At 42.6% G+C, this 243,793-nt stretch overlaps 4 protein-coding genes across 5 annotated transcripts; 2 read left to right on the plus strand and 2 right to left on the minus strand.

Annotated features, from left to right (window-relative positions):
* The first annotated feature begins 49,402 nt into the window (after positions 1-49,402).
* DYNC1LI1 (dynein cytoplasmic 1 light intermediate chain 1) lies at positions 49,403-104,281 on the plus strand. 2 transcript variants are annotated; one of them, XM_074945612.1, is made up of 13 exons: positions 49,403-49,646; positions 49,921-49,994; positions 67,365-67,481; positions 72,406-72,636; positions 80,690-80,859; positions 84,750-84,843; positions 86,406-86,541; positions 87,039-87,150; positions 95,465-95,524; positions 95,653-95,697; positions 97,023-97,143; positions 98,998-99,156; positions 101,969-104,280. In XM_074945612.1, the coding sequence occupies exons 1-13, from the start codon at positions 49,501-49,503 to the stop codon at positions 102,079-102,081; spliced, it is 1,578 nt and encodes a 525-aa protein (XP_074801713.1). In that variant the 5' UTR covers positions 49,403-49,500; the 3' UTR covers positions 102,082-104,280. The 2 variants fall into 2 exon arrangements, with proteins under 2 accessions (XP_074801713.1, XP_074801714.1); XM_074945613.1 differs by lacking the exon at positions 49,403-49,646 and adding an exon at positions 49,665-49,770 and having other exon boundaries at positions 101,969-104,281.
* A 7,181-nt stretch (positions 104,282-111,462) lies between these two features.
* CMTM6 (CKLF like MARVEL transmembrane domain containing 6) lies at positions 111,463-134,668 on the plus strand. Its single transcript, XM_074945614.1, has 4 exons — positions 111,463-111,760; positions 127,620-127,796; positions 129,781-129,879; positions 131,681-134,668. Exons 1-4 carry the CDS (start codon positions 111,632-111,634, stop codon positions 131,819-131,821), a joined length of 546 nt encoding a protein of 181 aa, XP_074801715.1. The 5' UTR covers positions 111,463-111,631; the 3' UTR covers positions 131,822-134,668.
* Positions 134,669-146,817: 12,149 nt separating this feature from the next.
* On the minus strand, positions 146,818-188,679 carry CMTM7 (CKLF like MARVEL transmembrane domain containing 7). Its single transcript, XM_074945615.1, has 5 exons — positions 188,502-188,679; positions 155,077-155,250; positions 149,151-149,249; positions 148,010-148,091; positions 146,818-147,675 (listed from the first exon to the last, which is right to left on the minus strand). The coding sequence occupies exons 1-5, from the start codon at positions 188,649-188,651 to the stop codon at positions 147,662-147,664; spliced, it is 519 nt and encodes a 172-aa protein (XP_074801716.1). The 5' UTR covers positions 188,652-188,679; the 3' UTR covers positions 146,818-147,661.
* A 7,998-nt stretch (positions 188,680-196,677) lies between these two features.
* CMTM8 (CKLF like MARVEL transmembrane domain containing 8) lies at positions 196,678-240,059 on the minus strand. The gene is made up of 4 exons (XM_074943298.1): positions 239,742-240,059; positions 204,318-204,491; positions 199,869-199,985; positions 196,678-197,440 (listed from the first exon to the last, which is right to left on the minus strand). The coding sequence occupies exons 1-4, from the start codon at positions 239,898-239,900 to the stop codon at positions 197,357-197,359; spliced, it is 534 nt and encodes a 177-aa protein (XP_074799399.1). The 5' UTR covers positions 239,901-240,059; the 3' UTR covers positions 196,678-197,356.
* Positions 240,060-243,793: the final 3,734 nt, after the last annotated feature.

Raw genomic sequence — 243,793 nt, forward strand, 5'->3', positions numbered from 1 at the left:
TATGTGGAAAACCAACAGGGAATCCATAGTTATTGACTCCCCTTATTCTGGGGGCCAAATCATAAGGTCCTTACTCCAGATGGCTTCAGGATCTTAGCATGTGGCACTTTATGATTAATATGTTGTTGTTCTTTTTGACCTAGGTTTTAACATGCCCCGTTTCATAATATAATTAAATCCATTGTTTGTAGCTCTGATCAATTCAGGGTGGAAAGCTTTAGTAATAAAGTGTTTTTTCCTCAGGCAAGAGCACTGCAGAGTAAAATAAAAAAAAAACAACAACATAGTATCTTCAATTTATTTTCCAAGTTGCTAATACAAATAGAATTCAATGTATTTCCCTGGAAATCCTATCAGCTTCTCGATAGAGGAACAGAGGAACATACCAGATCATATGTGTATTCTAAACAGTCCAGCATCCTAACCTTTGCCAGTGGTTAATATATGTGGCTTCAGAGGAATGAGAGTTGTCCCCAGATTTTGACGCAGTCATCAAAATGCAATATCAAGATATTTTGCCTTGTAGTTCTTTGTGGCTGCATTTGGCCAGCATATCTTCCCTTTTCACGCTCCCTTTTTATAGTTTCTAAGGGGATCCTGGCAGTTCAAGTACATTTGCTCAGCTCTCCTCATGCAAACTTATATTTATCAGCCAAAATGGGAATTAGCGTCTGTGTTCAGCACATTGTTCACATTCCCTAAGTAAGATAAGACTCACTAAAATGTGGACTAAATCAAATCCCCATGCAGTTTCCTGAAGACTATTATAGCTCTAGAGCCAAAGGTTTAGGATCACTGACTGTTGCAGTGTTTTAGGACCCTATGTACAGGGGCAGGGTGATTCTGCTGACTCATCTTGGCATCCAGACCAGGTGCATTGTCATCAGATCCAATAATCATAGAAATGAGAGATGTAGAGCTGGAAGTGACTCACAGACTCAGATTTTCAGGTCAGAAGGGAGCATCATGATAATCTAGTCTGACCTCCTGCATGCTGTAGGCCACAGAACCTCACCCACTCATTCCTGTCGTTGGCACCATAACCTCTGTCTGAGTTACTGAAGTCCTTAAATCTGGATTTAAAGACGTCAAGTTATAGAGAATCCACCATTTACTCTAGTTCAGACCAGCAAGAGATGTGTACCCCATGCTGCAGAGGAAGGTGAAAAACCCACAGGGTCTCTGCCAATCTGACCTTGGGAAAAATTCCTTCCCGACCCCAAATATGATGATCAGTTAGACCCTGAGTATGTGGGCAAGAGTCATCAGCTAGACACCTGGGAAAGAATTCTCTGTAGTAACTCAGAGTCTCCCCCTCTAGTGTCCATCTCTGCCACTGGAGATATTTACTAATAGCAGTCACAGATGGGCCATATGCCACTGTAAACAATCTCATTGTACCATCCCCTCCATAAACTTATCAAGCTCAGTTCTGAAACAAGTTAGGTTTTTTTGTCCCCACTACTCCCCTTGGAAGGCTGTTCCAGAACCTCAGCCCTCGCATGGGTAGAAAATTTCATGTAATTTCAAACCTAAACTTGTTGATGGTCAGTATATATCCATTCATTCTTGTGCCAACACTGGCCCTTAACTTAAAAAACTCGTCTCATTCCCTTATCCCTCTGATGTATTTATAGAAAGCAATCATATCTCCCCTCAGGCTTCATTTTGTTAGGCTAAACAGGCCAAGCTCCTTAAGTTTCCTCTCCTAAGGTAGGTTTTCCATTCCTCTGATCATCCTAGTAGCCCTTCTCTGCACTGTTCCAGTTTGAATTCATCTTTCTCAAACATGGGAGACCAGAACTGCACACAGTATTCCATATGAGGTCTCACTGGTGCCTTGTATAATGGTAAGAACACTTCCCTATCTCTACTGGAAATACATTGGGTGATACATCCCAGGATTGCATTAGCCTTTTTCACAGCTACCACATATTGGTGGTTTATAGTCATCCTGGGATGGACTAATTCACCCACATCTTTCTCCTCCTCTCTTGATTCCAACTGATACATCCTCAGCTTGTATCAAAAATTCATGTTATTAGACTCTGAGTGCATAAGCTCAAGAAATTATCAAGTCCAGCCCCCTGTGCTGTAATAGGACCAAGTAAACCTAGACCATCCCTGGCCCCAGATGTTTGTCCAACCTATTTTTAAAAACTTCCAATGATGGGGATTCCACAACCTGCCTTGGAAGCCTATTCCAGAGCTGAACTACCCTTATAGTTAGAAAGTTTTCCCTAATATCTAATCTAAATCTCCCTTTCTGAAGATTAAGCCTATTACTTTTTGTCCTACCTTCAGTGAACATGGAGAACAATTGATCACTGTCCTCTTTATAACAGCCGTTAACATATTTGAAGACTATTATCAGGCCCCCTTCAGTCTTCTTTTCTCAAGACTAAACAAGCCTAGTTTTTTAACCTTTCCTCATGGATCAGATATTCTAAACCTTCTATCAGTTTTGTTCCTCTCATCTGGACTCTCTCCATTTTGTCCACATCTTTCCTAAAGTGTGCCATGCAGAACTGGACATGGTACTCCAGCTGAGGCCTAACCAGTGCCAAAGAGAGTGGGACACTTACCTTCTGTGTCTTAACTATGACACTCCTGTTGATACACATCACGAAGATATTAGCCTTTTTCACAACGGCATCCATTGTTGACTATATTCAACTTGGAATCCTCGATAGCCCAGATCCTTTTCAGCAGTACTATTACCTAGTCAGTTATTCCCCATTTTGTAGTTGCGCATTTCATTTTTCATTCCTAAGTGAAGTACCTTTCAGTAGGCTTTTATTGCATTTCATCTTGCTGAATTCAGACCAGTTCTCCAATTTGTCAAGCTCATTTTGAATTCTAATTCTGTCCTTCAAAGTGCATGCAACCCCTCCCAGTTTGGTGTAATCTGCAAATTCTATAAGCATACTCTCCATTTCATTATCTAAGTCATTAATGAAGATATTGTATAGTAGCAGACGCAGAACTGACCCTTGCAGGACCCTACTAGATATGCCCTCCCAGTTGGACAGTGAACCATTGATAACTACTTTTTGAGTACAGTCTTTCAATCATTTATGCATCCACCTTATAGTAATTTTGTCTAGACCACATTTCCCTAGTTAGCTTATGAGAATGTCATCTGGGACTCTCTCAAAACCCTTACAAAATCAAGATATATCACATCTACTGCTTCCCCACTAGCCACTATGCCAGTAACTCTGTCAAAGAAGGACAGAGTTTGAGTTTGGCATGATTTTACAACTCCATGCTGGTTAGTCCTTATAATCTCACCTGTCCTCCAGAAGTTCTCAAAGATAATTGCTAACAGTTCCAAGATTGCTTCAGCTAGTTCTGTAAGTACCCTAAGATGAAATTCAACAGGCCCTACCAACTTGAATACATCTAATTTATCTAAATATTATTTAATTTGTTCTTTCCCTATTTTGGCTTGCATTTCTTCCCCCTTGTTGTTAATATCAATTGCGTTGAGTATCTGAGTACCATTAAACTTTTTAGTGAAGAGTGAAGCTAAGTAGGCATTAAACATCTCAGCTTTCTTGATGCCTCAATTATTAGCTCTCCTTCCCCGTTAAGTAGAGGACCTATGCTTTCCTTCATTTTCTCTTGCTCCTAATGCATTTAAAGAACCTCTTCTTATGGCCTTTTATGCCCCTTGTAGGGGCATAAAACTCATTTTGTACCTTAGCCGGTTGGATTTTGTTTCTACGTGCTTGTGCTATGCTTTTGTACTCCTCCTTAGTAATTTCTCCATGTTTCTACTTTATGTAGAATTTCTTTGATTTTCAGATAAATAAAGAACTTCTGATGGAGCCATATTGACCTCATACTATTCTTCCTATCTTTCCTTAGCATTGGGATAATTTAATACAATAATAATGTATATTAATAAAATACTTAATTATATAACACTTAATGGGTTTGATTTTTCTCTTCCATATGTAAATAAGAAATAACTCCATTTAAGTCAATGGCATTGCAGAGTTATAAAACTGGTTTAATTGCACAGCGAATCAGGCCCTACAGCTTCAAAGTGCAATACAAGTATTAAGTAATTGATCTAAGTAATCCAAATAAGTGCAGTATGTGCAACCATGTTGCAGTTAATAGATTAAATTTCCTACCAAAATATTATGGGCTGGATCCTGGGTAAATCCACTGTGTAAATCCAGAGCAAATACACTCCAGATTGACATTGATATAACTGAAATCAGAATCTGGCCCCAAATGTTTGAATCTCAACCAAACGTGTAATAGATCATCGAAGGAAGACATTTTATGGTTCATTTGCCTCTCACCTGTCCCAGCAATAAAATATGTGTCTGTCAAGAGCTGGGGGAAGGAAAAGGAAAGCCTCTGGCCTGCATAGATTCCAGGTCCAGACAACAGCCAGGAGAACTTGTGTCTGAGAGGGGTTAAGTTTGGCTCTGTTCGAGTCTGTCATCTTACTGGGCAGTCTTTTGATGCTGGCTGTTGAGGATTGGAGAGTGAGATGTTCATCATGATTTCTGGTATTATCCTGTAATGACAGTAGCACATATTTTGCATTCTGTGTGTGGGATACCGTCCTTCCCTTATTCGGTGCTCAGAACCAGTGAAGAGATAAGAACTGACGCTTGAAAATAATAGTCCTATGACCCAGCTAGGATATAAGTAAGATGGTCTTACTGGGTGCAGAGAATCCAGCAGCGTGAAGTGGTTTTGCCTTGTCCAGCTGGTGCCCTACACTCTCCAATGCAATTCAAAACACAAAGCTGCTTCTAGACAGCATTGCTTTGTTATTCACTCAACTTTACGAGCCTTGTCACAGTTAATTGGATTTGTGACGTGTTCAGATGTTTATTTCTTGACTCCTCTGTCCTTTCCCCTTCACAACACACATGCACATAGAAACTACAGTGGACAAAATGTCACAAGTGATTTAACACAGGACCTAAAAATATGCAGCCATGTATGGATGTGCAGTGAAAACTTTAAAATGTACAAGGTGCTGCATACTTAAAATATTTAATTCTGATACATATAAATATATTTTTCACTTAGCTTCTATTTGTGAATATTTGTACATGTGACATTGTCCTTTTATTTTATCCAGGGTTATCCAGGCACTCAAATACTGACTTTCTTGATCATTTTGGACATCATCACCATCCTGCCTGTCATTCTGGCCTATACCTTGGTCATCATCTTCAACTCGGACCTCTCTCTATGTCTAAGGGCTTGTCTTCACTATGGGGTAAGTTGACCTAAGTTACGCTACTCCAGCTACATGAATAACATAGCTACATGAATAATGTAGCTGGAGTCGATGTAGCTTAGGTTGACTTACCCTGGTGTCTTCATTGCGCTGCGTCGATGGGAGATGCTCTCTCCTTACTCTTCTCAGAGAAGTGGAGTACCAGGATCAACCAGAGAGTGCTCTGCCATCTGTTTAGTGACACCCACTGCGTTGACTGCAGCAGCATGGATCTCCCCAGTAGTGAAGATGAGCCCTAAGACTTGCTGATTCTTTCTGCATTACATCTCTGAGGTATGGCCTTGCTTATCCATCCACAAAGTTAAAATCTTCAAGCTTTCATCATCTTGCATCTCAATTACTGCAACTTTCTCCGCTCTAGCCTTGAAAAATGCAATCTTTCCCTGCTCACGTCCACTCAGAATACTGCTGCAATAATAATTTTCCTAGCCTGTTGCTTTGACCGTTACCCCCTCCCTTTCCATTCCTCCACTGGCTCCCCCTTCTCTATTGCATCAAACATAAGCTGTTTGTATTCACTTTCAAGGCCTTTCATGGTCACTCCCCACCCTTCCTATCATCTCTCATTGGCTGTTGAGCTGTGGATACCTGCCTCTGATCACCCACTTGTTAAATATTAAAACAAACACCTTCATGCTTTCTCCCACACTGTTGCACGCTCCCCATAAACATCTGCAAAGCTACCTCATTATCCACCTTCAAATCCCTCACCAAAACTCTCCTTAGCTGTGATGCCTATAAAAAACAACTCGGCTGATAGTGTGCGGAAACTACTGCCTATGACAGTGACCAGTGTTGTCTCATTGTTTACTTGTGCTCCCTCTTCTATCAAAAGTCACTTGTTGTCTCATGTCTGACACTTATATTGTAGGATCCTGGGGGGGCAGAGACTGTCTTTTTGTTCGGTGTTTATGCAGCACCAGCTCAATGGAGTCCTGGTCCATGACAGTAATATGGTAATACAAATAATAATTTATATAATCATCACTCTGTGTCGTTCCGAAGCCTAGAATTTCTGCAGAGTCAGTGTAAAGTGACGGAAACAAGATAAGCATGGTTGAGGGATCTCTTTATTAGACTATCACCAGGTTCAATCATTACTGAGATTGATGGTCTGTTACCATCCAAGTTTTAATTTCTCAATCATTTTTTGGCTTTTTTACCCACAAGACTTTACGAATTACACCCATGTTTTCAGCTACTAGTAATGAATAATAAAATAATAATAATAAATGTCTAGAGAGATATTATTGCGAGTGTGTGCTATTTTGGAAAAGAAAACAAAGCACAGAAAATCTGAACTGGCTTTTTGCTAAAAAAAAAAAATCTATAATTTATGGAATCTCTGAGAGAAACCTGTGATGTTAACTAAGGCCACTGCCTACAACCATCACTTCATTATGTGTTCCAGGTAATGATTTTCATTTACAGTTTATAAGCCCTGATTTAGACTTTGAACTCCACACTGAAAAATAGCTCTTAAAATTTTTACAAAGTGAATTGTGTATTACTTTTCACTACTAAGATACTCTGATGTCAAGATTTGTAAATAAGCAGAAAAACAAGGAGATTGGTAACTGTGTACAAGTGACCACATGAAGCCCTTTAAAGGAAAAAGTCACAAAGGAGGGGAAATGCACTGACATCTACATACCGTAGGAAATCACTAGCAGATGTGCTAGACGGCAGGCCTTCAGAAGTGTACAATGTTATAAATACCCGTGTATCTGGTTACAAAACGTTTCAGACAGACTGGAAACCCATGGCTATCCCATAAGAACTGGTACATACACGAGAGCTTAGTGACACAAGCAATGTGACAGTCATAATGGATGTAGCAAGACCCTGTGCAGATTCTATATTGTCTGGGGTTAGAACAATACTGAGTCATGCTTGTTACCAACACACCATCCATTCATGTATTTAATCAATATACACAAAGGGCTATACAGACCCATTTGTGTGTTTCTAACAATGTGTGTTACCATTCCTGCATAAGTTTGGGTTTACATAATGAAATATAATGTTTACATAATGCAGTGTAGTACCAGTGTTACTAAAATATCATAGAGAGAGTGGGACTCCAATTCAGAAAAGCATTTAAGCAAATACATAACTTTACATTTGTACTTACCTCAGACTGAAGTCAGTGTGATGGTATTACCCCCAGGGCGCCACCTGTTGTACTGGGGTACCACTGAGCCTGCCTGTTCTGCCAGCCTGGGCTCCTTTACACTGTCCTGCTGAGCCAGGTCCTCAAGCCTCCTCCAGCACACACACAGGGACACACCCACCTGCAGAAAGACACAGACACGGAAATCAGCTCTGCATGGGAAGACTCAGTTAGGGAATTGCCCAGCACTCAAGTGCACTCCCACTCTGGAGAGTAAACCCAAAATTGTATTGTATTGTGCTGCACAGAGAAGTGTACAGCATAAGCTAATTGAATTTTGCTTCCTCCCTCAATGTGGAGAAAGATATTTCCCCTCCCCCCGTTATGAATTCCACAAACTGGCTTTAGAATGAGGGCATGGCTATACTTGCAGATGTAGAGCGCTTTGAGTTAAACCAGCCTTCGTAGAGCGCAGTAGGGAAAGCGCTGCAGTCTGTCCACACTGACAGCTTTAAGCGCACTGGCGTGGCCACATTTGTGGCACTTGCAGCGGCATTGGGAGGGGTGCATTGTGGGTAGCTATCCCAGCATGCAAGTGGCTGCAACATGCTTTTCAAATGGGGGGGTGGGGTGGAGTGGAGTGTGACAGGGAGTGTGTTGTGTGTATGTGGGGGGAGAGAGAGTGGGGTTTTGGGAGGCTGAGAGCATGTTAGCATTCTGTCTTGTAAGTTCAGATAGCAGCAGACCCCCTCTCCCCCCCCGCCTCTCTCTCTCTCACACACACAGCATTCCACACTAATGGTTGCTTTGTTCCGGAGCAGATAAGCAGCCAGCTGTCAGAAACGGAGCTTTCAAAGGACATATCGACATTCCTATAGCCGATTCCAAACAATGACAAGAGTGGCCACTTGACTTAAGGGGATTATGGGACGTTTCCGGAGGCTGATCAGAGTGCAGTAAAGCAACACCTCATTCACAATGGCGCTGCGGCGCTCCAGCGAGGGCGCAGCAAACGTTACTCCACTTGCTGAGGTGGAGTACCAGCAGCGCTGTAGCCGCAGAGTCAGATTGCTCTATGTGCCTTGCCAGTGTGGACGGGTAGTGAGCTAGTGCGCCTGGGCTCCTTTATTGAGCTGTAACTCGCAAGTGTAGCCAAGCCCTAAACAAAAACGAGTTAACTGCAAAAGGTTGATTTTAAGTGATTATAAGGGATAGCAAACAAATCAAAGCAGATTACCCAGCAAATAAAACAAAAACCTGTAATGTAAGCTTAAGACACAAAAGAAACTGGTTACAAGTCGTTATTTTTCACTCTAAATATTCTTTCACAGGCCAGACACCTTTTCCAGTCTGGGCTCAGCTCTTCTCTCCCCCTTTTGTCTTTGTTTCTTAGATGTTTCCAGCAGTCATCCTGGGCAGGGATTCAGTGAAGAATGCACCCTGATTAACTCACTTCCCTGCCTTAAATAGGATTTACATAGGGCGGGAATCCTTTGTTTCCCAGTTTGATCCCCACCCCCTATTAGTGGAAAAATACTAGTAGTCCAAGATGGAGGCCGGTATTAGGTGACATGATCCCATGACCTGCAGTGTCAAAGCAGCCATGAGTCAAAGGTTGTTTGCAGCATCCCAGGAACGTGAGAGATCAGCATTGGCAGATAAAGAGGCAAAATATGTTATTAAGCATGAACAAGTTGACCTAGAGATCCCCTTAATCAAAAAGGAGCTAAGGAAGGAAAGGCAAGACTGGGCACATGAAACGAAGGGGGAAAATTCCATGAAATATCCCCAATAGTTGAAAATGTTGAGATAACCCAAGACCCTGAGAGGAAGAGCAAAGTGGCTGTGTTCAGAATTTTAACAGGTCATGGTAATATGTTTCTAATAAACAAACATAAAGGATAGACTATGCAAAACATGTAAGGTCCCCAAAAAAATACATCATCTCTGATGGAACTGTAAAGACTGTACAGGTAAATGGAGATATTTTAGATGAAAACTCAGAAGCCTTAAAGTAACAATATTATCTTTGAAAAACCTAGCAAACAGAATGTTGGGAATCATCAAAAAAGGGATAGATAATAAGACAGAAAATATCATATAAAAAAATACTTCCTTGTGTTTTAAACCTGCTACCTATTAATTTAATTTGGTGGCCCCTTGTTCTTGTATCATGAGAAGGAGTAAATAACACTTCCTTATTTACTTTCTCGATACCACTCATGATTTTATAGACCTCTATCATATCCCCCCTTAGTCGCCTCTTTTCCAAGCTGAAAAGTCCCAGTCTTATTAATCTCTCCTCATACGGAAGCCGTTCTATACCCCTAATCATTTTTGTTGCCCTTTTCAGAACCTTTTCCAATTCCAGTATATCTTTTTTGAGATGGGGGCAACCACATCTGCACGCAGTATTCAAGGTGTGGGCGTACCATGGATTTATATAGAGGCAATATGATATTTTCTGTCTTATTATCTATCCCTTTCTTGATGATTCCCAACATTCTGTTTGCTTTTTGGACTGCCGCTGCACATTGAGTGGATGATTTCAGAGAACTATTCACAATGACTCCAAGATCTCTCTCTGAGTGGTAACAGCTAATTTAGACCCCATCATTGTATATGTATAGTTAGGATTATGTTTTCCAATGTGCATTACTTTGCATTAATCAACATTAAATTTCATCTGCCATTTTGTTGTCCAGTCACTCAGTTTTGTGAGATCCTTTTGTAGCTCTTCGCAGTCTGCCTGGGACTTAACTATCTTGAGTAGTTTTGTGTCATCTGCAAATTTTGCCACCTCACTGTTTACCCCTTTTTCCAGATTATTTATGAATATGTTAAATAGGACTGGGCCCAGTACAGATCCCTGGGGGACACCACTATTTACCTCTCTCCATTCTGAAAACTGACCATTTATTCCTACCCTGTGTTTCCTATCTTTTAACCAGTTACCAATCCATGAGAGAATCTTCCCTCTTATCCCATGACTGCTTAAGAGCCTTTTGTGAGGGACCTTGTCAAAGGCTTTCTGAAAATCTAAATATACTATATCCACTGGATCTCCTTTGTCCGCATGCTTGTTGACCCCCTGAAAGAATTCTAGTATATTGGTGAGGCATGATTTCCCTTTACAAAAACCATGTTGACTATTTCCCAACAAATTATGTTCATCTATGTGTCTGATAATTTTGTTCTTTATGATAGTTTCAACCAATTTGCCTGGTACTGAAGTGAGGCTTACTGGCCTGTAGTTGCCAGGGTCACCTCTGGAGCCATTTTTAAAAGTTGGAGTCACATTAGCTATCCTCTAGTCATTTGGTACAGAAGCTGATTTAAATGATAGGTTACAGATGACAGTTAGTAGTCCTGAAATTTCACATTTGAGTTCCTTCAGAACTCTTGAGTGAATACCATCAGGACCTGGAGACTTATTACTGTTTAAATTATGAATTTGTTCCAAAACCTCCTCTAATGACACCTCAATTTGGGATAGTTCCTCAGATCTGTCACCCAAAAAGAATGGCTCAGGTTTGCGAATCTCCCTCACATCCTCAACAGTGAAGACCGATGCAAAGAATTCATTTAGTTTCTCCACAATGGCCTTATCGTCTTTGAGTGCTCCTTTAGCATCTCGATTGTCCAGTGGCCCCACTAGTTGTTTAGCAGGCTTTCTGCTTCTGATGTATTTAAACAATTTCTTGCTATTACTTTTGGAGTCTTTGGTTGGCTGTTCTTCAAATTCTTTTTTGGTCTTTCTAATTATATTTTTAGACTTTATTTGCCAGAATTTATGCTCTTTCCTATTTTCCTCATTAGGATTTATCTTCCACTTTTAAAGGATGCCTTTTTGCCTCTCACTGGTTCAGGAACTGGTGGTTCATAGGGTTTATGACTGAAATAATAAATTGCACATCTCAGGAAAGAAAACAGAGAAAGTAAGAATAATAGTTAAAGCAGCTGAAAAGTATTTACATGTTAGCAACTTATCAGAAGAACAATTACCTGCTCTCCTAAGTGAAGGAAGTGCAGATGGTTAAAATTGAATGGTGGTAACAATTTCTAGCTGGAATGTGCACAGCCTGATAGCGTATGGGCAGGAATTAAAAAAAAATATTGTTGATATGAAAACTCAACTTGACATTAGATACAGTAAGTAAGGCAGTTTCAAAAAGGACTATACAAAGGGCAAAAACAGAAAGCTGGAGAAAATACTGTGGAAAAATTAATAAAGATACCAGTAACGCAGAGATGTAGAGGAAAATGAATGGTGTGCAAAGTAAGAACAACATAGTACCAGGCCTCATTGTGGAAGGTCATGGAGTAAGATGCTCCAATGGGAAAAAAGCGGAAACTTTGGCAGAAGTGTTCCAGAATTAGTAAGGATGAGAATCAGAGTGTAGAGATCCATGACAGGAAAAGAAAATTAATTGAAGAAAACTATGAGATACTGAAAAGGTGGCAAGAAGATGAGGAAACTATTTTAAATGAAAACTTTGGTATGAGGGAACTTCACAAAGCTATAAATAAAGAGCAAAAATCCTGCTACAGGCAAGGATGATATAAACTCTGAAACGCTTAAACACTGACCTGAAGGGAGTCTGAGAGTGATACCAACATTGTACCATAGCATATGGGGACATGGTAAGCTGCCAATGAACTAGAAGCCCATGGTTATTGTTCCAGTAAGGAAACCAGGCAAGCTTTGATCAAGACCTGATGCATACAGGCCAATTGCCTTCACAACGTGTTTGTATAAAACCATGGAAAAAATGGTAACTGAGATATTGCTTTCATACTTAGAGAGAAATAGACTCATATATAGCTTGCAGAGTAGATTTATGAGGGGAAGGAATGCAGTCAACCATATTGTAAGGATAGAAACAGAAACACAAAAAAGTATGGGAACTAAAGAATTTATGAAAGTAACTTTTCTGGATATTGAAAAAGCTTATGATATGATATAGAGGGAGGGTTACTTCATAAAGTAGCTACCATGGGTATAAAAGGAAAAATGTATAGGTGGATAAGGGATTTCTTAAGTAAAAGAACTATACAAGTTAGAGTAAGGAAAAGCCTGCTTCAGTATATAGACATCTACAAATGGCACTCCATAGGGGCGAGTCATCAGTCCTACCTTATTCAACATCATGATAAATGATCCTCCAAAAGAGATGATCACTTTGTTTGCTGATGACTGTGCCACACAGGGCAAAAACAGAAACCCTGAAATATCTGCTAAAAGAGTAAATGAAGGTCTGAGGAAGGATGAAGTGAGCTGTAGCTCACGAAAGCTTATGCTCAAATAAATTGGTTAATCTCTAAGGTGCCACAAGTACTCCTTTTCTTTTTGCAAATACAGACTAACATGGCTGCTACTCTGAAACCTGTCATCTTGGGCTTTAAAATTCTCAATTGACAATACAAAGGGAATGAGACAAAGGAAAGTTTTAAAAATTATAAATTGTATCTATATGGATAACAAATAGATATAGTTAAAAGCTCCAGGTGTTTAGGTGTGATATTTGGTAGCAAGCTCACTTGGAAGGTTCATGTTGAAAATATTAGAGATAAATGTAAAGGAGAATCAACTCGCTTAAAAGTGTTTCTGGAACTGCCTCGAATATGGATAAAAAACCAGTGGTAATGCTATGCAGAATAAGACTCGTTATGAGTATGGGTGCCAGGCTTTCAGTTTGCCGTCGAAAATGAATTTGAGAAAGCTTGACTCAATTCAAGCTCAGGTGTTGCGAATTACATGTGGTGCCTTCATCACAATGCCACTGTGTGAACTGCAGATAGCTATGGATGAAATGCCTGTTACTTTAAAAATGAAGCTTTTAGACTTAACCTTTTGGGCTTAAATCACTGGAAAGAGTGGATAAAAACGCTAAGCTAATATATGATGAATGCTGGGAATTATGTCATCAACATGTAGGACGAAAACTCAGAATGCCTCATGTAAGTAGGGTTAAAGTGTGGACAAAGGATCTTAGAGAAAAGAAAGACCTAAAAGAGGTGAAAATCTATAGCTTTGGGAAAATGCATTAAAAGTGGAAAATTATGTCTCCTGAGGTAAATATGGAATTGTATGATGAAATTAAAAGAGGAACAGGAGTGTTAAATGTGCAATATGTTTGTGATAAGTAGGGATGCTATTGCCCAATGTATACTAACAGCTCCAAAGATGTAAGAACAGGAAGAGTGGAAACAGCATTCTGCATTCCTTCGCTCGGACTCAAAAAAACTGTAAGGCTATTAAATTTTGTAGCCATTTTGATGGCTGAACAGGCAGGGATAATACCAGATTAAATTACGTCATAGATGTGCACCCAGCCACCATGATCATTCTGTCTGATTCCTTATCAGGACTACTAGCAATCAGAAATGACATTTCAGGCAGCAGAAATGATATACTTAGCGAAATATTGCTGCTAACAACAGAACTGATGTATTTGGATGTAATCATAGTAATAGCATGGATCCCAGCACATGGAGGGGTTGTGAGCAATGAGCTGGCAAGTGGCAAAAAAAATGCTGTCAAACCATGAGCAAGTTGATTTAGAGATCCCTTTAAGTAAACTGGAGTTTAAAAATCCAATTAAAAATGAGTGAAGAGAAGAATGGCAGGAAATATGGGCAAAAGAAATAAAAGGGAAAAGATTCTGCCCAAGTTGAAAATGCTGATGTAATTCAAGGCCATGAGAGAAACATTGAAGTGGCTTTATTTAGAATATTAACTGGCCATTGTTCCTTAAATAGTAATTTGTTTCTAATATACAAACATAAAGATGGATTACGTGGGGAGGCAAGATCCAGGAAACAGCTGATCTCCTGTGGGAGTGCAAAGAGAGTACCATCAAAAAAGGGTATTTAAATGAAAAACACAGAGTCCTTAAAGTATCAAAAAGTTCACTGCAACCCCTAAGAAGAGCATCAGAAAAATGGAATCCTATAAAAAAGCAATATTGCATTTCTTTAAGAGTACTGGGAAAAGTGAAAGATTTTAATTCAAGAATTAATCTATGTTGTCCAGTGTTTGGCAGTCATAGACTCAGCAAGTGAGACTGCATCACCATAAAACAAAAGAAAAAGGAGAAGGAGGCTGCAGTCATTCCCTGGGATGAGGGAGGCCATTAGTGAGAATGAGGAAGTCCAGGGGAAGAGTAACCCCTGAGATCCTGTCCTGGAGTAAGGAGTCTAGTAAAGAGGCTAGAGGGGGTGAAGTAGCCATGGGCAGTTGAGTAGGTTTCTATGCAAAACCAAGAAACAGACAAGGGAAGAGAAAGAGGCTGTGTAGAAAGGATCCTAGGAAAACAGCAACAGGGATGGGGACTGAGTAGACTTAGATTGTTGGTTATAGTGTCCCTGAGTTGGAACCCAGTGTAGTGGGCAGGCCCGGGTTCCTCTGCCAGCCATTGGTAAGGGGAATCCTGAGCTGGGGCTGAACACCATCTGGAGAAGGCATTTGGACAGCGGTCCTGCTGGACTTTGTAAATCCAGAAGGGGTGAACTAAATGGGGACCTGGCCACAGAGCCAAGTTACCAGAGGAGAGACTATTGCAGAGCAAGCACAGAACAGAAGGGGGCACCCAGTGCCACAAGAGCTACTTTCCCAGATCAAGACAGGCGGAGGCACACTAGTGGCCAATATGTGAACCCTGTTACAAAACCACATTGTCCTCAGTGCCTAAAAGCTAGGAAATAAAGAGTTGAAGTCAACAGCCAGATCTTTGTTTCTCTAACTACACCAATATAAAACTTACCAAGCCTCCCCTTACTACTACTCCTTCCACAGCACATTGTTAATACCCAAAACTTCTTAAGCTACCATGCAGCCTTAACACTGACAAACATACAAGAAGGACATATATGTTAGCAGCACATATCTTTCTTTTAACTTACGATTTTCTTTTTGGATTTCTTAGGGAAAAAAGGCAACTTGTAATACATCTCCTTTTTGTATATATATTGGAGTTAAGTATCCGGGGGTAGCCGTGTTAGTCTGTATCCACAAAACAACGAGAAGTCCGGTGGCACCTTAAAGACTAACAGATTTATTCAGGCATAAGCTTTCGTGGGTAAAAACCCCACTTCTTCAAATACGTGGAGTGAAAATTACAGATGTAGGCATAAATATATATTGGCACATGAAGAGAAGGAAGTTACCTTACAAGTGGAGAACCAATGTTGAAGGCCAATTCAGTTAGGGTGGATGTAGTCCACTCCCAATAATTGATGAGCAGGTGTCAATACCAAGAGAGGGAAAACTGCTTTTGTAGTGAGCCAGCCACTCCCAGTCCCTATTCAAGCCTAAATTGATGGTGTTAAGTTTGCAAATGAATTGTAGCGCCACAGTTTCTCTTTGAAGTCTGTTTTTGAAGTTTTTTTTGTTGAAGAATGGCTACTTTTAAATCTGGTATTGAATGTCCAGGGAGATTGAAGTGTTCTCCTACTGGCTTTTGTATGTTACCATTCCTCATGTATGATTTGTGTCCATTTATCCTTTTACAGAGAGACTGTCCAGTTTGGCCAATGTATATGGCAGAGGGGCATTGCTGGCACATGATGGCATATATCACATTAGTAGATGTGCAGGTGAATGAGCCCCTGATGGTGTGGCTAGGTCCTATGATGGCGTCGCAAGAGTCGATATGGGGACAGAGAAGGCAACGGGGTTTGTTACAGGGATTGGTTAGTGTTTCTGTGGTATGGTGTATGCCAATATATATTTATGCCTGTATCTGTAATTTTCACTCCATGCATCTGAAGTGGGTTTTTACCCATGAAAGCTTATGCCCGACTAAATCTGTTAGTCTTTAAGGTGCCACCAGACTCTTCATTATATTGGAGTTAAGACTGTGTAATAGTTTACACAAGGAGACATACGTTAAAAGTAGTTCTCTTCAAAGAAATCCAAAAGTATATCTTAAAAGAAGCCTTCAAGCCATTGCTTACACCAGTGAATCAAAAAATCAGGAGTGAGTCCCCAGAAGTCAGTTGAATTACACTGATGTAAAACTGGTGAGATAGGTTCAGGCTTATAATATCCATATCCATCCAAGATAATTGTCCCAAATGTTCTGAGAAATGAAAACTTTTCAAAAGAGGAATTTAGTCTCATTAGCAGTAGGATGTGGGATTTTTATTTTTTATTTTTTTACTTAAACCTTCAAATTAACCCAAGCAAACAAAAGATCTCTAAACATCAACAATTTTGGAGTACTTTTGGTTTTCCTTTGGTCATCAAACAATATGGAATTGAAATGTCAAAGGGTGAAAAATAAAGCTGAAATCCTGGATATTTTTCAAGCCTAAATTTCATCACAGCCGAGACCCTAATGCATCTTGTTGTCTTCCTCCAGGCATGGCACTGCCATCTTCTGCCAGCTACTTTAGGAGACTGAGACAATGTGAAAAAAAGATGAGTACAGTAGAGCAGAGTGATCTACTATAAACTAACCTCAGTTTAGTGGATGGGAATTTTCATGAAGCTGATAGCACCCAAAAGCTAGATTGGGCAAAAGCTAGATTGATGTCTCCGAGTATCAGACTGAGAACATGTGAAAGTTAATGAAAAGTATCAGAATTAACCAGTTCCTCAGCTGGGGTAAATCAGCTATGCTAATTTACACCAGCTGAGGATATGGCCCTTATGGTCTAAAGAAGAATGCATAACTAAAAGCCTGAAACATAAGCACAGGAAGAAATTGATTGGGTATCTGAAAAATTAAATCTAAACTGAGAGACGTGCATAGCCTCAAAAGACAGAACAGCTGATGCATTTGAGGAGCTAGCCACAATTTCTGCTAAAAGAGGGAGCTGCAGCCAGAAATGTATTCTTTAAAAGGTGCATGAGGACAGTTATAAACTTCCCAAAAGTGGGTGGTTTCGGCTCTGTTATGTATGTAGTCTTATCTGAACCATGTGCTTGTGAAATATGGCACAGCTACAAGTTATTTCAGTTACTTCCTGGAATAAACCAAACACACATTCCCCCTTAGGAGCCTGATCCTGTAAGGTGCCATGTGTCCTCAATTTCCAGTGAGTTTAGTGGGAGTTAAGGTTGCTCTGCTCCCCGCAGGAAGAGCTCAGCACCTAATTATATAGAGCCCCTGATATATAGTCAATAAGGAGCTCTGTTTTTGACTGTACACATTTTTCAGCTAATTCAGACATCTAAACAACACTCCCAAGGAGTGTGTCTTTGATATATGGCCAGTCACAAACCTCTTGAAGCTAGCAGGCCTGACAGCTGCCTTCTATTGAGGCTAAATGAGGGAGCAGTTACATACCTCTTTGTTTAGTGATAGCTGAAACAATAGAAGCTATCCACCAAAATCACAGAGCAGCATAGCAAGGCTGGAGTAAGAATTGAGCCATGTAGACTGAGAGGTTTTCCCTGGGGCCTGAATGCAAAGCGTGGGGCTGGATATTGTTTGGTGGAGCTGTGTGTGTCTGTGAGTGAAAAGCAGCCAGAGAAGGCAGCAAAGCCAAGGAGTCAGCAAGAGGAAAACTGGTAACCTGGACCTGAGAGAAAGAGCTTTTGATGCAGAATGCTGGCTGGAAAGAGGCTTAGAAGTGTATGTAAAGAAATTATCCTGATATTTTATTCCTATTGTATTTAGAGAAACAGTTCTTTGTAAATAAACAGGATTGCATCAAAGAAATAACTATCATCAATTTATCTTTGTCAAGGTTCCTCCCCCACTCTGAACTCTAGGGTACAGATGTGGGGACCTGCATGAAAAACCTCCTAAGCTTATCTTTACCAGCTTAGGTCAAAACTTCCCCAAGGTACAAAATATTCCACCCTTTTGTCCTTGGATTGGCCGCTACCACCACCAAACAAATACTGGTTACTGGGGAAGAGCTGTTTGGACACGTCTTTCCCCCCAAAATACTTCCCAAAACCTTGCACCCCACTTCCTGGACAAGGTTTGGTAAAAAGCCTCACCAATTTGCCTACGTGACTACAGACCCAGACCCTTGGATCTTAAGAACAATGAACAATCCTCCCAACACTTGCACCCCCCCTTTCCAGGGAAATGTTGGATAAAAAGCCTCACCAATTTGCATAGGTGACCACAGACCCAAACCCTTGGATCTGAGAACAATGAAAAAGCATTCAGTTTTCTTACAAAAAGACTTTTAATAGAAATAGAAGTAAATAGAAATTAAAAAAAAAAAATCCCCCCTGTAAAGTCAGGATGGTAGATACCTTACAGGGTAATTAGATTCAAAACATAGAGAACCCCTCTAGGCAAAAACCTTAAGTTACAAAAAAGATACACAGACAGAAATAGTTATTCTATTCAGCACAATTCTTTTCTCAGCCATTTAAAGAAATCATAATCTAACACGTACCTAGCTAGATTACTTACTAAAAGTTCTAAGGCTTCATTCCTGGTCTATCCCCGACAAAGACAAAATATAGACAGACCCACATACCCTTTGTTTCTCTCCCTCCTCCCAGCTTTTGAAAGTATCTTGTCTCCTCATTGGTCATTTTGGTCAGGTGCCAGCGAGGTTACCTTTAGCTTCTTAACCTTTTACAGGTGAGAGGAGATTTCCTCTGGCCAGGAGGGATTTTAAAGGGGTTTACCCTTCCCTTTATATTTATGACAATCCTCCTAACATTGAAACAACTGGCAAGACCCCAGATATTGGCTAATTGCTCTGGCTAACAATAGGTTGGCTAACTGCTCTGGGTTACAATAGTTTGTCCATAGAACAGTGACTCAATTACACACGTCCATTTCTGTCACTCTGTGGCAGATGTAATATTGATGCTATTAATCATTCAGTGTCTTTTATTTAACTATGATTCAGTGCAAGTTGCTTATATACATGAGAAACATTTAAAAAAACCCTTTTGATTACCACATAGGAGAGGATATAACTGAATGGAAATTACATGTAAAAGTGTGAGAAGAGACTGGCATCTTGTGACAATTGACAAGCCTCTCAAAGAGAAAGGCATGCCACACTCTTGGCCACTGGGGCATGTCACAGAATGGGTGGTATGCTGCAGCCAGGCAGACAGCTTGTGAATGTCTTTAGTTTCAATGAGTAACATGCCATGAAGGGTGAAAACGGTAAACTTAAATGTCGTATATTGTGATGAGGTCTGATGCTATGTTGCATTTATATAGAGCTCTTCATTCAAGGATCTCAAAGTTCTTTTACAAACATTAAGTAATTAAGCCATACAACAACATTTTTGGAAAGTAAATATTATTGGGCCAGATTCTGGTCTGTGCTACAGCCAGTTGGTGCTACTGGAGTGGTGCAAAATGGCCATAAAATTGCCCTAAACTGGCAGCTGATGATTCCCTCAGCATGGGGACACTATGCCACCTTGTGTGCGCTGCTGGTGGTAGGTGGCGTGACCAGAGTATGACCTCTACCTGTAACATCTCCTAAGGAGCCCACCACAAGCCAGGACAAGATAGATCATCCCTGAGACTGCTTTAACTTGTGCCAGGGATCAGGACAGCACAAAGGTGTCTTCAGAACAACTTTGCCTCTCTTTCCTCAGGTATGCTGAGTGGAGCTCTAGTACACCTGGGAATTTGGACCTTTATAATAATTCTAAGATACATTGGTATGGAATGGTACAAAGACTTCAAGGTTGATAATCAGGCCTTTCATAATGGATTCATAATGTTAAGCTGTTCTTGGCCTGGGGGTTTCATTCTCCATTGTCTTTCAGCTTGCACATTCATTTACACCTGTGGAAAGTGGTTATAAACTGCTACCACATCAGAATGGTAGTATTTTACATCCACTTCGCATTAACTTTGCACAGGTGCAAATGACTGTGGAAGGTGCCAGAAGTGAAAAAATTCAAGCCTTAGATGTCAAAGCACCTTGCTAAGTTGGAAAGTATTATTATCCCCATTTTACAAATGGAGAAACTGAGGCACTGAGAAGTTACAGTGCATGGTTTGCCCAGGAAGACACAGGGCGTCCATGGCAAAGTTATTCACAGAATCAAGGGTGAAATCCTGGCTCCACTGAAATCAATAGGAGCTTTGGTCTTAACTTCAGTAGGACCAGGATTTTACCCCAGATCTCTTGACTTTCTTCCTCTGCTCTATTTGCTGTATACAACATTGTCTCCTCTCCTAGTAGTAGAATCCATTCCTGCTCCCATATACTTGTCTCATGGGGCTCCGGCTGCTGGGCTGTTTCATTGCTGTGTAGACTTCTAGGCTCCAGCTGGAGCCCAAGCTCTTGGACCCTCCCATCTCTCAGGGTCCTGAGCCCAGGCTCCAGCCAAAGCCCGGAAGTCTACACAGCAGTTAAACGGTCCCACAGCCAAGCGCCATGAGGTCGAGTCTAGCTGCAGTGGAGATTCACACTGTCATCACTCTGAGAGCTAGAACCATGCTGGAGAGGACCCTGAAGGATGCCATCCACTGCCAATACATGGAAAACCTGAAACGGAAGCCCGACCAGCGCAAGGCATTCGAGGTAACGTGCAAGTGGGACACCAGCAATCACTTCCTCCCTGGGGGGCAGCTTCACCTGATTTGCCAACTGGAGGTTCATCCATAGGGTCCAGCTCAACTGCATCCCACTGAACAGAGCCGTTCCTCATGGGAATCGGGACAAGAGATGCAGGAAGTGCGGCTGTGCCAATGAGATGCTACCCCACGTCCTGTGTAGCTGCAAGCCTCATTCGAGAGCCTGGCAGCTGTGACACAACACCATTCAAGATCGCCAGGCCAGAGCCATCCCACCACCTTTGGGGAAGGTTGCCGTAAACTCCGCCATCCCCGGAACTGACAGCCAACTGCGACCAGACATCGTCATCACTAACAAGGACCGGAAGAAGATCATCACGGTGGACATCACAGTGCCGTTCGAGAACAGAACCCTGGCCTTCCACAATGCCCGAGCTCGAAAGGTAGAGAAATATGCCCCTCTGGCCAAAACCTTGAGAGCTAAGGGTTACCAGCTAAGGGTTACACACACACTGATCGTCAGAGCCTTAGGCGCATGGGACCCCAGTAACAAGCGAGTGCTGAGAGAATGCAGAATCGGTCAACGCTACGCTTGACTGATGCAGCAACTCATGGTGTCGGACGCTATCAGGTCCACCTCACCGGACATCGGCAATACCAGGAGAGATGAGCTGGAGTGCCGATGAGAAGCGCAGTCAGGAAAGTAACTGAAATACTTTCCTCATGGATTGTATTTTCTAAAGGGACAACCTACCTAATTCTCAGTGACTGAGGGATGATCTTCACTCATTGATATATTTTGCTTTCCACAACCAAATCTCTGTACAACTTTTCATGAGTGATGTACCCGAGTATTTGGATTCTGATATCTAAACTGCATTGTTAAATCTATTCACCTAAATTTGGGTTATTGCTGATTATGTACTCTGTGTATCATATGACTTTTAAAAAACTAACTTTGTATTTGTGGATAATCTAAGCACTATACCCAGACGTACAGACACTCTTTTCCCAACCTATGTATTATATATTATTATGTATTATATAAAATATATATATTTTAACACTAGCTTTAATAAAAATTTTATACCCTCAGAGAGCAATTATCACCTCAGAAGATCAGGAGTTAATCAACCTAACATTATGTGCTGGTGTGTACTGTGCACCTGAAAAAGCTCAGATTTTAGTAGTCCATTTTTAAAATATGTTTCTTTCTGTAATATCAAAATAAAGAGGTTGCATTTATTGTGTGAGGACACACATGATATGAAAGGAGTTTCATTATATCAGACTGCGTTAACTCTCCCATGAAAATACATTATGAATACAGGTTCCAGAATTGCCTTATGTATTGAAGTCATAACAGGACATTCCATTTTGCTTTTATAAATCACAGTAGTTTCATTAAAGCACATATATTCACTGCAGAATATAGCAACTGTCATAAATGACTACCCAAAGGCATAGTAAACATGCATCTCCAAAGCTACCTGGGATCAGTAAACGACACTACACTGTCCTTGAATGCTGTCATTGTGATTTTATTTAATAATCACACTTCTGAACTCCTAGCTGAGGTCTCTAGCCTTTTGCTCAAGGGTGCACTGAATTCATTTTCTCTGCATGATTTAAAGAATGGTACATTAATATGTACTCTTCCTGCTGTTGGCATAAAACCCACATACTCATGGAGGCTACTTGATATATATATGTTCCACAACCTTTTAATCCCCTCTCAATGCCTTTTATTCAATCACAAGTGAATACAAATAAAAAGAAAATTTCTACACAGAAAACTGATAATATACTTACAATGTAAGATGCAACCTAAATCACCAAAAACAAAGTCAGGTTAATTACACAGCACCATAAGTGTGCATAGGTGGAAGAAGTCTGAAAAAGAATGGAATCTCTGTCCCTAAGGAATTTACAGTCTAATGGTTCAGTTCTCCTCATGCCAGAGCTCTGTTCAACACAGGAGAGAGATGAGGCTGACAGGGAGTTGCAAGCAGTTCCCTGATCCTGCACTGCCCAACCTTGGTATTAGAGCAGTTGAGAAGCTCCTCTAACTTACACCATTAATGCCCGTGGAGAAACATAGCAGAGTTCTGCTCCAACATGCCCCCACTTTGCGCCAGCACACTTCCTCCCTTCCCCGACACTATGGGTGAGGGGAAGCTGGTGCAGGTGTTGTACCAATAAATTAAAAACCAGCAGGATCTTATTAAAGGGAAAAAGGCAAAATACCACATTTATTGTGAATACAGAAAGAATCATAGTCTACAGCTGTAACATTCCATTCAATCTCATCTTTATTCACTCATTCATTCATACACACACACACAGGTTCTGCAAGGTTGTTATCATAGTAAGCAGTTAGTTATAGCTATAACATTCCATTCAATCTCATATTTATTCACACATTCACACATTCACACACACACACACACACACAGGTTCTGCAAGGTTGTCATCATAGTTACCAGCCTTAGAGTTGCTCATGCCAAGCCACTGGCCAGGTGGCCTGGACATGAGGAGGGAGCAGGGCCTTGTCAGATGCTCATCTGATGCTCCTGGAAGTTGGTTTGCAGAATCAGACCCCAAAGTTCTCACTTTTTAGAGTCTCTTTTTATAGGAATTTCTTCCTAGGCCAGTCTGTGGGAATTGCTTCATCATGCTGTTGCTGAATCAATCAGCAGATGGCACATTCCTGACGGCTCCGTGCTGCTAGATGTTATCTTGTTCTTTGGTTCTCCCATTCTTGAGGCTGTTGGGTGGATTCCAGTCTGCCCTCCGGGGGTCCTCTGGTTATTTCCACTTGACGCCTTCTTCAGCCGATGGACACTGGATTCTTAGGCTGGCACCTCCCTGATCATTCAGTTATTATCCACACCAAGCATCCATCCACATACATCCTCTATCTCTATTTTAATCACAATTGTTAATACAACAAAAGGGCGAGGAGTCTCTGGGTGCTGTTTCTGTCGTTAGAGTATTGCTTTGAGTCTCTGTGAATTGCTTTGAGAACAGACTCTGTCTTAGAATGTACTAACACAATTAGCAGCTTGCAAGTTTCACACATAGAGGGAGAGAAACAGTACCAAAACCCAAGAGACCTCTTAATTAGTAATACCCTGGAATTTAAACTATGGGGAATCAAACTCATTTGTGATTTTAATACAGAACTTCTTTAATATGATCCAACATAATCCCCCTTTTGACACTAAGATTTATAATCGTCAGTGTCACTTTCTATGTAGCCTATTCAAGAGAAGGTACTGTGAGGCAATTTGAGTTTGTGATTCCAATTCATGCCACATACATGATCCTAGTGATGTATCTTTACTACAAGGTTCTTGGGCAACAGGCAAGGTGAGGCACACCCACTTTTGAGGAGTCCATTCGGTACAACCTCTAGTGTCCAATAGCTTCCCTCCCTCCCCAGCCCACTGGCTCGAGGTCCAGGGTAGCCAGAAGGATCCCATGTGTAATATGGGGAGTGGGCTAACCTTCAATACCTTTGCCTCCAGGGACTGTTGGTGTGCAATTTTGACAACAATTTCTCCCATTAACAAGTCTGGTTTCACAATACTGGAAACATATTGCATCCATTCATATTAATAAGTGTCAAACAATGATCTCTTTCTTTTTTAACAAATGCATCAAACCCTTAATATTTCCCAATATGACCCAGAACATTTGTGTTCCAAAGTAGCTAGTGCAAGTATCTGCATTTCAGTGCATCCCATAGCTATGGCTGTGTAGTTTCCTATTTCTAATTTTTTTTTTTTCTTATGCATAAGCCATGTGGTAGTATTAAGCCATTGCCAAAGATTCCATCGGGCTTTTAGGTTACCCAGACCAATTTGGACCAAGTCTACATTGGCATGTACTTGTTTTTGTGTCAGGCTGTCCTGTAGCTGGGACAGAGAGCTTAATTTATTTTTAATTACCTGCAGGTCTTTAGTTTTTTTTTGTTTTTTTTTAAAAACACACAACGGTGCTAGCAACAAGACAAAACACAAGACAACACATAGAACACAAAACACAGTTTCTAGTAGATTCATAGTATTGGGTTGCTCTTCAGCTGGCATCAGCTTTTCCTGATTTTCTGAAAGACAAAAAGAACATGTTTCTACCCCTTTTGGGGTGGCAGATTATTGCTTAAAATATTTCTTTTACAAATACCCTTGCTGATTGCAGGCAAAACAGAGGAATTGCCCCCACATTTTCCTGTTTTTGTTCTATAGGCAGGCCAGGTTTCAATGGCTTTTATCTTTTAAGGGTTATGGGGAAATTATCCCACTGTTTAGTCATTAAATCCCTGAGTTTTCCTTCTTATACAGAAGACCAAGTTTATAATGTTTTTCCTGCTGTGTTAAGCTTTAAGTTTTATTTACAGGTAATAACTGAGAAGCATCATTACCATACGACCTTAAAGGGTTTTTCCAAAAATCATACACACTATATGTTGTTACAGGGATACTTATTATCATTAAATTTATTAAAATTATCTTGTTATCCCATGTCTTTTATTTAGACAATTTGTTTGCTGACCAGGTGTGTCCTTTATCTGCAGCTCCTTTGTGCTGCTAGTTCTTTCCTTCCTTTATCATTTAGGTAATTTGCATTTTCACAGACACTTCCTGCTTTTGGATTTAAAGCCATCAGCAGCTCAGAGACTCTATCTTAAAAGGGACACAATCAACTTTCACCAGAGTTTTGATTACTTTTAACTTCTGCTTCCAAAACACACAGCAATCTGAAAAAGAAAACCCAACCTATTGTGGCTCCCTTTGGAGCCCTAATAGCATTTTAATTAAGTAGCATGGTACGTTTGCATTTCTTTTGCCCCTTCTACAATATACCCTGCACATGTTCTGGGGCAAATGCACATTCCTTCCATAGTTTAACTTCTATAACATTATCCAGATCCATTTTTACATAAGGTGTCACTATTCCTTTTTTTTGCTTGCAGAGGTTTCATGTACCTTTATCAAAGTGACAGTCTGATTACTCAGAGCCATTTTAAGACTCAGTGTTTCTCACATTGCTTCTTTTTGTTTTGTGCACCTCACCCCTGCTGTTGCTTCAGAGAGGCACTGTTTTTTTAATTTTTTTTTTCTACAACTCTCATCTGTTATTTTGTTACAAAAACAAACAAACAAACAAAAAGAATCGAGAAAAATTTTTTTTTTTATATTCTCCTGATTTTGACTGCCCAGCTGCAGCCACAACTTAAAAACATTTTAAATTTTGTAAAGCATTGAGTTACCTTTTAAGGGTTGAATGCCAAATCCCAAAGCCAAACAGCACTAATTACCTGTGTCTAGCAAAAAGGTCTGTCAGTTTTGCAACTTTGAATTAAAGAGTCAAATGGATTTTTAGTGGCATTATTTAAAACAAAAACAAAACCAACTGGTCCTTAGAACTTTACATATTTACACACACACAGATAGATACATACACATTTTCTTTTCTTTAACATCCCTTCCACGTTGCTCTGTTTTTTTTACATCTTACATTCCCTTTATACATTTGAGGCAGTTAAGTTCCAATAGAACCCCCTTATGTTCTTTTAGCAAATTTGACTAAATTGTCCAGTCAAATGATTTTAATCAGTTTCTTTTGCCTGGCTAATTTACAGACATTCCTCTGGAAAAGGGCCCATTTTTCCCTCAGAATGGCTGCAAAGAAACCAAGAATGCTCTTTCTCTAACACTTTTTTTTTTTTTCCTTTTTAACATTTTCACAAAGTTTAGCTGCTTAATTCCCTCCAGCCTCTGCAGAGTTAACTTTTTTTTTTTTACTCTTTCTCTTTGTAATTATGCCTGGGGGTGCCATACATAGGACCTTCTCCCCCTTTACCTGCCTCCCTCCAGCCTCTGCAGAATTATCTTTTTCACTCTTTTTGTATTCCTGGAGTGCCTCTTTCACTATTTTCAGCTGGCTTTGGGTATTTGTAGCCAGCACCTTCCAATTGTCTGCTCCCTTTTCCGTTTGTGCCTTTTCCTCTTTACATGAAGACAAGCGGAGGGAAGAATCCTTACATGCCTCCCACAACAACCAAATTGCTGCTGCATCTCTTTTGGCAGCACTAGAAGGTTTGTATATGAGGATATACTGAGCCAATCTATCCTCTAGGTCCGAAATAGTGCAGAGATCAGCTAGGGCTTGTTTAGTCCAAGGACTGTGCCCAAATTTTTGAAGGTTTTGTTTAAAAGGTGTAATTTCTTTAACAAAAGGTGAGGTTGGAGTTCCTTCTGACTCCATTCCTCCCTCTGGTACTGGCTTACCCTGTTTTCTTTTAAACATCTTAACATGGATATTTCAATCTCTTTGTCACTGCTGGTATTACTTAGCAAGTGACACAGCCTAGATTCTGAAATCATAGCTTAATCTATGCGTTTTTCCCCTGCTACCTTCCCGGAGGCCAGCAGGTCCCCTGCTACCTTCCCGGAGGCCAGCAGGTCTGGTTAACCTATTTCTCCCTGCTACCTTCTCGGAGGCCAGCCGGTCCGGTTAACCTGTTCTTCCCTGCTACCTTCTCGGAGGCCAGCAGGTCCCCTGCTACCTTCTCGGAGGCCAGCAGGTCTGGTTTAATCTGTTTTCCCTGCTACCTTCTCGGAGGCCAGCAGGTCTAGTTTAATCTGTTCTTCCCTGCTACCTTCTCGGAGGCCAGCAGGTCCCCTGCTACCTTCTCGGAGGCCAGCAGGTCTGGTTTAATCTGTTTTTCCTGCTACCTTCTCGGAGGCCAGCAGGTCCCCTGCTACCTTCTCGGAGGCCAGCAGGTCTGGTTTAATCTGTTTTTCCTGCTACCTTCTCGGAGGCCAGCAGGTCCCCTGCTACCTTCTCGGAGGCCAGCAGGTCTGGTTAACCTAATAGAAATGCCTAGCTCACTAGAGCTGGCGGTGTGCACACCAATATTTACAATAACTGAGGTTTTTTACCAATATTCCCCCTTTCGCAATTCTCCACCAAAATGTTGTACCAATAAATTAAAAACCAGCAGGATCTTATTAAAGGGAAAAAGGCAAAATACCACATTTATTGTGAATACAGAAAGAATCATAGTCTACAGCTGTAACATTCCATTCAATCTCATCTTTATTCACTCATTCATTCATACACACACACACAGGTTCTGCAAGGTTGTTATCATAGTAAGCAGTTAGTTATAGCTATAACATTCCATTCAATCTCATATTTATTCACACATTCACACATTCACACACACACACACACACACAGGTTCTGCAAGGTTGTCATCATAGTTACCAGCCTTAGAGTTGCTCATGCCAAGCCACTGGCCAGGTGGCCTGGACATGAGGAGGGAGCAGGGCCTTGTCAGATGCTCATCTGATGCTCCTGGAAGTTGGTTTGCAGAATCAGACCCCAAAGTTCTCACTTTTTAGAGTCTCTTTTTATAGGAATTTCTTCCTAGGCCAGTCTGTGGGAATTGCTTCATCATGCTGTTGCTGAATCAATCAGCAGATGGCACATTCCTGACGGCTCCGTGCTGCTAGATGTTATCTTGTTCTTTGGTTCTCCCATTCTTGAGGCTGTTGGGTGGATTCCAGTCTGCCCTCCGGGGGTCCTCTGGTTATTTCCACTTGACGCCTTCTTCAGCCGATGGACACTGGATTCTTAGGCTGGCACCTCCCTGATCATTCAGTTATTATCCACACCAAGCATCCATCCACATACATCCTCTATCTCTATTTTAATCACAATTGTTAATACAACAAAAGGGCGAGGAGTCTCTGGGTGCTGTTTCTGTCGTTAGAGTATTGCTTTGAGTCTCTGTGAATTGCTTTGAGAACAGACTCTGTCTTAGAATGTACTAACACAATTAGCAGCTTGCAAGTTTCACACATAGAGGGAGAGAAACAGTACCAAAACCCAAGAGACCTCTTAATTAGTAATACCCTGGAATTTAAACTATGGGGAATCAAACTCATTTGTGATTTTAATACAGAACTTCTTTAATATGATCCAACACAGGAGCTGGTCCTGCCTCCTGCACCCAACATACACCAGTGGAGAGTTCCCCTGCCCAAAGGGGATTCTCCATTGGCTGGTTGTAGTTGAAATCTGTTCAGTTTGCAAGTGAATGTTACTAAGTGAACTAGAAAGACCTGATAATCTAGCCTAAGGGCTCTGATCCTATAAACTGATTTTCGTGAGTAGACCTCTGCACCTCTGTGGAGCCCTATATTTTGATTCAGAGAGGTTGCCAAATTGTTACAGTGTTAGAGACGGAAAACTGCAAATTCTCCAATACATCTCTGTCATATGAAAGCATTAACTGAGGTTCCTGGAGCCAGAAGATGAAACATAAGAGCCACAAGATTAAAAATTAAGAGCACTGTGTAGGGGCCCAGGGAGCCAGGAGAGGCACAAGAAGCCTCTTTCCGCACTGTTCAAACACTTTTGTGCAAGGATCTGCCACAGTGACTCTTGGAGCAGAGCCACTGCTTCATACTAGTGCAGGGGTCGGCGACCTTTGGCACACGGCCCATCAGGGAAATCCGCTGGTGGGCTGGGACGGTTTGTTTACCTGCAGCGTCCACAGGTTCGGCTGATCGCAGCTCCCACTGGCTGCAGTTTGCCGTTCCAGGCCAATGGGGGCTGCGGGAAGCAGCGGCGGCCCACACATCCCTTGGCCCATGCCGCTTCCCGCAGCCCCCATTGGCCTGGAATAGCGAATCGCAGCCTGTGGAAGCTGCGATCAGACAAACCTGCAGACTCTGCAGGTAAACAAACCGTCCTGGCCTGCCAGCGGATTTCCCTGATGGGCCGTGTGCCAAAGGTTGCTGATCCCTGTACTAGTGCATGTTCTAGCTTTCCCAAAGCTGGCAGGGAAGGGTAAGGGCGGGATCATAGCCAGCACTTCCTCCCCACTGGCTAGCAGAACTGGTTAGGCTTGGAGGGAAAGGGAGCACCCACTGCACCTCTGAAGGGTTGGCAGAGCTGCCATTGCATACACTCCTCAGGAGCTCCAGGAGGAATTCTAGAATATTAATATTAAAAATTCTGAGGCTCCCATTGCAGTGAAGCTCCTGTGCCCCACCCCCATCCCAATGCCTTTTAGGCATAATCCAGCCCTCTCTATTCATATTTCATCAGAATACATCAACATTCCTAAACATAATGGCCCAAATTTTCCTTGGTGTAATTCAATGAAAGCAGCTAGCCAGAGCATAGCACAGAAAAATTCCGCATGCACGGATTCATTGCAGGAACCAATGAGACCATCTTGTGCAAGCCTGGCACTTCTGTGAAAAACAGCACTTTCATTAACGCACTGGCAAATAGCTGGATTTCTGTTTTCATCTTACATACCGTTCTTCCCTGGCATTTCTTGTAAAGTAAAACAAAAGCTGTGCCCCTCTGCTTCTCAGTGGACTGAGAAGTGAAAATGGCTTGTAGCTATAAGAACTGCTTTCAATAGCACTCACTTCTGCTAAATCTTCATGAAGGTTTAAGTAGATATGGGTAGTAACTTCTCACCAGTCAAAACAGCAGCAAACAGATTGTAAAATGTAGAATAGGTACAGTTTTCAGTGTGTCAGTAGAATCAGCTTGTAGTTATTTTTAACTACTTTGAAAGCTTAACAGGTTGATACAGTTAATCTTTTAAAGGATTTGCAGGTATTCATAGCTTAATAAATAAGGATAGTGGAGTTAAACCAATAGAAGATTGTAGTCATCCAAAAAAACCAACAACCCCTCCCTCCCACTTTTGTGCACCAGTATGCAAAAACAAAAACAAAAAAACCCCAACAACAACAAACAACAAAAATAATTTGATTATAAATCTTTTTAATAGCTTCTGGCAATCAGTCTCAATCAGTGGCATGTGCCAGAGAGTCTTGTATTCATATGAAATTCAAATGATAATTATACAAAATTATCAACAGAGTCTGTTAAATTAATGATCAAACCAGTGTATTTCTGTGTCTTCTCTCCTGTTCCAAGTGTTGCCTGATATATCCTCTGAGTAGCAGAACTGCACCCAGAGAAAACAGGAGAAAGCCATATTAACAAGCAAACACACCCACTAATGCAACATATAATGGACCTGTACTGACAAAAACTGCTTTTTGATTGTGGAAAAAGAAAGGATCAGACTAGTTTTAATTGCTCAGATCTGCTTGTATTCTCTCCTTCATAAAAAGCTTCCCAAGGTAAGAGAGATTTAGGACTAGAATGACTGGGGTGCTGCTGTAATGAACGATATTCACTGGCAGATTTGTACAGGTAAATTTGCTCAGCAGCTACCTAGCTCTATCACTATTATTTATATAGAACCAAGAATGAAAAATATTACAGTGATAACAGAAGTCAATGTTGCTGCCCCCAAATGCTTATAATCAGAGCTCTGCTATTCTTGGATACTTGGGCAGTTGAATTTGTCACCGAATCCACCACTTGAGCAGAACTGTGCAGCAGGTTTGAAACTTCCATTTAGAAAAATGTCCAACTCTTATGGTTGCAATAATAACCCCACAAATGTAAACTGAATGTAAATCAATGCTATGCTAAATGCACAGGTCTTCACAGAGCCTGAAACAGCTCCCTGAGATGGGTGAAGCGCACCCAATCATCTCAATGGGGTAGAAACTCGGAAACCTAGTGATGACAATTTTGTGATATTTATATCGCTGCTGACCATTTTGGTAAAAACAGGTCGCTAACATATTAGTGGAACATATGGAGGTACATAAGCGTACTCATCTTCAAGTTTCTAAGAGCTGCCAGAGAAGGAGAGAAATGTAGGCAGAGCAGTAGGAGCGGAAGATGTAGTGCTCACAAGTGGCTCTGCTTTTCTGTGTCCATTCTCTAGTACTCCCATGTTCTACTCACCCCACCATCTAGTCCACATTGATTAGCTGGCCATGCACTCCCTCCCTTCTTCCTGGCTGCGAAGGCTCTGTTCCAGCCAGCAGCCATGTTACTACATAATGCTGCACAGCATCAGAGAACAAGGCCTCAGGCTGCCTGCCACTGACTTAACTGAGCCGACAGTTCACTTTCACATTGGCTTTGGTTAGAAATGGCTTGTCTACACATGGAGTTATTCCTGATTAACTATCCCCAATTAACTTCATATGTGGACATTCTTAATCCTAACTCATTTTGAGTTGGGGAGGTTGGGTCCAGGAGTGGGCACAAGAGTAACTGATTGGTCAGTGGAACCTGTCCTAAAAAAAAGGGAAGAGGGGACAGTTTGTAACCTTGAAGGAGACAGCAGCACAAATAATATTTAAACTTTTAAAGAAAGTCTTGGGGAAGGAGCAGGACTCCCAACCCCCTGGAAATAGGAACAGCCCTAGGTTGAGAGGTACTGCCCAAGGGCAACATCGGGACATCCTTTCCCCCAGAAAGACTCACTGGATGGATAAATGATCCACTGTAGGAGGTGATGTACTATGGGGTAGGGGAGGAATGGCCATTAAGGCAGAGACCCACACTGGAGTGATACAGACCTCTGCTCCCCCAAGCAGAGCTCTGCTGGCAGGAGCAGGGCCATGTTCCCACCTCATTCCCTCCTTAGCCCCTCTGAGCAGTTCCTGAGCTCAGGATAGCATTCAGACCAGAACTGTTCCTGGCCTTTGTACTCCTGATATTTATAAAGAAATGAATAGGCATCCGGAAATGAAAGCGTTTATAGACCGGTAACAGCTATATAGACAGGTCCCTGGGCTGAATGTCCTCTCATGCTAGTTTTACACTCGTGTAACTTCACTGGCCTCAGTGGGGTTCCTCCTGATTTGTACTTGTCTCCCCATGTTTCAGAAGTCCCTCCACAGGTGCTCCAGGGAAAATGTGATGTGATCAACAGTCACAATTTTATTGAGAATCATGTAGCATTTGGAGTTTTTCTTAAAGCCTGAGCTCTTGGACTCAGTTGATTGTGACATAACTTTTAAAAGAAAACGTAAGTTTCTAGGCCTCATGGTTGCAGAGAAAACTTTGAAAACGTTGACTGCGTGCACCTGTGGGGAAACCAGAAGGACAAACAAAAGGGACATCACATTTATCACTTGTTAAAAGTTTCATGACTTTTAAAACAAATGTCATGGGGGCTTGACTCCTGATTTTCAAGCGCTTGAGGATGGCAATACTGGAAATGAGCACCATGGATAGCAAGAGGATGGCTCGAGGGGAGATGGGGACGATCACTCTTTTAACAGAGCATAGCAATAAACAATATTCATCATATTTATTATCTACCATTTTTATACAGTTAGGGCTTAACTGGGTCATTGTGTGCCACACCTCCCCAGAGAGAGAGAGCTTTGAGGAGATTGTCCCTCAAGAGGCACATTTCCTCCTGGAGCTCCCCACTGTGCAGTGAGAGTGCTTACGCGGCACCATCCCTTCAGGTGGTTCAGCATGCTTCTCTCTTTCTTTAGTGACTAGCTAGGAGCTTTGCTGCACAGTACAAAGAGGGGGCAGGGACTTGGGCCCATCTTCTTCCCACCCCCACTTCCTTAGCTTGTGCCTCCCAAAGCGCTAGAAGAGAGCAACCCCCTTAGGTTCCCCTGCATGCAAGGACTATAATTATGCCTGGCCTTTCTACAAGGAGGAGTTGGGCTCCTTATGCCCCTTCCCCCACACATGCACAACCTGACCTTTATATTTTTTCATTGCAGGACTAACCCTTAAAAATCAATCTAAAATAAACGTGCAAATCCTTCAGAATATTGCTTCAAAATCAATGTCATTCTCTTAAATGTTTCTGCACCAAGCAGATTTACCAGGGGACAATTCCAAAGCAAATGAAAAACATTTCAGTTTCCTCTTCCACGTCTCCGTTTATTATTTTCTGTTTTCTTTTATTCTCATTTTTATGCACCAAATTCTTCCTTCATTAACATTAATGTAACAGAATTTGGACCTCCATTCATAACTTGATTGAATTAGACAGAGTCACCCATTTATGTAGTTTCAGGGATAAAACTTCAATAGGATGTTTTGCCTTATTAAGAACTAACAGATTGTGTCCTTAATGGAGAAATCACCATTCATTAGCTGCAGAAAATGGAAGGGAAATATTGCAAAGAATGTCTTCGTCTACCATAAAAGACAACACATCACTGACTTAAAGTAGGAATTACCAGCCAAGAATTTCAAGGAAACTCATATTTCTTAGCTCCACAGCATTTCAGTGACAGACTCTAAAATAGGAGGGGAAAGAAGGGAGGGGAGATCAATTACACTAGAGGCATATTGACTTATGTAAATAAACAAAACTTATATTAATTTTTTAGGAATAGTGAAATGGAATTAGAATTACCTACAGACATAACTTCTGGTGCACAAGTATAATTGGATTTAGTGGGTGAAAGGTGTCAGATTCACTAGCTACAGAAAATGATGAAAAGTAGAACACCAGTATACTTAGTTAAAATATTCCCATATTCAGAACATCGCAGTCAGGAGCCCAGTGCTCTGAAGTGCTGAGTGCTCTACTCCCACTGATGTTAGGGTGCTCATTACCTCCCAAGAGGTGCTCAGAATTTTGCAGGATTAGGCCCCTCTGTTATTAGGAATTAGCTATAAGCACACTGGCTGTACTAATAATGGAGAACTATGGTAATATAAATAAATCATCATCATCATCCAGGTTTTAAGCTACAGATGACCTCAGACCTGGTTACAGCGAGGCTGTGCTAAGCACCCTTCTTTCAGGCCCAACAGAAGAAGCAATGAAATGCCTCTATGGAGTGTGATAGCTGGAAACAGTAGAAGCCACTACCCCAAGCGATGGGACATATGGCAAAGTCTGATCAGAAGCTAAGCCATGTAAGCTGACTGGTTCTCTGATTGCAAATGCAGGGGCGAGAGGATTGTTTGGCAAACTGCGTGAGTGAGCCAGAAAGCCTGGAGAAAGTGGGCAGACAGCAAAAGAAGTAATTGTGAGCATGGCCCTTAGAGGAAGCAGAGAGACAGAGCTCATTGTGGCACAGAACTGGTTGAAAGGGCAGACTTGGAAATAGCAAAGAAACTGACTGCTGTTGTTTGTTTCTTCTGTGTTCAGGGAGACACCACTTTGTGAACATTCTTTGTAACTAAACAGGATTACGCCAAAGAACATATCTGACTTGTATCATCCATTTCTCTTCCTAATGCAAACAATCTAGCAAGTAAGGCCCTGAATGTTGGCTAATTGCTCAGGCAAAAGGGGCAACAGTATTTACCTTGTATGCACCTGGTCCTGCAAGATGTGGGAAACCTCCCATAAGGTGATTAGTACCCTTGACTCCCCCTTGAAATCAGTGGGGGTTAAGAGCACTCAGAAGCAACGTTCCCTCTAATTTTTGTCAGGCCATGTGCGCAAAAAATTTCTTCTGTGCAAATTGTTGTGCTTCTGTGCAAATTTTTGTGCGTGCGGTGTTTTGCCATGTGCATGGGGTTTAGGATCTGTGTGTGCGTGCACACGCGCACAGCTTAGAGGGAACAGTGCTCAGAACCTTGCTGGATCAGGCCCTATATGGGGTATTATGTTTTCCATATACAAAAAGCAACTATATACTTTTGGTCTGAGGCCTCAATTCTGCAAAGCACTTAAGCACATGTTTAACTTTAAGCACATGCTTAAATCCCATTGACTTCCACTGTACTTCAGCATGTGCTTAAAGCTGACCATATGTTTAAGTGCTGTGCTGAATCAGGGTCTGACTGACTACTATTTTAGGTTGAAGGAACCAACAAAACATAAAGGGCAAAAGTAAAATCTCCATGAGAACAAACAGCCTGTGTTTTCTTTGTAGCATGCTTCATTACTCTACCACACAAAAGTATAGCTATCCCTGCAGCCTCTTGGAAATTTAAAAGGGCAGTACTGTGTATAGAAAACAAAATCAGAGCAGTTACATAGCTGCATGCTCCACAGCTTATATTACTCATCAGCACACGATATTATTGGAGAAATAAAAAGATTTGTACTTGGCTGAATGGAAGATAGAGATGTCATAGACAGAGCTGGTGAAATAATTCTTTGTGAATAAATGAATAATATTTGTTATTAATTTATTCCATTTCACCACCCCAGATGTGTTTGTTATTCTTAAGTATTCCACAAATAGTTTATGTTAACCAATTTCAACCTATAGGTTGCTTGTATTTGCTAACTGTGGCACGTGATTGGTCACCTAGGTAACATTCTCTTTTTTCTGCTTCCAGATTGGATGACTGAAGCTTTTTAAAATAATCAGTAATGCACTTCTAGTATGAATTTTCAGATGACTAATCATTCATGCTAAAATCTATGGCACTTTCAAGAATTACAAATGTTTTCAGGAAAGCTCTCTGAATATTCATAACACCAAACTTGTCTTTTCATTTGCAAAAATGTTTACTTTTGTATTATTTGATGAGCTCCAGTCAAAGCTATCAATGCATTTTTTGAACCCTGTTATAGTCTAGGCCTCCACAACATCCTCTGGCAAGGAGTTCTACAGGTTGACTATGCTTGTGTGAAAAAATACTTCCTTTTGTTTGTTTTAAACCTACTGCCTATTAATTTCAATTGGTGACCCCTAGTTCTTGTGTTACGAGGAGTAAATAACACTTCATTATTTACTTTCTCCACAACAGTCATGATTGTATAGACCTCTATCATATCCCCTTTTAATTGTTTCTTTTCCAAGCTGAAAAGTCCCATTCTTATTAATCTCTTCTCGTATGGAAGCCGTTCCAAACCCCTAACCATTTTTGTTGCCCTTTTCTGAACCTTTTCGAATTCCAACATATCTTTTTTGAGATGGGACGACCACATCTGCCCGCAGTATTCAAGGTGTGGGCGTACCATGAATTTATATAGAGGCAATATGATATTTTCTGTCTTATTATCTATCCCTTTCTTGATGATTCCCAACATTCTGTTTGCTTTTTGGACTGCCGCTGCACATTGAGTGGATGATTTCAGAGAACTATTCACAATGACTCCAAGATCTCTCTCTGAGTGGTAACAGCTAATTTAGACCCCATCATTGTATATGTATAGTTAGGATTATGTTTTCCAATGTGCATTACTTTGCATTAATCAACATTAAATTTCATCTGCCATTTTGTTGTCCAGTCACTCAGTTTTGTGAGATCCTTTTGTAGCTCTTCGCAGTCTGCCTGGGACTTAACTATCTTGAGTAGTTTTGTGTCATCTGCAAATTTTGCCACCTCACTGTTTACCCCTTTTTCCAGATTATTTATGAATATGTTAAATAGGACTGGGCCCAGTACAGATCCCTGGGGGACACCACTATTTACCTCTCTCCATTCTGAAAACTGACCATTTATTCCTACCCTGTGTTTCCTATCTTTTAACCAGTTACCAATCCATGAGAGAATCTTCCCTCTTATCCCATGACTGCTTAAGAGCCTTTTGTGAGGGACCTTGTCAAAGGCTTTCTGAAAATCTAAATATACTATATCCACTGGATCTCCTTTGTCCGCATGCTTGTTGACCCCCTGAAAGAATTCTAGTATATTGGTGAGGCATGATTTCCCTTTACAAAAACCATGTTGACTCTTCCCCAACAATTTATGTTCATCTATGTGTCTGACAATTTTTTCCTTACTGTAAAAATTTTCAATGATTGTTCTTTACTATAGTTTCAATCAGTTTGCCTGGAACTGAAGTCAGGCTTACCGGCCTGTAATTACCGGGATCACCTCTGGAGCCCTCTTGAAAAATTGGCGTCACATTAGCTATCCTCTGGTCATTTGGTACAGAAGCTGATTTAAATGATAGGTTACACACTACATAACAAATTAGAAACAGTCTGGTATCTACAAGAAAACTCAATATCCCATTTGTGTGGATCTCCAACTAGTTATGCACAGTGTCAATCTTTCTCTGTTCCTATCGACCCCCTCTTTTTGCAATGGCAGCATAACTTGTTCAGAACTATACAACCGGCTCCCCGTCAGGTTCTGCACTTTGCGATACCTCCAGCAAGGCTTGCAGACTGCAGAGGGAAATGTAGACCTTGTCTACAGTAGGAAATAGCACCATTTCAGCAAGCAGCTTAGCAAAACTGGTGACCAGGGTTTGTTGTTGTCTACATTTACAACTAAACCCTGGTTAGCACTGGTTCAGCTAAAGCAATTGCTAACCACTAGTGGCTGAAAGGGTGCTGCTCCTTATTGTAGACAAAGGCCCTGATTCTCTACTGTCTTGCACCCTCTTTAGTAATCTACATCTGCACAGAGTGGATATAAAACTTTATCAGATCAGAATGGTAGAGAGTTAGGGCTTGTCTACACAAAAGTTGCATTGGTTTAACTAAATCTGTTAGACCAGTGCATAGTAGTGAAACTGGAGCAGCTTTGTATGTAGACAAGATCTCATACTCACTTTGCACAGGGTAAATGACTACACAAGGAGTGAGGCAGCCCAGAATCAGGCCCACTGCCTTTAACTGGTTGGGGCAGCATTACGTTTAGTTCCCTTTTGCAATTTTCTTAGGGGAACAAGCTGTATGGAAGGGCTGTTCCCATGCACCATTCCTTTAATCACCAATTATGCCCCCTTTGCCACACACAAGATTTTTTTTATACAGGGGAAAATGTGTAGAGGGGGGAAAATCTCATATAGTTGCTTTTCCCCTTTGTGTAGCTGTCCCACCCCTGCCACAGCTTTTTGCAGTTTTGCTTCTCCTCCACACTACACAGCTGTAGGGAGCATAGGCAACATTGTGAATAGCAACCTATGTATAACAGAATCTTGCTTCTTCACAAAGATACCCTATCAAAGTAAAATAGTAAATGTGGGCTTGATTTTATCACTATTTTGCTCCAGGCCAGATCTCACCGTTTCTTAAGATTGTACAATGACCAAGCATATCCCTTTTCACTTTCTCCTCTTCAACTCCTGAGGAAGAAGGAAAATGGGAGGATGTGTGTCTGTGTGGAAGCTATGCCAAACAGCTGTCATCAAGGCTGTCAAGCTGTGACTATATGACCAAGTGAGCTTTCAGAAAATTATGAGGGGCGTTGTAAATGTCTCTCTGAAGAGACATCCTCCACTACAAGATCTTGCATTACAAGTGGGTGAAAGAGTAAAAACTACCTTAAAAATAATCCAGAATGAGTGAAATGGAGAGGGGCAGGGGAGAGGAAGGAGGTGACTTATCTCTTTCATTTGGCAGCTCAGCTGTCACTAGATATATTTTTTTCAGAAAGGAATATTGATCTATGTGAAAACAGGAGAGCAGAGAAACAGCACTATCTCTCTACAGCTCTTTCCTGCAGGGATTCTTTTTTCATTATTATCATCAAGTTCTTCCCCAGCACAAAGTGATGTATTTCTATTTCAGTCAGTCTTCTATGTGTTCTGTGATTTTCTGCAGTATCTATTTATTTAAAATCATGCTTGCTGTGGTAGCCTCATTGGATACAGATATTGGTTTCATGAAGGTCCTAGGGGACAGTATTTACATAGATTACAATACATATATATACAATATATTTCACTACCACACAATCAATCTAGTACAGGACACCTAGTATAAAATAGTAGGTAACACTGAGTAGCCACAATTTTATTTCCACCATCTAAATTAATTACTTGTAAAAAAGGTATCTCTGGCATTTTAAAAGATTCTCCACTTTGTAGGAGGGGTAGGAAGCCACACTCCTAACTGAAATAGCCAACACCTCATTCAGAGAAGGAATCTTCCCTTCCTCCTTCCAACACGCAACAGTCCAACCACCACAGGAGAAACCCACCTTAGATACTTCAGTCCTAGCCAACTACCACCCAGTGTCTTATTCCAAAGCAAGCTGACAGAGAAGAGATAGAGAAGCTAGCAAAAGGCGAAATGCAAGCCCATCTAACTGAAGCTAACATTCTAGACTGGGCTTAGTTGGTATTCAGGACAGGACACAGAATCGAAACCTCATGGCACTGATGGAGCTCCTGAATGGGTGGTGGGTGAACCCCAGATGGCTCCACCCTTCTGCCTGAGGCCCCACCTCCGCCCACCAGAGCCCAGATGGCTGCACCCCTGTGGCCGGAGGAGCCCCGAGCCTCCCCCTGTCCCCCGCTGAGGCCGGAAGAACTCCACCCCAGCTGTCCCCCACAGTGCTGGGTCAACCCCAGTGCCGAGCTGAGCCATCAGCCACCCCAGCGCTGGCTTGAGCCGCTGGCCTGACTCCCCAGCCAGGCCAGCCCGACCCCTGCTGGGTTGGTCCGAGCACTGCCTCGGGCCACTGGTGGGCCCGAGCTCCAGGCCACCAGCTGGGGCTGAGACCCCACCGGCTTCACGGTAGGAGGTGGGGAGAAGGGTGGGGCCTCCCAGTGGAACATGGGTGGTGCCACGGCCTGGATCAGGGGAAGCTTAGCCTTTGATACCCGCCACTCAGAATCTCTTCCTGTCAATGGATAAAGGACAGACATCCAGTCTAGTCCTCCATTCATCTCTGTTGACCAGGAGATTCTGCTGTCTTGCCTGACAGAGGTGGTAGGAGTAATGCACTAAAGTGGTTGGAGTCCTTTCGGGAGGGATGACCCCAATAAGTAGTGATGGGAAACTGCACCTCCACCACTAGAGTCTCACCTGTGGCGTTCCACAAGGATCAATTCTCTCTCCAGTCCTTTTCACCATCTACATAAAACCACTAGGTGAACTGGGCAGGTGACATGTACTCAAGTGTCAGCAATGTGCAGATGACACACAACTCTACCTATCCTTCATCACATACAAGCACACGATTACCACTTATATGGCCCAGTGCTGCGATGAGATAAGCTCCTGAATGAGGAACAGCTGGTTGAAGCTAAACCCAAGCAAGACCAACGTGATGCTGGTGGGCAGAGGAATGTATTCTGAAGAGCTTGCAGCTCTGGTTCAGTCTGTTAGTTGAATATACATACCCGGAATTCGTAAATTCAGTCTGTAGTCTAGGAGTACCCTTGGATTCCACACTGACATTGAGCTCTGACAGAGCAGCATCCATGAGTAATGCTTTTTACCATCTCCACTTGGCTAGGAAATTCCATCCCATTCTGTTGGATGAAGATAGCGTCAATTATCCATACCTTTGTCACCTCTTAGCTGGATTAGAGCAATGCAATATACCTGGGTTTGAAGATTTCAGTGCTTAGGAAATACCAACTAATTCAGAGCTCTACAACGCATCTCCTCAGCAACACAGACTACCGTGAACATGTCAAACCTGTCCACTGCTCTCCACGCTGACTTCCCATAGGATTTTGAATCAAGTTCATACTCTCAATCCTTATCTTTAAAGTTCTACATAACCTGGGCCCAGGATACCTAAAAAACTGTTTAAGAAGAAAACTGGGGTTGACAACAATGCTCCTGTGGCACAATGGAACTCTCAATAATAAGAGTAAAACTCATCTGTGTGGGAAACAGAACTGTCTCTGGGGGTGATCTAAGACTGTGGAATGAACTTCCCAAGGAACTAAGGACCTTTGCAAACCTCACCAATTTCCACTCCAAGTGCAAGACACATGTTCTAAATGGGGGGAGGGTAGCTTCCTTTTATGGACACCCAGCCAGCCAGATGCTTTTGTTTTGCTTGTAACCTTTAAAGCTGAACCTCAAGAGAGCTATCTTGATGCTTAATTTTTGTAACTGGTTTTTTTTTTTTTTTAGATCTAGCAAAAAGCCTAAGTTCCAGATGTATTTTCTTTCTTTTTGTTTTTAATAAAATTTACCTATTTTAAGAATAGGATTGGATTTTTTATATCCTAAGAGGTTTGTGCATATGTTGTTTAATTAGCTGGTGGCAACAGCTGATTTCCTTTGTTTTTCTTTCTCAGCTCTTCCGTGTGTGGGGGGGAGGGGCTTGAGGGTACCCCACAGAAGGAATTCCCAAGTGCACCTGTCTTGTTTTATATGGGTTTTTGCACTTGGCTGGTGGCAGCATCTACCCATCCAAGGTCAGAGAGAAGCTGTAACCTTGGGAGTTTAATACAAGCCTGGAGTGGCCAGTATTAATTTTTAAAATCCTTGCAGGCCCCCAGAGTGGGGAATCAGCCTTGACAGCACATTTCTTTGATCTTTCCCTCTCTAAACACAAAGCAATGGGGATAAGTGTGTGTGTATAGTGACAGCATTTGGGGTGTGATCCAGACTAGTGAGGGGTTGTGTCACATCTTACCCTGTAACTCTGGGTGCTTCACAATAGAGCCCTGCATGGGACTATTTTTTAATCCCGCAACACCCACTCCTACCCACTCCTGCATTGTTTCTTGTATTTTTATCCTGCTCCCACCTGCAAAAAACATTAGATCCCTCAAATCCCGCAAGAGAGACAGATATCCCCATGCTACTAAATACATTTTTTTTAATGGTCAGTTAATATATTACATATAGATAAATGGAATTCAGACACAATTTTTACCACTAAAAGAATAAAACAAATCTTGCTTAAACTATGTAAAAAAATACTTTAACTGCTGTTATAATAGACTTCAAATCTCTTTCATCCCTCGCTTAAATTTAAGTATTAAAGCCTTTATTTTTTAAAAAAGAAAAACTTGCTTTATATTGCTAAAATTCTATTTATGGCAAACTGCTGTCATGTGTATATCACACGGAATGTCAAAACAAATTGCACCACAATTATGCCTTAAATAATGAGGATACTTTTTAACAATTATAAAAAATAAGTTGTTTAAAAAAACTGTAATTTTTTACACCAATTAAGCATTGTTTTTAGAACTCTGAAACATACCATTCAAGATATTTATATGTCAGGATTATTATTGCTTTTTGAAAAACATTTAACAGAAAAACTGCTCACAGCACTGACAGCCAGCTGATACTACAGTGACAATCTGTGATGTCTTGGAACAACAAAACCTGTGCGTATGATTCTCTGACCTGACTTGAGCTGGTGTACTATGCCAGTTTCGGAGTGAGGGAGATAAACACGTATCGGAAAGAGAAGCTCAAACAAAATAATTAGCAATTTCTTGAATAGGCGACTCTTGATAAACTGATGAGAGATTTAGTGGTTCTCCGCAAATTCTCGCAGTCTGTATTTTTTGCACACCCAATCCTGCCCGCAACGAAGTACATTTTTCCAGCTCCCACTATTATGGCAGTGGGTCCTGCAGGATCCCAGTCCCGCTGCAGGGCTCTACATCACAATGCCTTGCTACTGTAACCCCCTACCTGGGACACTCATAGTCAGCAACAAGCAGACAGCTCACACCCGGAGAGTGTCTCTGTTTAACTGCCGCCCTAGTCCAGAAACACTGACCCCAGCAGCCTGCCAGCAACACACCTTTTCACGCTCTTTAGTCTCTACCAGCGTTGGTTACTATTTGCAGGGTGACTCCAGTATACTCCCACTCCCAGACTTTCCCAAAACCGTGTGCTCTGTAATGTCTACCCTGTCCTGGACAGTTCAGAGAAATAATAACATTTGTTCTTTTAAAAACCTAAAAGCACATCACAGATTATTAACTGGGGTAAATAAACCCTTCCATTTAAACTCTGAGTTGGTTTATAGTAAAAATAGAACAAATGTGTTAACAATAGGAAATAGGTTAAGTAACGCAAAGTAAAAAGAATAAACTTAGAAATCGTTTCAAGCAAATAGATGCATTTTCACTTTTAACAGTCCAAAACATACTCTAGCAAGGTACAGGCTTTGTTTAAGATGTTTTTCACACCTATATTTAGTTCCCAGAGATTACAACAACCCCCTCCCTCCCCGCTTGGTTAAAGGATCCATCTTTCTTGGCTTGCAAGACTTCAGGCCTTTTGTGTCTGTCTAGTGATGGATGCCAAAGATGGCTTCTGTCTTTGCTTATATCTTCCAAAATTCAATGACTTTGTTTCAAGAGACAGCATGCTTCCTGTGGGTTTCCCATCCCCTTATATGTAAATGGTGCTTCCATTCTTTTGATTCTGAATTGATTGTTTTTATGTTTAATTTACAGAGGAGACCTTCTCTCCTGTCTGGGAGAGAACCTGTTTGGCCACAGACTTTAAAACATAATATCATTAAGTATCCATATTTCCTCATACAGTCTTAATACATACATTTCACAATGATATAATCACTGTGTGTCATTAGCTTTCAGAGAAGACCTTACTCTATGTACTTTTATAATACAGTAATATTGTGTACCACCAGTTGATTCAATTGCTTATTGCTTGAGGTTCAACCCCCCGTATTTATAGACGAGTAAACCTTTGAAATGGATTCTTCTGAAGGTTACCCCTCAGAGTAAAGTTTATTCAAGCTGTGAGAACGGTAACATTGAGTCTGGTAGCAAAGGAAGCCCCATGCTCTTTCCTCCCACACTTGAGTTTACTCACTGAAATGCAAAATGTTCTGTTTCCTAACATCTCCGCCTGTTGATGTACTGATGATCCTGTTTACTGCTTATATGTAACCTGAGGTAAACAGTGATTCCTTTGTTTAGGATACTCTGTTTAACAGCTCCCTCTGACAAACCTGGTTTACATACACTTTAGTCATAATTCCAATATACTTTCAGAATTCTTCATGCAGAGGTTCTCAAACTGTGGTCCGTGGACCACCAATGGTCCGCAAGCTCCATTCAGGTGGTCCGTGGATGGTTCCCTCTAAGGTGCATGCCTGGGCAGCCACACACAAGAGAATGAAGGGCCACCCACCTAATTAGTGGAGCTGCGCAGGTGTGGCTCCACTAATTAGGTGCCTGGACTCTGGAGAAGATGCACATGTAAGGTGAGGTGGTGGCCTTGGGGAGAATAAGGGGTAGGTGGGAGGAGGCAGTGGGGTGAGAAGAGGGGGGGGAATTTGGGATGTGCAGTGGTGCGGCGGCCAGAGAAAGAGGCAACTTTCCCCAGCTCCAGGCCCTGGGCTGCCGGGGAGAGATGGCCTTCCTTCCCAGCCTCAGCTCGGGGGCTGATGCGGCAGGGGAGAGAGGGCATATCCATCGCATTAGAAAGGTAAGACTACTAATATTAAAATATGAGTTGTATGCTTTTATTTGTAGAACAAAAAAAGTTAATTATTATTAAGGTTTTTTTTATATAGCACTTTTATCTAAAGCGCTTTACAATAGTTAGCTAATGGTACAAACAACATTTGGAAAGATCATTAAATGGTCCGCCGAGACCCTCAGTAATTTTCAAGTGGTCTGCGGAAAAAAAAGTTTGAGGACCATTGTCGTAATGCCTACTGCGTACATACATCTTGCAAGTGTATTAATGATCAGTGAGTTATTAGTTTTCAAATGATACCTCACAAGACATATTTTGTACAAAGATCAGTACAATCATGTGAAGGGTGTGAACACAGGAGTGCTTAGTGTCACACATATAAAGACACCACTATCAAAAAAAGACACTTCACTGCACAAACTTTCCCTCCAGGGAGACAATGAGAGAACAAACACCACATGTTAGATTTATAATCATGATGCCTAATTCACTGCTGGAAGGCACTCAGATACTACAGTTATGAGCGTGATATAAAAACCTATATAGAATAGAACAATGCCCTCAAAGCTGCAGATAGAGATAAACATAAGGTTGTAATATATTTATTAAATGAAATGCAAATCATATTAAAATATTGTTGCCCCTTGCAATCCAAACAGTTAACCAATATTCAGAATTTGCAGGTTACTTCTGTTAGCAGGAGAAATTGATGATAGAATAAGGTATTTATTTGACGCAATCCTGTTCATTTACAAAGGATGTACACAAAAGTCCCTTTTTCCTGGTAGACAGTAGGAATCAAACAACAGGAGACCTTCTTAGCTCACAGTCCCAAACCTCTTTCCAGCCAGCTGTTGTACCAATAAATTAAAAACCAGCAGGATCTTATTAAAGGGAAAAAGGCAAAATACCACATTTATTGTGAATACAGAAAGAATCATAGTAAGCAGTTAGTTATAGCTATAACATTCCATTCAATCTCATATTTATTCACACACACACACACACACAGAGGTTCTGCAAGGTTGTCATCATAGTTACCAGCCTTAGAGTTGCTCATGCCAAGCCACTGGCCAGGTGGCCTGGACATGAGGAGGGAGCAGGGCCTTGTCAGATGCTCATCTGATGCTCCTGGAAGTTGGTTTGCAGAATCAGACCCCAAAGTTCTCACTTTTTAGAGTCTATTTTTATAGGAATTTCTTCCTATGCCAGTCTATGGGAATTGCTTCATCATGCTGTTGCTGAATCAATCAGCAGATAGCACATTCCTGACGGCTCCAAGAAGTTATCTTGTTCTTTGGTTCTCCCATTCTTGAGGCTGTTGGGTGGATTCCAGTCTGCCCTCCGGGGGTCCTCTGGTTATTTCCACTTGACGCCTTCTTCAGCCGATGGACACTGGATTCTTAGGCTGGCACCTCCCTGATCATTCAGTTATTATCCACACCAAGCATCCATCCACATACATCCTCTATCTCTATTTTAATCACAATTGTTAATACAACAAAAGGGCGAGGAGTCTCTGGGTGCTGTTTCTGTTGTTAGAGTATTGCTTTGAGTCTCTGTGAATTGCTTTGAGAACAGACTCTGTCTTAGAATGTACTAACACAATTAGCAGCTTGCAAGTTTCACACATAGAGGGAGAGAAACAGTACCAAAAACCAAGAGACCTCTTAATTAGTAATACCCTGGAATTTAAACTATGGGGAATCAAACTCATTTGTGATTTTAATACAGAACTTCTTTAATATGATCCAACACAGCGGCCTGCCCCAAAAGCTCTCTCTCAGGGCTTTTTCTTAAGGTCGCACTGCAAGTGCTTTTCTTGCTGTTTCCTTGGCTGCTTCTTTCTGCTGCTTCTCTCTGGGCAGCTTACACTTCAGAATTACTTTGGTATAACTATGTTGCCTAGGGTTGTGAAAAATCTACACCCCTAAGTGACATAGTTATACCGACCTAAGTGCTGGTGTAGACAGTGCTATGTCGGTGGGAGGGCTTCTCCCACTGACTTAGCTACAGCCTCTCATGGAGGTGGATTAACTACGCCAATGGGAGAGCACTCTCCCATCAGTGTAGAGAAGGGGTGGGCAAACTTTTTGGCCTGAGGGCCACATCGGGGAAAAGAAATCATATGGCGGGCCAAGAATGCTCACAAAATTGGGACTGGGATGCGGGAGGGGGTGCGGGCTCTGGGGTGAGGCTGGGGATGAGAGGTTTGGGATGCAGGAGGGTGCTCTGGCCTGGGATCAAGGGATTTGGAGAGCGGGAGGGGGATCAGAGCTGGGGCAGGGGATTGGGGCGTGGAGAGAGGTTTAGGGGTGCAGGTTCCGAGTGGCACTTACCTCAAGCGGCTCCCAGAAGCAGTGGTGTGTCCCTTCTCTGGCTGCTATGCGGAGGCACAGCCAGGCTGCCCTGCTTGCTGCCCCATGCACAGGCACCCCCCCTGCAGCTCTCATTGGAGCACGTAGGAGCCAGAGCGGGGCCATGCCGTAGCTTCCAGGAGCCGCGTGGTGCGGCCTCCGACCCTGCGCCCTGGCTGGAGCGCTGGAGCAGGGCCGAGCCGTGTGGTGCATCCCCAGACCCTGTGCCCCGGCTGGAGCAGGGTTGAGCCACATGGTGCATTCCAGGACCCAGCGCCCTGGCCGGAGCAGGGCCGAGCCGTGGGGTGTGTCCCTCAACCCAGCGCCCCCGCCAGAGCGGGGCCGAGTCGCATGGTGCAGCTTGCGGGACAGCTTAAAATGGCTAGCGGGCCAGAGCTCACCCCTGGTGTAGAGCATCTTCATTAATGCGCTACAGCAGCACAGCTGCATCAGTGCAGCTGGGCCGATACAGTGTTTTAAGTGTAGACCAGCCTGCAGACAAACCTCCACTAAACGATACCAAATGCCCTATGTTTATATTCAGTCCCCAGCAAAACCCTTCCTCCCACATGGCTCTACTTTTGACCAGCCTGGTCTTGTAGGTATGTGTTTTGGGTGGTGGCTCCTATTGTTTCATTTTACACCAAAAATCAGCGTAACTACTTGCATTTATCTTGAATGAAGGATGGCTATTATGCCCACCAGCTTCAATGATGATTCACCCAACCTCCCTCATCACAGTGTATAAGGGAATAGTCAGTTAGAGGTGGGATGGCAGAGCATTGGAAAGCTATTGATAGGAACATTTGGGTATATAAAATAAGCACACATTTTAACTCAATAAAAAAGCATAGGACAGAAAAAGCTTTTTTTGGAGAGAAAGTGGAAAAATTACAAATATATTTCTGAAAAGGGAATTGTCACTTTTAAATAGGTTGGCATGTATGAATATATACACTTGTGTGGGGGTGAGGTGTATTGAACATTAACACACTATCCATGCAAAAAAACCCAACCTTTTTATATCCGAGGAAGCGGGGAAACTCAGGAAATATCCTCGTTATTTATGGGGGTCTGATGAAACCTGGGAAATGTCCTCCATATAAATTATATTTTCCATAGCTCAAAGATGCTCATCACACTGAGAAAACACGTATTCGTTAAACCCCTTAATTAATTTAAGATGGTTTATTTATAAGAACATAAGACTGGCCATACTGGGTCAGACCAATGGTCTATCTAGCCCAGTGCCCTGTCTTCCGACAGTGGGCAGTGCCTGATGCTTCAGAGGGAATGAGCAGTTGAGTGATCCATCCTGTCACCCAGTCCCAGCTTCTGGCAGTCAGAGGTTTAAGGACACCCAGAGGATGCAGTTGCATCTCTGACCAATTTGGCTAGTAGTCATTGATGGATCTCTCCTCCATGAAATTATCTATGCTTCTGTACTTTGTTCTGTTTTGCTGACATTCCATATATCTATAAAACTAGGGGCAAAGAGGTGAGATGGAATAATGGGTGGCTGGTTTGAGCACTATCATAATGGATAAACAGTAGGCCAGCTGGGAAGAACGCATTTTAAAAATTGTATGTTTTATGTTTTTTCCAGACTTTGTCATCTGAGAAGTAAGTGTGTTTTCTTCAGGACAGGCACTGTGTTGTCATATGTTTACAGAACGTGTAGCACATTGTACATCGTAAATCAAATCATTCTGAATCCCATAGCTAAATACAGAAAGGAAAACACACACAAAAAGAATAACCTAAAATCCCTTTCAATGGGATGGGATCGGGGACTATGATTTAAAGGGGGGGGGGTTTTCTAGATCTCGCCTCCTTCGTTGGCCTCTCCCATGGCTATCTTCTTAATAAGGGGGTCTTGGGGGGAGGGAAAGGAATTGCCTCCCCCGCCGCCCACCTCTCTCCCAGGGAGAGCGGGTAACAGCCCCAGGTGTGGTTAGGGTGCTCAGATGTCCCCATTTTGTAGGGATAGCCCTGATATTTGGGGCTTTGTCATACATATGCGCCTGTTAGCTCCAGGCTCATTCCCCAGTTGTCACACTTGCTATCTGGTCACCCCAGGTGTGTGCGGACGCTGGTCGAGCCAGCCACCTGCCTGGGGCCCGCAAAAAATCCTCCCCAACCCTTGGATAATCCCGGGGGCACGTGGGCGCGCTCCGGTGGGGGTCTACGCCGGGCGTGATTGGCCGCCGGGCCGCTCACTGTGCCCCACAGGCGGGTACCGGCCCCGCCCCTTCTGAGCTCCCCACATCCGGGTACCTGTCAGCCAGCCGCGCCGCCGCCCGCTTTCTGTTCTCTCTCATTCAGGCGGACTGGAGGGAGCGCAGGGAAGATGGCGGCGGGGCGAGCCGGTTCCTTCGGTTCCTCTTCGTCCTCGCCGGGGCTCGGCGCGGGGGGCGGCCCGGCCGCCGGCTTCACCGCCAGCAATAACGCGGAGCTGCGGGCGGGGGGCGAGGAGGACGATGGGCAGAACCTCTGGTAACCGCCCACCTCGCCGGGCCGCCGCCGCCCGTTACCGTCTAGCGCCGCCGCTCCGCGAGAGGCTCCGCCCGGGGAGGGGGACGACGACAGAGCCCCCCTCGCGGGGCCCCTGTGAGGCCAAGTAATGCGGGGCGGGCGGGCTGCTCTTGTCAGCGGCAGAAGCGCCCCCGGCCCCATCCCCCTAGTGCGCGCGCGTTTGTGTTTGGGGGGGGGTCTTGCTTGTGCAGACACGGGCGTGGCCCCTGCCTGACCGGGCTCTGTCTCCCCTCAGGTCCTGTATCCTCAGCGAGGTGTCCACGCGCTCCAGGTCTAAGCTGCCTTCGGGGAAAAACGTCCTGCTGCTGGGTAAGTCACCCCGGCTCCCGGGGAGGGGTCTGGTGCCGGGCGGCGCCCCAGCGGTGGGGAGGTGGGGCCGAGTGTGCAGTTTGCCGGGGGCTGGGTTAGCGCCCCGCGGAGCCGCCGCTGTTTGTTGGGCGGGGCAAGTCGTACCCCCGTCTCGTAGCGCCTCCCCCCCGTTGGGAGCGGGGGTTGCCCCCCCTGGGGTGGCGGCTTTGGAGGAGGGTGGCGCTTGCCATCTGTCTTCCCTCTGGGGAGGGCGGGTTCCGCTGGCTCCGTGAGAGGCTCCCTCAGCATCTCCCTCGTTCAGGCCGTCAGCACGGCTGGACGCACAAAATCTGCGTCCAGAGCCCCTGCAGCGTCGGCGGCTGCCGCCGCTCCTTGTTAGCCGGGTGGGCGGGGTCCCGGCTGGGTCTTGGCCACCATGTACGGGGGCTTGTCAGCAGCATTATCGTCTTGATGTTGTGCAGCAGCAATGGCATCTCTTGTACTGGTTTTCTTTGTGCTTTGCTATGTCCACCCAGTGGAAGCATCCAAACCCTGGCTTGCTTGTGGCTCTGCTTGGCACTTACTGTGGCCTGAGGACGATCAGAGTTATTGCAGGGCGGGGGATGAGAACTAGAAGCTGTAAAGGTAAACAACAAGGAGTCTGGTGGCACTTTAAAGAGTGACAGATTTATTTGGGCATAAGCTTTTGTGGGTTTTTTACCAGTTTGGGGTGTGTCATAAATATAAAGGGAAGGGTAAACACCTTTAAATCCCTCCTGGCCAGAGGAAAAACCCTTTCACCTGTAAAGGGTTAAGAAGCTAAGACAACCTTGCTGGCACCTGACCAAAATGACCAATGTAAGATCCTTTCAAAGCTGGGGGGCGGGGGCGGGGGGAGAGAAACAACGGGTTCTCTCTCTTTTTTTACCCACAAAAGCTTTTGCCCAAATAAATCTGTTAGTCTTTAAGCTGCCACCAGACTGCTTGTTGTTTTGTGGATAGAATAACACAGCTACCCCCTGATACTTCTAAAGGTGAATAATATGCAATCATGCAAAATAAAGAAAACTTATTGTGGATGGGAAGGGACAGATTGCACTTCTTGACAGAAAAGCTATTAAACGGAGCCAAGAACTGACAACTTAAGCCTTAGGGGGTGCATTGATGAATTTCTTAACTATCTTCCTTTACAACATACTAATACAAATCAGTTTGCAGAGCGGTATTAGGAAACCATGTCTCAAGATCCTGGAAGCGGCAGCTCTTCTGGTCTCCAGTGAAGCTTTCTGTGTAGAGTTTGTCATGCTTATCTATTGGTTAATGTCCCTTGTGAGAGTGATTGAGATTAGTTTATTCAAAAATAAATCAGTGTCCTTTTTCTGCTTCCCTGTATAAATTTAAGTGGGGGACTTAAGATGGCCAATATGGATGAAAATGCCATGTAAGGATGAGGTGATGTTCTAGTGGAACTGGCGTAGGTCTCATTAATTTTTAAAGTTTTTTTTAATATTGTGAAGTGGGATAGCGAGATTGATAGTCCTTTGAACTGCCTCCTGTTCCTAGCTAGATTGTGTTTTGTTTCACATTTTCATGTAAGGGATGACTGAAGTGGGTAGTTACCAGCATTTGTTTTTATGATAAGCATCTTCTGAAAATTAAGTGGATTGACTTATTCATGCTGGACTGGGGAAATGTGTTTCCAGGTGTGGTCCTGGCTGCCAATATTGTTCCTCCCCCCTACCGCCTTTCCTTTATTTTCTTACTCTTCTAGCCTTAGAGCAGTGGTTCTCAAACTTTATTTTTTTTTTTTTTTGCGGACCACGTGAAAAGTGCTGAGGATCTCGGCGGACCACTTAATGATCTTTCCAAATGTTGTTTGTACCGTTAACTAACTATTATAAAGCGCTTTGGATAAAAGCACTAAATATAAAAAATTACTTAACTTTTTTGTTCTACAAATAAAATCACACAACTCATATTTTAATATCAGTAGTCTTACCTTTCTAATGCAGTGGATGTGCCCTTTCTCCCCTGCTGCGTCAGCCCCCGAGCTAGGGCTGGAAAAGAGGGGGATCTCTCCCCCGCCACAGAGCTGAGACTGGGAAGGAGGGTCGTCTCTCTCTGGCAGCCACAGCCCTGGAGCTGGGGAAAGTTGCCTCTTTGGCCGCCGCAGCCCTGCACATCCCAAATTCCCCTTACCCTCTCTTCTCACCCCACTACCCCCTCCCACCTACCTCCTATTCCTCCCCCACCTTACATGTGCATCTTCTCCAGAGTCCAGGCACCTAATTAGTGGAGCCACAGCTGTGTGGCTCCACTAATTAGGGGGGTGGCCCTTCAGTCTCTTGTGTGAGGCCGCCCAGGCATACACCTTGGAACTATCTGCGAACCACCTGAATGGAGCTTGCGGACCACTTGTGGTCCACAGTTTGAGAACCTCTGCCTTAGAGTATATTGACCATCCTTGAAAGCAGTGGTCTCCAAACTTTTTACGCCCAAGATCACTTTTTGAATTTAAAGGCAACCCAGGATTCCCAACCCCCCCGCTCCCCATCTCTCTCTCACTCACTCACCCTTGCTCACTTTCATCGGGCTGGGGGTAGGGGTTTGGGGTTTGGAAGGGTATGTGGGCTCTGGGCTGGGGCTGAGGGGTTCACAGTGTGGGAGGGGGTTCTGGGCTGAGCCTGGGGCAGGGGGTTGGGGTGCAGAAGGGTACAGGGTGCTGGCTTTGGGACGGGGGTCAGGGCTGGGGCTTGGGATGCGGCCTCCCACTGGGCAGCACTTACCTCTGGCAGCTCCCAGTTGGCGGTGCAGCATGTCTGCCACTAAGGCAGGCTCCCTGCCTACCCCAGCCGCTCCTGGAAGGGGCCAATGAGCCCCTGTGGCCTGGGGGTCAGCCTGTGGCTCTGCGTGCTGCCCCTCTATGTAAGCACTGCCCCCGCAGCTCCCATTGGCCGCAGCTCCCCATTCCCTGCCAACGGGAGCTGCGGGGGCAGTGCTTGCAGGCGGGGGCAGTGCTTGCAGGCAGGAGCAGTGCGCGGAGGGAGACCCCTGCCCCCCCGGGCCATGGGGCGTGTTGGCCATTTCCAGGAGTGGCATGGGGCTAGGGCAGGCAAGGAGCTTGTCTTAGCGGCAGCCCTGCTGTGCTGCCAGAGATTGCGATCGACTGGGAGATCCTCTAGGAAGATATTTTTTGAGGGTCTGGCGATTATTCTTGTTGTTCTTCATCATGTTATCTGTTAGCAGCATGCTGCCTAATGCATATAGCTAGCAAAAGTGGGAATGTGGAAATGGATGCAATAGATCAGAGACTAGGCATACCTGACGCTGATATCTCAGTATCTGCTTCCTGAAAGCATCGAGAGCAGGGGTCTCAAACTCCCAGCCTGCGGGCCATCTGTGGCCTGAGACCCTCCCCAATGTGGCCCACGGTGCTCCAGCAGTTTTTGGGGCTGGGTCTCTTCCTTGGCCCCAGGCACTTCCCCTCCCCGCATGTCCCCCGGGCGACTTACAATGGCCCACATGTCCCACCAACGGCAGCGGAGCTGAGCAGCTTCTGCTTGCTCGCTCCACGTGTCTGCTGGCCCCACCCTGGGGCGGGGCAGGGCTGTGTCTCCGCATGCTGCCCCTGCCCAAGCGCCCCTGTGGCCAATGGGAAGTTGCGGGGGCAGTGCCTGGAGACAGTAACACACGGAGGCCCCCAGCCCGCCCAGCATTGGAGCCCCAGGTAAGCGCCGCACTCCCTGACCCCCTCCCAGAGCCTGCACTTCCTCCCACAGCCTGCACCTCTCCCCCTCCTCCTGAACCCCCATCCCCTGCCCCAGCCCAGAACCTGCACCCAGCACCCCAATTCCATCCCAGAGTCTGCATCCTGTGGGGGGTGGAGTTTGGGGAGGGGCAGAATTTTTGGGGGGGCAGGTTCTGAGTGGCATGAGTCACATTATTGGCCCGCTTGGAGGATTTGAGGACTGTCACTGTCCCTAAAGTAAACTGAGTTTGAGACCCGTGATCTAGAGGAGTGGCTGTTTGGATTGTCATCTCCTCTGCTCTCTTTAGTATTGAAGGTAATAAGTGTGGTGAGGTTTGCCAGTATCTCCTCTGGGGTTTCTTGCTGATAGTGGCAGGAAAATTTATATTAGCCTTATGATAAAAAGGAAGTCTTTTGTCCCTTCTAGTGTAATTTTTATATACACATTGAACTAACTTCTGGAATGAAGGAAGGGGCAACCAGTACTTTTAGCAAGTTGTCATACAGATGACCTGCAGCATCCTGAATATCATGTAGACGTCTGAGTTCAGATATTCCAACTAATATCCTTAAGTAAATTATGAAGTGGATTCAGTCAGTAGCATACGAAATTGTTCCAGTATGCACAAGGCAACTGATAGGCTCCCTAACTTGTAAGAGAACAAACCAGCTGCTTCCTGTCTGCCCACCTATTTCTCTACATTCTCATTAAGTCTGTCCAGCATATTGCCACTAAAATTCTCACCACCTGCTTTAACTACGTCAAATTCTTTAAAACCATTCAATGAGTTCTAGTGCCTTCCATACTACGCTAAAAGACATTCCTAACTTCAAGGGCTAAACACCTTTGTTCATGTTTAAACTGAATCTAGTTTCACCTTCTCCATGTATTCAGCTCTGCTTGATGTTCAGAGTTTTGAGTGAGCAGTCTTAAGAATCTTTTTTTTTTTTTTTTTAAAGCCTTGTTGCCTCCACATTTTCTTTGAACCCCAAACATCCCACTTCGTATGGCTAAACTATTTGAGTCTTTGAGAGTGAGACCCTGTTCCTGAGGAGTGGCTGCCAGGAGGTCTGGAGAGGGGACGGGACGGGAGGGGAGGAGCGGGATCTCAAGCCTAGCTTCCACAGTCTCCAGCTAAGAATTTTACGTAACTATAGCTAACGTCTCTACTTACACTCTTCTGTTTTTGTAATGGGTATGGCCACTGCTGTATCTTCTCTTCCTTCTTCTTCAGCAAATAGTGTTTCCTCTGATGGCATAATTTCTGGATGACCTAGTGAGTATCATTGAGCTTCAGAAGTCTAGTTTAAATTTGCAAAACTGTCATGAGACTGTACCAGTCCAATCTACAAAATCTACTTGCCTGACCTTACTATGATAATGAAAAACTAATGTGTTGTCCATCAAAATTTTCCTAGTCCAATGGATGAATAAAACTCTGCAGGTGTGTTCTGATCACCTTTATCCATAGGTTGTTTTGAGCTGGTACTTGATAGCACACTGTTCTGGCACTACTGATCATTGATCTCACTCTTTGTACTATCTTGATTTAATTGATTTCTGTAGAATTTCAAGCTTCACTCTTAAAATAAATAAAAACTTACTCCCCCCTCAACAAAACCAAACCAAACCCCAAACATACATAATCCTTCCCTTTCCACATAGAAAGAGAACCTTCTGAATGTGAACCATGTTGAAGTCTGCAGATTGAAATAGTAATTCTGAGGTGTCTCATTCATCTCAGTGAGGCATTAACCCTGAACCCTAATGTTAGAGGAGAAATATAATAAGACTTACAAGACCTAGAGTCATAGCCTATATTCAGTACTAGGTTTGAAAATTCCCCACCAGTGACAAAATAAAAACTTTCCCTGATTAGTGCAAGAATTCCAAATCAGTGAGTTTCCACAGAAATAAGGTTTTTGTTTTTACCTTTGTGGCTACAAAATGTATTTTCAGAATATGAATTGAGTACTACTAACAGACTGCTCCAGTTCTTCTTCTGCTAATAACTTTCCAAGCAGCAGATTTAAATTTTCTTGGAGCCATTTCAGTGTTGTTGTTCAGAACTGTGTGAACAGTTATAAAATTACATAAATATTTGTCACCTTTCTTCTGCTTGACTGGTAGTGGGTATTGGAGCTATTTCTGGAGGCAGACTCAAAAGTGAGGGATGATGAAGGTATGGGGTCGGAGGTGGGGACAGCGGTGGATATCCCACACAAATTAAGTAGGGCAGGAGAGTCCTTTCCTTCCAGTAGGGAATTTGAGGTGGAAGTTGGATATTCAAATGTGTCACATATAAGAGGCTGATACAAAAGAGAGCCCCAGAACAGGGTCTAGGGATATCCTCATCAGGGCAGATCCCAAAGGGGAACATATCCTGCTTGCAGATTGAACACAAACCAGATTGAGGTGGTCTGGCTGAATATTCAGTTTGTCCATCATTGACTATCTTAGTGCATTGTTCGAACACTCAGTTACCAATTTTACATTTGCAAGCAATATACAGAGTATTGGAATGGCCATTTCACAAGGTTTCATTGGTCATCTTTGTTTCAGTGGCAGAGAAACTTTTGGCTATTTAATCTGTAAGGACAATGGGCCAGATTCTCTCAAGTGGTTGGCTGCAGTGTAAACACCTCATGATGTGAATGTACCAACCTTGAAGGGCAGGGTCTAGGGATTGTTTCCTAATAAAAATTCCAACATCCTCTGATGGACCCCTTCCCCCCATCTTTTCATATTGGCCTCCAGTTATTGGATGCCCTCTCTTCAACCCTAAATAATGTTACTGCTGTTGATTGATTTCACAGAAACATCCAGGTATTCTGGAGTTGTGGGTAGAGCTTAATTGCAGTAATAATGTTTTTTTCCCAAAATGACCTGCTTGCTTAGTATCATATTTATAGTACTTTAAAAATAGAAACAGTTAGATCTTTTAGCCCTTCTCTCCAGAGCATTATTTTTAATAACTTCAAAAAACTTCTAAAAAGAACTCAAATAATACATTAAGGAAAGATACATTCAATACAGTGAACTTAAATTATTTGAAAAAATGTTGCTTACTTTGCCTTACAAGACAGTAAAGTTGTTTAACTTATTTGTTAAATTATATTTAGGTTCAGTGTAACTTATATATTCAGAACTTAGATGATATGGTGATGAGTTTTTATAGAAGTGCGCAAGATTAATCAAAATTATGGATTTTATTCTTTGTCTTATAAGTAGTTGATAAACATGAAGTTTGGCTTATTAGCTTTGTGCTTTGTGAAAGGCCTTTTTCAGTGGCATGTGTAGTTTATCTGAAATCCATTGTATCGCTGACTATAGGTTGTAGAAATTTAAATAGTGGTTTTATTGTTTCACCAGTGCAGGGCTATCTGGGTAAAGTGTTATATTTTAATTATCCTTGAAAATAGTTGTAGTTCACGTAACCTGAGGCTCAAGAAGATGGAGACTTGTGCTACCATTAGTATAATTCTTATTATGCTGTTCCAGTATCCCTTTAGTTTCAGGCATGCCCACAGCATTTGGAGTAAATATAATTTCTGGATTTTACATATTTGACCCCTTAGGCTCAGGCTTGATTGTTATGCTCTATCAGCTTGGTAAAGGGAAGTTGAGTCTCTTCTGTTCCAAAGCTCCCTTGAGGGTAATCTGCCAGGAGGGAGAAAGAGTCTGCGCCTATTCTTGCTGCTGTTGGAAGCATACAGAGTCCTAAAAGGCTTTTTAAAAAAATCTGCTTGTTTCTTGTCAGGAATATTAAGTGTAGTCTTTCCTAGTTTTGTTGCTGGACTTTGGCTTTAGAAATATGTATTGTGGACTCTCTGAGAACAACACCAAGTTTAACAGTCTGAATGAAAATAATTTCCTTTTTCATTTTCACTTGTGACATGTCGTCATTTTAAATTTTGAAAAATCATCATAATCCTGTCTGTTCTCAAGTCAACCCAGGTGTCTAAAAAAGACAAGCTAAACAAGACCTGAATTTTTTTATGTGGGAAAAAAAAACCAAACAAACCAGAAAATTACATAAACAAAACATCTTTCAGGCCTTCTACATCATAAAGGAGCAAAAAGACCTGTCTGTTTTTTTTTTTTAAATGAGACTTAAGAAAGATTGTTTCTGCCATGTAGAGCATTGTCAACAACAAAATGTGAGAGATGCTTGCTTTGGGGAAGGGAGGAGAGTTTTTCCTTTTTCCTAGTATCAGCAACCTATAGTCTCTCTTCTGGAGAAGCCTGGCAGCCCAATGAAATGTACAAGACTCCAGTTTTGCTTGCTGCTGCAGTCCATAACAAGGACTGAGGTCAGTGAGATTTCAGAAAAAAATCAAGGTAAGGGATCATTAAAAGTGAAGATGTACACACTAGGCAGGGCAGGGAATAGCAGACACTAGATAAAATAAGGAGATTGTGCCTCAACGAGGAGGGATGAGGGTCAACTCCTAACTAGTGGTCATGTCTTAACCAGAGGCTGCAAAAATATGTGGTTGGGGCAGTAGGATCCAGGGCAAAACTTCAGTGGGAAACTTGGCATGCCTGGCTACTCCCAGCAGTCAGATGGATATTGTTCTGAGCTTTGCACTAGGATGCTGCCCTTCCTATATGGAATAGAAATAAAAACTAAGTAGTGATCAGGGCCATTTATTCTGCTTGTAGCTTTGTTTACTCTTTTGAAGTAGAGGTGTTTTTAGCTGCTCTACAACTTAGAGTTTGATATGAAGCTTTCAAGCCATGGATGCAGTTCTTGTTGGTGGAAGCTGTTTTGAACTAAAAGCTTCAGCAGCATACCTGGCAGTATGCATGAGGGAGATTTCCTTTTGTGGGAGAGGGGCACAACCCATTTTGAACTGTACTGAGTGCAGGAAATGCCTCGCTCTCTGTTCTCCAAGTGATTGACCATTCTTTAAGATTTACAGATGAGAAACAATGTATGAAAGCTAAGTATTTTTACTGTTAAAGAGGCAGTGCTTGGCCTTAGCTAACTATGACTTTTGAAGATGAAACCATTACCTTAGTACCAGAATTGACTGTGGGAGTCAGTGCTGAGCACACAGGTGAGCTGGCCAGCCTGTCACAGTTAGGAGACAGGCTATAGTACGTTGTATAAGGTGGGGCTTCCCATGGTGCGCTCTACCAAATATAATTGAACATGTTGCTGTAGTCTAGTCTAGATGTTACACAGACATGGATCACAGTAAATTGAAGGAGTGAAACGTAATCTACTTCCTAAACAAAGATAGAAAAATGCATTTTGGACTGCTGCTTCTGTTTGTGTCTAGGTGTAGGCATGAGTGAAATAAGACCAAAAGTATAAACCACTTTCACAGTCCAGAAGGCAGATGTTCTTAATAGAGGTGCAGTCATAGTTTCCAGTAATTAATCAAAATGCTTCACCTTACTTGCATCACCAGGATTAAGTTGAGCTAGCTACTTTTCATATAAGCTCATATTTCTTTCAGACAGGTGTCACCCACCTGTTCAAAGTCCCCTCTCTATGTAAGGGGAATGCACGATTTCCCTCCTTTTTTTAACAGACTTCCAGGATAGCAAAGATGTTCTAAAATCAGTCTCATGAATAGGTCTTGTTCCTCCAACCTCCCAGTTATCATTTTAGTCCCATCAGCTATTTTTACTGATGCTTTCATATGGTCAGACTGTCTAATTAGGAACAGTAATTCAGCAAAAAATAAAAACTACAAGAGGATACTTGCTTCTGATTCTGCCTTTTGTGGTTTGGTTCTTCAGGCTGCTGTTAATCTTTAAGTCTGTTCAACTGCACTTTCCCTCTCATCTAGGGTTTTTACTGCTTGTTAAATCACAGAGAGATACTTTAAACTGCCAGAGGTGCTATCTGTATGAATAAGACCATTTCTTACCTGTGAACTTAGATAGGGAACAAGAGATTTGAGTTCTGTTTCTGACTTACAGATGTGTGTGACATCTCTGTTCCTATTTCTCCATCTATAAAATGAGGGTTCCTGTCAGGATCTTTGATACTTAGTACATCTGTGTAAAGCACTGACGACTTCTATTGAGCCTTCAATCCCAGGATCTCAAAGTATCACAGTCCAGAGGACCTCTTCCTATGCTAAAGTTAGATACCGCTTCTTTTTATTATCAAAGTATGGTCATATATTTGTGAAATTCTTAAGCAGTTTCCATTTGAAGTTGTGTTCTATTTCATTTTTTGTCTTGGGGCCCAAAATACCAGCACAGTGCCCTCTGTATGAGTGTGTCATTATAACTCTGCCCTCTTGGACTGTTTTGAAATCTTTTTAGGAAAGAGCACAAGTGAGAGAGCTGGGTTTTTTTATACAGAACTTGAATCAAATGCATCACTGTTTACTTTTATAACTCCTACAGATAGCTGCATGCTGTGCATCAGTTCTGACATTATAGTCAAAAAAGGCTGCTGTGGGCAATTAGAAAGTTTTCGGCAGCTGATAATTAACCCTTTCTCCCCTTCCACAAAGAGCAGGCAGCTTATGTTCCACACTCACCACTCCTGGATCCTACTGAGCACCAACATTCATTTTTGTGCTCCAACTGATTGATTAGTATGCCACGGAATTCTTTATAACCATATGTAGGGTCTGCTACCTAATGGAATGTGGGAAAACAGCTTGTCATGTTTAGAGATTTTCTGAGAGAAGGAGGATAATCATTAGACAGGTCATCGTGCCCAATCATCTAATCTTGTTTAAGATTGCAGTTGGTCTCTCCTGCCTCCCCCTTCTTCCCCAAAACAAAACCCCTTGCTTTCTTGATGTGAAAGTGCTGACACAGGATCCACTTCTACTTCCTTGGTTTGCTCTGATACCTGTTTAAAGCAGGGTGGTATAGGTTGATCAGAGGCAATTTTATAGGAGCTCTGTCATGCTAGGAGAGATACTTACATATGTTGCAACCCTACCTTGCTGTAATTGTGAACTTCATATTGATTCTCTTTATTCTGAATTTTCTCCTGTCTGAGGTTCATCTGACTTAGTGAGATATATAATTTTTTGTTGGGCATTCTAAATCAAACACTGAAAAGAGATTATTTTAAATGATGTATTGACAGAGGGTGTCTTCAAAAGGCTATAATAGCTACCTGGTCACAATCTAATAAGGGTGGGTTGATTGGGTATTTATATTACACCTCTGCCCCGATATAACACGGTCCTCGGGAGCCAAAAAATCTTACTGCGCTAGGTGAAACCGCATTATATCAGACTTGCTTTGGCCTAGAGTATTTCTGTTAATAGTCACTTCCCGCCCCCGACTGACCCCCTCAGAACCCCCGACCCATCTAACCCCCTGCTTCCTGTCCCCTGACTGCCCCAACCCTATCCACACCCCCGCCCCCTGACAGGCCCCCCGGGACTCCCACGTCCTAGTCAACACCCCTGACCGCCCCACCCCCAGAACCTCCAAACCATCCAACCCCCCCTGCTTCCTGTCCCCTGACCACACCCCGAGACCCTCTGCCCCTTATCCAGCCACTCGGCCCCGGTTGGGCACCCTTAACACGCTGCTCAGAGCAGCGTGTCGGAGCCAGACACGCTGACGTGCTGATCTGCCGGAGCGCGCAGCCCCGCACCCGGAGTGCTGCTTTACCACGTTATATCAGGTCGTATTATATCAGGGTAGAGGTGTATTGGTTGCACTGTCAGTGTTCTGGTCACTTACTAGTGCAAGTTTCCTTTAAGCATTTGATATTCACTTGACTTTCCAAGCATATTATATTTACCACTTAATCGCCATCAAAGTACAAAAGGATACAAGTACTCAAATTTAAGTGGTCACACATTTAAAGAATACAGTATAAATATGCATTTTTTGGTTTGTAGGTAGTGTTCCGTTTTCGTTAAGAAGACGAACAAGACACAACTAAACAAGATGAGTTAACTGGGAGTTGACTTCATATGAGGCCCTGTAGCAAATATAATTGTTACACAAGTTATTTCTTGCTAATGATTCACCCTCCAAATAATTCAATATGAAAAATGGGTGGATGTTTACTAAAAGTCTCCATGGATAAGGTGGAAGCATTTTCAAGTGGAAAATGAAAAATATTTTAAAACTCTGATGGAAGACACAATTATTGAATTTTTTGTTGTTGTTTCTGTAAGTCTTTTATGAACAAAATTGCTCCTCCCACTTCCCCTCAAAACTGTTTTCTTGTGCTGTGCCAGTTACCATAGACTTTTCTATATCTACTCTAATTCAAGACAAAATTATTCAAGAGCTCCAGTAAGAATAAAAATAAAACACCAGTTCATGCTATGCCTTGAGTTCAACTGAAGCTTAACATTGTAGAAGTGACTTTAGGGTTTCAGGAATAGGGTGTAGCTTTTGTACAGTGCTTGCTTATCCCCTTTATGGTATAAAATAAAATGTCTGTAGAAAGGACATTCTGAAATCTTGTCTGTGCAAGAGGAAAAATGGCTGAAGCGTAGCAACTTCCATCAAAAGTATCGCTTTACTGGTAGTAGAGGTGTATAAATGCTAGGAGTGTAGACTGCTCAAGTGTTCAGAGAATGTTTTCATGACATAGTAAATATCTGCAACATGTCTAAACTACAGATTATTCTGTTGCTAGTACAGTTGGAGCCTCAGTGGTGAAGAAGAATGTTTAAGTTTTCCTAGTGTGGACAACATCTAATAGCCTTCACTACTAGTATGGCATTAAAGCAAACAAAAATAGCATACAAGAACAGTAGCTGACTGTCCCTAAGTAAAGAGTGCTCTAAAACTAGTAAAACTAAATGAGTTCTTTAAAATAATTATCATGAATCCTCCTGTGCCACCACCTTTTCTGACAGACAAGTGAAGCTACCTTTTCACAGAAGGCAATATGACAGAATGAATCATTCAAAGAAACCTTGGCAAAATTAAAGCAACTTCAGCAGCATATATGCTTGCTTAGCAGCTTGTAATAGAAAGTCTTGCCATTTGTTCATGAGTGACAAATTTATGAAGCCCAGCTGAAAATTTGCAACAAAGAATGTAGCCATGGATACTCCATTCACAAATGGTGAGGGAAGCTTGAACTCTTTCTGTGGCATACAAAAATTTTAATTAGGAGAACTAGCTGGTATACAACAAAATAGAAATCCTCACAGGGAAGAAAACAGACTTTTTGAAGTTGTAAAATCTGACGTAATTGCATTTTTGGATAAATGGCTCTGCTTTTTGCTAAATTTAGAAGCAGTGGAATATCAGCTATATTTTGGTTTTTGCACTAGCAAAACTGAAAGATGCAACTTCACTTTAGTTGTAATTCCCTATTCTTACTTGTCTAAAATTTCTCAGTTTTTCCTTTTGGTCTTAAAGTTTTTCATCCCAAAAGGTTAATTAGATAAGCAGGACTTTTATAAAATGGAAAAATTCTTAAACTTCTTTTGGCACAAAACTAAACCCAAAACCGAAGTTCAAAATTATAAATTTCACATGACTGGACTCACTGGGGAATGTAATTGGGGTAAATTTGAAATCTCTTTGTAACTAAGGCCTTGTCTACACTACGGAGGTAAGTCGACCTAAGTTACGCAACTCCAGTTACGTGAATAACGTAGCTGGAGTCGACGTAGCTTAGGTCGACTTACTGCAGTGTCTACACCGTACTGCGTTGTTGGGAGATGCTCTCCCGTCAATTTACCATACGTTTCTCATTCTGGTGGAGTACTGGAGTCAATAGGAGTGCAATCTGCGGTCGATTTAGCGGGTCTTCACTAGACAAGCTAAATCAATCCCCAGTGCATCGATTGCAGCAGCGTTGATCCCTGTAAGTGTAGACAGGTCCTAAGATAAATGACTAAAATACACTGTCTCACTATTCTGTGGTGTTACAAATGTAGCCATGAAATCCTGTGTAAAAGAACATTTGTCAATCCCTGGTGAATGAGAATTTTTCATTATGAAGTATAATGGCAAAATGACTGCCGTGTTAAAAAAAAAAAAAAAAAAAAAAAATCTTCACATGCAGTCAATGCACAAGAGTTCGTGAGTGTTAACTATATGTGGGAAGCCTGAAGAGTCTGTTACTACATTAAGATAATTTGGGACAAAAAAAATCTGGTCCAGAGTGCTATATTTTGTTTTAAAGGACCCATTTTTCATTTTAACTTATAAACCAGTTAACGTTTGTTTGTAAATTCTCAGAATTCATTTTGTATTCTCAAGTAAGAGCTTGTAATTTTGGGGAGGATGTACACCCAGAAGACAGTGTAAAAAAAAGTGACTAATGCCTGCTTTATGTGCAAAAGTCAGTATGACTTTAACTATGGAACTTCAAGTGGCACTTCCATAATACTGATTCTTATAACTATATCCCCGAGATGGGGAAACTAATTTATTGAGAATAATCACTGGCAGCATTTGAACCAATTGTATTCGTAGGATCATGCTGCAAGGCTCATTGGACCTTCAGGCTTCTTTCGGATGCATAGCTAGTATGAGGGAATGAAGAGAACATCACCTTTTTGGGCATTATTCTAATTGATTATCATTGTAGATGTGCCTAAACTCTTGGGCATAGTGATAGGAAACACTAAAATAATTTTATATTTTGGCTAGAAGTGGGTAGGAAGAAAGGTGTCACAACAGTAACCTGTTTTAAAGCTGTGTTCTAGGTCTTTCAGGGGACCAAGTTCCCCCCGGCTTTATAAAATATTTATAAAAGAAACAAATGTGACGCCATTAGATTCTTACCTGAGTAGTGTTCCATGCTATCATACTGCTGTCCACAATGCTTTGTTTGTTTGAAATAGGGTTCTTTTGTTCTTATGAGTAGACAACAAGTTGGCTATTAAACATAAACCTCATTCTAGCACAGGGGTGGGCGAACTACGGCCCACGGGCCACATCTGGCCCACCAGCCGACTTAATCCGGCTCTCGAGCTCCCGCTGGGGAGTGGGTGTGATGTTCCCCTCTGGTGTTATCTGGACCGGTGATCTACTAGGTCACTCCAACCCTTAACTCTGGGAGCCAGCCTTACCCTGCTCTGCTGTGGTAACCCCCACTCCTGGGCTGTTCACGCACAGCCTCTGGCATGTAAGCTGCTCCTTGGATTGTGCAACCGAATGACGCTAGCCAATATCTCCAGTCCCAGACACAATCCTAGGAACCTCAGTCTTGCAGTGTCCAGTGGGCATAACTGGACACTGCAAACTTTGAGATCGTCAATTTAACAAAGAAATTGATATGTATCAGGTTTGTTATCCTAAGGGGAGTCTCCAACACGCTTCAAACCAAACTCTCAGCTTCAGGTAGAATAAACAGATTTATTAATTACAAAGATAAATTTTAAGTGATTATAAGTCAAAGCATAACAAGTCAGATTTGGTCAAATGAAATGAAAGCAAAACGCATTCTAAGCTCATCTTAATACTTTCAGTGCCCTTACAAACTTAGATGCTTCTCACCATAGGCTGGCTAGTTGTCCTTGAGCCAGGCTCTCCCCTTTGGTCAGTGCTTCAGTTGCTTGGTGTGGTGTCTGTAGATGTAGGTGGAAGAGAGAGAGAGCATGGCAAATGTCTCTCCCTTTTATTATGCCCTTTCTTCCCTCTTGGCTTTGCCCCCCACCCCCTTTCAGAGTCAGGTGAGCATTACCTCATCGCAGTCCAAACTGACCAAAAGAAGGGGGGTGACTCCCTTGAGAGTCTAGCAGATTCTTTTGTTGCTGCCCGGACCAGTGTCCTTTGTTCCTGTGGGGCTGGGCTGGGTTTGTCACATACCTGCCCTGATGAGGTGTGAACTGCCTCTCTGCTCTTGGAGAGATTTTTCCTGGGCTTATTTTAAGCCAGGAGGATACATTTTCAGCCTCATAACTACATACATGAAATTATAACCTATAACATTACTGTAACAGTTACTATAACATCACTATAACAACCATGCTCAGTGCATCAGGAGTCTTCTGAAAACACCCAACATGACAAACTTTGCATTGGATGCCACACAGTTATTTTACAAGGATGAACATGGGGGTGATGGGTGTTCCCCGAGGTACAGAGCGTCACAGCAGAGACTGGGACTTGCCTCGCTCCAGCACTTGAGCTGGGCAGTGGGGTCGGTGGCTGCTCCGTATGTGTGTGCCACAGCTCTGTGCAGCTTCTGGAAGTATCGGGGCATCCCCCCCGTCCGGCTCCTATGTTTAGGGATAGCCAGGGGGCTCCGTGTACTACCCCTACCTCAAGCGCCACCCCTGCAGCTCCCATTGGCTGGGAACTGCGGCCAATGAGAGCTGCAGGTGCAGCACCTGCGGATGCGGCAGCATGGAGGAGGGACATAACGCGCTTCCGGTAGCTTCCTGAGGTAAGCACTGCCCGAAGCCTGCACCCCTGACCACCTCCCATACCCCAGCCCTGATCCCCCTCTAAACCCTTTGGTCACAGCCTGGAGCACCTCCTGCACCCCAAATCCATCATCCCCCAGTCCCACCCCAGAGCTTGCACCTCCAGCCAGAGCCCTCGCCACCCCCCCACTGCGGTCCAACCCCCTGCTCCAGCCCAGAGCCCTTTCCTGCACTCTGAACTCCTCATTTCTGGCCCAGCCCCAAATCCCACACCCCCTCCTGGATCCCAGCCCTGGATCCCAAAAATTTTGTGAGCATTCATGGCCCGCCATACAATTTCCGTACCCAGATGTGGCCCTCGGGCCAAAAAGTTTGCTCACCCCTGTTCTAGCAGGATGTGAAAAGCCAACTATAGCTCCAAAAGCTGTCTTTGCTATTTCAGTGGCATGCATAGGAACACTCCTGAGGTCAGAGAGATGCCTTTTGTGCTCTCCATGAAAAAATGGATTGATTTATGATGTGATTATAATCCTTTCAGAATCTTCTTGTGCACATGCAACAGATTTATTTTTCTCCTCTTCCTTTATTTTCAGACCATTTCAGCTGCACTGTGTGTATACTACCAGACCTTGTGAGCTGCCTGCCTGCTGGCTTGCTCTTTCCCATCAAAGCATCGTTTAGCCTACAGGAGGGTGCTCTCTGGGCTGGGATCCAGAAAATCATAAGCATTATGCTGCAGTCTAGCTTTATGATCACATACGTTGTTTTCTGGGACCACTGATTCATTCAGTACACAAGATAATGAATATGCTTCCTCAATTGCTGAACACTATCTCCATTATTTGCTAGTACTGAATCAGACATACTTACAGAATTAGGTTTTTGCCACCGGGACAGACTTCAGGAAGTTTGTCCTACAATGATAGTCAAATAGGTTTAGCAAGTCCCAACTGAATCCTGTCATCATGCTGTGCATTCTCATGGATTGAATTGAAATCTAGGCTTTTGTGGACTTAAACCATATTGAATGTCAAAATATAACTTAAAAATAGTTAGTGATTGTGCAATACTCTGAAAATGTTGTTTAAGCTAGGAAATAAGAGGAAAGTTAAAAATACTACAGTAGAAAAACGATGGTAAATATATTAATAATATAAATAGACATGATTAGTATTTGTTGAGGCTGATGCATATGTTTGAATAAATCGAACACCCATGTTTTCAGATTGCATGAGCTTCTAGCTGAGTGACTCCCATTGTTACCTGATATTTCACTTTTCCAAAAAAGAAGCTGTAATTAGGTAACATTATTTACTCAGATTTGATCTATATTAACTTTTTGTCTTTTCTAGGAGAAGATGGTGCAGGAAAAACTAGCTTAATAGGCAGACTTCAAGGAATAGAGGAGTACAAGAAAGGAAGAGGAATGGAATACTTGTACTTAAATGTGCATGATGAAGATAGAGATGGTAAGTATCAGTTGTGTATCCTCAGCAGTAAGAAGATTTTAATTCTAAACTGGATGGGATATGGAGTTTTTAATTTCCTAAGTCACTTGCTCAAATTTAGCCCAGGCCTTTAGTAACACTTACCTTCAAGTGGCAGTTTTGTTTATGCAAAATGTGTGTCTAATTTCCAATACACAGGTATCTGCATAAGAGAAACCATCATAATAGGTACCCTCTGTTTAGACTGTCAGGGATAGAATGGTGGTGTGTCTTTAGAATACTTATTATTTGCATTACTATAGCCCCTAGGAGCCCTGATCAAAGACCAGGTCCCCATTAAGCTAGATGCTATACAAAGAGAACAAAAAGATGGTCTTTGCCCCAAAGAGCTTACAATATATGATGAGACAACAGACCAACAGGAAAGTGTGAGGAAACAACAAGGTAGTATTGGTCCGTATGGTAGACAGTAGTCTCAGCACATCAGTAGCCTAGGTGTCAAATATTTTGTAGACCTCATAACATAAGATAGTTCTAAGGAAATATTTGATGTGGGAAGCTGAGGTAGATTTGTGGATGTTTATGGGGAGCCCTTCCCAAGCATGAGGAGCAGCCTGGAGCAAAACAGGAAGGTACTTGTTTGGAATTTTCAAACAAGTGGGCGATGTAGGCTGGCATTATGGGGATAGGAGGCAGGAAGTGACATTTCAGTAGTGAATGAGTGGGGTGGGGATAGGATGTGAAGAGCCAAGAAAGTGAACACAGGTAGCTTATGTTTAATGAATTAGTAGGGAGAGCCAGTGGAGGGATGAAAAGAAGTGACGTGTTCAAAACGATGGGCTAGGAAAATTATTTTTGGACCAGCAGTCTGCATAGATGAGTGGAGAAAGATTGCATTTGTCAGTTTCAGAGAGAAGGATATTGCAGTAATTGAGGTGTGAGATGAGAGCCTGGATAGATAGAAAAGGCCATATCCACAAGATGTCATGCAGAAAGAAATTGAAAAATGTAGGGGTAGCCTGGAAATGAGGCTAGAGTGAGGTCCGAGTCAAAGATTACAGCCAGGTTACAGTCCTGAGTGACAGGCTGGTGATGTCTACAGTGATTGAGAAAAGAGGGCGGGGGGGAGGAGGAGAATGAATAATAGTCTGTTTTAGCCATATAGAGTTTGAGCTCATAGCTAGACATCCCTGAGGAGCTGTAAGAAAGGCTGAGATTTTAGTTTGGACAGAAGGAGACAGGTTTGGAGTAGAGAGGTAGATCTGAGAGTCATCAGCATAGAGAGAATAGTTAAATTTGTGATTGTGGATGCGATTACCCAGGGATAAGGTGTAGAGGAAGAAGAGATGGGGACCCAAGGTCAGAGCCTTGTGGAATATCCCTAGAAATTTGGAGGAGGGTTGAAGAGGGTCCTCAAAGGACATACTGAAGGAGTGATTAGAGTGGTGGGAAGAGAACCAGAAGAGGACAAGATTTCAGAAATGGCATGGTTGGTAGCATCAAGGGTGGATTAGGGGTCAAGGAGGATAAGAGTGGAGTCCGGGTTCTGAGCTTTGAGGAAGAGGTTTTTGTAGATTTTCGTGAGGACTGTTTCAATGCAAGAAGCAGGATTGGTGTGGGTCTAGGATGGAATTGGAGGAGAGAAACTACTGACAGCAATTTTAGACAGTGTATTCAATGAATTTAGAGATGAAATGAAAATATGGCAGTAATTGGAGAGACAAATGGGGTCAATGGTGGCTTTTTTAAGATGGAAGAGACTTACACATGCTTGCTTTGTGAGGGGAAAGAGCCAGAGAAGAGCAAGAGGTTAAGGTCGGGATGCGAGTTGTTGTGAACGGGTGGGATGGGGTTACTGCGGGAAGTGGATGGTTTAGAGATGAGCAGACAAAATACTTCTGAGTATGTGATGGAAGAGGAGCATTGTGGGAGGGGAAGGTCACACATTTTGTTAACTTTCCCCTCGAAGAAATTGGTGAGATCCTGTGCAGAGAGAGAATTGGAGGGGAGAGAGGTTTTGAGGAATAAGTCAAAGGTGGCAGAAAGGCAGCTGGGATTGTGGGCATGGGATTCATCTAAGTTAAAGTAGAGCTGTTTTAGCTAGAAAGATAGCACGAAGGAAGAGAAATTCATAATGGATAAAGTCAGACTGGTCATGGGACTTCCTCCAGAGATGCTCTGCATAGCAAGAGCAGGAGCAGAGGAAGCAAATGTTGGGGGTGATCCAGAGGGGTTGGCAGGGCAGACCTTGCAATAGGAGAGGGGCGCAAAAGTTAAGGGTGGGAAGCATGGAGAAAATAAACAACCATATTAACGGAAAAAAGGGAAGGGGGCACTGGGAGCAGATGGAAAAGTCATTAACACTGATGGAATGGAGGTCATGGGTAGTGACAGATTGAGGGAGTGATGTGGCTGATGGACAGTGCTGAAAAAGGGTAGGAGATTAGATCAGAGAGGGGGGAATTTGGTAACAGATAATAGAAAGCAGTCCTTGGTGAAGACAGTCCAGTGAAATGTCATTTTGATGAGTTTCAGAGTAATTATTTGAGCATAAGCTAATAATAATAATATCAATATCAATAATAATCAAATAATAGTACTTGTGGCACCTTAGAGACGAACCAATTTATTTGAGCATAAGCTTTCGTGAGCTACAGCTCACTTCATCGGATGCATCGAAAGCTTATGCTCAAATAAATTGGTTCGTCTCTAAGGTGCCACAAGTACTCCTTTTTCTTTTTGCGAATAGAGACTAACACGGCTGTTACTCTGAAACCTGTCATTATGCAAGGCACTGCATTTAGCCGTATGGAGTGGAAATCTATCAACCCTTTCCACAGTATGCATCCGATGAAGTGAGCTGTAGCTCACGAAAGCTTATGCTCAAATAAATTGGTTAGTCTCTAAGGTGCCACAAATACTCCTTTTCATTTTGATGAGTGGGAGCATTGAACCAGGGCTGCAGTTTGAATGAAGAGTTGAGATCAAGGAAATGTGCAGTTAAAGGGTTGGATTGGGTCATCAACATGGAAGCTGAAGTCATGGAAGATGAGTGTGGAAGATGGTGAGGAGAGGAGATAGAGATCCAAGAGTCAAAATCAGTGGGAGAGGCTGATGGGTTGACTGTAGATCAGGGGTGTTCAACCTTTTTTTTTTTTTTTTTCCCCTCTGAGGCCCCTCTTGACATGCTATAAAAACTCCAGGGCCCAGTGGGGGTAGGGGGGCCTCGAGGCAGGGCGCTGGGCATAGCTGTAGTCTGACTTCTATTTGGGGGCGGGCCACACAATCATTTTACAAGGATGAACATGGGGGGTGCTGGGTGTTCCCCCGAGGTACAGAGCATCAGTCAGAGATTACTGTGATCCTTCTAGATATCTCAAGAGAAAAGATGGAGGAGGATGGGTGTGAGATTAAGAGTGGTGGTATGAGAGGGGTGGTGGAGAATGGTTACGTAAGGTGGAGTGGGTGGAAGTGAAGAGAGGGCCAGGATTTGCGTAAATGTCACCAGAGGGGACAAGGTTGCGGATGTGGGACTTCGGTTTTTGCTGGTGGGAGGAGTGGGAAGCTCAAGGTAGAGAGGAGAAAAGTAGGCAGAAGTGGTGGGGAACTGTAAAGGGATAAGGGGAACCACAAAGGTGGGATTGAGCCAGTGGGGATGAGAGGAGGAAGATGGATGAGGCACACTGGATAAGTGATGTGAAGTTTGTACTTCTGACTATGCTGTATTTACCGGTTATGTGAATAAACAATGCTCCGTATCCAGTGTTGTCAAACCAACACTCCTGATGAGCAATAAAAACAAGATTTTTAAGGAAAACTGCCCTCAATTTACTGAACCTGATAACTGTAAATGTTCCAACACTTTTAAATGACTCACCGGAGGAAAAATGTAATTAAAAATTAATGTTTATATTAAACTTAAGAACATAAGTATTTTTGGGAGGGGATATTTTGTATTTCTTGTAGGGGACTAGCTGTAAAGTATTCCTGTCCATTTTTCTTTCCCCCTGCAAAAAATCGGGTTTCTATTTCCTGTAATTCCACCTTTTGCAAAGCCTGGTACTGTTTCTGCCCTTTTGGGCACATCATGCCATGGCACACACTCTCCTTAGTACTTACGGGTATCATAGAGAAGGCTATGTCAACACTACAGCCGGAATTGACTTTCTGAGATCGATCCGCTGGTAGTCGATTTTAGCGGGTCTAGTGAAGACCCGCCAGATCAACAGCAGATCGCTCTACAGTTGACCCCGGTACTGTACCCCCGACGAGAAGAGTGAGGTAAGAACCGTCGACCCCCCCAGTGGTAATTCGACCTAAGGTGCGTCGACTCCAGCTACACTATTCACATGGCTGGAGTTGCATAGCGTAGGTTGACTTACCGCGGTAGCGTAGACATAGCTGAATAGAGAGAAGCAGTCACATTACAGGGAGCCATGTTGGATTGTGGCCGCTCAAAGCAGGGTTGTAAAAGTGATCCTTCAGCCCTGATCTAGCTCAACTCTTAAGGGAAAGCTGATAGTTTTGAGCACTGAAGGCCTAAATATTCTCTTACTGTAATACTTGCTTTACACTAATACTCTGAAGACTAACATTTTAAAGTACTTGCAGATGTAAAATGTTACAGAATTTGCCAAGTATTATGTTGAGGTAATGTGCTTTCACTTTCAGGAACTTGCTCTGGGGAAGTTAGTGTCACTTTAAGGGTCTCTTTTTTAAAGAAACCAATTTGTTGGCTGATAAATTGCAGACATAGAGTATGCAAAGATGGTGCATGTTCCTTGGGTTTTACGTACAGTCTCATGGAGACAAGGAGCTAAGAAATCTGATATTAATAAAAATGTCAACACAATTCTAATATACTAACTCTGATCCAATAGACTACATTTTAAAAGGATAACTTACGGATTTTAGTTTGTCTTGTATTTTCTACTTTTTATTACAGATCAAACAAGATGTAATGTGTGGATTTTGGATGGTGACGTGTATCATAAAGGTCTCCTTAAATTTGCAATGGAGGCTAACTCTCTAAAGGACACTCTGGTTATGCTGGTCGTAGACATGTCTAGGCCTTGGACTGCATTGGATTCCTTACAAAAGTGGGCAAGTGTTGTAAGAGAGCATATTGACAAATTAAAAATTCCTCCTGAAGAAATAAAAGAAATGGAACAAAAGTGTGAGTATTTAAAAAAATAGAAACTGTTGAAATTAAATATACTTAATGCTTTTTTGAGCTATTTAACTTATGATGTAGACAGTTACTTTGCTGAGTTTCCAAAGAATAAAAACAATCTTGAGTTAGGTTATCTAAATTGTTCTATTAAAGTACCTTCAATGCACGAGTAGTATTTCTCTGTTTAGAAAAACTTTGAATTAGCATAAAAGTTGTAACTTCTAAAAGCCTTGATCTTCAAAGTTTTTTCTTGTAGTTCTGTTCAGACTGCAGAGCTAGGTGGATATCGGGCATTGGGGTTAAAAGGCAGCACATAGGCACTGTTTCCGCCTTCATCGCTTAGGTAATATTAATTGTATTTGCTCAAAGACCTTGTCTACACTAGAGAATTTTGAACCAATGATGTCTCTGTTCAGGCTTTCATGATGTAGTAAAAATGCCTGAGCCCTGTCTACATTAACTTTTGCACCATTGATAGCACTAGTGCTGGTGAGCATCAGCTGCTAAGTCAGTTAGATGTTGCAACACCAGGTGGAGCAATGCCTAAAAACATTTAAAAATCTGGGCCTAAGTGATACACTCACAGTGGTACAGGAAGTCTGTGGCAGAGCAGAGATTTGAACCCAAATCTCCCAGTCCTAGGCTAGGGCCCTAACAGCTAGATCATCCTTATAAGGTAAGGGTGCCATAAAATACTAGTTAAAAAATAATTCCTAAAGTTCATGTGCTCAGTGGTTATTTTAGCACTCATAGTCTTAAAAATATTGAACTAATTTTCTTAGGTTATTTTTTCTTCCTCATTGTCTTTGTTTTATAGTCCTCAAACGTAGACAACTGAAGCTGGAAATGTGAGTTACAAAGGTAAAACATATGAGGAAAGCATTTACCCTACTTTCCTATTCAGATGGATGAACTAGTTGTACTTATGTTCTCTTTTAAAAAAAATAAATAATCTTTAAATTGAATAAGACCATGGAAAATTTCATTTCCAGAAGTGTCTGAGAATTATGAGCAATTGAAAATGTAGAGCAGTGGTCCCCCAACTTTTGAGGATTGCGGCCCCTCTGCCCCTGTCTGTGCCCCCCCAGAGCCAAGGCCAGGAGTGGGGCCATGGCTCTGTGGGGGGTGGGAAGGACAGCAGTAGTAAGGGGGCCACAGCTGGAGGTGGGTATGGGGATGGGGCCGAGGCTGGGGGCAGGAACAGGGACAGGAACGAGCTGCGGCCAGGGGCCAAGGCTGGGGGCAGGAGCTGGGCTGTGGTGCGGGCCAGCAGCTGGATGCTGTGCTGCTCTGGCCCCAGGCTTGGAAGAGAGCTGTGGCCAGGGGCCAAGGCTGGGGGTGGCGCTGGGAACTGAGCTGCAGCTGGGCCATGATGGGGGTTGGCAGCAGGGCCCCTGGCCAGGTGCAGAGCCCCACCGAGGCTGGGGATGGGTCAAGTGTGGAGCTGGGGCCACGGCGAGGCTGGGTGGCACTCCCTGCCTGCCCCCATAGGGGGCCCGCCACACTGTCCTGAATGTTCCTCCGTGCCCCCTAGGGGGCACACCCAACAGTTTGGGGACCTCTGTTGTAGAGGAAACTTGAACACGTATATTTAAAAATGGATTCTTGTCAGCAGACATCGTTATCCCTATGTTAGTGGATCCCATACTTTTATTATAGTAAGAGTAATAGTGACTGCTTTAGTTAACTGATTCCGTTCTCCAACTATTTTCAGTCGCTTCCTGGAACTTGCATCTACTGACCTAAAATTTCATGTTTTTTATTTAAGGTGAATGTGTGTTCATTTTTTTTTAAAATAAATGAAACTGCGCAACCATTTCTTAGTGCAGGGAAGGGGGCACATAGGGAAGGCTTTTCTACTGTATTAAAAATGTGGAGTAGGAACTCTAGCTGCATAGCAAAAAGTGAACTATAGGATATGCTTAGGTTAGTCTATGGCCAGGGCTTATTAGAAGTCCTACCCTCCATCCATGCAAAAGTTGTAAAGGGTTGAGAGAGGGCTCTTGTGGCCCTCCTAAGGTTCTGCTAGAGGAACAGGAAATGAGCTCTTCTTCTGCAGACATTGGTTCCATTGCTGAACATTCTAAGGGTACATCTACACTGGGATAAAAGACCCGCGGCTTGCCCAGGTTGGCTGACTCAGGCTTGCGGGGTTTGGGCTGTGGGGCTTAAAAATTGCCATGTAGACATTTGTGCTTGGGCTGGTGCCTGGACTCTGGGACCTTCCACTCCCCCACGGGATCCCACAGTTGGGCTCCAGCCTGAGCCCGAACAGCTACACATCAGTTTTTCAGTCCTGCAGCTGCCCGCAAGCCCCAGTCAGCTGACCTAGACCAGCTGTAGGTGTTTAATTGCTGTACAGGTGTAGCTTAAGTGTGTCTCTTCTCTGCAGCGTTAACTTGAGTGATTAGCACCTGGGTCAGCCTAACGCAGGTGTGAGCAACAACACTGCAAAGCCATATTCAAATTACTCTCCTCACTGGTGCTGCATTCATGTATGTGTATCGCTCGGACTTCTAGGGGCCATCCCATTGTGCTGCAGTAAGTTGAACTGCGCTCATTCTTTCCCCGGGAGAACTTGTCTGTAACTTTTGGGGCCACAGAGGGAATTGTGGGCAGGCATTTGAGGACTGTTAGCACTTGAGTTGCATCCTCATTGGAAGGTGGGTGGGTTATCAGCCCAAGTGAAAGCCTCACTTGGATTTTAGGCTATATTTCCAGATGAGCCAGCTAACCTAGGCTGAAAGAACCACCATGCTTGAATGAGAGGATTTTGTATAGACAGGAGGATGGTTTGGGGCAAGACTTGAGTAGGAGTCTGAGTTTGCATGAAGATATACTCTAAGAACTTCACAGCAGAGCAGCTTTCTTTCAGGCTCTCAAAGGCCACAGGAGAGAGTAGGAGAAAAGCTAGCTCATCTTGGAGATGAGGCTTGGGAGGCCAAAGAGTCCTTGAAATGGTTTCACATAGAAAAAATGTTACATGCTGGGCTCAAAGTACAATGATGTAAAGCTCCAGCAGGTTCCTGTTTAAAAAAAATATATATATATTCTGCTTGGGTCATAGTGCTTTTCCATGCAAATCCTGGGTTGTTTCAGTGACACCCATGACCCCTTCCATAAGATCTGGCCTGTCTAGAGTCACCATAGTTCAGACCTGCTAAGGAATGTAGGACTGCAGATGAGCAAGACTCCATCTAGCAGGTCTATAGCTGGAGCAGGAGCCTTATGAAGCTCTCAAGCTCTTCCGGAGGAGGGACTTTACTCTGGTGGTCTTAAGAAGTGTGAAAGCAGGTTCTCCACAGCACCTGTGTTTGCAGGAGAGGTTCTCCCTCCTGTGAACATGAAAGGTGTGTGGGACAAGGCATTTTGGTAGTGTCCACCTAAATATCTCCAAATCATGGAATTGGGGTTTGGGAAGAATCTAGGGAAATCAGTTTAAAAAAAAAAAAAATTTGCATGGCAAGTAAGGAATTGAGTAAGCTTTTACTATGCAGCCTTCATTATGTCCCTTTGAGCATATTTATTATTGTAGCTTTTAATTACCTGATCATACATAATTTCTCAAGTTGAGTCATTTGTTGTGTGCATGTACTCTACTATATACCTTACAGTCCATGAAACTCATTTACATGAAAAACACACTATAATCAATACTTATGATATACAATAAATGAATCATAAAAATGTAGAGCTGGAAAGGACCTCAATAAACTATCTAGCCAACCCCCCCCATACTGAGAGAGAACCAAGTATACCTAGCTCATCCCTGACAGGTTTGTCTAACCTTTTCTTAAAAACCTTTAATGACAGGGATTCCACAACATCCCTTGGAAGCCTATTCCAATATTTAACCATCCTTATAGTTTTTTCCTAATATCGAACCTAAATCTCCTTTGCTGCAGATTAAGCCAATTGCTACTTGTCCTACCTTCTGTTCTCCATGTCCACTGTTGATCACTGTCCTCTTCATAACAGCGCTGAACATATCTGAAGACTGTGTTATCAGGTTTCTTAAGACTAGTTTTTTAACCTTTTCTCATAAATCAGATTTTCTAAATCCTTTATCATTTTTGTTGCCCTCCTCTGGACGCTCCACTTTGTCCATCTCTTTCCTAAAGAGTGGTGCACAAAGTTGCACACCATACTCTAGATGAGGCTTCACCAGTGCCAAGTAGAGTGGAACAGTTGCCTCCTATGTCTTACTTAAGACACTCTTGTTAATACATCGCAAAAAAAGTGTAGTATCATTCTGCAACTGAATCACATTTTGTTTTTTGACTCTTATTCAGTTTGTGATCCATTGTTACCCCCAGATCCATTTAAGTGGTACTACTGCCTAGCCAGTTATTCCCCATTTTGTATTTGTGCATTTGATATTTTTTTCCTAAGTGAAGCACTTCGCATTTGTCTTTACTGAATTTCATCTTATTGATTCAGGACCAATTCTCCAATTTGTCAGTCATTTTGAATTCTAATCCTATCCTCCAAAGTGCTTTCAACCCCTCCCAGCTTGGTGTCATCTGCAAATTTTATAAACCTACTCTCTACTCCATAAACCTACTCTCTACTCCATTAATAAAAGTATTGAATAGTACCAGACAGACCCATGTGGGACCCCACTAGATACATTTTCCCCCCCCTCCTCCCAGTTTGACAGCAAACAATTGGTAATTACTTTGAGTATGATCTTTCAATCGGTAGTACTCCCACCTTGTAGTAGTTTCATCTAGACAACATTTCCCTAGTTTGCCTATGAGAGTGTCATGTTGGGATTATGTCAAAAGCCATACCAAAATCAAGATATATCGCATCTGCTGCTTACCCCCATCCACTACACCTGTAACCCCGTCAAAGAAGGAGATTAGGGTGCTTTGGCATGTTTGGCTCTTGACAAATCCATGCTGGCTGTTCCTTATAACATTATTCTCTAGGTGCTTACAAACTGATTGTTTAATTTATTCCAGTATCTTTCCAGGTATTGTGAAGCTAGGCTGATTGGTCTATAATTTGGTAGATTCTTTTTGTTCTCCTTTTTAATGTACTACGTTTGCCCTTCTTCAGTCTTCTGGGACCTCACCTGTCCTCCATGAGTTCTCAGTGATAATAGCTATTGGTTCTGAGATTGCTTTAGCTAGTTAGTTCATTAAGTACCCAAGAGTGAATTTCATCAGGGCCTACTGAGTTGGATACATCTCACTTACCTAAATATTCTTTAACATCTTCTTACTGTATTCTGGCTTGTGTTCCTCCCTACTTGTTAATATTGTATTAAGCATCTGGTCACAGTTAACCTTTTTAGTGAAGACTGAAACCAAATAGGGATTTAACACCTCAGCCTTCTTAATACTATCTGTAATTAGCTCTCCTTCTCTGCTAAATAGTGGACCTACACTTTCCTTCATCTTTTGTTTGGTCCTAATATACACCTCTACCCCAATATAACGTGGTCCTCGGAAGCCAAAAAATCTTTCCGCGTTATAGGTGAAAACGCGTTATATCAAACTTATTTTGGCCTCAAGCATTTCCGTTATTAATACAGTATTTGACACAAGAAGTTTTATTCTTGGTGTTCTTTTAGAAATGGCGCATCTGATGTTGTCCTTCACATCAAGCCCAGGGTCGGGGCTCTCAGCCACACGCCCCTGCCGGGGTCGGGGCTTGCGACCCCCCACATAACCGGATCGCGACCCCCAGTTTGAGAACCAATGTTATAGACAAGACAGAGAACCATTTTTGCTTCACCGCGTTATATCCGAATTTGTGTTATATTGGATCGTGTTATATCGGGGCAGAGGTGTATTATAGTACCTTATCTATCTTGTTGCCTTTTATGTCCCTTGATAGGTGTAACTCATTTTGTGCCTTTGCCTTTCTGATTTTGTCCCTATGTGCTTCCGCTATTCTGTTTTATTCATCCTCCTATAATTTGTTCATGTTCCTATTTTTTGTAGGATTCCCTTTCGATTTTCAGGTTGTTAAAGAGCTCCTGGTGGAATCAAATTGATCTTTTACTATTCTTCCTATTTTTCCTTCTCATTGGGACAGTTTGCTGTTGTGCTTTTTAATATTATCTCATTGAGAAACCGCCAGCTCTCCTGAAGTCCTTTTTCCCCCTTGATATGCTTCCCATGGGACCCTACCTACCAGTTCTGAGTTTGTTAAAGTTTAGTTTTTTGAAGTCCATTTTCCTTATTCCGCTGCTCTGACCCGGTTTTCTTAAAATCACGAAATCATCATTTCATGATCATTTTCGTTTAAATTCCCTTCTGACTTCAGATTCAGCCAATGCTTCCCTGTTAGTCAGAATCAAGTCTAAAATGGGTTCCCCCTAGTTACTTCCTCCACCTTCTGAAATAAGAAGTTGACTCCAGTGTATTCCCAGAACTCATAGGAGATTATTTTGCCATATTACTGTACCAACAGATACCTGGGTAGATAAAATCCCCCATTACTAACCAGGTCTTGTGTTTTGGGTATGTGCTCTTTGTTCTAGAAATGCCTCATCCGTGTCTTCCTCCTGATTTGGTAGTCTATACCCCTACCATGATGTTGCCCCTAGGTTTTTCCCTTTTGTCTTCACCCAGAGAATTTTAACGTAATTGAATAACATAAGAGAATAGTAGTCAAAGGGTATGAATAACATAAGCTCAGTTGTGAATTATAATGTCCTTCTGTACCAGCAAACTTTTTTATGAAATTAATCTCATAATTAACCATCTCGCTGTCTGAAATGCAGCTAAAGCAGGCGCTGTGGCTGTTGTGAAAATGTGTTTACAAAATTAGTAAAATACATAACTTTAAGAAAAGAATATGCATATGTACAAAACTGAAAAAAGTTTGAATGTCTAAGGTTGTAGAAAATATGGTGTTTTTGAGGAGTAAAATGTGGTTATGTAATTAGACTATTGCATGTGTGCAGGAGGGTAGAGTTGAGGGTACAACCTTATGGTGTTATCACTTACTAACTTTGGAATGCCTAGTCATGCCTCCTTAAGCTTTTTTTAATGTTTTAAGTGAAATTTATACTGCTAAAATTCAATCTCTACACACAATTCTTATCTTTTTATCTACCACTATTCTGCCTGTTCCCTAGTCGTTGTTCTCTGTACCACAGTGAACTTTACCAAAAGAAGTTTCAATAGTAGAGTTTAGTAGAAGTTCTTTGTACTTTTTGTTAATCCATGCAGTTTGTAATTCACCCAAATAATATGGTCTGGTTTAGGCTTTCAGATATAATAGAAAAATTCTGTAGTGACACTCCTTTCTACTATAGTGTTAAAATATTCAGGGTATAGTGTTAAACACTACAGTGGCTAAAATAAAATGAAATTACTTTGTGGTCTGTCAGGTGAAGGGGTTTGTTCACTTTACCAACTCACAATAGATAGTTGTTCTATTGGTAGTGAAAGTAGTGACGTATTACTGTCTTATTGTGGTATATTCCCTTTTATTTTTGTTGCTTGTTACTGTGCATTTGTAAAGAGATGTAAAAATTTGGATGACCATTCCTAATTTTAGTTTCACTGGCATAACACAACAGCTAGGCAACTTGTCTACTGTGAATACTGCTGCTTCTGCTAATCATAATTCTCACTATTGCCATCCACCCTCATCTGTTTATATCCACTCTGTTTCATGATATACTTTAGTCCCTGCCTCAAAGAGCTGAACTTACATTTTCATAGGGTGTGTAGTGCCTATTGCAGTGGGAAACTGAGACCTCTAGGCACTTCCACAGTAGAATCTAAACAATAGTTGGATTTATAGTGTCCTGTGTATTGACTGTGTTCTTATAATGCTTTAGTAAACTTAATGTCTTGCTGTATGCTTCTTTCCAGTCATGGATGTATCAGATACTGGACTTACTAGTATTCTTCTGCACTGTATAGGCCAATCGTTACTGGCAGCATTTCATGCATTTTTGTTGAGCTTTTTAAACATGAACAAACACTTACTATATAGTGTACAGTAAGTGGATTTTGGCAATGAGAATAATTATTGTTGAAATAATAAGTGGCTGCCATTATAGATAAATATTTTTCTTTCATTTCAGTGGTAAGAGATTTCCAAGAATATATAGAACCAGGAGAGGATTTTCCAGCTTCTCCACAAAGAAGAAATATGTCATTACAAGAAGACAAAGATGACAGTGTGATTTTGCCGTTGGGTGCAGATACGCTAACATGTAACTTAGGCATTCCAGTAGTAGTAGTTTGTACAAAGGTTTGTTTCAAATTTTTAGAATTGTTTTTGTATATTTTACTTTAAAAGTGTGCTTCTGGTTACGGGTGGCTGACAATATTTGGCTTTTCTAAACTGAAGAAAGCACTCTGCATTCTGAATACTTTGGTTTTTAAGAGCCACTTTTTGTGGAGCCTAGGCATTTTTCTCCCTTGAAATGAATTAACACTTTTCTGAACGTTGATGCTAGTAAACAAAGATATCTAGACATGAGATGCTAGTGCTTGTATTCTTTTACTTCAGATATGTTGCAAATCAAGCATTCTAAAGTCAGGAATTTCCGAATTTTAGATTTTTCCTGAAGTCTTAGTAATTGGTTTACTTTTATGTCCTCAGGTTAGATGTGTAAGATGTAACTAAAAGCAGCTGACAGTACTTGATCATAGGCAGGTCATCAATTTATAAATTAAAAAAATACCTTGTTAACATCTCTATCATCCTAATTCTAGTGAATCTTATGAAGATTGATTTAATCAAGCAAAATGAGCATAGTATTCAAAGACATTGGTATCAAGAGCAGAAGAACCAAATTTTGCAAATAAAAAAAAACAAACATATTCTGAGCTATATCAAAATAGTTATCCCTTGAGACTGATTCATACTCGTGGTACATCTGTTAGTCAAGCAGATTTTCACCTTTTTGTGTGAGTGCGCGCACACATGAGCGCGCAGACCAGGAAGTTGAATTCTCATTTAATGACTGATTGGCTCACTTCTGCTAACAGAAACAGCTCTGTGATGTGCCTCGGCTTTCCAAAATAAATCTGACATGGCTACATAAAATGCCACCATCACCACATCTACAGCCTGAACAGGGTTTCTTTAAAACAAATTACACAAATACAATTCCATCTTTTGGGTAGGATTTTTACATCTTGCTGAACTTGTTAAAGTTGACTTGGCACATTTTCATGTACTGTGATCTCCCTCTTGTAAATGGAGAGGATTGCAAAAAAACTGAGTTGAGTTCTTTGGTTAGTAGTTTAGGTGTTTCTGCATTAATATTTCATAAGAAAGAACATAAGAATGGCCATACTGGGTCAGACCAAAGGTCTATCCAGCCTAGTATCCTGTCTACCGACAGTGGCTAATGCCAGGTGCCCAAGAGGCAGGGAACCTAACAGGTAATGATCGAGTGACCTCTCTCCTGCCATCCATCTCCACCCTCTGACAAACAGAGGCTAGGGACACCATTCCTTACCCATCCTGACTAATAGCCATTAATGGACTTAACCTCCATGAATTTATCCAGTTCTCTTTTAAACCCTGTTATAGTCCTAGCCTTCACAACCTCCTCAGGCAAGGAGTTCCACAGGTTGACTGTGTGCTGTGTAAAGAAGAACTTCCTTTTATTTGTTTTAAACATACTGCCCATTAATTTCATTTGGTGGCCCCTAGTTCTTATATTATGGGAACAAGTAAATAATTTTCACTTTCTCCACACCACTCATGATTTTATATACCGCTATCATATCCCCCCTTAGTCTCCTCTTTTCCAGGCTGAAAAGTCTAGCCTCTTTAATCTGCCCTCATATGGGACCCGTTCCAAACCCCTAATAATTTTAGTTGCCCTTTTCTGAACCTTTTCTAATGCCAGTATATCTTTTTTGAGATGAGGGGACCACATCTGTACGCAGTATTCAAGGTGTGGGTGTACCATGGATTTATATAAGGGCAATAAGATATTCTCCGTCTTATTCTCTATCCCTTTTTTAATGATTCCTCACATCTCGTTTGCTTTTTTGACTGCCGCTGTACGCTGCGTGGGCGTCTTCAGAGAACTATCCACGATGACTCCAAGAACTTTCTCCTGATTAGTTGTAGCTAAATTAGCCCCCATCATATTGTATGTATAATTGGGGTGGTTTTTTCCAAAATGCATTACTCTACATTTATCCACATTAAATTTCATTTGCCATTTTGTTTGTTGCCCAATCACTTAGTTTTGTGAGATCTTTTTGAAGTTCTTCACAGTCTGCTTTGGTCTTAACTATCTTGAGCAGTTTAGTATCATCTGCAAACTTTGCCACCTCTCTGTTTACCCCAGATCATTTATGAATAAGTTGAATAGGATTGGTCCTAGGATTGACCCTTGGGGAACACCACTAGTTACCCCTCTCAATTCTGAAAATTTACCATTTATTCCTACCCTTTGTTCCCTGTCTTTTAACCAGTTCTCAATCCATGAAAGGAACTTCCCTCTTATCCCATGACTACTTAGTTTACGTAAGAACCTTTGAGGGACCTTGTCAAAGGCTTTCTGGAAATCTAAGTACAGTATGTCCACTGGATCCCCCTTGTCTACATGTTAACCCCTTCAAAGAACTCTTAATAGATTAGTAAGACCTGATTTGCCTTTACAGAAACCATGTTGACTTTTGCCCAACAATTTATGTTCTTCTATGTGTCTGACAATTTTATTCTTTACTATTGTTTCAACTAATTTGCTCAGTTTTTAGGATTCTTCTGATATATCTCTTCTCCCTAACTTTCATAAGTAGTTGAGTAACCCACCTTCTTAGCAAGGTAGATTTGGGTATGGTTCTCTTGGGATCCGTTTCCTTTTGGCCCTTCAATGGCCATGGGCATAAGCAAGCTGTATTTTCAGTTTGTCCTATCGGGGAATGAGGGAATAAGCTATTACTGTCAGTTCACCACTTGGCCAATGCTTTCATTTTTTTAGTCAAAACCTTGTTTGTTTGTTTGTGGGGTGTGTGTGTGTGTGTGTGTGTTTTGTTTTGGGTTTTTTTGATTGCAGAGCTAGATAGGATTTTTGTATGTCTAGGTGTTTCGTTGGCCCTGATACTACAATAGCTAAACCCACTGCAGAGAGTACCATGTTTTGATTTCAGCATAGGTGCAGTCCTCCACTGTGTGATTCTTAGAGCCCTGCGAATCTGCGGGTATCTGCTTTATATCCGTGGACCGTTTCTGTGGATAACGCAGATGGGGATACAAATTTTGTATTTGTGCATGGCTCCGACAGTAAGAGCCAGGCAGGCAGCTGTGAGGAACCATGGCGCAGACCCTCCACCTGCCGTGGGCTGGGAGCTTGGGGGGGCAGGGACACAAGCTGGGGGCTGATCAGGCCCCCAGCCTAGGGCAGGTGGGGTGACCCAGGCTCCCCACAGCTGCCAGCACAGCTTTTCCTGACCCGGCTCCGGCCAGGATGGGCAGCTCTCTGAGTCGCAGCCCAGCCCAGCCATGGTAAGAGCTGGGTGGGCAGCTGTGGGGAACCACGGCGGATGCTCCAGCTGCCCTCGGCAGGGAGCCCAAGCAGCTCCACAGGTCACCTCCCCCTCCCCCCAAGCCAGGCCAGCGTGGAGCCCAGCTGGGGAGCCACAGCGAACCCTCCACTTGCCTGAGGTTTGGGGGAGGGAGGGCAGAGCCTGAGAGCAGGCCCTGGCTGTGTCCCTGCCCGGCCAAGGGCAGGTGGAGGATCCGTGACTCTGCGCGGCCTCCCCACAGCTACCTACACGGCTGTCCCCAACCCAGCTCCGGCTGGGGACAGGGGTTGCCTCTTAGAGCCGCAGCCTGGACACGGTGTAGAGCCCGGCAAATCCAGAGATGCGGATACATGTTTTTGTATCCGTACAGGCCTCTAGTGAGTCTTTCACTGCAGCTGAAAAACTTGCAATTCTTGCCATTCCATAGCCAGTTGTAACTCCCTGCCTTTAGTGCTGGTTTTAATGCTGCCTGCGTCAGCTGTAGGTTCAAAAATGTGTTCCTTAATTTGTTCCATTTAGGTGATTAAATGTCTTTATAGATTTTCTTTTGTTTTTTATCTGCTAACTAGAGGAGTAACAACATTGCTATTTTTAAAAGATGCTGAACATGCAATATTGCTTGTTTGTTGTTTTTTAACTTGACAGTGTGATGCCATTAGTCTCCTGGAAAAAGAACATGACTACAGAGATGAACACTTTGACTTCATTCAGTCACATATCCGACGGTTTTGTTTACAATGTATCCTTTAAAGTTTGAAATGCGTAATAATGGCATATCTGTAATCCTTATAAGATCCAAATTGTGACCAACTTCTGTGGCTTGAACACAGTTATTCTAGGACCTAGCCTGAGTCCACCACTGAGTGACTGGTTTAACTGAACCGAGGTCCCTAGGGAAGATGCTGTTATGCTGGGCCATGTCAGGTTTAACCTTCTTTATACTGTCAAGTGTTGTGGATTTTTTTTTTTTTTTTTTTTTTTTTTAAACAGGGGTATCGGGAAGAGAAGTCCAGCATACCTTCTTGTCCATGGCTTCCTAGATTTCCCTTCACTAACCCTTTCATAATAAAATGCTGAATAGTTGCCCTAAAACTGAGTTTAAGATGATCCCTGAAATAGCCTACCAACAGCAAGATAATTCTCACTTCAGTTTACATTTGAATATACTTCAAGTACACTTGATTATAAGGCATGTAATCATTTTGGCCTGACTATTGGATCAGTCTTTTGCAATACTGAATAGTTCTGCAAGACTTTTCAAATATTAAAGATGTAGGAAAAATGCATAACTCTACGTGGAAGGATAAGCTGGCTTTGCTTACCTTAGAGGCATGTGGATACAGAGCTCATGCTAAAGCTGACTGTCAGCATTTTTCTTAAGTTCCCAACATTGTTCTAACACAAATGGGAACATTACAGTAGAATCTCAGAGTTACGAACTGACCAGTCAACCACATACCTCATTTGGAACCACAAGTATGCTATCAGGCAGCAGCAGAGACCAAAAAAAAAAAGGGGGTAAATACATACTGAAATGTGCCCTTTACCTTTTTTGGAGATATTCAGCTTCTAATATCCAAGTTTCAATTGTTTTAAGTTTGCCAGACCCTCTAAATACTTCCAACATTATTTCATGATTCTGTAGAGCACTTAGAGAGGACAAAGCACTTTAAGTGTTAAACATTTTTCTTAATATTTGTTACATAATTTAAAGACTGATATACCGCTATTTAGAGAAATTTCGTAATTAAAAACTTTAAAGACTCTGAAAGAGCAACACCATCTTAGTGTCATATTGGTGTTGGCAGACACATCAGCTAACTGCACATCTGTGTTGGCATTATACTCACCCCTTGTAGGGAAACGTATATCTTCATTTTATACGGTACAACTCTGCTCCTTTACTTTACTTTAAAAAATTTCTAGGAGGAATTAAGAGGACTTTGGCAATAACTGCTGGTTCCTTTAGTACTTTTGAGATAACCAACTTTGATAGTTTACCATGAATGTTGTGGTAGCATTGTGGGCTTTTCTTTGGGGAGTTAAAAGAGCCTGTTGCTGCTATAAAAGCTACAACGTACAATTGACTTACTGAGTAGAGGTATTTATTTTGCCCGGCTTTTTCAGTCTCTAAATGAGTTTATAAAATTTAAGGTTAGTTTCAAATAGAAATTTTCTTTGAATAGTTCTAGCGGTTATAAAGTTTGCTTTTGGAAACAGTGAGCAGTGTTCTAAAAAGATTAGTTAACTGTTAGCTTGAGCTAATAAAACTCCTGATTTTCTTTTAACAAATGTGTTCAGATGGTGCAGCGCTTATTTACACTTCAGTAAAGGAAAATAAAAATATTGATTTAGTGTATAGATATATTGTCCAGAAATTATATGGATTTCCTTTCAATGTATCTGCTGCTGTTGTGGAAAAAGATGCAGTATTTATGTAAGTTTATCTTAATTATTAAATATTCATTCATGTATACATTTGTATCTACACAGTATAGTGTATATAAGAGGTAGTAGTTCTATAAAGCTATTTCGATTTTGTTTCAACATTAACATTCACTAAATTTTTGTGTTAAGTGTTACAAATTCACAGTAAGAACAGGTTTGGATTTTTCTGGATTGTTAGTTAATGGGTTAAAACTGTTGGTGAGCAGACACTGTTTTGGAGGGAGGAAGTGTCAAGCCAATTTTTAAAGTGGAATGTTCCACTGGGAGAAAATCACTTCTCCAATGTATTACACCGAGCAAAATAAAAATACTTCAGACAGCTGATGCTGCTAATCACTGGCTGATGTAGAAGAAGGCAGTTATTAAAACTTCTGTTTTGGTTTTCAACAGTGGTAATCTTTATCCACAGGTTGATATTGGGTATTAGGGAACAACCAAGTGAATATTTAAATTTGAAGATTAATGTCTGTATTTGTTTACCTTAAGCCCTGCAGGATGGGATAATGACAAGAAGATAGGAATACTACATGAAAACTTTCAGACACTAAAAGCAGATGACAGTTTTGAAGATATCATAACAAAACCACCTGTCAGAAAGGTAATTTGATTTCAGTATCTTTCAAAGGAAACCTGTTTTGTTAACGTGTAGGAATATAACACACATTGTGTCTTGGTTGCCATATTTTAGAGCATTTCTCCCTTCCCTTGGTTGGCTACCCCATGCTTATTAACCACAAATGACACATGCTTATTAACCACTTATTGTTCGTTTTCTGGTTACCTTCCTTATGTGAGTTACCCAGTTTGCTTTCTGCTTCCTCTTGAAAGCCACCAGTAACAAGCTTTCATTACTTACTGTTTGCGTTGTTATAGTTAGTTGCTGTGCAACATGGAAAGGAAGAAACAGATGGGTGTTGCTGCATATAGCACGCTGCTCCCCTCAGTATCTGGCTTATTTTGCTCAATCTGAGCAGGTGCTGGTTCCAACAGCAGCTTTGGAAGTGGCATAAACGTCTAACTCAAACTGTTCATGATGGGTTGTATTCTTATGCCTCTACCTTCATGGAGGTGACTTGAACTGGATCTGTAGACAATCCTCTGGATGGTGGATGTGGTGAAAATGAAGGAACAGCCTTCCAGGTAGGATCTATGTCCTATGTTCAGACATAGTTAAGAAATCTGCATACACAAGGCTCAGTTATCTTAATTCTAGCTCTCTAAAAAGAGAATGGAAGCCTGCTGTTTGCTCTTCTCAATCATCCGTGTTTCTTCTCCATTACTTAAAGGGTTTATTTGTTTCATCCAACAAAGAAGTGTCTGTAGATCTTTTTCCACCCCTCCTCTCCCTATTGCCATTATTCTCTGTAGAACTTTCTTCAGAAGAAAGGAAAACTGTTGATGAAAATTCAGAAATACAGCCTTAAAGCCCACCTCTTAAAATGTCTAGGATTACCTGGTAAAATAGCTATTTAAAAACCCTTCTGTTCTCTTCACCAGTAGAAAAAGATACAGGGGGCAAAATCATTTAGCCATTGAGGTGTATGGAACCAAACTAAATCAGGCTGCAGTGCCCCAGGTGTCAGTTACTGACCTCATAATCTCAAACTATAAACTCAGTAGTGAGTCAGGGTGGCTGGTGTCTTCCCTTCTCCCCAAAAGTGTAATCTATAACAGCGGTCTTCTCCAAATGCTAACGAATCCCTGGCTCACTGATTTAAGATCCACATTAAAGAAAAACTGAAGATGTAAATAGAAAACTTCTTGATTTAGTCGCTTCTTAGTTAGCGAGACAAAGTGGGTGAGATAATATCTTTTATTGGACCAACTCCATTTGGTGAGAGAGACAAGGTTTCGAGGTTATTCAGACCTCTTCAGGTCTAGGAAACTTACTCTGGAGGAATGTCTACATTGCAATTAAAAACCCTTGGCTGGCCCATGCCAGCTGTCTCTGGCTCTCAGGGCTTGGGCGGTTGGGCTATTTAATTTAGTGAAGACCCCTGGGCTCCAGGATCCTGCAAGATGGGAGGATCCCAGAGCTTGGGCAGCAACCTGAGCAGGAAAGTCTCCACTGCAGTCCCACAGCCTGAGCCCCATAAGCCAGAGCCAGCTGGCCTGGGCCAGCTGCAAGTGTCTAGTTGCAGTGTAGACATACCAAGAGTGTCACAGCTAAATACAAGATGGAACAGATTGTTCTTCTTCGAGTGCTTGTTCATGTCAATTCCAGTCAGGTGTGCGTGCGTGCGCACGCAGCAGCCAGAAGATTTTTCCTAGCAGTATCCATCAAATCTGTCTGAGCGCCCCCTAGTGTGGTGCCATCATGTCACTCAATACCGACCCACCACCCCCTCAGTTCCTTCTTACCACCAGTGACAGTTAGCTGGAACTTCCCCTTACTCTTGTCATGACAAGCGCATTTGGCAGTCTGTATATAGTTTTCATTAGTTCTGTAGTTAGTGTTAAGTAGTTAGTAGGTACTTTGCTTAGGTTTCCTTTGGAGGGGTTTCCTCTCCAGTGCTATCCGGGTGCTAGGGCATGCTGTGGTCTCCTTGCTTCAAAGTCTGTAAGGTCTGCGGCAAGTGTATGCCCAGAAGCAATCCTCAAACTTTGTGTTCGAAGGATCAAAAGGATCGCTGTAGGATCTGCAGGGGTTTTCGCCCCAGGACACTGAAGCTTAGAGATCAGTGCCTGAAGATCCTACTAATGGAAGTGGCACTCCAGCCCCAGTCCGACCCCGGATTGGCGGACCCGGCACCAAGTACCTCCTCAGTATGCAGTGCCCCAGCACCGTTGGCACGGGGATCAGTGCTGAGTAAAGACAGGGACTCTTGTCACTGTCATGGCTCCACTTGTGGCTCACATGCTGCAGGCAGGCATTTGTCTCAATCACCAGTGCCGCAGAAGAGGACCATTTCCTCCCAGGCTAGACCCGCGCTGGGCCACACTACATCAGCTTCGCTGCCAGAGACGGTTGCGTCGACTCCTGCCCCCGTGGAAGGGCGGTCGAGTCTGGACACTTCTCGCTGGCTGAGGCTGAGCCGACAACTTCACTTCCCGTTGACCCCGGAGATGTGTGAGGCAGCCCAGGACCAGCTCCAGCTCACAGCACCGTTCTCCCCACCTAGACGGGAGAGGTCGCCAGCACTGGTCGCTCCCCCGGCACCATCAAGGGGAAAGCCTGCAATGATGGCCTGGCGGTCTCCATCCCCGCTGCACTGCTCCCCGGCGCCAGAACAGGGTCAGCAGCTTAGTCGGTCCCCGAGCCCTCGGTGCGGACCCTGGATGCCTCGAAATACCGCTCCTCCGTGGTCGTCCTTTTCTGAGACCTCTGAGTCGGACTCCTATCGATCTCGTAGGATCACAAGTAGATGGTTCAGGTCATCACGAGACCAGCACCATGGCCCGTACAGTGGCAGTCCCCAGCACAGTGGCCCTTTTGGACTCCCTGGGCCTTTCACCAAGGGCGGAGCCAAGGGTTGCATTCCAGGGCAGCATCGATGGCTTTGGCCACTTTCATATCACCTCCAGTGCCGTTGGTATCAGCAGGATCGGGAGTAGCTCCATGGCTCCCTGACGCTGCCACCATCCCAACCCCTTCTTGTACCTATGTTACCAGGCTCAGACGCCGGCCTCTCCAGTCGTGGCTAGCCTTGGTGTATTGGCCGGCTCGGGACAGTTTGGACAGGGTTGTAACTCTGCCTCACCTTGTCCTCAACTCTTTCCAGTGGTGGCTCAATCCACAGGTAGTGTGTGCAGGGGTCCCCTTCACCAGTCCTCAGCCATCCCTCTCGCTAGTGATGGATGCTCCAGACTTGGGCTGGGGAGCACATCTGGGAGACTTCAGGACACAAGGCCTCTGGTCTCAGGCAGAACTCGCTCTCCGCATCAGTCGGAGTGCGTCTGGCATGCCAGACTTTCCGAGCCCGCTTGACAGGGAGATGTGTATCAGTCATGACAGACAACACCACGGTGATGTTCTATATCGACAAACAGGGGTGCATGCTCCTCACACTGTGGATTTTTCTGTAGCTCATTTGATACACCTGCAAGCATCGTACCTCCCAGGAGTACAGAACAAGTTCCACAGGTCTTTTCACGGCCACGAGCGATCCTATGCCCGGACATTGCGAACTCAATCTGCCAACGCTGTGGCTCTCCCCAGATGGATCTGTTTGCCAGGCGATGCAACAGGAAGTGCCGACAGTTTTTTGCTCCTTCCTGAATCACAGAGTGGGCTGCATCGCGAACACATGCGTTCTCCCATGGGGAGGCCAACTTGTTTACACTTTCCTGACCATCCGTCTCATTCACAAGGTGCTCCTCAAGATATGGATGGAAGAGACTTCAGTGATATTGATAGCTCCAGCCTGCCCCACCAACACTGGTACACATCTCTCCTAGAAATGTCCATGGAAGCCCCAGTTACCTTGCTGCTCCTCTTGGATTTAATAACTCAGGATCACCACCATCTGCAGCCCCTGAACCTCTAGTCGTTGCACCTCACGGCGTGGAAGTGCCATGACTGAACCCCACAGAGCTCTCCTGCTAAGACCTGGTTAGACAAGTCCTCCTTGGCAGTAGGAAACCCTCCACCAGGGCTGCCTACTTTGCCAAGTGGAAGAGATTCTCATTCTGGTTGGCACAGCATCACTCGTCCCAGATGCTTGTCTCTATACCATAGGGACACTGGACTACCTTCTGCATCTCAAGCTGCAGGGACTGTCGTCAATAAGAGTTTACTTGTCCGCCACCTCTGCTTTCCATCCAGGTTCAGAGGGCTGATCAGTGTTTGCCAACCCTATGGTCAGCCGTTTCCTGAAAGGTCTCGACAGGCTATGTCTGCACGTCCAGCAGCTGACCCTGACCTGAGACCTCAATCTAGTCATTTCTGAATTGATGGGTGGTCCTCCTTTGAACCACTGGCGACGTGTTCCCTGCTCTACCTGTCGTGGCGTTTCTGGTAGCGATAACCTCAGCCAGGAGGGTGTCTGAGCTTGAGGCCCTAACATCAGAGCTCCCTTACACAGTGTTCGATAAGGACAAGGTTCGGCTCAGGCCACATCCAGCTTTCCTCCTGAAGGTTGTCTCCCAGTTTCACATCAACCAGGACGTCTTCCTCCCAGTGTTCTATCCTAAGTCATATTTGAGTGGCAGAGAGCAGAGGCTTCACTCATTGGATGTCCAGAGAGCGCTAGCCTTTTACATGGAAAGAACGAAACCGTTTAGGAAGTCCATTCAACTGTTTGTGGCTGTGGCAGACAGGATGAAGGGTCTTCCAGTCTCCTCCCAGTGAATTTCCTCGTGGATCATGCCATGCAACCGTGAATGCTATAACCTGGTAGAGGTGCCTGCCCCTCCGCTCACAGCGCACTCCATTAGGGCGCAAGCTTCTTCAGCAGCGTTCTTGGTGCAAGTCCTGACCCAGGAAATATGCAGAGTGGCGATGTGGTCCTCCATACGTACTTTCACCGCACATTATGCGATTACCCAGCAGGCCAGGGATGATGCGGCCTTTGGTAGAGCAGTGCTCCAGTCAGTGGACAGCTCGACACTGGCTCCTGAATTTAGGCTTGGGAGTCCCCTGATTGGAATTGACATGAACAAGCACTTGAAGAAAGTTGTTCTTCGAGATGTGTTGTTCATGTCCATTCCAATATCCACCCACCTACCCCTCTGTTGGAGTAGCCAGCAAGAAAGAACTGAGGGGGTGGGAACTTAGTAGGGCCCTATATTGAGCACAATGATGGCACCACTCCAGAGGGTTCCCAGACCGATCTGACGGATACTGCTGGGGGAAAATCTTCAGGCTTCCGTGCGCGTGCGCACACACCTGATTAGACTGGACATGAACATCTCGAAGAACAAGAGTTACAAGAAGGTGAGTAACTGTTTGTTTTGGGGTTTTTTTTAGCATGAGTAGTTATCAGATTTCAAGGGATCATTCAAGGTAAAGTGGCCTTGTTAACACTCCTCCATTACATTTCCTTTGTAGATATTCACTGAAGTTTGATGCTTTGCTTTGCCAAACTATGGCAGTTAAACCATTAGGGTTGCTGCCATACTCAGAGAAACATAAATCTCTTATGCTCGTTTACTGGTGCAGTTGTAATGTATTTTCCAAGATATACAGGTACATCTTTAGTTTCCAAATGGGACCAAACATTATAGGTCAACATTTTCATTATAATATGCCCCCAAAACAGTTTACTAACTCAGATTTTTTTTTCAAAAGCAGGCAAATTGAATGGACCTCATATAATGTAATAAAATGCAACATTAAAACATCTAATTTAGGTAGGCCTGTTGTGCCTTTTTGCCATTGTGCCAGTGTTTATGAAACAGTGTTAAGAAATCACAGCCTCAAAGAATCTCAGATATGTATGTGGTATGCCTGCACCCACTATTTAAAAGAGGATGATGACGTTTGTGAAGCTTATCAACCTTTTCCCTCACTCCTTTTTAAATTTCTTTTTGTTCAGTTTTTATGAGCTGTAGCTATAAATGAAGCCAGAAGCCCAGCTACTACATTTAACAGCAAAGCTGAGGCAGCTTGACTTCTTTCAGACTTATCTTCTCATTTCTAGTAGGAAGATCCAGTTAGGAATGTTAAATCCGTTTCAATTTCATATTTTATCAAATTAAAATTGGAAAGGTATCCAGTAGTCTCTGAAACATCTTTGACTATGAGCTTCCATTCAAACTTCAGATGGGAGCATTGTATTTAAAAGTGTCTTCCTCTAGCACTACAGCTACAGCATTCTAAAGATGCGTATGCTTGCACCTAACTTCTGCTCTTTTGGAAAGTTAAATTGCATTGATTTATGAGTTAAATTCAGAATGTACTAACTCTCAGCAAACCTGAATGTTTAAAATGCCTTTATAAATTTCTTATGAATTAAAAAAATCTTAACTCTTCCCTATTTCCTATATTCTGTAGTAGAAACTCATGGTTGTAAACCCTATTTAAAACCAAAAGTAGGCAAATAAAGCCCGGAATTAAACAAGAAGATAAATCTATATTGGATGTGCAACATATCCAGCAAACTTTCTGTGCTTAGTACATTTTATAAATAATTCTGTCTCAGTTATTCAAGGAGATGCCATAAGCAAAGGACAAATAAGGGGTGAGGGGATCTGAAGACCAGTACCTCTACCTCTCACCTAATGAAACTGATATTTTAGGATTATTCTGCAACTTCCCACTGCATGAGCTACTTACAAATACTTAATGGGAAAAGTGACACTATAATCTGCACAATCCTGGAAAAGACAAGATATGTAGTAGTAGTATATACCCGGTGCTCAAGAAAATAATTCACCTGTTTCTACATGCATATAGACTTCAGGCCTGATCCTCAGTAAAATTTTACTTGCTTTAAGACACCTTTTGCCCTGCCGGAGGATTTGTTGTGAGGAAGGGTGATCTTGTGATAGAGGCTTAGAACTGGGACTCAGGATTTCTGGGTTCAGTTTCCAGCTCTACTATTAATTTCATGTGACCTTGAGAAGGTCACATCTGTTTCATTTTCCCTCTGTAAAACAGATATTTTCCTAGATCACAAGATGGTTGTGAGGATAAATTTGTTGTTTATGAGATTCTCGAAAGGTGAGGAAGGTAAAGTATGGTGGCATTTCAGTACCTACCTAGTCCCCAGACATACGGTGAGGTTCTTCAGTCTAAATCAAAATTTCAAGATCTTTGAACAGTCTGAGAAGATCATGCCCTATAAACTGAACAATTTTGTACTAAGTACGTAACAATGCTGTCAAGGTTCCTTCCCCACTCTGAACTCTAGGGTACAGATGTGGGGACCTGCATGCAAACCTCCTAAGCTTACTTTTACCAGCTTAGGTTAAAACTTCCCCAAGGTACAAACTATTTTACCTTTTGCCCTTGGACTTTATCACTACCACCACCAAATGTCTAACCGGTATATTATTGGGAAAGAGTCCGTTTGGAAATGTCTTTTCCCCCTAAAATCCTCCCAACCCTTACACCCCCTTTCCTGGGGAAGGTTTGATAAAAATCCTCACCAATTTCCATAGGTGAACACAGATCCAAACCCTTGGATCTTAAGAACAATGAAAAAGCAATCAGGTTCTTAAAAGAAGAATTTTAATTGAAGAAAAAGTAAAAGAAACACCTCTGTAAAATCAGGATGGCAAATACCTTACAGGATAATCAGATTCAAAACATAGAGAATCCCTCTAGGCTAAACCTTAAGTTACAAAAAGACACAAGCAGGAATATACATTCCATTCAGCACAACTTATTTTATCAGCCATTTAAACAAAACAGAATCTAATGCATCTCTAGCTAGATTGCTTATTAGCCCTTTACAGGAGATCTGACCTGCATTCCTGCTCTGGTCCCGATAAAAACAACACAGACAGAGAGAACCTTTGTTTTTTCCCCCCTCCAGCTTTGAAAGTATCTTGTCTCCTCATTGGTCATTTTGGTCAGGTGCCAGCAAGGTTATCTTTAGCTTCTTAACCCTTTACAGGTGAAAGGGTTTTTCCTCTGGCCAGCAGGGATTTTAAAGGTGTTTACCCTTCCCTTTATATTTATGACAAATGCCTTCCATAGAGCATGTCTAAACTATTAATTGTAATAAAAATGTTAACGAAATAAAACACTTTAACAATGTCTCTTGCTTTAAAAATAAATGCAGAGGTAAAGATGTTCAGCTAGCAGCATGTGAAGATAGTTACCTTATGGTCACTGGCTTTGTGTTAACAATTAGAAAATGTGTAAAGCACCAGAACAGCTTTAGGTTGAAGAAGATGTTGTCTTGAGTCCATTTCCTGCATTTTTTTGTGCCTCCTCATATTAATCTTTAAATAGAATAAGACAACCTCTAGTTTTTAAATGACATCAGTCACAACCATATTGAAATGTTTTTTTTATATTGCAGTTTGTGCATGAAAAAGAAATAGTAGCAGAAGATGATCAAGTGTTTCTTATGAAGCAGCAGGTAGAGTTACTTTGCATTTGTATGGTAGATAATTAGTTTCATTTAAACGTGGTGTTCAATTATATTTATTTTTGAGCTTGTTACAGTAAATGCAAACAGTAATGTCTAATATTTTGTTTTTTTTCCAGTCTCTATTAGCGAAACAGCCACCTACTGCAGCTGGAAGGCCAGTGGTTAGTAACAAAGATTTTAAATACTGAAACTGAAAATCGTGCATTCTTCTGTTTTGATTAATACAATAGCACGTTTGGGTGAGAAGATCACGGACTTCAGTGCTAAGAGCACTTGTGATGTACAAGCTTTTTCTTAATGCTTTTCTACAGTTTTCTTATTGCTGTAAAAATACTTAAGCTGAGAATGAAATTGAGCTCCAACGTGTGCGCAGGTACAGATATACCTACATTTTAGATGGATTTCTGGAACTAGTATATAAAATGTTCAGCAGTGTAACTCTTGTTACTTATTTAAGTTCAAATTTAGAAAAAATTATAAGACTGTTCCTGTAACCTTTTTTCAAGTGACAAGCAACTACTCAGTAATATGACGTATTAAGTTGCTTTTGTGAGGCAATGAAAGTACTAAACGTTTTCAACGCTGTTTGCTTTTAATAAAAATTCTTCTTTCCACCGTATTTGCCACAGCTTGCCTTCATTACTAAGGAGAGCTGGGTGTAGCTTCTCCATGAACCAGTGAATGAAGTTTCCAAAACAACCAGAGCTGCTTTACTCTCTCATCAGGGTGGAGTGCCCACCTCTGCAGTGTCTCTAGTTGTTGGACTGCGGTTCTTAGTTGCAATACTGGTTGGGTTTTTGGGGTGTTTTTTTTTTTTTTGGTTTTTTCCCTGTTAACTTTCAAGTGCTTTGCTAATGCATTATACATACTCACTTCTGTAAAAATGTCAGGTTTCAGAGTAGCAGCCGTGTTAGTCTGTATTCACAAAAAGAAAAGGAGTATTTGTGGCACCTTAGAGACCAACAAATTTATTTGAGCATAAGCTTTCGTGAGCTACAGCTCACTTCATCGGATGCATAAAAGTGGAAAATACAGGTGGGGAGATTTATATACATAGAGAACATGAAACAATGGGTGTTACCATTCTTGTTACAGTGTGTATGGTAACACCCATTGTTTCATGTTCTCTATGTATATAAATCTCCCCACTGTATTTTCCACTTTTATGCATCCGATGAAGTGAGCTGTAGCTCACCAAAGCTTATGCTCAGATAAATTGGTTAGTCTCTAAGGTGCCACAAGTATTCCTTTTCTTTTCTGTAAAAATGTGTATCTCACAGCATTGCATGATTTCTTATTTAAAACGGATTAATTTTTTGGCACAAGTATTCCATTGAATTACATGATCAGTATGAAATGTACCTTTTTTAAAAAAATGGAAAAAATAGCAAAATGTAATTGAATAGTTCTGCTTGTATAGATTATAGTTTATTTCTGGAAGTTGAGTACACAAAATAGTTTGATTATTCAATCTTCTTTTGTGTAGGATGCTTCGCCAAGAGTTCCTGGAGGCTCCCCTAGGACACCAAACAGATCAGTAACATCCAACGTGGCCAGTGTCACACCCATCCCTACTGGCTCAAAAAAAATTGATCCTAATATGAAAGGTATATTTCTTGTGCAGGGAAAATGTAGTGGGAATAAGTGAGCTATTCCTGACTGCTCACTTGAAATACTTTTATATTTGTTTATACTGACCTAATATGTGTAAGAGACAACGATATCTTTTGTTGGGCCAACTTCTGTTGCTGGAAGGGACAAGCTTTTGAACCTCAGAGAGCTCTTCTTTAGGTCTGGAGAAGGAAACCAGAGTGTTCAAGGTAAATACAAGGTGGGACAGATTAAGCATAAAGGGGTCACCAAAGTTGTGGGAGACTGCTTAAAATGATGTGGGCAATTAACACCTCTGAAGTTGTAGGACAATGGAGGGTTAGTAGGCAGCAGGGTGTGTTGCAATTGTTGTAGTGGGCCATAAAACCCTTGGTTTTTGTGTCCAGCAGAGTTATGAATTTAAGTTCCCAGGCCCATCTTTTGAAGGTGTCGTACAGGTTTCCTTTGAGGACAAGAAATGAGAACTCAGGTATGGATGATCCTTTCGTGAAAAGTGTTTGCTCATGGGTAGTAAAGTGTTTTGTCTTATCAGTTTTCTGTGTGAATTCATTCGAGAACGTAGCGGTTGTCTGGTTTCACCCATGTAGTTGTGGTGTACCTTTATCAAGAACATCAAATATTCTAGTATGTTGATAGGCAGGTGTAGGAGCCATGAATCCATAAAGGTATGGTGTTGAAGGGAATATTGATCATTGTAGCATTGGAGATGCAGGTTTTGCATCTGTTTTGGCAGTCTCTGATGCTGCTTTGAGTTGGCGTGTCCTTGTCTTGCTTCTGATGAGCTTAGCGAGGTTGGGGAGTTATCTGAATGCCAGAAGTGGGGTTCGGGAAAGATTTATTTCAGACTGTGGTCCCCATGAAGTATAGCTTTTAATTGCTGTATGATATCCCAAGGAGTGTGTGTTCTGTCGTGGGATAAGTGACAACCAGGGGTATGCAGTCAGTGGGCTTTGTTTTCCTGCATTGAAGCAGGTTCTCCTGGGGTATTTGTATGGCCTGTTCCATGATGCAATCTACTTTTCTCTAGTGGCGCATCCTCGTTTGGTGAAGGTGTGTTAAAATGTGAATCCTAGAGCTTCTCTTCGGTGCATATTCTTTGGTATCTAAGTGCCTGGCTGTAGATACCAGATTTCTGGGTGTATCAAAGCTGGTTGCTGGATTTGCAGGGGTGATCTGAATGTATATTGTATATAGTTGTCTGTAGGAATCCATTGTTGATTGTGGTGTCCAGGAAGTTGATGCTGGTGTGGGGATGTACTAGAGAGAGTTTGATGGATGGGTGTGTTAGCTGAAGTAGTGGTGGAAATTTTTGAGGGAGTTTTTAGGTCATCTGTCCAGAAGATGAAAATATCATTGTATATTGTTGGTTTTGTGATGCATTTTTACAGAAATTTTCCTCGAGGTGGTCCACGAGGAGGTTGGCATACTGGGGAGGCATTTTAGTACCCATGGCTGTTCACATGGTTTGGACAAAGTGTTGTTGAATATAAAGTTATGATGGGTGAGGATAAAAATGAGATTGTCAATGTGTTTGGGATGGGTAACTGGACTTTGTCCATTGCTTGCAGCCTGTCTCAAATATCTGTAAGACAATCTATCTCACCTCGTGTTTAGCTTGAATGCTTGGGTTTCCTTCTCCAGACCTGAAGAAGAGCTCGGTGAAGCTTGAAACCTTGTACCTTCCACCAACGGAAGTTGGTTCAATAGAAAATATTACCTCACCCACCTTTGTCTCTCATATCCTGGGATAAACCCAGTACTACAACACTGCAAAACAACTGTGTAGTCAGCATTTGTTTGGAAAATGTTGTTCTTCATATATAAAATACCTTTCTACTTTTTTGATGTAGCTGGAGCCACAAGCGAAGGCGTCCTAGCTAACTTCTTCAATAGTTTGCTGAGTAAAAAAACTGGTTCCCCAGGCGGTCCTGGTGTTGGTGGTGGCAGCCCTGGAGGAGGGGGCGGTGGAGGTGGTGGCAGCAATTTACCACCATCAGCAAAAAAGTCAGGTATGAATAATCCTAAAGCATCATGGGAATTTTCATTTGTGCAAGGAATATCTTTAATCTAGCATGCAATATTTGTTAAAATGCAGTTAGAAATGTGGCAAGATAAGTAATACAACTTCAATATATACAGCGTTATCCATGGCTCAACGACATGGTAAAACCTGAGAGGCTGACAATGGTAAACCAAGATGAGATCATAGTAGATTTTAATGTGGGAGGGTGTCATGGCTGTATTGTGAGCCTCTGAGCTTTTTTGGGGGAAAAATCATATTGTATTATATCTAATTGAAATTTATGAATAATATCCTGTTCGCTATCTGCTAGCCCTTAGTACTGTGAGGCTCCGAGGTTTTTAGTCTTCTTTCTATCTGCTGCTTTCCAATGTTTGTGTGCTAGAATCAGAGCTTTTGTGGGGAGAACAAACACAGACCAAGAGACTCTCTTGCATTCCTGCAGGGGAATAATGAGGATAAGTAATATGAATGCTCATCTATTGAGTCCCCTCTTTTGTTCCTCATCACCTGGATTTCTCCCTTCTATTAGGGAAGGTGAAGAGAGCAAAAAGGCCCTTCTGGGTAATTGCTGCATGAGCCTGTGGTGTTAGAAAATAAAGGAAGCATGCTAGCTACATTCATCCCCACTTAGCATGCACACACAAGTGCTCCTCAGTGGTGTTAAACAGGCTCTTACTACTGTACTTTGATTCTTTTCATCCACCTGTTGTCCTTTAAGAGTCTAAGCTTTTTGGAGCATGGGCTCTTTTTATGTTTGTACAGCACTAAATGGAGGTCCTCCTGCTTGTAATAGTCCTACTCTTCTTGGGCTGATTGCAGAGAGTGTAGGGGAAAGATTCAGAATGAGCACAGAGATTTCATCAGTAGCTTCTGCATAGATTGGGAATCCTAGTTATTTAAATCCCTCAGTGATCTCTGAATATTGGCTGTCTTGATCACACAACCCTCACTACGAAGTATTGTAGTGCATATCTACAGGACATCTTGGTCCTCCTGACTCCAGTCTGGGGCCATATTGATCAGGAATTATCTGGAGTAGCCAGCTTCCCTAGAGATGCTTTCTCTTCCATGGAGTGATACTTTTGTCCTAATTAAGGTGAGCACATCATAGTTACAGAATTTTTTCCTCAGTCTTAAGTTACAGAGCGACAGAGACATGCTGATCCTATATCTAACAATCACACTTGTCTGGTAATAGTACAGCCCCCGAAGTGTTGCTCCTACTGGTATACATCTTAAAGAACTACACAGAGACAGAATCTTCAGGGGTGGGAGGTACATGATGATTGCAGCATAATTTGTCAGCTGTTGGTCTTATACTCTGGCCTTCAGATATGCCAGAACACCCTCCATCTAATCACTGCAGCTGCCTCACAACTACTTTTGAAAAGCTGAAGCAGAAACCTTTATTGCTGAATATAGAATGAGAGCCTAGCTAAACCTATCAATTTGGGGGGAGGGACAGCTCAGTGGTTTGAGCATTGGCCTGCTAAACCCAGGGTTGTGAGTTCAATCCTTGAGGGGGCCATTTAGGTATCTGGGGCAAAAATTGGGGATTGGTCCTGCTTTGAGCAGGGAGTTGGACTAGATCTCCTGAGGTCCCTTCCAACCCTGATATTCTGTGATTCTATGGACTGCAAACTCCATTACCCAGCACTAGATACAAGGAGGATTGCCACACTGACCTTAATTCTACTGTATGCATATGCATTTGGGCCATCTTATGCATATGCATTACAGTACAACTTTGTGATACCCACTTCGGGAGGGTGGATGGGAATTCAGAGAGTCTTCAACCCAATCAAGAAAACTGGTGAATAGGGGCACAAAAGATCTCCAGCCCCTATTTGAAGAGGGGGGCAGTATCCATGTGGGGGGTGTATGCCGATTCATATGCAAAGACTGGTCATAGGCTTCCTCTGGGCAGGAAATTTCACAGATCTTCAGTAGCTTAAAAGGTCTGGTCTGCTTTTTAAGCTCAGTCGGCTAAGACCTATTAAGGATCTGTGGTCCTTTTTAAATAAGAATTTTCATGTAAACCTAGATAAAATAATCCTGTTTCCCCCATGCCTGTGTGGAAGGAGGTAAGGCGATTGGGAATGTGAAGAGGGTTTATTTTTTCTGTTGGTAAATTGTACAGTTAGTTACTTGAGAGCACTTTGGTTCATTATAAAATATACTCAAGAGATCAAATCAGTATCAGTCAAGTTCATTATTTTCTAATGCTAAAGTTGATTTCAGCTTTGCAAAGTGTTAAAGGGTACTTAGAATAAGTGAACAGGTTTATAGAAAGACATAGGCCAATTCGGGCCATGTAACTGTTTGAAATATAAATCTGTGTATTATTGTGTGCTTAACACATTAACATGTGGTGTGAATAATACATACTTATAATGTGAGCCCAGCATTTATTGGTCAACACTTTCTAGAAATTTTAGGAGATGGAATGTATATCATTTATGTTAGGATTTCATAGGATTTGCTTTCCAGATACAGTGTAAGACCTTGAGAGAACTATTGTAAAAATGGCTTGTTAGCCAAACAGTAGGGTAACCCACATGTCTAAAATTGCTACGGACTAAATATGTTCTCGTTTTACTATATCTTTACTCTAGTGTATCTGCAGTTTGTAAATGTGATTGCATGAAACAACTTATTTAGTATTGTATTAAAGCAGGAAAACTTAACTCTTTTTTTTTTTTATGGATGTTTTTAAGATATAACATAGTTGTGGGAAAACAAGTCCTTTCATTTTTAAGCATGACCAAGTGTTGTGTGTTTTTTTTTTTTTTGTACAGGCCAGAAGCCAGTCTTGACCGATGTTCAGGCAGAATTGGATAGAATTTCACGAAAACCTGAAATGGTCTCTCCCACAACACCTACTTCCCCCACAGAAGGTGAAGCATCTTGAAGACACCAAATAAAGCAATTTATTCAGTTTTCTGGGATAATTTAAACTTGCCTCTGCCTCTTCCTTCAGTGACTGGAACTAGACAGCTGAAACACTTTTTCAGAGAAGGACAAACAATTGATGTCTTTATTTCATGTGTTGCCCAGCTTTACAAAAGGGAGCTAATACAGATGGAAAACTATACCACACCATATAGGACTACTGTTCACGGTGGAATTTAAAGAATTAACTAATTCCTGGATTTTGTTGAAAAGTTGGTGTAATTGTGTAAAATGGCACATATGTCCACTTAATCATATAATGTTAAAGGCTGCTTAAAGAGTTGGAAAATGACATGTAGCATGGGCACTTAATGTATATTGATCTCCCAATCTATTATAGTTGAATTTAATACAGGTTAACCTTTGAGGGATAGAACTACTAGTTTTGCTGGAAGAGAGGATAATCGGTTGTTATAACTTTGTGCGCCAACAATAAACTAACCTGCATAAAATTCAACACTTCATGTGGAATATGACAGCAAACCTGTCTGATCTCATTTGAGATTTACACTGCATCAAAAACTTGCGCTAAACTTTCATTCCAGCGTAAGACTTTAAAATATTGGCCAATTTGATAACTTCAGACACTGAATAGACTATTTGTGTAAAGAAAAAAGCAGAGGTAACTAATAAAAAAATGTACAGATTATCAGTATCCAGATTTTTTTCTGTGTATATATGGCTCAGCCTTAACATCCCCTCTTTTTGTTTCCCAAATTAGTTATGGTTTTAAATCAGACATTAAAACTGTGATCAGTTAATAAAGTATTATCTGCATTCAGATATAAATAAATTCATTGCATTTTCTTGTATTAAAATGTATATTAGCTAATCAAAGTGTTTAGTGTTTCACTCTTGAAGACTAGGTACTTAAACGTCCCTCCCTCTTATCTTTCACCCTTCTGTGAATAATAGTATGGCCCAGCTTTAAGCTTCCCTAAAACGTGATATAGTTCTGGAAGAAACAAATATGAATCTGCTACTCATACAATACAGCATTGTACTAATCTTCCTACCTGCAAAACTTCGATCATCAGATTTCGGGGATTTAGTCTTTAGTTTAAAAGCCCACCAGATATACTAAGCATCCCACTGATGATTTTTTAATGCACTCTGTGGAATCATGTGACAAAAGTTAGCATTTTATTGGTTATTTCAGCTTTCAATACACAGTATTTGAGAAACACTTGAGATCATAAACATAATGTGAGAAGTCTTCCACTGAAGCTCATGGTATACTGAGATTAGAACAACTTTCAAAGATTATCCTGAGTATTTTTATTAACAATTCTTAAATAGGTGTACAATTTTTTTTTTACTAAAACAGTGGGTATAATGTACACAATTTCCCTAATTTACTAATTGGAAATCTGCTAAAAAGTGTTAGGAGAAAACATTAATATCCATAATTTTTATTCTGGGTATGGTATTATACTTGATATTGCTGTTTAAGTTCCTACTTTTGATACAGATTTTTTTTCTGATTTCCCCAAAAATTCATTTTCTTGAGACTAACATACTAGAATGTTTTGCTTTGTTAGCTTTGATTTTATTGCTTGCTCTTCAGGGAACTTTTTAAAATATTGGCTGCTTATCAATGCTAAAAATCTGAGACTAGCTGTCTTCTCTGAACAAATCTATTGAATTATTTTAAACATGGGATCTCATTTGAATAATCTGATCAGGAATAAATCTAAAGTACAATAATGGTAAAATTTTGCCCGTGCAACGCATAATAATGGTCCAACTCTCCTGACCAACTATGTGAACTGCTGAGGAATAACTGTATAGAATATATACATCAAGAAGGAAATGGTTTCTAATCACGGATGCATTGCATGCATCACTGTTCCTTGAACACTTCACTACTGTGCTTACACATGTACAGTAATTTTTTTAACATAGTCATTTAAAATGTGCATGACAGCTCTTATACTGCTGATGAGATCACCAGTGTGTTTCCTATCTAAATTCTAGTGGTACACCATACTCTCATTAAAAGGCAGAAACTTAAGATTTTAGCATGTTTAAATTGCAGAACTATTTTTGTACTGTTTTAGTTTTTGCAAGGAAGAGACTTTCGGTTTCTAAACTTTTCAGTTCTGTTCATTTGAGCGTATCTGATATCAAAGTAAAGGCCCTTTGTGAAGTTGGACAAATGTCTCAAAAGAGTTCAATAAACATCCATTACACAGTTTATTTTTTGGGCTTTATTTTAGAAAAAGAAATTGTAATGGAATCTCAGTACTAAAGTGCATGAAAATCTAAAACCACATTTCTGCATATTTGAAGCTTTTGAATAATACGCATTGAAGGATTCCTTAGCCTCTCTTTATCAAGGACAAATCCGCTACAAAAGAAAAGGCAGTAGAAGGAAGCTGTGTGCTGTGCCTCATCTTTTAGAGAAAATAAATACCATGTTCTGTGGAAAAATGCATCAAAATCTATTGCAAATAAGTAGTTTAAACACTTGGTTTTTTAAAGTGGCTGTTGCCAAATCCCTTTAAACTGTATCTGTTGTACAGTACCCATCTGTTTAAACATACAATAAAATCATGACAAAACTCCTATAACTAAAAACAAAATAAAGCAGCTATAACAAAAAAGAGACTGGAGGCTATTGCCCTCTAACTGGGATTAAACACTCTCAATTGCCACTCAAAGTAATCTATTTTTTCATTCTATTAATGGGAGTAAAATGTTGCCTTGAGTCTAATTTCCTCTTGCTATTTCAGCTGTCAAAAAGATCTTAGCCAAACCACTTTTTTCTGGAATAGTTTTAATATGAATTTACAAACCTGTCACCACAAATGTACTATCAGTTAAACATATTGGTACACAAACAACGAACCCATCAACTCTGTAAGGCAGGGATCAAAACAGTTTGGGGGAGGAGAATGGAGAAAACTATGGGGGAGGGAATTATTGTATAATTTATTAGAAATTGCAAAAATATAGTAACTGCAATAAGTTGTAGACCTGTAATAAAATAAAATGATTTCCAATTTGTCTATAATAAATGGGGAAACTGATCTAATACAGAAGAAAGTCAACTAAACGTGAGTGAATGAATAAAGCCATTAATTATATAATGCTACAACACATTCCCAACCCTGAAAAGTCTCCAGTCCACCAGACAAGAATATGTACTAGGTAAGGAAAGATGTGGAGAGAGTATAGGTTGAGGACTAGACCCCCTGAAGGATTCATAGGAAAAAGTGGATCTTTAGTGGAAGGGAGAAAATTAGAAAGTTTTAAATAGCACTTTTAAAAAATGTACTTTTTCATTGCTCTAAGCACAGTACAAGCATTTACAAATGTATACCATGAACTCTATCAGTCAAATTCCTCCCTAGGAATATTACTGCAGCAACAGGCAAATGGATTAACTAGTGAATCAGCCTTTTCCAAGTCTCTTGCAGGATTCGTCGGCACAATGTTTTTCTGAAAGTTTCACAAGCTGCTTGTGTATTCTGGGATATAGCTAAAGGGTCACTTTATTTCCAAGCAACACTTACCCAAACAGATATCCTAGATCTTCCCAACGAGGGTTTTGGACCTAGGTATGGTTCAGAGACAGCCCCTAGTTTTGCTTGTGGATGACCTCTGAGCCACAGGCAAGTATCCGTGTTAATTCTTACTGCACTGTTCTTTGAGTACATGTCCCTGTGAGTGCTTTAGCACGCATTGTCACATGCACATATTTTGGAAGAGCAGAGACTGAAAAGTAATATCCGTGGACCTGTGCCTGAACAAAGCAATGCCTTATGCTCTGAATAAGGGGATAAAGGAAGGCACAAGCTTGCCACCGCTTATTCCTTCTCAGCCACGGGATGGCTCGAGACCGCATCTTCTGCTGTTAGCTGTATTCAGCTTCCTCCTTTCACCTTGTGAAAGCCCTTTATCTATTTTGTTGTTTATTTTATTTAGTTTAGTATGATTGTGCCCCTGAGGCTTGGTGGCTCCTATTCTTGGACCTTTATTAGTGCTGGAGCACAATCTGTTATGCCTAAAACCTCGGGATTTAATCTCTGCTAGACTTGCCACAGGTCTTTTCCCCACAGTGATGGAACACTAGTTGCCTGCACTGTTTCAGAGACTCTCATCCCCTCAAGGTGAAAAGTCTTGTCAGAAGGTCAAAGATAGGGAGCCTAGACTAAAACTCCTATTTAAATAAATGTGCTTGTGTTCCAGAGGGGTCTGCTTCCTCCCCCCTCACCCATGTAAGTTGGCCTCAACATTGCAGGCACCTTTGATCACTGTTTCAGCTTTGTCTGTAGCCACTGAGACAAACTTCAGAGAAAAAGTAGTACATCTCCCAAACCTAAGAAATGGGATAGGTCCATAAGACTCAGGAGAATTAGCGCCCCAACTGAGTCTAATACAGGTGTTGGTACCAAGTAAGAAGCCCCATATGAACAAGCCGTCTGCCACCAGAGCCATCTATCTCAGCAGAACTATCTGATCCCTTGCTGCACTGTGGTACACATAGGCTACCATGTGCCTCAGTACTGGTCTCTTACCTCCTCTCTGAAGTGAGACAAGACCCTGCAGCTCCTCAGTACTGCAGCAGTCTCCATCCCACCAGTCAACATTTCCACTTCCAGTACCAACTCAAGCCTCAACCTTAGGCTATCAAAACCCTCTGCTGCCTCCTAGATTTCTGTCTTCAGAGGATCTTGTTTCTGATTATCCTGAGTCTCCACTGTTACAGAGATCTATCAGAGCTCACTCACCAGTACCATCCAGACAGTTACAAGTTGAAACTTATATATAAGTCTTCAACCTTTGGTACTGACCATGATACCTGAGCGCCCCTCTTCCTCCTCCCCCCAGCTTAGCACAGGAGATGATTTATCAGACTTGAAGATCTTGGTACACAAATCCCTCCTGGTACTGTACCACCAAACTCCCATGAGTCCCTCTAATGAAGGGGACTTACCAAACATCGTAGGCCCAGATAGTATGACCTTTCCCCTAGTCTCCTCAGTGAGGTTACTGGGACCCTTGGGGCCATTCCAGCGATCAGTTCTACAGGATGCCAAGAAAGGACTACTGGCACCAACTGGTACTGTACCATTCATGGATACCAACTGACCATCTCCCATTACTGCACACTTCTTCGGTACCAGATGATACACAAGAGAAACAAGAACTTCAGCTCAAGGAGATCTTACATCCTTCAGCCAGGTCCTCTTCTTCCCCGGATAAGGGGGTAATGCCACCAATGCCCTCCTGTGCTGATGATTTCACGACCTTCGAGGACATCATGAAGCAGTTGGTAAGCTCTCTCCACTAGAAGAAATCCAAGAGTCACAACTCTCCTTGGTGGATATTTTGAATATTGATCCACAAGGGAAGATTGCTCTGTTAATGAGGCATTGCTAGCTCCCGCACGTACAGTGTGGCAAACACCAGTTCCAGTTCTACTCACCTGTAAAAGGTCAGGCAAGAAGTACTACATCCCACCAAAAAGAATGTAAGACTTCTTTTCCCACACCAGCCCTAATTCTCTAGTGGTGAAGGTAACCAACAAAAGAAGCCATCAGGCTCTCTCTACACATCCAATGAACAAGGAATCCAAGTGGCTGGACTTACTGGGCAGAACAAGATACTTGTCAGCTGTTCTTCAATTTCATATTGCCAACTATAAGGCCTTGATGGCAAAATACAACTTTACCACCTACTCAAAATTTACACATTTTATTTACCACCTCCCACAAGTCCAAAGAGAGCAATTTTAGCCCATCTTGTATGGGCAGTTAATCTCAAAAAGCTCCCTCCAAGCTGCCCTAGATGCCATCAACACAGCCTCCAGGTACATTGCCGCAGCTGTGATCATGAGTGTGTCCTGGCTCAAGTTCTCTGGTCTTCCCAGAGAGGTGCTTGAAGGATCCAAGCTCTTCAGTGAATATACGGAGTCCTCTCTACACACACTCAAGGATTCCAGGGCAACATTGTGGTAACTGGGGATTTACATGCCTGCAACGAAAAGACAGTTTAGTAGAACCCAAACTGCTCAAAGTTCCAGGCCATTCCAGTACCATCATCACTTCTTCTCTAAACTCCATGAATTATTCAGAAGAGAAGCCAAACAGGAAAAAACGGGATCAACCACCCATACTTCTACTCAATCGGCCCCTCCTTCTAAGGGCTTGTCTTCATTATGGGGCTAAATTGGTGCCACTGCCATCAATGCCCTTGCATCTGTTTTTGGTTCCTCCCTAGAACATATGATTCGGTGATGGCCTTCAAACTTATCTTTTAACACACACATTTCCCATTTATACACAAAACAGAATTGATTTACACAAAACATTTGAACAGGAACATCAAGTTGCAATGCAAAAGAAAAACAATCATTGCATTCTTTTACTTATTTTAAATGCTAAACTTACAACAAAGTGGTGACCCTAAAAGGTCTGTTACTTTACTTATTTTAAATGCTAAACTTACAACAAAGTGGTGACCCTAAAAGGTCTGTTACTGAAATCTGCCCCGACACAGATTCTGGCTGATGCATCTCTACCAATGGCACATTAGACCATTCCTTTCTGCTATTCAAAAAGGGTGGCTGGCAGGATATGGTCAAATCATACATTAATGCATTTAATACATTCTACTTATCTTATTATTCTTTATCCTTCATTCTAAATTATACAAAATACAAACATAAAATCCTACTACTACACATCCAACTATAAGAGAAGAGATTGAAACAGAGATCTTTTCTATTTCACTGTCCAACGTACCCAGAAGAGTGAGAGACAGGCTTGTTCTAATTACTGGAAAAGATTTTCTATAAAAAAGCAAGGAAGAAAAACCGTTCATCGCCCCGGGGGGGGGGAAGGAAAAAAAGAACAGTGTGTCATTCTCTATAGCAACCTACCACCAAATTTGAAATATACAAAGGAACAAATAAACGATCCAGCACACTGTGGATCCATCTCCTGAGCAGGTGCTTGATATAATAATTATATACCCAATTTACTGGGGGGCAGGGAATCATGTTTATTATAGCTTGCAAAGGGAGAATATGGTTCTTTGTTTCTTTCTAGTGCCTGGTCAACAAATTAGCTTAACAAATCTGCCACAGCTGCTAGCTGCAGGAGTTAGGCACTCATCCTGCAGCTACTTAAGTTCAGAAGTAACTATATAAATGAGTTAGAAGACAGTTTATTGGACTGGGACTCAGGAGACTTGGATTCTAGTCCTGGCTCTGCTGGACTGCTAGGTGACCTTGGGTGAGTCACTTTACCTCTCTCTGTCTGTTTCCCTATTTGTAAAATGGGGGTAATGATACCTATCTCTTTTGTAACGTGCTTTGAGATCTACTGATGAAAAGCACCATGTAAGAGATGAGCACTATTGTTTAATGTTTGCCAGTCCCATTGACTTCTAGGTAGAACTATGTTTGCATGTAAACATAAGTGCATCAGCATTTACTGGAGCAGGCCCTTCGTAGCAGCATGTGCTTTAAAATTCCACAGTTAGCCCAAGTGGGGTGGTTTATCCTAATATGCCCTCATATAACCAATATGGGGACAGTCTCCAGCTTGCTTTCTCTCTCTAGACGTGTTTCCTCATTTGTCTTCCCCTCCACTTTTATGGCTTTAGTGTGTTTTGCTCCTTGGAGCAAGGGTCATTCCTTCTTTTCTGTTTGGGTAGCACCTAATACTTATTTGTATTGTAGTGCATAGGAGTCCCAGTCATGGATCAGGACCCCACTTGGCTACATGCTGTACAAACATAGAACAAAAAGATGGTCCCTGCCCCAAATAACTTACGATCTAAGTATAAGGCAAGAGACAACAGCTGGATATAGACAGAGAAGTACAAGGAAACATTGAGACAACATTGATCCGTCCAATGGGCAGTGGTCGTAGCACACCAGCAGCCTAACCATTGTCAAGTTTTTTGTAGGCATCGCAGCAAAGGAGAGGTTTTTAGGTGAAATTTGAAGGAGAACAATGAAGGGGGTTGGCAAATGTTTGCAGGGTGTACCTCCCAAACGTGAGAGGCAGCATCGGAGAAAGCATGAAGGTGCTTGTCTGAAAATTTAATAAGTGGACAAGCTGCTATGATGGGCTAAGTGAAGGTGGGAGCTGACTTTTGTTTACTGAATAAGAGGTGGGCTTTGAAAGTGAAAACGTAGCTTACATATTTGATACAACGGATGAGGGAGCCAGTGGAGGGGTGCAAAGAGGGGAAATGTGGTGAAAGTGATGGGCTAGGAAAATGATTTTTGCAGCAGCATGCAAATGGATGTGAATGGGATAAGACTGCATTTGTCAAAGCCAGAGAAAAAGATGGAGGACTGAGATGATGAGAACCTGGATGAGAGTTTCTGATGTGGGTGGATAGGAAAGGCTATATTCCAGAGATGTTCTAGAGAAAGAAGCTGCAGAACTTTGCTATAGCCTAGTTGTGAAAACCTAGAGCGAGGTCTGAGGCCAAGATGATACCCAGGCTATTGACTTAAGTGACAGCCAAGATACTAGTGTTGCTCACAGTGATCAAGGGAAGGAGATAGCAGGGAGAGCTTGGATTGGGGGGTGTCTGTTTTAGCTTTGTAGAACTTGAGCTGAGGGGTAGATGTCAGGAGGAAGGTATCAAACAGCTAGTTGAGATTTGTTTGGACCGGAGCCAGGTTGGAGTAGAGATCTCATTCACCCACCTAGAGATGGTAGTTGAATTTGTGGATGAGATTAACCACAGGTAAGGTAAGGGTGGGGAGGATCAGGAGGACCAAGGACAGAGCCCTGTAACTCCTCCCTGAAAGTGGACGGGGACAATGGGGGTCCCCCTCAAGGAATGAGTAGAGCGGTAGGAGAGGGAGAAGAGGGAGTCGTCACAGGGGGATATGGGGCCGGACTCTGCCCAGGGAAGGAACTGGAATTACCCTGGGTATTCCCGGGGGGGTTGGGGAAGCTCCTCCAGCTTGGCGTGGGCCTAGTGACGAGCCGAGGGCAGTCCCGGACTGCAGCCGCGCTCCTGTACAAGCCGCAAGGAAAGTTACCGATGACTCACTATCTACAACTCGTTTCAGAGTAGCAGCCGTGTTAGTCTGTATTCGCAAAAAGAACAGGAGGACTTGTGGCACCTTAGAGACTAACCAATTTATTTGAACGTAAGCTTTCGTGAGCTACAGCTTATGCTCAAATAAATTGGTTAGTCTCTAAGGTGCCACAAGTACTCCTTTTCTTTTTATCTAAAACGCATGTCACTGGGGAAAACGCCCCCCAGCACAGGTCAGGGCGCGCAGGCGCCGCGGGCACCCCGGGGCGGGCACAGGGGACGTGACGGGGACTTCAACACTGGGCGGGATTTCCCCGAAGCGCCGGGCGGGGAGTCCAGGGAGGCGGCGCGAGGGGGCCGCTGCCGGATTCGCGCTTTTCCCCCGGCGGCGGAGGGACGTTCCTGCGCCCTGGTGGCCCGCGGGCGCCGCAGCCCGGCCTTTGGGTTTCGTTTGGCCGCAGCTTGGGCTGCCGGAGCCCGCCCCGCCTGCTATGGACAACGGCGCCGTGTACAACCAGACCACCGAGCTGCAGCGCGAGCCGCAGAGCAAGCCCTGCGCCTGCGCCTGCACCCTCCACCGGCTCACCCCGCGGCGCCTGCTGCTCAAAGCGGCGCAAGCGGTGAGTGAGCCCCGGCCTCGCGGGCCTATCTGGGGCGGGGGGACGCGGGGCGCGGCGGGGCGCCGAGAAACTCGGTGTGTCGCAGCCTTGCCGGGCTGGTCCCGGGCGGCTCGAGCCCCTCGCTGGTCTTGCGGCCCGGAGCTGAGCGCCCGCGCCTGCCCGCCCCGCTGCAAGCGCGCCCAGCCCGTGGGGGTGCGAGGTGTGGCCCCGCTCTGGTCCCGGACGTGGCCCTGTTTATCGCTCACGCCAGGCAGGGCCGGGGTGCGGCGGAGCGCAGCGCTGTGACTCGTGCGCCCCGGCGCGGGGGTTGCCTCTTTCTCTGGTGAAACCAGACAGCAGCTCCGTGTGCTCTGGGGAAATGTCGGGGGCCTGTAGAAACGCTTGGCGCTGCCCCAGCGCAGGGGGCTGCCCTGGTCCTTCTTAGCCCTGCATTTCTGTGGGTCCTCTGCCCCCTTGCTGTTGTCCCTGCAGTTACCTGGGACCCTGCCCTGTGCTCTGGCACGGCTGGCTTTGGAGTAGAGGGTGGTATGCTGTGTGCAGTAGGGTTGACGCTTTTGTTGACTTGACCATACAGTGCAGGGTCACAAAGCAAATAAGGGGTTAACAAACATTAATTACCTCACCCATCTTTGGTTCATTAATCTCTTTTATTAGGCCAGCTTCTGCTGGTGAGAGGGCAGCTTTCGAGCTTACACTGAGCTCTTCTTCAGGTCTCTGAAGTGAAAAGAGGAGCCGTGTAAGCTCGAAAGCCGGTCTCTCACCAGTGGAAATTGGTCTAATAAAATATATCCCTGCACCCACCTTCTCTCTCTAATATCCGGAGACCAAGAGGCTACACCAACACTGCATACAACCTTAATTAATATTTCTTAACCTGTTGTCTTGCACAATGTCACTTTCCCCCTCCCCATTTACAGCCTTCCTTCTTTCCACACCACTCCCCTGCTCTTTGTTGTTCCTGTCTTGACACCATTCTCCCTTTGTACTTGGACGTGAATGCTCAACTAGATTAGTAGATTTTCAAAAAATCACTTGTTTCAAGTCCACTAAAAAGAAAACTTTATTTTTATGGTGCCTTTTATTTATTTGGATGTTGATATAAATCTGCTTCATGTTAGAGCCATAGAAATCCTGGCTATTGTGTTAAGTTTATAATTCTCTGTTATAAACTAAGCTGTCTACATAAAAAGAGGACAAAATTGAATACAACAAAAAAGAATGTTTCCAGCTGTCCCTTGGTTTTGTTGCATGTGTTTTATTTGGCAATGAATACTGTTGCTGTAAGTATGAAGTTGTAAATGTAGTTGTTACTGTGTAAATTTAATGTTTTTCCTTTTTCATTAGTGAGTTTTCTGTGTTTTTTCTGTCTGCAATCTTTTACTGCCTCTTTTGATTTCCATTTTGTAGGCTATATCTATCATTGCACAAAATATCAGGTGGCATATAAAAATGACCAATAACATGTTAAGACAAAACCTTACTCTAACAAAAACAAATCTTAAAAATAATATCCTAGACTCCTAACCAAAATAGAAGTTAGTACAGATACTTCTTCTTTTAAATGTAGACACAGAGCCACCATTTACTTCAGTCAGAGAATTTAGCTTGATATAAAAAGTCTTAACTGAATTTAAAAAGTTAAAACAATAGTCTAAATCAAATGGCAAATGTATAACTCCTGGTAATATTAAATAGAACACTTTCAACTTTTAAAGGCCAGTATATTGGTGAACTGGCATTGCGATTGTAATATCGCTTCTGCAGACTCAAACTATTATTACTGTGGAGGCATCTTCACAGAACCAGTATGGCACATCTATTTGGACAGTACAGTCACAGACACTGACTGTTTAGAAGTTTGTGCTATATTTAGCAAGTGATTTCAATTGGTTTTGTAGGTTCAAATAATAAGCAGGATCCAGAGCACGCAGTCCACTTTGTGGTCTTAGCATTTGAACTTAAAATTAAACTGGTCTGAACTTATGTGAAGGCCTTAACGTTCTGTACCAGGGGCTCCATTCCATTAATATAGGTGGTAGAAAATCTTGATTAGCTCACCACAGTATAATGAGGCTCACTGTAGTAGGGTTGGAGTGTTACATAGTGGATCACTCTAAGTCAAAAGAATCCTAAGTCTTCAAAAGGAAGGAATCCTCTTCTGCTGGCTTTTTATGTGTATTTTGTGTAATGTTTTGCTCCTTATTCATAAATGTGGGAGGTCATAAATGATCTCTCTCAAATTTCTGGTTAATATATACAAAAATGAAAACAGCACAGCATGGTTTGGCTTTAGGGAAGATAGTGAAACCTAAATGGGAACAAGACTCAACAATAAAATGTCAGTATCAGTTTTCCTGAAAGCTGAGTGGGTTTTAGGTCTGCAATGTCATACTCACAAGAGCATCAGGTGATTTCTGCCATTGGTCATTAATCAGGCACTGCCAAAAAGAGGACCGTAACATTTGAAAACATATGACAGTCATTTAAAAAAAAAAGAATATGCCAGGTAATGGTAAGGTAACACACAAAATTTCAGAAAGTTATGGTTTAAATTTATATTTAAACAATTCTCAAAGCCCTAAAGTGCTTTATATAAATATTTTTGAGGGTAAATTTGTTCTTTGATTTGTTTTATTTTTTAATGATAAAACATTTACTGTTAGATAAAATGAGCCTGGTGGGTATTACTGCCATGCAAACACTTTGCTCATATAAACAGTCCCGGTAATTTATATAGACTACTCGTGTGTCTTCATAGACAACTACAGGTGCATCCCTCTGGCAACAGCCTTTCCGGTTAGGGGGGAGAGGGAAATTGCTAGAACCATTCATAAGCAAAAACAAGACAAGAGAATGCTGGGCCCATGTGAGCACAAACTCAACAGTTCTTAAAGCTTTGGCAGTTTATGGCCTTATCTCGTCACTGTAGGGACACCAGAAGGGTAGGTAACCAAAGCCAGATTTCTCTTTAGCTCATCGGAGAGATACTTCTTCTTTAATCTTTAGAGCCCTGCAAATGTGTGGATATCCACGGATGCGGATATTTGCGGACCATGTTTGTGGATTGAATGTGGATACAAATTTTTTATCTGCGCGGGGCTCTACCTTGCTTCTTTCTCTCCCAAAATGCACAAATCTTTGAGTTCTTGGCAGGGTGGATTTGATTTAAATCAAATTGATTTAAATCACTAGTCAGGCTCGATTTAATCATGGATTTGTACATAAAAGTGCATTCTTGTTGGTTGTTATAACCTTAATAGGTATTCTTCACAACTCAGAGATAAATGAGACCCCAACTGGGTCTCTTTTACGGTCTGTTGCCATTATAGGTTTTCCCTTCTAGTGAGAGAATGGTATGGTAGATCTCAAATCAATGAAGGCTACATCCAGAAAGACCTCAAGACTTCTGGAATATGCTGCTCAAACGGTTTCACTTTTGTTTCTACTGCCTGTCCCTCCCTTCTCACATTTATCTCCAGACTACTTCTTTTCCAGATCTGTTCCGCCCCCAACAATCTTCTATTTATTGAACTTTTTGAAATGTTGCACTTTTAGAGAGAGGTAGGAATTGGCTCTGTGTACACAAATTTGCAGAGGGACAATAGGGTTGAGGTCTGTTATTACTCACCTCTATATATTATTTATTTCTTTATTTAAAAACATTTTTGCTGTTAACAAGTATGTTATCTCTGGAGACACAAATCCACAGTTTGAGAACTGCAAAACTAATAATTTCTGATGGTATCTTCTAGACCAGAGGTGGGCAAACTACAGACTGCGGGCCACATCCAGCCTGCAGGACTCTCCTGCCCGGCCCAGGAGGCTAGCCCCTGGCCCCTCCCCCACAGCCTCGGCTCACTGCGCCGCCGGCGCAATGCTCTAGGTGGTGAGGCTGCAGAGCTGCAGCTGCCTGTCTTGATGCTCTGGGCCGTGCGGCTTTCGCACCACCAGCCACCGGTGTTCCAGGCAGCGCAGTAAGAGCCAGGGGAGGGGGGGTTGGATAGAGGGCAGGAGAGTTCGGGGAGGGGGGGCAGGGGTGTGGATAGGGGGCGGGGCGGTCAGAAGGTGGGGAACAGCGGGGTTGAATGGGGGCAGCGGTCAGGGGGGTTGGATGCAGCGGCGGGGAATAGTCAGGGGCAGGGGTTCCGGGGGTGGTCAGGGAGAAGGGATGGGTTGGATGGGGCAGGGGTCCCCGGAGGGCAGTCAGGAATGAGAAGAGGGGTTGGATGGGGCAGGAGTCTTGGGGGGGCTGTTAGGGAGCAAGAAGCAGGGGGGTTCAGGCAGGGGGCAGGGCCAGCCCACGCCTGGTTGTTTGGGGAGGCTCAGCTCCCACAGTATTCTTGTCAGCAAGTTAAAGAAGTATGGGCTGGATGAATGCACTATAAGGTGGGTAGAAAGTTGGCTAGATTGTCGGGCTCAACGGGTAGTGATCAATGGCTCCATGGCTAGTTGGCAGCCGATGTCAAGTGGAGTGCCCCAGGGGTCGGTCCTGGGGCCGGTTTTGTTCAGTATCTTCATAAATGATCTGGAGGATGGTGTGGATTGCACTCTCAGCAAATTTGCGGATGATACTAAACTAGGAGGAATGGTAGATACGCTGGAGGGCAGGGATAGGATACAGGGGGACCTAGACAAATTGGAGGATTGGGCCAAAAGAAATCTGATGAGGTTCAATAAGGATAAGTGCAGGGTCCTGCACTTAGGATGGAAGAACCCAATGCACCGCTACAGACTAGGGACCGAATGGCTAGGCAGCAGTTCTGCGGAAAAGGACTTAGGGGTGACAGTGGATGAGAAGCTGGATATGAGTCAGCAATGTGCCCTTGTTGCCAAGAAGGCCAATGGCATTTTGGGATGTATAAGTAGGAGCATAGCGAGCAGATCGAGGGACGTGATCGTCCCCCTCTATTCGACATTGGTGAGGCCTCATCTGGAGTACTGTGCCCAGTTTTGGGCCCCACACTACAAGAAGGATGTGGATAAATTGGAGAGAGTCCAGCGAAGGGCAACAAAAATGATTAGTTTCAGAGTAACAGCCGTGTTAGTCTGTATTCGCAAAAAGAAAAGGAGTACTTGTGGCACCTTAGAGACTAACCAATTTATTTGAGCATAAGCTTTCATGAGCTACAGCTCACTTCATCGGATGTGAGCTGTAGCTCACAAAAGCTTATGTTCAAATAAATTGGTTAGTCTCTAAGGTGCCACAAGTACTCCTTTTCTTTTTTGAAAAATGATTAGGGGTCTGGAACACATGACTTATGAGGAGAGGCTGAGGGAACTGGGATTGTTTAGTCTGCAGAAGAGAAGAATGAGGGGGGATTTGATAGCTGCTTTCAACTACCTGAGAGGTGGTTCCAGAGAGGATGGTTCTAGACTATTCTCAGTGGTAGAAGAGGACAGGACAAGGAGGAATGGTCTCAAGTTGCAGTGGGGGAGGTTTAGGTTGGACATTAGGAAAAACTTTTTCACTAGGAGGGTGGTGAAACACTGGAATGCGTTACCTAGGGAGGTGGTAGAATCTCTTTCCTTAGAAGTTTTTAAGGTCAGGCTTGACAAAGCCCTGGCTGGGATGCTTTAATTGGGGATTGGTCCTGCTTTGAGCAGGGGGTTGGACTAGATGGCCTCCTGAGGTCCCTTCCAACCCTGATATTCTGATTCTATGATTCTAACTGGCCCTTCATACAATTTCAGAAACCCGTTGCAGCCCTCAGGCCAAAAAGTTTGACCACCCCTGTTCTACACTGAGCACTGTGTCCCATTGGGTAGATAGAAAGATAAACCTAAATAATCTATACAGAAGCCCCTGGAACACCATAAGATTGGGTCCTTAATCCATGAACTATTGGAACTCATTTACAAAACTTTTCTTAAGCATTACATGAATATATTGTCTCATACTATAGAATTAGAATTTGTAATCCCTATTCCATGATGAGAGATCTTTGAGCTATAATGTATCTTAATTAAAACTATCTTTAGATAGGTGTTTTTCTCAAAAAGCATTTTTTAAAAAAAAACCTACTTTTTTTGATTTTTTTTAAAAAAAAATCATTGATTTTTATCTACCCTGGTTCTTGGTCCAGACACACATTCAAAAATAAATCTTGTACATTACTGTGGGTGAAATTCAGGTAGCTTTCTATGAGTGACATGCCCTTGTCGAATGAAAGCGTATAAATGCTTCAGTTTACTTAAAAATTATTTGTGAAATAGTTTTACTTGTTTTGGAAATCCAGGTAAGTAATATGAAAGAGAAAGTAAGAAATCCAGGTAATATGTTAGTGTAATCTCTGCAATCTGTTGTGTAGTAATGTGGTCTAATGGATAGCGCAATGGGAGTTAGCAGAAGTGAGTTCCAATCTTGGCTTTACCCTTGACCTACTGTGTGGCATTGGGAAGGTCATAGGTCTCTTATTCCCCTCCCACTCTTTTGTCTGTGTTGTCTATTCAGCTCTTTGGGGTAGCAACTGTCTCTCACTATATTTTTTACAGTAAATAGCACGTTGGGGTGCTAGAAACTAATGTCATACAGATAATATGCAGAACAGTGATTAAAACTGAGTACTGCAATCTTAAAATTGCAAACTAACTACCACTTTTCTAGGGTGCTTTTTAAATAGGATGTTACATACAGCAGATCATCTGTGATTCCATTATATGTATGGTACAGTATTCCCTAATATACTGTAAAGCCAACTGCAGAGAACGACTTTCCACTTTTTAAGATCATGGCATGATATCCTCAATGGAGGGGACTCTCTACTTATGACTCATAGTTGTTAGAGATAAATAATAAGATATTGCTGACTGCTGAAGCCTCTTTTTGAAACCACTTTTGTGTATCACATAAAAATGTACCTGCCAAAGAACTTTGGTATTAAGTATTAACTTTGGCATTTGGTATTCAGAACTTTGAGTTTTGCATGGAGTTCTTTTAATTTTGGTTAATACAAAAGGAATTTAGTTTCAATCCAAAACTGGTTCAAATTCTGTAGAAAGTTGTATCGGAGAAGGCACATTGTGCCAAGACCTAGGATTCTGAATTGATAACTAAAGCAATAAAATTTGTCATTTAAGTGGCGGATTTAAAAAGAAAAAGTATTGAATGCAGAAACCTCAGTGCATAACGCTAGACTGAAAAGGAAAGTTATAATTTAAGCTTAAAGATCTGCTCTTGCTTCTGAACTATTCATTCACTGCACAAACCCTGCTTTTAAAGACTTGTGAAATCAGCAGAATCCTTTGAATAGCAACCTTTGTATGTAATTTTAAACCAGAAGATTTCACTGGGGAAATGGTACAATTGAGGCTCTAAACAACAGTGGTTAAACAGTTACAATTTCATAGGCAAGTATTTCACTTTCTTTAACTTTCCTTTGTTTTCACAACTTTAGTTTGTATGTTCAGACCTATCTAACGTTAAGGCTTGACAGAATTATACATAACTACTAAGAGTGTATATAATGTTAGTATCAATAAGTGACTATCATTCAAGTGATAAAGGAGGGTATTAATATCGGGTGGATGGGTGAGGATGCGCAACATGGGGATAATGTATTAAAAGTGAGCTGTAATATTTTTTTGGCCACATTGCTACCCTGTGCACTGCATAGCAGAGGGTAAACTGACATTGTAGAGGAGAGACAGAACTTGGGTACATTCTCCCTAGTGGTCTTCAGACAGTGTAGAACAGAGGTTCTCAAACTTATTTGATCACGCCCCCCTTTTTTTTAATATCTGTAGTAGTTTATGCCCTTCCTACTGCCACACAAATATATATACTGATTTATTTACTTTTAAATCAACATGCAGCTCTCAGTAAGTATCTAAAACAGTAAGGCATTGATTCAAACAGCCATTTAAGTATATAGGCAATACCGTATCATGACACCCTTACTTATGCGCTGCTGCTGGCGGCGGCATTGCCTTCAGAGCTGGGTGGCCGGAGCATGGTGGCTGCTGGCTGGGCACCCAGCTCTGAAGGCAGTGCCGCTGCAAGCACCTTCTCAAGCCTCTCCAATCCACCGTGTTTGAGAACCTCTGGTATAGAAGACTCTGCACAGTAAAGGCTCTGCAATTCTGGAAAGGAAGAGAAGCGAGGGAGCAGCCATTCTCTACAGGTGGTTTACCCATGGGTCTAAGAGTTTTCAGAGTGCTAATTCTAACAAAAATTACTGCTGGTTGAAAGTCCTTAGGATGATTTTCTGTGCTTTTCTGGGAGGGACCTCATGGTAGCACTTTTTTCTAAGGAACTGTGCTCTCATGGAGAGTGGATAATTAGGGAAGTATAGTGCAGAGGCATGTGTCCTCCACAGGTACTTCAGCTCCAGTTAGCCTCTAAAGAGCTGTGTGGCTGTCAGGACCTCTGCAGGTTTTAAAGGTAGGGGACCCTCAACAGTGATTCTGAGGAAACTCTGAAACGTGGAATCTCCTGTGCCCTATTGAGGAAAATCCATGTCTTTGTACAGCATCTAGCACCCTGGGGTCTTGGACTCTGACTGAGATTTTTAGGCTCTACCACACTACAAATAATAATATAGGACGGATGATGGCCCTTTGTTAATATGAGAAATAATTATTTGATGTGTTAAATAGCTTTAACAGAATACTATGAATATATAAAGTGAAGTTAGATATACAATTAAAAAAGAACTATTTAAAATCAGTTTTTCCTTCCTCATCTTGCTAGTCAACTCCTGTGTTTTTGTTTTTCCCCTTGCAACAGTTTAAGGAGAGCACTCAAAAGAGCATAGTAAGCAGTTAACTGCCCCTTCTACAGATGAGTACAGTTAACAGAAATGCGGAAGAAAATACCAATTAAGAATAGAGCAATTAAGTCTTCATAATTCCAGATAAAGAACTCAGTTGTAGGGAGAAAAGGACAGTACATTTCCTTTTAAATAAATTCCCTCTAAAGCTTATAATAAGAAATTGAGCTTGAAGGAGTAGTTACAAAAAAACCCACAGCTGCTAATTTACATAATAGGAAAAGCATGGTTGACATATGCTGTCAAATCCTGCATGTAGGAAAAACCTCTTTACCTGAAGGAAGTCGTTTAAATGGTGATACCTTTCCTCTTCATCACTGATTTTAAATTTAACTGTGGCACGTTCATTAACATGCAAGCAGCTGAATGACTTTCAGGGAAAAAAGGATGGCTGTTAGTAAATATTCATGAGCCATTTGGTTTTGGATCAAGCGGAGGAGCACCATTGCTCCAGCGTCATGGTTATTTGGGTTTCTGAGCTCTGTTCAAAGTGGGTTTCTAGCAATTATGTTGCTTCTTTTCTGCTCTACTTTTTCACTGGGCGGTGAAGGTGATTCATACTGAAACTCTTCACTGCTGATAAAGAGCACAAATTATGAATGAAAATGAAAACATGTGACTCACATTTTCAGTGTGCTTGTGATAAACACTGTAATGAGGAAATGGAAAATACCTGTAATGGCTATCTTTGCTTTTTAAATTAAAAAGCAAGTGCAAAAAAGGACATCCCCCATACATCCTCAAAAAATGGATTTGAAATATTTTGGAGAAATCTATAGTAATCATTATTTTATGCAGAAGTTGATTTCTAAGCAATCTGCCTAATAGCAACTACAGGAGAAAAAGGAAGTACGCTGAGAAATGGCCTTATTGTTTTTGTTTCTTAGCTGTAGTTCTTTTCACTCTTTAAGATGCATCCTATTTAATACTGTTGAGTATTCAATATAGAATATTAGTCTGAAATGTTGCCCTCTGGGCATGGTTTAGATTGGGAAATTTACAGTTCACATGTGCTGACCTGCTAATAATATTCATATTAAAAGAAAAACTCAGGCTGTACATTATTTTCCTTGACTAGGATCCACTATGTAGCATGTGCAGCAGCTTGGTGCAAGTTATTAACTAGAAAATATCAGTCAAAAGTAGCTGTTTTGAATTCCAACTCTTTAAATGGACACTGGCAACTAATTGTCCAAAATAAGTGTTTTTAATTAAAATATTTTTCTGCCTTTTAGTGAGTCCAAATACATATTATTGTGCTATTATATGAAAATCAGACAGTGGAACCTAGTTAGAGTGATTATTTAAAGATGTAAAGGGGGAGATGGAGATATTATCAAAATCTTTGGATAAACAGGGAAGATGACAACCCTGATTCTTAGGCTTGGTCTATACTTAAAAAGTTTTACTGGTGTAACTATGCTGGTGTGATATTTTACCAATATAGTTATGCCAGTAAAAGCGTTGGTGTGGATGTAGTTATACCGGTATAACTTCTTTTGCTTTGCTGAACTGGAATAGGGCCATGTCTGCGCTACAGACTTGTGCTGGAATAGCTTTACAGTCAGGTGTGTGAAAAGGTGTAATCCCTGACTGACATAGCTCTGCCCCCAGAAGTCTGTAGTGTAGACACCACCTGTACTAGGAAAAAAATGAGATTTTCCTGATATAGATTGTACAGATGGGAGATCGTTGTACTATACCAGTACAAACATAACTTTGTTGATGTAGCTGCATTCACACTAGGTGTGCTTTGCCAGTATAGGAATACCGGTATATTGTATTGGTAAAGTAATCCTAGTGTAGACATAGCCTAAACTATATCAGTCTAAGCACTTTCCTATGGGTTTAACTGCTGGTACACTGGGGGTGGGGTTTTTCTAACTATGCCAGCATAGGTAGTGTCAAAACTTAAGTGTAGAGAAGGCTTTGGAGAGTACTGGTTTTCCCAAGGTTTTCTGTGTCTAGTAGGACTGATACTTGGGCTTACAAGTGAAATTGACCCATCTAGTTCTATTATACAGGCGTAGCAACAATGTAATTAATAAGGATTTCTAAGATATGTAACAAATCTATCTAAAGTGGCAGGACATAGAGTTGTAAAACTATAGCAATGTTGTGTAACCCTTCTGCCCGTCAGAATTGGCAGCAACAAGGGCCGGGTTCAGTATATAGGGGTTCCGTTTCAATAACACAATGCAAAACCGGCTTGAGCCCCCACCCAGTGACCTGGGACAATTACATACCACCCCCCAGGCAATACTAAGCGGCAGTACTTCCTCTCTCGCAAGCACAGAGTCTGAGACTAGTCAGCTAGCAAGAGATGTCAAGAGTAACAAGAAGGGTTTCTTCAGGTATGTTGGCAACAAGAAGAAAGCCAAGGAAAGTGTGGGCCCCTTACTGAATGAGGGAGGCAACCTAGTGACAGAGGATGTGGAAAAAGCTAATGTACTCAATGCTTTTTTTGCCTCTGTTTTCACTAACAAGGTCAGCTCCCAGACTGCTGCGCTGGGCATCACAGAATGGGGAAGAGATGGCCAGCCCTCTGTGGAGATAGAGGTGGTTAGGGACTATTTAGAAAAGCTGGACGTGCACAAGTCCATGGGGCCGGACGAGTTACATCCGAGAGTGCTGAAGGAATTGGCGGCTGTGATTGCAGAGCCCTTGGCCATTATCTTTGAAAACTCGTGGTGAACGGGGGAAGTCCCGGATGACTGGAAAAAGGCTAATGTAGTGCCAATCTTTAAAAAAGGGAAGAAGGAGGATCCTGGGAACTACAGGCCAGTCAGCCTCACCTCAGTCCCTGGAAAAATCATGGAGCAGGTCCTCAAAGAATCAATCCTGAAGCACTTACATGAGAGGAAAGTGATCAGGAACAGTCAGCATGGATTCACCAAGGGAAGGTCATGCCTGACTAATCTAATCACCTTTTATGATGAGATTACTGGTTCTGTGGATGAAGGGAAAGCAGTGGATGTATTGTTTCTTGACTTTAGCAAAGCTTTTGACACGGTCTCCCACAGTATTCTTGTCAGCAAGTTAAGGAAGTATGGGCTAGATGAATGCACTATAAGGTGGGTAGAAAGCTGGCTAGATTGTCGGGCTCAATGGGTAGTGATCAATGGCTCCATGTCTAGTTGGCAGCCGGTGTCAAGTGGAGTGCCCCAGGGGTCGGTCCTGGGGCCGGTTTTGTTCAATATCTTCATAAATGATCTGGAGGATGGTGTGGATTGCACTCTTAGCAAATTTGCAGATGATACTAAACTGGGAGGAGTGGTAGATACGCTGGAGGGGAGGGATAGGATACAGAAGGACCTAGACAAATTGGAGGATTGGGCCAAAAGAAATCTGATGAGGTTCAATAAGGATAAGTGCAGGGTCCTGCACTTAGGATGGAAGAACCCAATGCACCGCTACAGACTAGGGACCGAATGGCTAGGCAGCAGTTCTGCAGAAAAGGACCTAGGGGTGACAGTGGACGAGAAGCTGGATATGAGTCAACAGTGTGCCCTTGTTGCCAAGAAGGCCAATGGCATTTTGGGATGTATAAGTAGGGGCATAGCGAGCAGATCGAGGGACGTGATCGTTCCCCTCTATTCGACACTGGTGAGGCCTCATCTGGAGTACTGTGTCCAGTTTTGGGCCCCACACTACAAGAAGGATGTGGATAAATTGGAGAGAGTCCAGCGAAGGGCAACAAAAATGATTAGGGGTCTAGAGCACATGACTTATGAAGAGAGGCTGAGGGAGCTGGGATTGTTTAGTCTGCAGAAGAGAAGAATGAGGGGGGATTTGATAGCTGCTTTCAACTACCTGAAAGGGGGTTCCAAAGAGGATGGCTCTAGACTGTTCTCAATGGTAGCAGATGACAGAACGAGGAGTAATGGTCTCAAGTTGCAATGGGGGAGGTTTAGATTGGATATTAGGAAAAACTTTTTCACTAAGAGGGTGGTGAAACACTGGAATGCGTTACCTAGGGAGGTGGTAGAATCTCCTTCCTTAGAGGTTTTTAAGGTCAGGCTTGACAAAGCCCTGGCTGGGATGATTTAACTGGGAATTGGTCCTGCTTCGAGCAGGGGGTTGGACTTGATGACCTTCTGGGGTCCCTTCCAACCCTGATATTCTATGATTCTATGAGAGTAGCAAAAACCTTTTAATAAAGGAGGGAAACAGTGCAGCATTATGTTGGGGAAACACCACAAACAGGATTCATAACACCAACCATGAGCAAAAGACCCACCCCCAAGTAAGTTTAGCAGTGTCCTTTTCCCCTCAGGCTCTTAAATCCAGCAACCCACTAGTCACCCCCCCCCCACTGTCCTTGGTCAGTGCAGCCCCCCCAGAGTTCAGAAATTCATCTGCAGAGGTTACCTCCCAGCCTGGGTGGAAGTGGAGGGAGGTATGGGGCCATCTTACATGCTCCGCTGCTCGGGTCGATGGCCAAGTGCCACGCCTCTCCATGGGGTTCTGCTGCAGTCTTCACCACCAGCCGCGCCTGTCCATCAGCTGCCCTGCTAGCCACTCCACTCCGTGCCTCTCCACTGGCTGTCCGCTCCTCTCCGCCAGCCGCCCAGCTATCCGCTCCGCTCTCTGCGCTAGCCGTCCTGCTGTCCGCTGACCAACTTGTCTTCAGGTCCCTCCCACTTAACACAGCTCTCAGCAACTTCACCAATTTCAGCTCTCAGTGATTTTTAGCTGGTAGTAGAGGGAGCCTCAGTGCTGGTGCACCACTAGCCCAAAGTAGGTCTAATGCTTAGACCTAGGTGTCAGTGATTTCAGCTCTGCAGCATGTAACAAGACTCCTAATGGAGCCAAAATTAGCTCTGTTATTACACCATGGAGAGAGGAGGGATCAAAGTAGTGTTTAGGGCCCTCAGAAGGGGCCCATACTACCAGGTACACATACTTGTCCCCAGCCTCTTTCAATTCCCTAGGTTTTGGAACCTCTTGTCCCTTGCCTAGCGAGTGCTACATAGTTGAGGGCGAGTCCCTCCGTCATAAAATGCCAAGTACAGTTCTCCTGTCCTTGATTCACATAACCAGGATAACAACACTTTATTACTCCTGCCCCAATAACAGAGAGACTGATCCCACAGCAGCCAAAGTGACCATTTGGGCAAGCAGTCCATCATGCTAGGCAGGGTGGGTGTGCCCATGCAAACAAGAGTGCCCATGAAAACAAGATCAGCCCCTGAAATCCTTTTCCACAGCTCACCACCAGATGTCAGGGAAGAACTCATTCTGACTCTGCTTACAGTCGCATAAACTTTTATAGGTTAATTTTGCTTTGTAAATTTAAAGGTATTAAAACTAATAACATTTTGTCTAGAGATGAGCATGCTATCTGCGTAGTCAAATCATAGATTCTGACCATAAAGTTGGTAGAGATAGGTAGTACTGCAAAGGTGATGTCATTAGCTCTCTGTGGCCTGGTCTATACAAAATGTAAGACTAGGAGAAATATTTCCATGTGTTTTGGTTTTGGTTTGAAATTTCAGTGGAAACCCTCCCTCCCCCCAAAAACAAACAAACAAAAAAACCCAACCATTCCTCTGCAATTCAATTACAGGGTCAAAATTTCCTACTGTTGCATTCTGCCTTTGGTAGCACCACTAGATGTAGTTGAGACAGGTCTCTTATTTTCACCTCCATGTTGCCTAAACCTGTTCAGGGTAGACTGGCACGTTGGTTAGATGATGTGCTGGTAAAAGTGCTGAAGGCCTGTCTACACTGCAACCTTTGCAGCTGCTGCAACAGTAATGAATTGCAAATCATGCATTTGCCAGTGTAGATACAGGCTATGAGGGGGATGGGTGTGGAGATGAGCAAAGTCTTGTTAAGAGTGATACCTGAAGGTTAAGATCAACATTAATAGAGTCCTGAAGTTAAGCCCTCTACCCAGGAAGGCTTGCATGATGCAAGTTGTATTTGTAAAAAAGTGAATGGTTGGCATGGAAACAAAGCCTTCATAGAGTTACCCTTAATTTTATGACCCAGTCAGGTTCTCCCTTCCTGGAATGTCCTCCTCCATTGAATCTTTACTGTTGGGGTTTGTCTCCTAGGTCAGTAATATAGTATGGGGAAACCTAGCCATAGGGAACTGGCCAAAATGAGAGAACTGCAAACAAAATGTTATGCAAACACGCTTGAGAGGATAACAATACAACTATGTACTACTTTCTTCAAGCTAGAGAAACATTTCTTTAATGTGACTTGTCCTGTGGACAGCCTAGTTATCATAACTTTTTGTTTGTTTGTTTTAGTAGCTCAAATGAGGTCTCTTTTAAAAAAATAACTCGTGTCCTTCCCTCGAAAATAAGATGGTCTGAGGTGAGTGTAGAACTTCTGGGTAGATTGACCAATTGGTGTATCTGACCTTAGTCTCAGCAAAAAACTTGCTGGCTGCTTTGGAAAAGAGCTATTTCCCCATTCTGCACTGGGGTGGGGAGTGTGTGCATAATTAGCTAGGTGTACTTTCTCTGAAATATGGCGGGGGCACAAATGGTTCATCAGCATCAAAGTAGAATTTCAAGTAGCAGCTGAGTTGGATGAGCTGCTTCTGCCATTTATTATAAGGAAGCTGGGGCACTAGTTTTCATTTTCAGCTCTGGGCTGTACATACCAGCCAATGCACCTGAGACTACATTCAGGTCTTGCAGCATTCCCAATAGGCAGAAAGAAATACAATTTTGCTTGTCCTGAGTGAGCATCTGACTACCAAAAACCTGTCTTCCTAGTCTGCTCCCTTCACTCTCATGCATGAAACCATGAACTGGTAATGTATATTGTATAGTCAACAAGTGTGTGTCTGGTGTAGTGTGTTCTGTTCAGCTGCCTCTACTGTATTAATTAATTTTAACAGCAAGCTTGCATTTTTCCTCTACATATCAAGTGTTTAATTTGTGACATTTTTGTACTTGTCTAGTGGTCTGTCAGGTCACAAACCACAAATACAAAATTGTTTTGGCTTTGACATTTAAACTTTTCTTTTATCAGAGATAATTATTTTCACTGCTTTAATATCAGCTGACTGCCTGATACAGACATTGGAAAATGGATTAGATAATTTGAATAATCTTTTTTTTCCACAGCTGCTTTCCCTTTTGGCCTTCATCCTTGAAGAAATTGTGGAGAGTTGTATCCTGTGTGGTGGGCTTTACTTCTTCGAGTTTATAAGTTTCAGTGCCACCTTTCTGAGTATCCTGATACTGACTGTATATTGCACCTCTGCGTATGAAAAAGTTGAGAAGGATAAATTAATCAAATTGGTAAGGAACTGCTTTATTTTTAGTTATTTTCACTTCTAAATTTTAAGGTGTTTTTTGTTAAAGCAATTTAAATTACATAGTGTATCTTGTCTGGACAGAACCGTTATTTGTTAACAAGACTACACAATGTTAACTGAGTTACCTTCTTTATATTAGCAACTATTGACACATTTTCACATTGGCTATGGTGAGATACAGAGTTTCAGCTCTGGGCTGTGGAACTGGAAAGATGACCGCTTGTTTTCCAGGAAAGCTGACTGCTGGTTCTAAACCTGGGATAAAAGACCCAGGGTTCAGACCAAAGCAGGTGTTTCTCCTCTGTGTGCCCCTTAACTAGCTGAGTGGCATAAAAGAGCGTGAAGAAAGGGGTTAAAACTGCTTGAAAAAATCACTTGACAAAATGAGTCCTATACCAGTGAATCTCCTCCCTGCATATTACTGTGGGTGAGGGAAGGCACAGTGCATTTCAGTATTTTCCAATGTTATCTATCCGGACATACAGTGAAGATTCTTATGTGTGATAATAGGTTTAGTTAAGGATCAATAAGCATGTTTTATTTAACACAAGTTCTCTTGAGCATGTGTGTGCATCTCTTTTGTTACAGCTAAGTTTAATACATTTTTAAGTCTGCAAGGAACCATTATGAACAACTAATCTGACCTCCTGCATAACACAGGCCACATGATTTCACCCTGTAATTCCCATGTTTGCGTTTCTGACTCTGCAGGTGATTGTCATGTCTGTTTCAAGATCATTTTTGTAAAGCAAGTTGGGATTCCTTTGATATGAAAGGCTATAGATAGAATCAATCTCTGATATCTAAAACAAGAAGTGCAGGTTTTTCCCCTGGTATTGCATTAAGTAAAAATGAGTAAAGGGGAATGTAACAGGGTACAGACTTACCCAGTGGCGCCTCCTGCTGACCGCCTGGGAATTAGCTCTTTTTATCAGCTCCAGAGCACCCTCTGCTGGTGTTTCACTGTTGCTGGCCCCTGTGTCCCTCCCAGATCCCAGTGCCCTTTTACCTGGAGTGTTGCCCCTCCAGGCAGTACCCCACAGATCTGGGTCTCCCCTCCCTGGGGAACCCCCCACCCTCTATCCCCACCTTGCCTCAACCTATGGGCTACTGCCAGTCACCATCTAGTCCCCTTTCACTGGGGCCAACTGCAGTCCGTATAAACCAGTCATCATGGGCAAGGGGGGTTTGGACCTGCTGCCGCTGCCTCTGCCTCACCTTGGGATGCCCTGTTGCAACCCCAGTACCCTGTCTTAGGCCGTCTGCCAGGCCTGCAGTTTTTCCAGTCTGGAGCCTCCCAGCTCTACTTCACCTCAGGTACCCTGGTATGCTCCCCAGCAGCCAGGCCCATCTCCCTCCACAGCTAGAGGAGACTCTGTGTGCTCTTGGCCCACTGCCCTCTTATAAGGGCCAGCTGGGCCCTGATTAAGCTGGGCGTGGCCCCAGCTGAGGCTGTTTCTCCCAATCAGCCCCACTTTTCCTTCTCTGCCACAGCCCTCTCCCTGGGCTTTTTTGAGGCAGGAGTGGGTGACCACCTGCTACAGGGAAGAACAAGTCAGAACTCACAAAATGTAAGACCAGGAGAAATATTTCCATGTGGGTTTTTTTTGTTTGTTTTTTGTTTTTAAATTTCAGTGGAAACTTTTTTTTTTTTTTTTTCCAAAAACCAAACATTCTTCTGCAACCCAAACATGGCAACACTGAGAACCTGTAGTGAAAAGTAAATTAGATTATTAAAACTGGGAATTTTTATAATCTCTTGTGCTAGTGGCATGAGTAACGTGTGTTTAATGAGATTTTTTTAAAAAGTGACTGTGTCCTTTTCAATTAAAATATAAATGAGTAGTCTCCACCACACATGAATACACATACCCATCTGAAACTCGTTCTGCCTCCCTTTCTGGTTCCTTTACTAACCAGTGCCTCCGCTAGTTTGTAATTTTCTCTTTTTTTTTTAACGATTGCAGGATTTCTGGGTCACTACAGTAGTGGGAGTTCTCTTTTTTGTAGCTTCCATTGTGTTTGCTGCAACCAGTGACAAGTCATCTGTTGAAACTGTTGCAATTGTAAGTATGTGAAAACACCCCAGACTCCATACTGTGTTAAACCTTCAGCTCATGGTTTAGAGGAAGGGAAGCTCTGGCCAGGTTGTGGGCAGAAAACAGAAGGCAATGCATTTGTTGAGGTAAGGATGCAGGAAGAGGTGGCTACCTTAGGGCTCCTAAGACCTGGTACATAAACCTCTGCTACAACAGAGTGTGGGAGATCCACATGATGGGCACATTCTCTAGCTGTGGTCTTCATAAGCTTTGCTGGAAGCTCGGTGCCCCCTAGGAGCTCCATAATATTGTGGATGCTGGGAAAAGCTCTTAGTCCCCTCGGTTAGCTTTGCAACCTTGGCCCTATGTTTTCTGACCCTCCTTGGGTCACTATCCTCATTTCACCCTTCCTTCTGACCTTGGCCCTCAAGGTTCTACACCTTTTCTCTCAGACTCGCCAGTTTTGTTCTTGCTTTCTCCACAACAAAGAGACATCTGTGACTGGCCCATGCCAGCTGACTCAGGCTCGCAGGGCTTGGGCTGCGATGCTGTTTCACTGCCGTTTTAGATGTCTGGACTCGGGCTGGAGCCCATGGTTTTGGGACCCTACGAGCTGAGGCTAGAGGTGGAGAGGGAATGAGGCTGGGCTGGAGGCAGAGCAGGGGTTGGAGCGGAGCTGCGGCGGAAATCAGAGCTGGTCTGAGGGCTGAGCAGGGCTGGGCGGTGTTCCCTCCTTCCCGCCCCCCGAATGTTCCTCCACACCGCACACCACAGTTTGGGGACCACTGTCCTAGGGACTCTAGAACATTCTCATAAAGGATGAGTGGGTAGTGGTAACAGACATACAGCTGGGGAGTCAGTTATAGCAGGGAGGGCACTTGCAGAGTTCAAGTGTGCAGAATATTCAGAGCATCTAGGAAGCAATATGGTACCAGAAATAGTTAGACGAGCAGCAGGGCATGTAGCTCACAAGGAACACTGGATGTTCGGCAGTTCTGGGATTCATGTGGAGAAGTCATAGTGTCTCGCTTCTCCAGCACACTTTTTAAAGAGTCTCCATATTATTGCTGTGCTAAATTATAAAGCATCAAAAGGAAAGAACATTCTTCTTGAATAAAGATTCATTAGAAAAGTAAAGAACTCTTATCCTATAATCAGAATGATCTTAGAATTTACAGGAAGAATATGTTTATCTTCTGTAATATTCATTTGTGTCACAAACATTAACTCAGACACTTTCATGGCTCCTCCCTCCCTCCCTCCCCGCCCCCAGAACAGGGAGATGGAAGAATTCTTTCACTCTTAGATCTAATTGTTTATATTCTATTGTGTTGGCTCAAATCAACTGTATAAAACTTAACTTTCTCAAACTTCACAGAATCCCGTTAATGCTCAGGCACCAGTTTGACTCATTTTTAGTTGGCCTTGACTATATCTCTACTGTGCTGCTACCTCACCTAACACTTTAAAAAAAAAAATAGCATTAATGTCTGCTTCTAAGCTAGTATGTAAAAAGTTTTTACTCTGAATTCCTTGCAATCAAACAGTAAGGTCCTGTACCATGCACACCTGATCCAAGAAATAAAAACTATATAAGTAAAAAATATGTCACACTTATGATTTCTGATCTGTTTTTGTTAAGAACTGAACCATTGACTTCAAAAGACTGGAGACTGGCTGCATATAGAAATACTACAGTAAAGCTGGGGTGGGGAGGGGTTGCAGGAAGAAGATTGCTTGTTCTCTTGCTTCAGGTTCTCAATCAAAGTTGGAATAATATTAATGTTTATGTATGCATTTTAAATAACTGTTTTTTTCACATTCACAGGTGTTTGGCTTTTTGGCAAGTATAGGATTTCTAGCTGATGGTATTCACTTTTTTATGGAGAATCGTAAAGTGAAGGAAAATAAAGTGGAGAACACTGGCAACACACAGAACACACCAGAAAATCAGCCGCTGAATAACTAAAGCTAAACTTTAAAAAAGTCCTTTAATTTCTATGAGTTAAATTAATCAAGGTGAAATACTTTAATTTCCCTACTTATTCCACTGCATTGAGGGTAACTTTGTCTTCTCTCTCTTTTGCATCTATCCAGCTTTGTACGAGTCTGACCCTATCATAAGCTTTTATAGACTCCTTACGTTTTTTAACAATAGTATGTGGAGCATCAGGGTTTGTACAATTCTCCATCTAACTTGTCCTGACTAATAATTGTCAGAGGGACATTCTAAAAGGAAGAAATTGCCTCCAAATAGATTTTTTTTTTTAATTTAAACATAAAATAGACATCAGTATCTGAAAGCACTGAGACTTCTGAGAAGAATGACTGTAGTACAGGGGAACTCATCAGGCTTAAATTCTGAGTTGTTTTAAAAATATTTAAATTTTATGTAAATACAGCAGGCCAGAATTAGAAATCTGTTGCATTAATTCACACATACCTATGTATGTGATATCCAGCTTCTTGCCTCTGATACTAAGAATGAATTAGTACAATAAAACTCTTTCCTTGTTTTATCGGTTAAACTGTGAATGTAAAAGGGAAACTAAATTTTGCAATCTCATCAAGGTTTCTGTCCCCAAACGAGTCATTCTTTACTTTGATTTTATCTTGTGTGTCTTACTCCGTACTTCTAGATTCTGTTTTGTTTTGTGTCTCTGAAAGTCACTGCTCTTTTTTAAAGGCAGTCAGTAAAACAGATACAGCTAGCTTGTGTGTGTTTGATAGTCAAGTGGTGTATCATAGAGTGACTTTTGCACTCCATATTTGTGGAAGTTTAAAGCTGTAAGTGATGCGTTCTTTAAAAATATCGTTAAACCCATTAAAGAAAGAAGAAATTTGAAAATTAAGAGGAAAGGTTAAGAGGCCAATATTTTCAGCCTAGAGGAAAGAAAACTGAGAGGAAACTAACTGCCTGTAAACAGCTAAAGGGATATATTTTTAAAAAAGGGGGCAGGGACCAATTAATCCTTTCAGTTCACGAGGGCAGCACAAAAAGTAATTAGCTTAAGCTTTGCCAGGGAAAGTTTTAACTTAAAAATGAAATAATAAAACTTTGGCACTGTCCCAGTGCACATCACACATACTGTTAATAACATGTACAGTTTGTCCATGTAAAATTGAAGTGGAATGGTCATGAAAGTTGATTATTGTTTGTCCTTGCACCTACGTGCAACTCAGTTGGTGAATGGATAAATAAGTAAGCAAGCAGTTGTATAAACTTCTAGACTTAAGACAGCAGCCCATGAGATGAAAAGGGAAGCTATTAGTGAGCAGTGGGTTAGGCACAAGCAGCGCAAGGATGCAAAAGACCAGACAGGTTGAGTCACATATGCAAGGCAGTGGTGAAAAGGCATTCTTCAGATGGTTGAAGAGTGGTCTTTTTTTGCAGATTGGGGTTTTTTTCTGTGGAAGGGGAAAATGAGATTCTTACACCTGCAAGGGTGGGCTATGTAAGCAGGATAAATTGTAGTAAACTTCCAAGAGAGCATGAGGTGCCCCAAAGTAGATATTTAACCAAAAAAACCCCCAGAACTCTGGTATCTTAGAGGCCTTGTTATGTAAAAGTAGTTTGTTGTCTGACTTTTCATGACACTTGCCATGTCTTCCATGATTTGAGACTATTAACATCAGTTTCCCAAAATGTATTATGTCAAACCTACAGCCCTTTAAATCATTGAGGCAGCACTGAGACTAAACCCTCTAGGAACGGGTTGTCTTCTACTCTCGCCCTATTTTGAGGACCGAGGAGTAGTAGTTAGGGAGTTAAAGTATTGTAAGTGAAATCAGAGGCTTTTTCTAAGGCTGCTACTTTCTGATGATCAAACATAACATGGTTGTAATGGTGTCCCTTTGTTAAATGTGTCAGCTCCTGAATATTTGAACCTGTTTGTGAAGGAAATCTGACACTAACACTACATTTTGCTGAATATCATCAATCTTTGGCTCCATCCTGTTTTGTTAATTTCTCTGTGCATGGTTTTTACTAAATTTTTTTACTTTTTGCATCAAAAGTGGCTATAAGTCTTGATTTTAAATATAAATGTAAAAATAAGCTTGTTGCAATGATCTCTAGAATGACTTCCACCAAGAACCCTTTGTTGTTTTGTTAAATTTTATTTTCCCAGTGTGGGGGTTGGCCATGCTTTCCCCCGCATGAAAGTATGTGAGGAGACTCCCCGTTGTCAAAAAACCAATATTTGTGCTTCCTCTGCAGCACTCTGCTCTTGGACAGAGCAGAGTCAATTAACTCTCCAATGCCCTTTATAGAATTAGATAAATTTGTGTTGGAAGAGGTGTGTTAAGTCATCTCTCTGCCATGGTTTCTTATCTCTGTAATAATAAAGTGCATTTGGTACTCACATAGTAAAGTTATAAGCACCAATAGAAGAACCTAGATACATCCCATGATCTCAAAATGCTTTACAAAGAGGGAATAACTACTAAGTTCATTTTACAGATGAAGAGACTGAAGTACAGAGAGGCCAAGTGATTTTCTGTTATAGGGAGTCAGTGCCAGAAGAGTGACTAGAACTCAAGTCTCCTGACTTACAGTCCTATGATCTTACCACTAAACCATGCAAAAATGGAGATACTTGTGCACCTTTGCAGAGCACTTTGAGACCTTGATATAAGTAGAAAGTAGCATTCAGTCCACCCTCTTGCTATGTCGGGACTGTTCCCTGCAGCGTGTGTTCCTAGTGTGTTGTCCAGCAATGGGGCTTCCACCACTCTCAACAACAAATGGGTGACCCTCATCTAGATTTGAGTATCAACTTATTTCTTTCTGAAATAAGAGACCAAAAATGCCTTTTTCCAATAGAAAGGGATGAAAAACATTTGTGATCAACTATGTCATGAAAGGGGAATGGATAACGTTTGGAAACTAGTTAGCTCTACTTTCTAATCCGCTATGGGCGGTCTCTGGGAGGTCGCAGGCCCACGACCCTCAAAAGCACACCCAGTTTTTGTCAGACTTGCAGTCTCTCTCATGTGGCAATAGAGTGCTGCCACTAGACCAGCCTGGACTTGGGTTCAAGTGAGTTGATGCACGTTGTCGTGGATGTACAGAACTGGAATTACTGACTTAAATGGGGTGTGTGTGTGTGTAGTGGTGTTGGCATAAGTTTTATGAGCATGATGTTGGTCTAAAACTCTTCATTTTTTGTTTAAAAAGACTTTTTGGGATTACAACTCTTATTTGAGTTTCTTTAAGTGAACCTATGAAGACTGAGCATGTAACTTTCTCATAGATATTTGGAAGCAGTTTTTACAAACAACCATAGAAACCATATAAATAGAAGAGAGCTGAACGTAAGTCCTTCAGAGCCCAGCCACACTTGTACGTTGGCTGGAGTGAGAGACTTTATTTCTGTAAAAATGGTTTGGAATTTTTTTCACACTCTAAAAAAATATCCTATTTGATGTTTTTTTTTGTCAGACTCCGCTCTTTGCTTTTTTTTTTTTTTTTTAAATTAGGCTTGGTCTCAAAAGTGGAGAGGGGCAGTTTTAAGCAGGATTAAACGTTCCTGAAAAAATTCTTGCTTCATCAGTAATAAAACCTGTGGAAGAGAGTAATGGCTATTGGCAGCCTACCTGTGCATTGTGTCCTATCTCCAAGAGAGGGTCATCAGTAGTTGCCTATGGGGTTATGGGCCTGCTCCCATCCCTGTTGCGAGACTTAAGCCTATTGCAATGGATCCTTCTCAGACACCAGAAGCACCTGATGAGTCTTTATACCAGATTCCGTGGTGACAAAGCTTTTATCCTATTTATGCTTTCCAGGAAATTGTTAATCTTATTTTTAGACTCCATATTTAACGTACCTTAAAATTACTATATCAACAGAAGAGAAAAGCAAGCAGTATCCCTTGGATACTAGATATCAAAAGTTGTTACTGTATGTTACTGTGTCAACTCCATTGTTAAGGATATTGAGTTACTGTAGGCTTCCACAATTGTATTTGGTTCCCTCCCCAACCTCCACCCCTTTCCCAATTTCACCCTCCACACCTGGAAAGCAGTGAACTATCTTGCACTATTCCCAGAATTCTGCCAAAGATGTTTTGACATAACACCACTTGCCATCGTGTTGATTTCAGTTCCATTGAAAGCACAGAAACCAACTCGTACAAGAGAAATACAAAACTTCCAGTAAAGGGAAACATTTTGTGAGGTTCTTTATAGAGTATGTATAACTGATTGCCACAGCAAATTAGCTTGATAGTGCCCTATTTAAGATATAAAATTTATGTATAAAAACACCTTTGAATATGTTCATTTATTGCTGTACATGTGTAATGTATATCTAGATAACTTTTAACTGGCAAATTTAATTTGTATTTTCATTACTTTGAGATTTAAGGAGGGGTTTTTTTTATGTTTACTGGGTTAGGAAAATATAATGGTTGTATAACTATGTACAGTTCTTTGGCTTGTACTGCAAATGCCTTGAAATTCCAGTTGAAGTATTCCAAAATACTTCAAGAATGTTCCATTCTAAACCTGTGGCCTTTTAAATGTGCTATGGTTTTTTACTGGATTTCTAAAATATTTTAATAATTTTAAAAATTTTAAATAAAATATTAGTAACTTGCTTCCAATCTTTCTCATCTCATCTACTAACAATTTGGCATTAATATCCACTTCTGCTAGAGGAAAATGAAGGAAATTGCTTCCTCCTTTGTTTCTCGTTAGGGCCATTTCTCCTGTTTGATGGAGAGGGCTTCCATTGTGCTTAGACTGGGGAGAAGTATTCATCTTACAGTCTTATGAAGTTGGACATTTTCAGTGAAACTTCCCACAAATTATCTTCTGAAATCTGCTCAATATTGTGACACTGAAAAATACTGTGCTAAAATGGTCCTTCCACTATAGACTTTACACATACAGTTTGCTGTAAGTTACTTGGGATGTACAGTTCCAAGTACTGCTTTTCAATGGACTGGATTATTTCTTGGGGCATTTAAAAAAACAAATGGTAGGCTTGTGTTAAGAAGGCTCACAAACGAAAAGGTAGCTGTAGGGATAGTGCATTTATCCTAGCTTAGAGAAGAATGATCAAACTACTCAGCTGGGTAAGAATTGAAATTAGATGTCTGTTTTGAAAATGTTTCTCTAAGTGCTAAAAAATTCTCAGTCAAACATGCAGGTTTTGGGGGAAATAGCTTTTTACATTTTTCTCCTATTTCTGTTTTCATTGTTCTGTAAGTTCCTTCCACTCCACCAAGCGTGTTATATTATTGCTCCCATGTAATGGTGACAGAGAGGCACCTTTCTCTCTCAGGCTTTTTTACTTATTTTTTTGCAAACCATGTGAGCATGGTATAACGACACACCTTTTTGTTCACCATATGCATTGAAATTGGTATAAAGGGTGAAGTGTACCTCAGTTTTTGTATCAGGACTGGAGGGGTGAAACCTGTCTCCACTCAAGTCAATGTGGCCTGGGTTTCCAGATGAACATACCAATCAGAATTCTGTTAGGGATTTCTGGGACAAAAAAATGTCTTGTAAATTTGAAAAGGGTTTAACTTGAGAAAAGTGTGACTGGACCAATTAGCCACAAACACAAGAAACAAGGCACAATAATGTAACGGAAGAGTAACACCTGTGGATTTATAGAAAATGAATGTAACTCAAGTAATGGGCAGGGCAGTGCAGCTTGTTCACAAGTACAAAGTCCATATTACTACTGACATAGTGAGACACAGCAGGGCTTTGTCCCTGAGTAACTCCTATACAGTGAGTGGAGTTATACCAGTATAACAAAGCAGAATATCTAATCTGTGGGCTCACTAGATAATATGCAGGTAGCACCTGTATGCTACGGTTCATCCGTCTGCAGTTCATTGCAGAGGTCAGTTTCTTTAGTTTAGGGTAGGAGGAAGAGCTTCCTCTTTAGAGCAAGGAGCATGACATGCCACCTACACTCTCATGCAATGCAGCCTGTGCTTCCTTTAACACTGAAGAGTGGACACCAAGCAGATCAATCACATGGGTTTTATTCCTATTGAATTCAAAGGAGCAATTTCTCTTAATCTTTTAGACACGAGAGACACAGCACATCCCACTTTTCACTATTTTTGTCTGTATGAGATCTTCCCCACTTCTGCAATTAGGCTATCCTTACTTTCTCGCCCACCAGCTTGAGACTCTTGGTATGAGACTGTCATGGCCACACACACGCAAAGTAAGTCAGGCCAGGAGATGAAGAGCGGCTTCTGGTGATGGTGGCTAGGGATTCCCTGTCAGCTGAGGCCCACGGGTGTTCGAGTGAGATGATACCAAAGATGAAGAAATGATGCTGGTGACCAACCTTGGTGGATAAGGAGTGTGTGTGTGTCTGTGAAAGAGAAGTTGGTTGTTGGGTCATAGAGGCCTAAAGCCCTCAATATACCGTACCTATAAAATTACTTCTCCCCCTTTTGACTAAATCCATCTCTTGTAAAGTCTATGGCCTTTAATGTTTTGTCTTCCATTAATTTTCAAAAATGTGCTTTGGAAGAATCCTTACGTGAGATTTCTGAAGGAGCCTATGGGAATTAGGGGCACAAATCCCACAGACTTTCGATAGGACTTGTACTCCTAAATCATGTGGATGTTTGAAATTCTTCCCTCTTCAGCTGCCTGTCCCCTGAGCAAGCCAGGCTTTCTCAGACCAGCTTATTTAGAATAGTCCCATGTATACTCTAATTCAGTCAATATACTAATAAGAATCTTCTTTCTTCCTCCTCAAAGGAGCTGGGCAGTTGTGTGTGTGCTCCAAGCAACCAGAATAGCTTGGGCTCTCCCATTGGAAAAGGACGTTGGCTTTAGGCCTTTTTTGTAGTCTATGCGGCTGCCTCTATTTTGCTGGTAAAGATTGTCAGTTAAAGCAATTACCATTTGGTGTTGAGAAAGCGAGGTAGTTTTAAGTGCCCTATATTCCTGGATTCTTCTTCTGTTGGCACAAAGGAGCCTTCTGCTTTGTGTGTGATTACCCACCCTCCAAATGTTAGAGGCAGCATGTATGTTGTGTTATATCTGTGTACTGTCAGCCCAGGCCACTGTTCTCGTAGGTTACATTAATAAGCCAGCAGAGAAAGCTGCAGCAGAAAAGTTTGCCCACAAGAGGGCAAAAGAACTCCATCAATGAGAATTGCTTGGTATTAACTTTCAAAGTCCTCCCCTGCCCCCTTCTAGTTTTACATTAGTTTTGGTTTAACCTCACAGTCCTTCTCTTGGTGAGTGTTGCTAAATGAGCTTACTCGATATTTTACTAGTGCAAACTGATTTCTAACCTGCAACTAATTTCCCAGTATGGCCTCTAGGCCTTTTTAAAAAGAAAGGATCAGATCAATGATTTTCCAGGGAGGGTTTTTATCTTCTGCCAGAATTGGATTGGATCAACTTGGGGATAAGACCTCTGATGTCTGTAACTGTTACTGCACCTTCAGTGGTTTCATTCCCCACACTTCAGTAGAAACACAGAGGTTGGCAGAGTCACAATGCACTATCTGACTTTTGTTTGGTACAGTGATATAGCTTTTGCCCTTTTCACCTTGTGACTCAGAAAAATTGCCATGACCATACAGCAGCCCTAATCACAGGGATGATGAGGTCATATGAACTAGTAAATTAGTTGACTGTAGGAGGGAAACAGGACTTGTTCTGCAACAGAAAACACATTTTTTTAATTATTAAAATCAAAGTCCCAGTTTGAGGGCTGGAGGAGGGAGAGGAACTTCCTCTTTGGCAGGCAAGGCCTAGTGCTATAGCACTCCTTTAGCTTGCTTCCCGTCACCCTCCCAGCTAGAGTAATGCATAGTAAATAGCAAATCAGATCCAATTCTTTTGGGTATTTATTACAAGATGGGAGAGGGCATTACTCAACAATGACTCCTGTGTTGTATCAAATATATGTGCATTGTTGCAGCTGGGGTATGCTTAATAACTGCCATGAAGCCCCTCTCTCAAACTTACCTTAAGTAGAGTACCTGGTTCATAATGTGTTCTGCAGATGGCTCAGCAGTATAGACAGCTGGGTCTGGCACTCAGGTTTCTCACCGAGTATTTAATAACTGGCTAGTCAGCAGCCAGAATCTGTGGCCAGTTACTTCCCATTGTTTGTCTTTTTAGCATCTATGCATGTGCACTCATGCTTTCCTGAACTGTTTATACAAGCACAGGCAGGTCACGAAAGTCACCATTGTGTGCAGTTCACTCAGTGCCCACTGTGCAGATAGGACCCAGGTGTACTTTACCTCTGTGTTTTCTAGCCCCATTCAGAATAGGGGGTTGGTTGCTAAAAACACCTGCCTCCTGTCTGCACTCCTAGGGTTACCATATTTGAACATTCAAAAAAGAGGTCACTCCACAGGGAGGGATTTGCCCCCCCCAGCCCTGCCCCCATTCCAGCCCCAACTCTGCCCCCTCCATGCCCCATTGGGACCCCTTCCCCAAATCCCTGCCCCAGCCCCACCTCCTCCCCTGAGCATGCTGTGTTCCCCCCCACCCCCAAGCTGCACGAAACAGTTGTTTCGTGGAGCAAGCACTGGGAGCTAGGGGGAAAAAGCGGGCACTTTCTTGAGTGATCAACATTCACTCTTTCTTGAATGATCAACTCTTCTTTGGGGAAGAAGAATAAAGGCAAAATCCCAGAAGTTTTTAGATATTTAAAAATTCCTCCTGGACGGCGATTTAAGAACCAAAAAGCCGGACATGTCCAGGGAAATACGGACGTATGGTAACCCTATGCACTCCAGCCTCCTTTGTCGCTTCACTTGTGGTAGAACAACAGTGGGAAGATGGCCCAAAATTCTCAATGCAGACACCTGCATGTTTGTTTCTGAGCTGCAGTTAAGCACCTGCTCTCTTATTTGCTTCAGGCTGGGAACCAAACCAGTGACGTTGCACCGGTGTAACGAGCAACGCAGCTGTGTGTCTGCACTTCCCAGTCTGTTTGGATGTAGGTATGCTTTGTGAGGTGGGAGGGCAGCACAGTGAACACTTCCATTGGCTATCAGGCCCACAGTTCCTGAAGCAGGGGAGTATGGGAAATTTTAGCAAGTCTTTGGGGACCTCAAGGAAGTGAGGGAGCAGGGGTTTGACTTCCTGGGCAGCTTAACTGGGTTTGAGGCCATACCCTCCACACGGAAGCCAGAAGTGTATTTTGTCCATTTTTATTTATAGTAATACAGCAGCAAAGAAGCAGGTGGAATTATATACACAGGCCAGAAGACACTGAGTGATCCTCAGTTTGAGGTAAGCCCCCTTTACCCTCCCTGCCTGCTATATTAAACCTCATTGTCATTACACTTTATGACAATACCAAATTTTAATAAAGCTTTGACTACTAGGATAAAGTGGACGCAGAGATTTGGCTTCAGGGCCTGTAAGATTCATGTAGCTGAGCAGAGGACATAATACTGCGATTAAAAACAACAAACTTAGCTAATTTAGGTCAATTTATATTCCGGGCAGTAGGATTCTTATTCAGTAAAGTTTGAGTCAACAAAAGGATGCTCCTAGCTTAATAGGGTTTGGACCTAACTGTAAAGCTCTCATGTCTGACAACCTACTGAACAGCAGGTATGAATGGAGTTCTTTGGCATCCCTACAGCTTTAATTGCCACAACTTTAGCACTGTGCACTTATGTTGGTCATGGTTCATGAAGAAGAAAGCCATGCATGAGTAGAGGACCGGAGCTGGTCTAAACTCACATTGGCATAGCTACATCTCGGTGTGAAAAAGCCACATGCCTGAGAGCATGTAGCTATGTCAGCCTAACCCCTGCTGTAGACAGCACGAGGTGGATAGAAGAATTCATCTGCCAACCTAGCTACCACCTCTTCGGGGGGTGGATGAACATGCGGAGCTGTAGTAAGTGCCTGCACTACCGGTGCACAGCTGCCATGCTGTAGCATTTTAAGTGTAGACATAGCCTTAGAATGTCTCTTGCTGGTAGCCAGAGCCTTTGGCTAGGCATACAATAGTCAGCTTCTGTTCCACTATGCTAAGATGTTCTGGATCATTGATATACTGCTAACAGCAGTTGGTTATGGGAACTCAAGGCTCAAATAGGCCCCTCTCCATGAAAGGCCTACAGGCTTGTTAGCTTCAATGGTGCCAGGCTATGAGACCTGAGTGAAGTGCTGTGTGAAGGCAGATAAAGCTGTACAAAACACAGAAAAGTAAAGAGGCAATTTGGGCCTTCAGTGGTTCGGCTGTTGCAGCCAAAGAAACAATTACTGGCACAATAACAGTAGGAAAAAAGGCAGTGAACCAGCCCACGGCACAGGTTTTGTGCCCCTCCCCCCCCAAAAAAAGTGATTTATTGCACATCCTAAAGAAGAGCAGGTGTACAGAACCACCAGACCCTTTTTGAACTTCATTGCTGGGGTGAAAGGCCCACCACTTGGGTCATTGCACATATTGAATCTATTTCCCTATGTTAAGTATCCTCTTACCTTCTTGTCAACTGTCTAAATGGGCCATCTTGATTATCATTGCAACAGTGTTTTTCTTCTCCTGCTGATAATAATAGCTCCTCTTAATTAATTAGCCTCTTTCCGTCTGTATGGCTACTTCCACCTTCTCTGTATGTATAGATATATCTTCTTACTATATGTTCCCTTCTATGCATCCAATGAAGTGGGCTGTAGCCCACGAAAGGTTATCCTCTAATAAATTTGTTAGTCTCTAAGATGCCACAAGTACACCTGTTCTTATTGATAGACCAGCTTAACCACATAACAGTTCTGTACACTCAGAGCACTTGGGGCCTATTTTGTTTTGTTTTGTTAAAGTCCAAAAGTCAACTATTTATCTGAGCTCACCTAAAGAGGTTGAAAGCAGAAGCCCACTAATGCATTTTAACTGAACTGATTCTCCCTAGCCATTTCTCCTCTAAGGAAAAGACATTTGAAAGCAAGGAGCACTCATCACTAACGTGCTATGCTCAAACAATCTTGGCTTTGGCTCAAGTTAGTATTTGTCTCATGAGAAGCTGCATTGGGATGCTGAAAATAAGCCTCCAGGGTCATGTTAGCAGATAAAGTGGTGTCAGGGAAAAGGTGAAGCACTGATTTTCCACACCAAAAGTCTGACACTCATGGAAATAAAGGAAATGCACTTTATGCTTCTTGGCAATGGTCAGTCCCTAAGGCTCTGTCTCCACTTAAACTGTTACAGGGCACCTGCAGCGCGTCAGGGTAGACACTACCTATGCCAACAGGTGAAGTTCTGTTGCTGAGATAGGTAATCCACCTCCCCAAGAGGCAGGAGCTAGGTAAGCTGAAAAATTCTTCCATCAACAGAGCGCTGGCTACACCAGAGGTTAGGCTGGCCTCAGGGGAGTAGATTCTTTTTTCACCCTTGAGACACATAGCTATGCAATGTAAGTTCCCACTGCAGACAACCCATAGTAACTGTTAATATCTATGGGTTGTAAGATGCCGCTGTAGTTTACTTCCTGCATATACCACTTCCTGAATTGAAATTAAAGTAACTGCATTGTTCTAAGACACTAAGGAAATGAAGTACAGTGTCCTCTGAATTACCCATGGACTTTAGGATCTCTGCTTCTTTACACGGGGGAAAAACCCATATCAACAACAAAGAGCAATGCTCTCATCACATTCTGCTTTTTACAATTCATTATACCACTTCCTATGCCTCTCAGTCACCTAGTGTGCAACATGTTTTGTTGTGTGTCCTGTCACAATTGACACACTAATGGCTTTTAGCTACACAACATGTTCATAGATAAGTGTTTTCTCAGCGTTGAGACTCAAATCGCAAAACTGATTTGAGGCCCTCTGTCCCTCCTCAAAACCAGCCCCTTTGCTCATTCCTGACCCCCTGCACGCTTCCTCTTGCACTTAGGCCTTGTCTGTCCCTGTCTTCCAGAGTCAGGGATGCAGATGCTCTTTTTCCACCCCTAAACAAAATTATAGGGACCCACTTACAGCCACCAGCAAAGAGTGTGGGGGCAATCATTCCTCTCTGACCTCTCCTTCTCCTGCTGGCAGGTTGATGTAGAATCAGGCTCCAGCTCTGCTGCTCCTCCCTTGGGCTGCAGGCAGGAGGTAGACGGCAGTTCACAATTACCCCGGCTGCATAAGAAGGGGAAGTACTGGCTTGAACTCCATGCCCTACCTGCGGTTGGTGTCTACTTTGATCTTGTGTGGAGCAGTTTCCTTCACTTCCTCCTCCCGACCCTGGCTTCAGTTACTGCACTCCATGGGCCACCATTGAGCTTGGGGGGACTGGGAGCCAACACAGGCTCTGAGGTGGGACCTACAGCAAAGTGTGATGAGGGGACCTCCACTTGATGAGAGTTCCTGATAGTTCTAAGTGGAAATAAAGCCCAGCACCCTGATATGCCTAAGAGGGACAACAGGAGACAGGCACCAAAAGAGCGTGCTAAGCTCTAACCAGAAGAACATTGACAGCAGTGTGTATAAGCCATGCATATTGGGGTGGGGGTGGGGGTGATTGTCACCTCAAATGATGGTATACACATCTTAGAGCAGGATGCCCCTACTTTATCCAGCTGAGAGTTGCATTATCACCTTGACAGAGCACAAGGCCTGAAGCTCCTTAAGTATAAATGAACCAGGCTGCAGGTTTCTTCCTGTATGGGCTATGGAGACTACAGATCCGAGCATTAAATACTTCATCTTAAGCTATGTGATTCACCTGCAAATTGATGCCACCTTCCTCAGGCTCAGGTTATGATTTATAACATTTTCCTTTGGCTGGCGCAGAATGTATACTCAGAAGGAAAGAGGATGTGAAATATGAAAATAATGGACAAGAGAGGCTAAAAGGAAGCACTTCTCCAGCTCTATCTTGTTGCTCCTTCAGGTGTGCAACAACTTGAAGGCTGTTAATATTTGCTAGCTTCTTCATTATGGTAGTTATGACAGGTGACAGTTAAATGAGACGCCCCTCCTGTGCTCATTTTGGAATTCTGTAGTGAGCAATGTGTTTCAGTACTCACTGAAAATCCTTCACTCACAGTATTTGTATCAGGTACCATTGTTTGGTAATCGCTGGAATTCTCCTAGCCTTCTTTGCCACAGGCAGCATGCCAACTACACTCGCATAGTGATTTGCTCTTCGAGGGTGCATGCATGACACAGTAATCTGCTGCTCCTCCTCTCAGCCCTTTTCTGAAGAATCTATCTCAACTGCTTTTGCAGAACATATGCAACCGCTATTTGAAAGGTGCGCAATGAAAAACTGAACAATTTTAAAGCAATTAAAAGGAGAATTAAGCTGTCACAAACTGCATAGGCATCCTCTAACCACAAAGGCTCATTTTCAAGCCAATATCTTCTGTAAGACAAATGTATCATTCATTTTTAAACGCTTGTATTTGATATTATAGAGCAAATTCACAGCATTTTGTTCTGCATACAGATGCAAGCCAAAGGGGGAGTTTCCATTAGTTCTTCAGAAAACACATTTCAGGCCATCACAGAATGATATCCAGAAATGCTATGACCTTTAGGGTGCACTGAACTCCTAGTTGAGGATTTTTCCAACCTGGGGTGGGGGGGGGGGGAGGAGGGGTGTCTGGTGGGGTGGGGATGGCCCACCAATGGCAGTGCAGCACAGGGGTCAGAGACACCACTGCAGTATGGAAGAAAGCCTAGGAAAGATGAATGGACTGCGAGCTGTGGGAACTAGCGTTGTTCTGAGAGATCTCAGCTTTTTGTTAGAATTCTCGGCTCATCGCTGCTTGCCTACAGGCTATTCTGCATGGCTACTATAGTCAGTGAGGATGTGGAAGCTGCATATGTAGGACAGTGTGTAGTTGCCTTTGCTGTGTCAGAAGTCCATTTCCACGGGGCTGGGTGGGAGAAGAGGGCCTAGGGAATGTCAGTAACTGTGAGCATTCCCCTCACAGGAGGGGAAGAGAAGTAGTATAGCACTAATACATACTCACCTTCTGGCCCTGGAAGAAATCTGTCCTTAAACCTCTAGGGCCCGAGTCTAAATCATGGCCAGTGACCAGTCACCAAAAGTTAGGTAAAATTACTCAGGGAGGCTTAGTCAGTGAGCGAGTATCATCACACACAGCATCAGCCCTGATGTTGGCATTTTCAGCAGAGCAGGCAAAGAGAGGCATAGAGAATTAACTCTTCTCAGACTTGCCCGGTCCTGGCTGAGGTGTACTGGCAGGGCACAGCCAGGAAGCATGCACCCTACTGCATGTGGGCTGTAGATAGATAGGGGACTATGTTCTCCTGAGCAGCAACACTATTCCTAAGCACTTTTTTTTAATTTTGTGAATTTAGACATCCTATCTGCAGTGAACAGAACAAATACCAGACACAGCTGTAAGGCACAAAACCAGGCCAGAGTGGGATGTTGTTAAAAATCTGTAACATTTAAGGCACATTTACCCCTGGCTGTTTCATGAGCCAGATTTACACTGGAATAATTTTCTAATACAAACGTAAAAATTAGGTCAGTTACAATTTCATTTACAAACTCAGGAAGAGGAGAGCTCTGCCACACTTCCCCTTTTTTTGCAAAGGGCTCTGGGAGTTTCTGGCTCTTTGGAGATGGACTAGGGAAAGGGTAGGGCGGGGGAGCTCAGGATTTGCTCATCTCCAGAACTGCGGGGGGGTGGGGGGGTGGGAGAGAGAACAGACGGACGAGGGGGACGACAGAGGAAGGTAAGTGCAGAATCAGGTTGCATTAACTGGCACTGTTTCCCTCTTCCTCCTCTGAAACCCCACTTTAGGAGGAATCCAGGAACAGCCACACTAGACACAGTGTCCCTGAAAGAACAGCTCTAACAGAGCAGAGGTAAGGGGTATCCATACAGATTGAAGGTTACGTAGGAGGAGCAAGATGGTTTACTCTAGGAGAAATGCATGCATGCACCCCCCCACACACACACACACTCTTCCTCGCCCCCCCTTCTTTTCCCCCCTCCTCCCCCCCGAGAGAGTAATTTCTGGGAAACTCACAGTTACCCTCTCCATGGATTATTTCTGTGGAGGGGAGAATGGAAATATGCAAATACATATATATGAGGAGGAAAGCAACAGACTTAGTGCACCACTAAGCATATGTTCTTGCATACCTATTGTACAGTACAGAGAAAAGAGTTTTTTGGGGGGTTATGAATGACTGTATATTAAAAATGTAGGAACAGAATTAATTATTTTGGCATCTAGAAAACTCAGTTTACATTTGAGATTAGAAGGGAGCATTCACAGCGAGTTGTCCAAGACATGGTTCCTGAAAAAGGATTTTTTGATGCTGGCCGAACAGATGTAAAAAATATCAGTGACAACAAAAGAGAAAGTAAAAGAGAACTTAAGGCAGGTTTCCCAGGCATAGACTGGTATGAAAGAGTTGCTTTGTTAAAGGAATTATCCTTGAAGATTAATAATCAGAGGTGAATTTGCAGAATTTCCCTTCTGCAAATGCATGGAGGGAATCAGAATTAATCTTTCCATCTTTAAAATCATACAGATCCTAATTAAACAACTCTCTAAAGGAGGTCTGAATATTCTCATTGCATGTAACTGGGAGCCAAAGATCAGCTTACGAGACAGAAAGAGCACTTCTCTAAAGCTCAGAAAAAAACGATTTTGCCATCAAACTGTTCTGACACCAAATTCTTTGGTTCCAACATTGGTTGTTTCTCTCCTTGCATAAGATGTTCAAGTAAATCTTCAAATCTACTGTATGTAATCCAATCACACAAATGTCAACTCTCTCCTCCTGGCACATGGTGGACCCTCTTCTTTGATATCCCTTTTAGAAAGGCACAAACATCTTGCAGTGGCCAAACAGTCATACAGCTGCATCTTTAAAAAGGAAGTCAGAGTCAGTTTGGTTTGCCACAAGCAAATTAATTTATTTGATTAAAAAATATGCAGGAAGCCACTATGAACTCTTTTGGGGGGGGGGGGTATGAGGACATGGAGTATTCACTGATTATTACATGTAGGTTATGTTGTTGTTATTGTTAGCTGTTAATAAGTTACTGTGTCAATTGACCATGCTAAAGTACTGTGTTGTAAATATACTGAGCTACATCATACAGAATATTAATAAATTCTTTCATACAAACTCTGCCATGGAAAATGTAAATATTCCATTTGTGAAGTATTCTGCCTAGTATTAACATTTGATTCTTACCTGTTGACTGAGTAATACATGAGATCTTGTAGGATAACCAAATGCTCAAAGCGCAAAGGAATGTAGCTAAGAAACCAAACGTCTGTTAAAAGAAACGGTATACGTAAAAAGAAAGCGTGTTCACTTATCTACACTGTAGAGCATCCCATGCATTCAAATTCCATAATAATTTATTCATTGATGGGGAAATTCCCCCCACTGTGCCTGCATGAAGCATCTGAATCATTTAAGCCCACAAATTAGAGTTTACGAAGGCTTTAAATGGTACATAGATCTCATGCAGGATCTCTGTACATGGGCGACTTTCACCCTGTGCACCCAAAAGTGTGCTGAATGCTAATACCTCCCAAGTATTTAAAAACAGAAACAAACAACAATCTCCCTCTTTTTTTCTTTGCTGCTTGTAGCTTGATTCGTTTTTAAGATTTCTTAAATGTGTGTAAATGTAAATAATTTACTCAAGGGAAAGCTGAGTCAAAGAGATGAGTTGTACAGTTAGACCCAGAGCCTCAAAAATATTTAAGAACCTAAATACCTCTGAGGATCTGGGCCTTGGTGGAGTGAGTTTCACAGTCTAAATCCCGTTCCCATCAAAATTCAATTTCCCATATATAGGAGCCTCCCCCAATCAGTCCCTATGGAAGTTCATGACTGGGGAGGCAGAGGTGACTTCAGAGGTAGCTAGGGCCAATCCCATGGTGGGCTTTAGTTCTCATGACACAGACCTTGAACTGGACTCTGTTAAGTAGGGAGCAAATGCAAAGAGCAGAGCACTGGGATGCTGTGCTCATGATAAGTTTTGTTGCTAAACTGACAAACTGCCGTGTTTTGTAGTGAAGTAAAGTTACTTAATCCTTCACCAAAACCCATTAGTTCTTTGTGTTTTGCAGCAACTAGAGCCTTGTGTTTTACCTCTTTAACATGTCTAATCTCCCCCAATGTAGGGAACTGGAATCCCACAGTAATCAATTTTCTTTTGTGTAGTTATGGTATGTTAATTGAAACAAGCCAAATGATAGTACACCCATGGAGACCAAACAAGACAGGATTGTAAAGAAAATAAAGCTGAAAGCAGTAAATTCCTAATGTAGAGTAACAAAGTGTCAGGACTAGTAAACACTTATCTAACGAACAGCCTTACCGCTCCAGCTACGAGTCCTGCTGAACTATAGCTCTTTGACGTTGCCACAATAGAGGCAATGAGAAGCAGGAGTGTACCAATTAAATAATGGAGAAGTTCCTGAAAATACAAACATAGCACTGTTTAGTAGGGAAACATATCAGAAAAGCATTTAAACAAACCGACAAGCAGGTAGACAAAAGGCCGGCCGGCTGGCTGTGGTAGCATGTTTCAGAGCAGCTCAGTGGGGGGAAGGAAACAGAATTAGATTTCAGGATGTGGTTGGTCAGGTGTGTAGGGGTAAACAGAAGAACATGCTTCACCCCCCCATGACAGTAAGGTCTTTAACAGAGCTAAATTTTGCTTGATCTACTAGCAACTTAGCACAAACACAACAGGACATAGGACAGGACCCACAAAACCAGACACCCACCCCACAAACAAACAAGTTTCCTCATATCTAATGTCAAGTTTCCAAAGAACCTCTCAAGCAGAGTGTACATTGTATGTGGCAGAAGAGCAGCTAAATGAGAGAGCTAGTTGAAACATTTTTTATGACCGTCTTTCTCCCCCCAAAACTCAGTTTTGTCAGAATTGAAGCATTTTGCAGGAAAATTTTTATGGCATTTTAGATGGAGAAAAGTTAAAACAAATTGTTTCACCTTTCTCACTATGAATAACGTCAAAACATTTCATTTTGGTAAGGTACAATGATTTGTTTTAACTCTACTGTTTCAATTAATTTCGTTTGGGCTTTTATATTATATTAAATATTCATTTTATAATAATATAAAGACAATATATTTTATCATATATATACTTATGGTTTATATTATAATGTTTTGACATTATCTAAACAATTAGACATGATCAAAACAAAATGTTGTGATAATTTTGAACCTATATTTATCAGAATTATTTTTTTGCTGGAAATTTCAGCTTTTCATTCAAATTCAGAACAAAAACAACATTTAAGAAATGTTAGAATTTTCCATAGAACGGAAGTTCCAGTTTCTCTTTACACTCTTCTCAAGCCCTGAACATATGTGAAATCTCATTCACTTCACAAACACACTCTCCTCCCAGCTCTGCTCTCTATATCAGTACTGCAAACTGTCATGCTGCTATTTGTGCCTTTTCTTCCTTCTTCAATTATATCTTTGCTTCTCTGAACTCCCGATGACTATTTATGAGTTCTGTGGCGCAGAAGTGGATTCTTTTTGGTGATTGGAACATGTATAACTGTATTTTGGAGGGAAATTCTTCTGGTTTAGGAGTCTCTCCCTTCCTGGCTGAAGGAACTAAATCATGTTTGGGAAACTGCAGCCAACAAAATCTAATATGCTTCCCCCCACACACAATTTTTTAAACAAAAGGCTAAGATATGAAAATTCATACAGTCTTTTAATCAGGTGATTTATGTGCAACAGAACATGATATCTTGAGAGGACACTGGTTATAATGAGAGATAAGCCAAAGTGACAATATTTGGATCAGGATTTTAAGCACTTCCCATGTATGAAGGGTTTCAATCCAGGAGTTTGGTTTGGTTCGGTTCATTGTAAAAACCTTGGGCCTCTTGCAAGATTTGGATGTCGATCTGGATTTTAAATCCCCATGAAGTTTGGGGGCTATACAGATCCAGAATTTAGGTTCAGGTCTTTCTGTAATCAATACTGAGAGACAGAGAAATTAAACATGAACTTCAGCCTACGCTTTCAAAATTCTTTTTATTTTTTACCAGTCAAAACTTTTACCAGTCAGTTCTGGGTACTCAACTGGTGACTGACGCAGCTGGTTTTCAGAAAAGGAGTTCTCAGCACTTTCAAGGGAATCAGGCTCCTTTAAGGTGTCTTAAATTGGTCACCCACAAATTGGGTCACCCAAAGTCACTTTTGAACATTTAGGTTGAACTGGTCTCTCATACAATCCACATCTCTAACATTTATCTTTAGGCAAAATCAGAAGAGGCCTGAATAGTTGGGAGGTGCACTTTTTTTTTTTTTTTTGGGGGGGGGGGGGATTGCAATTGTAAATATATTCTTTAATAAAAAGGGGGGAAGATGTAAAATTAATGCTGATCTACAGTAAGAAAGGAGTATGTGCACATTCCTTAATCTGACATCAATCCAGTGAATTACGTATACAGTTTGCATTAAAAACAGTCTAACGCCTTCTTTAATTTCAAAATTTCCTGGCAGGACCTTCCCCCTTTTAATTCATTCTGAGACAGATTAATATGTCATTAGGCATAATGAAAGCATGTTGTAACAGAGTGGCAAGATCTAGGATCTCACACAAGGATGCGGGACTCATCTGTTGATTGACCTGCTAGTGAGAGTTAGAGCCCTGTGTAAAGCTGCTAAGTACGTTCTGCTGACTCACTGCAGTTTGTACAGTGTGTTAATTCCACAAGGATATAAGAGGAGGACATGACCCTCTGCCATGGGAAACCAAGAGATGAGACAGGAACATCCTACAGGAAATCCTAGGAACGGTCAGACACTGGGATGGGGTGGGGTGGGATGGAAAGTTGAGGGCTATATTTGACTTGGTACAGCATGGTAGACTCTTTGGAACATGGTGGAGTACATGAATTCTAATTCAACGATGAGATAGTGTAACTAGTTCCTAGTCATGCAGTTGTAACATAACTTCCCCAAATCCCCATTACTCTGTATCTTCTCCAGTTGCTAACACCTGTGCAAAGTGGATGGAAAATGCTACCATTCTGATCTGATGGTATTTTGCACCAATTTTTCACAATCGGATCAGCAGTGAAGAATCAGGCCTGTAACTGTCCAATGTAATGAACATGAGAGGAAAGATGCAATTGCCACATCTACGAAGACTTAGCCCTGGTCTACACTAGTGGGGGGATCGATCTAAGTTACGCAACTTCAGCTACGTGAATAATGTAGCTGAAGTCGACGTACTTAGATCGACTCACTGTGGTGCCTTCACCACGGTAAGTCGACTGCTGCTGCTCCCCCGTCAACTCTGCCTGCACCTCTCGCAGAGCTGGAGTACAGGAGTCAACGGGAGAGTGCTCAGGGATCGCTGCCCGCTGATCCGGCGGGTAGTGAAGACATACCCTAATAAAAGTTATATCAAAGTAGAAACAGGCTAAATACTTTGAAAGAAACTTGAAGTCTTGTCTAGATTTTCTCCAGAAATTAACATTATAAGAATGCAAGATCCCTTTGTAATTCTTAGAGACTAACCAATTTATTTGAGCATAAACTTTCGTGAGCTACAGCTCACTTCATCGGATGCATACACTTCAATCTCTCTGGTCACGCGATTACAGACATGAAAGTCGCTATTTTACAACAAAAAAACTTCAAATCCAGACTCCAGCGAGAAACTGCTGAATTGGAATTCATTTGCAAATTGGATACAATTAACTTAGGCTTGAATAGAGACTGGGAGTGGCTTAGTCATTATGCAAGGTAGCCTATTTCCCCTTGTTTTTTCCTACCCCCCCCACCCCCCCAAGACGTTCTTGTTAAACCCTGGATTTGTGCTGGAAATGGCCCACCTTGATTATCATACACATTGTAAGGAGAGTGGTCACTTTAGATAAGCTATTACCAGCAGGAGAGTGGGGTGGGAGGAGGTATTTTTTCATGCTTTGTGTGTATATAATAAGATCTTCTACACTTTCCACAGTATGCATCCGATGAAGTGAGCTGTAGCTCACGAAAGCCTATGCTCAAATAAATTGGTTAGTCTCTAAGGTGCCACAAGTACTCCTTTTCTTTTTGCGAATACAGACTAACACGGCTGTTACTCTGAAATTTGTAATTCTTATTATACAGACTCAAAGGGCCAAATTCTCATGTGGGGTAACAGCAGATATACATTTAACTTAGCATTTCAATGGATACCCAACAATCTCCCAGAAGCCTTGCCTATATTTAACAATAGATCTAAGAATTCCTAATAGGATTGTTTTCACATAAGTGTTATGTTATTATATGAAGTCACCAAATAATCACAACTGTGGTATTTAGCTTTGTGTTTCGTTTGCATTTATCTGCAATTGTGGAGTTTGAAAACCAAAGTGATGTATAACATTGACTGTAGACTCCACTATATAATGGGTGAAATCCTGGCTCCACTGAAGTCAGTGGAAAAATTGCCACTGATTTCAATTTCACCAGCTATTCACTGTCTGCCACTATTTGTAATACAAGCTTACAGCTTTTTCCTGTTTGCGTTAACCAAGTACAAAATATCAGGTTATAATCAGAGTTCAACATGAGCCCCAGCTACAAAATTCAGATCTGAATTTTGGCTATCTTATAATATGCAGGCATATGGATCCAAGATTTGATCAGTTATTAAGGTTGTGTCCATCTGGAAAATTCAGATTTCAAACATCTTGTAAACATGAGGATCTGCAGACCTGAGGTTTTGGATGTGGCTCGTGATTGCTACAGACTGGTGACCCATTCATTTGTTATGCTACATTTCATAAACACAGCAATTCCTGATAAAACAACAACAAATAATAATGAATCTGCACCGACACCCAAGAGTACATTACTTTGGGGGAGGAAAAGAGTGTAACATAACACATCAGTAGTATGGAGGATTTTGAAGGAAAAAGAGAATGGTTAGAGGGAAATAAAGCAAAGAGGAAAATAGAAGAAAATAACTAGTGAAAGGGAATGATGGCATAGGAAATAATCCCATGGAATAGCTGTATTTCTGATGTGAAGCTTTCCTTCTCCCATAGCTGCAGGCATGGTCAGTAGAGCTGGTCAGACGCTGTCACAACCCATAATCTGATGGAATTTTTCATCGTAATTTCAAGTTTTGATGCAAAAAGTTGAAAGATTTTCCTGAAACTACACCACAATTGTCAGACAGCTCTGCAGAGAAGGAGATGCTACCACTTTTCAGAGTAAGTTGAGCAAACAGAAAAGTTTGTAATTGGCACGCAATCCATGTGGCAAAATGGTCAGATCTGGGTTCAGCTCTGATACTAGTGTGTGAGAGATCTGGGGCAAATCACATAACCAGTCTGGACCTCAGATCTTCTTCCTCTATAATAGAGATAATGAGGCTCACCCACCTTTGCAGAGGTCTGTGGATGAAGACTGGTATAGAAGTGTATTATTATGATGATGATTATGGTGCACTTGTCCCCCTCACCCTGTCTTCTGCGAATGTCATCAGTCCCTCCAGTGGAGGAGATCAACAGCAGAAAAAGCAATGCAACTCAGCAGTTGGAAGCACAAGTAACAGGACAGTAACTATAAAAGTTGCTGAAATAAATCTTGCCAAGGAACAAGGAAGAACTGGAGATCAGCTCCAAAAACACGACATAGTTTAGAAGAAGTTTTAAAATCGGAAACAAATGCATAGTAAAAAAAAACAAACAAACACAAACTCTCTCACTCACATACACACACAGATTTTTTTTTTCAGCATGTCTTAAAATGGGCCATCTATAGCATGTCCATTACTCTGCCCTCAAGGAAGTAAAGTTTCCTTATCCCATGAGATGGGCTCCACAGCATCTGTATACAGGACAGCAATTATGCATATGTTAACTTACACTCATCCTTAACTTTAAAATGTTTCTTGACTCAGGGCCCATCTGCTCAATGCTAACTTAAGAAGAGCACTGGACATGAAGATCTCTCATTTTCTTTCATCTGCATCAAAGTAACTCTGTTGCCTTCAAATAAGTTAGTTCCAGTTTATACTGGTGTAAGGCAGAGTAGAATCAGGCTCAAAGAATGTGGGAGAGTGCCAGCACGCTCCAGTTCAGCAGGCAGTATGAAAGATGAAGTGACTGGTCAAAGGATTCATGAAGGACAAGAAGAGAGGAAAACAGAGAAAAAAGCAGTGGCACCACAAATAACCAGACAGAGCAACTAAAGAGGTTAGTGCATGAGAGGTGCAGGGTAGCAATCCCACCAGTGTCACTTACCGCAAGTGGCCAACTAATACAGGTGAGCATTCTGTATGCTCTGAAAAGGTAGACAAAATAAAAGACAAGAATCATAATCAAGTCACACATGGTGACAGTTTCAAAGTAGACGGATGCACTGTAATTTGTCCACGCTGAATTCTTTACACAGATGAATCCAATCAGCAGTGATATCTGAAAGACAGAATAATACATTTTATTGAGCAACCCCCAGGTGCTCAGAGTGCTTCATACAAAATATGAAGAACAATTCAAATACATACATCATTTAAAAATCAAGCAGGTAAAAAGCACTTTAGATGAGCCCAGTACAGACAGAAGGAGAAAGTAATGAGCACAGAACCAGTGAGGATAATAAAAACCCCTTTGAAATAAATATCTTGAGATAATTTTTAAAAGCATAGAGACACAAATGTCAGAAGTGAGCAAGTTCCACACCGCAACACCCCACCGCTAGTAAGAGCACTGCCACCGGCCAACCTGAAATGCAACAGTGGGATCCCTAAGAGGTGGAGAGGTCTCAGAGTGTAGTGAATAACCAGAAAGATCTCAAATACAGACAGGCTGTCACATTTTCAAAAGGCTCTCAGTGACTAGGGTGCCTAAATCCCATTAGCTTTCACAGGGTTTTAGGCATGTAAGTTCTTTTGAAAATGTTAATCAGGGCCTAAACTGTTAAAGGCTGTAAAAACCGAGGCCCGGAGCTTGCAAGTACTCATATGCGTACTCTTATTCATGTGATTGCATTCATTGGGACTTCTCATATACATAATCTGAGGATCTGCCTCCAATAGGGCCAAACTAAAATCAATTTACCTCTTTACCACTAGCCAAAGGAAAGAATGTAGGATGTGCATAATATGAAAAATATATAAAAAAGTAGAGGAATTTTATAGCTTGTCCCTATGATTGTCACACCTGACAAATCACCTATGAACTACATATAATTGTCACATTACAATATTAACATCAAGTAGCTTGTACTCACTGTGGTTTTTCATAGATACTATGATCATCTAGTCTGACCTCCTGCACAACGCAGGCCACAGAATCTCACCCACCCACTCCTGCGAAAAACCTCACCTATGTCTGAGCTATTGAAGTCCTCAAATCGTGATTTCAAGACTTCAAGGAGCAGAGAATCCTCCAGCAAGTGACCAGTGCCCCATGCTACAGAGGAAGGCGAAAAAGCTCCAGGGCCTGTTCCAATCTGCCCTGGAGGAAAATTCCTTCCTGACCCCAAATATGGCCATCAGCTAAACCCTGAGCATATGGGCAAGATTCACCAGCCAGATACTACAGAAAATGCTTTCCTGGGTAACTCAGATCCCACCCCATCTAACATCCCATCACAGGCTATTAGGCCTATTTACCGTGAATATTTAAAGATCAATTAATTACCAAAATCATGTTATCCCATCATACCATCTCCTCCATAAACTTATCGAGTTTAATCTTAAAGCCAGATAGATCTTTTGCCCCCACTGCTTCCCTTGGAAGGCTATTCCAAAACTTCACTCCTCTGATGGTTAGAAACCTTCATCTAATTTCAAGTCTAAACTTCCTGGTGGCCAGTTTACAACCATTTGTTCTTGTGTCCACATTGGTACTCAGCCTAAATAATTCCTCTCCCTCACCGGTATTTATCCCTCCGATATATTTATAGAGAGCAATCATATCTTCCCTCAACCTTCTTTTAGTTAGGCTAAACAAGCCAAGGTCCTTGAGTCTCCTTTCATAAGACAGGTTTTTCATTCCTCGGATCATCCTAGTAGCCCTTCTCTGTACCTGTTCCAGTTTGAATTCATCCTTCTTAAACATGGGAGACCAGAACTGCACACAGTATTCCAGGTGAGGTCTCACCAGTGCCTTGTATAACGGTACTAAAACCTCCTTATCCCTACGGGAAATACCTCTCCTGATGCATCCCAAGACTGCATTAGCTTTTTGTACAGCTATTTCACATTGGCGGCTCATAGTCATCCTATGACCAACCAATACTCCAAGGTCCTTCTCCTCCTCCGTTACTTCTAATTGATGCATCCCCAGTTTATAACTAAAATTCTTGTTATTAATTCCTAAATGCATAACCTTACACTTCTCACTATTAAATTTCATCCTATTACTATTACTCCAGTTTCAAGGTCATCCAGATCCTCCTGTATGATATCCCGGTCCTTCTCTAAATTGGCAATACCTCCCAGCTTTGTATCATCTGCAAACTTTATTAGCACACTCCCACTTTTTGTGCCGAGGTCAGTAATAAAAAGATTAAATAAGATTGGTCCCAAAACTGATCTCTGAGGAACTCCACTGGTAACCTCCCTCCAGCCTGACAGTTCACCTTTCAGTAGGACCCGTTGTAGTCTCCCCTTTAACCAATTCCTTATCCACCTTTCAATGTTCATATTGATCCTCATCTTTTCCAATTTAACTAATAATTCCCCATGTGGCACGGTATCAAACGCCTTACTGAAATCTAGGTAAATTAGATCCACTGCGTTTCCTTTCTCTAAAAAATCTATTACTTTCTCAAAGCAGGAGATCAGGTTGGTTTGGCACGATCTACCTTTTGTAAAACCATGTTGTATTTTGTCCCATTTACCATTGACCTCAATGTCCTTAACTACTTTCTCCTTCAAAATTTTGTCCAAGACCTTGCATATTACAGATGTCAAACTAACAGACCTGTAGATACCCGGATCACTTTTTTCCCCTTTCTTAAAAATAGGAACTATGTTAGCAATTCTCCCATCATATGGTACAACTCCTGAGTTTACAGATTCATTAAAAATTCTTGCTAATGGGCTTGCAATTTCATGTGCCAATTCCTTTAATATTCTTGGATGAAGATTATCTGGGCCCCCCAATTTAGTCCCATTAAGCTGTTCGAGTTTCGCTTCTATCTCAGATATGGTAATATCTACCTCCATAGCCTCATTCCCATTTGTCATGCTACCATTATCCCTAAGATCCGCTTTAGCCTTATTTAAGACTGAGGCAAAGTATTTGTTTAGATATTGGGCCATGCCTAGATTATCCTTAACCTCCACTCCATCCTCAGTATTTAGCGGTCCCACTTTTTCTTTCTTTCTTTGTTTTCTTCTTATTTATATGGCTATAGAACCTTTTACTATTGGTTTTAATTCCCTTTCCATGGTCCAACTCTACTTCACTTTTAGCCTGTCTCACTTTATCCCTACATGTTCTGACCTCATTAAGGTAGCTTTCCTTGCTGATCCCTCCCATCTTCCACTCCCTCTATGCTTTCTGCTTTTCCTTAATCACCTCTCTGAGATGCTTGCTCATCCAGCTTGGTCTACAACTCCTGCCTATGAATTTTTTCCCCTTTCTTGGGATGCAGGCTTCTGATAGCTTCTGCAGCTTTGATTTAAAGTAATCCCAAGCCTCCTCTGCCTTTAGATCCATAAATTCTTCAGTCCAATCCACTTCCCTAACTAATTTCCTTAATTTTTGAAGGTCAGCCCTTTGGAAATCAAAAACCCTAGTTGCAGATTTATTTTTGTTAATGCTTCCATTCAGTTTGAACTGAATTAGCTCATGATCACTTGAACCAAGATTATCCCCTACAACCATTTCTTCTATGAGGTCCTCACTACTCACCAAAACCAAATCTAAAATGGCATCCCCTCTAGTCAGTTCAGCAACTACTTGATGAAGGAATCCATCAGCTATCGCATCTAGGAAAATCTGAGCCCTATTATTATTACTAGCACTCGTCCTCCAGTCTATATCTGGGACGTTAAAGTCTCCCATGATCACGCAGTTTCCATTAGTATTTACTTCATTCAAAACATTAAAGAGGGCTCTATCCATATTAGATCCCGGTGGTCTATAGCACACCCCAAGCACTATCCCAGGGGAGGCTCTAATAGTTTTCTTCCCCAATGTGATTTTTGCCCAGACGGACTCTGTCTTATCCATTCCATCGCTTCTTATTTCTTTACATTCTACCTCATCACTGATATACAATGCTACTCCACCACCTTTACCTTCATTTCTGTCTTTCCTAAACAGCACATACCCTTCAATACCTGTAGTCCAGTCATGACTACTATTCCACCATGTTTCTGTTATCCCTATAATACCTGGTTTCACTTCCTGCACCAGTAGCTCGAGTTCCTCCATTTTGTTACCTAGGCTCCTCGCATTTGTGTACAAACATCTTAATTTTTGCTGTTTGGCCTCGCTCACATTCTGTACCCGATTAGGCACGGTCATTCTACAGCCAGTATAACCTATTAGACTGGTATCCACACTGCCCTTCCTCCTTATGTCCATTCTCCTACCTACGGCTGTATCCTTTCTTACTTTGTTTTCTTCCCACTCAATGCTAAAATCCGGCATGGAGATTACCTGGACATCTCCCAACCATCTCCCCCAAATTCCTAGTTTAAAGCTCTCAATCAGTTGTGCCAGCCTCCATCCTAGAAGTCTATTTCCTTCCCTACTCAGATGAAGTCCATCCTGAGAGAACTGTCCTCCGTCCATGAATACCTCCCAGTGGCCATACATCCCAAAGCCCTCCTCATAGCACCACTGCCGAAGCCATCTGTTGATAGTCATAATCTTGTCACACCTTCTTTGTTGCCCCTCTCTAGGAACAGGCAGAATCCCACTAAAGATTACCTGAGCCTCGATTTCCGTAAGCGTCTTCCCCAGCCTGGCATAGTCTCCCTTAATACTTTCCAGCAAGAATCTAGCCGTATCATTTGTTCCCACATGAAGGATAATTAGGGGATTCTTTCCTGCTCCCTTTAGGATCCTTTTCAACCTCAGGTCTACGTCCCATATCTTAGCACCTGGAAGACGGCACACCCTTCTATTCTCTGGATCAGCTCTGGTTACAGGCCTGTCTATTCTTCTCAGTAAGGAGCCCCCGATCACATAGACCTGCCTTTTCCTGGTGACTGTGCTATTCTCCAGTCTATCCCCTTTTCCCTCTGGCTGCAAGTTCTTTCCATTCCTATTCTCCCTTGTAATCCTCTTCAACCCATCCTATATCCTCCTGGGGCTCATATTTGGTATAGTCTCCATTGACTCTTCCCCTTTTCCTGTAGGACTAGCTGCTCTTCTCTTCTTCCTTGCCCTTCCACCTTCAGCGACTACCTGCTGAGCCCCTTCTCCATTTTCCAACTCTGCAAACCTGTTCTTGAGCTCTATTTCTCCTTCACTAGCCCATCTTTTCCTCTGCCTAGTTCTTTTAGTCACATGCTTCCACTGACCACTATCCTCACCCAGTCTCCCCTCAGAATTCCCCAGCCCTGCTTCCACCTGCAAGTCTGAGCTTTTCCCTTCAGATACCTCATGTCTTTGCTCCATAATCTGCTCGAACCCCTCCCTAAACTCAACCAGATTTTCCACCTGCATCTCCAAACCTCAGATCTTTTCCTCCATCAGCTCTATCGGATGGCATTTCATGCAGACAAAACTCTTACCAGATACCCCCTCCAGGATCATGTACATACCGCAGCTTCCACATCCAGTCATCTTCATTGTGTCTTCCGCTACATGGGTCACTCCCACTGCTGCCTCTGTATCTGTCATAGCCTTCCCACCTCAATCCTGTTAATCTGGGAAACACAAACCACACCAAAGCACCACCAACCACAGCAAAAACCAAATCCCAAACAAGCACCACAACACAAACTCCCCTTCCAAACTCCCACTGAAACTCCCGTTTACAGCTCTGTTTGCTGGCTCCTGTGCCACTGCAGCTGTCTGTCCTGCTGCCTGACTGGCTGCTACCTTTATAGGACCCCTTAGTCAGTGAAGCCCCGCCCCCTAATCAGGGCTCAGCTTCTCTCCCAGCACAAAGCCCCTACAAGCCTCTACACATACAAATACAAAACCAAATACACATACCTTCTCCTCCAACAGAACTTCCACTCAAACTCCCCTGTCTACAGCTCTCATGTGCAGACTTACAAAGGACTTGACTTTTAAAAAAAAAAAAAAAAAAAAAAAGCAGCAGCAGCTACGGTCATTTGCCTACTTATGCCTATCGCTGCTTCTAGCCATAGTAGATAAAAATCTATGAGTTAAAAATAATTTTAAAATATTGATTTTTTAATTTAATTAAATACAGATTTATTTTTCAAAATACACCTATTTATGATTAAATTTGAAATTGACAACACATATCAAGGCCTAAACTTACTATCATCTATGAAATTATTTAAATTAAATATAAAATAACATTAAGCAGTACATGTTTGCTGCCAAGTTTTAAAGAAAATCATGGCAGCGGACTGGTGGAAGTCACTGGCTAAGCACCTGGAACCAGAGTTTGCTGAAGTGCTAAACCAGCTTTTGACAGCAGCAGCCTCTTCTGCATATGCAGACAGAATATTTTCTTATTTCAGTTTATTCAGCTAGTTCAATTCAATGATTAGTCCATTCAAAGTTAAGAAACCAATTGGGAATCGAAGAAGCAGGAGAGCCTGTTTTCCTCTTTCAATCTATGAATAAAAACTAAATGTGAGAAGATGAGATCCACTAATTCTAAAATCTTGAAGGACATAGTGATCAGAAACAATCAGTTCAATTCACTAACTACAGATAATATTGCCTTTGTTTAATAAATCAGTTATTTTTAAATGAAAAAAATGTTTTGATAACATTTTTGATTAACTTTTTTCTTCTTATGCATCCAGCACATTTAGGCAGATTTATTTAATAATAATAAAAAAAAAAGTAAATGCATTTTTGTGCATTTCAATTGAATTTGAATTTCCATCCAAACAGAATTTGATATAAATTGCAAGTAAAAAATTAGTCATCAAGTAAATAAGAAATGTATCATTCACCATTTACTAACATAGTAAAAATGTAAAAATTAAGAAGCTGAATAAATGTAAATTAAGCTCTATCACCGCTTATATATATTGCTGGTTAGCAAAAAGATGCACCAAATTTAGTGTAAAGGCAATATTTAGTTGCAAATCAACATGTTTTAATAGTTTTTAACCAATGACAATCAACCTTTCTTCAGGAAAATAACTAAAATACAAATGCAAAACTCAATTAAAATCAATTATTTAAATCATGATTCAAATCAGTGATTTCAGTTGCTTTGATTTAAATCAACCCACCTTGCTCCTAGCTGAAAACCACCTAGAAATTGTTGTTTTCCAAAGATCAGAAGTGAATTTAATACAATTAATATGCAAGAATTCACTACCATTTACATAAAAAGTATCATAATAAGAACATCTAATATAGGTTCACTCACCTAAAAAATTTTTTGTTTTATCATTAAAATTCTCATGAAAAAACAACATACACCTTGAGGTGGCAGTATTACAAATATTGATTATTTTTAAATGGCAGTTTTTCATTTTGTTTTCTAAGAACATTTGTTCATCTGAGAAATCACAATCTTGATAGATAAAACAGCCTTAAAAATCCCCAAAGCTCAAAACGGGCTGAATTTATTAAATATTTATACTTAATGCACAAAATTTTGCCCCCACTGTACCCCCGGAATCCCATTGAGTCGCATGGGAGAGCAGAATTTAGACCAATCTGTCAAAACAATTCTAACCATGACATACGCCAGCATATTCTTATTATAAACTTTGTTAGCGTTCATTTTTTTAAGGCCTTTTCACTGTTTCAGTTCCTCTTAAGTCAGTTAAGTGCAGTAAAACACGATTCCGCAAAATGTTCAAAAGTTTTCTATTTAACACTAGATATTACTCTTTACATTGTTGCACTGTAATCCCTCAAATTTCTATTGAACGAATCCTTTATCAGAATAATTTAAACATGCTCAAGAGAAAATTGTAGTTCATATTCTCATCCAAAGGAGACATCTGTATTTTGGAGGGAAGAGGGGGCTAAGACCTCAACTTCTCACCAAGTGCAACCAAAATCTATGTGAGTTTGAATGTGAAACTAAATTATCCCTTTAGACATCTCTACAGACAGAGGACATACTCACATAAAAGGTGAATATGTATGAATACTACTGCCCTCTATTGAACAGAATGTCAGTCCATCCTATCATCTAACTCAGTGGTTCTCAACCAGGGGTATGTGTACTGTGCGGGTATTCAGAGGTCTTCCAGGAGGTATGTCAAGTCATCTTATTTGCTTAGTTTTACAAGAGGCTCTAGAGCCCTGCAGTAGGACTGGGATCCTGCAGAACCCACTGCCATAATAGCAGCAGTGGGATAAAAATTCAAACAAACAATGCAGGAGTGGGAGTGGGTAAGGCAGGGTGGGGCAGGACAGAAGTGAAATTTAAAGAATAGTCCTCCTGCACCGCAAACAACATGAATGCCCCAGCCAGCAGCCTCCGCTCTCCAGCTACCCAGCTCTGAAGGCAGCGCCACTGCCAGCAGCAGTGCAGAAGTAAGGGTGACATGGTCTGGCATTGTCACCCTTATTCTGCGCTGCTGGTGGTGGTGGTGCTGCCTCAGAGCTTGGTGGCCAGAGAGTTTTTAAGTGAGGGGGAACTTGGGGTATGCAAGACAAGTCAGACTCCTGAAAGGGGTACAATAGTCCGGAAAGGTTGAGAACCACTGGTCTAACTTATACTAGTGCACTAGACATGGGGTGGCCCAGTTTCTTCTTGTGGCAACCAAAGTGGTAGTTGATATTCTCACTGGGATATCTTGTACGGACCCATGGCATGACAGCTGCCCTACACCTCTACAGGCAAATGCCTAGCAGAGGGGGTTGGACTTTGAAGAACAAACAACCAGTACATTGTGCATACAGATTTCCAGTTGAAGGAGCAGATAACTACTTACTTCCCTGCAAGATGAGACCCCATGAGGAGCTATCGGCAGTAAAAGATTCAGAACACAGACACAATTGCTGGGGAACATGGGGGCTGCTAAGAGACGAAGTCTCTCTCCAAACCCCCATCCAAAAAATGAAGTCGGCTATGTTCCTGCCCTCTGCTGCAGGGCTGTGGCATATTGGTGGAACCCTGTGGAAAGCTTACATTGTTTCTGCCTGTGCTGTACCTGTCCTGTGGACTTCAGCCTAGGGCTAAAAACTAGAGCAGATGAGGCATTTTTTGACAAAATGTTTCAACTGAAAAACGCCAATTCGTCAAAACCAAAACTTCACAGAAATGTATCCGTTTCAGCAAACCTTTAGACAGGAAGGTTTCTCACATCCAAAATAGAATTTCTGTCAAAACCAAGATAGAGAGAGAAAGAGAGACACTCCCTAGCCCAGTGGTTAGGGCAGTCACCTGGACTGTGGGCAGCGTGGTCCCAACCTGCAGTGTCCCCGCACCAGCATGGCCCTCTCACCCCTCCCCAGGCTGCAGGGGGTGGGGCAGAACGGTGTAGCGGAACCGGAACTCTGCTCTGGCGTGTTCTCCCTCTGCTACACCACAGTGGGAGGCCTCAGTTTAAGTCTCTGCTCCACATCAGGCAGACGGCCCTAACCACTGGGATAGAGTCTCTCTCTCTCTCTCTCCACATTTTGAAAGATCTCGACTCTTGTTTCTGTTCCAGTGCGGAACAAAAACAAAATTAAAAAACCTCAGGATATTTTGCGAAATGGAACTATCGCTTTCCAGCCGCCCCTGCTGACAAGCGAGCGCCTTTCATCAGCACTGCATTCACTTGATTTAAGAAGCTTGCAGAGTCCTGTGCCCAGCAAAGCTTCACAAGTTGCCAGACTTCCTGCAAGATAAAATTGACAAACTGCAAAGAAAAAACAGTCTCTGCAATGGAGGGTTAGAGTCTTTGAGCCAAATTCAATGCTGGCCTAAGTGGGCAGACTTAATTCAAGTTATGCTTCTTTAGGGGGTTGCATACTTCATACCGGGATAAACCGAGCTCACTGCACACACCAGGGGCTTCTCACATCCATCCATTCTCCCCCACAAGCTCCTTGTGTACCATTCTCCCATCATCCCTGCAACTCCCCTCAATCTGTCCCTGTCAGCAGCTCTGTGCAGGCCCACCATTTCTACTTCACCCCATGTCCTCCATTGCACCTCTCCTGCCCATGCCAGGGGCTCTGTGTACAGCCATTCTCACCCCTGCATTCCCACCTTACTACCAGGGGCTCTGTGTGCCCTCTTCTTCCCTGCCCCCACTCCAGGGTCCCTCAGTCTCCCCCTCCAAAGCCAAGGACTCTGTGTGCACCCCCATTATCTCCAGCCCCCATTTCAGGGCCCCCCAGTCTCCCCCATGGCAGGGGCTCTGTGTGCACCCCATCCCTTACTTTCCCCCCTTTCCCCAAACCAGACACTGTAATTTCCCCATACACACACCAGGGATTATATGACCCCCATTTCTCCCTTGCCCTATACCAAGGATCCCCATTCTGTCCCCATGCCAGGGGTTCTGTTTGCTCCCTATTCCCTCCTCCCCCATTCCAGGGGGTATGTGTACATGCCCTTCTCCCTCCTCCCCCATGCCCTCACATTCCTCCTTATCTTCCCCACCATTATTTACCTGGTAGGGTGTCTGCAAGTTAAACTCTTTTGGGAGGATAAGCAGACATGAGATCGAGTATTGTTATGTTGGACAGCATTAATTGGTACCATCAGCCAGTTGTTTGGCCTGTAGACAATTGAAGAGGTGCTTGAGGCTGTGGCTGTGCTAATCAGATGTCAGGGGCTCCATGAGTTGTCATCCCCCCAATATACCTCCTTTTGGTCCTCTGATTCCCTGCTCTCTCCCCCCTCATCCCCCCAGCTCAATAAGATTCTGGCCACTGATGTCTAGAATAGTCTATGAAATTTTGGAATTGATCAAATGTGCCATTCAAAAGTTATTGCATTACTTACATAATGATAAATGCCATCAAATTGAGTGTAAGGTCTTTGAGATAGCCAAGTGGGACAGACATCTGGAAGAACTGGAGAATAAAACTGAGAAACTGGAGGCAGAAGAGAGAGGGGAAAAGACATGGAACTACCTGTAGTCTGAAAATATTAGCAAAGAACTTCTGAAAACAACGACGATGCTCTCTACTAAGGTTTCCAAGCAGCCAATGCAACACGTGTGCAAGGCTGACTGAGGTTCCGTTAGGAAAAAGGGGGCTTACGCTTAAACACAGATTTGCAGGAGGAATCTAGTTACATAGTAAGACTTAGGAGACTGAGACTTAATGAGAAATTCTGGAGGCAGTAAGGCAGGGGAAGCTATGAATCTGAATCTTGCAGCTAAACCATGATAAGGACAAAATTCCTGTTATCACCCAAAGCTGCAAAAGAAATCCTTTATTCAAGTGTCAAACAATACTTCACCCTCAGTCTCCGTCTTACTGTACAAATCAAGAAAGAAGAGCTAACCGGGATCAACCCCATATTGTCTCATCTTTTACTTAGATTGTAAGCTCGTTGGGCAGGGACTGTCTTTTTTGTGCATACACAGCGCCTAGCACAAGAGGGCCGAGGTCTTTAGACACTACCACAATACAAATAATGAGAGGCCCTGGAAGAAACTACTGATTTAGCAGTGCTCTACCCCCATGGAGTAGAGGGTCCACTACAACAATTTTGTCTCCAAAACTGAGGCATAAAAAACTGTTGAACAAGCAGAAGGAGAAGAGTGAGCACTTCAAAGACCAGGACAGCAAAATCCATCTCTGATGTGTCTCCACACAGCCCACTTATCTCATAGCTGTAAGGCAGTAGAGAGTCAGGCTCAGAACCATCTGCTACAGTTCTTCAGAGTGGGTGGAATTGGGATTTGAAGACAATCAACTCTCTCTTCCCAATGTCCTCCCAGATTAGAACAGAATATAAGAAACAATTCATGGAAATTCTTTCATTCTGGAGGTGCGCCGCAGTGTCCCTGATAGCTGGGAGGCAGTTGCTGCAGGGCTGGATATATTTCAAGGATGGATTTTTTTTTTTTTTAGTGCCTATCAGTTTAATGCCAGAAGAGATTTAAACTGGATTTCTAACAGATTTCCTAATGGGAGATCTGTAAATCATAAGTGCACTATTTCCCTGCCTACTCTACAGGAAGTATAAGGGAAGGGATCAGGCACCCTACATAAAGCTGTAACTGTATTTGACACAGTATGTCAGTGGTCCCCAAACAGTGGGTCACGACTCCCAAATGGTGTCACATCAGCAGCTGCGGTCACAGAAATCCCTAGTGTGCGGAGGACGCCATTTTGCCCCACACAGCAAGACCTCGCATGTATGGTGCGTGCACGTTCACACTGCAGCGGACACCATTTTGAGCAAAGTGGCATCCTCCAATGCTCTCCTGCAGGTCATGCTGCTCCACACCACCCGCAAGAAAAGTCTGTGCCTAACAGGAACCACCGAGTCCGAGGTTAGATTTCACATTAGCAATTTGCCTAACTCTGGCATGAATCTGTTACATGCGCAGGACAAAATTTGTATTTGATTTTTATGCTAGAAACTGGACATCTGTAGATAGTCCTGAACTTCATTAGATCTGGGTTGCCATAGAACAAATCCCAAAGAACAGTAACTTCCCCTGTAGTATTGGGCTGTAAGATTCCTCATTTGGAAAAAAATAAATTAGCTTTCATTCAGCTAGCAGCCCCATTAAGCATTCTCTTATCACCTGCTGAAGGACTACAATTCTTTTGACCACAGCGAGAAACAATTTTATAATCCAAGAATAAATCTGTGTAAGTGCTTACAATGATCTTTCTTCAATGTTCTGCCATATTTGATGTAATAAATAAAGCTATGGCTCAAGTAATAAAGAACACTGACATTTTACTCCATTAGAACATCTGGAGGGAATTCAGCTTTCTGCTGACATAGCCACTTGCAGCAATACAAACCTTGCATGGCCTGGGGTCACTAATATTGACTGTTCTGCTCTAAAGGTAGGTCCCACATCTAGTTTTTCTGAACTTTAGAAACTGGGTTTCATGAATTAACCACAATGGATTAGTTCTGTGGTTAAGAGTTCCATCTGTCACCATCTCACTTTATGCCAGAAAAATGTACTTGATCCCTAATATCTCGCAGATTTAGCCTATTAGTTAGGGTGAAAAATACATTTGTTGTCATCCCCCATGCAATTTAAAGCACTTGTATATCATCTGCTGGGTGCTGTATTTAGTTGTGAAATTATCAGTCCACTTTCTATTTAATTATTTTTTTAAAAGATGTTACTATACTACTTCTGTCTTGCTTTTGTTAGACCTTCTTTCCCTTCCTGGCTTCACTCCACTTCTTCCTGCTTTTCTTTCTCAGAATAGATAATGGTGTATCTTTTCCTGTGTTGTCTGTTTCCTCTTCCTCCAACCCATTACATTCCTTGCTCTTTCTTTCCCTGTCTGGTGTTCTGTACTCCTTCCCTTACGTCTGCTGTCTCTCATTTCATCCCTCTCCAAATCTTTCTTGATATATACATATGCACACACACCCCATACTTCTCTTTTTAAAAATGTATCTCCTCACTCTCCAATTCACCAGTTTAAACACAAGGCATAGCTGGCTGCTAAAGTTTCCAACTGAGGACTAACCCTACTAGCCAAAGAATAATTTAAAAAGGTGTGTGGGGGAGCTGACATTACCAACAGGCAATCTCCAGGTGAGAAACCAACCTCCCACCAACCAGGACACGTTACCATCAACAGGCTTGGTGCCTCATGCCGAGATGAAACCTACCTAATAGTACCTGTGCATTTCCAAACATTATACCCTAATGGTATGTCTACATTGCAGCTGTGAACGGGTCTCCCAGGCTAGGTAGACAGATTTGTGCTCTAAAAATAGCAGTGTGGACATTGTGACATGGGTGGCAGCTTGAGCTAGCTGCCTGAGTCCAAGCCCTCCGACTAGCCTGAGCCACCACCTGTACTATAGTATCTATGCTGCTATTTTTAACATGTTAGGTCAAGTGAAGCTAGTGGGTGAGAGTTTGTCTGCCTGGGTTGGGAGGCATGTTCCCAGTTACAGTGTAGACAGACCTAACACAGCAAAGGTGACACTAGTACATTTTAAATTACACTCTGCTGGAAAGAATTAAAGTACCTGTTTGGATGGCTTCCCAAACCAGAAAAGCGTGCAGGGCTCAAGGCCAAGGATACAAATGTTGGTTGTGAGAGACTGGCTCAGTTATTCTAAACAACAAAGCTGATTTCTGTATGATCAGTATTTCCTTTTACTTCACTGTAAAACTGGAAACCAGAGATGTAACAGCTGAGCTTCCATTAGAAAGAAAGAGAAAGAGCCCAACCAATTTACAACTTCAGGAATGAAGTATGGAATCAGTTGCCTTAGAGTTTATGATTCTATGAAGCGGTAAATCTTTATTTGCATATTAATCTCTCAACCATTTCATCTAGACAGATTCCCTTGTTTCCTGCCTGCATTTCTAAAATAAGGAGATTAGGCAGTGGATAAGGGATGTGTGTGTCTCACCTCCTTTCCGAAAGTAATTATTGAAGATAAAGGTGTTATGAATAACATCCATTCAGTTTTTTTTCTATCTTTTAAAATTCAGATAAGATGACAATCATACATACTAGAAAGCAGTAATACATCAATTAAAACATCCTGTAACTGGAGTAAACAGTTTTGATATTTCCCCATGAGTTTCAAAACACTAAATTGAATTACATTTAATTTTAAAAAAACTTTTGTATAAAACGTCAAAGAGAAAGAAACATCTACCATCACTTCTGTAAACTATGGCATGGTCAGAGTCTGTGCATCTGGAGAGAAACTTCACAGGAAGCCAAGGTTAACAGGCAGGGCTGAGGGGTGGAAGTGAACCCTCTGGGAGATTTCTAGCTATTTTACAGGATTCTGGTGAAATACAAACAGAATATAAACAAGATAGCTCCTTCTCTGTTCTGGCTCCGACCAGCAACCTGTTTTTTCCCCAAAAGTAGTCTAGTCCCTAAGGTCTGTTCTACACTACAGACCTATATTGATAAAACTACATTGCTCAGGGGTGTGAAAAATCCACATCCCTGAGCACAGTTATACCAACCTAACCCCCTGTGCAGACAGCGCTATGTCGGTGGGAGGGCTTCTTCTGCTGACATAACTACCATGGGTCAGGGAGGTGGATTTAGCCGACGGGAGAGTTCTCTCCCATCGGCTTAGAGCATCTTTGTTAAAGCGCTACAGCTGTGCCAATGCAGCATTTTAAGTGTAGAATGGCCCTCAGATTATCTGCCTAAAAAGGTATAGCAGAGCCTAATTAACGAGGGCCATGTCTACACTAAAGAGTTAAGTCGACAAGTTATGCCAATGATCATAAACTGCTATAAGTACATCGTTTGTGCATGTTCACACAATGATCCTTGTATCGGTGGAGCACATCCATAGTTGGTGCTTTAGCACTGAAAGAGAGCAGTGCACTGTGGGTAGCTATCCCACTGAGCATCTCTCCACCTCCTGCAGCTAGGAGTTCTGGGAACGGATCACGGTGTATCATGGGTGTGGGCTCATGATGTAGTCTTCTCCATCCCATCATTCCATGGGCTTCCGGCTATGCTGTTTCACACCATTTTTCAACAGACCCTGTAAACTGTGCACCTGCCATCTCCGTCTGAAAGCATGGATCCTGTTCAGTGCTCTCCAATCTTGCAATAAGCGTTATGAACACAACGCAGCTGATCCTGCAGTATTTCATGAGCTGCGAATATGAACAGGAATGTGCAGTGCCTGCTCTGCTGTGTGCCATGGAAAGAAACAATTCCAGATTGCTTTTGGCATTCATGGAGCAGCTGCAGATGGTGAACCATGGCTATTGGGCTTAGGAAACAAGCAGAGTGGTGGAATCACATCGTTATGCAGGTATGGAATGAAGAGCAGTAGATTCAGAACTTTCAGATGCCCAAAGCCACCTTCCTGGAACTGTGTGAAGAGCTGACCCCTGCCCTCTGGCACAAGGACGCCAAAATGAGAGCTGCCCTCCTGGCGGAGAAGTGAGCAAAGATTGCTGTGTGGAAGCTGGTAACTCCAGACTGCTACCGGTCAGTCACGAATCAGTTTGAAGTTGGAAAGTCCACGAGGGGGTGCAGTCACACAAGCATGCAGAGCCATTAATCTCATCCTGGTACGAAGGACTGTGACTCTTGGCAACGTGTGGGAAATAGTGGATAGCTTTGCAGCAAAGGGATTCCATAACTTAGGCGGGGGAATAAATGGCATACATATCCCAATTTTGGCCCCAGACCATCTTGCGACTACTTCTCCATGGTAATGCAGGCACTGGTAGATCACCGGGGTCGTTTCGCATTTGGCAGATTAAAGAGTCGCTGGCACTGCCTTTTTGGCAGGTTAGACCTCAGTGAGGACAATACTCCCATGGTCATAGCAGCTTGCTGTGCTCTGCATAACATTTGTGAAGCCAAGGGGGAAAAGTATTCATGGGGTGGAGCGTCAAGGCAGATCACCTGGTGGCTGATTTTGAGCAGCCAGATACCAGGGCTATTAGAGGGACTCAATGGGGAGCTATGCGAATCAGGGAGGCTCTAAAGCAGCATTTTGACAATGACCCCCAGTGATGTGTGTTTCTGTAATGCATCCAGCCAGGCATTGTTTACTTGCCTCTTTGAATGACCCTTGTAATGCTTGGTGCCAGAGCATTCATTGTAGTCTGAAAAAGTGCCGATTGCCACCGTGTATGAATTCCAGCAACAACCACCGTGTGTAGGACACAAATAAAGATTCATTTTATTTGAAAGAGTATACTTTTATTACACAGCAACACATAGATTTCCATTTCTTACAAGGGACATGACACTGAGGAGGTTCTCAAAGCTGTGTGTAAGTCCAGCTTTCATTCTGAAACCTGTCCCTAGGGGTGGAGCGCAAGGGGTACTGTGACAGACCGGGAACTTACAACGAATGTGTGTGAGGAGTTTGAGGAAAGCACGGAATGCAGTTCTGTTTGGGGTGCAGGGGGAATTGAGCACGAATGTGTTCTGACTACAACACAATCAGGGACCTTAGCACATCCGTTTGGTCCTCCATCAGCTTTATCATCTGCTCCTGCCCCTCTATCATAAACTTCTGCCCGTTTCCTCTCCTGGTTATCCATTTTTAATTTTTAATTTATTGTCTCTCTGCATGCTCTGTGATTGCGATCTGCAGCATCAGATGATTGCAGCACCTCTTTAAACATGTCCGTCTTACTCCTCCTGGTTCACCTCCTTATCTGCTGGAGGCACTCCACCAGTGTGTAGGAGATGTCCCTCAAAGGCACATCTGCAGAAGCACGAGAAACAACAAACAGAAGCAGTATTGAGTGCACTCACAGCCTTGAATCATAACAGCGAAATACACTTCTTTCTCACTGTCCCTTGGCAAGCACACAGCTTGGCAAATGCCCTAAACATGGTGAGTTCACCCCAGGGTGGAGAAACGGGCAAGATGGGGCGAAGGGTCTGGGTGGTTAACAAAGGGAATCACAACAAGCGCCATGGGGCCCTATTATAAATTCAGGCACCATTTTCCATAGGCGGGGGTGATCAAAGCCGATGTCTCACTCCTGAGGGTAACTGAGGATGCCAGGGTGCATTTCCTGTATGCATGCGGCTTCAGAAGTTCCTGCAGCAGTAATTGCTGATTAGAGGAGTAAAATTGCCTACAGTGAGGGAAGAAACAAAGCAACTCTGCCAAGGAACGGTCAGCAGAGGATTGTAGAGTACCTCCAGGAAAGTTTCCTAGAGATCTCTATGGAGCACTTCTGTGAAATTCCGGTCTGCATTAATCAACTTTTCCACAGGGCCTCCACTGCATAGCTGCATAAGGGAATGGGAAGCAAACACAAACAGTGCCAGGCTTATTAATTCTATCCCTTATCCCACTTCTAACATATAACAAAATAAAGGAAAGCTCTACCTCATGGCACCATGCAATATTATATCAAAATGAATACTTACCAGAGCTCCCCTCTCCTGCATCAGGCACGGACTACTGTGACTGGCTAGACCCCTCCAGAGTCAAAAAGAAGTCCTGACTTGCCACGTTACTGAACACATCCTCCTCCAACTCTACTTCCTCATCCAACACTTCATCCTGAGGGTTGACTCCGCTGGCCACTGCCTCCAGCCCCGCCAAAGTATCCACAGGGCTCTTGGTGGTGGAGTTGGGGTTGTTGCCGAGGATGGCGTACAGCTCCTTGTCGAAATGGTATGTTTTTGGTGCTACACCAGAGTGACGGTTGGCCCTTCTTGCATTCTTATATGACTGCCTCAGCTCCTTGATCTTAGCATGGCACTGCTGCATGTCCCTTTTATACCCCTTCTCCAACGTGCCATGAGCAATCTGCCCGTAGGTATCAAAGTTCCTACAGCTGGAGCAGAGCTGCAACTGCAGAGCCTCCTCTCCCCCCAGACCCAGGAGATCCAACAACTCCAGTGTACCCCAGGCAGAAGCATGTTTGGGAGTCAGCATGGTAGGCTGGGAAGATGCGATGTGAGCTGTTCAGGCCGAGCAAACAGGAAGTGGAATTTCAAAAATTCCTGGGCCATTAAAGGGAGCATGCCTGTGTACCTGGCCGCAGGGCAGCGGAGTTCAAACTGCTGACCAGAGTGGTCACAATGGGCATTGTGGGACACCTCCTGGAGACCACTTAGTGTGACATAAGCAAGTGCAATGTCTACACCAACACTGTATTGCTCTAACTTTGTAGCAAAAAGCTCTATGCCTCTCATCCAGGTGATTTTATGATGTTGGTGTAGCAGGAGAGTTAAATTGGCAGGAGGAACATTGCAGCGTGAATATCTCCACTGTTTTGTTGATGAAAGCTGATTTTTGTCGACAAAACTGTGTAGTGTACGCAAGGCCTAGGAGTGCCTCCCTGACCAACTCTGAAAGCCCTTGCAGGGATTTAATTAAAAACCGCACCCATTTTGTTTGGCAGAACATCCCCATCTAAGGGTATTAGTGAAGCGGAGTGCACCATGACTACAAGGGGGCTCTGTAACATGTGTAAGCCATGTCACATAAATCACGATCTACTCTTAGGGGCTGTCTACATTAGAAAATCTTACCACGTATGAATGTGACTGGAAGCACTAGAGTAGAGGTGATGTGGCAGAGTATGGCAACAACTATAGCAAGTCACGTTGGGTATTATATCATCTAGTTCTGGTAAGATTGGGACCAAGGTTTAATCACAACTAGATAATGGTGAATAGGATGTGTCTTGATCTACACTGTCGAAAGCCATGGTCAGTATCACATCTAGCTAGAATGCTTAGTCATATTCTGATCATTTTTTTTTAAACACAGATAAGCTCTCAGTGAATACAGTCTCATCTCAAGTGTAGTGTGGTCACTTTCTCATTTGCCCATCATGTAGCTTAGTGTATTCAGAAATCTTTCTTTCACACCTACTGTTACTTTACACTAAATTCCTTTTGGATCATGATTAGACCTGAGGGCTATTTTCAAGAGTGCAGCAGCCACGGAACATAGTAAAGAATGTGTCTGAAAGGATGGGCTTTATTTTATAGAAAGGATACACACTGATAAAGAGCACATTTATTGAGATCTGATTTCCTAGTCTTTATCTGAAGTGATGAATCTATGGCAGTGACTGATAAATGAAGGGATACCAAAAAGAGGAGAGTGAATGCACTGCTTTGGGACTGGTTACACGAGAGTTAAACACTACCAAGAACCATGCACATTCTGCCACATCCAGTATTCACAGCAACTTTGCTTACTTCTATTTTAAAATGGTGATTGTAAAGCTAACTTCCGGTAATTTAAAGGTGTTAAGGAAACCACTACCAATATATCCCACTGCCTCTTCAATCATGCAAAACAAATGGCCCAGGTGATGTATTGACTTTCAAGGCTTGGTTTCCTTTCCTTTTTTTTTTAAATGCACTCTTTAGCCTTTGTCTGATCATTTCTAATATGGTTTCCTGTACACTAGCATGCAATGAGGCTGCCAATTAGCAGCAATACTACAGGTGTTACTGGGTGGATCAGCTGCACAATGCCAGCTGGCTTTAATTCACACTACTCTCTTTGGGTATGTAGAGATTACCCACCACACACATTTATAACAGAGATTATGAAATGCAACTTTAATTTATTTAAATTTTAACCCTAAAGGTAATTCCAATAATTTAATAGCAGCCTACAAAATGTATTGGAGTCAATACCTCAACCTCTGCAGTAGCGTAATTACTAGTCTCCTTTTACAAAAAGTAGATCAGAACTGAGGAAAAAAATTAGAAACAGTAAGTGTACAAGACTTCCAGTCTACACAAGGAGCAGAGTGGATCAAAACTTTTCTTTGTCCTGCCATCAAACACTTGATGGTGTGCGACTTGGCTAAGAAGTTTAAATGCAAGGGTCCATATGGGGATTCTTGTACAGCAGATACACATGAAAACACTGATGACTAGGCCAGAGATAAAAAACCCACAACTTCGGGAAATTGTTTGTTTTTAGTTACTGAATTTGTTATTCCTTCCTCAAGTCCTCCTACATTTTCTGGGTCCCCATCCCTGGAGGTCAATGATGAGTATAAAGGTGTGCAGGAATGCCTCAACATTAATCCTGGCTGTTGTCGTTCAGCAGATGCCATCCAGGTTCCAATCAGCAGGTCTGTGCTCTGGTTGCCCATCCTGGACCTCAGAGAACAGAACATTAGCCGGCTTTAAAAGGGCCAAAGTTTCAAGCATGGTGAAGGATTTGACTCTCCCTGTTCAGTGCAGTGAGTATAAGAGTGGCCTAGCCCAACCTCAAACAGAACTGAAATCAGTTAGCTACTTCAACGTGTATATTTAGTCTTGATCTGAAAATGTAATGGTATTGTTGACAAACCCATTCTCTCTCTCGGTTATTGTCAAGGCTAATGGTTTGTCACACAGTCATGGGGTGAGGTCACCTGCACTTGGAGTTTTCTTATGTTTACTCTATAACTTGTGACTTTTGCTGCCCCCACCACCCAGCTCAGACTCTTTATATATAGTTTACAATTTCAAACCTCTGATGACTATTAATTCTACAGGTAACATTTTCCATGTTTTCTGATATTGGCTATATCAAAAAGTTATTTTATTCAAAAGTTAATTTAAGTATAAGCATAATGATACATGTAGGTACATAGTCCTTCTGGCAAAACCTGTAAACTTATTATTGCCTTGGAGAAGAACTATAGATGGACATGACAGCAGCATAAGCAAAGTTAGAAACACGTTATGTACCAAGGATCAAAAGACAGGTTTAATGTCTCAACATTTTGGCACACCTTCAAATCCCTCTACCCCCCTGTAGAGTACAGGGAACAGAACTACCTGCTGTGCGGCAAAGTCACTTATATTTTGTTGGAAAGAATTAGAAGATTTATTTCAATCACCTCCAAGAATAGAAAAAAACATGTACATCTCAAGGCCAAGGTTTAAATTATAGATTGAGTGGCTCTAAGCAAGTTGTTCAACACAGCAATGTTTAGTTCTGTGTGATTGAGTGATTAGGATTTCCTTTTACTACATGGATGGAAAAGCAGTATTTCCTGCTGACCTTTCCCTTCAAAAGAAGCTATGCCTGATTACAGCTTAAGATTTCAGGAGGCCTAACCAAGATAATATAGGGAGCATCAGAAGTGCATGCAAAGCTCATGAGAATATTTTGTAATTAGTTACTCATTTTAGCAGTTCCACTTGTGTGAGTACATACAATACTACAGCTAATTATTTCAGAAGAGACAAAGAAAGAAATCATACTGGGAACAGGAACAGTAAGGGACTTGAACAATGCTACAGTTAGCAGCAAAAGCAGGAGTAGAATCCAGATCTCCTAACCTCCCAAATCTGTGCCTTAACCAGAAGGCCCTCCCTTTCTCTCTCTTCATTTAGGTGCTTTTCTATCTGTTATTGCTAGCTTTCCCTTTTTGACATCCCTGTGTAACCAGAAACAACAACAAAATCATAAACCATACTGATGGAACGAAGAAAAATGAACCTAATAGGAGAACCCCAAAGGGAATTCTACAGTCCTCTCTCTTTTGAACTTGTTTGCCTTTTAAAAAATAAAATAAATAAATGAAGTGCTCAGATACCATGCTCCTCACAGTACAGATAACTAAACAAGAAGAGTTTTCTGACATCTCTTTTTATTACATGAGTAAACACACTCTCTCTCTCTCACTCTCTCTCACACACACACACCCTCTTCTGTGCAGATCAGCCTGCTAGCTTCAGCATCTCCTACCCCCTTTAAAAGCAAGTAGCTCTGCATAGAAAGCTGTGTGTGTAATAGACAGCCTGCAAATAAATGGTCACTGGGTTCAGATACAGAAAACTTTCACACTTTATTGACAAAAATATAGACACAAGGTCTCTGTCCAGAGGAACTTATAATCTAACTTGTTTAATTTTCAATCACTGAAGTTATTTTTATGATTAATAACTCTTGAACCAGGATGGAAATTTCAAATGAGGATTTTCATGATATCTAGCACCCAGAAGCAAAAGGCCTGATCCTGTGTGGTGCTTGATAATGAATTAGGCAGGGCACTGCAGAAAGAGAAAGGATAGCCTCATGGTTAATGATGTTGGACGCTGTCTGAGGAACTGGATTCTATCCCTCCTTCTGCCATAAAGTTCCTGTGTGATGCTAGACATGTTGCTTATGCCAAACTTTTCACAGATGGTTACTAATTGTGAGTGCCTCATTTTCTGATTGCCTGACTCCAGGACCAGCCTTAGGCATGGGCAAACTGGGCGAAAGCCCAGGGCATCATTATAAACAGGCGCCTCTGGAGGAGGGATGCCCCTCCCCCCTGCAGCTCCTGCCTGCTGCCTTGGAGCCACCCCTGGCCAGCTGCTTCTGGGAGCTTCCTGTCTGCTGTAAGGAGGAACAGAAGGAGGGGGGAGTGGGGGCTCTGATGTCAGGGTGTCCCCTGCCCTCATGTACCCCATCTCCACAGAGCGAGGGGGGCATGCGGGGCCAGGGCTCATCAAGAGAGGGACGGAGCTGCTGGCAGATGCTGTTGCTGTGTCTGAAGGAGCTTTCATTCAGACTGGTGAGTGTCACTCTCTTAAAGGGGCACAGCTCACACACTCCCCCAGACCACACACACAGTCTCTTTCACATACACATCCCAACATATACTTATACTGTTGTTGTTACTTCCTGCAATGCACATATATTCTATATAATTTTATTCTTTCCAAGTGCTGTTATTTTAGTTTTTTGACTGCTTACATTTAATTCTTTGAGTAGTGAGTTCTAAAATGCCTAACCTGTCCTGGCTGGAGTAATTATCATTATTACTTTTATCATCATATTGTGATAATACAATCAAATAATAGCATCCTCCTAGAATGTAACTTTAGCTTGTGCTAACCTTAGTGGTGCCAGTTTAAAAAATCATTAGCTAAACGCACAGCTTTAGACACTGGACAGATGAAGGTTGCTTATTTTCAAATGTATTTTTAGTTACATTGGTAAAATAACTTCAAATTTGCACGAAAATAAATGCAGTTCCAACTATGATACCAATAGCAATTATGGAGTCAAATATTAGTGAGTCACATACATGATTGTGATTGGTAAACATAACATATAGAGTAGATAATGGCAGTAATACAGTGGGTCTGTTAGAGAAAGTAAGCAGATTTTATTAATTTTTATTTATCTCTACTAAAGATAGTATACAAAGTATCAGATGTGTCTTTCTGATATCTGCGTTAAAGCTCCAGAACTGATACCTCAAGGTTTGGGATTAGGAATATCTTGCTGTATTATTTCCTGATTGTTTTAAATTTACATATAAACTTTAAATGTGGCTTTAACTGGAGTTTGTATATATTTTTCTTTCTTTATATAACAATTAGATACAGTGCTTCTGTCAGCTAATTCCTAAGTTATTATCTGCAAAAACTCTAGAGTGTTCAGGTGCCTAAGTAGTCCCTAGAATCATGGCTAAAGTTTCCTCCCAGCCCCCCAAAATCTGAAATGGTGCCCGGGTGTGATAGTGCAAAGCCCCCCTTAAGCCACATGCCAAGCACCAGGCACCACAAGCCACAGCAGCAGCACAGAAGGGTGGCAATACACCATATACCATGCCACCCTTACTTTTGCGGTGGTGTTGCCTTCAGAGCTTGGTGCCTGGCTAGCACCCGCCAGCATCAGGCTGCCCTGCCAGTGCTTAATTTGTGCCAGGGCTGAACTCTAGTCTCTGGTATCTCTTTCAATACAAATTAAACACTGGGGGAGGCAGTGGGGCCAAAAGGTGATGGGGGCGGAAAATCCCAGGGAGTCTATGGGGGCCAGAAGCGATGGGGGGGCGCCAAAATACAAGTTCGCCCAGGGTGCCATTTTCCCTAAGGCCGGCCCTGCTTAAGACAGTGGGGTCTGATTTGCAGAAGTCCTGAATAGTGTGCAGTTATTAAGGCCAGAGGACCATACACTGAATGAGGAGAAAACAAAATATTTAATAGTTGCTCATCAAGTAAGCATCATCCATCCTGTGCACTGAATGAGACAGCAGTCCTATGAGAAAAATAGAATGTGATCACATAATTAAAGACTGTCAGTGGACACACAGAAGGGGGCTGAATCAACATTGTACAAACTTCCTTAACTCTGGCATTTCCTAACTTTTGAGTGCTTGACTTTGCAAACTTAATGTTCTCTTAACATAGCTTTTGTGTGTGTGTGTAAATTACACATACACACCCCCTACAATTTTCAGAACACGTTATAGTAAAGTTATAAACCAAACTAAGATTACTTTTATTAGAATTAGAGGGTGCCTTGTTCACAGTTCAAATATCAAGCACATAATTGCTTTTGTCAAGACAAAACTTGGAAACTACGTGTCTACACAACAGGAAAGCTAAGTCTTTTGTTATTGCATTAGTGCTTTTCCAAGTAGTTAAAAAGGAAGCTGTCAGGCCACTTTTTTTATTGGTTTTATTATTTTTTACCTCAGGATTGTTTGTAAAACTCTTCCAGAACCTTGAAAAGATAATTATGTTCCCTGTCCATTTTGTTCTTTTCCATCTAGTAAACACATTGATTTTTTTTTCCTGGTTCAGACTGAGCTGAAAATATCATCAATGTTTTTAGCTTAAGCACAACTTCGGTTTAGTGTCTCTTATCATTCTACAACAGGTTTGGTCTGCTCAGGAACATCACCACTGTCATGGGAATAACAGCCTTGATTCTGGGTTGGGGCCAAGTTCAGTTTGACTTTGCTCAGAGGGGAGTGCTGTCTGCCACCTTTACACTATATCCCAGACTCTATAGCAGGGGTCGGCAACTGATGGCATGCGTGCCAAAGATGGCACATGAGCCAATTTTTAATGGCACGCTGCTGGCAGCCAAGTCCCAGCCACCAGCCCCGCTCAGCCCGCTGCTAAACCCAGGCCGGGACCGCAGCAGGCAGCAGTGTGCCATTAAAAATCCCCCCCCTCAACCCCTCGCTGCTGCAGAGCAGGCAAGCTCCCCCCTCCCCCACCTCTTCCCCTTGAAGTTCCTGCCCCTCCTCCTCTCCCTCCCTGGCCGATCAGCTGATGGCCCTTGCGAGGGAGGGGGAGAAGCAGAGAAGAAGTGGGGAGGGGCCTTGGGGAAGGGGGGTGGAATCAGGGCATATCCCCTCCAGCCCCCTGCCACGAGCTGCTCTGGGCAGGGGGCTGGGAGCACCCCCACGACCCCAACCCACACCCCCAGCCCCCTGCCCTGAGCCCTGCACCCCCCCACACACACACACCCAGCCCTCTGCCCTGAGCCCTGCACCCCCCCCGCACACATACACCCAGCCCTCTGCCCTGACCCTCACACCCCCCCCCACACACACCCAGCCCTCTGCCCTGACCCTTACACCCCCCCACACACACACCCCCAGCCCTCTGCCCTGACCCTTACACCCCCCCACACACACACACCCCCAGCCCTCTGCCCTGACCCTTACACCCCCCCACACACACACGCCCAGCCCTCTGCCCTGACCCTTACACCCCCCCACACACACACGCCCAGCCCTCTGCCCTGACCCTTGCACCCCCACACACACACACGCCCAGCCCTCTGCCCTGACCCTTGCACCCCCCCACACACACATGCCCAGCCCTCTGCCCTGAGCCCTGCCCCCCCACACACACATGCCCAGCCCTCTGCCCTGAGCCCTGCCCCCCCCCACACACACCCAGCCCTCTGCCCTGAGCCCTGCCCCCCCCCAAACACACCCAGCCCTCTGCCCTGAGCCCTGCACCCCCCCAGACACACACCCATCCCTCTGCCCTGAGCCCTGCACCCCCCCCACACACACACCCAGCCCTCTGCCCTGAGCCCTGCACCCCCCCACACACACACACCCAGCCCTCTGCCCTGAGCCCTGCACCCCCCCACACACACACCCAGCCCTCTGCCCTGAGCCCTGCCCCCCCACACACACACCCAGCCCTCTGCCCTGAGCCCTGCCCCCCCACACACACACCCAGCCCTCTGCCCTGAGACCTGCACCCCCCCAGACACACACACCCAGCCCTCTGCCCTGACCCTTACACCCCCTACACACACACACACCCAGCCCTCTGCCCTGACCCTTACACCCCCCCAACACAGCCCTCTGCCCTGAGCCCTGCTCCCCCCCAGACACACACCCATCCCTCTGCCCTGAGCCCTGCTCCCCCCCAGACACACACCCATCCCTCTGCCCTGAGCCCTGCACCCCCCCACACACACCCAGCCCTCTGCCCTGAGCCCTGCACCCCCCACACACACACCCAGCCCTCTGCCCTGAGCCCTGCACCCCCATCACACACACCCAGCCCTCTGCCCTGAGCCCTGCACCCCCATCACACACACACCCAGCCCTCTGCCCTGAGCCCTGTACCCCCCCACACACACACACCCTCTGCCCTGAGCCCTGCACCCCCCCCACACACACACCCAGCCCTCTGCCCTGACCCTTACACCCCCCCACACACACACCCAGCCCTCTGCCCTGACCCTTACACCCCCCCCCACACACACACCCAGCCCTCTGCCCTGACCCTTACACCCCCCCCCACACACACCCAGCCCTCTGCCCTGAGCCCTGCACCCCGCTCTCACACACCCAGCCTCCTTCCCTGACCCCTGCACCCCCCCGACCCCAGCCCTGACTCCAGTACCACCCACATTTACCCAGTCCCCCCACACCCTATGCCCTGACTCCTGCACCCCCCTCACATACCCAGCCCCCTGCCCTGACTCCTGCACCCCCCACGCATACCCAGGCCCCTCACACCCCATGTCCTGACTCTTGCACCCCCCACATTCCCACCCTCACCCTGAGCATCAAACGGGAGCTCCTGCACCCCTCCCCCCCACCTTCACCAAATGGGAGCTGCCCAGGTAAGCACTCCATACTCAAAACCCAACCCTGAGCCCCCTCCCTCATTCTAGCTCCTGGCCAGACCCTACACCCCAACCCGCCAGCCTGCTCCTTCACCCCCAGCCCTGTGCTCAGTGCACTCCCACCCTTAACTCAGTGCAGAGAGAGGAAGAGAATGGGCTAGAACCAGGGAGAAGGGCCGGGATCCCAGACTAGCAGCGGGCTGAACGGGGCCGGCAGCCGGAACCCTGGCTGGCAGGAGCCAGAGGACTGAACCCCAGACCGGCAGTGGGCTGAGCCGCTCATCCCACTGCCAGTCTAGGGTCCCGGCTGCCAGCCCCGCTCAGCCCACTGCCGGTCTGGGGTTCTGGGTGCCAGCCCCTTGCCAGCCACTGTCCCAGCCGCAGGCCCCTCAGCCTGCTGCCGGCCTCTCAGCCTGCTGCCGGCCTAGGTGAACGGAACCCCAGGCTGGCAGTGGGCTGAGCGGGCCAGCAGTGTAAGATCAACATTTTAATTTAATTTTAAATGAAGCTTCTTAAACATTTTGAAAACCTTGTTTACTTTACATACGACAATAGCTTAGTTATATAATATACAGACATATATAGAGAGACCTTCTAAAAAACATTAAAATGTATTACTGGCATGCGAAACCTTAAAGTGAATAAATGCAGACTCGGCACACCACTTCTGAAAGGTTGCTGACCCCTGCTCTATAGGCAGCTTGGGAACAGAGCTGTCCCTGGAGTAAACCAGAGTGGCCCCAAGGACTACACTAATTTATGCTATGTTACTATGGCCTTTCTTCCTCCCTTGGTGCACCACACTCTAGCATACCCCTGCACCATGGAGCTTTGTGATGGTAGTGCAATCAGAGCCATTCTACTGGGCCTACACAACTGAGGAATCCCCTTACGCTGGTTTTATACTAGCTTTGCTGCCCACCAAGCTGGCATACATGGGCTGCCACGGAGGCCAAAATCTGGCCCCGTGTCTGTAGCCTCCTTTAGACAAATGACAGGAAATGCGGGATAGGTGCCTTGAGATTATTGCAAATGAAACAGAGCAGCACTAGCACGGACATGGGGCAAACGTTCAGGGTTCTTCAATAAAAACCATCATGGTTAGCATGGAGCGCTGAAGAGTTTACACTCAAAACGGTTTTGCCAAGCTGATTCAGTTACAAACGGTTCATCTCTCTAGTGTAGAGACACACTGTGAGCGTACTGCTGCTACAGAACCAGCTGGGGAACACAACAGTGTTGTGTGTGTGAATTGAACATAGTCACTTTTTTAAAAGATGTCTTGGCAATTTTGAGCTGTAAAAAAAAATAAAATCCAGCGATTTAGAATGTGAGCTATTTCCCCACAATCAAGTTATAAGCTGCTTTTTTCATGATTAACTTTTGGATATAAACTTCTACGAAAGGGACATCATCAGTATGGAATTTGGTCACTTTTAAAAGAATAGAGTCCCCTTCTCAACACTTCTGGTTTTACAATCACATGCTCATATTTAAAAAAAAAGGGTTTCTCTCTTTCCGGTTGATATGTAAAAGGCCCGTCACAAAAAATGACAGAGGAAACTGACTAGTTTACCATATATGAGAAACCGTGAAACTGACTATAAACTGTGAAACTGACTATAAAGAAAACACTGTCAAGTGCACTAAGTAAACAAACTGAAAAATAGAGAAATATTTCCCCCCTTACTCTCTTTCATTTATAGCAATTTTAAACCCTGATCCTGAAAGATCAGACACATGGGCAGATCCCAGGGACCCCATGCAGACACAAGGGCCACCCATGAATATAAACTTACAGGATCAGGGCCTAAAATGTTACATGTAATACTCATAAGGTAAAACATTTTCAAGAAGTATATTTCTGTTGAATGTCCCTTTAAACAACAAAAATCTAGGACCCCACTATACAATGTTTGTTCCCTCTTTGGAGTTGTAATTCTTTTGCAAGGTTAGAGAAATTATACAGTGGAAAAGTATCACAATTTCCAGTAATCTTATAGACGGGAAACACACTTTTGTTACTTCCTATTTCAGTCCAGGTTAACCACCACAGATGACCATGAGTGCTTTGAGACCCCTAGCAGAATAATCCTTTATCTTCAAATTGACTGCAAGCCACCAGTCACAACAATGTAATAATATTCAGATCGCCAATCAGGCTTTCAAACCTCTATTAAACCTAATCTTGGTTTGTTTTAAAATCTTTGACAGAAAGCAACAGCTGAAAAAAGTATACGTGGCAGAAGGATGCCATAAAGAGGTCCCTCTTCTCTTTCCTGTGCGTGATGACTTTCAGCACATTCAGTTGATGTACTAGAATTATTTCTAATTATTTTATGTATATATATTAAAGAGACACTATCATCTTAAAAAAAACTACTTCTCTCTGAATTTTTCCTTGCTAGTGTTACAAGGAGCATCTAAGGTTACTGTATATTAAAAATGAAAGTAAACATTTCTGTGGATAAAAAGTAAACAAAATGAAAAGGAGAGAAAAGAGTGACTGGGCAAGCAGGGACATGGCCAGGGCTGTGTTTTCACTACATAAATGTGAGCATTCAGAGGGCCAGTCAGTGGGAGTACACATCGTATACCTTCAAAAAGGATACAGCAAGTGCTGCTAGTAAGCCTGGTGCTCCCAGAGGGCATTACACCCATCTTTGGCCTCCACTGGCATAACAGTTCTATCACTGACAGACTGCTACTCTACCAGCATTGTAATTTATACCTGTATAATTAATTAAGAAATGTATATCGCTCTCCACTGTCTACAGTACTTTACAAACTCAGGTCCCAATCCTGTAAAAATTTACTATAGCGTGAATTAATTGGCATGATGAATAATTTCATGGACACAATGGGACTATTTTATGAGATGAGATAATAGGACTTAAAAAAAATTTAGCAGAGAGAATATTTCATCGGCTGCAGTTGCTCATTCAGAACCAGATTGTTCTGGTTATTTCTAACCCTAGTACAGGGGTTGGCAACCTTCGGCACATGGCCCATCAGGGTAATCTGCCGGTGGGCTGCGAGACATTTTGTTTACATTGACTGTCTGCAGGCACAGCCCCCTGCAGTTCCCACTGGCCATGGTTCACCATCCCTAGCCAATGGGAGCTGCAGGAAGCAGCGCGAGGACGTGCTGGCTGACGCTTCTTGCAGCTTCCATTGACCGGAAACAGCAAACCACAGCCACTGGGAGCTGCAGGGGGCCATGCCTGCAGACGGTCAACGTAAAGAACCTGTCTTGCAGCCCGCCAGCGGATTACCCTGATGGGCCATGTGCCGAAAGTTGCTGACCCCAGCCCTAGTAAGTAATCTTTCAACTTTTTACGGAACTGATTCAAGTTTATTTAGCACCAAGACACCACTTCAGAAAGAGACTCAATTATCCAAAGCTCAGTGGATTCCTGAGGTTACCTCTACTGCTCACACTAACAGTGAAGCTGACAAGCAAATAGTCTGAAGGAAATGGAAACAGCTCATCCTCACGATTTGCCCAGAAGCCAACCAATATTTCTTTAAGAGTCCAAGAGTAATAAATGACACCACTTTCAGTCCAAGAAGGTTTGCTGCTTATTGTTAAAGTCACTGCAGCAAACTGACTGCTTTAATTCTGATAGTCTCAGCCACTATACACTATGATAATACTCAAAGAATGTCATGTCCTGTGAATAACCCCCACTATCAGTGTTTGGGAAAAACAAGCCAAAGAAAAGAGTGCACTAGAGAACAGATATTATCCAGGTTTCAGAGTGGTAGCCGTGTTAGTCTGTATCAGCAAAAATGAGGAGGAGTCCTTGTGGCACCTTAGAGACTAACAAATTTATTTGGGCATAAGCTTTCATGGGTTAGAATCCACTTCATCAGATGCATTTTATACATCTTAAACAGTGACCCCAAATCATTGTGGGAGAGGACTTTGGAGTTTAGTGAACAAGGTATGATACTCACTGAATTCATATATGCCCACTAATGTTCAGTTACCTGTCTCAAAATAGAATCATAGAAAATAGAAACTAGGACTGGAAGGGGCTTCAAGAGGTCATCTAGTCCATCCCCCTGCACTGAAGCATCCCTGATAGGAGTTTGTTTAACCTGAGTTACAGGTTGCAATTTTCAAAGGCAACTGATGGAGTAAGCTACATAACTCCCACTGAAATTAATGGGAGTTGTGATGTTAAATTCTCAAATTACTTCTGAAAATCAAAGTCACTGGTTTGACTTCATTCTGTCGTGACATGGGACATTACAGTTCTTAGCTTTTACTTTGAATTCAGCACTGTGTTTTTCAGCAAGTCACTTCATCTCCTAAAAACTTATTCTAGCCAAGTTGTTAGGTGGAACATAAAACACTGTTCATACATGTTGCTATTCTAGGTACATAATCTGAATACGACTTTGTATCATATACTTTAGAAAAATCGAAAAGACTGTTTTAACTGACAGTAAATTTGAGTTTCACAAGAACAAGATGTCTTTCTGTCCTTTATAAAACCAAGAATAAAAATTCACAAAATATCCTGTAGTTTAAGTAATAACCCAGGCGAATCAATAACAAACACAAATTTATTTCCAAATATGTAAAAGAGTAACTAAAAAAAATCCCTCATCATCTGAGCTAAATTTACAGCTGAATGCCTAGGAACAAGAATTCTGTAAAAGGGTTGGCCACAGTGGGGTCCTGGTTCATGACTGGGTTTCTAGGTGCCACAAAAATGCAACTTAAGAACAGTAACAGTAAGTGCCCCAAATGGTTTTCTCCATGTCCAAGGGAGGTTGAGGATCTATGGAATGAGGCACAGGATTCCAGAACCCATCCTGTGGTGCTCAGAATCCAGACCCAAACAGGACTACCCTGCAGAGTGTGTGAACCACACAGCAGTATGTAATTTGAGAGGCTTCGGATTTTTAAATGCAACAGAACATTTCTAGTGACCATCCAAAGGAGGCAATTAAGGGGTCAGAGAAGGAGCAGCCAGCTATGTGGCCAAGAGATGCTTCTCCTGCTACATAGAATTATAGAAGTGTAGGACTGGAAGAGACCTCAAGAGGTCATTTAGTCCAGTCCCATGCACTCCACTAGGTAAAGCAGGACTAGGTAAACGCAGGACTACTGGGTGTTTGTTTAACCTGTTCTTAAAAGTCTCCAATGATGGAGACTGCACAACTTCCCCAGGCAATTTTTCCAGTGCTTAACCACCCTGACAGGAATAGGAAAATTCCTAATGTCCAACCTAAACCTCCCTTGCTGGAATTTAAGCACATTTCTTTTTGTCCTACCTTCAGAGATTAACAAGAACAATTTTTCATCCTCCTCCTTGCAGCAAACTTTTATGTACCTGAAAACTGTTATCATGTCCCCCCCTCCCCATTCTCCTCTTTTCCAGACTAAACAAACACAGGAATTTCAATTTTTCCTCATAGATCATGTTTTCTAAACCTTTAAACATTTTTGTTACTCTCTTCTCCACTTTCTCCAATTTTTTCACATTTTTCCTGAAAGGTGGCCCCCAAAAGTGGATGCAATATGTCAGCTGAGACATTATCAGCCCGGAGTGGAGCAGAAGAATTACTTTGCACCTCGCTGACAACACTCCTGCCGATACATTCCAGAACTATGTTGACTTTTTTGTTTTGTTTTGTTTTTTGCAACAGTGTTACACTGTTGATTCATATTTAGCTTGTGATCCCCTGTAACCCCAGATCCCTTTCCGTAGTACTCCTGCCTAAGCAGTCAGTTCCCATTTTGCACGTTGGCAATTGTAGGGTAGCTAGGGATGTGACTTACTGCATTTATACTCTCCAGCCCACAGTAAAAGTCAGTCCCCGGGCTCAGGAAGAAACTTCCCCCAGCGGCTGCTCGTTCCGGGTTTCTTGCCCTCGCCTCGGAGGCTGTGGCCAGGGAGAGGCCAGGGAACTAGAAACCACGCAGGCGGGGGAGGCGAGGGGCCCCAGCTGAGCCCAGCCAGAGCGGAGCTGCAGTCGCAGGGGCTCGGCACGGGGACAGCAGGGGCCGCCCGGCCCGCAGGAGGCGAGAGGGGGGAACATGGCGCCTCCCTCGGGATGCTCCGCGGGGACCGAGCTTGCTGGCTGGGTCCCTCCCGGGGGCTGCTGCTCCCCTGGCCGGGCCCCTTCTTACCATCTGGGCGACCTTCAGCATGGCCGAGCAGGAGCGGGCGTAGCCGCCGTCCAGCAGCCCGGGCTCCGGCGCCGGGGGCGGCGGGCAAGAGGAGCTGCCGGGGGCCCCGCTGCTGGCGCCGGTGCGGATCACCCGGGCCCCATGAGACATCGCGCCCCGCTCCGCGCTCAAGCGGCGGCGGCTCAGTCCTCCTGGCGGCTGGCTCCGGGGCCGGTCAGCCCCAAGAGGGCGGGGCGGGAGGGCAGGAGGCAGAGCAGCGCGCCCCGCCCTCAGCCGGGGGTGCGGGGGCTTTGGGTTAAGGGGGCGGGCGCAGCAGCCGCGCAGACAGCGCCCGAGCGGGGCAGGGCGCGCAAGGCTGAAGGCGGGAGAGCTGGCTGGGAGCTGGGATATTCCAACGACACGAAGGTTCCAGCCCTAAACAGGAGTCGGGCAGAGACAGACACATGGACGGGACATTTGCTTGGCTTTCAAAATGAACTCCCCTCCCCAGCCCTCAGAAAGGGGGGAGGGAAGGGGAGACCCTGCGGCGTCCCCACCCACCTGCCGGCAGGCCCCTCATGTGACAATTACCACAGCAGGAACCCCCGCCCCCCCAAACCCAGGACTTGAGTCTCTTGGGAGAGGCCCATGGGTGTGTGCCACGGCTGAGATACAGCGGGCTGAGCCCCAGATACATGAGTGGGGGATGGACAATAGGATACAATAAAAGAGGATCCCTTGTTGTGTCTCTCTGTTATTTATAATCCTCATCCTACCAGTACTTCTTGCCGGCCACTCAAAGCACTTTGCAATTGACATGAGCACTGGGAGGGGTTTTATCATTGCCATTTTCCAGATTGGGAAACTAAGGCCTGCTCTCCACCAGAAAGTTAGCTCAACCTTAGCTGCCTGGCATCAACCTAGTTGTGCCTGTGTCTACACTTACATTTGTCTCCCAGGCCCCTTTACAGCAATACAGTAACACCACGTCCTGGAGTAGTGTTGAGCCATGGGCGATGTTCCAAGGTCAACACAGCAAGAGTGCAGACATTGTGGAACCTGTGTCAACCCTAACAGTGCTTCAGCAGCTGTCCCACAAAGTTTGACACTGATTGGTCTGGTTACAATTGTGAACTCCACTGCCCAGAGGTCACGGAGGCTGGAAGCTCCCCCCCACAGCACCCACTAATTTTTTTAATGCCTATTCTTGGTTGTCCAGCTTGGTGAGCACACCTAGCACTACTCCATGGTTGACTGCAACTGCCGTGCCAACCATGCCAGCTACGTGCTCCAGATGCACTCTGGCCTGGAGTAGACAGGAGCTATTGGATGTGGACTTGTGGGAAGAAGAGGCTGTGCAGGCACAGCTATGGACCAGATGTAGAAATGTGCATGTTTATAAACAGATTGTAGGGGGCATGCAGGAGAAGGGGCATGACAGGGATCAGCAGCAGTGTCACATGAAAGTGAAGGAACATATCAGGCATATCAGAAAGCCAGAAAGGTGAACAGTCCAGCTAGTACCAAATCAACGACCTGCCTATTTTACAAAGAGCTGCCTGCCATACTTGGTGGAGACCCCATCAACACCCTGTAGACCACTATGGATACCTCCCAGGATCATGACACACAGACACCTGCCGTGAACAGCGAGAACAATGAGAAGAGGAGGAGGAGGATGGGGAACATGTGACTCGGGAGGGTCCAGGTCTGCCTGTTTGAGTCTCCACTACAGTACAGTCCATTGGGGCAGTCAATCACAGGTGAACCTGATGCAGGGGAAGGAGCCTTGAGTAAGGGCGTAAATGTATTTTCTACTACAAGAATATACTGATGGCACCCGCAACTTAACAGGACACAGCTATTGACTTTTCATTAATTTACTCATACTAGAAGAGGTAGCGGTACAGCAAAAAAAGGTAGAGTTGTTATCTGCTTTTCATTCCTCTGTACAGTTAGGTGGGGTGGGGGGCATGTGGAGCAGTTTGTTTATGTACACAGGGATGTCTCTTGAACCCCCCTGAGAAATCTCAAAGAAACTTTCATGGAGGTACTCAGCAATCCTCTCCCAGAAGGTTTCTATGGATAGCAACTTTGTTTCTTCTTGAGTGGAAGGACACTTTTCCATGCTAGTTAGTGAGAACTTTATCAGACACAATTGGAATAAACAGCCTAGTGTCATAATACGGGCCTCCTGGGCAGCTTCAGGACAGCAGCTGTGCTCTCTTGTGCCTTTGTTATCCTCAGGAGTGAGATATCAGCTAAAATCACCACCACCTGTGGAAAATGGTGCCAGTATTGTGTGCCATTGCATGAAACTATGAGTACAGGGCAACAAGGCAATTCCCTCCTCATTTCCCTCACTCCTGGCAGCCGATACTCACCATAGCTGGTGCTGTGAGCGGTGCTGTGCACAAGCACGCTGAAGCAGAAGTGTCAATAAGCATGTCTTGTTTAAAACTGTAGGGGAGCAAGGGAAGGGAGTTCTGAACCTTAACTTTCACTTTTCATTGTGACTATACAAACAATGGTACCTCTGCATGCTTTAGCTGTAGCTGCTGCCATTATGGCCTTGAGGGATTTCCCCTATATGGCTGCAGAATGCCTGAGTCAGTTACAAAAGAAGAAGAGTAGATTCAGGATGACATGTTCAGGGAGATCCTGCAAGCCAGGGGTGCATCAGACTAGGAGCAGAGGGCCTGAATATTGCAGCCTACATAGAGAAGGAAAGAGCAGAGAAGAGAAAGGCACAGGAGTCTCAGCAGGAAGAGGCGAGGGAGATGCACAGGACATAATGGGGCTTCTCCAGCAGCAAACACAGAGGCTGCAGGATCTTGTGGACCTACAGGTTCAACTATCACAGGCTCATCTCCCTTTGCAGTCTAAGGATAACTCCCCTACAGAACTTCCCTACACCCCCCTCTCAACATTCCATGTGGCATTAGGGGCCACATCCCTACACCTGCCACCCCACAGCAGGGGGACAGTAAGGACAACCACAGCTTCACATACACTGACCTGTGAGAGCCACGTTGCTGTACGTGTCACTAAAATGTACGAGTGTTCTGTCCCCTTGTTAAGTTCTGTTCTACTGATTTATTAAGTTTCTAATGTATTTGCTTTTAACTTGCACAGACTTATTTTTTTGCAGTGTTTTTGTCACTCAATAAAATTCTATTTGGAAAATAATTAATCTTTATTAGTTCCCACTATATGCTGCAGAGTACTTAGTGGACTGAAATCACCCACTGACTTGTTATTGTACAGTGTGACACAATTAACAGGATCAGTGACAAACAGTATAATAATCATAAACATACAACAAGCACCACAAAATTGGTAGGTGCATTAACAGTGTTACATTCATAGATGTACACCAAGTACCACACCTTTCTTAACAGGTCCCAAAACTGCAGGGCCACAGTCCACCACAATCCATTACTGTGGCTCACGATTAAAGCCTCCTTGAGGCACATGACACTGCACTGAGCTCTTCTAACAGCCTTATGTCTGGCTGCTCATACTCAATAGAAAGCCACCAAGGTCGCAGATTTCCCCTCTTTGCTTCACAGATATTAGGCAGGACACAGCAGACAGCTGTAACCGTTAGGATGTTTTTTCCACTGAGGTCCAGTCTTGTGAGTAACCACCACCAGCATTCCTTCACTTTACCATTCAACTGTCTTTCTGCACCTGCTGAGCTGGTCATTGAATCTTTCGTTGGCGCTATCAAGGTCTCCGGCTTATGTCTTCCAGAGCCAGGAGAGCAAGGGGTAGGTTGCGTCCCCAGGATCACGAGTGGCATTTCAACATAGACAATGGCAATCTGCCAGTCAAGAAAGTCCTTGCTTGTAGCTTTCTGAACCATCATGGATTCTTAAAGATGCACGAGTCAAGCACTTTCCCTCGCCAGCCAAGACTGATGTTGGTGAAGCACCCCCAGCGATCGACCAACGCTTGCATAACCACAGAATAGTAGCCCTTTCTGTTGATATACTCTTAGGCAAGGTGGTCTATTGCCCCACCACAGTTCAGGAACCCCATTGCTGCAAATCCATCCACTATGTCCTGCACATTGCCAAGAATCACAGTTCTGCCTAGCAGGAGATGATTAATGACCTTGCATACATGCATGACAACAGCCACCACAGTGGATTTTCCAACTCCAAAATGATTTCTCACTGACCGGTAGCAATCCAGTGTTGCAAGTTTCCACAGTGCAATCCCCCCTTGCTTCTCCACTGTTAGTGCAGCTTTCAGTTTGATGTCCCTGTGCTGGAGAGCTGTGGCAAGCTCAGTATGTGGCCTTGCACATCCAGAAGTTCTGCAGCCATTGCTTGTCATCCCAAACCTGCACTATGATGTGATCCCACCAGTCAGTGATTGTTTCTCAGGTGCAGAAGTGGTGCTCCACCCTCTGCAGCTGCTCCATGAACACCCCCACTAACCTTGAATTGGTTTTTGCTATGTCCCACAGACATCTGACCTCCATGAAATCAGCATGTTCCCCGCTGATTTGGTTCTTCTTGCAGCTCTGAAAATACTGGAGGAGAGCATGTCCTGTGCTTGCAACACTCCTGACAATAGCGTCAGAGATGGTGGACAGCAAGGAGGGCAGCACAGGGTTTTGTGTTTTTGTAAAAGGTGCAACAATTATGGGATATGGATGACATTATGGGATGGAGAAAGTTGCCTGCTAGGAAGTTGACCCCTTACCCCCAGTTACCCCTACATGACTCTTTTCTGTCCCAGCATACATAGCCAAAACTTCCCAAAAGACAGTGCACTGGACACTGGCAAGTTTCGGATGGATCACCAAGTGCACATGGCACACTGTGTTATATGTTGAAATTATATTCTTGCAGTGAGGGTGCTCTCAATATTTTACTTGAAACTTAGTTTCCGGTAATACTGTAACTTCTCATGGAAGACTAATGCTAACAAAAAAGCACACTTTCTGATTCATGTATTGTTATTCACAGAACAAATGAGTTTGGAAAATGGAGGCATTAGTGTTAAATGGTCACAGAAACCAATAAAATGCTCAAATGATTGTAACACTCACACAGCTGGAATGAATTCATGCAGAAAGTCTAGCAAAGCTCAAAAGAGGAAACTATACATTTCCTCATGTTTAAAAATACATGCTTGTTTTTCTTTTTTGAATACATTTTCTGTGTGATTCATCACAATATGTTATCTGGTTTGGAAAGACAGACATACCCCAGAAAAGGAAACAGCCAGTCTCTCTGCATGGCATATGCCACGGGTGGCCAACCTGTGGCTCCGGAGCCACATGCAGCTCTTCAGAAGTTAACATGCGGCTTCTTGTATAGGCACCAACTCCAGAGCTGGAGCTACAGGTGCCAACTTTCCAATATGCCAGAGGGTGCTCACTGCTCAACCCCTGGCTCTGCCGCAGGCCCTGCCCCCACTCCACCCCTTCCCGCCCCCTCCCCTGAGCCTGCTATGCCCTCACTCCTTCCCCTCTCCCCCAGAGCCTCCTGCATGCCACAAAACAGCTGATGGGGAAGGAAGGGGAGGCGCTGAACAGCAAGGCTGCCAGTAGGTGGAAGGTGCTGGGAGGCCGCTGATGTATTACTGTGGTTCTTTGGCAATGTACATTGGTAAATTCTGGCTCCTTTTCAGGCTCAGGTTGGCCACTCCTGGCATATGCTGTTAGTACTCATGTAAAGAATTACTACAACTATAGCACTGGCCCTCTGTTTCTCATTCTGTAAGACATCTATCACTCAAGATATTTCCTTGGCTAGTTGGAGAGATTTGAATGGCTGTAGGAAGGAAGAAAGAACCTCACAACATTAACAGGGCTTCAATATGGATCACTGGTTTAAAGTCAAGAGTTTACACAGGAGGAAAATATCCCTTCCACTCTTCACTGACTTGTAAGAGGATTTCTTCCTTCTCCATCTCTCTCTGGAGTGCAAGTTCAGTACTCTTGGGTGTGGGTTTCTCTCCTCTCCTTTGGAAGAAGATTCTAGTAGAGTCTTTTCTCCTCTTCCTGTTATGGAATCTGGAGATTTCTATACCACTGGCTCACTTTTCATATAGTTTCCCCCTATTTTCCATAAGTGTCTGGGGAGTACACATGTGATTGGTGCACCACCATCATGAGCTCAGTCCATGTAGAACAGTATCACCACCACAGTAAGGCTGGTTGAGTAATGCATGTAGTCATATTTTGCATGCACAGGAATAGAGGCAACAGTTTACAATGAAGATTAGTACAAATCCCCCACTTTAGAACATAGGTAGTGGAACCTCACTGTCCTGAGTTTTAGGTTTAACATCTGATTATAATTTTCTTTATTTGATTTACTTGCATCTTGTCACATGCTTTACATATGATAACAAGTAGTATTGAAACAGCTTTTTGTAAAGTGAGTCCTAGTGACTATAGACATCTGTATCCCACAATATACAAGCACCTAACTTGAGTAGAAGTCTAGATATTTTACAGTGAGAATTTGTTACACGTTAATAGAATGTTTTTAAAATCTGCAATATAAAACTAAGTGGAGAAAAATATTAATTTTTATCTACTTCATCAAGTATTTTACTAACAAGCTAATTACATAATGGTTGAAGGGAGGTTTTTGGTTTTTTTTAAAATTTCTATCTTTAGGAGTGCACAGATGTACCTAAAGCCACAACACGTCTGTTTTAGCACTTGTATGACAGAGTCCAAACTAATTTTCTCATCCATATTTAATTGGGGGGGAAAGAGCACACATACACCTGAGTGTGAATTTCTATTAGATTTCTATAGCAATTGCTGTTGATGGGAAAATCACTTACAAGGTTTTGATTTTAGCTACACTTGAAGGCATATCTACAGGTTTTATCATTTGGACCATTTTTTACATGTTTGATACTTATTCGACCACCAGAAGACTGTATAAAATGTTAATGACAAAAACCTTTGACTTGTGTAGATAAGCCAGCAACTATACATTTGTCTTCATTGTCACCACAGGGTGCAGTCCAGCATTTGATCTTTACTGTGCAAACAGACATGTAATAAATGCAAGTATTTGCTTCTCTTATGTTGAAGGATTATGCCACTCAACAGATACATCAGCTCTGTGATCAAGAACAGAATTATTGGAGTGCAGATAATTCTTCCCAACTGCAGGGTACAGGGTCTCAAAACATGTAAGAGGTTATCTTATTTAAAGGGGAGAAATATGCAAGCAGGTTCTGTTCCTTTAATCCTCAGATTTCCCTAATACAAATTATAATGAGTAAAGATATGATTTTGTCACAGATTCCATGACTTTCATGGACCTCCATGACTGTTGTCTGGAGCTGCTGCCTGGGGTAGCGTTGGAGCTTCACCTATTAGTCCCCCTCCTTCTCATATTTTTAGTAAACGTCATGGACAGGTTGCAGGCTTCCGTGAATTTCTGTTTATTGCCCATGTCCTGTCTGTGATTTTTACTAAAAATACCAATGACAAAAATAAACCTTAATATTGAGCCAACTAGATTTTCAAAGGCTGGAAGGATCCAAAATTTCTGAAGTGCAGGAGAAGGGATTTACCCGTTATTATAGTACTAGATGTACAGGATTGGGGAAACCTAGCTCTTTAAGGAGGCATGAATCAGGATAGAGGGTGTGTCTATATTATGAAGACTGCACTCGCATAGTTATGCTGGCAGAGGTTTTTCTGTCAGTGTAGGAATACCACCTCCTTGAACAAACGTTAGCTACGTTGACAAAAAGCACTCCGGGGGGCTATGGTAGCAGAGCTTTGTCAGTTATGAGTCACTCGCTTGCAATTCTACTTCACCAATATAAAAGATATGTAAAAAATGAGAGATACAAAGTAAAAAAGGTTAATTTACAAATTAACATCTTGGAGATGTTGGTGGTAGGCAGAGGAAGGCTGGAGGGAATTCTTCATGCTTACCACCTCCACTCTGGTGGTTACCCTAAAGAAAACACATTAATATTATTTATTAGCATTTAGGTGACCCTGTGGCAGATGGGATAGATTTATGTTCTATTCAGTGCCCATTGGCAAACAAGAGGCAACATCTTCAGTAGGTGTTTGATGATATACTCAATATGTTTAACCTTTAGCCAAGTGAAAAACAAGAGACCTGGGCTCAGTTCTTGGCTTCACATCTTGTGATCCTTAGGCCTGTTGGGTCCAAGAACACTGTCAAAGGTAATGTGCTCAGCTTCTGGAGGTAACAGTCTCTCTGGCTAATTTTGGAGCTCAGTTAATAGGCTCTATTGCAGCCCTCCTCGCTGGAGAGCAGAAAGGTGATTGTAGACGGAATGGAATACACAAATTGGGAAGATCAGGGTTTTGCATAGCATCTAAACGAAAAAAATTGTGTCCCCTCCCCAACAAAAAAGTTCAATACATGCAAAATCAAGACATTTATTTTAAAGCATTCTTGTGCTTAGTTTTTCATGCACACAAAAAATTAGACAATATCGAAATCTCATTTTTTATTTTGTGGCATTTAATCAGAAATTACAGCCGTGACATTTAAAAATAGTTAAATTTGGAAAATTGGCACATCATCTGAGTAGGTTTCATTAACAGCTTAATTACTATAGCTATATAATTTCTAGGAAAATACCATATTAATTTTAAAAGATAAAAGACAGTATGAAATTTTGCTACTTGTACTACTTTATCATACAATACAGAGAAAATCTGTTAGTCATCACTAAAGGCAATAGTATATTATAAATAAGTATCCATTTTAATTACAGCTTAAATAATTTTCTCATCAATTCTAATGAAAAATAGTATACAAAACCCCAACCTTTCGGTCACATAGTACAACTCTCCTGAGATTTTATATCCACAATTTTTTTTTTTTTAAACAAAGTATTTACTGTGAGGTCCGTGATCTCCAAGATATAAAACTAAAATAGGTATTTCCTGCATAGCAGAAGGTAACCACAAAGGCGAAGAACTATAGAGAGAGGGAAGAGAAAAAACAAACATATTAGAAAAAAATAGCATCTTTTTAGAGCATTTTAATTTTATGAAAAGGATTCGATAGAAGAGAAATAGTTATATTAATAAAAATGGTGCTCATTTAGGATCTGATCCTGCCAACTTAACTCACAAAGAGAAGCACCTTATTTTATTTTCCAATAGGACCACATTGATGGAGGAAGGCACTACTCAAAGTGAATATGGTGACAGAGTCAGACCATTACTGTAAATACAGTACCTAATTTTTGCAAGCTTTTACTGTTCTTTTCCCAATTTCTTACATTGTATACTTCTTTCCCCCTCCTCCTTTAAACTTTTTATGTATTACTCGACTAGCTGCACATCAGCTATTCTAAATATTTTAATACCACCCAGTGCCAATGGTAAGGCTTCTGTTATCACTGCAAGTTATTTAAACTAGACAGCTTAAGTTAAGCAATGATGAAAATTTAGGACCAAACAGGGTTAACACCTACAATGTATCCGGTTCTATATGTTGTCATGGGCCTGATTCAGTCACTCTTATTACTGGAGTGAAGTACCACTGAACATGTATAAGGGTAGAAGAATTAGGGCTCAGATTAGACACCTGTATAATGATGCTAAAAGGTCCATAACTTCTGTTGGTGACTTTGTTTAATCAGAAGCACCAAACAAATTGTAGGAATTGGTGTAAAATATGGTTAATATATAACACTGTGAGAATGTTGTTGCATTCTTAATTTTGGGAAGTTTTGAGTCTCTTCTGAACAAAAACCTGAAAGCTTTCTTTTAGTTAAGAGAGCACGTTGGGTGGAGATGATTTTGTTATTACTGAATTCTTTAAAATCTCTTTTTAGGAATAAGCAGGGAAAGGAGGGGTGTTTAACAAGCTCTCAGAGTAATAATCCAGGTTTAACAGTTAATTTAAACAGCACTATATGCAAGTAGTACTAAAAGCTATCAGAAGAGGTCCTAGGACATCTCAGATGATCTGCGGAGCATTAATGCATTCTGCTTAAAAACCCAAATCAGCACAGAAACTTGTATAGCAGCAAACAAGTTCCTGCCAAAAGCAACACCCATTGAGTGACAGGCCTTTAGTTACGAGGTGCCAAGAGGGAAATAAAAAACTAAACACCAGGGAGAGAGAGAAGAGGTCCTCCACATGGGTGGCAGGTGAAGTTTCCCCTTGTGGAGGCTAGCCCCGCCTAGTCTCTTCTGGCCATGGCCCTGCCTCTTTTGGCTGAAACCCCGTCGCCGCTCGCTGCTCTGAGCCCCCTCATGGCTCTGGTGGGGGCTGAGAGCTCAGCCCCAGCTGGGTCAAGCTCTCAGCACTGGCCAGAGCCCTGAGCCCCTCCCTCATTCTGCCCCTTCCACCCAAGGCCCACCCCATTTCACCCTTTCCCTGGGACCCCGCCCCTAATCTGCCCCACTCCGCCTCTTTCCCCTGAGGCCCTGCTCACTCCTTTCCACCCCTTGCCCCCTCCACTTTGGCACCAAGACTGGAAAAGCTCTGTGCCCCAGGGCAACTGGTGGGGGTGTGTATGTGTGGAATTTTTCCAGAGGCTCCAAATTGTCAGGGGCCCCTGGGCAAGCCCTGCGTGTGATAATCCGTCACAGTCCTCCCTCTCCGGTGGTGCGAGGTTTAGGGAAGCTTAGCCTCCCCCGGCCTCCATTATGTACTGCCCATGGTCCTCCAGTTGCAAGAGCATAGTAGAGCTGGTGTCAAAGTCTCTATTTTGATCACTGCATTTAAAGAAAAACACACACACTTCACACACAGAAGACAGGAATTGTGACTGCCTGATAACAGAGCAGATTAGAGAGGCACCTGAAGTTGCACGAATAACCTACAAAGTAGTTGTAATTTGGAGCTGCTCCATATAAAAGAATTGGGTTAGGGGCATCATAGCAGCCAAAGGGTCCTGACCTAAGTCTCACCAAATCATTGGTAGTCTTCTCACTGACTTCAGTAGGATCAGGCCCAAGGAGACCTTCCAAATCCACTGACTGTTTTGGATTTGCAAACATAGATAGGAAAACAATGGCCGACAATTTCAGAAATGACCAGTGATTTTGGGCACCTGCCTTAGATTACTTTGAAGAGATCTGATTTTCAGAACATGCTGAACACCCTCTCTAAAAACCAGGCCACTTGAAGGCATCTTTAAGTTAGGTACCCAAAAAACGGAGGCACTCAAAATCACTAGTCATTTATGTAAGTTAACTAATGGTGTAAATTTTCATATGATCTTCCTCTGAATTACTGTGCACAATGCACCATCACCATTCTGTAGATTTACAAAACCTAAAATAGGATATTCCCATTTCAGCTCACACTTTTGAAAATTCCATTCTCGGTGTACCATTTTCATACATAGAATATATCAGTGTTCAATTAATTTTTTAAAGTAACTCACTGAAGAAGCTGCCCAGCTGTTGTAATTGTGGCTATTCTGCTCGTTGGTAACTGAAGATGCATCTACAATGGCAGCAATGAGGTACAAAATAAAGGCACTTCCATTAAAGCATAGACCCTAGGCCAGGACGGGGGGGAAAAAAAAAAAAAAAAAAAGATTAAAAACCATTTGATATTGAGTACATACTTCTACTTGCCATGCTTGACAACTACAGGGAAAACTCCTCTCAGTTATATCTGAAAACCCTACTGAATTCAGGGGGGGATGCACTGATGCAATTGTGAGGAGAAGTTGGCCTCTTCTGTGAGCACCCCCACACCATGTAACTGAAATACAATTCACATTCCCAATTATCCTTACTACTGCTGTAATTAAAATAATCCAACAGTGTTATAACTATAATGGCAAGTACTGCTCATGAAACTTAATATAAAAGACATATGAATGTAATCTTAATTGTTTCACCTTGTAACACTGGATATTAGTAAGAACACAGCCAAGTTTTATGTACTTTAATACAACTATTGAGCCAAATTCTGCTTTGCTTTTCATAATATATCCAGAGTAACACCATTAAAGACAGTGTAGTCCGTGGACTTCCAAGAGTGAAAATGAAGGCAGAATTAGGCCTTATTATATCAATATTTTAGGCAACGGAAATACAAATACCAATACACACACAAAAAAATGAAAAACATTAAAGAAAAGCCACTTGATTAAGTTTCTAAACATGAAGAAAGTTCTGCATATGAATTAACCACAGTTAGAATGCTTGCAGTTTTATGCTCTTCCATTTTTGGGGAGGTCAAGAGGGGAAGGGACTCACTCTTCCAAGATGAAGTTTCCTATCATGCACTCTGGCCCCATTTCCTGTGACAGAAGGGAGATCCCTTTTGGGCTGTACTCCTCATGCTCCTAGACTGGCTAGCTAGGTTTTAGAAAGGTAGCAGCCTAGGCACTTCCTCGTCCTAAAAACAAAGTGTACTACTTTGCTCTACCCACAGAAACTCCCGATTCACAGAGCAAGAGACGTGCCACAAGTACTCCTTTTCTTTTTGCGGATACAGACTAACACAGCTGCTACTCTGAAAACTAAGCAGGGGAAGTTACTCCAGATCGAGAGGAAAAAGAAACAAAGAGGGGGTGGTTTTAAATTTGTCATCATTTAAGGACTCAGTATTTCAAGATCACTACTACAGGAAGTTAAGCTCTGTAAGAAAACACTACCTTACACAAGGCTAATGAACCTGCCCTTTTAAAATATATATACTGTCCTTCTAATTAACTGATTATACATTGGATTGGAATTCTTACGATGTAGTCTATGTACATTCACAGCAGCAGGAGTTCCAATCAGTCTTTTCAGAACCAATCCTAAGTGCACCCAACTCCCATTGACTTTTAGGCTGTACATTTGCATTTTAAGATGTTATTGTGAACATCCTGTCCCCTCAGCCACAGCCATGGATGTCCCCAGATATATTGCAGCTTCCTGTATGTTGTCATAGGGGCTGGGGAGAGGGCAGAGGCTACTGAATTCACCAGTCATTGACCCTGGCAGAATTCACAAAAGCTACTGCAGCCTCAGAATTGCAGTACAAGTCACAGCTGCAGAATGTCTGCGGCCATTCCATGGGGTGATGGGGAAGAAGCCCTTATCCACACACTTAAGCAGAGAGCCCAGGATTTAGGATTAAAAGAGTGTAATTAGTCAGGATATAATTAAAATGTGTAAAACATTTAATCTTCTTTGTTTTAGTGCTTGTCTTATCCAGATGCTTTCATGGTACCAGATGGTATTAATGACTGGATCCCATGAGTCATCGGGCTCAGGTGGAATTTCATGAAGTGGCCCTTTATTTCCAAGTCTTCAAAGCTGGTGTGTTTGTCTCTCTTTGGAGGAAAAACAAACAAACAAACAAAAAAAACTATTATCCTCGAAAGCTGCAAATTCCTGAAATATCTTGTCATGTATAAAGGAAGGAAGAACATTATTTTTGTAAAGTGTTGCTTTGGGAGATAACATTATGGGGAAGAATGGAGCTGAATGCAAGTTTAGTTTACTTTACCCCATTGCCAAAGTATTATCCAAAACAAAGGGTTCCATTTTAAAATTACCACCTGCTTCTTAACTCCAAATTTACCATAGTTTAAAATCTTCTATTCATTATTCTTGGTGAAGAACGAACGAACGCACGCATGCATGCACAACAGACAATTTTGGAGCAGGTGTCTAGGTTAATTTGCAGTAAAGTAACTGCATCTTATATGGTTAGGTGATGTACTTACCCTACAATGAATTAATTTATGAAATAGGAATCAATATTGAAGTTTGGACACTGCATACAATAAATGCATCTTTGGGCTAACAATCCCCTCAGGAGACCATTTCTGAAGTATAGGGAAAAACAAAAACCCACCTAATTTGAGATATGCTGGCATCTTGCACTCCCAAAGGGAGGCATTAACAATTTATACTGGAAGCAGACCCAGTACTGTATTCCTTCTGACCAACCACAAGTGGCACGGGTCCAATTAATTCATAGGTCATATCACAAAGCTCTTTAGTACCACTGTGCAAAACAAGTTGGAATCCAAGCATTTGCCCCCCGCCCCTCCTTCTTCCCTCTAAAGCTCTTCTGTCATGGAGGTAGGCTGCCATTTTGGTCTGCATCTAAACAATCTTATCTGTAAAGCAGGTTGAAAATGTCTCACAGGTTCTCAAGAAACACTTGGCTCTATAAACAAGTGAAGACATCTAGGTGGTAGACAACTTGACATATGTGAGATCAGTTCTGCTGATCTGCAAGCTGCTACCTTGCCTGATTCTGTTGCTAATAGATAAAACTAATGGAGGCAGTGACCAAAACGATCCAAGTAGATGGCAGCTGTCTTATCTTTGACTAAATTCATGCCAAATGTAATTTAAAAAATAAAAATAAAACCTCTAAACACATCAAGATACTAAAATGTTGGATTATTTTACAGCAGTACTGTAACGGTGTTATAATTGTAAAGGCAAGCGCTGCTCATGAAGCTTGACAATATAAAAGATATTTGTACATAATCCTAGTTGTACAGACCAGTATTGCTACAGCAAGCTATTTCTCATGGCTAGTCATGGCAAAAAGTAATACTCTGACTCTTCAAATTTTCATAGTCATGGCACACAATATTTTAATTAATAGCAAGTTGTTTGTCATGTGAAAGTAAAATATCCTTTATATTACAATAAAATGGTTTTAAACCGTTTAATGATTTTTAAGTATAAAAATGATACATTAGACACATACTACAATAAATTTATAATACTTCATGAAGGAGCCATAGTGAGTAGCAGGCTGGTTGAGGTAACAAAGGCTTCTAGGTTTTTTTGTTTTCCTTAAAGTAAGTGTCTTTGTCATAGAAGTCTTGACTGTAACAAATATACTCCCATTTCTACTAGGGATAGCACAAAGTAGGATCTGGATTTCAGTTACCCAGGAATTTCAGCAGTGTTCAGATTTTTAATTGCTACCGGCCCAAGATTTACTGTGACCAGGATAAACTACTAATAGAAAGGATTTCGTGAGAGAAGGTTGGACTGGCATGCAATTTAAAATAGCTCACACAAATACACTGCAGCACTATGTCCCCCTCTAGTGGCTAGTCCATATACATGTTTATGAGTCTGCTGCTACCTCTGAGTCCATCACTTGGTCTTTAGCTCAAGAAGTAGAGACTCAGGCTTTCAGATCCAGAGGTTCTAGGTTCAAGCCCTATAGATGATTCAACAAGGGTCCTTCATTGCTTACCTACAGAACCGGGTCCATTAGCTCAGAGGCCATAAGAGTCAAAACTCCATATGCGGTCTAACCACTACAGGGCGACAAAGAGCTATATTGTATTAGCATGTGTAACAGGTACACATTTCCATTATTGGAAAATAAGACATTGGATAGACCAATGACCAAAATGAAAGTCCAAAGGAAATGAGTTAAAGGAACCATGATGGTTAGGCAAATAAAGCCTGACACTGCACTACAGAATATTGATATTCCTGCTGGTTAGTCCACATAATAAGAGTAGCAATAACTTCAGAGTGAATTTGCTCCCTGGTCTTTTGAGTGAGAAAGTGGTGTTGCACTCTAGGAATGGAAATGAAAATGAAAATGAAAGAAGAAATGAAAATTAAGACAGAAGAATCTCCAGGGTACACCCTACCTAGTCTGGGTGTGGGAAAAAGGGGTTTTGCAGTAGACCAAGCTTTAGATGAATTATGTGACAACAGCCAGTGTCAGGAACATGGATAGATGTGAATTATAAATAAAATAGGAGGTGTTAAAGCACATTATAGTTCCTTAACTATAATTATGGAGTATACCAATGTCTTCCTCCCTCCAGTATACAACAAAAAAAAAAACAAACACACACAAAAATGCAGCAACAACAAAGATTGTGCATACTTACCACCGTGGTCCATGGCACCTGGGGAATCCTAGTGTAGGTCATTGTCATGTAGATGATTAAAAAGAAGACAGTAAGAACCCAGTAAAATACGGCCACAAACATCACCCAGCCGAAGGCAGGATACAGGAAATATTCTGTTCCAGCAATCAGTGTCCATACCAGCAGCCCTAGCACCTGTAAAGATTGTAGAGGGAAAAAAATGTCATACAGATTTAGAACAGGAACACACACACACACACACACACACACGCCCCATCCACTTTTAGAAATGTAGTTTTCAAGCAAACATCCCTAAGGACCATTGAGTCAACATGGTACAGTGAAAAAGGCATTGACTTTCTCTTTTACGCAACAATAAAAAGTTCTAATTAAGAGATGTATTGAACTGGATGTTGTGTAATAGAAATATGGGCAAAACATCCTTTAAAGAAAGCATGAGTTAATGTGATTTTGTAGTTATTGAAGAGATGGTTCATTTCTTTCTGAATTGCTCCTTTCAATAAAATTGGGGGATGGGGAGAGGAGAGAGTGGAGGAGGCAGAGAAATGGAACGTAATTGAAGTCACTCCTGGCAATAATTAAAATAATGGAAAGGAATAAAATCCTCAGATATTTTATGTAAGTAAAGAGACTAAAACCTAAGTAGGCTGTTGTATGATATTTGCCAGAATAGGGAAAAGGAGAGACAGACAGACAGACATTCCTGCACAGAAATAATGGGAGACAGCATTACCGTGAATGTTAGTAAATGTGTTTGAACACTAGCTTATTAGCTATAGCGCACCAATGTAAGTTTTGTTACAGTAGCATTATCAGCGAAATTTCTCGTATTGAGATTTTTTCCATTTAAACATTTTTGCAAGTTGTCCATGAAATTATAAAACGTCAATTATAGAGAAGAATATAATTTTAAGTTCTTCACAATGGTAAATAATTGATTTCAGCAGGGCCAGAATCTGGACCTAAATTTCTTATATTTAAAAGAATTTTGATTTCTTCCCTGTTCCACACCACTCAGACACCAGTGCAAGTCACCTAATAGGGAGAAACGGAACAAGATGATGGTTCTCCTGCCTACTGCATGTTTATACAATTGGGAAAAATGCAGAAGAATCAGATAGTTTTGCCACAGTTTCACTTCCATCAGGTTTGTTCCTGCTCCAGTGCAGTTAAGTGGCCACACTCCCACTGACTTCAGTGGTGCAGGATTGAGTCCATAAAAATCACTTGTATTAAATTTCTCAACATCCTGTAGGGTCATAAGGTAAAAAAGAATAAAATCGAACAAAAGGCCACTATAATTTACATTGCCCTATTGACCCTCAAAACATGGGGTTTAATTTTACTAGTTCTGAAAACATTAGATGACTTCAGTTTATCCTCCAAATTATCATCCAAGCTAAACTCACCCCTGCAGTCTGCCATCTTGTTTCTTTGTACGGTAGTCTAATCTATATGCACCATGTATTCTTACTGTGTTTTATATAAATTTTTTATACTTACTATTTGAAAAGATAGAAGGAAACATGCTTGATTAATAACAGTTGAATTCTCACTGTCACTTTTAAATAAGTACTGTACTCAGTCCTGGGAATATATCTCTAAGAAAGATATAACAACCTGTGATTAGCCTCACCTACCACTGGAGTTCAGCATTGCCCAACAAGCATTTCAAGCAACACTAACGAATCGTTCTAGATCTGTATCTATTTCCTTTTATAAACGTTACCAGCTGAATATCAAGGTTTCAGGTAGTTCATTCTACTTTTAGTTCTGACAATATTCTACAAGCCGCAACAACTCAGTTATCTGATGCCTCAAGTTGGACAAACTACCGGTTGATTACATTAATACCAACAATCAAACGCTAATACAGCAACCACTTTAAAAATTTGTTTAGTCAATTAATTTTGAATTATAAGCTTCTTTCTTGGGATACAAAATTTATTTTTATTTTGTCTAGTCATCACTTTATTCCAAATTTATTACCTATAAAAGTTATATCAATAAATAATTGGGATATAGGTTTAAAAAGCAATTGTCTGAATCCCATTTTAACATGGGCCTAATTACTGGCAACATACCAAGAACAAAAAACCAAGATCTGCAAAATGCCACCTCAGCAGCTGCCTAACCCTGTAGATGCCTGTGCTTTTGCCTCTGGGCATGCGCACTGCTGCCCGGGACAGCCCCCACAGGGGGAGGGAGGGAGGGAGTGGCACCCATCTCCGTGCCCGGGGCCCCGGCCAACGAGCTTCTATCTCTGAGAGGGATGAAACTTAGCACATCCTGCTCTCATCAGCATCTTTATTGGCTAGTTTAGGCAGCTCTCTGACAAACGTGCTGGTTTTACAGATCTTGTTCTCGGGTGCTTACCTCTCTTGATTCATTGTACAGCAGCCTAGGCATCTAACTCTGGCTTTGTGGATCACCGTGTTCTTGTGATTTTCTAGGCACCATGATGCTCAGCATCTTAATGTCTACGTCCCTTTATGGATCTGGGTTCTACTGCTTTTTGCATATTTTTGTTTCTTAGGAAAAATTTTCCTAAGGCCTAATCCAACATACACAGGATGACCAATAATGGGACCCCCATTTTCTACATAAAATCATTTGTGCTATTGTTAAAAACAAAACAAAAAAACCAAACATACAATAAATTATTTAAAAAGAACTTTTCAGGTTATGGAGGATGTTAACCTTGTACAATCACAAAATGCACCTAGCAAATCATATTAGCTAGTTTGTATTCTTTTTTGGCTGATCACTGTTTTTCCAGCAGTATTTTTAATAGATATTACTCACTTCTCTCAGGAACACCTGCATTTTAATACTTGTTTGACATGCATTTTAAAGAATGGATTTTGAATTTTTATTTTATTGTTATTCTTTTGCTAGTCCACATCAGCAGTAAAGCAATTTTTTAAAGTAGTAATTAAGATGCAGAACAGATATTATTCCTAGAAACTTGTAAGATATACACTCTAAAAGGTTATTTGTTCATATTAATCAGAAAGACAATAATTAATGTATTACAGTATATTTGACATCTTTAGTTGGATCAGGAGACGGTTACTGTCTATTATAGGAGCTGACAGACTGAAATACTATTTCAGATATCTAGATTAGAACTGAAAAGGTCAAACCATTTAGTGGTCACCGATTCACACTGGGAACCATAACTCTATTTAGTTAAGTGATGCAGCAAATGGGTTTACTGCAGATGTAGATTGGTTGAGTTCATAGTGGCAGTCAGTATCTAGCAAAACATCTAAGAAGTCAAAACAACATAGACATCTAGGATAGAGACTAGAACAAGCCCTTTCATTGTTACCCATCTTCATATTGAGCTCAACATGCTAAGTAGTTAAGAGTTTCCGCAATGATGCAAGCGTGTCTCATCGAATATTCTGTTTGTCCCTGACATTGGGGCACTTGTTCTTTCAGTCGATTGGTTAGAAACTAGCTGCACTCATGCATCTGCTAAAGCACAGAATGCTTTGCTTTTGTAGTTCCTCCTGCTGACTAGATAACAAATCTCAGCTGGGGAGAGCTGGACTATCCTCAAATGCTCTCTCAGATGTCAAGGGTACAGAATTTCACCAACAACTGATAGGTGCATAATATCATAAAGAAGACGATAGCAACGAAGGCATCTATCGGGCCTTTTCATGTTGCTTAATCCAGTGTGTATGCAATAATATATGACTGTCTGAACTACTTCAGATGCACTGTGACACAGGGGGCTGAAAGCTCTCTACTTGAGAGCACAGCAAATTATGACCAGATACTCTTGAGTGTAATATTGGCTAAATATTTGCTTTAAATTTAGAAGTTAAGAATACAGAATAACAGGCTTTTTTTATAATTATACGATAACTCTGGGATCCTGCAGCAAAAAGAATTCTGAAAAAAAAGTTCGCAAGAGAAGAACAGAAGAAATCAATGCATGTGTGAGCTAGCGAGAGAGGCTATGGGCTGTAAAGGGTAAGTCCTTTGAGTTTGGTCTTGTTTTGCCAGTTCTAATAAGGTGTAGTGATTTTGCTCTGCAATACATCACATGGGTAGGTAATTTTTCCTCAGTGTGCATTCAGGTCTAGGATTTGACCTAGGATCTCAATGTTGTGATAGTTTGACTGTTCCCTGATTAGGTACCTCCATTACTTGCATGCATTAAACACATAAAATATATTACTACTGTATGTTTAAGTAGCAGGCAGACACCATAAGGAGGAAATGACTTTGTAACAAGGCCAACATTTTCAAACTTGGGTCCCTAAAATTAGGCACTTATGTACCTATCCCTAAATAAGTGCGCTGATTTTCTGTACCTGCAGTGCCTGCTGAAGTCAACAAGAGTTGAGGTGCTCAGCACCTCAATAAATCAGACCACTTTAGGCACCTCAGTATGAAGATTTTGACCCACTTTTTAAATGAAAGTTTTGTAGCACTGTTGGTGTAACAAGCAGCTAGTCATGTGTCATGGGTGCCATCAAGGACAAAAGTATGTATGAGTTAGAACTTGGATGGCTAAATCTGGCTGTTTACAGCTATACAGGAAACATGAGACTGAATTTGTGAGAGAGAAAGTGAGCGCGCGCGCATGCGATTCCTCAGTCACAACAGCAAATTGTTACTAAAAAGCAAGAAGTGGATTACGTGAATGTACCACCCTTGAACTACCCTATGAGGTCCACGTTACAAAAGCTGTAATGCTCCTCTTTAAAACTGATATATCTTCCATTGTTTGTAGTGTTGTAGCCATGTTGGTCACAAGATATGAGAAAGACAGACAAAGTAGGAGAGGTAATATCATTTACTGGACCAAAGTTCTGTTGGTGGAAGAGTCCTGAAGAATACCTCTGTGAAGCTCAAAAGCTTCTTTTTTCCATCAACAGAAGTTGGTCCAGTAAAAGGTATCTCACCCACCTTGTCTGCCTCACTAAAACAGATGTCATTTCCCTTTTGCATTCACTTGTTGGCTCAGCAATAGAATTTAAAATTGCTGTTCAAACACCCCTAAAAAACAAAAAACACACACACACAACCCCAAAAACCCCTCCCCACCCCAAAAAACCCCCACATTCATCATAGCAGAACTAATGGGGGAAAGTCCAGGTTTCACCCAGTTTCATAAAATGAAAAGCGTGGCACATTTGCCTGAAACTAATCACATTTTTCCATCCCAGAAGTGCATCCACGGGCTCCTTTAAGGGCTCCCATGTGCAGGTGCATTGGGGGATACATACAGGGTTGGCACTAATATGGACAGGGGGGACAATGGAAAGAACCTGAAAGTGGTACCAGCCGGTCTGATCATTTGGTGGAGGAGTGATTTCCTGTAGCTGCACACATGCAGGAAACCTAGACATGGCCTGAATCTAGCAGGGAGGAAATGAGGCACCAGATCTCTTTCCTGAGATGAAATCTGCCAACTGAGACAGAGCAGGGGCCTGATACCACCTCATCAGCTGAAGCTAATCTGCCTCTCCAACTCCCCTTCCTGCAGCCCTGGGGAAGGAGCCTGGGGAAGAGGGAAGTCCTGGTAACTCCTCCTCTTCCCCTTGGGGAGAGAGCATGACAGGTCATCTTGGTTGCCCTGTGGCACCCTCAATCCATGTTTCTGGCCTTTGGGGAGGGCGGACTAGAGAGTCTGAAGTCCATTGGGCCACTACGTGGTGAGGAAAAATCCCTGTAGGCCAGGGTGACCACCAATTCTGTATTTTCAGGGACTTCCCTTATTTGGTGCTAAACATCCCACACAACCTGTATCCAATAGGGAGCTTTTGATCTGATTTAAGAGTAGATTTCCTATCAGTGTTAACATAATGGGTCAGACATTGATACACACCATCCTTTACCCCAAATACAATTTTGTAGGATGTTGCCTCTAAGCCCCATCCCCCCCAAAACAAAACACCTTTGTCCTGTATTTAAAGGGCACTTGTGACATTTGGGTGGTGGGGAGAGGCAGGTGTGTGTTAGGTGTGCCAGATATTGTATAACTTTTTTTTTCCTGCAAAGCCATAATATAAAAGTCAGATGTGTTTTCTCCTCAGAAACACTATTTAAATAGCTTCTCCAAGAAGAGTTTTTGAATCCAATGCATCCGATGAAGTGAGCTGTAGCTCACGAAAGCTTATGCTCAAACAAATTGGTTAGTCTCTAAGGTGCCACAAGTACTCCTTTTCTTTTCACTATCCTATTGGTATTGTATGTAACATAAAAACAACTTCATGTTTGGCCACTAGAGGGAGCACAATCACTGCTCTTAAAAAAGATTTTAGAACATTTTAGTATAGCCGTGAAAGAGTGACAGTTTTTCATTCCTCTGTTAAAAGAAAACATTCCTTTAAACGCTGGAATTCTTTTTATAACAAATTCAGAGCCAATTCTTAGAATATGTGTAATATACAAGTGGCAGTTTACATGTATATATGACTCTTACTGTATGTAGATAAAAAAACAAAAAACAAACTAGATACAACAGAGTAAGGCCACATTCCCACAATCTTAAGCGCCTAAGCCACCTGACTCCAGGAGACAGGTTCCTGTCTGTGGATCGCTAAGCAGGAACAAGCACCTCCCACAGCCCTTAGGTGATTTCATGAGAGGATCAGGGCTTAGGATACACCCCGCTGGCTGGCATCTTCGATTGGGTAGCTTAGATGGCTCCCCAACTACAGTGCTGGTTTTGGGGGATTGCATTTTAAGGCACCCTATCTTGCCCCATTCAGTGTATAGGGAGCCTACGTGCCTAACTCAGGCTTTGTGCATCACAGTTTTCTTCCTGTGATTTTCTAGGTGCCGGAAAGTTAGGTGCTATGACGCTAAGCACTGAAATGCCTAAGTCCCTTTGTGGAACTGGATCTCTCTAGTATGGGCAGTCTTTCATCCACATTTTCTCATGGGAGTATGAGATTATATATAATCTTCCATGAGAAAATGTGGATGGAAGACTGCCCATACTGGATAAATGAACCAGAGATCAGTCTAGAGAAGGGGTGGCCAACCTGACCCAGAATTTACCAATGTACATTGCCAAAGAGCCACAGTAATCAGTCAGCAGCCTTCCCTCCCCCCCACCCATCAGCTCCCTGCCCCGGCTCCCAGTGTCTCCTGCCCACTGGCAGCCCCACCGATCGTGCCTCCCCCTCCCACCTCCTGATCAGCTGTTTTGTGGCACGCAGGAGGCTCGGGGGCGGGGGGGGGGGAGAGAAGAGGAGCGAGGGCACTTCAGGCTCAAGGGGAGGGGGTGGAAAGGGGTGGAGTGGGGGCAGAGCCTGTGGCAGAGCCAAGAGTTGAGCAGCGAACACACCCTGGCACATTGGAAAGTTGGCGCCTGTAGCTTCAGCCCCAGAGTCGGTGCCTATACAAGGAGTCGCATATTAACTTCTGAAGAGCCGCATGTGGCTCCGAAGCCACAGGTTGGCCACCCCTGGTCTAGAGCTTGATGAAGTCATAATCTTGGAGAAAAGAGTTTTCAGGAATTAAACTAAGTACAGTAAAAACCAGGTGATAAAATAGATTTAATACATTTTCCTTGTGGAATTTGAAGGATACATTTAATTTACACTTCTTTTGGAGCAGTGTCAGAGAGTTCCAGAGTCAAATATATGACATTGAGATATTTTCCTAATCAGCTACAGTGATGCAATTGCTCAGCCTATCCATCTTCTGCTCTAAGTCTCATACAAATCCGTCTAGTGTTAAATGTGAAATTTAACACAAGTACTTCACAGTACAAAAATTATTGTAAGTCAGTCCCTCCTCACCAGCCAATCAGCATTCAGTATGCATCAAAATCCTGAAGCAACTATTTTTGCTAGGGGCTGGGGGTGCCTCAGAGCTTTCTGCAATGGGGGTCTCTTGATTGGCTGGATGTCCTCTTGGTGTAACAGCCCCTTTCAGAAAATTAATAATTCTACACACAACACAGAAAGTCACTCCCAATCATACATAGTATTGTAAGCATCCACCCAAAGGGCCATAAAAAGTCACTTGCCTTAGATTATAAGCTTTTTTGGAGACCGGGACCTTGTCTTCCTCATGAGGCTCAAGCTTTGCGTCAGGGCATGACATGTCCCAGCTACTTCAGAAAGGTCTTATTGCACCTCTGCATCGGGTGTGTGTGTGTGTGTGCGCGCGCGCATCAGCCTCCCACCCCAGTCATAGACACTAATATAAATTCACTTGACTGTCCTTGCCAAGTCACCGTCTCTCCTTCCAGAGCAGCCTCAGAAAAGGAGGAGATGGCAGCCCAGGGTTCTGGGAAATAGAGAGCTGAGTATGGCAGGGAGGGGGCCCAGGGGCTGGAGCCCCAGGAGGAGCTGCTGCCTCTAATCTGGCTGGTCCCGGACAGCTTCAGTTACTGCTTTTTACCCATCTCCAATGGCTGGCCTGGGCTGAGAGACTGGGTGGGACTCTTTTCCCCCCTTCCCCTCCCACCAGAGAGACCTCCCAGACCAGACTCCCTGTTTCCCAGAACCCTGGACCGTTTGAAAGAGGGCTACATTAATGTGAACTAGCTACCTTTTAGCTCCCTCCAGCAGCATTCACACAGGGCAGTTAGTGTGCTCCACTTTGGTGAGCTCTGCAGATCACACTGTGGGGACCTTGGATAACACTGCGGTATTATTAAATATTTAGATAGGACACTCATGCCCCTTTTCAAAATAAAGAATAAGGCATGGTCTCTACCCCAAAGAGCTCAATATCCAGCAAAATATTTTTTCAGTCGGGGTGCATAAAGAATGGGTCCTCACAGATCATTTAGATTTGACAGCAGTTCATTTTCTAATATAGAAAGATAAACTGCAGCTGACTGATTACAAGTTTATTGTTATTGCCATCACACTCATCTATGATACGTTTGAATGCAAAAACCAAGAGGGATGGGGTGGAATGTTGCTGATGAATAACTGTCAACTTCATAGGGAAAAGCACTATCCTTCCCCATGCTCCCTCTGGAAGGGCACTTGGTGGTAGAACATTTAGAATGCTGTGGCCTCCATCCCCATTAATCTCTAAACCTGACCTTATTACAAGGAGGTTAGGGAATGGATCAGACAATGATCATGACAGATGTGAATAAAAGGAACAGTGCCTCCTCCCTTTTCCTTCCACCTCTATGGTGGGTCGCTATGGGAATTACAACCCCCATCCCCCCAATCTCACATTTGCAGTTTAAGCTCCTTCTCCTTGTTAAGTAATCTTATTGATTTAGAGTTCAGCTTTTAGCATAGCTACATTTTCCTGACACTTAGGTGAAACGGTTACCTAGATGTGTTCTTTTTCCTTGATCTTGTCCCTCCTAATTACATCTGACTGTTGGCAGTTGTCCCCACACCCCTCTTCCTTGTTAAGAGCCTATGCTATAAAAGGTTTCAGAGTAGCAGCCGTGTTAGTCTGTATTCGCAAAAAGAAAAAGGAGTACTTGTGGCACCTTAGAGACTAACCAATTTATTTGAGCATAAGCTTTCGTGAGCTACAGCTCACTTCATCGGATGCATAAAGTGGAAAATGCAGTGAGGATGTTTTATACACACAGACCATGAAAAAATGGGCGTTTATCATACACACTGTAAGGAGAGTGATCACTTTAGATAAGCTATTACCAGCAGAAGAGTGGGGTGGGGGGGAGAGAAAACCTTTTGAAGTGATAAACACCCATTTTTCATGGTCTGTGTGTATAAAACATCCTCACTGCATTTTCCACTTTATGCATCCGATGAAGTGAGCTATAGCTCACAAAAGCTTATGCTCAAATAAATTGGTTAGTCTCTAATGTGCCACAAGTGCTCCGTTTCTTTATCCTATAAAACTTATCTTTCCTTTCCCTGCCCCATATGCATATTCAGGATTCTGAATTCCCATGGGATGTAAATCACAACTGCATTTTTAATTAGGTGGTGGAAATTGGTTTAGATTATTTTAAAGATTTTGTATTTACTACAACAAAAGCTGGCTCCCCACTCCACTTATTCTGATGATAAATTGAGAAATAACTACAGCAATAATACTTCTTCCCCTCTCCAATCCTCCGCCCCCCATAGTCTTCCAGAAATAGTTATTTTGGGTATCTCTTTGCCGTAGTTTTGCCATTAAGTGTTTGTATATACATTAGCACAGTTCTTTTTAAAAGAATTCCTAACAATGGTTGTTGGTGACTGAAGACCTGAGCTTTATTTATGCAATCAACATTGTTTAAACAATATTTAAAACTTTCTTCAAGAGAACAATGCTGTATACAGCTGCTTTATTAATAAAGTTACTGATCCTTTGTTATTTTTAAATCTCCACCTTCCTGTTAGGCCATGTAAATAGAGATGCCTATATTTAGCGGAAACCAGTATTGTTTCATGGATCTCAACTGTTCTTAATATAGGAAAATCTTTACAAATATTTTATAGGAATAATTGCTCTTTTTTTGTACTTGTTTTCCTGGAGTAATTTGGATGAATACATTTTAAAGACAGAAAGGGCCATTTTAATAATTAGTCCGGCCTCCTATATTACACTGTCCAAAGAACCTCACCCAGTACTTTCTGCATCAAACCCATAAATTTTGTTTAAGATATAGCATGTCTTTTAGAAAGATATCCCAGTCTCGAATTAAAGAGTGCAAATGGTAGAAAACCTACCGCATCCTCAGATAAATTGTTCCAATGATAAAGTACTCTGATTTAAAAAAAATCTGAGATGTATTTCTTGTCTGAATTTGTCTAGGTTTATCTTCTAATCAGACCTTTTTGCCAACATGTCTTTTTCTGGTAGATTAAGACTAATTAGAGAGTAGATTACTTTGTACCAAGGACAGGCCTGGTTAGAACAGCTAACAAGACACAAATGGACTCAAACTGGTAATTATATTTATAGTGGGGGAGAGGCTAATGAATCTCTCTCTTTTTAGATAGAGTCAGAGTCAGTCAGAGAGAAAAAAGCTCAATGGGATATTTGAAACTGAAGATGCAACCAGCAATAAAGTTTTTGACCAGCTCTGAATTGGCCTTCATTCTCAAAGGGAATGAAGCACAGAACTAGGTTGAAGCACAGGACTAGCCTCATAGAACATGGGTTCTATACCAAACTCTGCCACAGACTTTCTGCATGACCTTAAGCAAATCACCTAATCTGTCTGTGCCTCAGTTTCCTCATCTATAAAATAAGGGTAATAGTATTCATTTATTTTTATTTGACAGCATAACAAAAGAAAAACTGCACCAACAATTATAGTGCTAGTAAGTAACTCCTAAAATAAGTATCCAATCTTTTCTGAAGTAGTCTTATGATCTTATCCAAACTAAAATAAATTTAAAATAATCGAGACAAAAGTTTTTTATATATGGATTAACCAGTGAGTGTTAGAAGCCTTATTTAGATGGGGCAGACACCATCTCTCCCTATGTGTTTATAGAGTGTGTAGTGCTTGGAGCTTTTAGGAACTACTGAATAATTACACCTCATTTTTCAAAGTCTCATATCTCAGAAACCCTTTTTCCCCCCCTCATTCACCTTCAGTTTTGATTAAAATATGAGCTTCTGACAGACCATAAAAGTGGAATTTTGAGAGAAAAGGGCATACTTTGAGAAAGGACAGGTAGGATAAGACTGGAATTGAGCTTTTAGTGGAAAGCTATTAAGAACTACCACCACCGTTCCATAATTTATGTTTGGAAAGAATTTTGGGATCCTCTGGGATAAAAGGTTCTATGTAAGTGCAAAATGTTAATGCAGAGGAGTTAAAACTAGTTAGACAGACTTGACAGGCATATAAATAAACTCCAGGCATAGCAGCTCGATAATGCTTTTAAGGACCTTCTTGATTCAGTGCCCCATAATTTGATTTTTATACCAAAATAGTTGCAAAGAAGAAAAGCAAAATGGGAAGCTTAAAGCATCCCCTTCCCCTAACCAGCCTGCTTTTTGTGATAAATACAAGAGTGGTCAATCTAGCATGGGAGAACAAAGAAAAGCTCAATGGGATACTTGAAACTGAAGATGCAACCAGCGAAGTCATAAATCAGTAATGTGTGTGTGAAATGCTCTGCAACAGCTTCAGTGGGCCTTGTGTCAATGAAGAACTAAACACTTAGCTTGTAAAAACATGCTTCTAGTGCAAAGAAGAAACTTCAGTCATGAGAACGCAAATCAAATAAATAAGGATACTGAGGGAATGTCTACCCTGGAATAAGAGACCTATGGCATGGCTGTGACTGGTCTGGGCAATTTACTCAGGCTCGTGGGGCTCGGGTGCAAGGCTAGAAACTTGTAGTGTAGATGTTTGGGCTCGGGCTGGAGCCAGGGCTCTGGGACCTTCCCACCTTCTGGGGTCCCAGTGCTCAGGCATCAGCCCGAGCCTGAACATCTACACAGCAATTTTACAGCCAGGCAGCCTGAGTCAGCTGACCTGGGCCAACTGTGGGTGTTTAATTGCTGTGTAGACGTACCCTAAAAGTCAATTTTCAACGGTCTTCTAGATATGCCTTCTCAGGCATTCAAACACAGGTAAGTGAAGATGCAAAGAGTTAACATTCCTAACTTGCTCTCCTAACATTCACCCCCTTTCAGGGTTTGGTTTTATTAACCCAGAAATTACAAACACAAAGTTCAGCCCAGACCTTCCTTTTTGGTTTTTGCTGCTACAGGTCCTCTCTCTCTCTAAATCTGGGTGAGGACATGAGACACCCACCTCAATGTGTTAGAGTCCATTTCACCTTTTCCCAGCAGAATCAACGCCAGCTAGCACACCGTTTGTTTGGTTTTTTCCCCAGGCAAATACAGATTAAACAAATTGCATTGGAAAACCAGGACTGGAAAACAACACCGAAATGCAGCCATTTACCCATACTCTTCTTTTCCTCCTATACATCTATGGATACTTGAACTGATCCACTCTGAATTCATTAATGTCTTAGGAAAAGAGGCATTTATGGCAATGACACATTACAGTGGCATGTCACACTATCATTCTCAAAAACATTACTCCTAGTATGTCATCTCCAGGAACAATGGCATACCTTGGCAATTAATTTGTTATTCTTCTGCAGGGTGATCCTAGAGTATGTAACTCCAAATATACTAAGCAGTACTAGCTAATGTGACTATATTCCTAGCACAGGTTGGAACTTGTTTCATTAGCAGTACGTGACCCAACAAGCAGGTATTTGTAGGAAGGAGATCTTTATTAAGCATGTATAGAGGCCTGTGTTTGTTTAGTATCAGCTTGCCCCATCTTGCACTCTTTAGTCCCTGGTGTCCCACCAAACTCCTGTGTGATCTTAAGCAACACGAGCCTCTTTTCCCAATTCTACTCATACAACATTTTCCCCCATTTTATAAACCATCACACTAACTAATGAACTTCTGTTTCCACAAAACACCTCTAGGCCACAGGTTACTGTACTTAGCCTAGATGAGTCACATCTTTACCATGGACTCAATTAGGCCTGTACTTCCAAAGATAAATTTAGTTTCTTCGAAGGTGACCAGACCTGGACCACACAACTTCTGCCTCTTTTACCCTTTTCCAAATCTGACAGCCTGGTTCTCTCGATTCTCCTCCTACTCTGAAGGATTGGCCACAGAATTATTCTCAGTGTCTATGCTCTCTGGTACTTTTGGCATTTCAATGATTCACATGCAGTGATTTCCTGCGCTTCCCCACTCTGTTGGTTTGTAGACGCTTGCAGTTTATCATAAAACTTGTCCCTACTGAGTGTTCACCTCATGTGATCTGGGAGCCACTAAACTACTTACAACTCCATTAGTTCACCTTTTCCTGTTTCTTTCCAAAGGTTGGATCCATTCTGGAGTGCCCTGTTCCAGAGCTGGAAATTCTTTGGCTGAGCAGTTGTATTGTGTCACTTGCTTCCTCGGACAGGTCATCATTTCCATTCTGCCATTTTCTATTTTCTGTTTGACTCTACTGTAATCCCTCCAGTGCCCAACTCTGTTCTTGCACATGCAGCTAAAAAATTGTTCCGTCTCCCCACACTGATGCTGTCTGAGCACAGGGCACTTTTGTTTTCCCCCTTGGGCTATCTACCACAGTAAATACAACTCATTATGGGTACAGACCCCTGACTGCCCTGCTCTTCCTTTCTTCCATCTCATAGCATGCACCACTGTGGGTGCTTGGACTCCTACGGTTTTCTATCCTGTGTTGAGGCTTCTACTGCACAGGCCATGTCCAGAGATCTATTGGAGATGAGATCCCCTCTTGGGGCAACAGCTCAGGCAGGCAGTGGTCCCTTGTGCCACAACCCATTCAGTCCCAAGTCACGGATGTCCATAATGCTGTCATATAGGGATCTATTCCTTCCCCCTCATATTTGTCCTTTGTGAAGAACTTATGCACCCCCACAGTTTCATTGCACTTGGGAGAACAATGGTCTCTACAGCTCCGAACACAGTTGCTACTGCTGAGGCAGTGGTGAGCTTGAGACTGGCTTATAGTTCTCTACCATGCTCTCACATGAGATAACATAAGATTAATTTCTTCCTTTACTCCTCATCTTGGATGGCTAGATCTGTGTATAGCTCAAATACCTGCTTCCTTCAGGTCCACACCTGGGCTAGGTTCTTGTCTGCAATAATCAAGGGCACCTGTGGGCGGTGTGTGCCATGATTCACGCTGCTACCTGCTGTGCTCCACAGCTTCTTACAGACAAATCACTGTCACCATGTTTTATTAGAAATAAGTGATGTGGCAGGCAGATAGGCATTTGTAGGAAAGAGATCTTTACTGAGCATGTATTGAGGCCACTGTTATATTTGTCTGGTGGTAGCTTGACCCACCTTGAGCCTTTTTGCTGTCACACCAAACTAGGTCCCTCCTGAAATCTGACCCTCTTCCTCCAGTTCCTCCATCACACACAGCATTGACCTTGTCAGTGGCAGTCTCAGTTTACTTGAAATCCAGTTGTTATTAATCAACTTGTGATGTCCCCAGCTCTCGTGAGGAGGTATATGCATTGGATTTCATAGATATTACGGTCAGAAGGAACCATTATGATCATCTAGTCTGACCTCCTGCACAACGCAGGCCACAGAATCTCCCCCACCCACTCCTGCGAAAAACCTCTCACCTATGTCTGAGCTATTGAAGTCCTCAAATCATGGTTTCAAGACTTCAAGGAGCAGAGAATCCTCCAGCAAGTGACCAGTGCCCCATGCTACAGAGGAAGGCGAAAAAGCTCCAGGGCCTCTTCCAATCTGCCCTGGAGGAAAATTCCTTCCCAACCCCAAATATGGCGATCAGCTAAACCCTGAGCATATGGGCAAGATTCACCAGCCAGATACCCAGGAAAGAATTTTCTGTAGTAACTCAGATCCCACCCCATCTAACATCCCATCACAGGCCATTGGGCCTATTTACCATGAATATTTAAAGATCAATTAATTGCCAAAATCATATTGTCCCATCATACCATCTCCTCCATAAACTTATCGAGTTTAATCTTAAAGCCAGATAGATCTTTTGCCCCCACTGCTTCCCTTGGAAGGCTATTCCAAAACTTCACTCCTCTGATGGTTAGAAACCTTTGTCTAATTTCAAGTCTAAACTTCCCAATGACCAGTTTATATCCATTTGTTCTTGTGTCCACATTGGTACTCAGCTTAAATAACTCCTCCCCCTCTCTGGTATTTATCCCTCTGATATATTTATAGAGAGCAATCATATCTCCCCTCAACCTTCTTTTAGTTAGGCTAAACAAGCCAAGCTCCTTGAGTCTCCTTTCATAAGGCAGGTTTTCCATTCCTCGGATCATCCTTGTAGCCCTTCTCTGTAGCTGTTCCAGTTTGAATTCATCCTTCTTAAACATGGGAGACCAGAACTGCACACAGTATTCCAGGTGAGGTCTCACCAGTGCCTTGTATAATGGTACTAAAACCTCCTTATCTCGACTGGAAATACCTCGCCTAATGCATTCCAAGACCCCGCATTAGCTTTTTTCACAGCCATATCACACTGGCGGCTCATAGTCATCCTATGACCAACCAATACTCCAAGGTCCTTCTCCTCCTCCGTTACTTCTAATTGATCTGTCCCCAGCTTATAACTAAAATTCTTGTTGTTATTTATCCCTAAATGTATAACCTTACACTTCTCACTATTAAATTTCATCCTATTACTATTACTCCAGTTTACAAGGTCATCCAAATCTTTGTGTACGATATCCCGGTCTCTCTCTAAATTGGCAATACCTCCCAGCTTTGTATCATCTGCAAACTTTATTAGCACACTCCCACTTTTTGTGCCGAGGTCAGTAATAAAAAGATTAAATAAGATTGGTCCCAAAACTGATCTCTGAGGAACTCCACTGGTAACCTCCCTCCAGCCTGACAGTTCACCTTTCAGTAGGACCCGTTGTAGTCTCCCCTTTAACCAATTCCTTATCCACCTTTCAATGTTCATATTGATCCTCATCTTTTCCAATTTAACTAATAATTCCCCATGTGGCACGGTATCAAACGCCTTACTGAAATCTAGGTAAATTAGATCCACTGCGTTTCCTTTCTCTAAAAAATCTGTTACTTTCTCAAAGCAGGAGATCAGGTTGGTTTGGCACGATCTACCTTTTGTAAAACCATGTTGTATTTTGTCCCATTTACCATTGGCCTCAATGTCCTTAACTACTTTCTCCTTCAAAATTTTTTCCAAGACCTTGCATACTACAGATGTCAAACTAATAGGCCTGGTGTTACCCAGATCACATTTTTCCCCTTTCTTAAAAATAGGAACTATGTTAGCAATTCTCCAATCATACAGTACAACCCTTGAGTTTACAGATTCATTAAAATTCTTGCTAATGGGCTTGCAATTTCATGTGCCAATTCCTTTAATATTCCTGGATGAAGATTATCTGGGGCCCCCAATTTAGTCCCATTAAGCTGTTTGAGTTTCGCTTCTACCTCAGATATGGTAATATCTACCTCCATATCCTCATTCCCACTTGTCATGCTACCATTATCCCCAAGATCCTCTTTAGCCTTATTAAAGATTAGAGGCAAAGTATTTGTTTAGATATTGGGCCATGCCTAGATTATCCTTGACCTCCACTCCATCCTCAGTGTTTAGCGGTCCCACTTTTTCTCTCTTTGTTTTCTTCTTATTTATATGGCTATAGAACCTTTTACTATTGGTTTTAATTCCCTTTGCAAGGTCCAACTCTACTTCACTTTTAGCCTGTCTCACTTTATCCCTACATGTTCTGACCTCAATAAGGTAGCTTTCCTTGCTAATCCCTCCCATCTTCCACTCCCCCTATGCTTTCTGCTTTTTCTTAATCACCTCTCTGAGATGCTTGCTCATCCAGCTTGGTCTACAACTCCTGCCTATGAATTTTTTCCCCTTTCTTGGGATGCAGGCTTCCGATAGCTTCTGCAGCTTTGATTTAAAGTAATCCCAAGCCTCCTCTGCCTTTAGATCCATAAGTTCTTCAGTCCAATCCACTTCCCTAACTAATTTCCTTAATTTTTGAAAGTCAGCCCTTTTGAAATCAAAAACCCTAGTTGCAGATTTATTTTTGTTTGTCCTTCCGTTCAGTTTGAACTGAATTAGCTCATGATCACTTGACCCAAGATTATCCCCTACAACCATTTCTTCTATGAGGTCCTCACTACTCACCAAAACCAAATCTAAAATGGCATCCCCTCTAGTCGGTTCGGAAACTACTTGATGAAGGAATCCAACAGCTATCGCATCTAGGAAAATCTGAGCCCTATTTTACTACTAGCACTCGTCCTCCAGTCTATATCTGGGAAGTTAAAGTCTCCCATGATCACGCAGTTTCCATTAGTATTTACTTCATTCAAAACATTAAAGAGGGCTCTATCCATATCCATATTAGATCCCGGTGGTCTATAGCACACCCCAAGCACTATCCCAGGGGAGGCTCTAATAGTTTTCTTCCCCAATGTGATTTTTGCCCAGATGGACTCTGTCTTATCCATTCCATCGCTTCTTATTTCTTTACATTCTACCTCATCATTGATATACAATGCTACTCCACCACCTTTACCTTCATTTCTGTCTTTCCTAAACAGCACATACCCTTCAATACCATGTTTCTGTTATCCCTATAATATCTGGTTTCACTTCCTGCACCAGTAGCTCTAGTTCCTCCATTTTGTTACCTAGGCTCCTCACATTGGTGTACAAACATCTTAATTTTTGTTGTTTGGCCTCGCTCACATTCTGTACCCGATTAGGCACGGTCATTCTACAGCCAGTATAACCTATTAGACTGGTATCCACACTGCCCTTCCTCCTTATGTCCATTCTCCTACCTACGGCTGTATCCTTTCTTACTTTGTTTTCTTCCCTCTCAATGCTAAAATCCAGCGTGGAGATTACCTGGACATCTCCCAACCATCTCCCCCAAATTCCTAGTTTAAAGCTCTCAATCAGTTGTGCCAGCCTCCATCCTAGAAGTCTATTTCCTTCCCTACACAGATGAAGTCCATCCAGAGAGAACTGTCCTCTGTCCATGAATGCCTCCCAGTGGCCATATATCCCAAAGCCCTCCTTATAGCACCACTGCCGAAGCCATCTGTTGATAGTCATAATCTTGTCACACCTTTGTTGCCCTTCTCTAGGAACAGGCAGAATCCCACTAAAGATCACCTGATCGCCTCAATTTCCTTACGCATCTTCCCCAGCCTAGCATAGTCTCCCTTAATACTTTCCAGCAAGAATCTAGCCATATCATTTGTTCCCACATGAAGGATAATTAGGGGATTCTTTCCTGCTCCCTTTAGGATCCTTTTCAACCTCAGGTCTACGTCCCATATCTTAGCACCTGGAAGACGGCACACCCTTCTATTCTCTGGATCAGCTCTGGTTACAGGCCTGTCTATTCTTCTCAGTAAGGAGCCCCCGATCACATAGACCTGCCTTTTCCTGGTGACCGTGCTATTCTCCAGTCTATTCCCTGTTCCCTCTGGCTGTAAGTTCTTTCCATTCCTATTCTCCCTTGTAATCCTCTTCAACCCATCCTGTATCCTCCTGGGGCTCATATTTGGTGTAGTCTCCATTGACTTCTCCTTTTCCTGTAGAACTACCCGCTCTTCTCTTCTTCCTTGCCCTTCCACCTTCAGCGACTACCTGCTGAGCCCCTTCTTATTTTCCAACTCTACAAACCTATTCTTGAGCTCTATTTCTCCTTCACTAGCCCGTCTTTTCCTCTGCCTGGTTCTTTTAGTCACATGCTTCCACTGACCACTTTCTTCACCTCATTCCTGCTTCCATCTGCAAGTCTGAGCTTTTCCCTTCAGATACCTCATGTCTTTGCTCCATAATCTGCTCGAACCCCTCCCTAAACTCAACCAGATTTTCCACCTGCATCTCCAAACCTCGGATCTTTTCCTCCATCAGCTCTATCGGATGGCATTTCATGCAGACAAAGCTCTTACCAGGTACCCCCTCCAGGATCATGTACATACCGCAGCTTCCACAGCCAGTCATCTTCATTGTGTCTTCCGCTACATGGGTCACTCCCACTGCTGCCTCTGTATCTGTCATAGCCTTCCCACCTTCTCCTCCAATAGAACTCCCACTGAAACTCCCCTGTTTACAGCTCTGTTTGCTGACTCCTGTGCCACTACAGCTGTCTCCAAGCACAATTTCAATAAACAGTACATACAGAGCTCCAAGAAGTCAAGTACAACTCCTAGTCCAAAGCGTTAAATGGGGATATGTTTATCAGAAAAAGATAAAAGATAATACCTTATCAAACCAACACCTCCTACATCCCAGGGCAACTATGTCCCGAGTCCCAGAGGTCCAAGTGTGACCCTATTGTCCTACTAGAACATCCATGCAGGTTAAATCACCCCCGACAGGTATTTGTCTACTACTTAACCCTGCCATGAGTGCAGGGGACTGGACTAGATGACCTCTCCAGATTCCTTCCAGTCCTGGGATTCTATGCTCAATCCTTTTCTTATGCCTGCTGTTTGACTGCACTTTTCAGCTCCTCCAGTCTGCAATGGCAGTGATGCCAACTCTGAACGATTCACAATAAAATTATGAGTATTTGATTATTTTCTTTAGGCCCTAGCTCCTGGAGTCACATGATTTCATGAAACTCAGCTTTCATTCAAAAAACAAACAAACAAAAACACATTTCTAGCCTTCATGACTGCAGAGAATAGCTTGAGAGTGTGACCCTTAAAGGCTCAAAAACTACAAGGCAAATAAGAACTCAATGCGTATTTTTTTTTTAAAAAAAGTCATTCTCTTTAAATAAATATGATTATTTCTGGAGGCCTGACTCATGATTTTTGAACACTTGCGGTTGCCAGTACTGTGATATATAAAAAGCAGCCTTAAATAATGTGGTAACAATGCTGAGTGTTTCTCACAAACCCACAGTTCAACACAGCAAATCTTGTGTCAAAATTCCAGGATATTCAAGTCCAATAAAAAGCAACATCCTTAAGTGTTACACATGACTTCAATGGGAGCTGTAGCCAACAGAACTTGTAGGTTCTCAGCACATCTCAGGATTTGATCCAAAGATTGCTTCTTATTTATTTTTTTCTTTCTTGAAATAAAAGTTAAACAGTTACAGATACAACTGGTGTTAAAAGTTTTTGTTTTTTCCCCATTTGGTTATTTCAACTACTTAAGTCTCATTCAGGACTCACTCTTATCCATTGAATGGAAACACCAGAACTCAAGAGACGTTCAAGTCCAACAGATGTCTAACCAGTATTCTTGTACATTTTCAATTAAGGAATGTTATTACAGGTAGCTTGTGTTTGCTTCATGTAATCTATTAATACCACCAAATAATAAAATTTTACTAAAGTGAATTAACTTCAGATAACATTTCCCTAAAGTGCAGTTTATACTCCTCAGAGACTTCTGCACCACTGAACACATGCATAATTCGCAGCGCAGAATTTTTTTTCCTGCACAGAAAATACATTCTGCCTGAGAAGTGCTGCAGTTCCCCCTTTTGCACACCAGAGGCTGCTGTGGCACTAGGACAGCAGCGCCATGCCAGTGGCTGACTGGCAGTAATAGCCAGCAGTCAGATGCGTTCATCACAGCACCCTGCTCACAGAACCAGGTTAGGAGGCACAGGATATGTGGGTGAGGACGTGAGACACAGACAGAGTAAAAAACAACAAGGAGTCCTTGTTGTACCTTACAGTGGATCACAGACTGGGGCGGGGGCTCAGGAGCTAGTGGGGTGACAGCACTGTGCCAGTGATTGAATGGGAGGAAGGCTGTGGGGCCGCACGTGCCTGACTGAATGGGATAGACTAGGGGTCAGTCAGGGTCTGCATGGGGGAGGCTCCACAGCTCCCCAACGATCCCTCCCCCTTCCAAAAAACCCTGTTCCATACTTTTCCCACCCACACCCAGCAACCTTCCAGGTTCACTCCCAGGCTCCTTCCCCCTTCCTCAGCTCCTCTGTTACCCCGACTCCCCCAAGTATTCGCACTGCTTCTGAGGAGTGCAGCAAGTAAGTTTCTGTACTGTAGTTTAAATGACTTACTCAACGTTCTGTATTTATTTGCATAGTAAGGAATCTATTTGTTAAAAAAAAAATAAAAAATCCTGAATCTTTTTTGTCTGTATTATAGACATACTTGCTGACAGGTATTTTGAAATAAATTACCAAAATAATTGAAACCGGCGTGATTATATTTTGTTACTTTGACAAAATAAAATATGCAGAATTTTAAAATATTGTGTGCAAAAATTTTTGGCACAGAATTCCCCCAGTAGTAAGTTTAGCTCTGAATATAAAAAATGGCATTTGTAGGGTTCGACCCTCAGCCTATCAACCATTCCCATGTCAAATGTGCTGTTTACAAGCTGTATTTTTCTAACCCCAAACCTTGAAAACTCAGCCTGGGATTTTGAGCTATGACATTATTTGTGCGCAGCCAAGTCACACCAAAACACATGTAACATTCATGCCAACCACTGAAAACATCAGTCTTTCCTCACCATTCTGATCTCTTCTACCAAATACTTAGGGGCAAACACATCAGAAACAACCAGAAATATTTATTGGTAAGAAACTGTTGATTCATAAAAGCCAGACAAACAATACAAGTGTTGATCACTAAACTCAAATTCCTCTCCAACTACTCTTTCATGTTCTTATTTCTCAAAATGCATTTGTTTTATTTTGTACGTGGTGACTACAGGCGAATCCTGGGCCCACTGAAGTCAACTGGAGATTTGCTATGCATTTCCTGGGAATCAAGAGCCGATCTTTGTAATGAATGCAATGTACGTACAATTTATCTTAGACTGGATTTGTTTTCAATAACTGATTTGGATGCTCTCTGTACCTTCAGTTATTTGGTAATCTTGTTTGCATGCACCATTTGTATAGTGTTATCATAAAAAAGCACCATGTTAAAGGAGAATTCTCTCTCTCATACTTATTTTCTGTTTACATAATGATTTGTAAAATGTTTATTTTGGAGATCTAAATTAAAGTTGACAGCATCCCCCTAAATCAACAGAAAATGCAGGTTTTTAGCCTTTAAAATGAAAGTTATTTATCTAGCCAGATCAACTCTGAGGCTGACATTCCATTATCTAGATTGATAAAAACGTGAAAAATAAATGTAACCAAGCTTAAAGAATTCTGTTTCATTTATTGCTTGTGTGGTCTACTGAATTTTAACTCAGCCTGAAGGGAGACTTTCTAAGAACGCCCTTCACTCACCTTTAACAGATTATCTTGCCCTGCTTACCCAAGGCAAATATTTGCCAGAAAAGTCTTATCGCATGAAAAGGCAGGCCAAAGTGTCTGCTTGACCAGACACGTTGTACAAAAGACTGTCTTTTGTACAATGTGTCTGGTCATGTTTTATGATTACCAAATTCTGGAAAGAAATCTCCAAAGAGCTTATTAAAACATTATATAGAACATTCTAAATGAAGTCTGGATAGATTACTCTAATGTGTGTAGACTCAATGATTCTTGCCTTTGAAACAAATTTTGTTTCAAAGGTGGAAAAATCTTTTAAATATGCTGAATGACATTTCCTCCTGGTAAGACTACTTTACCTTCTGAAGAATAACACGGCATAAGCATAATATCTTCAGAGTAAGGCCCTGAATTCTGCAAACAAACACTTATGCATGTATTTACCCGTGTCCACCTGAGTAGTCTAAATGAATTCACTGGGATTTCTCAGATGCATAAAGTTAAGCGTGTGCTTAAGACAGATTGCTGCCCAGCTGTAACATGCTAAATAAGGAGAGAGAGATTTTCAGGAACGGTTCATTAAAAAAAAAAAAAAAAAAAAAAAAAGTATAGATACCCTCTGCTTTGTATTAACATAGATGAATTACCAATTTGACTTAAAAAGTTGTTTTATTATTCCAGTCTCATGACAACTATAGATTTTTATGTGTTCATGTAGCATGCTTAATACTAGTTTTGCACAGTCTTTTAAAAGGTTAACTTTTTGCCATAAAATAAGACCTAACACAAAGAGGTATCTGTTTTACAAATTTACTGTTTCAGATGTATACATTCACATTGTACATTAACTCCCCAAGCATCGGTTAGCAGGACTTAAATAGATAAAAATACATAAAGGGACTTTCCATTCTCTATTATCTCCTCATGTATAAATTAAACTGGATCATCTCCTCCCACTCATCACCCTCTCGAGTAAAACCCTGTCAATGCAAGAATCAATCCCAAACACAAAGGTCAGCTTTACTGGAATTGGTGTGGTTTGTGTAACTACAGTATTTATTTTTAAAAGGAGTATTTCCCACTTGGAAACTTTACAGGAATAAAGAAACAGCCACAGCATATACCAGAACAAAAAAAAATACTCTGTCTAGCCTGGTATTCTGTTCCTGACAATGGCCAATTCCCCTTACATTAGAGGAAGATGTACAACACCTATTATGCGCTTACTTGTACTGTAATATACTTCAATACAATCCCATAGGGAAGAAGAGATATTTTTCTTGAAGGTCAATTGGTGGTCAGTTTATTCACTGACACAAAAGGATTGACAACGTTTGTAATTCAAAACCCAACATTTTAAAAATACCAGACTCTCTTGCTTCAGCAATGGTAGATAATCACTCTTCTACACCTGCACCTAATGAATGCACTATACACCCAGATACATAAAATGTTTGGAATTCCATCAAAGAACCTGCTGGTGATTAAGATGGCTACGAACTTTTTTGCCTTTTTCCACAGGAGTTCTTTAATAGCATAAATCCCTTGCAGTTTGGAGATTAAATAAGGTGCCATTGTAATAAAACTACAGTTCCTGGCTGACTTCACTCCCAGCTAGCGGCAGATTTTACAAAATGAGCCTATCCTGTCTGCCAAATGCATAAGACAGACTCATAAAAGTCTAGGACTGGAAGGGACCTCATGATCATATAATTAAAAATTGCATCATAATATACATGTACAAGGGGGCTGAACAAAGTTTGTACAAGAAACCTTAATTCTGGCACCTGTTAACTTTTGAATCTTTGACTTTCCAACTTTAATAATTTCTTTAAACATAGTTGCATGTATAATATATGTATATGATCTTGATGCAAGTGATTAAATTACTTGTACTAAGCTGCATTATGCTTACATGATCTTTAAACATTAGACCAACTGCAGATCTAGATGTACTGTATTCAGTAAAATATTTGAAACAAAAAAATACTGCAAAAAGAAAAAGGAGTACTTGTGGCACCTTAGAGACTAACCAATTTATTTGAGCATAAGCTTTCGTGAGCTACAGCTCACTTCATCGGATGCATCCGATGTTGCATCCGATGAAGTGAGCTGTAGCTCACGAAAGCTTATGCTCAAATAAATTGGTTAGTCTCTAAGGTGCCACAAGTACTCCTTTTCTTTTTGCGAATACAGCCTAACACGGCTGTTACTCTGAAAAAAATACTGATGTCTTTTAACAGTTGGATTCTGAGCACACACAGGACAATAGTGCATTTGTTTTTACATTCTATTTCTACAGCCCTGGTCATGGGCATCCAAGCATGAATTCACCCTCACCTCACCTGACCCTTGCTAGAGTCTGTGCTACCATGGTCCTCACCAGTCAGACAGTAACTCAGAAGTCCAAGACGGATCAAACAGTATCATGGGGTTTTACCAACTCCTTAATTCCTGGATGCAACATTTTGTCCAGTCAGATCTCCTCTACTCTTTCCCATACTCAAGTCACAGCTACTCTGCAGCATGACACACACAGCTCAGAGCTTGCAGTTTACTGTTTGCAGCACTGCAATCTTGGGAATGTCACTCACAGTAGAGAAGAAAATAAATATAAAGGGGATTCGTTATTGAAATTTCTGTACAACACATGCACACATACACCACACACCTGTGTATTCTCTGGCTGCCTAGCTCCCTGACTAAACAAATATATAAACACAGTCTGTGCTGCAGAGTGTCACCAGGAGTCTCCTTAAATCCTGGCCTAGACAAAGCAGTCATGGAAAGGGATGTTGACTAACAACGTAAGTCTTGTGTTCAGGCATTTGGTATGAAGCGGAGGTCCTTGATAAGGGTCCTTTTAAGTTGAGTGTGTCAAGTCATCAGCTAAAACACAAACAGCCCCAGTTATGGCTGTAGATGCTATTCTCCCCAAATAGACATTTCACTCCCAATAGTTCTATAGGATTTATATATATTGTATTTGACTGGCATGTGTAAACGGATTGTTAATCTAGTCCCCTGATGTCATTGTTAGTTTTAATAATACCAAGTTAACTGGATCTCTTAGACTTAAACTATGAAAGTGAAAGGGACTAACACCAATCCCTCTTAGGACGTGATCCAACTCCTGTTGAAAGCAGTGACCTAATTCTCCTATCACTCTGTGTAAACCAGGAGTTGCTCCCCTGAAATTGCATCACTTACACCTGTGTCACTCCATTAAGTGATAGAAGAATCACTTCTATGACTCCAGCAGGAATTGGCTCCTACTCTTACTGAACAGTGCTGCTCCTTAGAATACGTGATAGGTTATACAATTTATTTGTTGTTTGACCGTAGGAAAGAGGGCTTGGTGCTCCTTCAGAGGCACAATTTCTACTGCTTTATTGGAATTAGAATAGGAATGAGTGTGGGAGAATCACATTGCAACGCTTTGTCCCCTGTTTTTCTTATACTTTTGGATAAAGCTAAAAGAAAAAACAAAAACAAAAACAACCTGGTACCTGAATTTATGGCAGGGTTACTCCCAGCAGAGAACAACATGCTGAATAAGAATGCATGCCCACCAGCAGAGGAAGACATGCCAAGGGACAGATAAGGACAATGCTTGGTACCTTTTCAGTTCTGAAGGTCTCAGAATTCCTGTGAGGAATGTCAGGTTTCAGAGTAACAGCCGTGTTAGTACACAAGTACTCCTTTGAGAGGAATGTGTGTTTGTTTTGAAACTTTAATCTTTAAGAAGAATCCCCTATTCCAGTAGTGAGAGCTCTTGCAAGTGCTGCTTTTAACTCAACCTTTTGCTATCCACTTTGCATGTGAGTGGTGTGTGTGAACTATGACTTCAGTAGTGAAGGAGAATTCCCACAATTGCAGGGCAGGAAGGGACGTTCACCAGCAGTGCAATGCACCTGTGTGTTGGGGTCAAAGAGTTGTCTTGTGGTTAATACACAAGGCTAGGAGTCATAGGATGTGGGTTCCATTCCCAGTTTTGCCAGAGTTACATGTGATCTGAAGCAAGCAATTTAACCTGTCTGTGCCTCAGTTTCCCCAGGTGTGAAGTAGGGTAATGATGCTTCCCTACTTCACAAGGTGCTGTAAGGCTAATTCATTCATGTGTGTAAAACACTCGGAGATTTTTAATTTGGCGATGGGGGAAGAAGGAAAAAATTTCAGTGATAAAGGGGAAAGGCAGCGATGGGGGGGGCATGGAAGAGGAAGCACCAATAGGAAGGGAAGTCCAGGACTTTGTACTATTGTCTTAGCCCTATATTTACATAATAGCAGGGTAAGGAATCTGCATCCCTTGTGTTGTAATTTTACCAATACTGCTACCCAGTCTCTTCACTAGCAGCCTAGTTTCAGTGGTGGATTTTAAAAAAAGCTCAACTCCTCCGGAAAAGCCTTCACACCACCCAGCAACAGAGGACTCCTCAACAGCCTCCGACGTCACCCTCCTCACATATAATTAAAAATTTTATTAAGATGATGTTTAAGAAAAGTGAAAGGTACAGAGTTTAAGTAGAAGTTTCTGGTTATCATGGAATAACATACAGATCATCAAGGTGTGTGAAGTTCCGTTTAAGATCGGATGGCATAAGGAATATCCCCGCTTGGGGGTAAAATGTTGATGGGTCAAAGTACAGACACTGAAATATGAGGGTATACTGCTCATATAATGGCTATGTTCAGGTGTGGAGTATAATGAGTGGATACGATGATGAGGATGGACTGATCCTCATTTGGTGAGATTTAATGTTCAGTGAGTTTATGGTTCCAGTTCATATGGTCCAATGGAAAAAAGTCTCTCGGTCCCTTTCTCGTAGTCAATGCACAATGTCACTCCAACTCACCCCTCCTGGTACTGTCAGTGGCCAGTGATGTGTTCGGTGTAGATGTCCCTGGACTATCGGATGGTGTCTTGTACACCCAGCCACTGCACCATCCTTGAACTAGGGATGCATGGGACTGGATCTACTCCACAGGAATTGTGGAGAGCCTGGGAGGGCTACAAATTACTTCTTCCCTAGCAGAGAAGCACACTGGTATCAGCACTCCAGAAAAGAACAAGAGTCCAGCTGTCTCCTGTATACCATAGAGCCTTCTTTTGGGCTTCTGAGTGAGCTATAAAAGACCCCTAATCCAGCTCTGTACTTTAATTAGAATTAAAGCATTCAAAGATTACTGCAGAGGTTTTACTGCTCATCTCTAGAATAAATGCCAGCAAGAACCATTTCAAAACTGACACTAAGAGGCATAGGAATTTTGATTAGACTCACTGCCCATCCAATGACTGAATTTATGTTTATGAATATTTTTAAATGCATTTTTCTCATGACAAAGTAATAGCACAGGAGACAAATTCTACCTTAAATGTTGAGGTATTGGGAATTTCTCACATTCCTAAACTTTTGTGAAGTGTCTCCATTCATTTCAAGTTCTGTTATCTAACAAGCCTCCTGTCAATCCCACTTTTGTTTCTGTTCATGCTTGGGGCACATTCCACACATCACCTTTCAAACTTTGTTTTCTTGTATTTCACCCACATAGTCCTCTTGTTCCAAGGAAATACACTGATCTAGTCCAGGAAGCTATAGACCTTTCAGGAAATGGAGCGTTAAACAATTATGTGATCCCAAAGGAAGATGGAAACTATATGTATATATCTGCTGAAGCAGAGGTGGTTAGTGGGGTGATAGAATAACAGTCTAAAATGCAGTGAGGTCTGAAACCTGACTTCAGTGGGAGTTTTGCCTGATTAAGGAGTGCAGGACTGGGCCTAGAATTCATGCCATGCATTTTCACATTCAGTGTGTATAAAAAGAATCTCTGAAGTTATTGACTGCTGCAGAGGTAATTTGTTACACCCAGTAATAAGTGATTAATTTTAAGCATATGCTTAAGTCCATCCCTATTCAGCAAAGCACTTGCTTAATTTTAAGAATGTGCTTGAGTTTCATTGACTTCAAGCAAGCAGATGCGCCCAGTTACTGGGGGAAGTATTGAGAGTCCTGCCATTCCAGAAGCTGGAGGGCAGGATTCCTCCTACTCCTGGGAGAAAGGAAGGAGGCTAATGCTGCTGTCTCTGCCTCTCTGAAGGGGCATTCCAAAGTTGTGGGGATAGGGCCATTGGCTTAATCAAGCCCTGATAATTCATTTTATGTGATGTGCAAAGCATAGGGCCAATGAGGAGATGCTGCACTCAATAAAATGGAGTAAAACTTTTGTTTTACACTTGCCCAAATAAAGGCCCTCACTGAGTTGTTCCTATTTTATTTATTTCATCCCTCCTAGTACTAGCTAATTCACCAGAACAGTGCTAGAATTTGGTAAGGCAGTGTGCCTTTTAGGATGAATTCTATTAAACTGAAGAGATGTTTCAGGGATGCGTGTTATAAAAATGCTTTCCCACAACTCTGGATCTTTTTGTTCTAGTACTGCGGTGAGCCTCCAGTTTTATCAAGAGAACCAAATACATGTGATACCAACTTAATCTGAGACTCACTATACTATCAGAACGAGAGATGATTCATTGGGAATCTTTCTGGATTATACCCCAGAGTCAGACATCTTAAATTTGGACAGGGTAAAAAAAAATACCTAGTGACTTAATGACAAAACCATGATGTATTGCCCAGAAATGCAATCTAGAAACAAAATCCTGTATAGCTGCAGAACTGCAAGAATGATCACGTTAATGAAAAACCCAGAATAAGGATGTAGATTCATAAGAACTACATAATCCTGAAGAGTGTCTGGGAGTGATATATAGGTGAAAAACTGAACGATCGGCCTGGTCACAGCTAAAAAGAATGCCAACCCATTGATCCACTTGCAGTAGCACAGCAGTCTTCTAAATACTTTAAGCTGTACTTGTTTAAAATAAATATCCAGCACAAAGACTAAATGCACTAACATAATTTTTTTAAAAGAATACTGTAGCCAGCAACATGTTTCTGAGCAGCAACAACTTGGAGGAATCACTGTCATTATTCAAAGTAAATATTTATATAACTATATGCTTAGCAACCAGAAAATTCTCCACTCCTGCAAAATGTTCCATAAGAGTTGGCTTGAAAAGCTGATTTAATACTCTGAGGGGGCACTTCTAGTCATTGTTTCACAGATCCATAAAATTCCTGAGAAGACAAACATGTCTTTCTAAGCCATCATCTTGTCTTTTGAGAGGATATTTCTGTTCTGGACAACTCTGGAAGTTGTTATTCTTGCTTCTTTGAAAATGCAACATGACACCTTGGAGGGGGTATACTAAAGGAATATCTGTCACTACCTTTTACTAGGGTATGGCTTCACCGCAGAGTGAGTCTGGGTAATTGGCAGCTGAGTTTGAGCACTAGGTATAGCTTATCTTGGGTCTGAGTACCTGCGCGAAAAAGCCACACTGAAGTTACTCTTGTCTTCGCTGTCTGTAGCCATCTGTGTGTGTTGCTAGACTTCCAGAGGGGGTGCTATCCCACAGTTCTTTGTTCTCCAATAAGCCAAGCTGCTCTATGATTCTTCCCCAGTGAATTGTGGGAGAACCCATCTGTTCTGGCCACGAATGAGAGAACTGTGGGAAGGCACTTGTCAGGGTTCCCTCCCCACTCTGAACTCTAGGGTACAGATGTGGGGACCCGCATGAAATACCCCCTAAGCTCATTTCTACCAGCTTAGGTTAAAAACTTCCCCAAGGCACAAATCCTTCCTTGTCCTTGGATGAGTATTGCTGCCACCACCAAGTGAGTTAGACAAAGATTCAGGAAAAGGACCACTTGGAATTCCTGTTTCCCCTAAATATTCCCCTAAGTCCCTTTACCCCCTTTCCTGGGGAGCCTTGAGAATAATCTACCAACCAGACAGGTAAACAAGGTGAGCACAGACCAGACCCTTGGGTTTTTAGGACACTAAAAACCAATCAGATTATTAAAAAACAGAACTGTATTATAAAGAAAAAAAGTAAAAGAAGCACCTCTGTAAAAGCAAGATGGAAGCTAATTTTACAAGGTAATAAGACTTAAAAAACACAGAGGATTCCCCCCCTAGGCAAAACTTCAAAGTTACAAAAAAACAGAGATAAACCTCTCTTAGCACAGGGAAAATTCACAAGCTAAAACAAAAAAGATAATCTAACGCATTTCGTTGCTATTACTTACTATTTCTGTAAATTTAGATTTATCATTCAGTAGGAGCTGGATTACTTGCTTGGTCTCTCTCTTTGTCTCCGGAGAGAACACACACAGAGCACAAAAACAAAGCCTCCCGCCCCAGATTTGAAAGTATCTTCTTTCCCCATTGGTCCTTCCGGTCAGGTGACAATTAGGTTAATTGAACTGATTAACCCCTTACCGGTAAGGGGATTCTGTACCTCTGGCCAAGAGGGATTTTATATTACTGAATACATAAAGGTTGTTACCCTTCCCTTTATATTTATGGCCGCACTGGAGAACTTTCATCACTGGAGGGATTTAGCCTGTGTCCAGGTTATCTGAGCTTCAGCTTATACCCTAGCAGTGCCAGCGAGCCAAGGTTTAAAGCACCACTAAACTGAGAGGAGAGGGTTGTGTGTGTGAATGGGAGGCGGAGGTTAGGGACAATACCTAACCAACCACGTGGCCTAACTCTGCAGTGAAGACATATTCCTAACTGGTACAATTTTGATATATTGTCAAGCGCGTATCCATTCTGTTTGCTATTTGAACCTGTGGAATTCTTCCTTTACCTCACACCAGGTAAGAGATCTGTATTTTTAGAACTAGAAGTCATTAATGATATTCTCACCATTATGCATATGTGGTTGACTGATAAATTATGCAGCAACACAGTAAAACAGAACTTTTAGAATTCCTGATTAGGGGATTTGGATTAGTTTTAAAGTTGACTTTCAGTGAGTTTGGTACATAGGATGAGCAGGACAGGTAGAAGCTGACCGGTGATTTGGTGCCATTTTTGATGTATGGATCCTGTATAAAAATAGTCATGCCCAGGCACAATGCCTTGGGAGGCTTTTCTTCTTGGGAGGAGGGAAAAGAAGGGCAGGGTTTGACCAAAGTCTGGGGACAGTACTTATTTTTCACACTAAGCTCTATTTTGGTTTCAATGTCATAATCCCTATTTCAACTGGATGTCTTCTGTAAAGTTAGGGGGGAAAGCAAAAACAAACCTAGAAGAACCTCTGTTTCAGTAGCTTTGACATAATTGGTGGAGTTAAGAACCAGCAGTACTAGCTGGTACAACTCAGAACTCACTTGTAGTGGTCTTTAAGTACTATTTTTCAGGCTGATGCATAATTTCTTACTGCAGCACACATGACCACAATCTTAGACCCCGATGCAGAACAGCACTTAAGCACATACCAAACATTGTTTTAAAGTTTCATATGAAGAAAGTCAGACCTGATAAGAGTGGCACTAAAATAATTTTGAACTTCTTTTCCAAAGGTCATAAATTGCTAAATTTAATGTAAGGACAAAACAGGTATCTCAAGACTCTATTTAGACAGAAAGACTATGGAAACCATTCTCAGTCTGTAAGGCTAGCAAAGACTAAGAAGCACACTCCCATCCAGAAGTCTACACAAGAGCTTGTATGTGTGGAGTGTTCAAGCAGCTAAATTGAACTATAATCTCAGTCTCAAATGGAATTCATGCCATTGTACCTATGCTAGAGACTCTTCATACAGTACTTCCATGGGTTCTGTATCACACTTTACGAAGGTTCCAATTAACCTATTCAGATTTCTCTTATCAGAGAAAGCGTGAGTGGTCTTGAGAACCTTGTTGCAATAAGGAGTGGAAAGGCAATAAGAAGTGGAAGAAGGAATGTGGCATTTCTTTTGAATACAATTACAGTGACTATAGCTTGATTTTTTTTTTTAATTGCCCTAATGTTGATACTGGAATGTTCCCAAAACTTGAATTTGTTTACATTTCAGGTACCTAAGCACTCCGGATTGTTTGACAATATCTAATAATTACAGCTCCAAGCAAGTATTTTGGTTAGTAGTAGAAGTTACTACCTCGTATGAGGAAGTAGTAGAAAGTATCTTGTAACATGATTCTTCTCTGGCTGTTTCTGCCAGAGGTCCACTAAGGATCCATACTGCACATAAGCCTGGAGTTCCATTTGGCTGGTTTGCTTTAATGATAATGGATAAGGTAATTACTCCACTGCTGGGTCAGTCTTTTGGAAGTTTATAATAGTTACATTCTCAGCCCTTGAAAGTGGATGTGGTCAAATAAGTGACCTTTCCACAAACCATCAAAGCAAAACAGTCAAGCAGAAAAACTTACATGGTGGATTGAAACGCTTAAAAAAATGTTTAAGATCTCTAATCATTAATTGAATTGATTTAAAAAAATTAAAAATTTAACAGAGAGGAAGTGTGTCTAATCGTTCAGCGCACAGGACCAACAACTAGGAACTCCCACATTCTAATCCCTGCTCTACCATCAATTTATTACTTGGCCTTAAGCAAGCAACAATCTCATTTTGACTGGCAGCTTGTATAATAATTTACATCTGCGCAAAGTAACAACAAAAGACTAAATCTGTTATCATTTTTGGCTGAGCTTGCAAGATTTATCCTGCACTTGATGGTGTTCCTGTTTGGATGTTTGATATTTAGATATAATGTGATAACTTTTGAACACAGCATCCAATCAATTCCAAAAGTTCAGGGAATGTTTGAGGCAAGTTCTTGACACCCTGAATGACTTGTCTCCCAGAAAACAGAGAAATAATGGTGGGAGAATAGGAGCATATGCAGAACCCTTGGCATGGGTTATAATAGGGGAGAACAGGTGACCCTGGTAAAGGGGAAAATGGGGGTATGGGAGGGGAAAGCAGAATGGGGCAGAAGTGGAGGCATACACAGCACTGGCATCGAGGAGAGAGTGGGAGACTGGCATCAAGCAGAATAGGGGACACACAGAGCCTTGGCAAGGTGTGAAATGGAGGTCCCTGGTAAAAGAGTGAAGGGGGCAGAATGGGAGTGTGAACAGAGCCTCTGGGGAGCAGGGCAGAGGAGCGTGGGGTGCACACAGAACTCCTGCCATGGGGGCAGAATAGGAGACCTTTGACTGGGAAAATGAGGAACAACCAACCCTGGCATGGGGGGAAATGGGGGTGGGGGCACACCTGACATGAAGTGGGGGTGTAGAGGTTTCCAGGGAGTCTCTGAAATTGAGGGGGATGGGAGGGTGGCATGCAGGAGCCTGGGGCGGAGGCAAATGAAGGAATATAAGGAATCGCGAGTGTGTGCAATGAGCTTGATCTACAGAAGCAACAAAGCATTAAACCCCCTACCAGAACAACTCTGCGCAGGGGCAACTGACTATACAAAGTGCAATGAAATGATTAATCAATCCCTTATCCAGCTGTAAAATAGGGATGATGTGTTACTTAGTTTCTTATAAGGGTGTTGTGAGAGTTAATTTATTAATATTACCAATGCAGCGTATAAACACATAAAACAAAATATTTGAAAATCTGATCCTGATCGGCCAAGATGGTTTTTCCCCTGCAAGAGTTGTTGACATTACAAATGCTAAAACAGACAAAAGAACACATCCCCCGCTCTGTGTAGATGTTTATGTCATCAAGTTTTATGGGTCTTTACAAGACAAGAACTTGACATTTATCATTTAAAACTGCATTTATTTTGTTATCTAAATCAAGTGCTCTGTTACTGATGAGATTTCAAACAGAATATTACAAGCATTGTACTCTAGAAGCACCCAAACCACTGGCCTGCCGGAGTTTTGATTGTAGTGCAGGAAACATTGCAGTTGTTGCAGACAATGAACTGGGGGGAAATGTTAGGTGGAGGTTAAAGCCATATAAAATGAGCTTCTCTGTGATGATCCTAAAGAGTAGATTTTGGGGACCAACCTCTCAACAGTCCCATGGTCTGTCTGTAAAATGTGTAATTTAAGCAAACCCTGATAGAATAGAAAATTTATTGTTTCTTGATTACTCATTTAGACCCCACCAGCTGATCTGGGTGGATAAACCTACATGGGGGGGGGGGGGGGCATAGTTGTCTGCACCTATGGATCTGTTTGCAGGGTCAGAGACTAAAACATTAAAGTTCTTCTTTGGGGATTATTCAACTTTAAAGCTGGATGGAAACTGATTTACAACCTCTGATGCTGACACCACCATGATGTTACATTTCAGTAAGATACCCACAAGAGATTCTAATATAATAATTAGAATTAAAATATAGTTAATTGCAAATATGACTCAGCATTTACAAGTCTTCAATGCAGGACATTTTAAAACATTTGGCATTACATTGAATGTCCTGCAAGGAGCTCCACCCAGGCAGCTCACTACTTTGGAAGGCTGCGCTAAAGGTGCATGGGGTGGATTGGAGCCACTCCGGAGTCACTCCACACCGGAGCTCACAACGCAGCCCAGAGTGACCTGCTACTTAAAAAAATCATCAGCTCACATGTAACCTGTTACTCTGGCAACTGCGTTTCTCCCCAACAGGCAGCGGGCTCGCGAGGGGCTTTACCATTAAAAGCAAAGTCACCGCAAAGGCAGGTCCTTGTGCAAAGCCCCCGTCCCCACGCTGCTGGAGAGAAGCCACAAAGCGTGGGAGGAAGAGGCTAAAAGTGTCCGGGAATCCTGCCCGGCTGAGAGAGACTGGGAGCCGCAGTCAGCCCCGGCGGCTCTCCCTCCCCACAAGCCAAGGGGACGCGGCGGCGGCGGGCGGGTTACTCACGATCTCGGTCAGCATGAGGATGCCGGGCGCGGTTCGCAGGAACTCCCTGTCGTAGGCGAGGGTGCTGGCGCCGGCCGGGGAGAAGCTGGCGGTGAAGGAGCTGCTGGTGATGGTGGTGACCGTCTGGGCGCCAGGGCGCGGCGGAGGCGGTTGCTCCATCTTCAGCCGCCGGGACCCGGGCTGGGCTGGGCTGGGCAGCCTCCCCCACGGCGCGGTGCAAGCCCGGGGTGCGTGGGGCTCAGCCCGGCCTCTGGCCACGCTCAATGGGCGCCGGGAGCGGGGCGGCGGCACGTGAGCGCAGAGCGAGCGCGGCTTTGTGCGGCTGCCAGCCCGGCGCGCCCCTTGCCCCGAGGCACCGCGCCGCGGCCCCCTGCCGAGCGGGGCGGGGCAAGACCGGGCGCTGGGCGCCGGGCGGGACAGAGGGGAGACGCGAGCGGGCGGTCCCGAAGGGGCGAGGCAGCCCGCTGGCCCGGGGAGGCGGTGGGACCCCCCCTGACTGCTCCACGGACTGTTCACTTCATGGCTTATAACTCCCGGGGGGGGGGGGAGATTCCGGCCCCATTGAGGACAATGGCAAACCGCCTCACGAGGGCAGGAGCTCAGCCCTGCCCGGGATGAAGTCGGCTTTGTGCTGAGGCCACGGCAACGCGCTTTCTGCCTCCGCTCGTGTAAACCCATGTTTTGGGGCGGGGTTCAGCCTGCTCCCTACGGCAAAGGGAAGCGTGCGTCTCTTCCCTCCAGCGGAGACCCCCTTCCGGCGCTTGGACTGCGAGCACGTTTGGCTGGGGCTCTCCCCGCGCGGGACAGTGGACACCACACTATGGCAGGTGAGCCCCTCACCGCCGCAGGTAGCCACGTCTACCAGAGCACGCGCGGGGGCCGCTTTGGAGAGGAGAAGCATTTAATCCCCGTTGTAGCTGCTGCTGCCGCCAGGTGCGAGCAAGAAAATAGAAAGTGGGGTGTGTGACAGGTTGGATCCCCCCCCCTTTCCAGGGTGCCACCTGAGGTGCGGGGATCCTATTGAGCCCTCCTGTCGCATCAGCCTGGGTCCCCCCCTCCCCCAGTGCTACTGTGGCAGGCTCTCAAGCCCCTTTCCAGGACACACACAGGTAGGGGGCACACCCAGCTGTAGAATCGCACAGAGTCTACAACTGTGGTGGGCAACCTGCGGGCCACATGCGGCCAGTCAGGATCATCCGCTGCTGGGCCAGAAGACAGTTTGTTTACATTGACTGTCCACAGGCACAGCTCCCCGCAGCTCCCAGTGGCCGTGATTCACCATTCCTGGCCAATGGGAGCTGCGGGAAGCAACGCGGGCTGCAGGGACCTGCTGGCCACTGCTTGCTGCAGCTCCCATTGGCCGGGAACGGCGAACCGTAGCCACTGGGAGTTGCGCGCAGCCGTGCCTGTGGATGGTCAGTGTAAACAAACTGCCTCACGGCCTGCCAGTGGATTAGCCCACCACTGGTCTACATTCAGCTCTCTGTGGGAGGACTCAGCTAGAGGATTGCCCATGACTCCTGTGAAAACACCCTCTAGAGAGTAAACCCAAAATTACACTGTCTTGCATTGTATGGAGATCTAGTGTGAACTAATCACCCTCCTCTCTCACAAAACTGGGTGACTAAATTTCATCTGCCATTTTGTTGCCCAGTGTTGATAAATGCAAAGTAATGCACATTGGAAAACATAATCCTAACTATACATATACAATGATGGGGTCTAAATTAGCTGTTACCACACAAGAAAGAGATCTTGGAGTCATTGTGGATAGTTCTCTGAAATCATCCACTCAGTGTGCAGCGGCAGTCAAAAAAACAAACAGAATGTTGGGAATCATCAAGAAAGGGATCGATAATAAGACAGAAAATATCATATTGCCTCTACATAAATCCATGGTATGCCCCCATCTTGAGTACTGTGTGCAGATATGGTCGCCCCATCTCCAAAAAGATATACTGGAATTGGAAAAGGTTCAGAAAAGGGCAACAAAATTATTAGGGGTATAGAACGGCTTCCATATGAGGAGAGATTAATAAGACTGGGACTTTTCAGCTTGGAAAAGGGGGGATATGATAGAGATCTATAAAATCATGAGTGGCATAAAGAAAGTAAATAAGGAAGTGTTATTTACTCCTTCTCATAATACAAGAATAAGGGGCCACCAAATGAAATTAATAGGTAGCAGGTTTAAAACAAACACAAGAAAGTATTTTTTCACGCAACGTACTGTCAACCTCTGGAACTCCTTGCCAGAGGGTGTTGTGAAGGCCAATATTATAACGGGGTTCAAAAGGGAGCTAGATAGATTCATGGAAGAAAGGTCCATCAATGGCTATTAGCCACGCTTGGCAGGAATGGTGTCCCTAGCCTGTTTGCCAGAAGCTGGGATTGGGTGACAGGGCATGGATCACTTGATGATTACCTGTTCTGTTCATTCCCTTTGGGGCACCTGCCATTGGTCACTGTCAGAGGACAGGATGCTGGGCTTGATGGACCTTTGGTCTGACCCAGTATGGCTGTTCTTAAGATATACATAGCTTTTTGCCTCCCCGTCCCCAGTTATGAATTGCACAAACTGGGTTTTGGAATAAATATGAAACAAGTTTATTAACTACAATAAATTTTAAGTGATTATAAGGGATAGCAAACAGAACAAAGCAGATTATTGAGCAAATAAAACAAAACACTTAATAAGCTTAATACACTAAGGAATACTGGCTACAAATAATAATTTCTCACCCTAAATGTTGTTTCAAGCAGGTTGCAGAGTTTCTTGAAGGTAAACTGCAGTGCTTGCAGCTTAAATCTTCAGGGATTCCTTTTACAGGCTGTCCTTTTCACCTGGATGCAGCCCCTGCCTCCCCAGCTCAGTTTCTTTGTTTCTTCAGGTGTTTTCAGCAGTCTTCCTTCTTGGGCAGTGGAGAAGAGCCCTGATTACCTCGCTTCCCAGCCTTAAATAGGATTTATATATGGCGGGAATCTTTTCTTTCCTAGCGCACCCCCTTCCAGTGGAAAAATATGAGCTCAAGATGGGACCGTGTACCAGGTGACATGATCACATGACCTTGTAGTGTCAAAGCAGCATCCCAGGAAGCTTCTCAGGAAGGTGGAAGATTAGTATCTTCAAAGTTCTATTGTCCTTTTTAATGGCCCATCCAGGCTGATTGCCTACTGTCTGGTGGGCGTTTTTCCAAGTACACACACAGTTGTAATTGTTACATAGTCAATATTCCTAATTTCAGATACAGAAATGATACATGCATACAAATTAGATAATCACATTCAGTAAACCATAACCTTTCCAATGATATCTCACATGATCCACCTTGCATAAAACATAGCATAGTTATACCATATTCATATCATAACAATATTTTTATGAAGAATATGGGGTGCAGCATCACAGGGTGTGGGAAAGGAAGTATGTGTAGAAGATTTCAGACCTCATGAAGGGTGACATCGGGATTTATCTGGATCTTCAAAACAATCAAGGGACACCTGCTTGCTCCCCCATATAGAAGATTCTGACGGGTTTTCAAGGGTGTATCTACAAAACCTATAAAAGTCAGACATCGAAAGTTATTGGAGATGGAAAATGTTAGGTCATTATGAGTCTATCTTCATGACAATACAGGACTGTTCCTGGCCATTCATTGTCTAGTGCTTGTCTAGTCTCGTTTTATGCCCCAATAATAATGATAAATAAAATAATAATCATAAGAAGAAATAAAAATCCAAGTCACTTAAGAGCTTCCTAAATACACTGTCCTATTCAGAAAAAGAATCAGCAGGCATGCGTTACATAAGAACGGCCATACTGGGTCAGACCAAAGGTCCATCCAGCCCAGTATCCTGTCTTCCAACAGTGGCCAATTCCAGGTGCCCCAAAGGGAATGAACAGAACAGGTAATCATCAAGTGATCCATCCCCTGTTGCCCATTCCCAGCTTCTGGCAAACAGAGGCTAAGGACACCATCACTGTCCATCCTGGCTAATAGCCATTGATGGACCTATCCTCCATGAACTTATCTAGTTCTTTTTTGAACCCT

The sequence above is a fragment of the Natator depressus genome, chromosome 2, assembly GCF_965152275.1.
Source record: "Natator depressus isolate rNatDep1 chromosome 2, rNatDep2.hap1, whole genome shotgun sequence".
NCBI classification, from domain to species: Eukaryota; Metazoa; Chordata; order Testudines; family Cheloniidae; genus Natator; species Natator depressus.

Coding starts and splice junctions, on each gene's coding strand:
- CMTM7 (XM_074945615.1), bottom strand. CDS start 188,651: ATGTCTCATGGGGCCCGGGTGATCCGCACCGGCGCCAGCAGCGGGGCC. Junction 149,250..155,076: donor GTATTAGTTGGCCACTTGCG/GTAAGTGACACT, acceptor TTGTATTTTCAG/GAACTTCTCCATTATTTAAT. Junction 148,092..149,150: donor CAGGACTCGTAGCTGGAGCG/GTAAGGCTGTTC, acceptor TTCTTTTAACAG/ACGTTTGGTTTCTTAGCTAC.
- CMTM8 (XM_074943298.1), bottom strand. CDS start 239,900: ATGGAGCAACCGCCTCCGCCGCGCCCTGGCGCCCAGACGGTCACCACC. Junction 199,986..204,317: donor AGGTGCCATGGACCACGGTG/GTAAGTATGCAC, acceptor GTCCTGGCCTAG/GGTCTATGCTTTAATGGAAG. Junction 197,441..199,868: donor ACAGCTGGGCAGCTTCTTCA/GTGAGTTACTTT, acceptor CTCTCTCTATAG/TTCTTCGCCTTTGTGGTTAC.
- DYNC1LI1 (XM_074945612.1), top strand. CDS start 49,501: ATGGCGGCGGGGCGAGCCGGTTCCTTCGGTTCCTCTTCGTCCTCGCCG. Junction 72,637..80,689: donor AAAAGAAATGGAACAAAAGT/GTGAGTATTTAA, acceptor CTTTCATTTCAG/TGGTAAGAGATTTCCAAGAA. Junction 97,144..98,997: donor AATTGATCCTAATATGAAAG/GTATATTTCTTG, acceptor TTTTTGATGTAG/CTGGAGCCACAAGCGAAGGC.
- CMTM6 (XM_074945614.1), top strand. CDS start 111,632: ATGGACAACGGCGCCGTGTACAACCAGACCACCGAGCTGCAGCGCGAG. Junction 127,797..129,780: donor AGGATAAATTAATCAAATTG/GTAAGGAACTGC, acceptor TAACGATTGCAG/GATTTCTGGGTCACTACAGT. Junction 129,880..131,680: donor CTGTTGAAACTGTTGCAATT/GTAAGTATGTGA, acceptor TCACATTCACAG/GTGTTTGGCTTTTTGGCAAG.